General features: G+C 39.8%; 3 protein-coding genes across 7 annotated transcripts; 2 read left to right on the forward strand and 1 right to left on the reverse strand.

The window, feature by feature from the left end:
• Nucleotides 1-30651: 30651 nt before the first annotated feature.
• GIMD1 (GIMAP family P-loop NTPase domain containing 1) lies at nucleotides 30652-49162 on the forward strand. 3 transcript variants are annotated; one of them, XM_084756865.1, is made up of 4 exons: nucleotides 30659-30740; nucleotides 35242-35335; nucleotides 38060-38454; nucleotides 47247-49162. In XM_084756865.1, exons 3-4 carry the CDS (start codon nucleotides 38062-38064, stop codon nucleotides 47505-47507), a joined length of 654 nt encoding a protein of 217 aa, XP_084612991.1. In that variant the 5' UTR covers nucleotides 30659-30740; nucleotides 35242-35335; nucleotides 38060-38061; the 3' UTR covers nucleotides 47508-49162. The 3 variants fall into 3 exon arrangements, with proteins under 3 accessions (XP_084612990.1, XP_084612991.1, XP_084612992.1); XM_084756864.1 differs by lacking the exon at nucleotides 35242-35335 and having other exon boundaries at nucleotides 30652-30740; XM_084756866.1 differs by lacking the exons at nucleotides 30659-30740; nucleotides 35242-35335 and adding an exon at nucleotides 30780-30942.
• A 12500-nt stretch (nucleotides 49163-61662) lies between these two features.
• AIMP1 (aminoacyl tRNA synthetase complex interacting multifunctional protein 1) lies at nucleotides 61663-83083 on the reverse strand. Its single transcript, XM_084756863.1, has 7 exons — nucleotides 82932-83083; nucleotides 76864-76997; nucleotides 73799-73912; nucleotides 71654-71824; nucleotides 69735-69946; nucleotides 66828-66996; nucleotides 61663-61905 (listed from the first exon to the last, which is right to left on the reverse strand). Coding segments are annotated over exons 1-7 (969 nt in total). The 5' UTR covers nucleotides 82934-83083; the 3' UTR covers nucleotides 61663-61738.
• Nucleotides 83084-83290: 207 nt separating this feature from the next.
• Nucleotides 83291-228575, forward strand: TBCK (TBC1 domain containing kinase). Of its 3 annotated transcripts, none has more exons than XM_084756861.1 (26): nucleotides 83291-83522; nucleotides 87882-88103; nucleotides 94584-94656; nucleotides 104474-104588; nucleotides 106948-107021; nucleotides 111990-112131; nucleotides 115781-115841; nucleotides 117012-117073; nucleotides 120643-120704; nucleotides 121495-121643; nucleotides 123055-123193; nucleotides 125529-125628; nucleotides 128640-128689; nucleotides 128829-128958; nucleotides 133309-133407; nucleotides 135080-135142; nucleotides 135420-135546; nucleotides 136590-136640; nucleotides 137943-138026; nucleotides 144959-145044; nucleotides 154491-154527; nucleotides 156082-156243; nucleotides 172028-172203; nucleotides 198463-198638; nucleotides 211114-211273; nucleotides 225766-228575. In XM_084756861.1, the coding sequence occupies exons 2-26, from the start codon at nucleotides 87911-87913 to the stop codon at nucleotides 225874-225876; spliced, it is 2682 nt and encodes an 893-aa protein (XP_084612987.1). In that variant the 5' UTR covers nucleotides 83291-83522; nucleotides 87882-87910; the 3' UTR covers nucleotides 225877-228575. The 3 variants fall into 3 exon arrangements, with proteins under 3 accessions (XP_084612987.1, XP_084612986.1, XP_084612988.1); XM_084756860.1 differs by having other exon boundaries at nucleotides 83291-83518; XM_084756862.1 differs by lacking the exon at nucleotides 83291-83522 and adding an exon at nucleotides 85101-85197.
• The last annotated feature ends 15218 nt before the right edge of the window (nucleotides 228576-243793 follow it).

Raw genomic sequence — 243793 nt, forward strand, 5'->3', positions numbered from 1 at the left:
AGTCACTAAGGAGCCGACTTTGAAGACTATACCTGCCCTGACTCCAACCTGCCTTCTCTGCTTCTCTGTCCACCAAGAAGACAGACGTCTGTCTCCTGAGGCCATTGCTCCACAGAAGAAAAACATGCTCACCACCATGGCTTCCTTGCTGTGGTGGACTGAAATCCCTCAGACGGCATAAAACCAGATAAGCCTTCCTTCCCTTACGGTGACTATGGCAGCTGTTTTGGTAGCAACAACATCAAAATAACTAACATGCGATAGTTTTCTGAAATGGCTCAGAGCAATAGGTTGATCACTCCCTCTATCAAATGAGATCTCATCAGTTCAATGCAGTTTGGCTACATAATGTATCACAATGTTGCCTGATGTTAACACAGACTCTTGAGTATGCTTGGCAAGTGCTATGCCACTGAGTCACGTGCCCCACCCTCTTGTTACTTTACTTTGAGTTGGATCTCCTTCTTTTTCCAGGCAGCCTGTGAACTTGCAACACCCCTGCCTCATCTTCCTGAGCAGCTGAGATTACAAACTTGTGCCACCAGGCTAGACACGTTTTTTTCTTTTGTTTTAGAGATATCCAAGCAGCTGGATTCAGAATCCAGAGGGAAAGATGCTGATCTAACTGTGATTAGCGAATGAGTGTTCAAAAAAGTACCCATGCAGAGTATGAGACTATTGTCTCAGTTTGGGGGTTCAGTAATAATACCCAAAGAATTTTATATAAACACATCATATCACAGGTTCCTGCCCAAACAACAGGAAATATCAATTTGACTATATTTATGGGTTCAATCCAAAGGGCCAGTCTCATTAGAATTTCATGAATTCTTTTAAATAAATACAACCTTGGATCCAAACATTAATTAAAAGTTCTTCCAGACACATTGTCTTGCTTCATTTTCTATCCATTAAAGTTTACAGGTTGAAGTTTTATAAAATAAAATTATTAATGGATATCACATTTTTAATCATGTACTTAGCTCCTTGATTCAATTATTATCATAAAGAACAGAAAGATACCTTTTTGCATAATTAATCAACAAATATTCCACTACAATCAGAAATCCAAAACAATATAAACACCATTGCTCTAATGTAGCAGTTACTGTTGAAATGGAATATTTATTTCAAAGCATGTGATCAAGTATTTGTAGTAGTTCATATTCTTTATATAAAATTAATTATATTTTATTTACTTATTTTATGTAAGTGGGTGGGTGTATGCTGCAGGCGTATAACAACTTTAAAGAATCAGTTTCCCCTTTTTCACCATGTGGGTCCCAAGGATCGAACTCAGGCTTGGCAGCAAGCTCCTTACCAGCTGAGCCATCTCACCAGCCTATAGTTTATATTATCTCAGTAAACCATGCCTAAAACCAGTTACTCATTACTGCATTAAGGCAAAAATTTTATAAAATACTTTATAATCACTTGAATACTTTTGTTCTGATGTAAACAAAAAAAGAAAGAAAAGTCTTCTTTGTAAAATAACTTCCAATTTTTTTAAACAAATTTAGAGTACATATATAAAATATGTTTATAAATATTGACTCTTTTTTTTTTGCTTTTGGGGGGCATTTTGGTTGTTTTTGTTTGTTTGTTTGTTTGTTTTGGAGGATTTGGTTTGGTTTGGTTTGGTTTTTCAAGGCAGGGTTTCTCTGTGTAGTCTTGGCTGTCCTGGACTCATTTTGTAGACCAGCCTGGCCTCAAACACACAATGATCCACCTGCCTCTGCCTCCCTGGGTGCTCGGATTAAGGGTGTATACCACTAAGCCCATCTAGGCTATGTCCAGTTTCTAGGTATTATGAATAGAGCATCCGTAAGCATAGATGAGCAAGTTTCTCTGTAGTAGGATGTGGAATCCTTTGGGTATATACATAAGAGTTGTATAGCTGGATCTTGAGGCAGACTGACTCCTAGCTTCCTAAGGAGCCACCACAGTGATTAAATCATGGCTGTACCAGCTTGACTCCCACCAGCAATGAATAAGCGTCTCCCATTCCCCACATCTCTGCCAGGATGTATTGTCAACATATATATTGATCTTGGCCATTCTACCTGGCATAAGATGAAACGCCAAAGTAATTTTAATGTGTATTTTCCTGGGGGGCTTAGGGTGCTGACTATTCTTAAGTGTTTCTAAGCGTTTTTGTGTTTAAGCTTTGGAGAACTCTGCTTAGTTCTACACTCCAGTTTAATTGGATTATTTTTTTCTTGATGTTCAGTTCTTAGTTCATTGTATATTACAGATAATAACCCTGTATCAGATGAATAATAGCTAAAGATTGTTTTCTGTTGGTTCCCACTCTTCCCAAATGATGGTATCCTTTTCTATAGAGATGGTTTTCCATTTCATGGTTGATCTTGGCGCCTGTGTTGTTGCTGTCCTGTTCACTCAGTCCTTTCCTGTGCCAGTGAGCTCACACCTATTCCCTGATTTCTTTCCTATCAAATTGACAGAGTGTTTTAATCTAAATAACCACAGAAGTTAAGTATCTAGTGAGGGACCAGTATGGGATGAAGGAATTTTCCAAGGAAGATTAAATAGAATATTATGTTACAGAGAGATGAAGGGAAAGCAAGAATGGAAGAGTTAAATAGGGAAGAGACTGGAAAGAAGGGTAAGGAAGGGAATATGAGGAGGGTCAAGTGTCACTAAAAAGGCCATTTTAAAAAAGAAAAAAGGGGAACAGCCTTGAATTCATTGGCACAGGAGACAACTTCCTGAACGCAACACCAATAGCTTAGGCTCTAAGATCAACAATTAATAAATGGGACCTTATGAAACTGAAAAGCTTCTGTAAGGCAAAGGACACTGTCAATGGAACAAAATGACAGCCTACCTACAGACTGGGAAAAGATCTTCACCAATCCTATATCCAACAAATGGCTAATATCCAAAATATATAAGAACTCAAGAAGTTAACACCAGCAAACCAAATAACCCAATTTAAAAATGGGGTACAGAGCTAAACAGAGAATTCTCAAAAGAGGAATATTGAATGTCTGAGAAACACTTAACATCCTTTGTCATTAGGGAACTGCAAATCAAAAGAACTCTGAGATTCTATCTTACACCCATCAGAATGGCTAAGATCAAAAACTCAAGTGACAGCACATGCTGATGAGGATGTGAAGAAAGGGGAACATTCCTTCATTGTTGGTGGGAGTACAAACTTGTACAACCACTTTGGAAATCAATCTGGCACTTTCTCAGAAAATTGGGAATTGCTCTACCTCAAGACCCAGCTATACCACTCCTGGGCATATAACCAAAAGAAGCTCCACCATACAACAAGGACATTTGCTCAACTATGTTCGTAGCAGTCTGAACGGATAAGGAAACTGTAGTACATTTACACAATGGAATACTACTCAGCTATTAAAAGCAAGGAAATCTTGAAATTTGCAGGCAAGTTGATTGAACTCGAAAAGATCATCCTGAGTGAGGTATCCCAGATCCAGAAAGATATACATGGTGTATACTCACTTATAAGTGGATATTAGCCCAACATAGATGTCCTGTGAGAGACTCCACCCTGCGGGCAGGATCGGGGCAGATGCTGGGACTAGCTGCTAGACTCTGGGTGGAGCGGAGAGAGTGATAGAGAAGAATAGGGGGGTAGAAGGATCCAGTGGGTTCAGGAGCCCCACAAGGAGACCATCAAGGCTGGCAGATATGGACCCAAGGAGGCTTTCACAAACTGTTGCACCAACCATGGACAGTGCATGCACAGAACCTAGACCCCCTGCTCAGATATAGCCAATAGACAGCTTGTTCTCCATGGTTGTGGGGATTAGGGACTGCCTCTGACATGATCTCTAGTGGCCCTGATTTGATCACTTCTCCTTGGTGGGGAGGTCCTGGGGGCATACAGAGGAAGGGGAAGCAGGCTATCCAGATGAGACATGATAGGCTGTGGTCATATGGTCGGGGAGGAGGTCTCCTTCTGTCAGAGGTCTAGGGGAGGGGAATAGGGCAGAAGAGGGAGTGAAGGTGGGAACAGGAAGATATACATGAGGGGATAATATTTGGGATGTAATCTGAATAAATTATAATAAATTGAAAGACCTAATTATTGTAAAAACTTCCCAAAATATATACATATATGAAAGAAATTTAAATGGAGCCACTGTATAATGGGGAGACAATGCCACAAACACACATCTTGTGCTACCAAGTAAAATTCTAGTACCAGGAATAGGATACATCTTACTGAGTCACTGGCCAAAAGGGGCCTCATAGACACCCTCAAACACCACAAACTATTTCCAAGGATTTTGATTATTATCTATAACCTGATAGCAAGGCCCCATAGCTGAGGACAAAATCTATTCATGTTACAGATCATGGGGAAATTGTGTTGCTGGATGGTCCTTTGCATGCTAACAGAGTAAAAAAAAGTAATTATCAATACCACCCAGCTACAAAACTTGTGACCAACAACAGCAACCTTCCTGCAAGATATACTGATATAATCATAGCACAGATGTTATGGGGGTAATCACAGCCACTCTTTAAATTAGATTTAAGCCCACTAAAGCAGCCAAGAAAGAGAGACTAAATGGGCCTTGGGCCTGTGGGAAAACCTACTGCAATTATTCTGCTGAAATGACTCCTAATGTAATGACACATTGCAATACCCAGAGACCAAATCACTGCTCAACACCATCAGAGATGCTTCTTCTAGCAATGGATGGTAGTCAAAACAGATGCCCATGAGTGAACAATGCTCAGAGAGTGAGAGACTTAGGAACACTTAGCCCTAAATGGGATGTTTGTATTAAATATCTCCCCTCAAAGGCATAAAAAGGTATTTTTAAAAAGTGAGGTAGAAGGACTGTAAGAGCCAGAGATAGATGATGCCTAGGAAAGAGCACCTGGAGACAAAGCTGGAATGACACCCAAACTAACTCACAGATACTGTGACAGCACACACCAGACCTGCACACGTCCAAAACCAGACAAAATCCCACCACTGAGGAGGGAAAGTGGATATGGGGGTTTTATTCCTACCCTACAAGTTACTTAAAATTGATACGTGCTTGGAAAAATAATCATCCTGTCCAATATAATGTCAGCGGGTATACCTACCACACTTTAAGACAGGCCCCAAGCCCAGGAGTAGCATAAAACAGACTCCACAGGTTTGTGTGTTCTTGTTGTATTGTTTTGTTTTTATCTTATTGGGCCCTCTGTTCTGTCTTTCTTTTGATTTTCATTTTTGGCTTTTTAAAAATAGACACAGAGAGGAAAAGAAAGAACATGAAGTTGGGTAGATAGGGAAATGAGGAGGATCTGTGAGGTAAGAGAAAAGATTATTATAAAATATTATTGTGTGAAATTTTTAAATTAAAAAATTAGTTAAAATACAAGAAAAGATTGTATTTTAGGGATGGAGAGATGGCTCAGTGGTTAATAGGACTTTCTCTAGAGGAGAACCTGGGTTCTGTTCTCAGTACCACTGCCAGCTGTCAACCATCTGTAACTCCAATTCCTGGGGATATGGTGCCCTCTAGTGGTCTCCACAAGCACAGTCCACGTGTGGTGCACAGACATACATGCAAGCAAAACACTCATACATATACAATAAAAATACATAAATAATCTCTCTTCAAAATATTCCTTTTAATTAAAAAGAATATTCCAAATCAATCAGTCTATGCTGGCCTAAGTGAATGCTGCATATGGTTTCATATGATTTGTGCCTAAGCCAAGCTATTTACTTTTATGTCAAACCTCAGTTCCACTTCTTGCACATAACATTGTAATTTGTGTGGAATATGATATTGATGGCAAATGTTGAAAATGTTCTCTACATTGGAGTATGCTTAAACACACCCAGTTATCTGCTTTTCCCAAGGCTTCTCTCCTGAAGAAGAGATACTACACAAGTATATGAGAAAGCTGCAATGCAGCCAGAAATGCCATCTGCACGTTTGGATTTATGTCTTCAAAGGCACTTGTGATCAAATCCGGCACTAAATATTTCAATCATCTGATCTTTGAGTTTGTTCTTACTACTCTTCCAAGGCAAAAAGATCCAAGATCTGCTCCTGGGCAGTTTCTAGTTCTCACGACAAAGTCAAACTCCTTAGGCTGGTCTGCGGGACACATCCTATGCCAGGTGCCACAGCATCTCAGGCATTTTTTTTTCTGTGCCTCTTCCTTACCAAAGCAGCCTGCTTCCCCAATGCTGCTGCTCTCCTTGTGCCCTGTGTCCCCAACCCCACTGTGTGTCAACCAAGCCAGTCCTGTTATGCCCTGCTCTGACCAAAGGCCCGCTCTGCCCTAGAAGGAGCTTCCTCCCACACCAGCCATCTTATCTTTGTTTACATTGTGTTTGTTTGAAGACGTATTCTAACTATGTAGTTTCAGCTAGTCTGAAACTCACGATGTGACCCAATGTACCCCGAGACTTGTGGCAATCCTTCTGCCTCAGCCTCCTAGGTGCTTGGATTATAGGTGTACGCAACCACATCGCTCCAGCTATCTTCGTCATATGCAGAGCTGCAGAGATGCATTCTCCTTTCTCTCTGATTCCCAAAGCCCTTTGCTAATATTGCTAGTGTGTGTGTGTGTGTGTGTGTGTGTGTGTAGCAAGACAAAAGGAGATACTGGAAAGGAAGATAATCTAATACCCAGAGATAAAACCCAGATTCAAATGTCCAGGTTTTAACAAGACATCACAGTGCTTACAATGAAACAAGAACGTGAGACCCATTTAAGGTGGGCAAGATTAATAGCCGATCTCTTAGGGAAAAAAAAACCTACATGGCTGACCTGACAGTCTTTAGGCAACTCTTTTAAGATTTCTATAGTTTTAAAAGTCCTAAGGTTTCAGACAACTCTTTTAAAGCTTCAGTGAACTAAAGGAAGCCGTAAGATGAAGAAAATTATTGCGTACAGGCAAAGTGAAAGTATCTATAAGGAGCTAGGAGTTCCAAGACAAACAAAGGCAATTAATGTGGCATGGTAATGCTGAAGACTCAGGCAAGAAGCTTGTTACAGATTCAAGGGGAGCTCTCTACTATATAGTAAGATCCTGCCTCAAACAAAACAGAACATTTCTGAACTGAAAACACAATAATTAAATTTGTTGCTAGAGTTTTAGAGGAGGAGCAAGGACATCAGGGGTCGCAGGGGATTAGACTCGGGCACCTGTCCCACATCCATTAATCTAAGAAAGCAACAGTAATAAAGAATGAATAGGAGAGCTTTAATCAGTGTGGCCACATGGAAAGAACAGATGAAGAGGTTTAATGATCCCACATCTATCTCAGAGAATGTATCTTAGTTAGGGTTACTATTGCTGTGATGAAATACAATGACCAAAGCAACTTGGAGAGGAAAGGAGTTATTTGACTTACACTTCCATATGGCTATTCATCACTGAGGGAAATCAGGACAGGAACTCAAACAGGGCTGGAACCTGGAAGCAGGAACCGATAATGCAGAGGTCATGAAGGGGTGCTGCTTACTGGCTAGTCCCTCCTGGCTTGCTTAGCCTTGTTTCTTTAGAACCCATGAACACCAGCCCAGGGATATGATCGCCCACAATGGCCTAGGCACTCCCCTATCAATCACAAAATTTTTAAGTGTATTGCAGGTTTGACTACAACACAATTTTATGGAAGCATTTTCTCAACTGAGGCTCTGTCATTTCAAATAACTCTACCTTGTATCAAGTTGACATAAAACTCACCAAATCTCGGGGTGGGGGGGGAAACCCTAGATGTCCCTCAACCGAAGAATGCATAAAGAAGCTGTGGTACATTTACACAATGGAAAACTACTACTCAGCGATTAAAAATAAGGAAATCTTGAAATTTGCAGGCAAATGGATGGAACTAGAAAGGATCATCCTGAGTGAGGTAACCCAGACCCAGAAAGACATGCTTGGTATATACTCACTTATAAGTGGATATTAGCCACATAATACAGAGTAACCACACTACAATACAGAGAGCCTGATGCACCAACCAAAAAACATTTATGATGTGGGCTTAGACCCTCTGCTCAGATGTAGTAGATAAGCAGCACAGTCTCTCCTTGTGGGTCCCACAATATGAGGAGTAGGGACTACTTCTGACATGGACTCTGGCTCCTCCATATTGATCACTTCCTCGTGACAAGTGCGGCCTTGCCAGGCCACAGAGGAAGAGGATACAGGTAGTACAGATGAGACTTGATAGGCTGAGGTCAGATGTTAGAGGAGGAGGGATCCCCTTTCTGAGGACTAGGGGAGGGAGGGAGAAAATAAAGGAGGGAGGGTGGGACCGACAAGCAATGAGGGAGGGGCCTACAATCAGGATGTAAAGTGAACAAATTTAAAATTAAATTTTTTAAAATAATTAACCTCTTGTCAACTTGACACACAAACACATCAATGTTAAGTCATAATCACTTCCTTCTTGTTCTTAAATAATATTAAACATTAATATCTACATTATGATGTAACCATTCCAAATTTTTAAAGCCCCACAGTCTTTAAAAATTCAAACACTTAAAAATTCAGTCCACTTAAAATAGCCAGTCTCTTTTGAAATCCAAAGTCTCTCAACTGAGGGTTCCTGTTAAATCAAAAGTAAATTAAACACTTCCTCATCTCAAGAGGAAAAAAACAAAGGCACAGTCACAATCTGAACAAAGCAAAACCAAACTCTAAGAGTATAAATAACTCAATATCCAATGCCTAGGGCTCACTCACCATTTTTGGGCTATTCCTAGGGCTTGGGTCTCTTTTTCAGCTCTTCCCTTTGCAGCCCACACATCTGTCTTCTAGGCTCCCGTTGCCTACACTCCACCACTGGAGCTCTTCTTGGTGGTCATCCCATGGTCCTGGCATCTTCAAAAATTCGGGAGTCCCTTGCTGCAACTGGGCTGCACTTTCACCAATAGCCTCTCCTGGGCTGTATTCAAGAGTGCCGAGCCTTGCCTGCTCTCCATAACCCCTTCAAGCCTTCAAAACCAGTAGCACCTGGGTGACTCTTACACTATAAGTTTGGCTGCCAGTATGCGGCAAAACCTTGGTCACTTCTGAAATAGAGTTTCTGTGTACTGACCCCGGATGAAATACTTCCACAAAGACTTCACCTCAATGATGCTGGTCTCTTTCTAATCACAGTTGATTCTTCAGCCCCAGCTGACCAGCATCTATTGTCTCAGTTAAGCAAAGGGTTTACTCAGTAGTTCTCTGGTGTCTTGTTAATCACAGCTGATTCTTCGTGCCAAGCTGATGAGCATCCATTGTCCTGGGAAAGCAAAGGTTTTACTTTAGTGCTTCTGGTCTCTTGTTAGTCACAGAAATTCTTTAGCTCCAGCTGACCAGACACCATAGACTCTTCACACAAATGTTCCAGTAGAGTCTTGGCTTCTCTCTGAATCTTATAATCCAGGCCTCCATTGTCTGCACTGCTTGCAACATGCTCATGTTCCAAGCTCCCGCAGAGTAGCCCACTGAGCTCCCAACACTCAATAGCTTTTCCAGCCCCAGGTCCCCAAGTCCTTCCACAATCCTCTCAAAGCCAACATGATCAGGTCTGTCACAGCAATAACCCACTAACCTGGCACCTAGTTATAGTTATTTCCATGATGAAACACCATAACCAAAGCAACTGGGGTCACAGGGGTATATTTGGCTTGCACTTTCATGTCACTGTTCATCACTGAAAGAAGTCAGGACAGGAACTCAAACAGGACAGGAACCTGGAGGCAGGACCTGATACAGAGGCCATGAGAAATGCTGTACTTCATGGCTTACTTGCCTGCTCTTTTATAGAAGCCATGAGCACAAGCCAATGGATGGCACCACTTACAATGGTCTAGGCCTTCCTCCACCAATCACTAATTTTAAAAGTGCCCCACAGGTGGATCTTATGAAGCTATTTTCTCAATTAAGGTTTCCCCCTTTTAGGTAGCTCTAACTTGTGTCAAATTGACATAAAACTAACACAAAATTATTTTTATTAATTTTTTACATATACATTTTTACAAATACATTTACATTATTATACAGACACACAATGAACTACCTACAACAAGAAAAAACATGAAACAATCAGGAATTATATGAATGTTACATTCATAGTGTTTTGACTATTTGTATTTGGAAGCCTTGAAGAAAACATCTTTCCTATCTTGGTGATTCTAAAATTCTTAATGTAAATAAATATCTATCATATCTTATCATTATCAACTTAACACAAAATGATTTTGTAGAAAAGAGGAAGACGGTAAAGGATTGGGTTTTACACGGTGATCTATCAAGTTATCTTGATCAGGCCAATGGCCTGACTGATTATTATCGCACTCTGTTTCTGTAAGGGGTTCTGGAGAAGTCTCTGTGGCTACTTAAGCGAACATTTCCATGGGATAATGGCACCTGTTCTGGGGAGTGGCCTCCATTCCCATCTTAAGTAATGGACCTTGGTAGAATAGTGATCTGTCGTTGGAGTTTCACCTTGCTTGGAGGAAGTTTTGACCTCTTCCCATTGTTGTGTGTTACTATTCCTGGGAAGAAGTGAGCAAACGTCTGCTCACCTCAGCTAGGGAGCCAATAACAGAACTAGTAGGAATATCACTAAAATCCAACTTGGTGAACCAATTAGTTTTATTGGTATTACTTAAAAGAATATGGATGAGGGTATATATATGAACAGAAAAGACTCAAAGACAGACGCATTACAAAAAGCCCACTCCAACATGAGTGACAACCTGGGGGACACTGCACAACTTACAGCTTCTTCAAAATGTTAGAAACTGTCTCCTCTGCTAGCTCATTGGTTCTCTTCTTTTATGTGGCTCATTTGGTCTCTGCTTCTTACAAGCAACTTTATTGATCTGCGCCTCTTCTATATAGTTGGGTGGTCTGAGAGTATATCTCAGCTCTCTTTACAGTTTATATATGCTTGGGGAGGGAGGAGCCTAGTGAATCTGTTCAGTTTCAAGGACTTCCTAAAACCTTTAAGTTGATTACTTCCTAAAAGTAAGGTACTTCCCTATATGGAAGGAATGTTCCTCTTCTTAGAACATCTTGTTGTTTCATCTCCTTTCTAGCATCCTGTGTTTTAATGAGCTTCCTTCCAAGATAGTAGGCTTAATATTGGAGGGAACTGCTCTGTAACAACCATCAAGATACTTACGGCTAGGTACTGTCATAAAATCTAAAGTAGCTCCAGAAAAATGTGACTCGGAAGAGGTGCTGAGCTGAGCAGTGGTGGTGCATACCTTTAAACCAAAATTTGGGCGGCAGAGGTAGGTGGATCTCTGAATTCGAGACTAGCCTGGTCTACCAGGCTAGGTAGTTCTAGGGCAACCAATACTACACAGGACATTATCTCAAAAACCCCCAAAAAGGGGAGGGGGGATTTGAGTGGAAAAAAAAGGCAAAACAGCTATAGAATAACAAGTCAGAGTGCTCTGGCTTGTGATCAGGCATCTCTTCTCAGGAAATGCTGCTCAAGTATTTAAGGGCAGAACGGAGTAGACAGAAGGGAAAACAACAAAATTATCATCTGGGAAACTGAAAGGGTTCAGTAGCATATGGGACATCATGAAGTGGGAGTTGTGGAAGACAAGAACAAAGATGCAGAGAGAATGCTTGAAAGGAAAAAAAAGTCCAAACTTCAAAGTCTGATGGTTTTAAGTGGGGCTCATGTTTCCCAGAAAGAAGTCCTCAGCAGTCGTAGATAAAGGAGAAGCTCTCTAGTTGGCACACAACCGTATCTCACTGTGACCTAAAGAGGCCCCGGCCATTAGAGACTTCTGTATAACAGTATTTCATTCAGAGAAAATGAGCAAAGCAACAGCACCAACAACAAAAACCTATCTAAGTAGAAAAAAATAACAAGGATCTGAGACGATGTTTGTGTATCTTGTGGTAATTGTAGCATTATCACAATAGATAAAACACAGATGCAACCTAATTATATGTCAGCAGATGAACAAATAAGCAAAAAATAAATAAATAAAGTAGGTGCATATGCAATGAGATATTACTCAGCCTTGAAATTGGAAAAGAGTGACACATACTTAGTGATATCACACTAAGTGAAATAAGCCAGTCAGAGAAAGATAAACGCTGTATTAACTTATACAGCAACTTAAAATAGTCAAAACGAAAAAGATGACAAAACAGAATGGGGAGTCCAGATAATGGAGTAGTTTTTCTTAATTGGTATAGGGATGAACAGATGCTGAAAATGTTTACATGACAATGTGAATGTGCACAACACTCACTGTACACATAAAAATGAGTAAGATTGTTAAGTTGTATTGTGTATTAACAGAATTCAAAGATTTTAACAGCAAAGATTCTTCTATGAAGCATCTGACTAAGTAGCCTCTGAAGTTAAAAAAATAAAACTCAAGCCTCAATAAAGCCTTCACTGTGCTAGTTTTCATTTGAGAGTATAGCGAAGTGGACTCTGAAAGCTGCTTTAAAATAACTCATCATTTCAGGTTAAAAGCCACACTTATAGTATACAAGATGTAAATTCGCAACATTATTATTTTTGTTTCCTTTAGATAAACATAGAGGGGGACAAAAGAAAAGGCAAGAATGTCTAAATTACCTCTCTCTCTCTCTCTCTCTCTCTCGTATTTGTGTGTATGTGTGTATCTTCATGTGCCTGCAAAACTATTGTTGTTTGTGAAAAGCTCAGTTTGTTTTAAATCTGAGCCTAATTAAGGAGAAAAAAGAAAACATGAGAGTCCCCTATGAACCACACAGCACAGACGCAAACTTTGTGTCTTTTTTCCTCTCCATTTTCCCAAATGGTTTCATATGCTCACTTCACAATAAAGAAAACCAAGAAGTGAGAACACAAACAGAAAATTGTTTTCTGTTTTTGTAGCATATGTTTTGTCTTTAAATGCAATATTGAGAAACTAACTCCCAGAATAAAGTCAAAATAACATAAAATCATGTGGAAACGAAGCTTTTGTGAGGACTAATTAAAAGCGAGAAAGCAAGGGTGTTTCTAGGGTCTCTCTTTTTCCTGCTTTCCTTACATTGTTTTCTCCTCTATTTCTACCTGACTGACTTTATCGAAAGTGATTGTCACTCAGAGTAGCGGAGTGGGAATGGGAAATTAGCAAGGTTCTGTAATCCAGCATGTTCATTTTATCTCTGGAATTTTAAAATTCTCATCTTTGGCCTTCAACTTCTAGACAATTTTTTTTCTATCAGCTGTGAGCTTGTGAGAACAGCATGAAGCTGCTCGGCACAGGCTCTGTGACCTTTGCCCACAAAGACAAGAGCAACAATGAGGCTCAGACATGAAGCAATCAAACCCCGTATGCCTTCAGAAACATTTTCTTTGGTTGAAAACATTGTCTAATGAACTGTCAAGACCAGACATTCTTCTAGCATATAACAAAATTTAGTCTTGGATGTACTTTGAGAAATAAAGAACTGGATTTGGCACCTCCTTACAGATATAATAGTATTATTTACTCGTCCAAAATTCATTCGTTGTCTACTATATTGCCAAGTACTATACGTCTGCCTTCGAGGTGCTTGTGACTGAGAGAAAGCTGGACATGAAAACCAAAAACAATGGAGTAAAAAGTTAAATACTTCGTGAGGTCTATGGCCTGGCTTTAGTTGGAAGCACTTGGCAGAGCCATTTAATCTGGTTTGGAGTAAGTTGAAAAGTTCAACAAAACTATTTCAGCAGAAGTTACCTGTAGGATAAGTTTTACCATAGCAGACAGGAGAGGGCAAGGAAGATGTCCAGGCTTGGGACGATGTAAGCTCCTTTAGAAAATAAAACTGCACTTTCAGGTCTGATACCAGGGATGAGGGAGAGACACTAGATGTCAGACATAGTCAGGGTTTTAAAAACTTTAAGTCCCATGGTAGTGGAGCTCAAAGGATGGGTATAAGCCCTGTAGGCAGGCTTTATAAAAACACAGACAGGAAAAGTGGACCAGCAGGATTCAAACAGACTCAAACAGGGACCGCAGAGGAGAGAGGATCTCTGCTGGTTAAAATTGCTGATCCCAGACACCTTCTCTTCTACTGTCTAATTTAGAGTCCAGAATTCTCCTTGTTAAGCACTGATGCACTTCTCACGTTGCTACACGGGGAGCAGATGAGGGCCAGTGTATAACTGTGTGCGCCTCTTTCTTGAAGAGCTCCATTTTAAAGCTAGAGGAGAGAGCATGGTGGAGAATTAAATGTCAGTAAATAAACGGAGAACTCAAGATTAGCCAAAACTAAGCATTTCACTCTCCTCACTAAAGAAAGGAGCAGAGCAGCCAGGAGGCAAGAAGGATGTCAGGATGGGAGAGTTGATGGCCTTGGCCCGTGGAAGCACTAGACAACTGGTGAGCTATCCACAGTCCCCATCTTTACCCCTACAGGAAAGAACGAGAGAGAGAGAGAGAGAGAGAGAGAGAGAGAGAGAGAGAGAGAGAGAGAGAGAGAGAGATGCAATAGAAACAGCCCACAAGAAAAGCTCCTATAGGGATAAAGGAGAAAGTAAATTACAGCACTGCTGTTATGAATGGCAGCGGGGACCATTGGGACCTTTTTGGGGAAGGAAGCCAGCCATCCTTGTTCCTCAATACAAAACAATCTCCATATTGAACTGGAAAGAGAATGGAATGCTCATCAATTATATTAAAAGTGGATTGACTTATTAAAAATGCAGCAATTTTTGCCAAAAGCAGATGGAAAACAGAAATTCAAAACAAGGTGAGGTCATCTGCAGAACCCCAGCCTTGCCACTAACTCCCAGCAGCTGACAGTTCTCCTACTACGTCAGTGTGATGCTGATCGGCTGTGGGCAGGAAATAGGAGGCTGAAAGGATGAGGAAGAGAGGGAGAAAAACCCAAGAAATGGTTAGAGGCTCTTTCCCCCTCCATAAATTCTAAACATAGAGACAAGTGGCTTCCTTTCCTTGTCAAATTCTTAGATCCTGGTATCAGCTCAGACACAGGATCACACATCCTGGTCGAGTTTTCCCTCGTGTAGCTATCCTCTGCGCATGCTCAGTAAACACTGCAATTTTTTTTTAACAGCGAACACCTGCCAAACTCTGGTAATGTGTGAGCATTTTCTATAATATTGCATCTTAAATTCTGAACTTGAAATAACCTTAGAAATATCTAGTCTTTGGCTCTTAAGCTCTCTAGTGGGGAAAGCCAAAACCCAGAAATGGCAGGTGATTTGCTTCAGCTTACACAGCCCGTGAACAACAACTCCAAGGCTAGAATCTAAGACGTCTGGCATGTGTTACAGGATGGAATTGAGGAAAATGAACTAACTGATTCAAGACTTAAAATCCAAGCAAGGTGATGAATGACATAACAGCACTTCCTTATTGTACTGTCTTCCTGGGCATGGTGGCACTTCTATGTCATCCCACCACTTGAGGGGCTGAGACAGAAGGATCACAAGTCCAAGATTGGCAGCATGTGCCACATAAAGAAACCCCATCTTAAAGACAGCAACAAACCTACTAAGCGAAGATATCATCAAAATGTCAAGAATGATAAGCGTGTCAGAACGTCAATCATGACACACTTTATAAAGTCTTTTTTTAATCTTCTCCAAACTATTGCCACAACAAAAATTTTCTTTACTTACCAAACAATGGAAGGAGTTTGACAAAAGCATTCCCACCTATTTTTGAGGAAATCAAAAGAAGATGCTGTGATTGACAAAGCATATAAAGGAGAGATTAAATTAAAAGAAAATCAACTCTCACTGCTTTAATCATCGATCCGATGGAAATTTTTCCGACAACCACTGTCAATTTGCACATAAGTCACTATTCAATTATCCAAATTTGAAACAGAGAGTCCTGTTTTCTTCTACAGTGGGATTAAAAAACTAAGACCTTACAAATTATGAGAAGGCTGACTATAATCAGTTCTTAGCATTTCTTTTCTTCTTAATGAGTTCTTCAAATCAGGGCGTACAGAACACAGTTTTCCAGAAAGACGTGTGGGTGTGTCCTGGAATAGAGAAAATGACTCTGTTTGTCAGGAGCAAGAAGCATGGTGCATCTGAAAGGGGATGGAAGCCACTGGAAGATGGAGGAGTCCTCATGATCTGAAGAGAAAAGAGTCATGAAAGGATGTGAGGTTGAGACTCTGGCTTTTGACTACTCTTTGTGGAACTCTGGGTAACTTGCTACATTTCAGAGCTTTGGTTTATGTGTGAATCTCGGGTCACAGAATGATGATTTTTTTTCTATTATCATTGAATTGCTGAGGACCAAGGATCACAATAAAAGACAGTGCTGGCCCACTTTCAATGAGTACCAATATGCCACTAAATGTTGGTGGCCTAACCCAGCTGCTTCATATGAAAGGCCAAACAACCTGAACTCACTGCCTACCCAACCTCCTCATCAGAAAGACATGGGATCTGTTCATCCAGTGTTAGTGACAATAGTGGGTGAAAACAGGAGGGTCCATGGAACTCTGTGGACATCAGCTTTAGAGGTCTAACATCCCTACCTAACACAACCCTCATATGCAACTGTCATATGTCTTGTACTCTTGATTAAAACCCAAAGTTGGGCTGAAAATCTAAATCCAACTTCTTTGTTCACCCAATAGTATGAACACTGTCTACGATTCCGTCCTCATCGTTACAAATTCCATGTATTTTCCATGAGAAAAAAAACATAGAGAATTACTTTTTATGGCTCCTTCAAATTCAACCGCTTGCCTCTCTCTCCTGGAACCTTTGTATGGGGTTATATCTCTACTGTAAGATGACTTGCTTTTTACTCGTGTTTCTTATTTTAAAAGGCTTTCTCTGACCACCAAATCCAGAATATACACACATCATCCATTGACTCTATGACACTGCCATTTTTTTTTCATTTTTTCTGTGCCACCAATTACAATTTGTAGTTCTTCATTTTTGTTTTGTAGCAGTATTTTGTAGATCTTGCATGAGGAGAAAGATCATGTCTGTGTTGTTTACCCTTCTATTCCAACTTTCCATATTGTGCCAGACATGAAATATGTACTCAATAAATGTTGTTATAATTAGTTTTTGGCTTTGCTGTCATGAAGACAGCTTCTAAATCTTATCTCTAAACCTCCTTTTCCCTAGAGTACACTGCAGTTCCACATCTAAAGCCTTTTGCTGAATATTCATATATAGAAATTTGATGCACAGTTAAAACTATGACACAAAACTCTACTGATGTCCAATTTAAGAAAATAGCTTATCCCATAGATTTTCTGTTTTAATAAGGAGTTATAACTTTTTGATGTGTCAGGTGGATCTTTGGGAAGAAAAGAGGTATATTAATTATCTATTGCTGTAATAATGCCGTGTAACAAAACCCACAGATCCTTGGGGCCATCACTTGCAGCTGAGGTGGTGAACTAAAAAGGCCTGCAGCTCTTGACTAGGGTTGTTCATGCAGCTTGAGATCGTCTGGCTGCTGTCTCCTCTAGGCTCTCCTGGTTTCTAAATGACGGATGAGGCTTTTGAGTTAGAATTATTTTCGCCCTTCTGCTGAAAACCACTGTCAGTTGTAGTGACCACTCCTGAGGCAAATGACTTCCTCCTTTACTAACCCCTCCAGTGAATTGGCCTCCTGATCTGGCTAACTCCATGACAGCATAGCATTTTGTGCAGGTTCCTCTGGTCTCTGCCTACACTTGAGTTAACTCTTCTCATTCACTTCATGGATGTGTGGCATCCACTGCTGTTCCAACATAACCGAGCAGAAAAAAGTAAGGTTAAGGTAGAGTGGGAGTTCATATACAAAATTACTAGCTAAGTAAACTGGAACATGGGAGACTGCTATAATTTTATACATGGGATAATAATATCTACTGCAACAGGTTACTGTGAAGATTAAATATGAAGTAGCTTAGTGCATGATATGTAATAGATACTTAATAAACACACCAGCCTCGTTCCTAGCATCTCCACTCTAGCTTTTACCCCACAAGTTCTGAATTAGAATCAGCTGGTTCTAGGGGCACTGATTTTCCACAGGTCTAAGAGCTACTTTCAAGGTTGAAAATGTAGAGCTTGCTCAGGTAGCTCTGCTATCTCTTCACTCATCGCTTTGTCCTTTGTCTTACACAGGTGATGGAATTATAGTGCCTGAGTCTTCAGTTTTTCCAAGTAACTCCAAAACAAAAAGAAAATAATATTGTTAATAATATTGATAACACAACTTATAAGAAAAGATATCAAAACATTGTATACCACATAAAATTACAATGATATATTTCATAGCTTATAAATGAACTATAAAATGATCAGTATGATTAATGTGTGTGTATCTTGTATCTATGCTCATATATTTTCATAAAATATTATTAAACAGTGATGTGTAGCTCTATAATATATACAATAGAATGTTGTATAGCAATTTTGAAATATAAAAAGCCATTGTGTCAAACTAAACAAATTCAACTGCTGTATTGTAATTGTAAGTGGTATATTCTAAATTTCCATTTTATAGATTAAATAATTAAGGCTCAATGATGTGTAAGTTGTCCAAGCCCCCAGAGATTGAATGGGGCCAAATATCTCTCAGACATACGTTTCCCTTCAGTAGTTAATGCTCCTTTAAAATTATTACCCTTTCTCATATGCACACTATGTCTTATCATATTCCTGAAAGCCATATCAATAAATGTTCATTATACATAGTGAGAGGAGCATTAAAACTTATTAAATGTAGAATGCAAATGGAAAAGTATGAGCTAATAGTTTGATGAAGAGGAAAAGGAATAATAGGAAATAATTATAATATTTTTATTGATGTAGAAGGCATTTATCAGAGTACTTCAAGGTGTCATGAACTCAACCCAATGCTATATGCATGAATTGGGATAGTATGTTTAACTCCCTTGACATGTACAGAACACAGTTACCAAAAATAAAATGGTTGTGCAGTTAAAGCAGTTAAAAGAACTACATCACATTAACCCTGGATTTGTTTTGTATGTTTTGTTAAATTTTTTTTCACACAACATTTTCTGGTCACAGTTTCTTCTCCCACAGTTCCTCCCAGACCTTCCCCACCCCCAATCACTTAACTTCATGTCTTTTTGTTCTCTCTCTTTCTTTGGAAAACCATCAAGCAGACAAAGAGAAAAAAGCAAACAAGCCAGAATTTAAATAAAAAAAAAAATAACAAAAGAGAAAGCACAAGAAACATAAATACACACAGGCACATAGATATACAAACACACAAAACAGAACCCATGAAAACACACAATCGAAAGCCATAATATAAGCAAAAGACTAGAAAGATTTAAACAGAAAATGCCAAGAAAACACACTATAAGATGAGAAGTCTACAAAAATACCATCAAGTTAATTTGTGTTGGTCATCTACTGCTGGGCATGGGGCCTTCCCTTAAGTGTGGCTAATAGTCCCACTGAGACTGCATTGGAGAAAACTAATTTTTCCTATGCAAGCAGACATCAACTGGAGATAGCCTTGGTTGGGGATGAGGGCTCATGGCCATATCCCCGTCTCAGGGCTGGGGCTCTGTCTGACTTGCACCTGTGCGGACCCTGTGCATGCTACCGCAGTGCCATGAGTTCATATGTGTGTCAGGGCTGTTGTGTCTGGAAGACAGTTTCCTTGGTGTCATCCATCCCCCCTGGCTCCCAACCCTGCTTTTGAATATGTTAAAGCCAGACAGAAAACGCTAATGTGTAAATAACTGCCATATGTTATTGCCAAAAGAAATTATAAGAATCTTACCAAGCGTAGTGGCTGCACATACAAATTATCATTAAAATATTGACAACAAGCTGGGAGACAGATGAGAAAGTCTGATTGAGGATATGACTACAGTCGAGCATTGAAGTAAATGGAAAACAATGATTTCCTTAAAGCTTATCCCTTTATTAATAACAGATTTATTGATATATGAGCTCATCCACAATTTAAAACTCACACATTTTAAGTGTATATTGCCATGGACTTTAGTATACTCATACTGTCATGCAAACACCACCACTAACTGACTTGATATTTTCATGATTCTCAAACAAATCTTGTACTCATTGACCCTTGTCACCCCCAACTCTAGGAAATTTCTAACCTCTCTCTTTGTGGATTACCTTTTCTGCATATTTCATATAAAAAGAAGTAGTCAAATATGTGACGTTTCCTGGCTGCCTCAGGATGGTGTTTCCAAGAGTCATTTGTGTTGGTAGTTCTATTTTTTGGCCTTTGACAATTATCCCATATCCCAAATCCCAAAGTGCATCTCACTTTATCAGTTAATTAATTGGCCTAATTGATGGACACTTATGTTGTTTCCACTTTAGGGCTACAGTACGTAATGTTGCTATAAATATTCATGTGCAATGGTTTTCATGGGCATGGGTTTTCAACTCACTGCATGTCTAGAGTAGATTCCTGGGTTATATTGTCACCCCAGAGTCAGCAGTTTGTGAAAGCATAAAATTACTCACTGAACTGGCTTCAGTACTATGAGCAATCTGTGAGGGTTTTAATCTCTCTGCATCACTAATAGTAATTGCCATTACCTGTTTGTTTTAATTGCCATCTTAGAGAGATTGGGATGTTTTGGATTTGATTTGCAGTAGTAATGATGTTGGGCATCTCTTCATGTCTTCATCAGTCATGTACTTCTCATCCCTGTCAAGTATCTATTCATGTCCTTTGCTCTAATAAAGTTTTTGTCAGTGACTTAAAATAATTCTTCCCACCTTCTACATTTAATTATTTTATTAGGTACAAGCTTACAAAGTTTTTCACATTCAAAGTTCATTCACATCTATGTGTACATGAATATCTAGTCAATTTTCTGGTACAGGTACAACCTGTTTGTGTTGTTTTGTTTTTTTGAGATAGGGTCTCACTATGTATTCCTACCTTGCCTGGAACTCACTATGTAGACTGGCCAGGAATTCACCCAGGTCTGCCATCTGACTCCCTAGCATTAGGACTAAAGGTTTATGCCAAGATGCCCCAAGATTTACTTATTTTGTTGTTTGTTGTTGTTGTTGTTGTTATAGTCTTTCTTCCATTGTATTATCTGGGAACCCCAGAACAAAATTATAATTTTTTCTTGTACTTTCAATTTTAATCACATATTTATATGTCTTTTTATTCCATTAAATATTTTTAAGTCTTTACAGCCAATGGGCAAGTAAAGGAAGTTGGCTTTGGTCAGTTCACTGAGGCTTGGGAAACACAGGAATTGACAGAGAGCGATGAGATTTAGAACTAAGGAGTCAGTCTATGCCCTACAGGAACCCAAAGCCTGTGACAATTTCTGCACCTGCCCAGGTTTCATTGTAAGTATAGCGGTCACCAAGTAGCAAATGAGGGTGGGGTGATGGGGACAAAATACCATTATCTCAAGTGAATTCACACATACGCTTTTTTAAGGCAAAATGCCATTGGTTTGACACTCAGTAGTTGAGTTTTTGTTTATGTGTTATTCTATTGCTGCAATGAAAGTTTACTGAATCCATTTTACAGAAAGAAAATAAAGCTTATCCATTCTATATAGGCAGTTAGTACTGCAGGTAAAATTTAAGGCAATGTCTGTAAATTTTAAATAAATTTAGATAACCTTTACAACTATATTTACTTCAAGGAAATTATTGTAGAAGATTTAAGCTTAAACTCAATATATGAAATCTAGCCAGTTTCTTTTCTCTCTCTATTCCTCTCCACTACTGTTTATATGATGGTCTTGTCTGTAAAGACACATGAGTAAATATGTTGGAATGGACTTTGGACTGGAAAAATTAGCTTTAAAAGTGTCATAAAGATTAATTTAACAGCTGTGTGTTAAACAGGCACCGTTTTTCTTCTTCCTCCTTCTCCTCCTCCTCCTCCTCTCCCTCCTCCTCTTCTCCTATAACAGAATAGCTGGGTCTGGCCAATGTAAGATGAAAGCTCTGTTTTAGGTAATGACTTTTTTGGTCCACAATCAGGACAATGACACAGCTTTAGCTTCCTTCTTTTGAGTAGGAAAAAGGTGGGGCACAGCCTGGCACCTGCAGAAGAGAAGCAGGAGGGCCAACCTGGCTTTCCTATTTCACCACAACCAACCGTATTGCCACAAGCATGAGATCTCGCACAAGAACAGCCTTACTTCTCCACGGATGTCTCTCTCCAACCTGTGACCAGAATTCCTCATGCTTCTACGAAGTTGGGACCAGACTACACCATGAGCCTTGGTTGAAGCAAAGCCAAATCCAACCTTCACTTCTTTGAGAGAGACTTTATAGGACACATTTGTAGGTCACTACCGTGACCTACAGCAGTCATTTGGCATGAGTCGTTTCTTGTTATCTATAGAAAGAAGGCAGGCTTGGAAGTGCTCTTGATTTCTTTAACCAATTTCCTACTTAATGTTCCAATTATGCCTCCTCATAGAAGTGTCCACTTAATTATTTATTTGAATGACTGAGTCTGCTTCTAGATAGCAAGAAAGGAAAGAAACAAGGCAATGGGGCCCTTTTTTATTTCTACTTTTTTAAAATTTTTATTGAAGGTAGGAGACCTATGTGGAGGTCAAAGAAGTCAGTTCTCAACTTTCACAATGTTAAGTCGCAGGGATTAAACTGAAGTCATTATTCCTGCCAGCAGATAGCTTTATCCACTGAGTGATAGAAATGATCTTGAAGCCGACTATGTTTCATTTTCGTTTTGATAAGACTTTTTGCCTTATGAAACACATACAAGACTGGATATAAACATTTACAAATAAACCCTGTTTAATTTAAGTTTCCTCGCATTTTGATTTCCAGAAAGTAAATGGCACAACTGAAACACAGCAGCCACTCAATATTATGCTTGATATTTATTCATTAATTGTGCATCTATATGCTGGGAGCAAAGAAACTTCAGATCTTGTTTGGTATCCCCTGTTCTTACATAAGCTATAGCGAACACTTGTATCTTGTTTTACTTTTCAAATAAAATTTTTTTTCAAGAATTATATTCCCTTTGAAATAGCAGTGAGATTTATTTCATTGTTCTTGAGGCATATAAACAAAAGAAAAAGATGTATTCTTTCACACTGTGTGCTGTGAATACTGGTCATGATATCTGATTATGGTGCCAGAATGTAAGGCCATTAGGTATTTATTTAACATAACAACTCTAAACGTCATCCTTTATTTTGCGATTGTAATGTACAGTTATGTACACCATGGAATTTAGAGGTGGCTCCAGAGAATATCTTACTTAGCCCCTAGGAAGAAGTAGCATAACCGAGAACTAAAGATAAAATTAGCATCATACAGAGGACCACCGTGGGCCATGAAGCTGTTTCACCCTGACGTGTGTAATCTGTTCCTCACCATTCTTTTGGCCAACTTAAGCCTCCTATCAAGCTATATGAACACGATCTTTATTCCATTTTCTAATATCCTGATTACCTTCCCCGGTTGGCTAGAAGGTGAAATTCAACTCTTCCACTGCATCTGAAACAACAATGTGTTTCAGATGAGTTTCCCCAAATACGATGGGCCCATGGTTTGTTTTTTAGCCCAGCAATTTTATAGTATTATTGTAAAGCAATGACTTCAATTTCATATAATCACCCTTGGCACAGATAGTGGCTCTTATCCAGACCTATTTCGTTTCACCTTTTAGGAATTATGTAAATATCATATGTCTCTTTTCAAAATTTACCACTTCGTTGTTGCATACTGACCTCATCTCTCACAGACCACACAATGCATCAACTTTAGCATTTGTCTCTGTGCTTAGCTCATGCAGCAAGCACCTGAAAACCATTCTTAAAACTTACCACCCACTCTCTGGCCTGCTCTGCCTCTTAGTTGTAAATCACACTCACAAATTTCTGTGGAGTCTTGGCTGACAAGCAGGATGTGATGAGCTGTGTAGGCCATGATTACAGAGGTACAGTATCAAATCCAGAGGAGGGGGGAGATCTTAACAATTGTCATTTCTAACAGTTTTGTGGTATGACCCGAGTCCCTCTCTACTGCTAAGCTGTGACTTGGGAAGGAGATTTTTCCTAACTCAGATTCTTCATGCAGAATGACAATTGTGCCAACAACTCATTCAAAATTCACACACACACAAAATGCTTATCAAGCACTTAGCACATGTCTGCCTCATGGTAATTTACCCATAATTGTTGTTGTTGTTACTATTGTTTCTATGATTGTTTTTGTGTTGGGGCCTATATGATTAAAAAAACTGATATAAATAAGATGGGTACCAAACATAAACCAAGCACATTATTGTCAAACTTATAATATCTTTGGACAACTTCTAACTCTTTACAAAACTCTATACTTCCTTAAATTTTACAACACACACATTCACACACACACACACACACACACACACACACACACACACAAGAAAAGTTATAAATTTAATTTCTGATTTTTCCTTAAGATCCATTTCAAACTTCAAAGGTACAAAAGTTAATTGTGTTTACACAAAATGAATTTCTTGTTAAGTAAATATAATCTCAGCACATTAACATAATTCCAATACATTAGTCACTTCTGAACAAAAATTGAGAACTATTTCTAGAATTGAATGTAACTAGACATTAAAATATTAAAATGGGGGTAAAATAAGTGTATACCACATTTCACCAAAATGTACACAAGAAGGGTCAAATTCTATAGTAGAATTTAAAAATCACTCTAGAACATTGTTCAGTTTTTCTTGGTAGTTTTACAAGTCTCTTGAGGATACATGATATAAATTATTGAAAGCTCCACACAGGAGAAATTTTTTCCTAATTTGTTTTAAGAGGGTAGTGTTGTTTGTAATAAAATCTCAAACACTCAATTTTACCAATAGAGACTCGGGAGCTAGATCCTAGAGTGAAAGCCTGCTAACTCAGAAAGGCAGAGAAAGAACCCAGCTGAAGTTCCTCCTCTGCCAATGTCCCAAAGGAAAAGGGAAAGGAAGCCTTCTCCCCGACACCATCTCAAAAACACCTCAAAGTAAATGTCCCTCCCTTCTACTTTCTGTGTGTCTCTCTAGCTGTCATCCTGACTTCCTCTTACTTTCTATGTTTTTTTCTATTTTCACTCCCTGTCAACTGGTCGCTTGCTCTGTCTCTTGACCTAATGTTGATTTTATTTAATCCTGCTTATAAGCAGAAAGCTCTTGGATTAACAGAGTGTGCTAGGTCTGAGCCACACTACAACTAGAAACAGGTTTTTCCAGCTAACAACACAATCTAGGGGTTCACAGTGTGATCAAATATCCTGCAATGGGGTAGCCTATTTCTGAGCAGAAAACTATAAGATAAATAGAATGTTGCAGGGACTGGGTAGATGGTTTAGTGGGAACAGTGTTTGCTGTGTGAGCATGAGGACCTCATGAGGTTCCCAACACACACATAAAAGCAAGGTGTGTTGTTTTGAGCCTGCAAACCCAGTTTTAGGGGCACAGAGATAGTGGAGATCTCCAGTCGTTGCTAGGCAGCCATTCTAGCTGAAATGGTGAGCCCCAGGGTCCATAACAGAGATTTTGTTTCAAAGAAAAGGTGGAGAGCAATATCACCCTTTGGCCTTCTTATAGATATGTGCACATGCATGCACACAAACACATATACACCACAAACATAAATAATAAACATTTAAAAACAGAATGCTATAAGTAAATCTCATTGTTAATAAAGTTCTAAAGTTGTGAATATTATAAATTTGAATGCAGTAGTATATTAAGGGCAACATAAGTGATGGCTAATAAATAACTGAATTTGCTTCCACACAGTTCATATACCAAGGATGCTTCCTTCACTGATGCTTTGTGCTGCAAACGTGATTCTTAAAGAAGAAGAATAAAAAGAGGGCACAGGTAGAAACTAGCCAGGTTTGGACTGAAGGCTTTGTTACCACAGTCCTGTTCAAATCTGAACTTTCTTCATTGCTCCAACAACATTCACATTAAGGTAATTTGTCTAGTATATTTGAACTTCTGGCCACTATCTCAGTCAAAGTGAGATATGATCCCTTACTCCGAAAGCAACTTGGACCAAGTCAATGAAGACACCATCAGCCTCAAGCCTCTTGTCAGCTGACAGTTTAAGTTTGTGTGGTAGCAGCCAGGTTAAAGCTATAGGCCATCATAGAAAACCTGGCCTGTATTCTATTGGCCTTCTTTATTATAAAATAATTTGTAATCAGAGCAGAGAATTCAAAGTTTGAACCAATGAAAATGAAGATTCATTAAAACATAAGCATACTCATTAATCAAACTGCTGCCTGGCAGGAACTACTTAACACAAAACAAATTTTAATGAAGATGTGGGATTTTGCTGAATAGATAGACAACTTATAAGCTTTGTTCATAAGTGCATATACACATGAATACACAGTGATTATATGTATATGTGCATGTGTTTGAATATGACTATATGCCAGTGGTTCTCAACATTTATTTCCTTTTTTTTTTTTTGAGACAGGGTTTCTCTTGTAGTCCTGACTGTCCTGGACTAGCTTTGTAGACCAGGCTGGCCTTGAACTCACAGAGATCCACCTGCCTCTGACTCCCGAATGCTAGGATTAAAGGCATATGTCACCATGCCTGGTCAGTTCTCAACATTTCTAATGATTCAACTCTTGAATACAATTTCTCATGTTGTGGTAACCCTCAACCATAAATTAATTTTGTTGCTCCTTTACAACTATACTTTTGCTACTGTTATGAGCTGTATGTAAATATTGTGTTTTCTGATGGTCTTAGGTGACTCCTGTGAAAGGGAGTTCTACCCACAAAAGGGTCGCAACCCACAGGCTGAGAACTGCTGCTATATACAATTTCTGTGTGTATATAATTTTGAAATATAATACTCAGCATCTAGAGTATCTTGATCCCAAAGTATCTAATTTCATGGATTGTGGAAAGTCTAATATCTTTCAAGGACTCCTATAAGCTGGGAGCTAGCGTTTTCCTTCAAGCAGAGACCTGCCATTTCTGACTTACTTCTACTCAGATGTCCTACTGCCATCTCCAACATGTGCAGTCCTTATCCTGAGCTAAGATGCAGACAGATCGAAAACCTTTCTTTAATTCCTACTTTAAAATGAAATAAAAAGTCCCTGCCTTTTGTATGGAGGGTTGACCCCTGCGTGCTGGCTGTTTCTGCACAATAAGTGTTTTTTGTTTTTACATTTTAAAAAATGTAATAAAAGCCAAAACTAAAGTAAAAATAAAAGTCCACCCACATAAAGAAACTATGAAAATGGGTAGCTTTGCATCCCACAAATGCAAAGGACTGAAAATTGCATACTAGCTATTCCGCTCTGAAACAGTCCCTGAGCCCTTTCCATCTAATGTTGAAATTCCTATCCCTGGCCCAAACGCACTTTTTCTCCTGGTTTTATGTTGTGTTTTCTTGCCATTTCCCATTTAACCACCAGCAGGCTAGCTTGCTTGCTTGCTTTTTTTTTTTTTTTTTTTTTTTTGTCTCATCTTATGCAGTAAAAGATCCTCCAGATGAATCATTACACCTGATCTCAAGCTGTACTATAGAGCAACAGTAGTTAAAACAGCATGGTACTGGCATGGAAACAGTATGGTTGATCAATAGAATTTAATAGAAGACCCAGAAATAAACCCACATACCTATAGACATTTGATTTTTGACCAAAAAAAGCCCAACCTACACAATGGAAAAAAGTGCATCTTCAACAATGATGCTGGTCTAACTGGATGGCTACATGTAGAAAAATGCAAATAGATCCATATTTACTACTCTGCACAAAACTAAAGACCAAGTGGATTAAAGACCTCAACATAAAACCAGACATACTAAATCTGCTAGAAGAAAAAGTGGAGGAGAGCCTTGAACTTATTGGCACAGGAAACAACTTCCTAAACAGAACACCATCAGCTCAGGCTTTAAGGTCAGCAATTAATAAATGGGACCTCATGAAACTGAAAAGCTTCTCTAAGGCAAAGGACACTGTCAACAGAATCAAATGACAGCCTACAGACTGGTAGAAGATCTTCACCAGCCCTACATCCAACAAAGGGCTAATATCCAAAATATATAAAGAACCGAAAAAATTAAATTCCACCAAACCCAATAAACAAATTAAAAAGTAGGGTTCAGAGAATTCTCAACAGGAATATCAAATGATTGAGAAACACTTAAAGAAATGCTTGATGCCCTTAGTAATCAGGGAAATGCAAATCAAAATGACTCTGAGATTCCATCTTACACCCACCAGAATGGCTAAGATCAAACCCTCAAGTGACCGCACATGCTGGCGAGGATGTGGAGAAAGGGAAACACTATTCCATTGCTGGTGGGAGTACAAACTTGTACAACCACTTTGGAAATCAATTTGGCACTACTCAGAAAATTGGGAATAATGCTACCTCAAGACACAGCTATACCACTTCTGGGCATATACCCGAAAAATGCTCTATCACACAACAAGGACATTTGCTCAACTATGTTCATATAGCCTTATTCACAATAGCCATAATCTGGAAACAACCTAGATGTCCCTCAGTCAAATAATGGGTAGAGAAACTGTGGTACATTCACACTATGGAATACTACACAGCTATTTAAAAAAAAAAAAAAGGAAATCTTGAAATTTGCAGGCAAATGGATGGAACTAGAAATGATCATCCTGAGAGAGATAACCCAGACACAGAAAGACATGCATGGTATATACTCACTTATAAGTGGATATTAGCCCGAAATAGAAGTCCTCAGAGTGTTTCCACTCAGAGGGGTTTGGGACAGATGCTGGAAATTGCTTCTGGACTCCAGGTGACTGGTATGGAAGAACGAAGAACGGGGGGCATAGAAGGACCCAGAGGGTCCAGGAGCCCCACAAGGAGACCATCAAGGTTGGTGGATCTGGACCCAGGGGGCCCTGCAGAAACTGATGTGCCAACCAAGGACAGTGCATGCAGTAAACCTAGGTTAGATCTAGCGAATAGTCAGCTCACTCTCTATGGTTGTGGGGAGAGCAGGGACTGCCTCTGACATGAACTCTGGTGCCCCGAATTTGATCACTTCCCCTTGGTGGGGAGGCCTGGGAAGCACAGAGAGGAAGGGGAAGCAGGCTATCAGGGTAAGACCTGATAGGCTGTGGTCATATGGTGGGGGAGGAGGTCATCCTCTGTCAGATGTCTAGGGGAGGGGAATAGGGTGAAAGAGAGAGGGAGGGAGAGGGAAAAAGGAAGATACAAGTGAGATGACACAAATGGGGTCTGTTCTGAATAAACTATAATTAAAAATTATACTTAAAAGTATTTTTAACCTGAAATAGCTGATTTTTGGTCTAACATACATGCTGGAACCATTACGGATAATGCAGTTTTAGTCCTATTACAACATATTTCGCAAAATCAGTGAAAAGGTAATTTTCAAATTGCTCTTCTATCCTGACTTAAAGCAAAGAGCAAGAAAGACAATTAGATTGTTAGATAATTTGTTTAATATTCGTAATTTTTCCTTCTATAAATCCATGAAGTTGGCTCAAATCTAATACAGCATTAAGCAATGTGCCTAAAAATCTGCAGACTCAGTGACATTTATAACTATGCTTGTGAACCATCCACTTCCTTTCATAAGCAGCAAATTTTCTTTTATATTCATTCTTTTTATATTCAATAAACGACCTAAACTGTGACCACAAAGGTGAAAGGTTGAAAAATTAGAATCTGTGTGTGCTTGCTACAGTCTATACAGTAGCACAGCAACGAAGGCCTGCTAGCTCCTATTCCTTTAAAAAAAATCCAGCCTATGGTGAGTACATGTTACTCTAGATTGTTGAATGTCAGTTTATACTTTGAGGAAGCAAACTAAATTCTGATTGAAAATTCCTTCTGAGGAAACATGCTGCTACTGCCACCTGGGGGAGGCTCTTTTCTGCTTCATTCAAGTGAAGGCAGGAAGGGTAGCTCCCATTCTCATCTTCCTGGTCAGATCCACACCAGAAGTGGAAGTTCCAACTGTCTCCAGATTCCCTTTGCAGAAGAACTACTCCAGAAACTTCTAGAGAGTCACAAGAGGGATCTGGACTTCAACCAGAACAAGGCTCCTGTAGTCTACACGTGATGTGAACGAGTTTGGGGAAGTGTGGCCGATACACTACGAAGTGGAGAAAGTCAAATCTGAGCTCTTAATATCAAAACAAAACTAATTTTAAAGAAAAGTTCTTTAATGGAAATATGCAGTTCATTGTGCACCTTAAATATGTCATCATTAGCTGATTATGGAAATTGCATGTCCTCAAACAGGAGATGTTAACAGGTTACGAGGATACACTTCATACACACAAAAATAACCGAGAGAATTTTTCTAAGAAAAATTTGAATTTGTGAATTAAATACTCTTACATAGCCTGTAATTATTATACACACATAGGTTTAGTGGCATTTTTCATGAATTACTGACGCAACATTTATCAATTAAAATGGAAAACTTTTAACTGTCACTGAGAATGTTTCACACTTTTGCTCTAGGTAGCTTGCTATTTATGAGAAACACACCCAGTCAAAGGATCTAATTCTGGCAGTGGAGATTTCAGGAAAATACATATTAAAGTTCTCATTCTATTGGGCCACATACGTAGGATCTGATTAGAAGACAGCTAATCACTTATAAAGAGGATGTCTGGTAACAGATTAACTAAGCAAAATAGTGCAGTATCAGTCCCCTGCTAGTACCACTCAGTCAGGAGACCAAAGTTCATTTCAAAGAATACGCTGTGCTGGTTGCAAGGAAGTCAGCGAAGAAAACATTTCCAAGATTGAAAAAGGCAAGTGGCACAGAGCTGGTTTTAAAATATATTATATGTGTGATTGGGACTAAACAGAAATGAGTGGCAACACAGCGCAGGTGACAGGACCAAACGAGCTACGTGGGTTGGTGTCTACTTGAGAGGCTGCTGGAACCAGGGGCATTGTGTTCAACTGTGTGGCTCCTTGAAGACATTTGTGATAAGGCCTGGATATACTGAGGTGAGGGACCTTGGAGAACAAGTGAAGCCTGGGTTACTCAGCACTATATAATAGAATTAGAAATCACAAGCAAAATGATATATATTACCTATTAAGGTGTCACTGAGGTCAGCTTGACTGTTTGCCAGTAGCTTTGCTTACCAATCAATGAAAATGGCTACTGAGTATGGAGGGTCTTTCTGTCTTCTGATATTTCCTTCAGTTTCCTTCCTCAAAGACTTGAAGTTTTTATTGTGCAGGTTTTTCACTTGCTTGGTTAGAGTTACCCTCAAGATATTTTGTATTATTTGTGGCTGTTGTGAAGGGTGTTGTTTCCCTTTCTTTCTCAGCACATTCATCATCTGTATATAAGAGGGCTACTGGTTTTTGTGAGTTAATCTCGGGTCCAATCACTTCACTTAAGGTGTTTATAGGTTGTGAAAGTCTCCTGGTAGAATGTTTGGGGTCACTTATGTATACTACGATATCATCTTCAAATAGTGATATTTTTACTTCTTTTCTAGTTTGTATCCCCTTGATCTCCTTTAGTTGTCACATTGCTCTAGCTAGGATTTCAACTACTATATTGGGTAGCTACAGAGAGTAGATAGCCTGGCTGCTTTGATTTTCTTTCCATTTAATTTGATGTTAGGACAGGCTTGCTGTAAATTGCCTTTATTATATTTAGGTATGGGCCCTGTATCCCTGATTTCTCCAAGACTTTCATCTTAAAGGGGTATTGGGTTTTGTCAAAGGCATTTTTAGCATCTAATGAAATGATTATGTGTTTTTTCTATCAGTTTGTTTATATGGTGGATTACACTGACAGATTTCTGTATATTAAACTATCCCTGCACCCCAGGGATGAAGCCTACTTGATCATGGTGGATGGTCTTTTTGATATGTTCTTGGATTCAGTTTGTATTTTATTGAGTATTTTTGCATCAATGTTTGTGATGGAAATTAGTCTTTAATTCTTTTCCTTTGTTGAATCATTGTGTGTGGTTTGGGTATCAGGGTGACTGTGGCCTTATAAAATGAATTTGGCAATGTTCCTTCTGCTTCTATTTTGTGGAATAGTTAGAGCAGTATTGATATTAGCTCTTCTTTGAAGGTCTGTTAGAATTCTGCCCTGAAAACTCCTGGCCCTGAGTTTGTTTGTTTGTTTGTTTGTTTGTTTGTTTGTTTTGGCTTGGCTTTTGATAACTGCTTCTATTTCCTTAGGGGTTGTTGTTCTATTTACGTTGCTTATCTGATCTTGATTTACCTTTGGTATCAAAGTTGATAGGAAGTTGATAGAAATTTGTCTGTTTATTTTAGATTTCCCCATTTTGTCGAGTACAGGTTTTGAAGTAAGACCTAACAATTCTTTGAATTTTCTCAGTGTCTGTTGTTGCATCCCCATTTTCATTTTTTATTTTGTCAATTTGGATAATCTCTCTGTCTTTTGGTTAGTTTGGCTAAGTGTTTCTCCATGTTGTTGATTTTCTGAGGGAAAAAAACCAACTCTGTTTCATTGATTCTTTGTATTGTTCTCCTTATGTCTATTTTATTGACTTCAGCCCCAAGTTTAATTATTTCCTGCCATTTACTCCTCTTGGGTATGTTTGCTTCTTTTTGTTCTAGAGCTTTCAAGTGTGCTGTTAAGTCACAAGTATGACATCTCTCCAGTTTCTTTATGAAGGTAATTAGTGGTATGAATTTGCCATTTAGCAGCACTTTCATTGTATCCCATAAGTTTGGGTATGTTGTACATTTGTTTTCACTGAATTCTAGGAAGTCTTTAATTTATTTCTTATTTTTGCCTTGACTCTGCAGTCGTTCAGTAGGAAGTTGTCCAATTTGTATGAATTTTTAGGCTTTCTGTTGTTTCTGTTATTGTTGATATTCAGTTGATAGGATACAAGGTGTTACTTCAATTTTATTGTATCTGCTGAGACTTGCTTTGTGAACTGAGTATGTGGTTAAATTTTGAGAATGTTCTGTCAGTTACTGAGAATCATGTGTATTCTTTTGTGTTTGGGTAAAATGTTCTGCAGGTATCTGTTAGGGTCTGTTTGATTCGTGATGTATATTAGCTCCATTATTTCTATTTAGTTTCTGTCTGGATAACCTATCCATTGGTGCAAGATGACATATTAAAATCTGTCACTATTAATGTATGAAGGTCAATGTCTGATTTAAGCTTTAGCACTGTTTCTTTTACAAATGTGGGTACCCTTGCTTGAGTAATAGATGTTAAGAATTAAATTACCAACTTGGTGGATTGTTCATTTGATGAGTATGAAATGTCCTTCCCCATATCTTTTGATTAATTTTGGTTTGAAATATATTAGAATAGCTACACCAACTTGAGTCTTGGATATATGCTCATAGATCAATCAGATTAACACAGTAAAAACTGTCATCCTACCAAAAAGCAATCAGCATATTCAACACAATTTGCATCAAAATTTCAACATAATTCTTTATAGACCTTGAACGAACAATACACAACTTCACATGGAAAAACAAAAGACCCAGGATATCTAAAAATGACCCTATACAATAAAATAACTTCCAGAGGTATCACCATCCCTGACCTCAAGCTGTACTACAGAGCGGTGGTAATTAATCAAAAAACCACATGATGTCAGCATAAAAACATACACATTGATACATGAAATTCAATCAAAAACCTAGACATAAATCCACACACCTATAGACATCTGATTTTTGATAAATAAGGGAGAAATATACAATGGGGAGATAAGCATTTCCAACAAATGGTGCTGGTCTAACTGGATGTTGGTATGTAGAAAAATGCAGACCACCAGTAGTGCAGGCACTAATATCAACAATTAATACATGGAAACCCATGAAACTAAAAAGCTTCTGTAAAGCAAAGGACACCATCAGTAGGACAATATGGAACACCACAGAATAGAAAATGATATTCACCAACTCCACATCTGACAGAAGGCTAGTATCCAAAATATATGAAGAACTCAAGAAACTGGTTATTAACAAAGTAAAAAATTCCCTTTTAAAAAAATGGGGAACAGATCTAAGAAGAGAATTCTCAACAGAGGACTCTCAAATGGCAAAGAAGCACTTAAAGAAATGTCCAACATGCTTAGCCATCAGGGAAATTAAAATGAATTTGAGATTCCATCTTACAACTGTTAGAATGCCTAAGATCAAAACCACAAATGACAACTCATGTTGTAGAAGAATTTTAATCCAGCAACATGACTGCTCTGGCAAGGGATCACATCTAATGACCTTCTAGGTCTATGTGATGCAGCAGGAATGACACACCTTTAACCCCTCTTTTGGGAATACAGACAAACCCTTAGTATACACCTTTAATCCCAAACAATGAAGGTCAAGTCAGTTTGTAGGGAAGCTCCCATGTTTAAAAGTGATATCTAATTGAGGGACAGACAAAGTGATGAATCAGAGAAAGATTTGACAGAATGAGTCCAAGATAGGATATGCCGACTTTCAAGAGAGCAGACACGAAAGAGAAGTTACTTAAGAGTAGTACAGTAGAGACAGAGAAGACAATACAGTAGAGAGCAGTACAGTAGAGAGCTCGTAAGGAAGGCAGTACAGTAGAGTTGAGTTCAGTCATTGGGAGTGAGTGCAGCGGAATTCGACCCAATGCAGTTGAGTTTATGGAGTTCAGGGGCTGTTTTCTAAGCAGAGTACTCAAACTCCAGTAAGAAGCAGAGAGAAGCCAGGTTGAATCAGTCAGCTTGGAGAAGAGTTTGGGCCAAAACAACCAAGTTAAACCAACCAGCAGAAGTTCAGAAAGAGGTGAGCTTATTCCACAGTAAGCCTCTGAGACCACAATTACATTAGGCAAATGAAAGATACTTTTATAATGCTGGCAAAGATGTGGAACAAGGGAAACACTCCTCCACTGCTGGTGGGAGTGCAAACTTGTACAGCCACTTTGGAAGTCAATCTGCAGGTTTCTCAGAAAACCCAAATAGACCATTCCTGGGCATAAACCCAAAAGATGCTATATCCTATCACAAAAACACTTGTCAGTTATGCTCATAGCAGCTTTACTCATAACAGCCAGAGGCTGGAAACAACCTAGATGTTCCTCAACCAAAGAATGGATTTTAAAAATACGGCACATTTAAATAATGGAGTATTGTTCAGCTGCTTAAAAAGACAATAACATTATGAAATTTGCAGGCAAATGGAGGGGACTAGAAAAAATCATCCTGAATGAGGTAATCCAGACCCAGAAATAAAAACATGGCATATACTCACTTATAGAGATGTTAGCTGTAAAGTAAAAGATAATCATACTATAATCCACAGACCCAAAGAGGCTAAGCATCGTGAGGGCTTAATGGCGCACAACAGGATCTTCCTAGAAAGGGGGAATAGAATACATGTTGAGGATGGCCTGGAGGTGAGTAGGGATGAGAACAAGAGGGATCAGGTAGGAGGGGCGACAGAAAATACTGGGAGAGACAATTGGAATTGGGGTGGGCATGTGGGGATGTGGGGGTTGAAGTAGAAACCTAGTGCAATAGAAACTCCATTGAATCCATGCAAGTAACTCTAGGAAAGTCTCCTATTAATAAGGGGTACAGAGCCTGAACCGGCCATCTTCTGTAGCAAGGCAAGGCTGCAAGTGGAGGAATTGAGACACCAACCCAGCCACAACGTACAACCTTCAACCTACAGTTTGTCCTGCCCATAGAGTGTTCCAGGACGAGAGCCTAGCAGAATCATTATCAGAGAGACCAGAGAGACGTCACCCAACAACTGATGGGAGCGGATGTAGAGTACCACAGCCATAGATTAGGCAGGGTCTGGGGAGTCCAGTGGAGAAGGGAGAGGAAGAATCTGAGAAAACAGAATGGTCAGAGACGCACCAGGAGAGCACAGCCCACAGAATCAACTGACTGGAACTCATGGGGCCTTGAAGAAATCAGCGAGCCCATAGGGGTCCAACTCAGGGTTCTTATGGAAAGTGGGAGCAGGGGCTGTCCCTGACTATTTTGCCTACTTGTGGGACCCTTTTCCTCCTAGTGGGTTGCCTCTTCCAGTCTTGATGTGAGGGTATGTGCCTGGTCTTATTCTTGCTTGTTATGCCGTATTTGTTTGATGCCTCTGGGAGGCTTGCTCTTTTCTGAAGGGGGTGTGGGCATGGATCTGTGGGGACAAGAAAGAGCAGAAGCTGTGGTCAGGATGTAATATATGAAAAGATAGTAAAATAAAATAAAATAAAATAAAATAATAGAAAAGAAAAAAATTGCCAACAACCTTAAGACATTCTAAGGCTTATGTACTGCATGAAAACTGACTATATATACCGTACAGGTTCTTTATTCTTCTGCTTCCTAAATGAACTACAGAGTTTTGACAAGGAGTCCAGACTTGGCAATGATCAACCATGAGATGACTTGTTATTTTCTAACAGAAATTACAAGTAGCTCTCATTTTCACTGCAATGTTTCCTGATTGTAAGTGATAGCTCATAAGAAAAAGCAGGAGCCATCTTTTGCAGTATCCATGTTTTCTGGAAGGAAAGCATTCAGGAAGTAGGGAGGAGGAATTTTTGCAGTTGACACTTGTATATTCAAGAAGCGGGGAGACATCATTAAAATGCGGAATGGGCAATTCTCTTTTGAGTAACCCACAGCGTGCTCTTAGATTGGCCTTACATTGTTAATAAGTATCTCTTTCTCATAACCTTGTGCTTTAAAAGTATGTTAAAAATCTCATTTAATTCTAAGTCTGATTTTTAAAATAAAATAAAATAAAATAACACAATGCTTAATGGAGCTGGACATGGTGGTTCATACCTGTAGTCCGTGAACTCAAGGCAGGTGAATTCTGGTGGACTGTTTGAGATCAGTCCAAGCTACATAGTGAGTTCCAGGATAGCCCCTCTAAAGGGTAGAGTGTGCTAGAGAGATAGTTCATGGCTAAGAGAACTGGCTGTTCTTCCAGAGGACCAAGGTTTGTTTCCTAGCACCCATATTAGGTAGCTCACAACCATCTTTAATTCAAGTTACAAAGGATTCAACATCCATCATCTGGCCTCTGTAAGGACCAGGCAGGCGTGTGGTACACATACATGCATGTGGGCAAAACACCCATACGTATAAAATTAAATACATTGAAAAGAAAATGTAAGAAGAGAAAACAGCTTAACTGGCTCTTTCTTCTTCTGTGTTCTTTCTACTTCTTTAACAATGAGTGAATTTAAATCCTCCCCATGGCTTCCTAACCTCAGCGATCTCAGGCCTGAATTCTCTCCTCCATCATACCAAGGCATCAACATTCTACCTAAATGAGCTCATCTTCATGAGATTTGGCCCCTCCCTCCTTTCCCTGGAGTTTTTCCTTCCTCAGACCTTACTCACTTCTATCTGGTTTCTCTCTACTTCTCCACTATCGATTACTGAGATTCCAAACCCCACCCTATCTTCATGGCATCTGTAGTGGAGCACCCAACCCTACTTAGGTCAGGACAAGGGAGGAGACAGCCCATCATAGACAGCACAGAAAGCTCTTTCCATCCATAGATGCTGAATCCACAGACTTGCTCAATCAGAGGCTGAAAATATTCAGAAAAATATGATGTCTGTATTGATCATGTACAGAGCCCTTTTGTTCACCATTGTTACTTAAACAATAAGGTGTGACCGTACTTACATTTCTGTTAGACTTATACTAAATATAATCTAGATAGCATTTAGAGCAGCAGTTCTCAACCTGTGGGTTATAATCCCTCTGAGAGTCAAAGACCCTTTCACAGGGGTCATATATCAGATAACCTGCACATCAGATATTTATATTAAAATTCATAACAGTAGCAAAATTAGAGTTATGATGTAACAACAAAATAATTTTATGGTTGAGTCAGCCCAATGGGTTGCAGCATTAGGAAGGCTGAGAACCACTGGTTTAGATGATAAAGGGTGCTATGCATAGGTTACATGCATACTATACCATTTTATATAAGTAACTTGAGTATGAACAGGTTTCCTGGAGCAGTAAGTCATCCCCCCAATAGACCCTGAGGGAGAATTGTACAGAGTATCCATGCCAATGTCAGAGGCTTTATGCTCAGTGAGTATAGATACCTAATTCTTTCTGTGGTGCCTCCATTTACCCACAGCTATGACAGATCCCAACAAGATGATCATCAATTTGGCTGTCTTTGGCAGGACTCAGAGTGGGAAAAGTTCTGCTGGGAATGTTCTTTTGGGAAGCGTTGATTTCTACAGCACCTTTGCTCCAGGTTCTGTAACCAAAGATTGCAGCTTGGGCCGAAGCTGTCAGCTCCACGGCTTCATGCGTCGAGGGGGAAAAGAGATAAGCCTGCAGATACAGGTACTGGACACTCCAGGATATCCACACAGCAAGCTGAGCACAAGACATGTAAAGCAGGAAGTGAAGAAGGCCCTGGCACATCACTTTGGGCAAGAGGGTCTCCATCTTGCTTTGTTGGTCCAGAGAGCCGATGTGCCTTTCTTCGGACAGGAAGCATCTAACTCAGTCCAGTTGATCCAGGTAACACCAAGATAAATTATACTGGCACCATTATCCCTACCTGGGGGCATTATCTTCATAGACAAGGCTCAAAAAGAAACTGGCTTGACAGACACTTGAGCTACAGAGTGTTTCCCATATAGCAATAGTCAGTAAAAGTGACTTGATTTTCTTCCAGGAGTTCTATTTTATAATCTGTCTTAGTGCAATGGTTCTCAACCTTCCTAATGCTGCGGCTCTTTAATATAGTTTTTCATGTTGTGGTGACCCCAAATGATAAAATTATTTCATTGCTACTTCCCAAATGTGATTGGGTTACCAGTATGAAGGTTGATGTCATTCTGCTATTCTAGATAGCTGACACATAACTCCAAGGGTTGAGAGCCATTGTTTTAGAATAATTCAGTCAGTTATTCTATAAATAGTTCATAGACAGAAATTTCCAGACACTAATTTGCAGAAGTGAAGCCTTAAATCCTTAAGAACCTTGAACTTGAGAATGTAACTCGTAGACTAGCTGCACCAGAATCAGCTGGGCAACTTGCTGAAAATGCAGACTCACCCATGACTATTGGAATAGAATATCAAGCATGAGACCTGTATATCTACATTTCCATGTTTTTATATAGGTTTATCAAAACAAGGGAAGGTTCAAAACTACCAACTGAAATACCACACACTATGGGCCACAACAAGAGGACAAGTTGTGATAATTCATCAACAAATGCATATTTATTCACTGGTAACATTGAGAACTTTCAAAGACACAAAGCCTGACTGCAAAAGTCTCATAACCTAGAAGAGGGAAATAAATGTCAGAAACGAAAACCTGTTAACTGCCCAAGTAATGTAGTGTGTAATAGGAGCAAGGCAAGACTTAACATCACAGCAACTGTTGCAGGAAAGCTGTGCAGGATTCACAGGAAAGAAATGGGCTATTTCTCATGTTTACCTGCCACAGCACACAGTTAAAGTTCTCCATTCCAACAACGAACTACAAGGACTTTAGGCAGAATGTAGATAACATATGTTGTATCTGATCGTACTGATTTATTTGTTCATTTATAACCAGTCCATGAGTTGGGGGTTTCACTCCTTAGACAGTCCAGCAAATGATCCAGGTGAGAGGAGCAGTCTTGCTATGGCCACATCTTGGAGGAATAAAGAGTGTATATATTTATACCCCGCAGAAATAATGTAGGTAAGGTGACCAGGTAGACTATTACTTACAACTCCTAGAAATTAACCATTGACCTCCTCCATTCTAGCCAAGAACTTGATTCTGTAGACAAGGTTCAGCTCAGTTTAACTGCTGGGCCTTACGAGTAGAAGCTGCCCTTCTGTGTTCAGATAAGGGACTTTCTCCCTTTAACTAATAAAGACTTGACTAATAAAGATTGAGCCAAATGGCAGACACACGTTTTGTTTCTCAGTGGTTATGTGTGTTTGTAAAAGATTAGGAAAAAGCCATGTGTGTAATTACAAGAAAGTAGTGGAAGTGGGAGGGAGGGAGGAATGGGAGGAAACAGGGGAAGGGCTAACAATCAAGATGTAATATGAATAAATTAATTAAAAAAAAAAAAGAAAAACCCTGTATTGAAAAAAAAAATTAAAAAAAATCACTGACACTAAAAAAAAAAAAAAAAAAAAAAAAAAAAAAAAAAAAAGAAAGTAGTGGAAAAATTAGGGTGACAAGAGTGAAGACTTCATCTTCCAGCTCTTAAGATCCAAGTCATGCTGTCAACAGTAAACAAGATGGTTGTAATTAAGATACAATATGAAATCTAAGGCAACCACTCAGCTCCCAAAACTATTAGCCCTATATCTCAAAGCATTTCTGGTGGAAATTGGATGCCGGGAAACCTGTACCCAAATATCAGGATAATTTTAATATTCACTAAGGCTGCTTTACATAAATAAAGTAAATTCACAAACAACTACTTCTCAAAAGCCATCTTGACTCTCCCCATAGGGTTGTCATTCTTCCCTGTGGAACACTATGCTGGGCCCAAAAGGATTCTAATACATATATTTTGAGAATAGATCCTTCCAGTGTCGGTATACAGAACATTATAATCCACTGTTTTCCTACAAAGCAATTTAATTCATACTTGTCTTTTGAAGCGCCATCTGCAGAGCTTTCTCCAACAGCTGCCTTCCTTAAGCCATTGTCTATCTCAGGAGTTGAAGACCAATATGAGATGGGTGTGAGAAAAGTTCAGATCTTGTTTGTTTGTTTTATAGTATAAACGATTTCTCTTTTTTATGAATAGCAGCAGACAAGGCTTATTAATGCCTAGAAAAGCCCCATGGGTGCTGGAAGTCATTGCAAATCTGTGTGGGGGCACCTCTTTGTTTTCCAATAATGGTCTCCGAGGCACAGACTTGATGCTCTTGACTTTCTTCTTCAGGTGACTCAGATACTCGTGGCAGCCAGATGTATGCACTCTCACATCAGGAGCAGCTGCCAGATGTCTTGGTATTTGACAGGACCAAGAGCAGATAGCTAAGCAGCTGTTCAGGCCCATGGGTTCCAGGCATATCCTGAATTTCTTTTCCTTCTAGGCTGATAAACAAGGAGAATAGGGTAACTGTCTTTTCCCTTTCCGGGTAAGGGAAGGGTCCTGGCACGGAAGGACTGGCCTAGTCTTTCCTGCGACTTTCTGTTATCTCCTGGTTATGATTTAATATTCTGCAGAGGGGTCATAGGCTGCCATTGTGATGATTAAAGCTGTCTTCCAAATGACATTTCTCATTATTTATATTAGGTCCTTTAGGTCAATGGGTTGTACTCTCTAAAATGGGGAAGGAAAGATGTGCCTCCTGTGAATGTTAGTGGGAATATTATTTGAATGTTAAAAAGAAAGTCCACAAGTGTGGCAGAGAAGACATAATACAGTTCACTCCAATAAAGAGCATCATGAGGTCGCTCCAGGAACTGAACCTATGAGCAGAGTAGAGTCTACATTCTTTTGTACAGTCATAGGCTGTACAATGGCTGTGAACAAGCAGGCTTGAGAACGCATTTTCATCTTAGAATCAGCAATTCAGCTTTGGATGCTGCAGATGGATGCTCATAACACAACAGGCTCACAAAGGCCAGTGATGGGCCTGCGAGCACTAGACAGACCTCACAGGCCTAGTTAGCAGGTGGGACTTATCAAAAGCAAAGCTTAATATTACTAGCCTTTCTCACTTTTAGATTCCCAGTCACAAAGGGTGCTGGTTTTATTGATATTGAAGACCTCTACCCACTAGTGTTAGTAACTATGACTGCTTAGCACTGAGCTCCTTACAGGAGAGCCAGGAACAAAGGCAAAGTGGCCCTGTTATGACTGCTGCTCTTCTGCACTGAGATGAGCACTCATTCGAATGGACCAGTGAAAGGTCGCTTGTCTCAGAGGTGAAGAACATGTTTTCTGGGTATGTTATACACACTTGTGCTCAGCCTCCTTCTTAGCTACTTGTTTGCAGCATGACCTTGGACAAGGAAGCAGTAAGTGATGACAGGATCGACTTAACTGGCTCCTTTTTGGATTGCACATGAGCCTGGCAGTAGAAAATCCTTTAACTGAGACACTGGTATGTGATAAGTGCACCGTAAGAGTTTATCTGTGGGGACTACCATTTTATATTACCATTAGTCTAATCAGCTACGTGACTTCCATTGAGCCACACAACACCACAAGGCCTTAATATGCTCCTCTTTAAAATGGGGCAACTTGGATGGATGCTTTCTAACACTGGATATGAGAGCTGAGGCTAATGTAGAATTGGAGCTGAGATGCCATCATTCATTTTTGACTCTCTGCATACAAGCACACACACATACACATGCACACACACAACACACTCACACACTTACGTAGGATCCTTATTATCCTCCTGTTCCATGATAACTTTTTTCTCAGCTGATGTAATTGTTGGCTTTTTTTCTAAAGTTTCCCCTTAAAAGGTCCAGATGCTATGATTTCATCAACCACAAACAAATGGGGCAGGGCTGGTGAGGTCCTGAGAAAATGAACAATTCCTGGAAAATAAGGTTTATATCCTAACTCACTGTCCCAAATGGACAAGAAGGCCTCATACCCGTTAGCACTGTGAAACCAAACAATCTGTGGCTGTGGCATTCCCACTTGGGCTTTGTACTATATTTAAATTACTAGCAGCAGATAAATTACTTTGACTTATTTTGCTCTTGAATTTCTTTTGAGACATCGATCAACTGTGATTGTTCGGTCTCTGGTTCCCCAGTGAACATGTCTAGCCACTAATGTGATGACTATCACCAAGTGACACTATTTTCAAACACTGAACTATTATCTGGCCAAAGACCAATCTAAGGATTATAGATTAAATAAGCCATTCTTCTCTGGTTTGGGCAGTAATTCAAAAGTGCAATTTCTCTCACAGTTTAAGAGATATGTATGCTTTTGCAAAAAAAAAAAAGTTATCAATCTGTAAAGCCTGCCCAGGGTCTGAACACACGAGCTTGTGAGTGGCATGGCGCTTAGTGCTTCCACTTACTTATCCTGAATGAGATAACTCTGAAGTATAAAAACCACCCAAAGGGGTGGGGGAGGGAGAGAAGGAAACAGGCCGTTACAGTAACTAAGAGCATTACGCTATTTACAGTTTAAAGTATGGACTTAGTAAGAAAAGAATTCTGGTAAGGGATATTTTACAGAACAGTATCAGTATGTTCTTTCATTGTGATGATTACTCAGAAATATTTATTGACAAGTATGGTCTAGATACCAACCAAAGCTATCTGGGCAGTGGGTTTGGTGGAGCTCAGGGGCTGAAAGCACCAGCTATCCACTAACTCATAAGTTAACATTTTAGCATGACATTCATGACATTCAGTGCAGCACGGGAGTGGTACACTGAGGCTCAAAATGTGGGAAACTTGCAGATATGAGTGTGGTCAAAGATCAATAGCTAGACCTGAGTGGACATAAAAGCCCACTATCACACAACCCCTACTATTGCATTATGTTAATTCTTTTTAAATTTTTATTATTATCTATCATCATTGTGTGTGCATGCATGTGTGTATATGCATTTATGTGTGCGTTTGTGTGTGTGTGTGTGTGTCCGTCCATGTGTATGTGCACATGCATGCATGTACATGCATGCGTGTGTGTGTGTCTGTGTGTGTCTGTGTGTGCATTTGTGTGTGCAGCATGAGTGTGGAGGCCAGAGGACAACTGGGATTGGCTTTCATGTGAGTGCTAAGGATCTGGTTCAGGTCACCGTGTTCCTGGGATTTGGGGAACCTCGTCATGGTTGCTCGATGTTTTAGGGGAAATCCAGGTCCCTTCTTGAGGTTCTTCATCTCGAAAAAAATTTAAGAATAGATTCAAATAAAGTCTCAAAGACAATTTTTATTAGAGTTTTAAAACCCATCAGAGCAGGTCAGCTGCGAATCTCAGTTGCTGCTTGCAAGAGCACAGTGGAGGATGGAAGGGAAGGTCACGCCCTTCAGCAGTGTGGAATTCAGAGGCAAGGTGGAAAAGCAGCCTCTTGGTGGGAGGGATGCTGTAAAGACAAAGTAAGAAAGGCCAAAGTGCTACAGAAGCTGAAAGTGTTAGGATGTGCATACTTTCAAATGAGACAGAAAGATTCTGGGGGACTCCAGGAAGGAAAGGCACAGTATCTCATTAAAGGGAAAATCATTCCATCTATTTCTTTAGCATAGCTTAGGTGAGCCCACCTTCCTAGGGGTGGTCCCTTGGCCTGGCCTACCTGGGACAATAGGTCCAAACCCAGGCCAGAGAGCCTGCTCCTGATGAGAGCAAGCTTTCTCCTAAGGAGCCTTTACTGTTATTCAGACATACAGGCTGGGGCTGTAAGCATTTTTATCCCCTGGGCCATCTTGCAGGCCCCTGTTAATCCTTTGTAGCAAATAGTAGATATTTATTGTCTCTTGGTTCTTGAGGTCAGAAGTCTGGAAATCACAGAATTGGCAAGGCTGGTTTCTTCTGAGAGCTGTGAGCAAATGATGTGTCCCAGGTCTTTTCCTGGATGCACATGACTCTTCTCAGGGTGCATGACCGGCTCCTTATATTTGTCTCCGTTGAAATTTTTCTGTTTTATATGGACATTAGTAATTTTGGATCAGGGGCTCATCTAATGACTTTAAGTTAATCACATCTTTATGACACTCTTTCCAAATAAGGTCACATTCTGAGGAACTAGGGGTGAGGACTTGGCATATGAGTTAGGGGAAGGACACAGTTCAACCATAACTTCTCTGTTTATTCATATCGCCGCCTGTGTCTTCTCTACCAGAGGCATGTACAATACACTGCGAGCATAGCAGAGTCCTCCAAATGCCCTTTATTTTGTCACGCCACCGTCACCTCCAGTGAGTTGTTGGAGTCATATGAATACTTAAGTTTTTTAGAGTTGTGGTGTTTAACTGTCGAGGGCACGCAAGTTTTCAGATGAATTTGGATTTAAAAGCACATGAGAATGTGACAAATGAAGCACCTTTTTGAATAATTCCCACGCATTTACAATTAAGATAATGGCTGATATTCTGATCTTGAAAAGGTGGCTCATGTGTTCTTGAAATAGGACGTTTTAGGGGATCCTGTAATTCTGTGGCGTCGGTAGACAAATTCTGGTTAGTTAGGAGCAGGCAAGTGGAGTCACCCCTAGAGAGATTTGTTCTGCATGCGGAGCTGAAAGCACAGTGAGCTATGGAACTGAAAAGTACAAGATCACGTCCAGAGAATACAGTTCAGAACTGAACCCTAAAAAACAAACTAAGCCTGTTGTTCGACTCAGTCAAGAGGATCCATGTTCCAAAATAGTCGGCAGCTTTTTACAGAGATTGATTTCAGCTGTAAATAGAGCCATACATAACACATCCTGATGTCACACAGGAGTTGATACAAATGTTGGTGTTTGAAAGTGTAAATAGTGGGAGACCTGGTGACACTCAGAGGAAGGATAGCAGGCTACCAAGAAGAGACTTGATACCCTATAAAGGGGGAAGAGGTACCCCTCAGTCACAGTCATAGGGAAGGGGAGTAAGGGGAAAATGGGAGGGAGGGAGGAATGGGAGGATACAAGGGATGGGATAACCATTGAGATGTAATATGAATAAGTTAATTTAAAAAAAAAAACAAAATAGTCAGCAGATATTGTTGAGAGTTTTCAGTGTCCTAGGACCTTTGCATGATAATGCAGACACAGAGAACGGACCTTTGAAGAAGTTACTGCTAAGTGTCAGTGACATATGTGTAAATAGATGGCTGTGGTGAGAGCCCGACTGCTCTTAGCAGTTGTAACTAGTATTCACAGCCACTGACTCAGAGCTTTCATTAGTATTTTAATAGTAGACATACTTGTTCTGATTCCTTTCTTTCTCCCCTCCGGCCCCTTCCTTCTCTTTACACCATAAGCACTAGCCACATATCTGTTATATACATTGAGAAATAGCTAAGATATAGGTCAAGCTCTCCATGTGTCACTTTTTGATGCCGCAATGGGAATAATAATAGTATTATGGCAAAGGTTCATGTTGAGCATCAAGAAGTTACGCATGGCCAAGCACGGTGGTGCCTTCCTCTAACCCAGCACTGGGATGGCAAAAGCAGGGTTGATATGTTTGGGGTGGAGCAGAGTAAGACTCTGCCTCAAAGAATTCAAGCCAAACCAAACCAAACAAAAATGAAAGAGAAAGGGAGGAGAGGGAGAAAGGAGACAAGAGACAAAAAAACAAAACAAAACAAAGCAAAATAAATGCCCATTTAAAAAGCTTAGCATACTATCTGGTACCAAATCTTCATTTTTTATTTGTTTGTTTGCTTTCTTCTGATTACTAGAAGTCCTTGATATCTCTTGTTATATTCATTCATAGATATTTTGCATTTATACAAAGTATTATAAATTGGTAACATCTTTATAAATATTTCAGCTATAGGAGCATACAGAATGGAGAAAATATTACTTTATTGTTACTTGATGAGGATTCCATATAAGTTTGGGGGACAAGCAAGAGTTAAGTGGTTACTGCTAGATGCCTTTTGCACTGCATGAGTAATACGCCACATGTCGTGGCTTCTGCTTTGTATCAGCTAATTTGCACTAATCAAACAAGAATTTATTGCACAACCAACTTGCACATTATCACTAAACAAAGGGACAACTGTCTTCAGTGCTTTTCAAGCACATTAGAAGAAGCCATTTGATAAATTGCCTTTGATTCCAGTCATGTGGCAAGAGGACCATGAGAATCATAGCAATCTTGTGTAGCCATTCCAACTCTACCAAATGGGCTTTGATCTTAGCGTTTCCCTTACTTGTCATCTGGTTAATCAATAGAGCATAACCAGATTATGTCATTTTAATCCCTTAGTAGATATTTTAGTGGTGATAACATAACACTCAAAAACAATGATACTATAACTATTGCCTTGCTCAAGGTACCACAAATTAGAGGAATTGAATGGTTCTAAAAGGGTCTGGTTGTGGAGAAAGGTATAACTGGTCACTGAGTGCTGGCCATACAACCCTCAATGTAGCCAGATGCTCCGAAGCATTAAGTTTTTGTGTATCAATTATAACAACAAAGTAAAACAGAGATTAAAGCCCTTTTTTGTTCGGAAACCCCATCCATCTTCCTCAATGTGGTAACAACACTTGAGCTCATAGCCACTTCCCATTACACATATCAGCTTTCAGAAATATCATGACACATGAGTCTGTTGGCCGATGACACTGGACTTTAATAATGGCTTTGCTCATTTTTGAGGACTGGAGTCCAAGGCAAATAGTCATTTAACTTCCTTCTCTTTCAGGAACTTCTGGGAGATTCTTGGCAGAATCACACTGCTATTCTTTTTACCCACGCAGAAGAAGTAGAAGAGGCTGGACTCAGTGAAGAGGAATATTTGCATGAGGCCTGTGATACGCTGTTAACCCTGCTGAATTCTGTTCAGCGGAGATGTGTTTTTTTGTATGGAAAAGGAAACTTGTATAATGAACAAAGAATTAAAATCTTAGAAAGAATCATGGAATTCATAAAAGAAAATCATTACCAAGTTCTTACTTTTACATAAAATGTAAGTGAAAAGCAAAGAGCAGTGGGTATTAATCAGGGTTGGAAATCTGATTTTAAAATCTGTCTTTGTCCTCAAAAATACGAGGGAATTCCCTGTACTGCCATATAGCCATTTTGGAAAATTATAAATAAAAACTAATATCAAAGAGTCAAGATTTCATTATATCAGAATTATACTCATAAGTATTTATCCAACAGAAAAGTGTACATTTGTACATTAAGAAACATGCATATTCAAGAATGTTCATGGTAGTATGATTCATAATGGTTAAAACCTGAAAACTATCCAAACCTACATTAACAGACTGATATGCAAATTGTGGCATATTAGCACATTGAGATACATGATAATGAGAATGAACAAACTCAACCACGTGGAACAGTAGCAATCAACTGTTTAACTACAATGCTAAGGGAAAGAAGATAGACATCAAGTGTGCTTTATGCCTCCATCTGTATAAAGGTCAGAAACAGTCAAAACTAATGCAGCCCAGCTGCTCTGATGGCAGAAGTGCTGGGGATCTGGACAGCAAAAGGATGTTGTTGGGTAACTTCAGAGATTTTAATAATGCTCTTTCTAGACTTGGAAGGGGGCTTCATAGTGTGTGTACCTTGTGAAAATGGAACAAAATCCCTTGTAATTTGTGAGCCTCTAACACTATTTGAAAACAATTTTAAGTAAATAAACTTTCTTCACTCTTAAGAAAGTTACCTCCCTGCTCACCCGATGCAAGAGATGGAAGACTGTGTGACCTTGCCAGAGCATGTTTCCTCACCAGAAATATGTCTTCCATCGTTACTGCAATGATTAAATGAACTGGCACCTCACAGGCTCAATGTTAGCTGTCCTTTCTGCTATAGGAAGACTTGCTGGCCACATTCGGGTTTAGAAATAGTAAGGAAAACCCAGACCATGTCCTTTAGCAAATCCCTGTAACAGTTTTCAGAGCTGACTATGACTGTAGTCCTGACTACAGAGGTGGTGCCTCTTGAGTCATTTGTTTGCATTGCTCTAGGCACCAGAATGGTTTGCCCACTTGAGAGTTCTTCAGGCTGGTTTTAATGGAACAGTGATAATGAAAAGAAAGCAAGTCAGAGCCACATCTGTCACCAAGACAGAATCATATCCCCTACACATATGACCATGTATGAATCGTCCCATACGTTCACTAATTCATAGACTGTTTTTATAAAGGTAATTTTTTTTTAAATTTTCTTACTATGATAACCTGTAGTAATTTCCATCTGAAACAGGATTGAAACTGATGGATTTTCTCCAAAAGCAGTTCTCAAAAGGCAACTTTCATGCTCAGTGTTTTCCAAACTCACATGCTATTTATTAAATAGGTCATCAGCTTCCTACTTGTCAGGTAGACAGCTAAAGACAGACAGTGACAGACACTCAGCCTTAAATCTCTCCCATCATTTTATTGTATTGCTGTCAACACCGGAGTGACTTGATTATAATGGATGCTTAATTGATACATAACATATGTACATCTTTATACATGGTAATTTGATGCATGTTATAGAATGTGTAATGATCAAATCAGGACAGTAAGCATTTCACTTCTGAAACTATTAGTCATTTTTAAATGCTGGTAATTTTGTACTTCTCTGGTCAATTTTAAATACATGATAGACAAGCTGTGACGTAGTAGTGGAGTGTTTGCCTAGCTTGCACAAGACTCTAGGTCCAATCCTATCAAGGCCATTTTATACCACTTAAGCTGAGCACCCCTCACAGTTTATCAACTATATTTTTAGCAATATACACAACATTGAATTTCATTATGCATGTTCAAATAAAACATTTTTTTCGTTGATTTGATGCTTCCCTTCCCCCCTCCACTCTTCACTTCATCCTCTTCAATACCTCTAGTGAGTGTTTTCCCTAATATACTCTATGTTCTTGCGTACTCAATATTAAATTCCAAGCATGCCCTTGCATGCACTGTGTAACAGCAGCCCTGGGTCTTCATAATAAGCAGCATAATGAATTGATAAAAATATGTCCACTGGGAATGGTATGGTGGACTCCTATGAGCCAGGGACATGAAATCTTGCTGCTATGCTCTCCGAGGCTGAGGCTGAGTGGTGCAATTCTTTCTGGGTAAATATTAATGCACAAACTTAACCATTTCTGAAGATAACCACAGCTCCCAAGAGACTCGCATGAGCAGGATTAACTCTAGGCAAAATAAATGGCATCCTGATGGCTTTTAGCATCCTGCTGCCTTTTCTACTAAGGTCTGTTATTCACAGTTTTTCTCACATTCTTCAGATGTCTAATTTAGATGGATGATAACAGATTTCTGCTGAATTTAGACTGGAAAGTTATCTGAACATTTTGAGCCCATAGAATAGTAAACTTGATGCTACCAAGCTCATAGGACAGTGTGCCCTTGGTGTCACTGAGCTCCTAGGACAGTGCTCTTGGTGCTACTGAGAAGCTGCAGTCAGAGGCTGATTAGCGTGTACCTGTTGGGGGACCTTAGTGATCCTCACCTAAAACCTACCAGCTCTAAAGCTTACTGGATGAATTTTGCTAGATACACAACCTCAGCCAACAATTTCTGACTTGTTTCCTGCTTTTACCTTTTTTCCTTTTTAAGCTATTGTGGATGCAAAAACCCTACAACACCCACCTCAAAGAGTACCCCTGAGAGACAGTCTACTGTGGCCCCTAATATGAGCAGCCATGGCTCAGGAACAGATTTGAAACTCAAATGCCATGTTCCAAGGTGGTAGCAGTTTGGTAAAGTGTTTATGGTAACAGAAGAAGGAACATCATAAATCAAGGCCTTTCAAATAAAGTCATGGAGGCATTAGTAGGTTGGTTACAGCAAAGCAGGGGAAACTGTTCCCTGGGCCTCAGATGCTACTGACATCAATCTTAGCCCGTCGGTTGCTTGGAAACTAGGGCTGGTCCATTCCGAGCTCTTCACATCATTCAAGTTCTAACTAATTAAGCAGCCATGCAGAAGGTTCAGTGGGAGGTGAGGTCCTTCTCAGAAACTTTCCTTCACGCTGTTTGTTTTAAATTTTTTGTTTTGATATTTTATGTTTGTTTTATGTGTATGGATAATTTGCCTCTATGTATGTTTGTGCACAATGTGCATGTAGTGCCCTCAGAGGCTAGAAGAGGTTCATCTGGGACTGGAGTTGCAGACTTTATGTTAGCAGCCATATGGTGCTGGATATTGAATACAGGTCCCCTGGAAGAGCAGCCTGTGCTCCTTACCACTGGACCATCTTTCCAGGTCCCCAGTACGTTTCTGGATACTCTGCCTCTTATCTTAAAGAACTGCTTCCTTTTATCAATCTACTAGCTTTTATTTTCACACACACATACACACAAAAAAACCTAAGTTTTCCCAGCATTACTGTAAGAGAACAGACTAAAAATTACAGAAAAAAAATGAAAATAAATGTATAAAAGAACGGGACCATATTAGGAAATAATAGTTTCCCTTAGCTGAGATAGAACCAGAAAGTAACCAAAGCCCTAGAAGACTCACCCTGGTCATCATTCACTTACAAGTTAACCCTTTATGTTGGTGCTCTCGCTGGATGGGACAGCCTTCCTTTACCTTTCAGTGTATTAGCACAGATGCAGAATGGGCAGGGCCTGGGAACCTTCTCTGCTCTTCAAGGAACCTCCACTGGAGAACAAAGACCATTAAGCCGGTCTCTCTCATCTATTGCAACATAAAGGCTTCTTGAACTACCTCCCCCTTTGAAATTGGTGATTCCTTTTCTATGAGGTATATGGTCTCTATTGCATTTTCTCAAGTTAGGACTGGAATAAAAGTATGTCCTTTAGCAATCATTGTCTCCTCCCTGGCTTGTTTCGGTAGAGGACAGCCAGGCACTGATAACAGGATTGCTACTTCTAATTCTATTTTAAAAGCAAGCTTCCTTTCACAAGCTTCAAATGTTCTTTGGTTTTAATATATATGCGTTTTAAGGAGAGAATGTTATCTTTTCACATGAAAAATGAAGGTTATAGGAAGAAGTTATTTCAAACACAATTATTCTTTTGTTAACTTATTGAAAGTGGCTTTTAGTTTGCATTTTTCATCAGTCTTTTACAAGAGATATTCAGTTATGGTGTTGATTTTGGATGACTCTTCTTTGCTCTTTCCAAATTTCCCAGGTGTGAAAATCTGAGAGGGTTTTAATGAACCAGTATCCGCCAAATATGTAATCTTAGGGCTAAAGTCATAAGGGGATGTATATATCAAAAGCATTTCTCTATGGGGATGTATAATATTCTAATGAGGCAATTTACAAAAACAAATGTAACACTTCATCCAGAGTGGCTTTGCCAGAAAGGCCCAAGAGGCAGATGAGTAAACATTAACTGATATTTTTACAAATTCTGTGGTGGGCATCGTATAGCAAGAGAGAGCAAAAGGCCTGGTCACCCCTCATCAAAGAGGATTATTCATTTTCTTTGTGATTACTGAGCCCTAGGCTTGTTTTGCTCTTGTTGCTAAGGACAATAGCTCACTAGATAGTAAATGATGATGATGAAGGCAAAGAAATAACACTTCATGTAAGATCTAGAGAACTGGGAATAGAGTATGTCAGGGGGAGGGAGGGGGAGAAGCCAGAGATGAAAGAAGAAAATACAAACAAAGGGATACATTAGGGTGAAAAACACAATATTCCTAATTAACTTACACCCTGAAAAAATCCAGATGGCTTGCTTTCCAATCAATAATTATTTCATTGTTCTGGATTCTCCTCCCAAATACTTTTGGAGTTAACTCCTACAAGTCATCACTGCCAAGACGTATTCCGAAGAAAACCTACAACTCTAAAGTACAACAAACAGATGACAGCACACTGTTCCATCCTGTCCCAAAGAGCTGCTGCCTGAACATGCAGCTCTACAGAGTCTTTTTCCATTCAAATGTTAAAGTATTTAGGGTTATCAACTAGGTGTCATCTGAGATTGGGCGTACCTCAAAGGAGTTGCTCCTGCTATGAGTCATCTAGCCATCTTATCCGTCTATGTATCTTGAATCCCAGACACTTAGGTTCATAACCCATTGCCTTACTTTCCTCACATTCCAAAGGAAATTGGAAAACAGAAATTATTAAGTTTGGCCAAATTAGGGTGAGAAAACTTCATGTTTTCTCTATCATGCTTGTGGCAGTCATCAAACAACTGATAGAAAACTATGAGAAAAGGGCATACATTATGTAGGTTTAGAAAAGAGATAGTAAAACCTTTCTGGGAAATGAAGCAGAGACCAATAAAATGCTATCTGCTGGCTTCCTCGTGGCTGAAATTTCCCACATCAATAATTAATAGAGAAATGCCCTATAGATTTGCCTACAGGCAATCAGATAGAGCTGTTGTCTCACTTGAGGTTCCTCTTGCCAGATAACTATAGCTTTCGATAAAGTGACATAAAACCAAACAGAGCAATTGACTATTAGTCAACTTGACACACTAGTAAATTATTATTAAACCATAAAACTTTGTCCTGGTTACAGTTCTATTGCTGTGAAAAGCAACTTATAAAGGAAGGCACTTCCTTACAGTTTCAGAGACTCAGTTTAGGGCCATCATGGCAAAAAGTGGACAGGCATGGTGCTGGAGCTTTATATCCTGATCAGCAGGCATCAGGTAGACAGTGAGAGACACTGGGCCTGGCATGAGCTTTTGAAACCTTAAAGCCCACCCCTTCCAACAAAGCCACACCTCCTAACCCTTCCCAAAGAGTTCCACTGAGTACCAATGGGGTCATATTCATTCAAGCCACCACATTCCATTCCTGGTCCCCCATAGACTTGCAGCCGTATGATATGCAAAATGCGTCCAATTCAATTTCAAAACTCCCCAGTCTTTTACAGTCTTAAGACAGTTTGAAAGTCCAGAATAAACTCTGAGACTCAAGGCAATCTTTCTCTGTCTCTCTCTCTGTGTCTCTGCTCTGTCTCTGTCTCTGTCTCTGTCTCTGTCTCTCTCTCTCTCTCTCTCTCTCTCTCTCTCTCTCTCTCTCTCTCTCTCTCTCTCTCTCTCTCTCTGTCTCTCTCTGTCTCTCTCTCTCTGTCTCTCTGTCTCTCTCTCTCTCTCTCTCTCTCTCTCTCTCTCTCACTTTTTATTATGTTTCTTTTTTAACATATACATTTGTATTATTAACACATGAATAAAATAAACTACATGCAGCAGGAAGAACCACAAGACAACCAGGGATAATATAAATGTTACATTCATAGTGATTTGTATATACAAGCTTGAAGTGAACATCTTTCCTATCTTGTTGAGTCTACATTTCTGAGTGAAAGTCAGTATCTATAATATCTCATCTCTATTAACTTAAAACATCTATCTTAACCCCTAACCAATTAATTAAGCTTAATTGTAAGACTAAACAATCTGGTCTTCAACCCCATCAGAGACATGATAAGGAATAAAACTTAAATACCTGAGTGAACCAGAAGTGCAGGTTAGCAGCCTCCAAAATGAAAAAAACAATAAGACAGTTTACTGCCTGAACAGTCACCCAACACTCTATGATAATTTCTAGTTCAATCCATTTGTCCACAAATTTCAGGAATTCCTTGTTTTTAATAGCTGAGTAGTATTCCATAGTGTAAATGTACCACAGTTTCTTATAATAAGTGAGTTCACCCAGAAGCAAAAAGAGTCAAATGGTATATACTCACTTATATTGAGACACTAGTCCAAGGGGCATGTTCCATGAAAGTTTTCACTTACCAGGAAAGTGGGGCAGAGGGGAGGACATCCTGTTTGGACTTTAGGTGAGAGAAGCATGGGAGAATGGGGAAATAGAAGGATTCAGAGGGTCCTAGAAACCTACAAGAAGAACATTATGACACATAGATCTGGGTCCAGGGATCCTGCTCAATCTATGGCACCAGCCAAGGAAAATATAGGCAGTAAACTTTGAACCCCTACCCAGATCTAGCCAATGGACAGGACATTCTTCACAGTTGAGTGGAGAGGGGGGTCTGACTTTCATGCAAACTCTGGTGCCCCATATTTGACCACGTCCCCTGGATGGGGAGACCTGGTGGCACTCAGAGGAAGGATAGCAGGATACCATGAAGAGAATTAATACCCTATGAGCATATACAGGGGGAGGAGATCCCCATCAGTCACAGACATAGGGGAGGGGAGTAGGGGAAAAGCGAGAGGGAGGGAGGAATGGGAGGATACAAGGGATGGGCTAACAATTGAGATGTAATATGAATAAATTAATAAAATATTTTTAAAAAGAAGGTGCCTCACAGCCCTAACATTTCCAATACACTGGAATCACCACTGCACCTGAAGCTGCACCCTTACCCATGGCCTCCCTTGGCTGTTTCTCAGGTGATGACACAGCGCCAAGCCTCGGCTGTTCTTCATCATTCTTTCATGCCTTCAAAGCCAGTACCATCTGGGTGACTCTTACACGTTACCAAATCCAGCTACAAGCTGGAAGCCATAAGCCCTTGTGGACCACATCTTCGGTGTGTTGACCTCAAGGAAATAGTCCCAGAAAATTTTGCTTCAATGACGTTGGTCTTGTTTTAATCACCAATTTCTTAGCCCCAGGTGACCAGCATTGATCATCCCACTAAAGCAAAGTTTTCACTTCGGTAGCTCTGGTGTCTTGTTAATCACAGCTGATTCTTCAACTCCAACCATCCAAAGCCACTGATTCACAATACAAAACAATGTATGAATTACCTCAAGACTCTTTACTTCTCTTTGAAACGTCACAAGCTAGGCCGCCATCTACAGCGCTTTCAGCATTCTTGTCATCCAAGCTCCCACAAGAGGACTCAATTGTCTTGCCACGCCCAAATCCCCAAATCCTTCACAATCTTCCCACAACATGGTCAGCTGTCACAGTAACAGCTCTCTGTGCTGGCATCAGTTTTCACTGTTTGCTTCTTAATGATTACTGTGACAAAACATACCCAAAGCAATTTGACTTAAAGATTAGAGGAGGAGGGAGTAGGGCAGGGCAAGGAACTCAAGGGAGAAACTGAAGGCAGACCACAAGAAACACTGCTGCCTTCTTTTGTTGTTGTTGGTAGTGGTGGTGGTTTTTGGAGGCAGGGTCTCTCTGTGTAGCCCTGGCTGTCCTGGTACTTACTCTGTAGACCAGGCTGGCCACGAATTCACAGAAACCCTCCTGCCTCTGCCTCCCTGGGGTGCTGGGATTATACACCACAATGCCTGGTGCTGTCTTGCTTCCTAGGGCTCACTCAGCTCACTTCCTGTACAACCCGGAATGCCTGCTGTGATGACTAGTCTCGTTGTCCCCTTGACTGCCTGCTGTGATGACTAGTCTAGTTGTCACCTTGACTGCATGCTGTGATGGCTAGTCTTGTTGTCACCTTGACTGCCTGCTGTGATGGCTAGTCTTGTTGTCACCTTGACTGCCTGCTGTGATGGCTAGTCTCGTTGTCACCTTGACTGCCTGCTGTGATGGCTAGTCTTGTTGTCACCTTGACTGCCTGCTGTGATGGCTAGTCTCGTTGTCACCTTGACTGTCTGCTGTGATGGCTAGTCTAGTTGTCACCTTGACTGCATCTAGAACAAACTAAAACCCAGGCATCTGTGCACACCTCTGGGATCTCTTGATTGGATCATTTGCGGTGGGAAGACTCATCCTTCACATGGGCCACACCTTATGGTGGCCGACCACAGAGAAGGTGAACGAAGGAAACGTCTGCGTTTTGCTGCTCACCCTCACTGGCAAGTTCATCTATCCTGAGCAGAGCCATTACTTGGCTTATATAGAATCATCTAAATCTTCAGAATTCCAACACCGGCTGAAGAGGTGATGAGAAATCTAGCTTTGTGGACTCAACAACTCACAGATTCCTGGACCTTCCATTGCTGGGCTAGCCAGATCACAGCCTGTAATACACTCTACTAAGTCCCCTTTAAATAAGCTCAGATCAGTTCTATCAGTTCTGTTCCTCTAGGGAACTCTAACTGGTACAAATACCCAGGGAGGTAACTATCTACAGCAGACTGATCCTCCCCTACCAGTCACTAACTGGGTTGCCTACAGGTTATATAGAGCCACTTTGTCAGTTGAGGTTCCTCATTCCAGATAACTCCAACTTATGTCAAGTTGACAAAAACCAACCAACCAAAAAGCCCAACCAGGAAAATCCCACAGCAAAAAGAAAAAAATGCTGGCTGAAAAATTCCTAATAATTAGTCCCAAGGAGTGTGAAATGTTAAAATTCTCTTTAGAATATATTAAATATTACATTAAAGGAGTTTCACTGAGAGAAGAAAGCGCAGAGCTGGGGAAGTGAGAAGCGAAGAGTCTGGAAGTGCAGAGAGCACAGAGAGCTGGGGAAAGCCAGAAGCCCTGAGCCTGGGAAAGCCTAATTAACATCCAAAAGAAGTCATATAAGAAAGCACAGAGCCTTTTGAGCTAACACCGGACAAATGGCTTATCTGAAGTCTACAAAACTCTTTGAAATGGACTTAAAAGAGATTCAAGCTCACAACTATAACCAGAGATAGCATGATCTGATGGCAAGTGACCCGCCCCCTGGAGATGGGATTATACACTACCCTGAGCAAATGGCAAAGAAAGTTAAACTGTGAGCGGTCTTGGCGCCTTTCCTCTCTGGACTTTAGACGGCCTCCCTTCTTATGCCAACTATAAAAAAACCTCCTCACATTGGTGCCCCAGGGTCGCTCCTGAGACCTTTGATTTGGGGGATTGGGTGCGACCCAGCCCAGAGCTGAATTAAAGATTCCTCTTGCGTTTACAGCGGTTTCGTGTGTTTTTCTGGTTCTTTTGGGAATCCAGTCTGGGTGTAGCATCACGTGTCTTTAGATGAACCAAATTTTAAGAATATTGTTTTTCCACTATACTTCATTACAGTGTAACCAAAGAAATTTATTTTTATTAAATTTATTTATTCAGTTTACATCCTGATCACTGTCCCCTTCTCCTATCCTCCTAGTTCCACCCTCCCACTCACTTTCTTTCCCCTTTCCCTCCTCCTCTTCTTCTCAAAAAAGGGGAGTCCCCCACCCCAACCCCCTCCACCCATCCCCACACACCAAGTCGCATCATGACTAAGTGCATCCTCTTCCATTGAGGTCAGACAAGGCAGCCCAGCTGGGGGAAAGTGATCCAAAAGCAGGCAACAGAGCCCATGTCAGAGACAGCCCTGGCTCTACTTGAAAGGAGACTCACATGAAGACCAAGCTGCCCATTAATATGTGTAGGGGGCTTAGGTGCAGTCCATGCGTGTTCTTTGGTTGGTGCTTCAGTCTCTGTGAGACCTCATGGGTCTAGGTTAGTTGACTGTTGGTTTTCTTGGGGAGTTTTTATCCCCTCTGAGTCCTTCTATCCCTCCCCTCACTCTTCCACAAGACTCCTTGAGCTCTGCCTAATGTTTGAATGTGAGTCTCTGCACCTGTTTCAACCCACTGCTGGGTTAGAGACTCTCAGAGGACAGTTGTGTTAGGCTCCTGTCTGCAAGGATAGCAGAGTATCAATAGTGTCAGGGGTTGGCTCTCTCCTATCAAGTTGGTCTTAGGTTGGGCCAGGCATTGGTTGGCCATTCCCTCAATCTCTGCTCCATCTTTATCCCTGCACATCTTATAGGCAGGGTAAATTTGGGGCCAAAGGTTTTATGGGTAGTTGGTGTCCCCCTCCCTCCACTGGAAGTCCTGCCTAGCTAGGAGGTTGACACTTCAGTCTCCATGTGCCCCACTGCTAGGAGTCTCAGTAGAGTCACCTCCATATCTTTCAAGGAGCCTACCCTATAGCAGACCTCCAGCTTGTACCAGAAATGGCCCCCCTAGGTCTCCCTTCTCTCCCTGCCCTCTCACTTCCTACTCATGCTCTTACCATACCTGATCCCCACCTGCATTCTCTCCCTTCACCCTCTCCCACCCAGTTCCCTCACTTTATCCACTTCCAGTGGCTCTTCTATGTCCTCTTCTAAGTGGGATTTAAGCATCCTCCCCTGCAACCTCCTTGGTACTTAGGTTCTTTGGGTTTGTGGATTGTAGTATGGTTATCATGTAATATATGGCTACTATCCACTTCAAAGTGGATACTATGTGTGTCTTTCTGGGAAAGTTTTTTTTTTTTTAATATTCAGGACTGGAGAGATGTTTAAGAGCCTTATGGACTCTTAAACATCTCTCTAGTCCTGAATATTAAAAAAAAAAAAAAAAAAAGAGTCCATAAGGCTCTTGCAAAGGGCAGTTCCCAACACTTGTCAACCAGCTCACAACTTCCTCTAACTCCAGCTCCGGGGGATCCTGCATACTCTCTGGACTACATGGTTACCTGAAGCTGAGTACACATACTCAGACTCAGACACACAAAATTTAAAAAGTGATAAATCTTTTTAAATGCATGAAAATAAAAGAAATCATATGCATGAGCCAATTTTTTACTACTATGACAAAATATCCGAGAAAATCAATTTAAGGGAAGAGTTATTTTGGCTTAGTTTCAGGGGTTTCAATTCATGTCCAAATGGTTCTAGTGTTTCTGTGATGAGGTGTAACATCTGGGCAGATAGGCATGACGGAGCAAACTGAACACCTCTTGAGGGTCACAAAGGATACACGTACATGTGTGTGCATGTGTTTGCACATGTGGGGAGGCGGGGCGGCTGTCAAGGTGCCAGGAACAAGATATACTCTTCAAAGGCATGGCCCTTGTGCAAACCTTTCAACTAGACCCCTCAGTTTCCACCATGTCTAAGATTCATTTAATATAACTTCATCAATAGGTTAGTGGAAGCTCTCAGGATAACCACGCCCTCTAAGCCTTAAGCCTGAGCATCACTGCACTGGGGACCAAGCCTTTAACAGCTGAATGTTTAAGGGATATTTTAGACTCAAACCGTAACATTCCACACTTAGCTCTCATAGGGTTATGCTCATTCTCATAACAACACATTTAGTTCATCTCCAAGACCGTAAATATCTTCACATTTCCATCATGACTAAAGATACAAAGTTTCTTCTGAGGGTCAAGACAACTCTTAGCTGTGAGCCTTTGTAAAACTTAAGAAGCTGTGTATTTTCCATGGTGGGAAAGGCAAAGGTAAGCATACCAATTCCACAAGGGAAGAATGGCCAAGAAAGAATCTGACCAAAACAAGAGTAAAACCCAACAGGATAAACACTGAATCTTGTGGCTCCAAGTCCAGCATATGTTAGGTACATAAGTGAAACCACTTGGTGTGACTTGAAATAATGCAATACTTGCAAGATGCTAACAAAGCAACCTTAAGGCATGCGCGCTGGTATCACAAAGCTAAGGGCCACCAGAATCCAAAAACTGGAACATAAGAGGTGAACCCAGGGTTGCACTGTGTTGCTCCTGAGACATGGCCTCTCAAGCCTGTCTGCACTGACACCATTGGCAAAGAGACTAGCCTCTGTGTGACTCTTTGACTCCTGTGACCTTACAGCAGCCTGGCTTACACATGCCTGCCTGCCTGTCAGTGCCAGCCCTTAGCTGATGCTCTTCAAGGACCTTCTGAAATTCCTGTGGTGCCTGCCACAGCAGACATGGCTCACTGGAGGATTCCCAGTGGAAGCCTACAGCATTTCCTACGCATCCCGTTGGTGAGATGTCTGCTTACATGAGACTACCCAAGACTACTGTAATCTCTACAATAGAACGATAGTGTAAGGAATGTTTGGGAATAAACAGAGGGGTAAATCTCATGTGGACATGCTAATTCCTGAAGGGCTCACAGCCCACAAGTTCTACTCATCAAAGGTATGATGCAGTGCTCTGTGTGTAAGCAGCTTCTGCTCTGTGGCCTCTCAGCTGCAGCCCACATGCTTGCTCTTTTGGGCCACCTCAATGCTTCCTCAGTGGGCAACCCACAGTTCTAACATCCTAGGGTCTCCATCCCATCTTTCACTTCACTTACTTCTTAGGGGATACGTACTTTGAGATCTTGGCCTTGCTACACAGTACCTCTTCTTTTAGAATCATTGCAGAAGCCTCCGTGATCCTACAGCCCGTATATTCTGTTTGCACAGTCAGCATCAAGGGGACATGCAAAGATCTGCTTGTAGCAGACTCAGTTTATCTGGGACCCCTTGCATGGCTGCAATGGCCTCAAAGTACCTTGATAACTCAAAAGGGTAAAAGAAATTATAGAGAAACAACTGCCTATGCCATTGGTTCTCAACCTAGTGTTGTGATCCTTAAATACATAGTTTCTCATGTGGTGACACCCTGATCACATTTTTGTTGTTACTTCATAACTGTAATTTTGCTATTGTTATGAATCTTGATGTAAATACCCGAGTTGCAGAGTATTTGATATGTGACCCTGTGAAAGGGTCATTTGACCCCCAAAAGGGATCATGAGCCACAGATTGAGAACCACTGGCTTAGGCGGGTCTGAGCAGCAAGCTCTATTCTCAAAGCACCTTCAAGAGTGTAATGCTTTGCATCTTCCAGCCTGCAATCAGGTCTAAGCAGCTCCAGAGATGCCCTCATAGCACCTTTCCAATTTTTTCTTTCCTGGTATAAAGTTTTTTTAATGGCCTGGATCTATTCATGACACCCTCCTTGGCCTCAAATGTCTTTTCTGGTCAACCTGAAAATTATTCAAATCCTCCTACTTTTAGCAGTTGAACTTTTACGATTTTTGCTGTAAATGTAGCCAAATGCAGCCAGCTATACCCAGGCCACAGCCATGCTATGCTAACCTGAACATTTCTCTACTATATTAGTCTGTCACCTTTAAAGTAAATTTTACACGAACTCTCAGGGCCTGAATATATCCTTTGTCTAATATAACAGGAATGATCTTTGGTCCAACTACTGTCTGCACCCTAGCTAACAGTGCTTACTGCCTCAACTCTGGTCAGCATTTAATGCTCTTCTCAGGTCCCATCATTTCCCCCTTTCCTTTTAAACTTTTTCTAACTGGCATAAATCGCATGTTTTAAACTCCTGAACAAACCAGTTCCAAGGGCTTCTAAGTTGTATGGTCAGAAATAATCATAGCCATGACCACAGTTCGGGTACCAAGTTTCTGCTAACCAGCTTTCTGTTGCTGTGATAACATTTTGTCACATATTTGTGAGAAAACAGACCTACAACAAGATTTTTTTAAAGCTCACAAAAAAAAAAAGGCAAGAGATATTTCATGTGTGACAAATATATTCCTCTTTATTGTTATTAAGGTTTCTTCAGTGTCTTCCGTTACAGAGCACTTCACTTATTTGATTCCACTGTTGGCCATGGTTTGGGCCCTGCAAACTCCCTTCCCCTTCACCTCAAAGGGAGCCCCTTTGTATGTGGCCACACATTCATCATTGGTGCGCAGGTCAGGCTGGATCTGCTCCCAGATCTTCTTCTTAGGGTTCAGCTCCTTGTCAGGCTCTCCTGTTGAGAAAACCAGAAAGTCGTAACTAAGCCCCAGACTCACTCGGATGCTCTGGGAATGCAGCTTCTGTGCGTTCTGGCAGCACTTGATCCTTAGCTTGTTTTCACATCAGCAGTATATACTCTTGATTGGTAAAATAAAATGGTTATTATCATTTCCTTAGGAAGAGTAAACATGTATTTGAAAGATTTTTGCAGGTAATATGCTTTACTAATTTGTTTTCCAAATTATCATCATTCTTGTTATTACTGCAGCACTGGGGACTGAACCCAAGGCGTCATAAATGGCAGGCAAACATGCTATATCATTTAAGTTATATCCCCAGCTCCAAATTATTCAAGAAAGTTGTAAGATATTCATTTCTTTGTGGCAAGGAAGTCTGGGAAGATGGGAGCCCATTCTGATGAGATGGACTTTCCTCCCTTGGCGGGGGCAGTTTATGTTTTCCTACACGACAGAAAGAAACAAGAGCAGCATTTTCAAAACACTAGGAATGCATGTTGTTGCCTGAAATATATCCAACAATCTTGATGCTAACACTTCCCATGGAGAAACTGAAGTAGAGACTCGATTGCTCAGTCACACAGCAGGATATGACATCAGATCCCATCTCTCCTGGGATAGCACCTGGTCTCCTGACATGCCGTGCTATGGCTTACAAAGAAAAGAAATGGCCCTCAAGTAAGTGACTATCACCCCTAACCCCTTTGTTTGCAGTAACTGACAACGTGTACTTTAGAGTCAACACAAGACAAAGAAGGAGTAAACTATCTCTGGTATAAGTTTAAAGATAAGTAACAGACCAAATAACTCTTCTATTTACTGATAAGGAAACAGATGATCTTATTACTGGAAACAGTTTATTCTCTGTACACACACACACACACACACACATACACATACACACACGCACACAATTTATGCACACACATTGCATATGCAAATAGAAAAATGGAGGAAATTTTTGGCTCTGGTGTTTGTTTTTTACTAGTTCTTCAGTGACTAAAAAACTAAGAAGATAAAGCAAAACTATGCCTGCAAACACTATATTATTCTGAATACCAGGATGGTTCAATGAATCATATACTGCTTAGTAGCACACGCAATGGAAGAATAACTGAGAAACTGACTAGAGTCAGGGAAACAGGCCTTTCTCGTTTCCGATCATTTGATAGCAAAGAAACGAGTAGCAGGAGAGGGAGCTAACGCCAAGCGCAACCATGGTTCTCTTTCCATCTACAAGACAATATATAAGTCCTCATCATGCAGGTGAGTCACTTCTCATTTTTGTTATGTCCTTCTCCTAACAGCATTTTCCTAACCTTCTTTTCCTTTTCTGTCATAGCTACCCAAAACAAAAACAACACAAAAAAGAAGACAAGAAAAAGAAAAAGGTTGATGTTGACAATACAAGCAAATTCTTTGAGCTTGCTAAACATATGCCAAAGATCAGCACCTGGAAATGGTTACACCCACTGTAGGAGACTAATTCTGGCATCATGCTTAGCCTCTGAGCCATCTCTCCAGCCCTTCTGGCATCATTCTAAGCTACATTATAAGAGAAAGGGGCTAGATTAGGATACGGAGGGCTAGAGATGGCACGGCATTTAAGAGCACTTGCTGCTCTTGCAGAGGATCCAGGATCAGTTCCCAGTACTCACATCTGGTGGCTTACAACTGCCTGAAACTCCAGTCCCAGGGGACCCAATGTCCTCTTCTGGCCTTCATGGCCACTGTCATCATAGTGTACACACATATGTACAGATACACACATGTAAAACAAATAAATATTTTTTTAAAAGATAGAGACATATTTTCTTCCTTAGGACATGTAAATAAAGAAGTCCATTAGACAGCTAAGCACATAGCTAGATGATATTGTCAAAGAAAGAGTCTATGAAGAAAAAGAAAAAGGTCCGAAGAGCAAGGCCTGAGGTACTCAGTGAGAGCGCACAGTAGGGCAATCCGCAGAAAGGATGGAAGGACCTCCAGAGAGAATCTGATGTTGGGAGCCAAGTGAGTTAAGAAAGAGCCTGAAACCAGCCATGGCGCTCATTCCACTGAGCAACGGGGGATCTCCTTAACCACAGCAGAGAATCCGAGAGGGAAACCTGAGCAAATGGATGCTAGTGAAGAGAAATTGAGCACAGGTAAGTTCTGATTTTTAAAAACAAATGAATTCAGAAGCTGAATCTACACTTTGTGATTATTAACTCTTATTACTGCTAAAGCTCATAATGAATGGATATAAGCATGACCTTGGGGTTTCAAAGTCTAAATATATATTTCCATTTATTATTAGACCATGAGTAGTACAGTCTCAGGAAAAAAACAAAACAAAACAAACAAAAAATCATTCTAAAACAAAACCTATCATGATCCCTGTCTCCTGGCTACAAATTTGACTTAATATTATTTCTACTTGGAGCTTCAGGGACCAGTTGGTATATTTAAACACTAAAAATGTATAGCTGTCCTTAGCTGGATTTTAAAGTGTTGGGTGCATGGGAAGTGTTTTAGTTGTTGCTATACACATATTATTTGGAATACTCTAAACTCTATGAGAGTTTCTGGCTTTGTAATAGGAAAAAATAGGAAGTGGGAAATATTTTTAAAGGCCATATAGCAATTCAAAGATTTGAGTCCCCAGAGTGATTTCTATGGCATATCTTTAATAAATGAGCCAATCTGTAGACAATGAACATGTCAAGTGCATGGTCAGTTCCAAGGGGATACCTTAGGCTTTACATTATCAAAAAAATAAATAAATCACGGGTAGCCGTGGCTTCTTAAGGAAAAACACAAACAGGACCAGCTGACTGTGTGTGGCACTGACCTGCTGAGACCGTCGGATGTGCTGCTGCAGAAGCAGAAGCCAGTGTGGAAGTGCACATGAGATGAGCACTCGGACAAAACGTGAACAGCTATTTAACAGTGCTCACTGTGCTTAGGCATAGTCTAAGTGATCAAACTATTATTTAGGTAAACGCATGTATTTAAGTTTTGTTTTCTCTTTATAAGTATTAACTTTTCCAGGTCAATTATGTTCTTCATGAAGGAGACACCAGACTGAGAAACATGAAGCACGCACCCAAAGCCTAACCAGCCTAGTCAGTGAGATTCAAGAGCAAGGTGAAAGCAAGAAAGAACAAGTGCTGAAGCCGGGCTGTTAGCACTTTAGTGCTAGGTCACTGGAGACTCAGGGAACATTGCCTTCCCACCCAGCAACAGGCAGATGGTAACAACGGACACAACCTGTTAATGCTGAGATAAGGAAATGGAAACATTATCAAGGTAATAAAAGAGTTGTAAGCCTTCCTAAGCTAGCCACTACATTTTACTGGGCTCAGTTTTCAAATGTGTAAAAAGGGCGGGTAAAGTAGATTTCTTCTGCTTTTAAATTTGACTCTACAATACCAAGAAGTAAATAAATGAACAGAAATAAATATTTAAAAAAGCACTGAAGCCGGGCAGTGGTGCCACATGCCTTAAATCCCAGTACTCAGGAGGCAGAGGCAGAAAGAAGCAGGTGGATCTTCGTGAGTACGAGGCCAGCCTAGTCTACAAAGTGAGTCCAGGACAGTCAAGTCAAGGCTACACAGAGAAACCCTGCTCAACACCCCCCCAAAAATGTACCACACATTTTCTCTCCTTTTCCTCCTGTTTACCCTAGGCTAGCCTCAAACTCATGCTCTGCTCTCTAAGCCCTGGGATTACATGGCACACCATGAGGCTAATGCTAATATGGAAAGGTCAGTCAGGGCTTCTCTTTTTCTCAATAAACGAAAATTACTTTGTTGTTTTATTCAAATTCATTGTTAGATTAATACATCATGTGACAGTTTACTCCATCATGAGAGGAGTTTAGGAAACACTCCTAGCACTATGGGACAGAAGGGGTGACAATTATGCTCTCAGAATTTAAACCAATGAAGTTTCCTCAATCACTCAGAATGTGATTTTCTCAAAAAAAAAAAAAAAAAAAAAATATATATATATATCATAAAACATAGGTCATAATGGTTTCTCATCTACTGAGTTTGAGACATACCCATGTGTGGGAGTAGAGGGTGGAAGCTGAGGAAAAGAGGTCCCGGGTGAGTGTGTGCTGCGGACACGGGCTCAGCACGTCAAGGATCCGATGCCTCAGCTCCATGGAGCACCAAAGCCTTCCCCACGAGAGGCTCAGAGGGCCTGCTAAACTTGCTGGGCTGTTTCCCAAGTGTGGATACTGGCAGTGCGCACACATGTCCACTGTAGCTTTCTCCTTCAGGATGTCGACAGCTAAAGATGGCTCCCTACAGCCGTCTCCTACAGAGAAGAGATTAGCTAACCTGCCTCTTGTTTTCGTAAGCGGTTTCTCCATCTGGCAGGCATTTTTAATTCTGTGTCAAAGATGGATTTCTTAAGCAAGGCATGGTGGCTCATGTCTGCAATTCCAACAGTTGGGAAGAGAGAGTAGGAGGCTGACTTGGCTTACAGATGAGATATTATCTCCAAACATGATAAACAAGATGAGAACCCCTCCCTGTTTCTCCTGTATTACAATACTTCAGCTGTCTCAGGATTTCTACTCAAAAAAGCAAACTGTATAAATGGAATTTGACTTTCCATCTCTAGCCTTTGTGTCATCATCTACACATTAAGTGACTTTACAGCACACTAATTTGATCCACATCCATGTCATATTGCTCTGCAGGTGTGAGCATAAGCATTTCATGTGAGACAGACAAAAACCTCTGTACTACTTCACGTAATGTGGGACTTTATAGAGATGGTTATGCTAAGCTCTCTGTGCTATTTTAAGCCAATTCCAAGGAAGGCCTTCAGATAAACATACAGGACTGACTTTAATCTGTAAGCATTGTAAACATCACTTTAAAACTGATTTCCAACCCATTTAATAATTATTACTACTTACCAGGGAAACCATCAAAAGTAATTCTGTCTCCAGGAACAGAGCCATCAGGAGGGGCCAGAATTTCCACCTTCTCTGGTGAACTAGCACACATCACCATTGCTTGAGACAGCACTCCCCGCATCTTTGCAGGCTTCAGATTACAAAGTAAAATCACCATGCGATTTTGCATCTGTGGAGAACAAAAGTGATGACTAAGGATGTGTAGAGGTTTAGCACAATCAACTCTAGAACATTCCAGGCATACCTACTTATCAAATGTGCTACCTTGTGGATTAACTGTGTATCTAAAATATTTTTGTTATGAAATCTTGTATAAAAATACTGATACCTTGCATAAACATAAAAAGAAAGTCCTTCAGATTGGCAAGGCATGAACACAACAGTACAAATCTTGTTCTCAAATGTATATGGGTATTTGGGGTTTTTTTTTCAAACGTATACAAGTGTTTGTCTACAAGCACATCTGTTAGCACCTGTGTGCCTGCTGTCTGGGGAGGCCAGAAGAGGGTGTCAAATCCCTTATAACTGGAGTTATAGATGGGCGCCTTGAGGGTGCTGGGAACTGGACCAGGGACTTGTGCAAGAGCAGCCAGTGTTCCTAACCACTGCACCATTGCTCCAGCCCAGCAGAAAGTTTTCAATTAAATGTTTATTGAAAGAATAAAGGCCAGTATGGTTTACAAAGTGAGTTCCAATACAGCCATGACTACACTGAGACATCATGGCTTGACAATAAACAAACAAACAAACAAAAAGACTAACTTCATAAAGACTTGTAAAGGAAAGCTGGGTGTGGTGGTACACACTTTCACTGCCAGTGTCAGAAGGCAGATGCAGGAAGATCTTTCTGAGTGCAAAGTCAGCCAAAATTACATGAAAAACAAAAAACAAAAAAACCTATGTTATCTGATGTCCTCTTCTGGCCTGAAGGTGTATATGTAGTCAGAGCACTGTACAAATAATAAATAAACAAATAAATCTTTTTAAAAAAAAGGTAAATGCAGTGGGGTGCACATACATGTGTCAAATTCATCAATTTTTTAAAATAGAGAATTATCTTAGTTGATCTATCATGCACCTATCCCCCAACAAACTGGCAGGAACAATTCTCTCAAAGTGTCTTTCCTGATTTCTTCATGGTGTTTACCTCTACTGCTATAGATTTACTTCTGTGTTGATATTTTTCATAGCTTCATGTAAAATTTCACTTTAAAAAGCAGACCCACCTTATGGGTGGGTATTTTTTTGTTTTTGTTTTGTTTTTTCCCCTTTCAAAGTAACTTATCTTTTTCTCTAACCTATTTTAATTTGCTCTCCAGTCTTTTGCATGGACCAGTGCTTGGTACACACAGTTGGTGTCCAATACATACTTGTATCTAGAAATGCGAATGGGTAAACCAGGGCGAAACAGGCCAGCAGCAGAAGGGTGCACTTAAAGAGAGAGGCAGCGCTGCCTCACGCTGAGCCCATGGCCTCTGCGCTGGATCTGAAGCAGCAGGAGCCAAGGCGAGGGGCAGACATTCCAATCACTACAGACGCCATCCACAAAGAGCAAACGGAACCCTGCCCTCGTTTTTTCCGCTGCTATTACACAGATTTAGAACATTTCATTTTTCAAGATGTAGTATTCAAAAGTGAAGGAAGAGAATAAAGGAAACAAACTGTTGGGAAGAGGGCTTTAAAACTGCAGGGCATTGGGGCAGAGAACCCCACAGTTAGGAACACCACCCTGGGGGCAGCATCGCAGAGTGTGTGTTCATAGAATAGACTGTAATTCCTGTTACACATTCTAATGCCCAGCTCTGGTCTTACTGGAGTATAATTCATTAACATGTAAACACTGAATAATGGAAATAGTAGCTATGCTTTGTCAAATCCACATACTGAGTGCCAAAATTACAAGAGCAGAGGACAAGCTGTAATGTCAAAATATAACTTCCTCCTCACAATTAAATTTCTTTCATGGAATAAGCAAAACGCAGTCGTTACTGGCTTAGCTAATTAGGCACTAAAGTTTTAAAGGACCGGGTGTATCAAAGTGGAAGTGAGGATGCTGTGCTTGTATTCTTGATGACAGGTTACTGCATCATGTTCAGGTAGGGCTCAAGTTCATACTACACCAAGAGCTAAAACCTCATCTTACCAGCAGCATGAGAGAAAGAATACAGTGTGGTTCCTGTTGTACTGGGCACAGTACAAGAAACTACCCACAGCCATCTCAGCCATCCAGCACTACGAGCACTGACCAATCCCAGTGCCAGCTGCCCTCCCGCTGACCGCTGACCCTCAAGTACACCATGGCTGAAGCTGTCCACTGAGTACCTGCTAGGGAGAATAGACACTGACCAAGAACTGCTGTCAGTCCTGCTCTGAGAAAGCAGTGAGGGGTGGAAAACTCAACTCCACTTTCTAAATAATTAAAGTATCCTCATCTTCATGAGAAATTCCACATGATTATTTTAAACACTATGAGAGATAACTGAAACATTCTGGTGTCACCTTTCCATGTATATACAGTAGCGAACAAGGCCTCACACCCCAGATTGCCTTCTGACCACCACACTCATTCTAAGGAACACATAAGATGACACTTACATATGTTAACACATGAATACACACAGATAAAAATTAGGGGGAAATGATGCTCTCTTCTTTCTGTCCTACTTGATCTATTTTATATTACAGGACTCTACATCTGTTGAGTGTTTCGTTGCACGCATGTATGTGTACAATGAGCATATCTGGTGCACGGGAAGGTCAGAAGAGGCTGTTGGTAGCTGTCATGTGGGTGCTGGGAACCCAGCACAGGCCCTCTCCAAGAGCAGGAAGTGCTCCTGAGCCATCATCACTCTTCCTTCCAACCAATCATTCTGAAATTCACATCATAATCATTTAGAGCCAGATCACCTGTTCTAGAGGAACATGGTTCACCAGTCCACTGACAACTGTTCTTGGGGCTGCTTCTCCCACATCTACTTCCTCTACATACAACGAATCTGCGTCAGGGTGTTTTTTGGCAGTAACAATACAACCAATTCGAAGATCCAGGCGTGATACATCTACTGGCTTAGTGTCAGCACTTGCTGCTGCCGCCTGCTGCTTCTTCTCCTTCTTCTCCCCTAAGGATTAAGAAGATGTAAGTATTAGAAATTAAGCAAACAGAAAACACCAGGAGAAGGCTCCGGTATCGGTGCTGGTGAGTGTGGAGAAAGAGCAAGAAAAGAATACCTACTTCTGTCACAAAGTAAAAACATTACTCAAGTCAGAACCTTTACATACATTTACCTATTTCTCTATCTAAAAAACAGATTAGCATATTATTTTGATCATTCTACTTTACTTTTATCATCACTGTTAATTTCTTGTGGTGTCAAATTTCTAAGCTAACCTGCGGGCAAAGAGGCACTACTGGAGAACAAATATGTGTCAGCATTAGATACACAGGACATACAGGGACACTAAAAACAGTCCTGCATGGTGCAGGAAAGGAGGCCCTGGTCATTTATACAGGTTGTTTACAAAGAGATAGAGCTAGCTTAATATGAATAGTTTTTAACCTCTCCTTTTCCACTATAGATTAGCAAAAATTTTTATAATAAAATGAACAGACATATATTTTAAAAAATCAAAATCATGTTGTCTTTGTGTGATAAGTTATACACAGTTCACTATACTGTATTATAAACTATAACAATATACTTATAGGAATTTTTAAAATCTAAATCCGTATTTATTTTAACACTTATAGCCACATTTGGATTTTGGCCACCCTGATAAAAAAATGTTTACGTAGCACTTAAGCATCATCACAGAAAGTTTCACTGGACAGTGTCCTCCACACAGGCCAACTGAGTTCCGTGCTCTTGTCTTCTAAGACTGCTGCCTGAAGCTCACTAGGTTGATAGTCACAGCATCAGATTAACACTTAGAGAACAGAACACAGGCTACACAACATTTATAAAGTGAAACCACAGCATTACTTTGTGTCTTGATGCTGACTGGCCTTCATTGGTCCTATGTACTTAAAGTCTAATGATATTTACAAAAGTAAGCAACAAGTACTAGATGCTAAAATGGCTTATAACAGTTCATAAAGCCCTCAGACGTTTTATATTTTCTAAAATACAAGCCTCACTATAAATGAGTGTAGGTTAGTGGGAGGCATATTTAAGAATGAATTAAAATAGATTTAAGTTGAAATCTAATGAATGAAGTCAGATATTTACTAGAAGAGCTACTTCAGTACAGGTAAGAGTCAAAGAAAGAACCTTAAGCACTTGAGCACTGGTGGCGCCTCACAAAGCAAGAGCAGAGTGGAAGCCTCGACACACTTGGTGACAGAATGACAGACTTCATTGCTTGGCTATGAAGACGAAGCCAAGGGCCAGGTAGAACAGCCGCAGTACTTCAGTGTGGCTGCCTGAGCAGACCATGAGACTTTCTGGCATTACGGCTGTAGCAGTTCCTCAGCACTCCCAGCCTCAGCTCAGATGTTCTGCTGACTGGAGGTCACCGTCCTATTGTCCTAAGTGACTATAAACCAACCTTAACCTGTGTCTCCCTTGGAGCACAGCTCCAGATGTCCATCCAAGTGAAGCCACACATCTCTTCTTCTCGTGTTTTTATTACGCTGACCCCTCTGCATAACATACTCACCGTTTCCCTGTCAATATCACCAGCACTCACATACTCTTCAGGATTCAATCTCAAGGGCAGACTGTTCTGAATTTTATCTCAGCTCCGAAATGTTTTGATTATTATCATCATAAAAACATTAATATTATCAGATAAGACAGCCAAACATCAAGATTAATAATGAAAAGTACCTTTCTTTTCAGCCTTCTCTTTTACCTTCTTTTCCTCTCCTCCCTCTCCTTTGATGTGCTCTTTTGTCCCAGAAGAGGAGGTTGTTGTTACTGATATAGACTGTGTCACACTTGCAGAGACAGCAGAATCAGCTTGCAGCAGAGCACTTGATGGGACTGGTATTTGCTTCACTGGCAAACAGAAAATAAAGAGTGTCACTCATGTTAAACTCACAAACCAGGTGGAGCAATAGGTTTGTAAATTACAAATGTGAACCCCTTTTAAAAGAAAAATGCAATGTATATGACTATCATGTGCCCATTATCTGAGACTATAAAAAAAAATCTATCAATAATTAACAACATTTTAACAATTGCTAAGGTCAAAAATTTTTTATTTCAATTTATTTATTAGCTTTTCAAAACTCCTGCAAGTCTCCTAAATTTCCTAAATAGATTCTACTTTATTCCATGTCATTATTTTATAGACAATAAATCTGAGCCACTGGAAAGTTAACAAACTGGCCGATTATGCAGGCAGTAGGGAGAGATACAGCACTCTTTGTCTATGTATTCCGTACATTGTTCACAGATGTGGCTGGAGAGCTGGCTCAGCATTTATGAGCACGAGCTGCTCTTGCAGAGGACTGGAGCTCCGTCCCTAGCACCCACGCAGACAGCTCACTACTACCCATAACTCTACATCTGCAAGCTTCTTCAGGCCTCTGCAATCCCAGTCTGTCTGTCTCTTTCGCCCTCTCACTTCCCTGGCTTCCCTGCTGGCTGTCTCCCCAAGGAGCAGCCCTTTCCCCTTTTTATGTCATGAGGGTCTGTAAAGTAGATTAGACTTTTTAGCACTGTCAGAAATGAAAAAGTTTTAGGCTATTAAAACCTCATCTGTTTAATTACAAATCTACTAGTCTTAGAAACACTCAGTCTCAAATTGTCCACTGACAAATAATACATAGCTGACAGCTGTCAGTATGCATCACTATTTTCCCCTTATTTGAGCTAATGGAAAAATTCAAGCAACATTCAAAATACTGTGCTGACAGAATGTCAGAAGCAGCTTCAGTGGGCTGGTGACATGGCTTAACTGTACAAGTGTTTGCCATGCAAGTATGAGGGCCACAGGTAAAATTCCTAAAACACCCGTAAATGCCAAGTGCTAGGTGTGGCTGCTTTAATTCCAGACTACGAGGCAGACTCAGGAGATCACCAGGACAAGCTGCCTAGTGACACTAGCCACATCAGGAAGCTTAGTTTGATGAGAGATCCTGCCTCAAAGAATAAAGTGGAAAAGCAATCAAAGGTAATTCTCAACATCAACCCCAGGCCTTCATGGGCACATGAAAACATGGTGCCCCATACATGTAAATAAGCGTACACACAGCCTTCACGGGCATATGAAAACATGGTGCCCCATACATGCAAATAAGCGTACATATAGGCCTCTCAACTCCGAAAAACACACACAAGAAAATGGAGAGGAAGTTTTTAGACAGGTCAGTAAAATTTTAACTTTATTTACTATGTGTAGCCCAAATGATAATTATTTGATGCCTTGAGTAACAAAAGCTCTTTGATTTTTCATTTTTAAAACAAGTAGCTTTGTATCGCTAAGTTTCATTGTCTTGGTATTTGAGGACAATTTTTTCTTTTACGTTCTGAGACAGTTTATCTGAAGCCCGCACTGGGCTGGAAATCATCATGTAGTTCAGGGTGGCCTCAAGTTTCTAGCCATCACCACGCCTTAGCCTCCGGACCCTAGGGTCACAGGTGTGAGCACACCTGGAGAGGAAAGTCTCCAGAGCATAAAAAGACACATAACTCAACACACGTGCTCCTGAAAATGTTTAATAACTGCAATCCAACTACTATGCTGTTCTTTCACTAAATATCCAATAGCAATGGCAGTGCTGGTCAAGTTCAAGCACACATAGCGCAAAAATGAAAAGCGTAGGTTTTGAACACCAGCTTTATTACTTCCCAAGCTCTCAAGTGAGATCAACCGCCTGGTGTAAGTCTCCATTTTTTTTCCTGGAGAGGACGGGGAATGCACAGTGGGAGTGAGAGTGACATGGGGATAACGAGATAAACAGAAAAACGTAAATAATAAATAACCTAATCATCCTAAGTCAAGCACCCCGGCATTTCGATCCTCACCTCCATTTTGAATTTCTGCCTGAATTAGCTCCTGCTTTAGTTCTTCTATTTCTTTTTTCAGTTTCGCATTTTCAACTCGGAGCTTCTTTTCTTCTCTCAAAGTTGCCTGCAAAACTAGGATTAAGAAAATTCAGTTAAAATGTGCTTTTCAAACATCTTGTTTGACTATCATATGAAAAGGACATATATATAATTACAGCTGTGATAACAGAAACCAACATTTGGCCAGTTGCTTTATGACAATTTACTATTTAGAATGTTGTTAACATTCTCTTGGTAGTTATTGAGAGATTAGGCACAGGACTCCCATAGAACCTAATCTGAAGATGTAAATAATGTAAAGAGTGATTTAGATTAAAACAAGGAAATCCATCCATGTGTTTAGTACACACATCTCCCACATTCTTGCCCCCATGCGTGTATCTGATCCAGCTAGTTAATTTGAGAGAAAATAGATCTATAAAGAGTGGACAGAAAGTTGTGTGTGTGTGTGTGTGTGTGTGTGTGTGTGTGTGTGTGTGTACCATGAATATGCATTATGTATGTATAGTCCAGAGGTCCAACTGGGTATCTTCCTCAGTCATCCCCTTATTTTCTCATTTCACTGTATCTGGATCATGTGGACGTGTGGCTTCAGCTAGACTGGCCAGCAGGCCCCAGGGAGCCTCCTGTTTCTCCAGCAGTAGAGCGACAGGCAATGGCTCCTGCACCTAGCTGTGATGTGGATGCTAGGGGCAGAACTTAAATCTTAAACAAACTTAAATTGTTTGAGTGGCAAACCATCTACCAACTGTGCCATCTCCCCAATCTCAGAAAAATAATTTCCTTATATTCTATAAGGACCTAGTATACAATATGACACAGAGTAATGATTCTTAGCAGACGAGGAACTATCTCTTAGGTGGGAGTATTTTGGGTAGTCACTATAAAGTTATTTCTGGAATTTATTAGGCATGAGCCAAGGATTCCAGATGTTCAGCAAGACATTCTAGTATGCAATTGTCTATTTATGAATGTAAACCGTGTAAACAGTTATTTTCACCTGGACCCTAGCTATACATATAGAAATGCAAGGCATTTTAAAGCATTTTTTGTTACATCCAAAAATTTTAAAACTCAAGTATCACAAAATGTCTATTGTGCTCTTTCATTCACGGTTCGCTCATTCATCGTTTTCTTCCTCAGTGCCAGGATCAAACCCAAGGCCCCAAACACATTAAATGAGGCCAGCACCAGCTCACACTGTAGCCCACATGCAATGAGGCCAGCACCAGCTCACACCGGAGCCCACATGCAATGAGGCCAGCACCAGCTCACACCGGAGCCCACATTAAATGAGGCCAGCACCAGCTCACACCGGAGCCCACATTAAATGAGGCCAGAACCAGCTCACACCGGAGCCCACCTTTCTTATTCTTAGAGTAAACCAAATACAAAAGCCAAACCTACCTCTGGCATGAGATTCTCAATCAAAGGCAGACTGCATGCCTGGCATTAGTTTATGCTGCACCTACTGCACTTCTGGTAACTCTGAGCATGTTCACTGTGCGGCACATGGTTTGTTATATCTGCTAGTACTTGATGTAATGTCATGATTTTTTTTCACTGAGATATACATTATTGTTAGAATTTTTTTTCTCTCATGTATGGCTGTTACGTCTTAATTTTTTAAGTTAAAGATGGTATTTCTTTTAAAATTTAAGAAATTTAAAAAGAGATCTTTACAAAATATTTTTATAATGTGAAGCATAAGCTAGGAATGACAGAATAGGCTACCAAGAATAAAAACAAAACTAAAGTTATAATGGTTTATTCTTCTTAATTAGCAAGTGTGAACTGTTAGTTGACTCTAGGAAATGGCGCGCGCGCGCGCGCGCGCGCGTGTGTGTGTGAGAGAGAGAGAGAGAGAGACAAGTTTTTACTGTGTAGCCCTGGTGCCCTACAACTCACTTTGTAGACCAGATGGGCCTGGAATTAAGAGATCCACCTACCTCTGCCTCCCAAGTGTTAGTACTAAAGACATGCACCACCACTGCCTGGCTGGAAACGGTCATGTTAATGAAGATGATGATTCTTACAATATTTACTATTTCACAGAGGGCATCTTCAATCTCTACCTTATTAATGGAAAGAATATTAAGGATCATAAGGAAAATACTAGGGAACATCATAAAAACGAAGGAATTAAAACACAGGCTTCTATAAGTTATTGTTAGCTTCTCATTGGAGAAAAAGCATTTATTTCAATTAATGATAGCACAACATTTTCGAATTTAAATTACAGCACCAGTAATGGCTACTGAAAAATAAATAAATGAAATCAAATCCTTAAGAAATTAAAATTTTTTTTACACACTGCAGTAGTTTCTCAAAAACCTCAAAGAACAAAGAATATGAAAATATGTCTTGATCTTTAAAACATCAGAGTAACTATCATCATATGACCTCATTAGATTTCCCCAATTTAACTCACTAACCTCTAATAATAAAAGAACTAATTTTAAACAAGACTCTTTTATCAGCCCTAAACATTACCATTATTTTCTCTAATTATATATTCACTGCCCTGGCTAGTATTTTGTCAACTTGACAAAAGAGTCATTTAAGAAGAACGAACTTCATTTGAGAAAAGCCTTATCAGACTGGTCTGTAGGGCATTTTTTTTTTTTTTTGATTACTGATTAATATGGGCGAGCCTGACCCACTGTGGGTGGTGCCTCCCCTAAGCAGGTGGTCCTAGTTGTATAAGAAAGCAATTGAACAAGCAGCAGTCCTCCATGGCCTCTTCTTCAGTTCCTGCCTCCAGGCTCCTGGTTTGATTTCTCATCATGATAAGATGTATGCTGAAATAAACCATTTCCTATTCAAGTTGCTTTTGGTGTTTTATAATAACAGAAAGCAAAGTTGGACATTTACTATACCAATTCCAAATTATCATACTCCTAGAATATTTCTATACTCGAAGTTAAGGGACTCTAAAAGCCATAATTAAAATGATCAAGTTGTAACTTATACAGTAAACATTTTCCTGTAACTGTTTCCTTAGCGCATTCACATGTGCTCACTTGCTTTCTCCTTGAGAAGAGCGACCTGCTGCTTGAGGTAGTCAATGATCTGATCGGCCTCTGCGCCCTTCTGCTCTAGCCTCTTCAGAACAGCATCATTCGTTGCCATCTTTGCCCAGAATCGGCAGAAAATCCTAAATAAAAAAGCAAAGTAATAAGCATACTATGGAAGTGGAAAGAATACATTTATTTTATAGGATGCAATCCGAGGAAAAAACATTTTCCTTAAGCATTTTTTCAGAAGTAAACAGAGCCTGGGGAGATGGCTCAGTGGTTAAAGTGCTTGTCACGTAACCTATGTATATGTGTGGTAGGCATGGCAGCCATCTGTAATTCCAGCCTTGGAAGAGGCAGGAGATACCCTAAGAAAACTAGCCAGCACCAGCCTTACCTGATAGCATCCACATGCATGTGTACATGCACACACATGCACACGCACACGCGCACACACACACTTTTAAAAAAGCAAATAGGGTAGATATGTTAAGTAAATTAATGTCTGTATCTGTTTGGAAGAGAAAATCTACTTTGTTCTTAGGTGTAGAAAATAAATGCTGTTTAACTAGATTTACAGCTGTTAACTTTAAAGCCTAAAATGCTGTAGAGTGTCATAAAATGAGTTTGGCAGCCTACACTATTGGAAGAAGACAACAATACTGTTTGCTGAGCTGGTGCACATCACACCTGCGCTCCACAGAGAGCATAACTGCTGAGTCCCTCCCGTCTCTGAGCCACACTTTCCTATACTGGACATCTCCACTGTTTGTTGGGTCAGGTGCACTGAAAATTTTCAGGAAGAGTATGAAGAAGAAAAGCTAACTATTGAAAGGCAAAATTCAGGAGGTAGAAAAAAATCAACATTTATCATGTGTCCACTCAGAAATAATGCTAGTGTATATACCATGAGTGTATTTGAAGGGGCGCAGTACAGAAACTGCTGACATAACCACTCCATTATGGGGAGGGGAGAAGGGGGTAGGGGACTATTTACCGCGGATAAGAGAGAAAAGATATCTGGAAGCATCTAGAACAGTCCAGAGCAGAGAGGAAGTATGGGCATGGCCGGGGCTAGGGAAGAGGCAGAGCAGGAGAGACTAGGGGAGACTATCAGGCAGCAAGAGATGACAGAGAGGGCGAGTGCGGTGGCCAAATCATATGGCTATAAGGAGGAGGCAGAGGGGGAGATGTTAGTAGACTCTGAAATGTGTAAGCGTCCGTGTGAAACTGAGGCAGCCGGAGGCCAGCGTGCACTTTGCTATACCGATAAACTCCACAGGATATGTCCCTTCTGCTAGGGTTGTAAAAATGACTCTTTTTGGCAGACAGGAACCCTTTCACAAGTTTCCAAGGAATGCTAGCTTTATCTAGCTGCCAGAAAGCCTTCTACAGTCCAGCTTGAGTTCATTTCCAGATACACAGACTACCTGAGACCTAACAATGGCCTTACAAATTTGAGAACTTTTATAATAAATCCAAAGAAAAAGTATTCTGTTAAAATTCAACAAAATGCATAAAATGCCTGAGATTAACTCACTGTGCTAAACTGGCTGCTACAAAGATAAACACACTCAAAACTGAGATTGAGCAGTATTAACAACATAAATTATTCTAATTTACTTGATTTACTACTAATTTATAATCAAAATAGAACAATGACAAAAACATTGCAGAATTTACAATGAATAAAGCCATTCACTGATTTCATAAGAAAACTGTTTAACAAATAATACATGTGCTTTAACATTTTTAATGACCTTTTAATACCAATTTTACACTACAAATTTTCAAAAATATTTAGATTTTTCATTAAGGAAAGTCAACCTTCAAAATATCTTACAGTTTACAATATATGACGGGATAATGCAAAACCCAAAACAAAACACTATAAAACAAGTTGATAATAACATGGAATACATAAGTAGGAATTTAATCTGGAAAAACACAGTAAACTGCATGCTCGCTATAAGCTCTTATTTTAGCCATTAAATGTATAGACAAAAACTATATACATTTAAAATAAAAATAGCCTTTTAAAGTTTATGAAATGGGGACTTTCCCCCCTCATCAGACTGATGAAGGGCAAATGGCATAGCTTAAATAATACTAATCAAGATTTTTGACACATAGCAGAAAAATGGTGGCTAAACTACCATAAGTAGGGCACTGAGCAAAATCTCAGAGCACATCAAAAGGGGTATCCATACACTCTTTATCTTCAAGAAACAGAACGCAGTGGGCTGCTTAGTATTGTGATTTTTTTTTTTTTAGTTCTCTAGTTACCATTTTAATGTAGTTCTGAAGGTTTAAGGACATAAATAACAAAACTGTAACCTACTGACTGATATAATATGGCTATGCCTGTGCCAATCTGTCATTGGCATACAGAGCATTAAGCGTCACTTAATGGTACATTAGTGCAGAACTTTGTATTAACAGGGAGCTTACTTTATCTGAGTTGTCCTGGCTTTAGGAGTACCTCGAAGCCACCTGAAAGCCTTTGCACACTTTACCTACAAACAGGAACTGCCACTGAGGAAACTAAAAGGACTTGAACGCATCAGCGAACTACTGGACGAAGTATAGCTGACAGAATCCAACAGTGTAGAGGACAGTGTCAAGCCCTTCCTTGTGAAGGAGCAAGGGATGCTATGCCTGGCCAGGTGGTCCTGAGCTGTAAAAGCAAGCTGGCTCAATGAAGAGGAGGAGAGCTGGCCTGTAAGCACCATCCCTCCTGCCCTGACTCCAGCGCTACCTGAAAGGTTAACAGGAAACAAAACTTCCTCACCCAAGTTGCTTTGGTCAGTGTTTTCATCTCAAAAACAGAAAGGAAGCTAACAGATAAATTAAGCTTTTGTGTTTCTTGGCAATATGCAGCTGAGGATAAAAGAATACAATTCTTTAGAAAAGGTGGGTACAGTCGACAAACCTTAAGCGAAAAACACGGTTAAGAGGCTATGACCAACTTCTCCTTATTTCACTTTATTTATTTATTTTTATTTGTAATTTATATATTCACTTTACATCCCTCTCTTAATTTATGTTAGGATATTTTACCTGCTTTCCTGCCCCTCCACGGGGCCTTTTCTTCACCTGTTGCCTGAGCACTGTTGCTCAGGGCTTGGGATAGATGTCTTCTTAGGATCGCAAATCATCACCATATAGCTTACAGTCCCCCTTGCCGCCCAAGGTTAATAATAAAGTGACGAAGGTCAAGGTCTTTAAGCAAAGCATATGCAAACTTTGACCCTTTTGTTGACCTCGAAGTCCCTAAGAGTAATTTATGTCCATGACCTCATCTTACTTACAGTCCCCCATTCTGTCTCATGCTGGGTTACAGTAGAGAGGAAATAAGCAGTCACTAAGCTTTCAAACAAAAGAGGCAGACACAAGACTGGAGGAGGGAAATTAACGCAGTTGTGTTTAGGGAGACTGTGCTACTTTAACAACACTGAAAGCGTAAACCTCTGACTGTTGATCCAGTGCTCATTTTCTATCTTATGTTAATCATTCCAAAATGATTTTACTCTAGTACAAAGTACAGGTTACATTTTAAAATATTAAGTCCCCTGGGGGCCGGAGAGTTGGTGCAGTGTGCAAGACTAATCTGTTTTTTTTTTTCCAAAGGGGGAGGGTGAGGTGTGTGTGTGTGTGTGTGTGTGTGTGTGTGTGTGTTGGTTGGTTTTGTATTGCTTGCAGAAAACCCAGGTTTAATTTGCAGCATCCACATGGATACTCATAGCCACCTGCTAACGCCAGTTCCAGGGCATCTGAAGCCCTCTTCTGGCCTCTGCGGGCTCCAGGCATGCACATAATGCTGCACATACAAATATGCAGGCAAACACATGCACATTTGTGTGTACATACACACATACATTAAAATAAAAACATCTTCTTAAAGTCTCCTTAGTGTGTTTAGAACTTTTATTATGCTAATATGCACACTTCGCACAGAGGATAACAGGAAAACATGTAACATGTTAACACCTGTAGAACACTTATTTTTGCTGCCTAAGTGCATGCCATGAATCATTTATGAATACTGCATCTCTATTATAACAGAAGACAACTGGAATTAAAATTAATTTGCCCAAGTAGTAAAGTTAGTTAGTAAATGGGAAATGAGATTCAAGTTTGTTTGATGCTCAAACTAGCTCCTTTAATGAGTATGCTGTAATTTCTCCAAGCATAATTATCAAGCGTTTTCTGATCTAATTAGTGATGGAGGCTGAAGAGAGCAGCATCCATTAGCATTTACAGGAAGTTGTATTGTCCGGATATTTTGAGAGATCCTTACTTAGTCTCTATGGTAACTTGTTAAAAATAGAAAAATAGATTGAACACTTCATTACATGCACAGTGCCTGCATACATAAGTACTTTATGTAGAGAGAGGGAAAGGGGCAGAAAAGGCAACACATCAAACATACTGGATTTTACTGATGAAAATAGAGATCTCTTTTCTTTACTGAGTACTAATAAAAAAAATAGTATAAAAACATTGGAAAGGCATTATCAAGATTGTTTCATGACATTACTTTTGTCTTCATTTGTGATCACATTTCATGAGACATAGAGAGCAATTAATTATGATGGTCTTTATACACAGTACTGAATGCACGAGTTTAGAGTACACATGAAAGAGCAAGCACAACCTAAGATATGTCTTATGTGGGTTTACTCAAGTATCAAATGGCAAAACCATTATTTTAACTTATGTTTGTCATACTGAAATTCACACAATTCATTTAAAAGTTTTTCCCAAAGCCTGATTAATGAAAATAAAACTCATCATCCATAGTTCCCTTGTGTGTGTGTGTGTGTGTGTGTGTGCGCGCGCGCGTATTTACCCAAGAACATGACAGGATACTTCTCAGCACTGTATTGAAGCTACTATTATGTTGTTTCCTTCCTGGTAAAGCGAAAGCCTCCTAGTTAATCTCCTTTCTCACTCCTGTTCCTAGTCTGAGTAACATTCTTACAAAGGTTGGATACTATTACTTGGCTATTGAAAACCTTCTAATGACTTTCACCCTCACTCCCATCTCATCAGCCTGCTCTCTCTGATACTGTCTCCACCGTTAGTTACTTCTCTCAACCCTGAGCCCCCAGGTACTGGTAAGCCCCCCGGGATATTTGGCCAGTTTCTGGTGCATGCCCTTTACAGTGGCTTGGCCTTCTTCCTGGAGGTTTTCTGTATAGTTAAATTTCATTTGTGTTACCTCCTTCTTTAGAAAGCCAACTTTTTTTTTGTTGAGAACCATGTCTGGGCCACATTACAATGTCAATTAATATACCTTTCTTCACTGCTCAATATTTCTAATCTAAAACATGGTGTGAGGTCTGGAGAGATAGCCCAGCAGTTATTTTTTTAAAAAGCGCTAATTGCTGTTGCCAGGAATCCAAGTTTGATTCCCAGCTCTCACAGAGGGGCTCATAGTCCCCAGTAACTACAGTTCAAGGGGGATCTGATGCTTTTTTTAGCCTCTGCTGCCACCTCCTCACAAATTTTGCACAGAACTCAGTCAGGCATACATGCATACCCGTAAATAAGTCAGTATTAAAGGATAGAATGCTCAACTTTTAGTGCTGTACTTGAACAATAAAATCTAGCTGAGAGGCAGTGACTGGAATTTTTGTCCATTTTGTAAACTGTTCTTTCTTTTCTTTTTTGTTTATGGATCTTTACCTAATAATTAACATGTTGCCTGGCGTATAGTGGTAACTGGCGTTTCTAATATCTGCTGAATCAATGAATTTCTCTCTCCATCCCCTCCCCAGGTACAAACACTGGAAATCCCCTTGCGGAGTACTTAAAAGTAAACAAGCTTATGAATTCATCCCCTGTCTCCGTCTCCAGTAGCATGTTTCCCCTAGGCCATGCACTCATTTCCAAAACTTAGTCGAATCCAAAGGGGCCAAGCTTTTTCAGTTCTCTCGCGGCACGTGGCTAGAGGTATGACCACGCTTCCTACTAGCACCGGAAGGTCAGGTTCTCTTTCCCGGGTGAGCAAGAGGCACAGGGATTCTGGATCGTTACCAATCTATCCCAGACCCTCTCGTGACACTCACATGAAGCGGTGAACCGCAGCTCTCGAGCAGCTTCAGTCTAGTGTAAGGACTGCCTCCCGCAGTCCGTGGGAGGGAGCAAGGACCCGGGAGGTTGTCCCTGGTAAATGCCTGAGCGTTTCACCAATTCGCCCCACATCAGCCGTCCGCTTCCTGCCAGCGTCCTCTTCCTGCGCCACCCGAGGCTCTCGTTTTCTATGTCCTCCCTCTAATCTTCCCTTTCCTCTTTCTCCCTCGCTACATTTTGCGGTCTGTTTGGGCAAGGGACGGGCCGCCGGAAATTGAGGTCTTTCCTCGGGGTTGCGTCTCGCGGCCGTGACGTCATGAGTAGTGGCCGACCCGAGGAGGCGGATGGGGAGGGAATGCTGGGAACTGTCAGCGAAGCCGGACGCGCCCTCCCAGTCAGGTTCTGAGCTGTGAACCTGAGCAGCCCGCGCGGGCGACCGCTTGTCGCTCCGGGTGTCACCTCCCATAGGCGGCTTCTTGTAGACGCACCTGAATTGCAGAGCATGGCCCACTAAGTAGCACCGCCAGGCACAGCCACAGCGCTTAGAAGCTCATCCCCCTAATCTCTGCGCCCCCATTTTCAGGCAGGTATACTGATGTCCTAGGGTTCTGTGTGGTAGTGGGCGGGGCTTGTGGAACTTCGAGGTTTATTAGGTGCAGCTAATAACCAGGACAGTCTGCAGCAGCCAGTGGAACCGACCTGTGGACCTGCTTGCTGCTGCGTTTGTCTCCAAGCTTACTTCCCCCTGAAGCACAAGCTCACAGAGTCTTAGAAATGCAAAAAATGATTTTACTTAGGATAAAACCAACGTCTTCTCCCCCCCCCCTTTTTTTTTTTGGTTGATATTTCCCACTCAGTTGGGTCATTCTCCAAGCTCTTTCAGAGTTTATATTGTGTCTTGTTCATTGAAAGAGTGTGTCTTATTTGTGGTCCTTAGTAGTTTAGCAGCTGTAAAACCATCAGACGCAACGTAGACATTTCAAAGCATTCCCCGAGTAAACTTTCCAAGCCAACTGCCTGCTTACATGGCTTTCATCTTGTGTTTTTCCCCCCACTTTCTTTTAGTCACCAAGTATGAGCGTGTGTGTGTCTGTGTATCTGTCTGTCTCTATTTTTGTAAGGTTTATGAAAAGTATAGCAATAATGAAATGTATGCTTGCCCGTGGTTTATCTTTTTGAATCATAAAAAAACTCTCACTTGTTTGATTTTTCAGTTGTATGTGATTAAAATTTATAACTGAAAATCCAGTAATTTGTTGTAAATTTGGATATTAAAATGCCACGGTTACCTTCCTACAACTTCAAGCCTGGTATTAAGATATAACTTTTGTATATTGGGATCTATTTATTCAATAATTCAGATCCAAGTCCTTTTACTACTGAGTTCTTAAACTACCCCACAGTTTCCACAAGATTCGGAATAATGATCATAACTGTTTTCACATCCACTTTTAAGAATATGTTTTGACTCTTTAAGATGACAATGGTAATGACTCTTTCCTTTTATTGCCACAGAAATCAAATTCACCTGTGTTACCAATTTGCAGGCCTATTCGTTGTGCAAGATTTTATTTAGCTCTCAGTGCACAGAGGTGGATCTAATGGTGTTCTAATGGATCTTACGGAGCTAGTCTTGTTACGGTTCAGGAATAGCTTCATTCTGACCACTCAAACACCAGATTCAGATTGATGCAAGTTTATTTGAACACTGAACAAGAACTGACCAGTCAGGACCACGGTTCGAATTCAGATAGTAGACTGTGACATTGGTCTACTTGTAAGGCGGGCTATATATATATATGAAAAACCATAATCAGGAAACAACCAGGTAACCAGGTGGGAAGCAAGGGGGAGGGCAGCATTACACCATTTTGATTAGCTAAACACAAGAATGAATTTTGTTCTGAGCACAATGTAACTGGGTGGCTAGACAAAGTGTTTTAAGCTGATTGGCTGGAATTTAGGATAGGGGCGCTCTTAGGGGCTTTCCAGATCTCTGGGAGTAAGAAACAGAGGGTTTTTTTTCAACATTAACTCTAAGAGAACATCATTTATCTTTATTCCAAATAGAACATGCATTTACCTTCTATTGTTTTATTCTAAGCAGCAAGCATTGAACCCTCCTGTTTTCAGGCACATAGTGCCTAAGAACTTGAACTTAATTTCACCTTATAATCAAAATGGAGCCTTGGAGTCAAAATGGTTTCTGATATGCTAAGAGCTGGTGTTAACAGAGGAGCTACAATCATGCTAGGAACTAAAGTAGGTCTCAGGGGAGGGCTGTAGAGTTTAAGCAGGTTATAAGAGTGTAAGTTCTGGATTTTGAATGGGATATAAAGCAGTGTGCATGCATGCTGTCATCAAAACTTTTCAATAAAAAAGGGGGGAGAGATTTCTGGAAACTAAGTCTCTACCTTCATTCCCCCCTAATTTGGACATAATTGTTTCTGGTGGCACCAATGGAGGTGTTCTTTTTATTATAAGGAGCACAAATGTGTTTGAATTCTCAATATGGTGCCCAAACCAGATAGAGGCAGTGTGGAGTTTTTCTCCTGGTTGGCTATGGAATTCATGTGGCTATGAGTACCTGGCTTTTAAGTTGTGAAAACAAGGGGCATGTGTAAACAAACAGCTATTACTAATTAGCTGATGTAGTGTAGCAAATAGTGCTATCAATAGTGCCTGGTGTAGTCTAGGGACACCTGGCATTTTCCCTTAGCAGGTCCTTTACTTATACATTGTTAAGGGTGATCAGAGCTTCCAAGTGTATTGCTTGATTTGTGTGTCAAAAACAAATGTTCACAGTAATAGAAATTTGTAATTATTTCTCAGCACAGACCCATTCAGTATGCTAGGTCACGTTCTCTTCTTGTTTTAATGTCATGACCCCATGAGCATTTTTGTAATATCAAAACTAATCCAGTTCTTTCTTTCCCTCCAATAGTATGTGTGCTTGATTTTGTAGACTGTATGTTTAGACATATTTTTAGCCTTTTTTCCATCTTAAATCCCCTTGTTTTGTTGCTTGCCTTTTATATTCTCTTTGGAGAAAATAGACATGCCCTTCAACAAGTCTTCACAACTTTTCTTAGACATATAAAAGCCCATCCCTCTCCTTGAAGATGTACGTACCTTAGAATTCAATAGCTTTTTGTTTAGTTGAAGCAGACTGTGCTTTAGTTCTTCTGGATAGCTTCTATATTGGATTTATTCGTACTGAAGTCTTGTGTGAAGTATTCCCTCTGTTTTACTAAGTACATCCTATAGAAATGTGTGGGTACTTCATGTATGCCAACTTGAACTGTTTGGGGCCACTGTGGATAATTTTTTAATTGTACATGATGATAAGTTATATTAATTTTTCTACATTGTAGCTATAAATTCTAATGTAACTTTCATGTGTGATTCCTTTATTACCAAGGAATCTGTTTATTTTCTCATGAATCTATTGGTCTCTATTCTTATGAAGTGCTATTTTCTATTCTCTTGATTTATATAATAAGTACAATATTTTCTCAAATCTCTCTAGATATAGTTTAATTTTGTTCATTTCTCACAAATTATTTCAGCTGTCAACCAAAGCTGTGCTCCCTCCCTACCCCCCTTTGTGTGTGTGTGTGTGTGTGTGTGTGTGTGTGTGTGTGTTAATATCATTTTTGCTTTTTATTCTGTAGTCTTTTCTAAACCACCTGATGGTTCTCATTAGTTCAGTGCTTAGGAGTTAAGGACAGCTGTATGGTCTTTCATGTTTATAGAGAAGCTTGTTGACTGCACATTTTAGGATGGCTAAAACTTACCTGGCATATTAAAAATTCCTGAATTGAAGACTTCCACCTTTCCCTTTTTTTCTTTCATTACCTTCCCATCTTCTCCCTTTCTCGCTGTTTATTGTACTTATAATTGTTTCATTTTACTCACTTGATTTTCTTCCACTTCCCTTTTCCCTTTTCATTTCCCTGTTCCCTTTTTTCCTTTTTCCTTCTTTTCTTATCTGTTTTTCTTTTGTACTTAGAATATAAATCACTGTCCATGTATATTGGGGAGCTGGTGACAAAATGACTCATGTAATATTTTAGAATTTCACATCACCCTTCTAACTCCAACCTTTCTTCTGACTTTGGATTAGCGCTGTTCAGCTTCTCAAAGGTGAAGCCCCAAATTTAGCTGTTACACACTGTATTCTTGCTTCTGTTTTCCTTTAAAATTTTTTTAAGTTTTTTTTTTTTTTTTGGTTTTTTGAGACAGGGTTTCTCTGTATAGCCTTGCCTGTCCTAGACTCACTTTGTAGGCCTGGCTTGCCTCAAACTCACTGTGATCTGCCTGCCTCTGCCTCACTGAGTGTTGGATGACAGGTGTGCACCACTGAGCCCAGCTTTGCTTCTATTTTCCTAATGGTGCTCTTTTATACAGACTTTCTAGTCATATCCTTAAGTCATTCAACTAGACTTAGTAGGTTAGTCAGGCTTTAGGTAAGAGAGGATGCAGATTTCCTCTACACTTAAAATTCACAGATGTGGCCATGCATGATGGCACATAACTGTATGCAAGTACTTGGAAGGTAAAGCCTGGAGGATTAGGGATTCATGGGCAGTGATGGAGGCCAGCCTGGGATAGATGAGAAGCCTGTATCAAAACAAAGCAACAACAGCAGAGCAACAACACACCCCTCCCCAGCTGCAGGTGTAATGAAATTTAACAATAAAATCTTCTAACTTTTCCCTTTTTATGTTATTGAAAATATTTGAATTTGATTTTCAGCTGCAATATAAACTTATGCTTGAGTGCATTTCTTATATTGTCTTGAAATTTTTAAACTTTGATTTTTTTTTATAGTTGAGTTTAGAATGGCATTTTCTTTTCTTCCTGAGCTGTATATCAGTTTTAAAGTGAGGAAAGTACTGGATTAATGTTGGCTTAGGCTTTCATTAAATTCTCTTGTTTTCTAGATCACCTTAGAGGACTCAGGACTCCAAAAATGTTTCCTTTGAAGGATGCTGAAATGGGTGCCTTTACATTCTTTGCCTCAGCTCTTCCACATGATGTTTGTGGAAGCAATGGACTTCCTCTCACACCAAATTCCATCAAAATTTTAGGTCGCTTTCAAATCCTTAAGACCATCACCCATCCCAGACTGTGCCAATATGTGGATATTTCTAGGGGAAAGCATGGTAAGTTTTAATTTTTCTTTTGTATTTTATGTTCGCTGCCTCAATTATAGACACAATTTAAAATACAGAGTCAATATTTATTGACATGCAGTTATGAACTTGCTTTTTATGCTTCAGGGTAAATTTGACTGACTTTTAAAATGAAAGAAAGTCATTACTCTCTTATTGTTGCAGTTGCTTTTTAAAAAAAAAAAATAGAACTAAAGTAGATAGTTGAACAGCCAACATTTGTCACAGTGTATTGTCACAATGTCTGTGACAATAGTGTTCATTGCCATTGTTATAGTGTAATTAGGTTCCTCTGTTCTGAAGATGCTGATGATGACAATGCTTATCATACTAAAATTGTTTAGGAATCTTACTGGTAGCCTGGGGTTCTGTGCCTTCAGATTATCTTAAAAGTACTTGATTTTCTGACATAAAATAATTTGGAGATACAAAAATACATGAAAGTCAAGCCTTTATACTTTGTGACAATCAACCATTTTTTTTCTATAAAATATCTGTTTCATGTGTTTGTGCCTAATGGTGAAGACCTTTATAAATCCTTTTCCGTTCTTTTTCTGAAAAGCATGCTAAACTATTCTTGAAATTGGCTAGTTCATTCTTTTAAAAGTATTTGCTCTGAGAATATTTGTGTTTTGTTGGCTATAAGCAGAATATTCTTTTCTGTAATGATAGCTTTCGTAGGAGTTCTTATTAAGGATCAGGCAATATTCTATTTGCTATAGCAGTAGCTCTCAACCTTAATGCTGCCACCCTTTAATACTGTTCCTCATGTTGTGCTGACACCCAACTATAAAATTATTTTGCTGCTATTTTGTAACTATAAGTTTGCTATTGCTATGAATCATAATGGAAGGATTTTAGGAGATAAAGGTTTGGCAAAAGAGTTACAACCCACAGGTTGAGAACCACTGACTTAGAGCAATTAAAAATCTTTACCATATTACTATATGCTGGGAACAGTTACAGTGTTGTTTTGCAGATAAGGAAAATGAGACAGAGAACATGATCACATAGAGGAAAATAAGAAAAGATAGAATACTAAGACATACAATAATAAATTTTGTTAGTTGATGACCACTTTTAGAAGTCACTGTAAGTCTATAATAATGCCATAGCAACATCATTCAGGCTGCTTGGTCCCTTAGTACTGTAAAGCTGTACTGTATACCTGGAAAACTTAGGGAGAGACATGGGAGAAAGAGTGATAAGAATAGAAGTTATGTAGTGAATGATTGTATTTTTCATACTCACATGTGTGTGTGTATATATATATGTATATATACATATATATGTATGTACACATGAATGTAGACATATATGTAATATAAATATACCTACAGATATTGAAATGCTTTTTTTTTCTTTTTTTCTTTTTTTTTTTTTTTTTTGGTTTTTCGAGACAGGGTTTCTTTGTGTAGCCTTGGCCATCCTGGACTCCCTTTGTAGACCAGGCTGGCCTCGAACTCACAGCGATCCACCTGCCTCTGCCTCCCAAGTGCTGGGATTAAAGGCGTGCGCCACCACACCCGGCCTTAAAATGCTGTTTTATTGGAGCTTTTTTATGGTATAAAGTTGCCTTTCATTGATTGATTCAGAAAACATTATTTTCTGGCTGTGACAAACCGACTCCTTTGTAAGGATCACACTAACTAGCTTCTCACCTGTGAACCTCATTTGGTTATCAGTGTCAGAAACCCTTATATACCACCCTGGCCTTTCACCCCGACCAGCAATCTGGTTAGTCTCCTGTCCTGACCATCATATCAGTGGTCACTCTGTTTTTCCTGAATTCCCAGCTCCAAGAGCTCAGCAGTTCTCTCTCCAAGGATCACAGAGATGTACATGCTAAAGATTCCTGTATCATAAGCCCATCTGCTTAGACTGATAATATCAACAACTGTCCAAATGACTTATTTGAAACAAGTATGAAATAAACAACACTATTAAAGACATAGTATAATTTACTCACACTTATGGCCTATAAATTTCAGCCTAAGTGTATGTAATGGTCAGAATTATATCACAGGAAAGAACTTGTAGGGTTTGTGTGTATGAAGAGATTATGTAGCTGGCAGCAGTAGCACATGCCTCTAATCCCAGCACCCAGGAGACAGAGGCAGGCAGAGCTCTTGAGTTCGAGGCCAGCCTGTTCTACAAAGTGAATTCCGGGACAGCCAAGGCTACACAGAGAAACCTGGTCTCAAACACACACACACACACACACACACACACACACACACACACACACACACGTGTGAGGAGATTGACTGATTATGAGCTAAGAGCTCAGGTGCATGACTCTTGCTAGTCCAGCCCAAACCACAGAGCATGCTATAAAGCAACACTGAATTCTTGGCCAGGAGCTGTGGCTGCTGCTTTTTTCAGGGAATCCTCAGTTCTTTCTTAAGGTCATTCAACTTGTCAGTCAGGAACACCTAGATTATTTAGCGTAAGGTTTCTTAGAGTGCCATGGTTAGAAACCCGAATCATTCATACAATTTCATAATTTATCTGTTTTTTGAATACTTAAGGACTATAGTTAACTTTTAAAGCCTACCATTGCAGAATCCTGGTACCAGCAGTTTTTGCAAATCAGTTTTTCTTTGTGGGCATAAGGTTTAAACATTGACTTAAGTATTCCATTTTGAAGGTGATGTGCTAGTCTCTGAGGGACTGAGTTTTGCTGTGAAGAACAGGAATGATGCAGGAATTAAATGTTGATAACACACCATATTACAAGACATTCATGATCCATCTTTTTATATTAAAAAGTAAAACTTTCTGTTTTGAACGTTTACATTTTGTTAGTGTGCATGTGTGTGCACGATATGCTTGTATTAATAGGGATACACATACTATGACACATGTGCTGTGGCATGCATTTGGAAGGTCAGAGGACAATGTTATGGAATTGGTTATCTCTTTCCACAGTTATGTGAGTTCCAGAGATCAAACTCAATTCGTCAGGCTTGCCTGGCAAGCGGCTCTATCCGCAGAGCTGTCCCTCTGGACCCCAGGTCTCTCTTTTATTGCTTTTTCCTTATTCAACTTCTCTGTTATCTTTCCTGATTAGTCTTCAGTTATTTTTGCATTGACTGAAAACACACAGCTCTAAATAGATGTACCATGTGTGCTTCACATCCAGTGCATTTTGATAGAAAAGAAGATTATTTCATGCTTTTCAGAATCCTTTAATGTCACATTTGTTTTTAATTTTTAATGTTTTTCTTAACTTTAGTTACATGTATGTTTGTGTGTCTGTGTGGGGGTATGTACACATTAGTCAGGTGCCTTCAGACCCCCTGGAGCTGGAGTGATAGGCAGCTGTGAAATGCTGGACGTGGGCGACTGGCACCCAATGGGTCCTCTAGAAGAGTAGTATGCACTCTTAACCACTGAGCGATTTCTCCAGCCTTGCGTATTTCTTGTTTATAAATAATGCCACTATATTGATGATTTTTATTTGGCACATTATGATTCCCAAAAATTTTATTCTGTGCAGCCAGATTGTTTTTATAATAAACAGAAACTAGTTTCAGGCAGATCCAGAATTTTGGAATGAGTGTTTCTAATGAGTTCTTGGGGGAAAAGGTTCGTAATGGAAACATTGCTGCAGTATATACTCCTCAGCTCTGGAAGAAATGCTGGTGTTCTGCCAATGGCTACCACTCTACATTGCTAAAACAGTGCTTCAAGGGCTATAGAATCTTGAAGCCTTTACAGACATTGAAGGTGTTCATGGAGGAGGACTGAAATTTTTTAGCCTGATGCCACATGGTATACAGGTCTCTAACAGATACTTATGCATATCACATTGTAAATGATTGATTAATGAAATAAATACACTTTAATAAGTTCTAGCATTTTGCTGTGTATTAACTTCAGTACTACTAAGGCATTGTATCTAGTTAGAACATAACCATGAACTTTTCAACACAGAACAGACCTGTTTAGATGACTGTTTTCAGTCTAATGAACCCATTTTGCCTCTGCTCTAATTAAAAATTTTTGTTAAGGGGAGCCCCCCAGAAATGGTCACTCAGACACAATTTATACCCAGTCTGTATTCCAGCCGTCTGAGACTATACCCAGGTATTCAGGGACCTAGATGTATCCCTGAGAAAACCATGTCCATCCTGGCATTCAATTCAGCAGATTCAGGGTGGGAGAGGAGGTGAGGGGACCGGGAAGGGGTGTGGAGCGAGAGGGGGCTTCAAATAAGCAAGCAGTGTGACAGAAGCTAAGATAAGCAGCTAACTAGAGGGGAAGTTTGTACAAGCAAGGCAGTTTAGCAGAAGCTGAAATAAGTTAGTTTGATCTGACCTTGGGTTCCTAGAATAGAGTTGGGTAATTTTTATGGTATTCTTCATCAAGGAGATCAGATTCTAAACTTGAAATATTAAATCTAAAGTGGCCTCAGCAAGAATACAGGCTGGAGGAAGCACTGCATTGTTTTGCCCTGTCATAGTTTAGCATATATAATGTTAGTACATGCCTATATGTTTTAGGTGAAATGTAGACACTACTATTGCAGTTCCAAACAAGACCAATGTGGTTCCTGCTATCACAAAATGTATTATCTAAGTAGAGAAGAATGGCGTTAAGTTAAAATGTATGCAAATTTTTAGAGTTACATAAGTGATACAAATGAAAAGTACCTGTACATGTGTGAGAGCAGTGAGTCAATTCTGGGAAAGCAGGAAACCCTTGAAGAAGTCATGTTTACTGAAGCCTGAGTCTTGAACAACAGTAAAAGCTAACAATGCTGGCTCTGTGCCAGAAACTATTCTCAGTCCTATTTATATATGAGTTCATTTCATCATCACAGTGCTGTGGTAAAGGCATTATTGTTTTCATCTGCAGTCCTAAATATATGTGAATTCATTTCACCCTCATCACAATGCTGTGATGTGGGCATTATTTTCTTTCTCTGTGGAAGAAACTGGAACAACAAGATTAGTAAATTTCATTTTCCAGTTCATTTGCTAATGAATAGTAAAGTAAGTGTTTGAGTCTCAGACAAATAGTCTGCTTTTAAGCACTATATTATATAACAAGAGATAAAAGGCTGAAATTAAGAGGGTTGGGAAAATGGCTAAGTGGGAAAGGTGATAACTTCAGTTTGATCCCTGGAACCCTGGAAGGAGAGTACTGACTTCCACAAGTTGTCCTCTGACCTCCGAATGCACATCTGGCATGCGCAGACTGACACACATGTTACATGAACTGCTTACACACAGAACCTAAAATGTATCCTTTCTGAAAAATGGCTATCAAGATGGCTCAACAGGTAAAGTGTTTGCCACCAAGCCTGACAACCTGAATTTGATGCCTAGGACCCACAGGATGTTAGGGAAGAAGTGATTCCTGCAAGTTGTTCTCACCTCTGTGTGTACACAGTTAAATGAGCATGCGTGCGTGCGTGCGCGCGCGCGCGCGCGCACACACACACACACACACACACACACCACTAAATAAATGTAATGCAGAAGTTCTTTAAAAGGTTAAGATAAAGATTATTTCAGACATGAGAACCCAAGTGTAATTACCCAAAGGATGAGAGTGCTCAAAAGCTGATCAAATAAATATATAGTAGAAACCAGAGGAGTTTCTTACTGAGATGTATTTATCACTTGGGCGTCAGTGTGAAATATGTGGGAGGAGGATCCTAATTTAGGTGAAAAGAACAGTTCAGAGATTGTTGTGGAATCCTAATGAGATAATGTGGCTTAGAGCCAGATTGCAGTTGACAGAATAAACTGTGCAGCTCTGGAAGCAATTGGAGATAGAAATAGCAGGATTCAGTGTGTGAGTTGAGAAGGAGAAAATGCATATTCTCTTTTCTCTTGTGTTGCAAGTGACAGTTTTTGTTTGTTTTGTTTGTTTGGACAAGGGTCTGGTATATCCCAGGCTGACCTCTAACTTGCTATATCCTGAAGGGTGGCCTTGAAAGTCTTTGTCTGCCCTGCAACCTTTCAGTGCTGGAATTCCAGACATGTGCCACTACCCTGGTTTATGAAGTGCTGGGGATTCAGTGCAGGGCTCTGTGCGTCTTGGGAAGCGCTCTACCAACTGAGCTCTGAATCTAGCTGGACAGGGGCTTTTATGCTGAAGCCAAAGATGGTCTCTAAATGCCTGCAGTTCCAGAGAGTTCCAGGGTTTAGATAAAATGTAGTTATTTTTCATCATTAGTACTGAGTAGTAGGTGAGGAGAAGACACAGTAAGAACACTAATGAATTATGGGTAGAGGATGGGACCATTTCAGCTTTGGTAGGTGGGGTGCTAAAATATAGAGGAGACAGAGGGAGGGGCCAGATAGAATTAAGGAAGACTAGTTATACATATGTACGGAGAAAATAAATAGTACTTTAAAATATTATTCTTGTGTTATATGTTCGTAACTTTAGAGAGAGATGTTCTTGCTGTTAAAGTATATTAAATATACAGTGCATTTGCTTTGTTCTTCTCAGAAAGGCTGGTAGTGGTGGCTGAACACTGTGAGCGGAGCTTGGAAGACCTGCTTCGGGAAAGAAAGCCTGTGAGGTACTGTGAATACGTGACAGAGACATGAAAAGTGGAAATTAACAAACAAAGAAGCATTTTACTAGAAGCTGAAGGCCTTTGGTTTCTTTTTAAATTGTATAACGATAGCATCCAGTGTAGGTTTTTACCTGGGAACTTTAATTCACAGGCTTCACAGAACTTCAGTGTTAACATTCTACAAATTACTTTAAAAAATTCCTCAATGGACTGTACATATATGAAACCTTGACATCTTAGTTCTGTGAATTTATTCCACTAGCCAAGATTATTTTCCTGAAGTGGGGCAATGGTAGCTTCTCAGTCTACAATGATAGTCCCATGTGAACAGTGAATTTTGTTAAGTAAAGACCATGTTGAGAAAGAGGCAGAGGTAGTAATCCTGGCTTAGCTGAACTTAATGTTAACATTTAATGCAGTTATTACAGCTACTCAGTAAATTTATGTTTTCTTAGCCAGAAGCAGTGTGCTATCTAATTTTTATTACATGTACACTATGAATTTTTCATGGATTTGCTCAAATTTATTTTTTAAAATCATAAAAATTTAATGTTAACAAACTAACAACTATTACTTACCATGCATTAAACTAACAAAAATTATTTACCATGCATATTTATGACATTATGATCTTTGGCTTCATCCCTCTGAACCTGGGGAGTTCTCAAACAGGGTGGCAAGGGACAGAGATATACAAGGAAAAGCTACAAACTATCCTGAGGTCAGGGCCACCAGGCAAGCTGGTCCCCTCTGGACTAGGTAAAGATAACTGTAGGGCATGTAAGCTCCCTGAAGCTTGTCTTCTCTAGACTTCCACTTTCCCAGGCTCGTGGCTGTCTGGAAAGGTCCTGTCTGAAACTTGAATTCAGCCATGCTTGTACCCGCTGGGGTGTCCTCAGAGAAACTGTAGAGCATTCAAAATAACAGGTTGCCATGAGAGTTGTCCAGTGTTTCCACGCATATGAGCTGCTGGACTGACGTTAACCATTCAAGGCTGCCACCATTACACAAGACTGTCACATGGGCCTGGGCCTTTCTTGGCTGGTTCAAACATTTGCAGACAGCAATAGCACACCTGTTGTTAAATTCAGGCCTGGAAATCTTGCTTGATAGTGACTGTGTATGAAATTGTTTTTTATTTTCCATTGTTTTGTTGGTCATCAATAACAGTTTTGTTAATAATGGTTTTCTTTCCTATGGCCTCACTAAGCTAAATTCATTGTTAGTGCAAATAGTTCTTTTACAGATTCCTTAAGATTTTCTATGTAAACAACCATATTATCCTTAACTAAAATATCTTTATACTTCTTTCCAAAAAAATTATATGATTGGTTCTTTTTTCCTCTTGATCTAGTTCACAAAATTGGACTTTTGCTGGATAATCAAATGCAAATATTGATGGTCATGTTTCGTTGGTTTCTAATATTAGGGAAGATGTTCAACATCTTGCTGTTATGTGTGGTATTTACAATAATGCTTTCATAGATACTTTCTGTAAGATTAAAATTTTATGCCAGAATGAAAGATTTTGGTATGTCTGTGTCATAGTAATAAAAATCGTTTTTAGAAATCATTTTAAAAACGAGAACACTGATAACAAAAGTGCCCATCCTTATTGAATGGTGGCTTTATTCTCACAGATATATTAGAACACTGTTTTGTTGATTATTTTACGTCAAGTAAATTGGGGAGTTCAGACAAAGTTGTTAATTTATTAAATGCTCACATCTACTATAACAAAACAGTATCATGTGTTCTTCAAAGGCCTTGAAATCTTTAAAGGAGAAATGTGTGTCTGGGTCTTGCTTTCACCGCCCAGTAGGTCCCTGGCTGTTAGCTGCTGCTTACTGCATATTCATCACCTTGTAAATTTACAGACTGAAGCGAGATAAGTTTGGAACATTCTTCAAGCATAGTATATAAATTCTAGAGTCTCCTCTTATCACACCAGACTATGTTTTCCATGTGTATTTTGATCTTAACAAATTAATTATTTGCTGAGAAGTAAAACTGCCTAGTGTTCAAGTTGGAAAGTTGATTTCCCATTGTTGTATATCATCATCAGTTAGTAACATTCCAGACTTACAGCTTGTAACTTCAGTCATTTTAAAGTAATGTGATTCTGAGTTGTAAAATATGTCCAACCTAACATCTTTGACACACAGGAAGTATTTTTATGCTTTCTACAAATATTCTTTGGTAGTTAATTTGTGAAAGTTCATTTCAAAACATGTAAAACTGAGGAAAAATGAGTAGCTCAAATTAGCATAGATACATGAATTTGGTAGTCAAAGACATTCTTCTCTTTCAGTTTTAGAAACTATTTCTTCTTGGGCTGGAGAGGTGGCTCAGTGGTTAAAAACAGGCACTGCTCTTGTGGAGGAGGCAAGATTGGTTTCCAGTACCCATTCTGGGTGGCTCCCCGCTACCTATAACTCCAGCTCCAGGCCCGCCCTTCTCTGGACACCATGGGCGCCTGTGTTCACGTGTACATACCCACAGAAAGGTACACACGTGATACATAACTTTTAAAAATAAATCTTAAAATGATTTCTTCCTATAAAATTTCTGTTAAATAAGTGATGTGTTCCAATAAAGACTTCCAAATATATGAGCATATGTAAGAGCATTAAAAAACACTCTGTCCTGTGATTCTGAATTTGTAAACTAATAAATATTGAAAAGTTATTTATTAAAGGACCTTTTTTATCTTGAGAGGATAGATTCTTTTAGGACAGCAGATTATATATTTGCAATATTATTTGAGAATTAATCAGTAGTTTTTTTTCCTCTCTCTTTTTTATATCATACAGTAGCTAACTGTACTTCATCTGTTTCCTCTCCTTTAGCTTTTTACCTCAGGCTGAAAACAAAATTTAACCAAAGGAAAATATATATGGAAATAATTAAGATTTTGTAAGGTGAAAAAAAAACATACCGAACTTACGCAGTCTAGAATTGTTTCCCCCTTGGTTTGTTGACAGTCCGTGTGTTTTGGCTTATGCAGTGGCCTTTCAAAATATCACGGATCATTGACCTGAGGAAATAGCACGTGTGGTATTAGTTAACACTTCTACATGAATGATTTCCCAATCTATCTCAGCAGCCCTGACCTCTGGCTCTCTTGCCTGACCTCTATTTCTTACAATCTGATCGATTGCAGATACCTGAGGGAATTTGGTGCTTTATTTGTCAAGTTAAAAGAATCTAAAATCACATGGGACAAGGGCTTCTGAGAGTGTCTGTGTAGGATTATCTTAGTTATAATAGTTGGTGTAAGAGTCCACACTCACTGTGAGTGCCACCATTCCCTGGGCTTGGAGTCCTAGACTCTATAAGACTGGCAAAAGCAAGCCAAGTTTTAGCATGTATGCATCCTCTTTTGATTGTGGATGTAACATGGCCAGTTCTCTCAGGCTCTGTGACTTTTCTGCCACAATGGACTAAAATCTGGAACCGGGAGTCAGAAAAACTCTTTCTCTTTGTAGTTGCTTTTGTCAGAGTATGTTATCACAGCATCAGGAAATGAAACTAAGAATCTCATCAGAAACTTATTTTAGTTTACACCTTTAGCTAAGTATTGCAGGGTTATATATTAGTCATTATGTCACTGGTTATTCCTATAGACTCCAAAAAACAGTTATACCAGCTAGGAACCAGGTATTTAAACTAATGACTATCTCCTAATGCAAAACGCATTTATTCCAACTTCAAAAATACCCAAGTTATACTGCTTAAACAAAGTCTTTTGAGATTCCAGATTGTGAGCTCCATCCAAAAAGTATTTTAAAGTTACTTCCACAGTTTGGCACAGAGTAAGCAAACCATTCCAAAGAGAAAGGATGAGAAAATAACAAAAAAAGCATAGACTGAAGCACCCCAGGACAAACATTACACCTTGTACCTCCATCCGCACTGAGGCCTTCTCATGACATTAATCAGAGGCCAATAGACTTGCTTGCTGCGCCCCTGGCCTTTCCCCCAGCAGCATGCATGCACTCTCTCTCTTGCATTGGCTTTACTTGATACCTAGAAGTTTCCTTTGAAGATGTACCACATTACTGGCAAGTTTAGCATCTGCTGAGGCCTACATAGCACCACAAGCTTGACTGTCCTCTTCACATAACCTCTCAAGGCCTCACTGCAAGGATTACAACCCTGCCACCCAACACCTCGGTCCACCTAAGGTTCTTCTAGGACAAACCTCAGTGGCTATCTCACTCTTGCATTCTGTATGCCTGCGCAAGTTCCGCCATAGGATGACGGCAAATGCTGCTGCTGCTGCTGCTGCTGCTAAAATACAGCCTGGCCCCTTTAGACCATTTTTGTTGTGCCACCTTGGTGCATCTCAGAAAATGCATTGCTAGGCAATTGTTTCTCATAGTTCATCATGGAAGGTCCATGTTTTAGACACTGTCCTTTCACGTGGATGGATTATAAGTGGGTGTTCTGTTTCATACCCCAAATCTGTACATGAATGAGATCTTATTCTTAAGGACTCTTTCCAGTTTTCTCCGTGAAAAGTGTAAAGAAAGTGCAGGAGTTCTCATTAATGGGACTTTAACAGTTACAGCTGTGTTGTCTGTGCCCACCTTGTCTGTGGCTGTAACTTGGTTCATGTTTCTTTCTTCATTAAACCACACTTTTTTGCATCATCTTTAGGCTCCTCTTTCAGCTCTGCCTTCTAAACTTGCTGCAACTGTAAATCTGGCTAAATGCAGGGAGTATAGCCACACCATAGCCCAGATGCTATCTAGTCTCCAAACAAGTGGTCCATTAGTTGTTAATCCAGCCTCACTCAAGTCCTCAGCACACAAGAACGCATGCAGATGATTTGCCAGAGGGTAGCATCAGTGGCCTCTAGGTAGTAGCTCTCAGTCGTCCTAATGCTGTGGCCCTTTAATGCAGTTCCTCATGTTGTGGTGACCTGAACCATAAAATTATGCTTGTTGCTACTTCATAACTGTACTTTTGCTGCTATTTTGAGTTATAATGTAAATATCTGTGTTTTCCGATTGTTTTAGGCAACCCCTGTGAAAGGGTCAATGGACCCCCAAAGGGATTGTGACCCACAGGTTGAGAAGCACTGTTCTAGACTAATTCCTTTACTAAAATGCTTGTTCCCTTTGAAACTTGATGAGTAGAACCTTTATGGTCATATTCCTATCAGTATTCTGCTCTTTAATACGCCCATCAGAATCATGTTAAGCTTTTCATATAGCATTCTCAGGCTTCTCTAGCCTGTAACTCTAAACTTACAAATTACAGAGACCCAGAAACGCATGGTCAGGCTCATCAGAGGGATTCCACTTAGCGGTACTGGCAGTCCATATTAGTTATTGTCTTGTTGCTTTAACAGAACATCTGACAGAAGTGACTTAGGGGAGGGAGGATTTGTTCTGGCTGATGGATCAGGACACATAATTCTTCATTATGGGGAAGACTTATTATGGGGAGTTTGAGGGTGCTTGCCTGCCTCTTGGCAAACTGGAAGTAAAGGAGTCAACTTATAACTCCCAGTCCCTGCTCCAGTGGCCTTGTGTATCCCAACTAGACACAATATGCAAAATGTCCTTGTACCTCCCACAACAGTGTTACCAGGGATTCAAATGCATGAGGCTATGTGGGGCATATCACTCCAAGCCATAGCATGGAAACCTAAATGTACTGACTTACACTGTGATACTGAATCTTATTGATAAGATTCTGACTTGGGATTAAACTGTGTGTGGAGAAAAGGGGGTTCATGTTCCACAGTACACAAGTAGAGGTCAGCCAACAGCTTGTTGGAGTTGGTTTGCTTCTTCAACCATTTGGACTCTAGAGATCAAACTGAGGATGCCAAGCCTGGCAACCAGTGCTATTACTTGCTGAGTCATCTCTCCTGCCTTGTACTGTACATGGTCAAGTAAACTGTAATATGTTACCTATTAGATATTTTATCTTACTGTTACATTACAATTATATTACATAAAAAAGATTTCATCAAACTTATTGAGTATAGTAAGAAAAACAGCTTTAAAACAAGTAGTGCAGCCTTTAATCCTAGTACTCAGGATGCAAACGCAGGTAGATCTCTGAGTACAGTGCCAGCCTGGGCTACATGGTGAGTTCACACCAGCAGAGCCTTGTAGTGAGACCCTGCCTCAAAACAAACACTTCCCCTCCCCCCAAAATACTACAAACCAAAATAAGTGTACAAATTTCCCGAATTACCATTCAACATTGTATTAAGTATTTTAAACAATAATATTTTTTCTTCTATTTGTTTCAAAATAAATTTTAAAAATTAAACAAACAGTAACTGTATAAAACAGTAGAAAAGCAAGTCTGATTTACTGTTTGATTTAAATTGAAGATACTGAGCCCATTAACTTATAATTCTTCTATAGTCTCAAGCAGTAGCCAAGAACTTCATAAATTTTAGCTTTTAAAAATTTATGAATAAAATTTATCTTGATGTACACTCCCACTCATTTTTAACATGAATGTATTTTTGACATACAAATCTAATGTCACCTCAATTCATAAAAAGACACTACAGGAAGTAGAACAAGTCTTCTGTATTCAGCTATTTCAAAACTGGTTTAATGAAAAACAATCATGGTAAAGATTTGATTCCAAAAGAAATCTGTATTGAAATACTGTGCAGCTGAGGACCCCTAGTGTCACTGATGAATATAGCACTAATTTTTATATATACATTTTACTATAATTTATTGACATTACATCCTAATTGTTATCCCCTTGGTTTCATCTTACTATTCCTACCCTCCCTCCTTCTTCTGCCCCATTCTCCACCCCTAGACCTCTGATAGTGGGGCCCTCCTACCCCACTGTCTGGCCACAGCTTATCAGGTCTCATCAGGATAGCCTGCATCCCCTTCCTCTGTGTGCCTGCAAGGCTGCCCTGCCAAGGGGCAGAGACCAAATCTTGGGCTCCAGAGTGCATGTCAGGTTCAGCAGCAATCCCTCCCCGTGCCTCCCATGTGGAGAATCAGCTGTGTAATGTGAAGGTGTGTGTGTGTGTGTGTGTGTGTGTGTGTGTGTGTGTGTGTGTGTGTGTGTGTGTGCACGCGCGCACGCGTGCTGTGAAAGAAGGAAGTGAAGGCATTGGAGGGGAGACACCAAGAATAAAAAGAGAAGCCAAAGTTAAGTTACAGAACCAAATAGATGCCTAAACTAAGTTTTTTTCACTTAAAAATATTTTTGAACATTTTAATTAAAATATATTTACATCACTTTCTCCCTTTCCTTTTCTCCTTCCAGCCCCTCCTATAACTCACTTTAAAACTGATAGCCTCTATTTGTAATTATTACTGCTATATATAAATATATGCACAGAAATGCTGAGGGCATTTTTGTTATTTGTGTGTATATAATTTCAGAGCTGACTAAATTATATTAGATAATTAATAAGGGCACTCATCTCTGTGAGAGGCTAACTCTCCCTCTCTCACTCAGCCTGTAATTCTTTGTCTTGGGGTGGGACCCTGTGAGACTTTCCTCCCTCCTCATTAGTGTGTCTACTGATACTGTCATTGTTCAAGTCTTGCTTATGAAGCCCTTTCTAAGTTAGTCTCACAGCAGCCTTCCTGGGATTGTGACTCAACTCTTCATCCTCCTCCTTAGAAGTCTTCTTTGAGCCATAGGTGCAGAGGCTATGCTGTGTATGTATCCATTGGGGCCAAGTCTCCAATCGCTGTGTTGTATCTAGTTTCTATAATGGTCTCTATTTGCTGTAGAGAGGTTTTTTGAGAGAGCCACACTTATCTCGTGGCATAAGGATATCTTTTAGAATGTAGTTAAAGAATTATGCTGGTCTAACAAGGGGGTGGTGGTAGTCTCTTCTAAGATCCGTGGCCTCACCAGTCCTGGGACATTGGCTAAGTTTTTAGCACTAGACATGGTTCTCCTCCCATTGAGTGGTCCTTAATGTCCACTTAGACAGATCATTGCTACGCTGGCCATTGTGGTTCATGGGAGTGTCACAGCTAGGTAGGACTATAAATGTGCCCCTCCTTTGGCAGCTGACACAGGACCTTCATGTTAGCTCCAGCCCTAATGATCCAAGTCCTGGGTTCCAAGTACACTATTTCTTCAGCAATAGGAGCTTACCTTCGACTGCGGAGTGGCATTCAAGGGAAACAGCTGAGCCCATATTGTTTAGGGAGTCACTTGGACTACCCTCACCAACAGCATACAAGGTTTCTCATGCCTGGTACAAGGGCTTTGTTAATCTATGGTCCTTGTGGGGAGCAACATCAATACAAGTGACATAAGAGAAGAGAACTGTAAAGTCTTTTAATCTCTTGCTCTTTCTTGTACTTGTAATTTAGGAAAGAGGGTCAAGTTTTAATAATAACTTTTAAAGAAAAGTTATTGAGCTTACTATTTTTAAGTAAGTTTAATTGAGGTCTAATCCTCATAGCTTATAATTCACCCTGTAAATGTATAGGTAAACTAGTGTGATAAACAATGCCTCATCAGAACTAAAAAGTAGAACAATTCCAGTACTCTCAAGCTTTCCAGTATAATCCTTTGTAGTCTATGGTAACCACTGATTTGTTATTCGATCTTCTTCTTATCAGATGTGACAAGTCTTATCTTTTAGTTGTTAAGTAGCACCATTAATATTTAACATAATAGTTGGTGTGTGTAAATCATCATCAGTTACCTGCTGTTTCCCCTTTTTAAAATGTTTTTATTCCCACTTAAAAATTCTTAATGATTTAGCAGGCCTTTAATCTCAGCACTGAGAAGACAGAGGCAAGCAAATCTCAAGGCCAGCCTGGTCTACAAAGCGACTTCTAGGACAACCAAGGCTGTTGTTATACAGAGAAACCCTGTCTCAAAACAAACAAACAAAACAAAACAAAAACAATGATTTCATCTAACCTCCAATATTGCCTCAGAGTTTATAGCTCTTTTAAAATTTACTTTTTATGGTTGTTTTCAGATACTAAAATTTAAAAATAAAACATGGTTATAAAAAACCTCCTATTAAAATATTAATATTGGTAGTTGGAATGTTGAATTGAATGATTTCTTTGTACTTTTCAATATAAAAGAAACTCACTCATGGGGTAGAGGCAGGTGGATCTCCGTGAGTTTAAGGCCAGCCTGATCTACAAAATGAGTCTAGGACAGCCAGGGCTGTTACACAGAGAAACTCTATCTGGAAAAAACAAAAGGGGGGGGGGAAAGAAAGAAGAAGAAGAAGAAACTAAGGGACAAAGAGTGGAAGAAAGAGAGACGGGGTAAAAAGGCATCTCTGTGAGATTGGCTTCCATAGGATAGGTGAAGAATTAAAGTGAGTGTTTAATAAATTATGAATTACTGGAAATGTTTTATGAGTTGATATGGAAATATGTAATGTCTATATTATAAAATGTATTTTATTTTCATGGACTTAGTTGTTTTGTTTTTGTTTGTACATGATACATGGGTTTTATTGATTTGTTCCAGATATTTTGAAAATACAACTGATAAATACTAAACCTGTCAGTGGCAAATGCATCTCATTCTGCTATAAATAGTGTATACTACTCAAATTAAAATCTTTCCTGGGAAAACAAAGATGATTTTTATTGTAGTCCAAACTGTAGGATTCTATATCACATCAGTTTTGTTATAATAAAAAATATGAAATAAGTAGAAGTAGATATTTTTAAAGAAGTACCTGTTAATACTTTCTCTGAATGGAAGAGGTACAGTAAAGCATTACTATCTGAATGCATTTATTATGTTTAATTTTACTCCTTAAAACAGACTCTGTATTTACTTTGTAATTGATCTTTGACTTTTTGTTTTCTTTCAGTTATTCAAAAGTTTTGTGCATAGCGTTTGAGGTTCTTGAGGGCTTGCAATACTTGAACAAGCATGGCATAGTCCACCGGGCACTGTCTCCTCACAATATCCTGTTGGATCGAAAGGTAATTTTCAGCCAGTAATAGATATTTTTATGTTGCTTGAGAATGAAAACTCCTGAAATCCTCCATTATTCAGAGGAACATAGACTAACAACATGTTTTCAGAATATTTTAATGACCATATGCAAATGATAGATTTGTAGCAGATGAAAAGGACAGTTTTTGACATAACCATGGATTATTCTTTACTATGCTACAGCTTAGTTTCTAGCTTTGTACTTTATTTTCTCCACTCCCTCACTTTTCTATTAAAGGGCTGTGCCCTATGTGAATTGAGCTTGATAGCTCTTAGATCAAAGAAACCACTAAGCATATATCCAATGAGTTCCCAGCTTGTTCCTCCTCTTGAGTTACTTACATCTTTTTTATTATTATTATTATTATTATTATTATTATTATTATTATTATTATTATTATTACTGCTACTACTACTACTGTACATTGTACCCTCATCCCTCCTTTCCTTCAAGTCCCACTTTCCCTCTCTCTTCTTGCTACCCCCTCCCCTCCTCCTCAGATGGGCCTCCCCACCCGCCATGCCAATCCTCACCAGAACATCAAGTTGCATCAGGACTGAGCACACCTTCTTCCCTGTGGCTTGGCAAGGCAGCCCCGCCTGTCAGGGGACTGATGGAAAGACAACAGTGTCAGCCGTTCCTATGGAATGCTGTTATCATAAGCACAGCCATGTTATTTTACATCTTTATTCCTCCTTCTTTCTTGCTGCATAGATCTTATTTGCCATCTGTTCATATCTAGCCCCCTTTGCTGTGGGATTACTTCTTTTCTATTTAGAAATCTCACAGGGCATTAATAATGTAGTAAAACCCCTCCTACACTAATGGGTAGCAAAGTGGCATATTTTATGAATAATCATAATTTAATTTTCCCATAGCTGTAGAAACTGCTTCTGGGTAACTTAGGAGACACTAATTTCTATATAATTATTCTCTGAGCCTCAAAGTTTAATGTGGCTATTCTATGGGATTAAAAATCACGGAGCAAGCAACACTCATTAATTTCAGGCTCACAGCAGTCTGACTGATAGCCAAACCAGGGTGTTCTCAAGTACAACGTGTCATGCTGACTAGACAAACCTTGTCTAAGGTCAACTTTACAAAAAGAAAACCCAAGCCTTAAAAAAAAAAGGAACTTTTTAAGAGATATAAAACTTATGTTTAACTTTTTATTGAGCTCACATTAGTAGCTATTATTGTTAGTCTTTAACAGTAAAAAGATACCTAGAGCCAGGTAAGGTGGCACATATTTTAATCTCAGCACGCAGGGAGGCAGAGGCACGCACATCACTGTGAATTTGAGGCCATCCTGGGCGCTATAAAGTGAGTCCAGGATAGCCAAGGCTACACAGAAAAACTGTGTTTTGAAAAACCAAAAGCCAAAATAAAACAAAAACAAAAACCAAACAAAACTAGATATCAAACAAGTTAATGAAAATCTTGATTTTTATAACTATGAATTTTTCACACTAAGAATTACTATTTCACAACTAATGTCTTTGCATGTCTCTGGAAAATTCCATTGCAAAATTTCTATTCAACATAATAGTCAAGGATTAAAAAAAAAAAGACAACCTTTGCCTTTTTTCTTTAAGAGAAAGTCTTGGTGCCTTAATAGTGTGAGCGACATGATTTTACCTTTTAAAAAAGACATTTAATTTTACTTTATATACTACTTTTTGGGTGTTTTTGCTGCATGTTTATCTGTGCACCATGCACAAACCTGATGCCCACAGAGACCAAATGAGGGGATGGGTCCTGTGGATCTGGAACTACAGGTAGTAGTTTGCAGCTATAAGAATGTTAGCAACTGGCCTGCGTCCTCCGCAAGAGCAGCAGGTGCTCTATAACCCTGAGTCATCGCCAGCCCCTGACCAGACATTTTGATAGTATTAGTATACACTATAGTACACATGCATTTACAAGCATTTATGCATATGTAATGCGTGTAAAGCATACTATGTATGCCAGATGACTCTGTGTATAATCATGGTATTTTACAAGTTCTTAAATAGTAGTCTTTTTGTAAAATATTATGTATGTTACTGGAGCGATGGCTTGGTAGTTAAAAACAGTTGCTACCTGTCTGTCCACAGGACCTGAGTCCAGTTTCCTACCATCACAGCAGGCAGTTTTCATGACTGCCTCTAACTGTAGTTCCAAGGAATCTGATGACATCTCCTGGTATATCCGGGCACCTGGTAGCATACAGTAAGACATGCATATATGCACATATAAGGAAATCTTTAAAAATATTATATATATTGTTTATAAAACATATAGTGATGACTTTCTTTGGTGATTGTATTAAAATATTTCATAGTGATTTTCTCTTTTCATTGTAGGGTCATATTAAACTGGCTAAATTTGGGCTTTATCACATGACAGCTCATGGTGATGATGTCGATTTCCCAATAGGGTAAGGGTTGTCTATCTCTATTTTAAATTCTATCTTAACATTGATGAACTTTGATAATATATATCTAGTTAGTGAGTTTTGACATGAAAACAGCTTTTCTTACTACATCTTAGGTTTTTTTTTATACTTTGTTGACAAGTAAACAATGTTTTCCCAGTATCGCAAAGATTGCTGAATTGTTCTTTAATATAATAAGCACAAAGAGTCACAAGTCATTGCCTTGTTTACCTTATGATATTCTTAATTATTGCATTTCATTTAGAATTAAGTTGTTTATGGTAAGAAAGCTGACCAGATTCTTTTTAAAAATTAATTAATTTATTTATTCACTTTGCATCCTGACCATAACCCCCTCTCTCCTCCTCCCAGTCTCACCCTCTTTTCCTCTTTCCCCATCCCTTCTCCCTTATTTCTCAGAAAGGGGAAATCCCACTCACCCACCCCAGCTCCACCCACCGCAGCTCATCAGATCACATCAGGACTGAGTGCATCCTCCTCCCTTGTGGCCTGGCCAGGGGGTGCTCAAAAAACTGGCAATAGAGTGCACGCTGACCAGATTCCTAACTGTAGCATTTGTTCATTTATGGACAGAAAAAACATCACTTGTTGCGCTTTTAATTTTATGTTTTATGTTTGTTTAATTCCTTGTTCTCTAAGATAAAATTGTATTTTTAAATTCAAGTTAATTCATTATAGATATTGGAGGTAATGGGATACATTCCATAAAGAGTATGTTTGAAGAGGTCTGTTTATTTCATTGCTTCCAGTGTGAAATTCCAGCTCTACATTGCCCTCCAAAAAAATGAATGGACTGTATTTCCTGCCACATCTGGATACATGTTTCTGATAGAGACTTGTATTATTGAAGGTTCCTTGGAAACATTTTCATAATGTAACTCTTTAGGTTTACAGTATTTTCAACAAAAATAAAAGTAATTCCTGAACATCCTTCCGCTTCTCCATGTTAACATTTCACTGTATTTAAATGTCTCTTGTTTTCTGTGATTGAATCTGTGTATGTCTGATATTTCTGTTGACGGTCTAACAGTAGACATATTCGGCCTGGATTTCTAAAACTTAAGCTTATAGTACACAATAATGACTTTTCTTGCATACCTTCAGAACAATGATGAAAATGAGCAAGCCAGCATTGACACATTGTTATCTAACCTAGAAACCTTACTCACATTGTTGCACCTGTAGTTTGGCTGTTTTCAATTGCATTCACTTGTGCTTTCTCCTTGGGCTCCAAAACATCAGCTCTACCTGCTAGTACTAGTACTGGGGTTGTGATAGGCAATAGTATACCTATGAGTACAATACTGCTTAAAATTTCAGATTTTGAAAAAATTTCCTCCTTTATTCTAAAACTTTAGATTGCAGATTCCTTTTTCCCCCCGCCCCATTTTGGTTTTTTGGGATAGGGTCTATTTAAATCACCCTGGCTATCGTGTAGCGTGGAACTCATTGTGTAGAGCAGGCTGGCTGCTTCTGCTTCCGGAGTGCTGTGATTACAAGTGTACTTCTCCATGGCCAGCCTGTAGATGTCTTCTTTATTTTTGTTTTCTTTGTCTGTTTCTACCTTTGTCTCAAGCTGGCCTTGAACTCACTGTGTAGTCTAGGCTATCGAGACTTTAGTCAGTAAGGGAACATCTATTGAGTACTCTCTGCTCTGCCTATTTTATGCACAAAGCTAATATTAGTTCTTGTCCTCAAGTAACTCATTTGTAAACGAGTGACTAATTTATTTTTCATATCTTTATTAAGATATGAAAATTCATGATCTTAACATTTCATATAAGTTTAATGGTAGAATATAATTTCATTTATAAACATAAATATGTTACAATAATAGTTAAGTCCTAATGGAACAAACATCCTTTTTATTACAAGTTCTTAGTTAAGCTTACGCTTCTTCCTTGTGTGATCATTACCATTTTCCATAAAGAGCTGTGGGAGACGTGACTATTACTTCTGCACTTTGTCTAAATCAATTTCTATGAAAGAAAACTAAAAGCATAACATAGAAGTTACTTTAAGTTTCTGACTTAACATTTAAGACTACATTAGTTTCTGGTGATAAATAGAAGTGAGTTTTCTTAAACATATCAATCATTTTGAATTCAAAATACTTTGGTACACATGATCTTGTGTTAACATTCAGCGCAGTTGGCTTTGAAGTCTAAGTTTCAAAGGATCTTACTTAGAAGGCATAAAGAGCAAAGTGTGAAACATTAGCCAGGAAAAATAAAATAAGTGATCAAACAGCAAGGCCAGAAAGAGCCTTTACATCAGAGGAGGCTCACAGTTGATTCCAGTGACAGATATTAAGGAATGTAAGTGTTACCATCTGTTTCAAAATATTGGAAAGAATTAGAAATTGGCCATTCATTATGATTGGCCAGTAGCTTAGTGCCTGGTTAAAACTGCAGATGATGAAAGCCACTTGCATTTACCTTACTAGCCATGTTCAAAGTAAAGTTCCGGTAATTGTCATTGAGTGTAAAAATGACACACTTAGGAGAAAGTTGCTGAAAGATGATGCCCTCCATTAAAAAGCTGTTTTAAGGTTCTTTATAAATTTCTGTCTGGTTAAAGGGGACCCAGAATATTTTGAGTAAGGGTTATTTCTGTGTTTCTGTCCAAAGATTTTTGGCATACCAATTTAATTATAGCTTCGCTTGGCTTTTCATTAACTGTACTATGACTTTGATTTAAAATATTGGAAGTCAAGAATAAAAATAAATATTTTACCTTTTGGATATAGCATTGTAATGACAATGATAAAAGTATGGGCTTATGTCACATATTCCATGTTTATAGAGCATCTTTATGTATTAATATTACAACAACTTTGTGTGGTGGGCATCCTTATTCCTTCCTACAGAAGAAGAAAGCCATCAGATTTACTGAAATTAAAGCACAGGTTTTGTTGTGGAGGATATTTAGGGCAGATCAGTTACATAACATGTACAAGCCATCAGTGGTGCCTCAAAACAAAGACACACAGTTCAAAATGGAACACAAAGGCTAGACCATTACATCTGATGCTTTTTTCATTAAACTTAGCTATTTCCACACATTCACTTAGAAAAGCAGTATTTTCACTGGAGGGTAGATGTTATCTACAAATTTATATATAATAAGAATATATGAGTAAATTAAAAGAATATTTACGTCATCATGGTGAATAATGGTTTAACAATTTAATAAACTAGCTTTATTTGAGCTGTATATCCAGACTTAAATGAGTTATATTTTACATATAAATAAAAAGTCTGGCAATGATAGTATGAGGAGGGGATGACACATATATTTGCATGTATTTTGCCTAAAGTTAATGTTCTAAAATAATGCAAATGAAGGGAAAATTTCAGATTATGGTGATCATGAGTAAATTTGAGAAACACACACACATATGCATATGACACTAAAATCGAAAGTGCCTATCTGCTGTGCCCAGTAATTCAACTGGGTTCACAGGATTCTTGGATAATGATATTTATAGTGTTGGATTTTGGTTTTTGCATGATCTGATTATGACTGTGCCTTGATTCTTCCCTCTTGGAATAAGAAAACCATTAACTTAATTATTATTTTATAGAAATCCACAGTTGAGAGACTTTGAACTCTTAAAATTATATCAAATTTAAAATGTTTGAATTTTTAAAAATTTTTGAAAATATGATTACTTCATTTTCCCCTTTCCTTTCATCCCTCCAAACCCTCGCATGTACCCCAACCCCATTCTTTCAAAACCGTGGCCTCTTTTTCTTTAATTTTTGCTACATATGTATGTGTGCAATGTCTGTGTTCCTAAATACATAACTATAATCTGTTCAGACCATATACTACACCCATGAAGTCTCTCAACAGGCTGTCCACACATGGCTTGAGCAAGGACACAGAGATATGTTGACATGCAAGGAGGGCAGCGCAACCCTAGACACAGAGCTACAACAACTAAGAACTGCTGAGAGGCGAGGAGATAATCTGCCCCAGCCAAGAGCACACCAGTTCCTTATCCACTACTAGTTGCCGAGGCCTGACAATATGTACATATGAGTGTTTGGATCCTTAAAGACTGGCACTTTTAAAGTTATGCTGTTCTATATTGCATTATTAACATGAGCTCTTGGGATAAACATGAACGGAAGGGTTATAGTTTAATAATGATGTATTTGTGTGTCAAGTTGAAAAGGGGTCATTTGCGCTGGTTAGATTTTTATCAACTCGACAGAAGCTATAGTCATCCAAGAAGAGAGAACTGTGATTGAAGATGGCATCCATGGGATTGCTGTAGGCAAATCTCTGGGCCACTGTCTTGACCAACAACTGATGTGCGAAGGCCCAGCTCACTGTGGGTGGCGCCACCCCTGAGCTACAGCTAAGTCATCTGAGCAAGCCAGTGGCAGCGTTACTCTATGAACTCTGCTTCAGGTCACGCTTGAGCGTCTTCTCTCACTCTTCTCAGTGATGGAGGATAGTCATAAAGTGGCGTAAACGTTCCCTGCCCTAGTTGCTTCTGGCTACTGCTTTATCACAGCAACTCCAAAGTAAAATATGACACTGTTGAAAATAACCAATATCTGTTTAAAAGGTCAAATGATAAAAATAATTCACTATTAACAGAAGAGTGACTAAAAGGAGGAAGGGAAAGCACTTGGAAACCTAGAGTCTTGCTGTAATAGCAATATAATATAATCACAGACAAAAGCAAGAAGCCAAATTGATGCTACAGAGAGACAGGATGTCTTTAGAATGATGTAAGCCTCGTGTGTGTTCTCTTTCATTTCCTAGACTTTATAAAGGCCTGCGTTTCAATGATTAGTTCAAGATCCTCTCTAGTAATCACTGAGTACTTAATCATGTGGGATTTTTACATCTCATGCATTAATTATAAGAAGGTGCTCTTTAATCTCTATTGTATCTCATTGTAATTATTTGTCATTTTCACTTGTGTTACAGATATCCCTCATATCTGGCACCTGAAGTGATTGCACAAGGAATTTTCAAAACTACTGATCATGTGCCAAATGAAAAACCACTGCCTTCTGGCCCCAAATCAGATGTATGGTCTCTTGGGATAATTTTATTTGAGCTTTGTGTGGTATGTATAAAGAAATATTAAACTAATAAAAGAAATTGTGTGTTTATTAGAATTTAAATTTTAGAGAGGAAGCTTACATACTAATGAAATACTTTGCAGTGCAAATTGGCTAGATATACATAGAAAAGACTTCTTTCTCAATTTGACTTAAATTTCCATTTGATCAGATAGACAGACAGACAGAAAGTCAGAGTGACTAAGTATACATATGTGCTGTACTATGTTTGACCGGTGCCTAAAGAGGCCAGAAGGGGACATTGAGTCCTCTGGAACTGGAGTTAAAGATGGTTGTAAACTTCCGTGTGGGTGCTACAGACCCAAGCTGGGTCCTCGGCAAGAGCATCAGTCCTCTTCACTGTTGAGCCATCTCTCCAGTTCCCCTCCCTATCTCCTGTCGTAGTTTTTATTTTGGTATTTCTTAAAATGTTCAGGCTTTTAGTAAGTGTATAAATTAAGTTACTGGTTGCAGGCCTTTAAAGGGAAATCTTGTCCCTGGTGCCCATCCCCCAACTTTGTTGCTTCCTGCCTGCCAAGAGGGGAGCAGCTTTCTTGACTGCATGTCTCTGCGGCCATGACATTCTATCTTACCTCAGACCCAAAGCCTTGAGACAGGCCAAGCATGAACTGAAATTACTGAAACTATGAGCAAAACTAAATCTTTTCTCCTTCTGTGCTGATGTCACATATATTTTGTCATAGTACTAAGAAACTCACAAGACACCCATCTGTTGTTTCGTTATCTAAGGGATTTTCCCAATATTTTGAAAACAGTAGCTAATTCATTTATCCTTATTGCTAAGAATTAGTTTGACTTTTTTTCTATTTTGTATAGTTGAGAAATAATTAAACAACAAGTAAATCTGGGTTAAGTCTGGTGTTACAAGATATAGCTGTGTGATGTTATATTACTGAACATAGCTTGTCATTCTTGTTTGTTTTGGACAGGATTTCATTGTAGCCCAGTGTGGCCTCATGACTGAGATGACCTTGAACTCTAGATCCTCGTCCTCTCCCAGGTGCTAGGATTACAGTCACATGACACTATTCACATTAAAACCCAAGGTTCTATTCATGCTAGGCCTTAATCAACCTGAGCTACATTCCCAGCCCTATAGTTAGCTTTTTGTTACTATAAAGAAATGAATTTAAAAGATTTTATTTGGGATCATAGTTACGGGTGTTTGAGTCCATAATTATTTGCTGGTTGCCAGTCCTGAGTTGAGACAGCATCTGACTATAGAAATATATGACAGTAAAGCTACTCTCCTCATGCCTGAAAGGGAAAAAGGAGAAAGAGGGGGCTACAAAGATGGCTTAGCAGTTAAGCTCTTGTAGAAGAGATTTTGGGTTCCTAGCATCCATATTCAATAGCTCACAACCATCTGTAGCTACAGCTCTATGGGATCCAACACCTCTGACCTCCATGGGTACCAGGACTCACATGCTCATATCCACACATACCTTCCCCATAAACTCAATTAAATGCAGATGAGACAGAGACAGAGTGTGTGCGTGTTTGTGTGTTCACAAACAAGCATGCAAGGATGCAAGGCCCTGGGTCCCAGTGTCCCATTTTAGGACATGCCCCCAGATGGGATGATCTCCCAGTAAGCCCCACCTCTTAACTTTCCATCACATCCCAATAGCAGCAGACTGGGACAAAGTCTTCAATATATAGGTTTTTAAGATATATTCACATTCAAAGTATAGTATATACTTAAGCTAGATATCCAAATTCAGAGACCGCTGCCAAAGACATAAAACTCTTATTGGAGAATTAAATCTCAAGGCATCATTTTCATTTCTATAAATAATATTACTGTCTATTTTATAAAGCTACTGGAAAACATATGAAATTATATATATTATACTGTAGGGTATTGTATTACAAACTACAAATATTAGATTTTGCTGTTAATAATATTAAAATATAATATGATACTATATATTGCTAGTTCATTTTCTAAAGAAAATCCTTTATATTCTGATTCTCTATTATGATTTGTCTAAACATTCTAACTTTTTATTGTTAAGAAAATGACAATATAATTCCAAATCATAACTGAAACAAACATTTTATTGGAGTATGACGTATGCAATGTTTGTCTCTTGCTACTGACATAGTCAGCAAACGTCTTACGATGTAGGTATTTCTTATCCAACTCCACAAACATTGCTGAGTGTTTACTGTTTGCAATGACGTTGTAGGAAGGGAAGTGAGATGCATTGTCTCAGAACTTTAATTATACTACAATCTACAGATTTTCCAGGATACAGAGTTGTGCAAAGTCAGTGAAAGAAAAATTTGCTATAGGAGTTTTATGTCACTTTCAGTGGTCCTTGAGTTTGGGCATCCAGCTTAAGTATGCTTGGCTACATATCAGTTTAAATCTTTTATGTCATTCAGTACCTAGATTTTTATGGAAAATAATAAGATGTAAAAGGATAGCATACCAACAACTATCAACTATCAAATGGAACTTTTTGTACTGTAGAATTTTTTTTACAAGCTGAGCATAGTAGTGCACGCCTTTAATCCTAGCACTTTATGAGGCAGAGGCAGGCGGATTGCTGTGAGTTCGAGGCTACCCTGGTCTACAAAGTGAGTCCAGAACAGCCAAGGCTATACAGAGAAACCATGTCTTAGAATAAAAATTTAAAAATATCTGTAAAACTGCAAGACTAGATGAGAGATGGGAGGTACAAAATAATTATGTAATTTATCAATGTTATTTAGTTATTAGGTTATAGAGGAATCCAACTTGGTCACATACAATTGTTCAATACATAATTTTTGGAGATGAAAATGTTTGACTCCCAAATTCATGTCAAGGGGTTCCAGAGGCAACTGATAAGAAAACAATTAAAATGCAATGTGTATCTTAAAACAGCCTGTAATACCATCTGCTCTGTGGTAGGAGAACCAAGTTTGAGGCCAGCCTGGAAAGACTGTCTTAAAATAAGAGTATAGGAAGGTCTGGGGCAGAACAAGGGGACACCATGCTATGCTGGCAACTCTACTGATTGAGCTGCTGGAATTCTGGCTCAGTCCCCAGTTCCAAGAGCATCAAAGACAACATAAAAGCTCAGGTACTATTGAGACACAGCTAATGCCAATCTGAAGTTGCTTGAGAGGCGGAAGAACCGCTGAGGGTGGGTATCAGTGCAGAGAAGACACTTAAGCAAGATGCATAAAGAAGGATTACAAGGATGGACTGCCAGGGCCTTCTCTGTCTTACTAAACAATACTCTCGGTGATGTGGAAAAACTAACAGTCAAGAATATGTTGTTCTCCATAGGGGAGGGGAATAAGGGGAAAATGGGAGGGAGGGAAGAATGGGAGGATACAAGGGATGGGATAACCATTGAGATGTAACAAGAATAAATTAATAAAGGAGAAAAAAAGAATATGTTGTTCTCAAAAGTGATAAATGCTTGCAATCACATTTGGATCTAATGATCATAAGATATTGATGCCTTAAATAATAGATATTATACAACTCCTTTTAAAATTTCATTTTAGCAATAGCTCTTCTTAGTCAAGCTGATTTTTAAAAAATAAAAACAATAAAACTCCAGAGATAAATGAAAATGCCTGTTGGGGGAAGCCTGAATGTTAATAATATTTTATTTTCTCATTTTATTTTAGGGGAGAAAATTGTTTCAGAGCTTAGATATTTCTGAAAGACTAAAATTTTTGCTTACTTTGGGTAAGTTTCATGAATTTGGTCATCTTTCCACTATAAGTACAATGTATAGAAACTTCTGTCATCTGCATTGAAATATTGTCCTAAAACAGTGAATGCCTGTCTTCAGGTTGCTGCTGAGGAGGTAAGCCTCAGAAAGTATCGTGCAAAGTGTCTTTTAAAACATGTAGCAGTTTTCTTTATTCTTGAAGGAACTTGAACCTGCATGGAAAGAATTTTAGTTTCCTGATTTAGCCAAGTAAACTACTTTGTATAATCAAAGTAATAGAATGTAAAACTATACTTCTGATACCATATCTAAACCTTGAGCTACCTTTACAATGAGACTAGTTGTATATGAAAAACAATCTAAGAAGAATTTTTACCAAGAAGAGACTTGATACCGTATGAGCATATACAGGGGCAGGAGGTCCCCCTCAGGAAAGTCATAGGGGAAGATAGTAAGGGGAAAATGGGAGGGAGGGAAGAATGGGAGGATACAAGGGATGGGATAACCATTGAGATGTAACAAGAATAAATTAATAAAAAAAAATTTTAGTAACAAACGTGTAATCTAACTTAGAGTGAAATAAATTAAGTATATGGTAATAAAGGAGAGAAAACTGATAGGACTATTTCATATAAAGCAATAACATATCAGCATTCCAGTAATAGAGTTTAAAAATAATAAAGCCTGTGGAAAGGAGTTAAGTACTCAAAAGAAATTAATTTTAACAAAAGTGGCATAAAATTTTATCTGAATTACTATTTCTTTATAAAGACTAGATACTACAGTTCTCAAGGAATTTGGAGCACTGCTAAGTGTGGTCTATAGACTGAATTTATACTTTATATCCCCAGAGATATGTGAGTTCATTCTCCAAATCACATGTAATGAAGATAAATTATTCTTGTCATCATAAAAAAACACAAAACCTTAAAAAAATCCCTTGAATTTTTTCTATATCTCTGTTTAACTTACTATACTTTTAGTACCTGTGCTTAACTGAATTGAGTGGGAAGGTTCTGTGTTGTTATCAAAACATGTAAGGAAAGTTAATTTCAAAAAGTTTTAGTAGCTTAAGTGCCAAAACTACATTATGCTATTTAGAATTTATAATCATTGGATTTTTTCCCAAATATTGTGACAGATTAAAAAACAGTGCTACCTCATTTGCTTCTCTCCCTTCGCAGGCTGTGTGGATGATGCTCTAACAGTCCTGGCTGAGGAGCATGGCTGTCTGGACACTATGAAGGTTTGTAGTGCATCTGTGCGGTCCTATCAGACAATCTGAGACTAGGTCGTTTCTAAAGAACAAAATTAATCATCTCATTTTTAGAGGCTAGAAATGTCGTGGTGAAAGTGCCCAGAGGCTGTTTTCTAATGAGGGAGGACACCATCCTCACAGAGGATGAGGTGGATGCGTGAAGTGTATTGATAAGATTCCATTCCCAAGATGAAGGCCTATGGGACCCAATCACCTCTGACAAGTCACCACTTTCTGTTTGTCTGTTTTTTTATTTTGTTTTATTATTTCTTAAATCACTTTTTACACCTCTGTCAGTTACTGTTACACATCTTACAACAAAATTTTAGACCCCATATCTGTCCTCAAATCTTAACAAGTCATATTTAGACATTTTAAGCTATTTTGAGACCCTCAAATCTTTAAATTTTTTTATATTTTATATGTACATTTATATTAATACACATATATAAAATAAACTACCTAAAACAAGAAGAACCATGATTATATTAATGTTACATTCATAATATTTTGGCTATTTGTATTTGGCAAACTTGAAGAAAATGTATTTCCTATTTTGATGAGTCTAAAATTCTGAATGTAAAATCAATCTCCATTACATCTTGTCATAACTAACTTAAAACATCTATCTAGACCTAAAAACATCTTAACCCCTAAACAACTAAGCTTATTGGTACAACTAAACTATCTGGTCTTCAACCCCATCAAGACTTGAGAAGGTATAAAATGAATTACCTGAGTAAACAGGAAGTGCAGATTAGGAGCTTCCAAAGTGAAAAAAATAAATTACAGAGACAGTTTACTGCCTGAGCAGTCACCCTAAACAATATAATATTGTCAGCCTTCTGACCTAGTATATCTGACAGACATATTTGTGAGGCAGGAACTATTGAAGACTTGCTTACCCTGTCTTGGCAGGGTTTGGCTGTCAATTCTGCCTGCATCCAAGCTTGCCCAGTTTTATGCAAAATTCTGTCTGTGACCAAAACAAGGACATTTTGCCCAGTGGCTATTTGCCACATTTGAAGCAATCTCCATAAGGAGGTTCTTTGATGCTCATCATCCTTTTTGAGGTAGACTGAGTGTTACCAGGAATTAGCCTAACTTCTTGTCAACAAATCTTTAAAGTAATAAAAAAAAAATCTTTAAATGGCATATTCTGTAGTTCTCAGGTTTTTAAAGACCTTATTTAACTATTTTACCTTATCTATCTATATAATTATATCTATGTGTTAAACCTAGGATATATATTCTTGTGATATAAATAGACTAGTAATTGACATGACCATGATTTGATGAACTAAACAATTAACTCGTATAACTCACTTACCCTTAACAGCCTGGAATTGTCCATAGCAGCCTGTTTTTTACCAGGAGCCAACCCCTTACAAATAAAAGACTGTCCTTTCCTAGATGCCATTAGCTGTCAATAGTCCACAACCCTGACTCTGTGACTCTTTCCACCCACTCTTCCACAATGCTCTTTGAGCCTTGCAGAGGGCTGTGACATAGGTATGGACAAGCACTCCATACTCACATCCTCTCTGTACTTTAACCAGCTTTTATTTTCTGCCTAAACTACCATTCACTGTACAAGGAGACTTCTCTAATGATGTCTGAGAACTGGATACTCTGAGCAGAGAGAGATGAATTTAGAAGGCAGTACAATGTTGTGGAAAATATAAATAGTTACTGATGGTTACTACTATAAGCCTATAATTATTGAGGCAATGTTATTTAACATGCTATCAAACAATAAAAGACACAGATACCTGATAGATTTTAGATAAGCCTTATGTTACCTGGGCCTGGGCAGACATAAACCCCTTAAGCTACCTTGTTACCTCCCAGCCTTACATCCTATGCCATTACTCTAAGCATTCCTATCTGGGCTAATGCTCATCCAAAATCCCTATAAACCCTTGCCCATCTGGGCAGCTTCTCTCCTTGTTAATCGAGAGTAAATTCCTCCTGGCCACATCGTTCTCTCCATGCTAACTCATGGTGGTCCTGCTTCCTTCTCCTCTCTTACCTGTCTCTTTCCTTCCCATAATCCTTCTGTCCCCCAAATCGAAGAACCTTAGCTCCACCTCTCACCTTTGTCCTGCCTTGGTATATAGGCCTTTTATTTAGCCAATCGGGGATAATTTTGGAGGCAAGGCTGCACAGCATTGCTTGGGGTGTGATTGCTCCTAAAAGACAGCAAGCAGACGACCGACCGACCGACCGACCGACCGCAGGGAGCAAAATAACTAACAATCAAATACAAAGCACCAGACCATGCTGTTACAGTCCAGTATTATGTCCATTTACTAGAATAATGGAAGCTGGCTCACCCCTGCAGCCTGACCTGAATTTAGGAAGGGGCACAATCAAACCAGAGCAATTTGTTTAGGAAAATCTATCTTCATATCAGGATAAAATAACAAGCTACTAAAGCTGTATTATTTTCAGCAGAAGCTGGCTTTTTTCCAGAGAGTGACTGTTAAAGTAACTTTTATTCACCTGATGTAATTGTTGTCTCAGAGGCTTACTGCCTCCCTCTGCTATCCTAGGCCTAGTCCTGGAAGCTTCACCTCCTCTGTAAAATCTAACCTAGGCCTATAATATTTTCAGCCTCTGAGACTTGCTGCTGCATAAGCTCACCATTTCTAGCTTTTTCTGAACTATGGCTGGATGGTTCAACTCAGTTGGCTGGCTCAAACTCTTCTCCAAGCTAATTGATTCAAACTGCCTCAGCCGGGTGGTCGTGGTGCACACCTTTAATCCCAGCACTTGGGAGGCAGAAGCAGGTGGATCCCTGTGAGTTCGAGGCCAGCCTGGTCTACAATGCGAGTCCAGGACACCTAAGGCTACATAGAGAAACCCTGCCTTGAAAAAACAAAAATAAAAAACAAAAAGGAAAAAAACAAACTGGCTTCTCTTAGCTTCTGACTGAATTGCTCTGTTGGCCTTATACTATTGTGGCAATCTGTTCTAATCAGGCTTCTCCTGCTTCTCTGGCTGGCTCTGTCTCCAACTGTGTCTAGTCCAGCTTGTTCTTTCTACGACCTGTCTCTGTAAAACTCTCCCAGTGAAACTGCCCCTTCCCTTCCTCCCTCTGAACTGCTGTCCCTTTTAAAACTCCTCTCTTTCCATTCTGTTCTCATGAGAGTTGGGCATATCCTATTCTGTCAAATCTTTTGTCACTTAGCCTCTCAATTAGACATTATTTTCAAACATGGCTGCTTCCTCCTACCAACTAACTTTACCTTCATTGCTTGGGATTAAAGATGTGTCCCAAGGGTGTATCTGTATTCCAGTCTGAGGGACTAAAGGTGTGTGGTATGTCTGTACTCCAGCTAGATCACGTAGACCTAGATCTTCAGATGGGATCCTTTGCCACAGTGGCCATGTTTCTGGATTAAAAATCTTCTACATGTGACAAGTTAATATAAATTTAAATGATTGCCAAATAAAGGTGTTTTAAAATCAAAGTTTATGATATATAAGTGTTTCGGTAAAATACATTTGTAGAACTGATCATCATCTGTATGTTTTTTATCTTTATTTACCAGGAGCTTCCTGAAAATGTGATAAATATTTTGAAGAAGTGCCTCACCTTCTATCCTTCCAAGAGGTGATTCCTTAAGAGTTTAAGCTGATCCCAAGATTCTTTCCATATAGAGTTGATTTAGTATTTGGTGTGATACTGGTGGACTAAGGGGTGATACCTCCCTAATAGCAGTACATAATTGATACCAGGATTATAAACCTGATTGAAAGTTAACTTTTTGTTAATACAAGAGGTCAAATAATGTTCAGAAAATTGGCATGTACCAAAGACATTTCTAATTTATATTATTACCTCAAGAAAAAAATCAACTAAATAAGAATGCCAGTGCTCTTAGCTCTGATGATATTTGAGAAAAAAAAGAAGTTTGTTTTCATTATGTTTTATATACCAAGCTTGGCAGAATCTTAAGTTTGCAGTTGCTGATAAAAATTGAGGATTTTTTTTTTGACATTTGGCTTCATTTCATGGTGTCACTTTTTAATTACCCAGCTATTCCTAAGCGTCTTAAGTATAATGCTAGAAAATAACATATTTTAATTTGTCATTAGAAAGTACACTTTATCGTGCCATAGTAGGGGCAAAGAAATAGTATTGCAGGCAGAATTTGGGGTGTTTATGAAATGATTTTTGTTAGAGCATAAGGTGCAGACAGTATAACACAACCATATAATTCAGCATTGAGTCATTGAGTTGCAGCACCTAGACTCTGCCGGAGGGAGCTAGCTCCCTTGGTGTTTTTTGTGCTAAGGAAATATCTAAGACTTTTAATTCCCACCTTTAATTTGTATTGTATTTTGTCTGAAAATTTTTATGGCTTTTATCCATGCTTAATATTTTGAATTGTCTTCTCCAGGCCAACTCCAGATGAGTTAATGAAGGACCAGGTGTTCAGTGAAGTGTCACCATTGTACACCCCCTTTATCAAGCCTGCCAGTCTCTTCTCGTCTTCTCTGAGATGTGCTGATTTAACTCTGCCTGAGGACATCAGTGACTTGTGTAAAGGTAAAGATGAGCAAAACTTAAGTGATGACAGGAGCCCTGTTTCCAACAGAAGTCCCCTAACTTGTTTACTTTTGAATTAATCGGTAAGAGACAGTACACTAATGGAGGGTTGTGGGCAATACCAAGCAATTAGGAGGTGATTCTATAATATTTCAAATATATGACAGTTTTTAGACTCTAAATTACTAAAATTTTATATAATTTGTGTTAAGTGCTCACTAAGTTATATTATCAGGAAGTCTACATCATCGTATTCTGCCTTGAAGCATGAAGAAGGGAACGTGGAATGAGGGAAGGAACGTGGGGTTTCCCGCCCATATTCCTTTCTTTCTGTACAGTATAAAAATTCCTGCTCTGTTCTTCTACCATGGGGAGTAAATTTTCAAACTTTACCTTGTCTAGCTCCTCGTGATGTAGGAAGCAGGCCTGTGGTTAACGTTGACTAACAGGATCACCATAAACATGTGCCTGGCATGTGTGTTTCTCCTGGGAGCAAGCAAAGTCCATTCTGAGTGTCGGAAGTATGTCTAGAATTTTGACGAGCTCAGGCCCCTTGACTGTGATTATGCACAAGCCACTTTTAGGAGAAATTCAGCCTGTTACAAAGATGAATCAGAATCTGCTAGTCATGACACACCTGCACGCAGACACCCAACTCCACTGCATCCTAGCCTTCCAGTTTCACTGTGGGCAGGAAGGTTGTGTGACCTTCGCAGTCCAGAGCTGTAAGCTTCCTTGTGACAAGTCCCCTAACCTGTTATGTGACCTGCTTGTAGGACCACAGCATGCTTCCCTTCCTCCTTTTACACCATGTCATACAAGATATTCCTTTCTCTCAGGTCAGTTACGTGTCGACTGACTTCTGCTGAGGACAAGTCATCTAAGGAAAAGAGCAGTCATCCAGCCATATTCCAAACTCATTCTGTTTTCCCCTCCCATTGCCAGAAGCGCAGGCCAGTTTCTCCAGTACTTACTGTGAAGAACTGGCCAGGCTCCTAGTCATAAAATTCACAGACATTCCAGAGTCCCTATATAACTGCACCTCTTGGGTCTTCAAACTTGTCCACTTTGAGCCTGCAGCAACTCAGCAATCGCAGCTCTGCTTTTACTGTTAGAGTTCTGGTTCCTGGGATGACTTTCTGCCCTGTGACCCCCTGCACATCCTCCTGTCTGCTTCTCCAGTCTCGTGGGTAGAAGTTTGTCTCCCCACCATTACCTTTCTCATGGTTCTTACATAAGATTTCAGTCTCCTCTGTTACATTGTTAGGCAGAGTAGCAACTTGCAGCATCCTTACCACAGAACTGATAACCTGTTCCTCAGCTACCTGTATTAGAACATCAGCTATCACCACTATCGGCTATTAATACATACAAAAATGCAATGGTAATGTGAAAATTTTACTATTAATAGACGTGGACAATGATTATCTGGCAGAGAGATCTATTGAGGAAGTTTACTACCTTTGGTGTTTGGCTGGAGGGGACCTGGAGAAGGAGCTTATAAACAAGGAGATTATTCGATCCAAACCACCTGTCTGCACTCTCCCGAAGTGAGTAACTCTCCACTAGTAACAGCCTAAGTCCTTGCTTGATTTTTAGTTTCATTTCTTTTGGTATATGTTCTAGTTCAGAGAACTTGGAAGCACTTAGAACTCTACACCTCATTGGATGGGCTAGAATTTGTAATTGCAGAGTTCTCATCAATATTTTTATTTCTTATAAATATTGTCTTATGAAAAATCATTGGATTTATTATTTATTTGAAAAGTATGTGATATTAATAAAAGGTATATATATTAGAGCAGTTATATAAATAAGATTGTTGTTCATAGAGAAACATGAATGTGTGTTTCCTGAGCTTTCATAATCTAGGAAAAATTCGATTAGAAATATATTAGTTACTTTTTTACTGCAGTGATAAAATACCATGACCAAAAGCCAGTCAATAGAAGAATGGGTTTATTTTAGCTTACAATTCAGAGGGAGAGTGCCTAATGGCTGAAGGAAAAAGAGGAGCAGGAAACACATCACATTGTCTGTTTTATACAGGAACACTGGATGGGGAGAGAGAGAGAGAGAGAGAGAGAGAGAGAGAGAGAGAGAGAGAGAGAGAGAGAGAGAGAGAACAAATGAACAAATGAAGTGACGAAATAAAACCCCAGAGCCCCCAGGGATGCACTTCCTCCTCCAAAGCTGCAGCTGTGAACAGTGCCCTAAGTTTCCCACACGGCTTCATAACTGAGCACATGAGCCTGTGGGGAGCGCTCCTCACTCAAACCACCATAGTAAATAACTGTGGAAGTTATCTGACAATAATTCATTTTTGTTAAATTTTTAGATAGACTATTAGTCTTAAGTGTTCCCATTCTTTTTAAAATTATCTTTTATTTTTGAACTGGTTTTCAAGCCTAGGACCTTATATGTGGGGCGAGGCAAGTATTCTATTACTAAGCTGCATTAGCTCTTTCTATCATTTTAAAGCAGTTTTGGATGTTAATTTCTATTATGCCTCTTGCCCATTGAGTTAAATATGAAAGCAGAAAAAAATTATAGAAAATTTAAAATTATTTGAATGATAGATCGTAAAAATGGGCTTCTGAAATTCTAAACCAAGTTTTAAGCATTTACTGTTCTTGTTCTGAGAACCTACCCACCAGTGTGCTTGTTTTGCTCCTCTTTTAGCTTTCATTTAGAAAACTGTTCTCAGAAGTCATTTGAATAGTGTTAGACACTCACTGACAGCTGCCTGTGCATGAAGACATTGCAAACACACTTCTGCATCCTGCGTGCTTTGTGTGTCTTCTAATCTCATTTCTGCTCCTGTGGCAAAGACCCAGGCCGAGATCAGCCTAGGGGAGGGTATGCTTGTTCTAGCTTAGTCACAGTCCACCGTTGAGGGAAACCAAGGCAGGAGCGCAAAGCAGAGCTGGATGGCACAGTATTGCCTGTGCCCAGGAAACTCACTCACAGACAAGAAGCACAGAAGGAAGCATGTGAGATGCTGCCTGCTCGCTGGCTCGAAGCCTAGCTTATATCCACCTAGCTTCTCACACAGTTCAAGGCTGTCTCCTGAGGGATGATTCCTTCTACACCGTGCTGGGCACTCCTGCATCAATTAACAGTCTAGAAAGTCCAGACTGTTGTTGGCAATTCTTCAGCTGGGGCTTAGATGACTTTAGACTAGAGATTCTCAGTTTTCCTAATGCTGTGACCCTTTAATAAAGTTCCTTATGTTATGGTGACCCCCGACCATGAAATTATTTTGTTGCTACTTCATAACTGTAATTTTGCTACATGGGGGAACATCAGTAGTATGTGCCTAGAGTAGAACAGCCAGAAAAATAACTGTATTAACTGTGTAACTACAGCCTCCACATACTGTAGCAAAATATAAATGCTTGTGTTTTCCAATGATCTTAGGGGACCCTGTGAAAGGGTTGTTCGAGTCCCCAAGAGGTCATGACCCACAGGTTGAAAACCACTACTCTAGTCCTGTCAGTGACAGCTAAAGCTAGCCAGTGCAGCTATGCCAGCTTTATAACTAATCTTTATAACTAATCAAGAGATACATAAAAGTCAGCCTTGTTTGGGGAAACTTCAGCTAGCAGTTACATTTTCTGAAGCTTTGATTTTTAAGACAAGGTCTCATGCAGCCCATGCTGCACTTGAACTGACTGTGTAATTGACTGATATCCTGCCTCCACCTCCCAGCACTGCCAGCCAGGCTTGTGTATGGTACTGGCCTTGTTTCTCAAAATTAACTGTCTTGTCTGATGAGATTGTAACAGGAAATTTTATTTTTAGAAGAAATAAAATTAGATGTTTTATGATAATTGTAACAACTGTTTATTTTGCTTTCTGGTTTTTTTTTTCTTTAAATTTTAGTTTTCTCTTTGAAGATGGTGAAAGTTTTGGTCAAGGCCGGGATAGAAGCTCACTCTTAGATGATACCACTGTGACACTGTCCTTGTGCCAGCTAAGAAACGTAAGAATGGAAGTTTACCAACTATGCTTTATATTTTTTAAAACATAAAACCTTAAAGATAACTCATAGCACTTTGCATCCAGGCCTGATTTCCTGATATACGAGAGAGTGTCTCTAGGGTGTGCCTGGAGTAGAAGTGCCAGGAGCTAGCTGTGTAGATGGTAACCTCAGCCTCCACACACTGACTGTGCCTGGCAGGGCTGTCTTTTCGTTACCATTAAGTCTTCCTATTTCTCCACTTGGTAAAACATGATACTGTACTTTAAACAATTCTTGTTGATCGGCTTCTGATGCTTTAAAATGCATGCTAATCAGAGTTGCCTGATTGGAGTGCAGTTACAAATTTCAGCTATTATTTTACTGTTCTGTACATTACAAGGTCAGGTACTTCATCAGTATTTCTAAGTGAGTTCTCATTTAAAAACTTTAAAAAATATATCCAAGAAATTGAGACTTCACTGGCTATATTTCATGCAAATGCTTTTAAAGACTATATGGGAAAGCACCTCTTTTTTAGTAATCTTTAATGAATGAATATATTTAAAAGTACCTCTTTAATCATCATTCTTAATATAATTTTATTAAATTATTTTACATATACATTTATATTATTACACATACATACAATAAACTATCTATAGCAAGAAGGACCATGACACAATCAGGAATTATATAAATGTTACATTCTTAGTGTTTTGGCTATTTGTATTTGACAGCCTTGAAGAAATCATCTTTCCTATCTTGGTGCATTTAAATTCTAAATGTAAATCAATCTCCATCCCATCTTGTCATTATCAATTTAAAACCTCTATCTACACCTAAAAGCATGTTAATCCCTAAACAACCAAGCCTAATTATAAAACTAAACTACCTGGTCTTCAACCCCATCAGAGACTTGAGAAGGAATAAGCTTGATAACCTTGAGTAGACAGGTTAGCAGCTTTCCAAATGAGAAGATGAGAGACAGTTTGCTACCTGAATAGTCACCCAAAACTCTCTATAACATTGGAGCATCATCTTCAGCCTTCTGGACCAAAATATCTGACAGACATATTTGTGAGGCAGGAACTATTAAGGATTTGCTTACTCTGTCTAGGGAGAGTTTGGCCGTCATCTCTGCCTGCATCCAAGCTTGCCCTTTTTTAGGCAGTATTCTGTCTGTGGCAAAAACGAGGACATTTTGCCCAGTGGCTTGTTTGCTACATTTGAAGCCATTTCCATAAGGAGATTCTTTGATACTTATCATCCTCTTTGAAGTAGGCTGGGTGTTGCCAGGAGTTAACCTGTCTCATTGTCAATGAATCTTTAAAATAATAAAAACAGTTTTAAATGTCATATTCTGTAGGTCTCTGAGGTTTTTAAAGACCTTGTCCAACTATTTTATGCTATCTTTCTATAAAATCATGTCTATCTTTACACCTAACATGTATATTCTTGTGATTAAAAATAGACTAATAATTGATATGAACCTGATTTGATCAACTAGCAATTAACTCGTATAACATATTTATCCTAAACAGCCTGCAATAGCACTTTCAAAGTATTGAAAATAAACCTTGTACTATAATTGAGTTATATTGGTACAAAACTTCATGTTAGAGTAGAAATGTATATAATGTGTTTGAAGAATAATCTTACATTTGAATTTTATACCACTTATGTAAAATTAAACTTATTTTGCATCTATGCAAAATTCTATACCAGTGAATTAAAAATAACCTTGTGAGTGACAATTGGGGCATCAAGTTGAGGAGTACTAATATGCTTTTTGTTCTGTCTTTCCTATATATTTCTATATTCCCCCTTCTTCCTTTTCAACCCCTATTGCCAAACCTAAGAATGGAAGATAAAGGAAAAGAGAGACATCTCTGAGTCTAACCAGGTTTTCTCTCTAAATAAGACCAATAATAACTTGTAACCAACTCCCATTGATAGTAACCCTCTATAGCCCATGAAAGCAACCAAAAACCTACCTGACCCTCCTTAAAGGAAATGGGGCATCATTCTCTTAGGGTTTCTTCTGGCTGATTTGAAACAAATAATGCCTTTGTAGGGGCCCAAAGAAAATTGGAGAAATATTTAAACAAGCTAGGAATAGCATTTGTGGTCCAGTTTCTAAATATTGAGAAATTCCATACTTAATTAGAGTCCTGTGTGAGACATTCTGAAATGCTGGATGAATTGGGATTAGAAGCTTTCTTTAAAAGTGCCCTGGGCGCTTCCTTGTTCTGATGAGGAACAGCAATTGAAGCGCTTGGTGCTAGAACATGAAGGATGCAGGATGTCAGTGTCTAGCATGCTGAGAGGAATGAATCCTGTCAGGTCTGATCCAATGTCAGTGTCCAGTTCTTTTGATCTGAAAGCATATAATTTCTCACACGCATTATACAATCCTAAAATTATAAGTGTAAAAGGTGTCTGTGATGCACAGAACAATTCAGGCTGGTTTTCGGCCCTTTGTATGAGCAGAAAAAAGACATCTGTAAATCTCCATTCATTCCATATGAAGAATGGCATCTAATAATAATTCATAGGGGTTCTGTAGCCAACAAGATGCATTGTCTATGCCTAGACAGTCGTGTCTCAGCCAGTCTCAGAGCTTTTCCCATATAGTGGGATTAGAAATATAAATTACCTGCTTGTTGTGCAGTTTAAATTCTTCACATCCCAATTGTATCCCTCTCAACCCCCTCCCTCTCTTATTAATATAATTTTAAATACCTCATATGTTTATATTTTCTATTACTGTTTGTAATTTGGTGTTCTATGTGATGAAATGTTAGGAACACCCCCTTAGAGAGGAACAGGGAAGTCCTTGCTGTGTATAATCCTTGTCAGAATGCAGTATGTGTGCATGTTCATGAAACTAACCCTTAGACGCTTAGACTCAATCGTTTACTTCTTTGTGCTGTTGTAAATTTCTAATTTTTACATTACTATTCTTTCTAAGTAGGTGTTACTCTCCCTACCCAATATAATGATGTATAAATATTTTGTTTTTACATTCACAGAGGTTAAAAGATGTTGGAGGAGAAGCATTTTACCCATTACTTGAAGATGAGTGAGTATATGTTTCCTCAGTTGACATTTTTCCCATTTCTGTTAGATTAATAAGAAATTATAGATTTTAAATAAAACAGTTATAAAATAATACTTTAATATTGTTTGTCAGTGTTTTTACTTTCATTGTTCCTTTACAGCCAGTCAAATTTACCTCACTCAAACAGCAATAATGAGCTATCCGCAGCTGCCACCCTGCCCTTAATCATCAGAGAGAGGGATACGGAATACCAGCTCAACAGAATCGTCCTCTTTGACAGGCTGTTGAAGGTAGGAATGCTAACATGTCAGGCAGTAATGATGGTCTATACGAGCCTTCCTTTAATGCTGTTAATTCCTCTCTGCTTGAAATTATGAGTAAAGAAATTCGTACGGTCTCTTTTCTGTTCCCTTCTCTAGCTTATAGAATTGATAGAATTCCAAAGATGATAATATGCCAAAGAATTAATCTAAGGCATAAAATCAATAGGAAAGGTACCAGTGTTGATACAAGGAGAGTATAAAACATAAATACAATTAGTCAACAGCTATACTACACTCGCCTCGACCAGGAACGATACTGAGCAGTTTAAGTGAGATAGTCCTTCCACATCGTTAATGAGACCAGCATGGGCTTATGAGGGCTGGGCTGCTCTATTTAAAACAGACTGGCAACATTTTGCAAAGCAATTTTAAGGTGTATTTCAAGTAGCTAAGACATAAATATCCTGTGCACTAATAATTATCTTCAAGAAATGCCTTCGACTTACAGGTTTATAGAGGACAAATGTGCTAGTCTTACAAGAAGCACGGTAGTGTATGCTCAGCACAGGCCGTCTGTGCCACTAGTTTCTAAGGCTCTTGTATCCCTTGATCATATATAACACTAGGGCCCTGGTTTCCAGTCACTGCCAATCCTCCCAGAGCACAAAACAAATAAGGATGACTAAGAACAGGTAGAAAGAACTCCTGTTTTTAATTTTATTACTCAGCTTTTGGAGATGGCTGGTGGTAGAGTCATCTCTTCATTTATAAATATAAAACCAGACCCAGTGATTATTAGTCTTAGAAGTGTATTGAAGTACACGTCAACTGTATCACTAATTATATAGTACAAAGTGTACAGACTAAAATATGACACCGGTTAATGCGAGACATTCTTATTTCTTGCTTTGATACTATTTTTTAATTTAGAAAATTTTTATGATGATGATGATGATAGTGTGTGTCTGTGTGTATGCGTGTGTGTGTGTGTGTGTGTGTGTGTGTGTGTGTGTGTGTGTGTGTGATGTATATGTGGCCACCTATGCCAGAGTATGCATGTAGAAACCAGTAGGCAAGTTTGTGGAGTCCGTTCTCAGCCCTGATTCTAGCTCCCAACTCTTTGCTTCCTTATTCCACATTAGCAAGTAGCTGCTGTCTACTCAGACACCAACCAGCCTTTCCCACTGTGATGGATGGTATTGCCCCAACCCTGGAGTCAAGCAGATTCCCTTAGTTGTTTCTGTTAGGCATTGTCAGGGTGAGGAAAGTAATACAATCAGACAGGTCTATAAGACATTGAGGAAATTCTATGCTGTTGCCCATAATGGCTGTGCACTTGAGTTTGGCACCCTCCGTGTGCCTCAGTAGAGTGCGCATAGTAACCGGGAGGTACGGTGCTTCTTTGTGCTTTCTGCATTTCCCCAGGGGCTGGTGATGCTGAATGGTTTGCAGTGTCCAGTGCCTATGTGCAGAGCTTCATTTGCTAACTGTCTGCTTAGATCTACTGATATTTGGGGGTTTGTTTGTTTGTTTGTCTGTTGACTACTGAGGCTTTGTTTTCCTTACTATATTCTGGGTAGCAACTCCTCGTCAGTGGTAATGCTTGCCAACATTTTCTACAATTCTGTAGACCATTTCTTACTCAATTACTTAATTTGATGTACAATAGCTTTTGTCTTGATTTTTCCATTTTTCCTTCTGTTTTATGTACTTTTAAGATAATTTAATAAAAAAACTTTTTCGTTAAGTCCAATATCCCTACATGTTTTCTCTGGTATTTTCTTCTAGCTATTTTACATTTCCTGACCTTACATTTAGGTGTGGGCTCTAATTTGAGTTGGTTTTTGTAATCAGTGAGAGAAGAGTCTGGTTAGTCTGGTTTCGGGTTGTTTTTTGGTTTGGTTTGGTTTGTTTCACTTTGCTTTGTTTTTTGTTTTGTTTGTTTGTTTTTCTTGTGGATATCTAATTTTCCTAACCTGTCTAGTGAACGCTGTTCTGTGGATGTCTAAGTCTGTGTCCTACCTGCTGTTCTGCTCTATTGCTCCATGTCAGTTTTCATATTCGATACCGTGATTTCATTACTGTTGTAGTAATTTCGAAGCAAAGAATGTAATGTATTGTGCTCAAAATCGGTCTGCTTTTATTTTTACTCACTTTTTAGCATTGTCTGTTCTCATTCTGTAAAGAATATCATGAGTGTTTTGACAGAGATTACTTTAGCCTGCAGATTACGTAGAGAGTTTGTATGTACATTCTAGCGATATTTAATGATCAGTCCATGAATCTGAGACCTTTTTTCACTTTCATGTGTCTTCTTCACTATCTTTCCTGGGTTTTAGATTTTCTGATTGGTTTATTTGTTTGTGAGAGGCTTATATTATGTAGCCTAGGCTGGCTTCAGGCTCATCCTCCTCCTGCCTTATCGTTCTGAGGGCTGGGATGACAGGCATATGACACCATTCTCAGCCATTGGGTTTGCTTAATCAGTTTTATAGAATCCGTATAGAACTATTTCATAAATTAGTTTATAAAATAAAATATATAAAGTATAGTATGTGGTTCCTTTCTTTTTCAGATACTTCATTATTAATATGATGAAACTGGTTTTTGTCTTGATTTCATATACTGCAACTTCACTAAGTTTATCCATTAGTTGTAGTGCAGCTTTGGAGGAATCTTTTGGTTTTGTAAATATAGATCATGTTTCTGTAAGCAGTTTGTATGGCCTTTGTTTCTTTGTCTCGCCTGATTGCAGACTGGGAATTCTGTAAGATTCTGGAAAGAAAGAGTGAGAGTGAACATCTCTGTCTTTTTCCACATCTTAGAAAGAATGTGCTCAGCTTTTCTTGGCATGGAATGATGTTAGATGTGCACTCGCTTGTTCATGTGGTCTTTATTATACTGTGGTACATTCTTTTCCTTCTAATTTATAAAGACTCTTTTCAGGGAAGTGGTGGTGGATCTTGTTAAATTGTTTCTATTGATAACATGATACTGTTCTTCATTGTGTTAATATTGTGTATCCCATTGTTGCTTTGTGTGTGGGGAGCCATCCCTCTGGTGAATCCCGCTGGACTATGGTGAGTGTATGGGGTCCCAGCTTGGAGTTTTGTGTTGAAAATGTGTGCTTTGTATTCACTAGGGATTCTTGCCCATGGTTTTCTTGTCTAGTTTTGGTGTGGGGTGATGCTGTGCTCTAGAATTATTCATGAGTGAGAATTAGCTTTATCTAGGCATTTGCTAGTATTCAAGCTTCTAGTCCTAGACTTTACACTGAGATAGGATATTTTAACTATGGATTCAGTCCTGTAACCTATTTTTGGTCTGTTCAGATTTCAAATTTGTTCATCATCCAGTCTTTAAAGGGTGTGGGCCCACTGTGGACTTTGTCCATTTCTTCTAATTTATCAAAGTTATTAATTATAGTTGTTCCTGTTCTCTTACAGTCACTTGTATTTCTGTGGTGTCTGTCATACATCTTTTTTTTTTACTCTGCTTTTATTTTAATCTTTTCTCTATTTTAATGAATTGGTTTTTTATTTGTGCGTCTGTGCGAGAGAGTCTAGTGTATGTTATATATGTGCACGATGTATGTGCAATGTCTCCAGAGGCTAGAAAAGAGTATTGGAGCCCCTGGGACTGGAGCTATTGGGAGTTGTGAGTCATCGTGTGAGTGTTAGGAACCAAACTTGGTCCTCAGAAAAAGTAGAAAGTGATCTTTACCACTGAACCATCTCCATTCCCCTCTTTGCTCTCTCTTCTTCTAAAATATAGCTAAGACTTTGTTAATTTTGTTTATTTTTTAAGATATCTTATTTATCTTTTCACTGTTTTGTGGACTCTATCTCATTTATTCTTGTTCTAATGTTTTTCATTTAATTTCTTCTTCTAATTTTTAGTTTGGCATTTCTCTTTTTCTAGGTTCTTTATATAGATTGTCAATGTGAAATGTTTCTGCTTGTTTAATGTAATTACTGATTTCTGTGAATTTCCTTTATAGAGATAATTTTTACTGTATCCTATAGGTTTTTGGTGTTGGTTTCATTGTTTTTTGTTTCAGAAAGTTTTAATTTCTTTTTTTTCTTTCTTTTTTAATATATATATTATTAATTTATTCGTATTTCATCTCAATTGTTACCCCATCCCTTGTATCCTCCCATTCCTCCCTCCCTTCTGCTTTCCCCCTACTCCCCTCCCCTATGACTGTGACTGAGGGGGTAATTGGATCCATTGATAGTTTAGAAGTATACTATTGAATTCCCATGTATTTGTGTTAATTTCAAACTTTTTTGGTGATTGCTTTGTAGTTTTACTATAATGTTGTTGGTAAATATTCATGAAATTGTTTTAATTTTGACTACTTTTATCTTATTATAGGCTTATCCATATAAGAAAAATCAAATCTGGAAAGAAGCAAGAGTTGACATCCCCCCACTTATGAGGGGTTTAACCTGGGCTGCTCTTCTGGGAGTTGAGGTAAGAGAACTAACAGGCGGGAAATTGATGGGGTGTGTCTGGAAGGACCGTAGAATGTGTCGCGCCGCCTGCTGCAGGGACTCATAGTGATCTTCCGAATGCCTGGGAGAATGTGGTAGTGGGTTATGAGTTCGAGGTCAGCCTTGAATACACGAGGGAATTCTATCTCAGAGAAAACTATAATGATTTACATCTTGCTTCACTATTTTTCTATTAATAGAAAATTATATATTGAAATATTAACATCAAAATATTTGACAATTTTAAATTTAAAAAAATACTTGAAAAGAAGAGAATAGAAACTACAATTCTATTAATGTACCCAAAAAAAAAAATATGGAGTCTGTTTTGTGTTGGCTAACTGTTCCTTGGTATGGGCCCTGCCCTGTGTGTGGCCTCAATTATTTTTAATCTTTTTGCTTTGTTTTGTTTTTTGAGACAGAGTTTTTCTGTGTCGCCTTGGTTGTCCTGGACTTGCTTTGTAGACCAGTCTGGCCTCAAACTCACAGAGATCTGCCTGCCTCTGCCTCCCCAAGTGCTGGGATTACAGGTGTGCGACACTGTACCTGGCTATTTTTAATTTTCACATGCCTCTGTTGGCAGGATTTTTTCTTTATTCTTGATTCTTTTAATGAGAGTCTATAAATTTCTTTGAATTTGTTTGGTTGCTTTACAAGACTACCTCTTGTTCCTTACCACGAGCACTGTAGAAGTACATTGTACTTCAGTCCAGAGAGACTTCCACTGTCAGATTTTCCAAGCCTGTTATTAGTAGATTTCCCAAAGAAATTGATCTTGGCTTTCCCTACCACTATAGAAGTCATAAAAATAAGAATTTTTTCCTGTGTGATCCTATAGCACATGGTCTGAATTAAAATAGTGTGCTCACAGGTTGTTGTTAATGAGCCGAATGTTTCTGTAATTACAGCATATCCACCCTAGCCCACGTGTTCCTGGTACTATCATTCTGCTGAACAGACCATTTTATTTGTTTTACCAACTTTAACAGAAATATTTCTGATAAGATAACCTTCTAAAATAAGATTTTCTTCATGAAATTTTTGATTTATGAGTTAGTAATGCAAAGAAAACAACATTTTGTTATACTTTCTAGCTAAGTGTCCTATAAGATCATCCATCTCCTTTGGGTATATATCATTCAAAGAGGTTTTTTTCTTAGTTGTTTTTGTTTCTTTTTGAGGCAACATCTTACTGTGTTGCCATGGTGTTACCTGCTTCTTCTTCTTGGGTGTTGAGACTAAAGGTTTGCATCAACACACTAGGTAAAGGTCTACCTCACCCAGATGGCAAATGTCACCTACCATAGACCTTTATCATACATGGCCAATGATGCAGGAAATTTGTAAGCTGTGGTCTAACTTCACATTTAGGTAACTAAATGTACCTATCCATATTTAAGTAGGTCTTCAGGCTTTTCCTTTTAAGTATCAGTAATCCAAAAATTTGAAACCTAAAAGCTCTGAGTATTGACATCTTGCTGAAAAACAAATGGGATTTGCATTTTTAGATTAGAGATACTGTACGAGTAAATTTTATGCAAGTATTTTATATTTAGAAAAACTAAAATTAAAATGCTTAATATCCCAATATATTATTGTGTACTACCACTTTTATGAAGGATATAATAAATGTATTCTTTTGTTCTTTGCAGGGAGCTATTCATGCCAAGTATGATGCAATTGATAAAGACACTCCAATCCCCACAGATAGACAAGTAAGGTGTTCCTAAGGCGGTTCTGCCAATTCTTTAAATATTAAAAGGGTGTAAGAAAACACACTTCCTTCATTGTGAATATTCTGCCACTGCCCGATGTGTGTTAATAAAGAGTTTCTCTTACACTCAGAAACTAATGTGTGATGTTTCCAAAGGTGAAATTTAAAACTCAAGAACTTTTATCAATGATTATAAAGGTGAAATGTACTGAAGCAGTCTCTTCTCATGTGTCTGTGGGATCATCGGTTACAGTTGTACCCTCCTTTGCTGCTCACAGATTGAAGTGGACATTCCTCGCTGTCACCAGTATGATGAGCTGTTATCATCACCAGAAGGCCATGCAAAGTTCCGGCGTGTGCTGAAAGCGTGGGTGGTTTCGCATCCTGATCTTGTGTACTGGCAAGGTAACTTCAGTTACTAGGAGTTTTCTTCACATCTTTCTCTTTCATTTTGAGGCAAAGAAAACCACTAAAATTCTGGTGCATTTTGAAGATGTTAACTTTAAATCAATTATCGAACTTGGTCTAAATACTTTGAAGATATTATTTTACATGTTATTTAAAAGTAAACAAATTGTTGTGGCATTGATAGGAAAGCATAATCTAATCCTGTGGAAACAATTTTAATCGTATCAAAGCAGGGAAACAACTTACGGCATGAAAGATGTTAGGCTATTTGAGAGCGTTCCTACTCAAGTATTCCTAATATGTGATTGTCGTAGTGCTTACCTTAAATTATTCACCTTATTTGTTTCCTTTTTCTCCCATGTATCTTTAACATCTCTAGTTTTCCATTATTATGTGCATGATCATTAATTCATAAATTAGAAACTTAGTCAATCCAACCCTATTTTTGTGTGTTTTGTTGTGAGCAGTGGTTTTAGGTTTTGTTTTTGAGTTTTGTGTTGTTTGCTAGCCACCCTTGAAGGTATGATTATTTTTTACCCAGCACACCTTTCATAGTGCATTTCCTCCTAACCCGTTATATGTACATTTTGTGTGTTATTTCAGCATGAAAGCAGATGAATAGCACTACTGTCAATAAAATAAATGAGTTTGTATATTTCTGTCAGTTTTAAAGTTTTTTTCCCATAAGCCTGGAAAAAAAAAAGCTTATATGGCAAAGATCCATCTCTTAAGGGAGTGGACATACCTGAAGAGGGCAAATAACCACAAATTCACATATTTTTGGGTCAGAATTGTGACTATATCCAAAGCCCTCTCACATATTTGCGTGTCACTATTGCTGTGCTGCTCTTTGCCTGGCAATCATACTGATGGTAGTAATAACCGATTTGTTTTGGACACTGGTGCTATGTCAGGCCCTATTGCTTATTCTAAATAATAACCTGTGGCAGAACACACATGTGTGTAGATGTGCTACAGTGCTGTCTAAGGTTCTGCTGCAGTGCTTCAGTTTACTCTTTTGCTTACCTTGTCGCCATCAGGTCTGGACTCACTCTGCGCTCCATTCTTATATCTAAATTTCAACAATGAAGGTAAGCTTTTCTTTTTAATTGTTGAGTGATCAGTATGCATATTATTCTTAAATATCAGGCTCAAAATTAAAAGTTTTGTCTTAAAATTCTTAAATTTTACCTTGCATACATCATAAAATATTATGAAATTGTGTTAATTTCCATTAATGGGTAAAAATAATTAATTTAGTATTGAAGGGTATTCCTTGTCACCAGGCCACATTTAACAGTTTGGTGGGAATTGGGCTGATTCTGCTAAATTTATTTATGCACTTTAATGACCATTTTATGGATCTTCAGGAGAAGATTTTGACTTTTCTAGAAATTACTGTTGAAACTTATTTTCTAAATAATTTATAAACCAGTTAGTATTGGCTAGGTTTCTCCCTTATTCTGTATCCTACACAGATTATTCCAAATGTACTTGTTTAATGATGTCGTCCTAGCTCTTTCTGAACTTAGGCAACATGCTGTTCACTAGGAAACTGAACCAATGTGTGTTTTGTTCTCCTAGACTAGTACCCATGTGCTAGTGCTGCCAACCTGTGTTTGACAGTCTTTTTTTAATGGCAGGTATTTTGTTTTCTGTCTTGTTTTAGGATCTTTTCTGGTAGATTTTTTAAGGTACTTTGTTAGATTTGATGGAATAAAGTGTAGAGTTCTAAATTAAATCAGTTGTCGGGTATGATATCCTATATTATATAGATATCTTACCCCAGGATCTCCATTTTTCATATGCTATCATATCATAAGCAACAGAAAAGTCTAGAACTGAGTAGAGATGGCATAGTCTCCAAAAACCTAGACTTCTCTCTTTGAATAGGCTTGTGGTACTCTGCTATGACAAGGTCACTGGCTACTTTGCACTTGGCTCTTTCTGGGATTGCTTAGGTATATGTAATTATCTGTCACGGTCTAAGAGCAACAAGAGTGAAGAGTAGAACATACACTAGAAGGCTCAGCCTATACCTAGGGTTCCTGCATCCAGGAGCGCTGTTGTATCAACCTCAGGACGGTGAGGCTCCTGTACCTCATGAGTAATCAGTGCTTAGAAATGTCAAAAAACAAAGGTGCGGCAATTAAGATTTTATTATTGTAAAATAATGATTGCCACAGCAATTTTAAATTGAAGTTAATGGGATGTTTATCTTTTAGTGTCTCATTTTTTTAAATAGCAGAGGCTTTTTCTCTCAGTAATTTTGTGTTTCCAGCACTTATTACCATAACTGTTGTTTAATAGGAGACTCAGAGAATGCATGCTGAGTGAGCACCAGCCTGCCATCACTCCTCATCTGACTGTGTGTCTGCTTTCTTCTTCCTTAGCCTTGGCTTATGCGTGCATGTCTGCTTTTATTCCAAAGTACCTGTATAACTTCTTCTTGAAAGACAACTCCCATGTAATACAAGGTAAGAATATGTTTTGCCTGTTTTCTATCAAAAGTAACCAGTCTAAAGGATAATAGTTTTAACCCAGTAGCATATATTGAGGGTTCATGACCAAAACACAGGAAGAAAGGTCAGGAAATTTTTTTCCTACAAATTCACAAGGAATTATAGTCCTTTTCTAATGACTTTAATATCTGCTCTGAATTCAGTTGAGATGTAGACAAGTTATTTTAAGAATTGGAGTTTGATTCTACCAATTAAAATGAAATAAGCCATTTTGGAGGATTGTAATTAGAGTTTCGGTGATATTGAAAAATAGTTTTTATAGCTTACAGTATAGGAATATGTTGGCCAATGAAATCTGGCACATCATTAAACAGTTTTGAATTGTTTTTTTTTAAAGATCAAGGTATATTCACAGAGAAAGGTAAAGTTGCCAAATATCACAGTGGAAAAGATACACAACATGTAAACCTAGAGTATTAAAATCTCCCGAGTTTTCTATTTATGCGTATATTTTTCTAAGTCCTTTGAGGGTAAGGACACTGTAGTTTTCACAGTGATGTTACTGTCATTTACAGCAGTAACTTGTAGCTCTAGGCTGACCATATAACTAAATCTGGCTATTTTTGAAAGCTAAACATGGCAGTAACTACACCAGATGCTGTGTGCCAAACCAGTGCAACCTAGGATATAGCATCCTACCACATACAGACATTCATCAAGTCCTTGGCATAAGAGAGGGAGGAAAAAATACAGCTGTCAACTGTGATATATACAACTAAGTATCCTTTCTGGCCATAAGCTAGATGTGTATGCCAGGGCCGGGGTCAAAATCACTTTCACCATAGTGATTCAGAAAAGCCAGTTTATAAACATTGATGATGTTTTACTTTAATGGTAGGATATATGGGGAAAGCAAACAATATATGAAGTAGTGAGTCTGGTAAGAATGTCTTCTATCACATAACTAAGTTTTTTTTCCCATATAGAAAATATTCTATCTTAACTAGAAAGACTTAACTAGATGAGTTTGCTTGCTTACTTAAAAAAAAAAAAAAAAAAAAAAAAAAGGTTAGCATATGTAACCCTAAATCAAGATCACTTCTCTTGAGCCCAGGCTATAACTCAGTGGTATAGTACTTGCTTAGCACGTATGGGGCACTGCTTTGAGCTCCAACACCACCACATGTTTAAAAATCATTTTTCTTTCTCTTCTCTTGAGCCCACTTTTCCCTTTTAGTTATAACGACTCGTGCTTGTTCTTTGGGTTTTAGTAAGTAGATCAAGCTTCATTGCCACTTTGTTAGTGGCAAATAACTTCATGGGCTGGCTTCTGTGGAGTGCCTGGAGGCAGCACACTGTGTACCTGTTTCATTTGATTGGCTTGGGGTTTGGCTCTGTAGGCCAGCTGGTTGGAAACTTGGTGTGTGTCTCAAGCAGGCTTTGTTCCTCCTGCCTCTGGCATGCTGGAGTTGGAAGCATACATGACCCCTGACAGCATCTCTCTGCCTGTTGCTGCAACCATTATCTTTAGCACAAACTAGAAATATTTCTTCTTTCTTTTAGCTTTAAAAATGTATTTTTTGTTATAAATTCATAGACAGTTTGCATATCCTGATCCATGGACTCAAAGTATTATTGAACTAAGTGTTCAGTACCCTGAAGCAGTTTCGGTGTGCTGTCTGTTTACGTCATATAGATTCCCCTTAGGGAAGGAGCTGCAGGGGGCTAGCACTGCTCCTTTTAATTAGTCAGCCAGATGGCTTTCTAGTCAGATCTGACCATTTGTTAACTTGCATCCCACCTGTTCTTTTACGCCCTATTATTAATTTTATGAGTATTGGTTCCCCCCTTTTTATTATACTTTATTCATATTACATCCAGATTGTTATTCCCTCCCTCCCTCCCTCTTCTGCCCTATTGCCCTCCCCTAGACCTCTGACAGAAGGGGACCTCCTCCCCCACCCTATGACCACAGCCTTTCAGGTCTCATCCCTATAGCCTGCTTTACCTTCCTTTGGGTTCCTGCCTGGCCTCCCCACCAAGGGGAAGTGATCAAGTCAGGTACACCAGAGTTCATGTCAGAGGCATGCTGTGGTCCTCCAACGACCGTGGAGAATGAGCTGTCCATTGCCTACATCTGTACAAGGGGTCTAGGTTTACTGCATGCACTGTCCTTGGTTCATGCAACAGTTTATGCAGGGCCCCCTGGGTCCAGATGTGCAGGCCTTGATGGTCTCTTTGTGGGGCTCCTGAACCCTCTGGGTCCTTCCATCCCACCACTCTTTAATACCACTCTCATCACTCCACCTGGAGCTGGTACATTTTTTTTTTTTTTTTGGTTTTTCGAGACAGGGTTTCTCTGTGTAGCCTTGACTGTCCTGGACTCACTTTGTAGTCCAGGCTGGCCTCGAACTCACAGCGATCCACCTGCCTCTGCCTCTCGAGTGCTGGGATTAAAGGCGTGCACCATCACGCCCGGCTGGAGCTGGTACATTTACACAATAGAATACTACTCAGCTATTAAAAAACAAGGAAATCTTGAAAATTTCAGGCAAATGGATGGAACTAGAAATGATCATCCTAAGTGAGTTAATCCAGACCCAGAAAGATACACGTGGTGTATACTCACTTATTAGTGGTACTAACCCAACATCGATGTCCTGTGAGAGACTCCACCCAGCAGGGCATCAGGACAGATGCTTGAACTTAGGGCTAAACTAGAAATCTTATGGGAGATAGTAGCAAATTAAGAGTGTCATTTCTGAACAGTAAGCAGACACGGTTATTTGTTTTGTATCTGTCATCCTTCATCTCTGCTTCCCCTGCTAAGAGAGTCAATGCTAAAAAGCTGGTCGGAGAGGAAACTAGCTCAGAATCTTATGTGGAGATTTTGAAAGTTCTTCTTGCATGTACTTCATGTAAGATAGCTTATATATAAACATCCATAAAATTATGATATTATCAGGTGAAAGTCTTAAATCAGTTTTACTGGGGATTGTAATTGCTGTGTATGTAATAAATAAAAGAAGACAATAAACTTTAATGCACAAATTAGAAAGCACATTATCACTGTGTACATCATTTCAAAACAAAAATACAAGGCTTCTTATTATGGAATTGTATTGAAACTAAACTTGAGGTTTAAGGGTGATTTTATAAATAACTTCATTTTTTTTTAATGGAGTACTGTTCACATTTAGAAAATACTATCTTTGAGACTATTTAAAGAACTTTGATTCATATTTTCATGATTTTATGATTCATAATTATAGTGCTTTAGCATTTTGATGTCCCTTTAAAATGGGTTAGCCTGGAAAGATGGCTCAGCAGTTAAGAGCACTGTTGTTCTGAAAGACCTGGGTTTAATTCCCAGCACCTACATGGCAGTTCACAACTGTTTAGCTCCAGAGGAACCAATGCTCTCTTTTCACCTCCTTGGACACCTGTTTGCGTGGTATACAGACATTCATGCAGATAAACACCAATACATATTAAAAATATATATATATAGCCAGCCATGGTGCACACCTGTAATCCCAGCACTCAGGGAGGTAGAGGCAGGTGGTTCTCTATGCGTTCAAGGGCAGCCTGGTCTACAAAGCAAGTCCAGGACAGCCAAGGCTACACAGAGAAACCCTGTCAAAACAAAACAAAACAAAGCATCATATATAATGAATAGTGTTAAATGTGTGGAATATTTTGTTTTAATCTAGCCACTGTTCTATTTCTTAGTAACTCCAATTCATTTCCTTCAGTTTTATCTCAAAGGATATGTACAATTAGATACTTTGTTACTTTGGGGAATTTTTAATTCATTAGGAGAGACTGTGTAATATGATACAGTTTTCACATATATTCTCTCGTGTTCCCCGTGAAATAAAGAACTAACACTGAGCCTCATTTGGAAGCTTGTTCTCCATAGCCCAAACTTTGCCAACTTTATAAATTATATTTACATATATGAACTTACATTCAATACCGTAATACATAAATGGTGTATTAGTATAACTCTGTGTGTGTGAGTATGTGCATGCTGGTATATATCCAGCCATTGCTGTTTGGCAGAACACAAGGAAAATATGGGTGAGGTTTCCTCAGTAAATCCTTAATTAGCTGTATAAATCCACATGGTAATTAAGTTTATCAGGCTTAAGTAGGAATGGTGTTTAATAAACCCAAGCATAGCTGTGGAGAATTGCCTGAAGCATGAATTTCTGCTCTGAATGGAAACATGCTTTTTAGAAGTTGAAAGTTAATAACTATAGCTTATCAATATACAATTGAGTACTTGTGCTGGCCGATGATACATGCTGCTGGATTTTGGATATATTAAAATTAGCGATGGTGGGAAAGCAGTTAAAGTTAAACCCTGGGCCTTCAAATATATCTCAGTTCTTCAATTTGATTTGTAACTCTTGAAACTCATTGAAAATTATACCATTTTGTTCTAAATTGGGATTATGGGTGAATTGAAATCTGTTGTATTAGAATGAAGAGTAAATCAAGAAATGTGTTAATTGGGCTTCCCGTTCTTTAGAATGAGTAAACACTGCTTCCGTTAGGTCGGTGGTATGATTTGTTCTATCACTGAGTTGAGGAAGGCACTGACATTTACTTTGCTTGACTTGATTTCTTTTTAAAAATTCACACAGTACTTATGAACAAGTAACTATCAAATCAAGAAATAATTAGGAACAGTTTTAGTTAAAAAAAAATAGGTTACTTTTACTTATTACTATTTCTTGAAATAACACAAGTACTTATATAAACTGATGATGCAATGAAACATTATTTTTAAAGATATTTCACCAAATAACTCATTTAAAAATAGTTATTTTTGGAGAAAATTTAGATTATCAAAGGAAAGCTTTTTGGAGGGGGTTGTTATTGTGATTTCAATTTTTAAAAAATTGAGCTCATTAGTCTTGCTGTATTTTGTATTGTTTTCCCTGCAGCTTAGGCTATCTTAGACTTCACAGTCTTCTCTCTGCTCCCAAAGTGTTGAGATTATAGACTTTAATTTTTTTTAATTTTTAACAATCAAAAAAAAGTTACTGATTTGTAACACATGCTACTATCATTTTATTTAGGTTTGTTAATATGTAATGAGTAAATTGGTGAAAACTTATTGAAACGAGGGTAAAGGTTCTTCATATTGAACCTTGTAACTTGTAATAGGATTATAATAAAAGGCGTGTGTATGTATGTGTACATGCATGTGCATATATATACATGCATGTCTGTGTGTGTGTGTGAGAGTGTCTGTGTGTGTGTGTTGTGGGGGAATCCCTGCCTGCTCTATGTCTGGCAGTGAAATAATCCCCAGAGACAAGAATGAATTCAGTTCAGTTCAACTTAGATAGCCATCACTGGTTCCATCTTCAGAAGTCTGACAGTACAATTTTGGAAAAAAGTTTTGTGATGACAATTTTGTTGTCCCATGTGTACAACAAAGCTTAAAACATGTTTACATTGAAATTCTTTTACAAGATACATGTGTCTTTTTCCATAAAGATGTGTTCTATTGACTCAGAAACGATGTTCAACATAGGCTCCAGGGAGAATGGACTGAGGTAAATGTCATGTTTGTGGGAGTCATGACTGACTTGGCCTAAGATAACAAAGAAGTTACTCTGTTGTAAAGTACAAGTGACACCTCTCATAAGGATAGCTTTATGGACAAAGAAGCGCACTCTAGCTGTAGGGGGCAAGTCTTGAATAAACACACATAATATTCTGGGGCATTCAAGCGAAGCCTGGCCCTACAGATAGCAAAGGATCACCAGGTTGTAAACTACTTCTCCAGTAGTCAGGGAAGATGGATAAACATGTCCTTTGAAGAGATAAGCCTGAGTGTTTAACTTAACTGGCTTCTCTAATACTTATCTGCATATACAAGGACTTTTACCCTCGTGTGTGTGTGTGTGTGTGTGTGTGTGTGTGTGTGTGTGTGTGTGTGTTTTAGTTACAGCTCTGTGTGCAGCCACTCTAGGTGCATATATGTGGATACTGGAAAATGAAGTTAGGTGTCTTCCAAATTGCCTCCACTTTATCTTTTGAGCCAGTCTTTCACTGAACCAGCTCACTAGCAACCCCTGGATCTGCCTGGCTCCTTATCCTCCAGTGCTAGCTTGTAAATGCCCAGCTTTTATGTGGGTGCTGGGGGTCTGAACTCAGGTCCTCTTGATTGCACAGTAGGCTTTTTACACACTAAGTTTTCTCTCTGGTTCAATAAAAGATATTTTCAATTGCCTACCATTTACCTGCTTTCTTTCTTTTTTCTTTTTTGGTTTATTTGAGGCAGGGTTTCTCTGTGTAGCCTTGGCTGTCCTAGACTCACTTTGTAGACCAGGCTGGCCTGGAACTCACAGAGATCCACTTGCCTCTGCCTCCCGAGTGCTGGGATTACAGATGTGCGCCACTGCACTTGGCCCATTTACCTGCTGCTATTAATTTTATTTAATTAATTAAATTATTTTCTACATATGCCAAATATAGAATTCTAGGTAGAATAAAAATTACAGCTAGAAAAGATGCTGAAATGTGTTTATAGAAACCAGTTTTAGGTGCTGTCACTCTCCTGTGACTGCTTGTCTTTCACTGTTCCTGCCTTCTAACTATTTGATAAATGAGAAAGATATATACTGTTACCAGAGCGAGTGTATTTGTACTCTTTTGTTGGAAAACATCAGCCAGCCTGTGACTAATTTCTTATTTAAGAAAAAACAAATAGCTCTAAAAGTAAAGTGTGATATAGTTTATTGGTGTATTTGTTTAATACTCAGTATTATGATTCAAATAGTAACAGAATGGAAAAATGCTTGTTAAAGTACCTTGCTGTTTCGAACAGCTATATTCTCACTCAGTGTGAGATGTGGTTCACTTTTTTTTTAAGGCTTCGAGGTAGTTGAAGACAGTGACCATCCTCAGCACTATTTTCCTTTCAGAGTACCTGACTGTGTTCTCCCAGATGATCGCATTCCACGATCCTGAGCTGAGCAACCATCTCAATGAGATCGGCTTCATTCCTGACGTAAGTGTACCTACTGCATCAACAGAACATGAGCTGACAGCAACAAAGTCAAGCAGAAATGACAGAGTAAAAGATGGTAATTTTAAATTATTGGTCATCAGAAGGTGTCTGCACAAGTGCAGTTACATTCCATGTCCTTACCTAAAAGAAGAAAGGGTTGCATCTTCCCTTGCATGTTTACTATTAACAATCATTGAAGAGTGGGTTTAAAGGTAATCTCTTTATTAATTCTTCACAAATTTCATGCAGTGCATTTTGCTCATATTTACTCCATCTCCTACCAGATTCAAGTCTCTCTTCCAGCCTATCCAACTTCATGTGTGCGCTCTTGCTCATTTCCTCTTCCGCTCTCTTCTCTCACTTCATCGAGTCTGCTTTGTGCTGCCCCAATCTGGCTTTCACCTTGATTTTTTTTTTTTTAATAGAATGGTGCCCTGCGAAGTATTATGTACACAGTTCAGGGCAAACTCTAGACATCCTAACACCCACAACTGGTGCTGATAGTAACCCCCTGACCATGCTTCTGCACATATTTCTGGAAATGGATTTCCAGATGCCCTTTAGGTAATGGTTTCTCACTATTGAGAATATGGCAGCAACAAGAAAACTGAGGGTGAAAGTGACAATATCTTAACCCATTAAAAAAGTCCCAGCTACAACTGTTCCTTCCCACAGAAAGTAAGCAAGTGAAAAAGTAAATAAAGAGGGAATATTAGCTGGGTAATTTTAAAAACAACAGCTTGGGGCCTGGAGAGATGGCTCAGTGCTTAAGAGCATTCTCGGCTCTTCCAAAGACCTGGGTTTGAGTCCCAGCACCCACATGGTATCTCACAACTCTGTGTCACTCCAGCTCCAAGGGATCTGATCCCTCACACCAACCAGTGCACATAAAGTTAAATTAAATAATGTTTTTAAAACTAACAGTTTGAAGAGTAAATTAATCTGAAGACCTACAGGCCAATTACTGACTGCAGAGAGAAGATGAATGGGTCTTCCTCATGGGTGAGCCCCCGGTTGGTTACCCGGTGGCTGTTCGTCAGCCCTGAAAGTGGAGCAAACGTGAATGAATGGAATCAGCAGGCAGTGTCTATGTATTAACTCATATGTTTATATGTAACAATAGCAATTGAAAAATGAGACCGAGTGACAAGTAGGAGACGTTGGAGGGAAGGGAAAAACAATATAAGCACAGATCTGAAATTTAATTTTTTAAAATAAATAAATTGGCTTTTTTAAAGAACAAGTGTAACCTTGTAACCCTTGAGAGACCTTTGGCATTGAGTAGTTGTGGGTGGTGGGGGTTTTTCTGACATTCCTAATCACAGTTTGGTAACCCTTCATCAGCACGTGTATACAGCATTCTTTAATTGTTCCCTTCAATCGTTATCTTCAGGAGTCTTCCTTTAAAATTACTTTTGAGAACATTGTGGCTGTGCCTCTAGCAATCCTGTGAGCTAGGATTCGTTCAGATGAAGAGTGGCTTCAGTGATGTGTTCCAACTCCAGAACTAATCCTGTCAAAGCAAGCCTTCCTCAGTCCTCCAGAGCTGAAAGGCAGCTCCTATGCAGGAGAGGTTGTGACTCTGGCTCCCTTCCATTTGCTGTGGGTCACAGAACTCTGAGCACCGAGCAGTGCTGAAGCGTAAGAGGCTTGGGATATTGTGCACTGATGTGATGCCTAGATTACCTAAGTCATGGAGTTATGTGATTTACATATAAATAGGCAAGTAATGCATATTTGGAAAAGTTGGGGCCAGAGCAGATTTTAATCATTCTTTCCTGATGCATTTCTGCTTCTGGAAATATACTAAGAAAGTGTGCTTCCTCATTCTTAAGAGAGCAGGCTTTTTAAATAAAATGTTCAGTTGTTGTCAGGTGTCCCATTAAGAGAGATAATATTTCCATTATAGAATATTGTCAGTCCTAAGGGTGTGTTTTTGTCAAAATGCTCTGATGAGCCAACTTTAACTCTATGACCTTTGAATGCAAACAACTTACTAGCATTATTTCATAGGAAAGCTTGGGTTACTATCTTGGAGAAAGTGTTCAAGTCTTACAAACTAAAGGCTTATTATTCTTACCAGGAAAGACAAAATAATAGTTGTGTAACTTTTTGTTTAAGAGAACCACTTGTAGATTCAATAATTAACAACTGTGCTGTGCAGTAAATCCTCATTTGAATCCCCAGATCTGCAATGTTTCTAGTCTAATGTATCTTCATGCTGCTCATGGGCAAGTAAAAGGAAACAAAATCCAGTGTCCATCGCTATCCATGCCCCGTGATCACTGCATGGTCTGAACATTGATGAGAAGCCCAGGAGATGTCTGTACGTCTCCCACTGATCAGAAGCTTTTGAGCCATGTACAGACTGGTAACAACTAGCTAGGCATGGCAGCCCGAGTTCTCGGGGGTTCCCGGAAGGGTGACCTAGAGTTCAAGGCCAGCCTGCGCTCTGTAGTGAGACGGTGTCTCACACACTCACACACACACACACTCTCACACACACACACACACACACAGTTAATAATAACATGTTAGCTAATATTGTGTATTTCAAAATATAACTGTTTCCCTCAAAGCAGAAGAGAGCTATTGGTTTTTTTTAAGTCTCTAAATTAAAACAGCAGGATCCTCATATCTACTTCTATGTTCTTTTTTTTGCCATTCATTGTTTTATATCAAGGCATGTCTTAAGCCTGTTTGAAATGTACAATCTAAAACTGTATCGGTGAATTTTTCATCCTGTGTTCCATTACAGTCCATTAGTCTGCCTTGCATTTTTAATGTCTTTTTCACCCATGCATGGTGTTCTCATGTTATGTTTCAGTAATCTGGAAAATACTGATTTATATGAAGCATTTCATTATACAAAATCAAAAAAATCAAATTTGTCATCACCGTTCATATAAAATGTCACTAAATGGTTAGGGAGGTTGCTCTGTGGGTACAGTTTTTATAGTGTAGCCAGAGCTAGATGTCACCCACTCACTTAACTGCCAGCTGGGCATGGTGACCCATCTGGGATTTCAGTGTGTTCGAGGCAAAGACAGGGCATCCTACAGTAATCAAGCCATCAAGCTCTAGCTTGAAGTGGGAAAGCCTGCATCAACATGGGAGGAGGAGATCAACTGAGGAAAACACCAGAGTCAACTGCTAGCCTTCACGGACATGTATATCACAAACTTGCACCCCACACAGTCACATAGGTACTGGACAGCAGTCTTGTAATACTCTTTTAAATTTATTTTATTTTTAAACTATGTTTCTCTGTAGAGGGGTATGGGCCAGTTCTTATGGGAGCTGAACTGTTGGATCCCCTGGGACTGAGTTATAGGTGGCTGTGAGCTGCCTAACATGATGCTGGAAATCAAATTCAGGCCCCTTGGAAGGTCAACATACTCTTAACTGTTAACCTATCTTTCCAGCCCCTTTTGTTATATTATGTTCCTCGTCTCAATGCAAGATGATTCCAGAAGTAATGGTCTTATTTTACTTATTTTTTGAGATTTTAAATGTTGGCCAAACATTTAAAGTATTACCTATGTATCATCACTTCAAGTAAAAACAGTATTTCTTGAACAAAGCACCTTGTGGCCCCATAGTTGAAGTGATTGTCTAGCCCCTCTGCCTTCTAAGCCTTCTCACAAAGTGTTAGTGAAGACTTAAAAATGGTCATCATTTTACCCCTTTACAAACAACTGTTACACTTTGAGACCGTGGTCTTGATTCCTGCAGTTTTATCCACTCATGCCTTTGCCACAACATTAATGTCAACCCAGGAAAACACAGCAGTTAGAACACAAGGAGGCCACACGCAGTCAGAACACAAGGAGGCCACGTGCAGTCAGAACACAAGGAGGCCACGCGCAGTCAGGACACAAGGCGGCCACGCGCAGTCAGGACACAAGGAGGCCACGCGCAGTCAGAACACAAGGAGGCCACGCGCGGTCAGAACACAAGGAGGCCACGCGCGGTCAGAACACAAGGAGGCCACGCGCAGTCAGGACACAAGGAGGCCACGCGCGGTCAGAACACAAGGAGGCCACACGCGGTCCGAACACAAGGAGGCCACGCGCAGTCCGAACACAAGGAGGCCACGCGCAGTTCGAACACAAGGAGGCCACGCGCAGCCCGAACACAAGGCGGCCACGCGCAGTCCGAACACAAGGCGGCCACGCGCAGTCAGAACACAAGGAGGCCACTGGCAGTTTTTGTGAGAATTTTTATCTCTTACACAGGAGTCGGGCCATACAGGCTGTATTGCTTGTTATAAGTTAACCTGGCATTCTCTTGTCCTTCTCTTCCACACTTACTGCTTGCCACTCTCGCCAGTGTTCCTACCATGTCAGGGCACAAGGAAGGTTCCTAGCCAGGGTCACCTGATTCTCAACTTTGTTGTTCCCAAGCTTGTGAGTTAGAACTCTTTTATCACTTACCTACTCTGTGGGACTATGTCATACAAACACAAAATGGACTGAGACAATTTTACGATAACAAAAAAATTTCATTGCTCCTCTGTTTCCTTGTTGCTTTTGTGTTTTTAAACACAATTATAAATAACTTCTTGGTAATGATAAAAATAATTCCTATGTGACTAAAATGAAATATTTTATAACATAGTTTTAATGATATCATGAATATTTTAAGAAAATAGTATAGATTTATAAAAAGTGTCATATCTTTAGTTCAAGGAAGAAGGAACTATATTCTGTTTTTCATATAATTGACCACGTGGGAAAGTATTTATGAGTCAACTTGCATCTGTTTTTGCCAGCATTATACAGGGCAGAAAACACTGGCTAAATGCTGCCAGGTTTTGCTTGCTGTTGCTAGGGGGCAGCATTTACTTAGCTGACAAGAGAAAATACATAGTCAAGTTGGGCTGACATTTGCAATTGGGAGATTACTCAGAAAATGCCAGCCATGGTGGCACACTCGGGAGGCAGAGGCAGGTGGATCACTGTAAGTTCGAGTCTAGCCTGGTCTACAGAGTTAGTCCAGGACAGCCAAGGCTATACAGAGAAACCTTGTCTCGAAAAGCCAAAAAAACAAAACAGAAAATGCACAACTTTTTATTGGTTTTCAGCTTCTAACTTGAAACTGTGAAACAGGTGGGACTAAATATATATTTATATTTATAATCAAATATTTAAGCACTTAGAACCATTAAAAATAAGACCTATTATTCATACTGTCTTATTCCTATATCCTTATGTATATCAGATTGTATTTTAAAAACTGTACTAATAGCCTGAGAAATTATTTAAGGCAAAAGATAGGAATTAAGCTGGGTCTCATTGAACAAGTCTATTATCGCAGCTACTTGGGTGGTTGAGGAAAAAGATTCAAAAGTTCAAGACTGTCCTTGGTTACAGAGGGCTTTGGGGTCGGGGCAGCCTAGACAACTTAGTAAGACTCTGTCTAAAACTAAATGATTAAAAGAAGGCTCAGGATATCCTTGATGACACAGTGCTTTCCCGGCCTTGCATTCAGCCCCTAAGTCCACGCTTCCCCCTCTCTCAAAAAGAAAAGAAAAGAAAGAAAGAAGGAAGGAAGGAACAAGAATTTTCAAATGGAAAATGTAGAAAGAATAGAGCAACTATGTGTCACATGTTATTAGTGCATCTCCCTGGTCTTAGTTTTAATGGTAAGAAGTATCTGGTGCTAGTAACAGTGCCGCTGAGTCTGTAAGATGTTCATTGAATCTGAATCATCACTTTGCTAATATCACTAGACAAGCTTCCTTCACTAATTTAAACCCTTTAAAAGTAACTTATCAGTGTGTGTGTGTGTGTGTGTGTGTGTGTGTGTGTGTGTGTGTAGAACTAGATTTTAAGATGTTTCCAGTACTTCCTGCCACTTAATATGAAATATTCTTCCCGACAATGTACTCAGGGTTAAGTCCTTCCTCATTCTTCATTCTTGTTTGAAGACTTCTTTCTCAGGACAGCATAATCGCTGCAGCATTTGGTTCTATACTCTGGATATCTCCATTGTGTGTTTCCTTCATTGTTTAAGCAAATATTTGGATGCCTATTATATAGTATGAATTATTCTATCTCCTGAATACATTAAAGGGGGTAAATACAAGAAAAATTCCTCATGTTTGTGTGGAAATATATAATAAAAACGTAAGTAATGAGACTGCAGAGGCAGCTCAGCAGTTAAGAGCTTTTGCAGAGGACCCAGGTTCTCCTCCCAACACCCACATGGTGGCTCACAATCCTGTGTGACTCCAGTTGCAGGGGAGCTTACACCCTCTGGCCTCTAGGCACTCATATTATTCATCCTGGCAATAAAACATAAAATTTTTAATAAAAACATTAAAATATAAAAGGTAAATAAATAAAAGATCTTTTATAATGTATGCCTCCTAATAAAAGCCATAATAAATAAGTAAATAATAAAACAAATGTCATGAAAAAAGATGTGTAAATAGACAATGTGATATATTCAGTATATATTGGTAAATTCTAAAGAAATAAAAACACAGGGAGTTTGGACATACTTATTAAGTGTTTGAATGAAGGAAGAGATGAATTTTTAAATGAGGTTCCCAAGAAAAGCTACAGGAAAGGTGACTTTTGAATCCGTTCCTTTAGAAAATGAGATAAAGAACAAGCAATAGCTAGCTCTAGCCTGGGTGGGAAGCACATAGCAGAGATGTTGAAGGAATGGAGCACAGTTAGCAAACGTGAGGTCCCATGGCAGGACAAGGGAGGGGGAGCAGTTTGAGTGTTAGAGATACATCATCACCACTGCCTTCCTTTTAGCACCACAGAAATAAGACGCTTTTGAGCAGAATAGCAGCCCCTGATGTAACATAAGTAGATCATTCTGATACCTTGCTGGCTGAAATCCAAGAACAGACCAGGACAGAAGTTAGTAGATTATTCATAGCTTTAGAAGAAGTGGTACATGAGATGGTGGTGGCTTCAATCTAGATATTAGCAGTAGAGGTAGTGAGAAGTTTTCACTTTTCACAGGCATGTTTGAAGGGAGAATAGCAAGACTGCTGGTGACAGTTACATGGTATTTAAGAAAAGAGGAATCAGGAACAACTGCAAAAATGCTTTTTAGCAAGTGGATGGATAAGATACTTTTGACTTAATGTAGAAATGTAGTTTGGAGGTACAGAGTTAGGGGGATGTCTCAAGAGCTCAAGAGAAGGTAGATGATTGAAAGGCTGATAGATAGATAGATAGATAGATAGATAGATAGATAGATAGATAGATAGACAGACAGACAGACGATAAATATAAATAGACATTTTGAAATGTAAGTTTGGAATTTATGGAGAGACCTTGGAGTAGAGTTGAAATATGCCAGTCTTCATACTGCAATTCATATTTGAAGAAAAATAAAGAAAAAAAATAGTTTCTGGGAACTGAACTGTAACAGCCATGTTTTTAAAAGCTAGAAGGATGAAAAGAAACACAGAAGAAATAAAAGAAAACGAAAAAAAAAAAAAAACATGGGTAAGCCTCAGTAAGAACAGTAAGAAGAAAACTAGATGAGTATATTGTCTTGAAGCCAAGTTAAAAAAAAAAACAATCAGTTCTCATAAAGTGGGAGTGGTGAACAATGCCTAACCTTACTGAGTGGTGTAAAAGACTAGCAAAGAGATTTGGCAACATGGAAGCCTCCGATGACCACTGGAACTATGACGTACTTGGTCACTGCCTTGGACTATATGTCTGTTAACAGTCTTAAATGTATTAAGTGTTCAGCGTTTGTTGAATGAGTGAAGACTGAGGTAACCTTTACCCACAAGAGTGCTACCACTGTGGTAAAGGAGGCCATCAGCTTCTGCATTTTTGCTATTAATGTCCTAACCAGTACGTCTGTGGTTGTACCTCATAGACACAAAGCATGTAAATCTCTTGTAACACAACTGGTTCATCTGTAGTCAATACAAAACATTTTACATTGGGTAAATTAATGAAAATGCTCAGAATGAATTATTGTAGCTCTAATACAATTTGGCCAAAGGTTGTTTGTTTGTTTGTTTGTTTGTTTGTTTTTTGTTTGTTTTGGTTTTTTGTTGTTTTTTTGTTTTTGGCCAAAGATTCTTTTTTTTTTTAATTTTTTATTAATTTATTCTTGTTACATCTCAATGGTTATCCCATCCCTTGTATCCTCCCATTCTTCCCTCCCTCCCATCTTCCCCTTACTCCCCTCCCCTATGACTGTGACTGAGGGGGATTACCTCCCCCTGTATATGCTCATAGGGTATCAAGTCTCTTCTTGGTAACCTGCTATCCTTCCTCTGAGTGCCACCAGATTTCCCCCTCCAGGGGACATGGTCAAATATGAGGCACCAGAGTTCGTGTGAAAGTCAACAGTTGAGTGGCCAAAGATTCTTAATGACAAACAATTGACCCTCATCAAAATGGTAGCAAGTAATGTAATTGATTTTATGTCTTTAAAATAAAGGTCAAAAGCTGTGATGAAGTTGGCCTCGTCTTTTTAAATTTAAATTAAGGTATATAGCTTATACTTTGATAGATTTTCTTTCTTTGTATAATGAGTACTTGTTACTATGACGCCAAATATCCTCTGGGCTTCCTTTGTACATTTGCAACATCGCTAGAAAGGATTATCTGTTTGTCTGCTTAGGCAAGTGATGATATGGAAATCAGTGTTCATAGTTTTACTTTATATGTTAATGAGCTGTACATTTTTACTTTTAGTTCTTGACTGGCCTTTGGACAGAATACATACTCTCTTGTATACAATGCCAAGACAGTATGCTGCTCATCTCATAAATTTATAATTGATAGGTGTTGAAAGAATGTTTATCTAAGTGGGTAGTATATGTCTTTAACTGTAGCCTGTTTTCACTTCCAAATTATTTTAATTTTGAGGCTTGTTACTAAGAGTCCCAGTCTAAGAACAGGATCGAATGAACTGAAGTGTTTCAGCACAGCAAATAGGCAAAAAAGAGGGGGCGCTCTTCTTCCTCCACTTTCCCTCCCTCTCTGCGGGCTCCAGTGAGCTGGATGATGCCTGCACATGCTAGGAAGACAGTCCACTCCACTGAGCACTTTTCAAAAGTTAGTTCCACCTGGAAGAGTATCCTTATAGTCTGCCAACTTAACACAAAAGACAAACTGTCACAAGGACCTTTAATATCTATAAACTATGCACTTAAAATGTATGTTGTCTTACTGCACTTGATTTGGCCATGATCTTGAGCATACTCATTAATAAAGTTAAGATACACTCTGAGTAATTCCTGGCAAAAAGCTCACCCACATTTGTAAGCTAGATATCTTTGTATAATCATGTATTGTAATAATAACTGTAGTTACCCGCATTCTTCCACATTTTAGTCAGTGGAATAGAACAAAATAATGAACTTTTAAGCCATTCCGTTTTGGGGATTACTCTAACTGTGCCTTGTGCTCTCTCCACACCTGTGTCCTGTGCTGCTGTGCTCACAGCTCTATGCCATCCCTTGGTTTCTCACCATGTTTACTCGTAAGTATCATTCTTTTTTTTAATTTCATTTGAATCATTTATTCAGATTACATTCCAGTTGTTATCCCCTCACTTGTCTCTTCCCGTTCCCCACTCCCTCCCTCTTTCGCCCTATTCCCCTCCCCTAGGCCTGTGACAGAAGGGGACTCCTCCCCCACCGCATGATCACAGCCTATCATGCCTCATTCTGGTAGTCTGCTTCCCCTTCCTCTGAGTGCCACCAGGCCCCCCCCCCCACCAAGGGGAAGTGGTCAAATAGGGGGAACCGGAGTTCATGTCAGAGTCATTCTCTGCTCTCCACACAACTGTGGAGAATGCGCTGTCCATTGGCTGGATCTGAATAGGGGGTCTAGGTTTACTGCATGCATTGTCCTTAGTTGGTGCAGTAGTTTGAGCAGACCCCCCTTCCCTTAGTGTCAGCAAAAGCACAGCTTCATTCTTCCTCAGAATTTTAAGTTTACAAGAATCTTAAGCAAGTGTAATATGCATCTTTATTAAATTCTAATATGATATAGTTTATAGACAGGAAATTCAAGTGTTCTGGCCTTAAATACTGGAAAGAATGTTACCTAGTTTGTCATACACAGCTTAACTTCTTTCTAAGAAGAGAATTTAACATCAACTCTCTGAGGATGGTTTTCAACTAAATTGGCTTGCATTCTAGCTGATGTTCTCTAATAACTCAGGGTTTTATTTCCTAAACTGGAATCCTCTAGAAATTAATCATATTTTATGAGTATGTAACCATTTAATCAGTTACTGTGTGAATATAATGGAAATGGACAGCCGTGCTTGAATACAGTATACACAATGAGTAGAATAACATTTGAAATAGTCTATGTGCTTTTGCCTAGAAAGATATTCACAGTACTATTTAATGAAATTGTTATATTTTTTAATTAATAGATTTTTGGTGGGAATTTAATAAAACAATTGTTTATGATACACAATGGAAATGTTATCTTAATGTACATAAAGCAATTCTAAAGTATATCTGTAAATATAAACATGTAGATAATATTCCTAAAATTCTGGAGAAAATTCTGTATAAAATATACCAATTGTAAATGGAAATCAGAAAATATTCTATCTGACCAATATGATAGCAGGGTATTAAGTACCTTAGGTGGCTGTAAATTAATAGAGTCAGGGCTAGAGAGTTGGTTGAGCAGTTAAGATAACTTGCTGCTCTTGTAGAGAATGAACCAGAGTTTGGTTCCCAACACCCATATTGGATGACTCACAGCCACTTGTAACTCAAGTCCTGGAGGCCTGATGTTATCCATAGACGTGCGCGCACGCGTGCACACACACACACACACACACACACACACACACACACACACACACCACGCACGCACGCACTCACACACACACATACATACGCACAATCTTTTTTAAAAAAATACAGGCAAGCATTTTATCAGCAGTTTAACACATTAGCTCTTAAATAACAACCTTGACCTTGAAGTAATAACAATTGTATGTCCAGTAATGTCAGCTGTTAGCTTGGGTTTTGTTTAAGAGCACTTTTTAAAAAAATTCTTCCTATAGATGTATTTCCACTGCACAAAATTTTCCACCTGTGGGATACACTACTACTTGGAAATTCCTCTTTCCCATTCTGTATTGGAGTAGCCATCCTCCAGCAGCTGAGGGACCGGCTTTTGGCTAATGGCTTCAATGAATGCATCCTTCTGTTCTCTGACTTACCAGGTATGTGTCTAAATGAAGGAATCACTGAATGCAATTTTGACTGTAAAATAATGTGTTGTCTTATGTGAGAAAAATCATTCCATCTTCTGCTTGAATCCTATTTTCACTGTCAGGATAACCAGTGCTTTTTGCTAGCCCAGGAATGCAGAAACTACTGTGGGTCACACAAGCCACTGTACATCATTTCCACCACAGTATTGCCACCAGAAGGGTGAAAGGTCATGGCTGTGGAGTAACATATTTACCCTTTGCTTAGGACTCAGCCATTTATCTTCAGCTGATGGAGAGTAAATAAAGGCCACTCAGGAAGGTGTTTGAGAATGCGTTTATACAAGGATGGTAATTCACATGGGACTTTGCTCCCTCCTAGCCACAGCTGCTTGGGTAACAACTTGATAGTTTAAGAGAGGTAAACACTGTCCTTATAGGACTCCAAGTCAAACTCTATAGGAATATACTATGTGATATAAGATAGTGACCGAGCTGGGTAAGGTATTTACAAGGAGAAGTGTGAAACCCTTGGGGAGAATATTTCAATGCAGAAATACAGAAAACAAGTATGGTTTGATTGTAGATGCTGAAAAGATAAACTTTATGCGGTTACCTAAGATATAATGTATCTAAAAAGTGTGGAAAGTTACTCTGTGAAGAAAATAAATGTTTTTAAGATATAAATTTTGGGATGAAAAGAAGATTCAGCCATTAAGATCACTGCTGCTCTTGCAGAGGACCCAGGTTTGGTTTCCAGCATTCACATGGAGTCTCACAATCAAATGTAATTGAGTTCTAAAGAATCCACTGCCCTCCCCCTGTCTCTGTGGGCTCCGACCACGCATGGGGTACACATATATACATGCAGGCAAAAACTAATAAACATAAAATAAAAATAATTATTTTTTAACCTTCTCTCACAATTTTCTGGGTTTTTGTCTTTTCCTGCTTCCACTACTGCCTTCTGTGTTTTCAGGGAGGCATGAGTGTGTAATAATAGTAAACACATATATAACATTCCAAGATAAAGTCGCTGAACACCAAAAAAAAGGCACATATACTTTGATATTATATTTTATTAAGCATTTTCAAGAGAAATAAGAAGTCTGCCACCTACCTTTGCTTATATTTGGCGAATATTTTCTATTCTACCATCTTTCTGTTAAAGGTCTTCATCCTTTGAGGAAAAATAATAACAAAAATGCCTTGGAATAATTTAAAACGTTTCCTTCTCACTTTTTCACAAGTTAAAATGTCATCCAACTTACCAAATTTATTTAAAATAAGTTCTTTATTATATTAACAAATAATAGTTCTGGGTTTTATTTTCAGTTTTTTATAGATGGTGAAAAATCAATGTTTTTGTGGGGGGGTGAAGTCTGAATAGGAACAAAGAAGCAAATTTCACAAACTCAGAAGCTGTCTGTGCCCCACGGATGCTTTCTTGTCATTCCCCAGCTTGCCAAAGTAAACAGTGCATGATTGATTAGGATTAAAAGAATTTTTTGGTCAGTTATAAACATAAGTATGTTGAAAATGCTGATTGTGCCTTTTCAGATCAAGTAAACTTAGTTGTTTTTCTTCCAAGCTTAAGTGTTCCCATGAATACTAGTGAAAAAAAAAACTGATAGTGGCTTGTAGGCAGCTTAGTGACCAATGCGCAGACCATTCTTCCAGACCTCTGAAGTCAGAAGGGTGGCACTTAGATCTATTAGGACTAAGCAGCTGAAAAGGTAACCCTCTCTTCACCCTGAAAACAGATGCTTCTACTGATGCAAAGTGCCCTGACCCACTCTGCTGTTACTCTGGCTCCTCCGTATTTAGTGATTGTGTGTAATTCCTGTTAGAGAGAAGAGCTAATAAGGAGCACATAACCTTTCTAAAGAAGCATAAAAGATTCTGGTACAAACTGTCCCTTAAGTAGACCATGTTTGGGTTTTAGGCATATTGTACGTGGGTGGAATATTTTTCTCAAGTTGATTTAAAAGATTTCATTTTTTGAGCATACTGAGTTCCCCAACTGTGCTTGAAGAACTTTGGAAGTAGCCATGGACAGACCTAAAATGTGAGTGCAGACCAAGACAAACTAACACACTCAAGAGTATTAGACAATACAAGTGTAGAACACTGTGGAAACAAACTGTATCCTACCTGCAAAAGAGAGATAGTCCAGCTATATTGTGCTTAGAATCTATTTTGTTTTGAGACAGAATTTCTCTGTGTAGCCTTGGCTGTCCTGGACTTTCTTTGTAGACCAGGCTAGCCTCAAACTCACAGTGATCTGCCTGCCTCTGCCTCCCAAGTGCTGGGATTAAAGGTGCATGCCACCAACGCCCAGATTGTGCTTCTGATTTTAAGGCCATAATCAACATTGACTTCAAGTTACTAAATATGTTGTGTTACAGTGAAATCCAACTAAATTTAAATAAGTAAGAAAATTAAATTAACTACAGACTTTGGTGAGGTCAATTTACTATTCCAGATCTTATCCATAATAGTAGAGGACTTATTCTGTGGTAAGTTGTGAACAGGAAAGTCAACAGTTTTAGCTGCTTCTACAAAGAGTGTTTCGTAGCCAAGTGGTTAAAACTGGAATGTGCAGCCAGATCACCTGGTTTGTATCTGGTGTTTACCATTGCCAGCTGGGTATGTAACCTTAGAGAAGCAGTTTAAAATCTCTGAACCTGTTTCCTCATATTTAACTCTGAGAATGACAATATTCCTGCCAATAGACCATTGTGTTAAATCAGCACAGATGAAGAACTGAAAGCAGCAGAGAACAAATGCAATATAAGTTAATTATTATAAACAATATTACTTATAATTATATACTTATAATAATTATAAATATACAACAATTATAAATAATAATAAAATGTTAATACTGTTATATGCTTTTCACTTTTTAATTCAATTATAATATGCCTTAATAAAATAAATGCAACAATCTCCCCTCTTAGCTTTTTCTAAAAATTCAATGGAGGTGACTACCATAAGAATTCATTAATAAGTTACCTTTAAGATTATATTATTTTAGTGGCATTGTGTTTTATGACTAAGAAGAGCATTTTTTCTTGCCTCCAGATAGCTTTTATAGCACCCACCGGCTTAGAAGTCAAGGCATACATAGTTTGACTCTATCATCTTCAACCTGTGAATTGGGAAACTTGTAGTGTGATGCTGATGCTAATGAAAAAGCATGATCTGAGAGTGAGATGCAGCTGTGTTCACATCACAGCATATTAGCGCATGTGCTGCCTAGTGTTATAGCAACCTGACTCAAGCTGGAATTGTCAGAGAAGTGGGAGTCTCAGTGGGGGAAATACCTGTTGGGCATTTTCTAACTTAGTGACTGAGGTGGGAGGGCCCATCTTGTGTGTTTCAAATAAATTCTTAAAGTATGTATTACAACATACCTGAATGTCTGCAAAGACTGGAATCATTAGAGGCACGAAAGAAGTTCTTCCTAGAGACCCTATAGGAAGAAACTGGGAAGTCTGCAGAGAGGACTCAGCTTACTCTCAGATCCAGCTAGTTTCTTAGACAATAAGAGAAATAAATGCATACAAGAAATAGTGGCTATACTAAAGGAGACTGCTGTTTAAAGGGGGTTATTAATCCTGCTTGAATAAAGAAATTAGCATTTGACTTTAAAATTTATTAGTTGCAATGTTTGTCTTGTTGCAAAAAATTTAAAGCTTTCCTTTAGGAAAAGTTTTAATGGATATTTTAAGTGAATTGTGTTTTTTAGTATATTGCATATTAGAGTATTATCAGCATAAGTCTGCAGAAAACGCTAGTACCTGCTATTTTCACTAGTTTCCAAAGTATCTTGTGTGTTTTGGTACAGAGGTGGCTAGAGGTCTTTGTCTATGTTGAGTTGTAGATTGCGAGTGCTTTCCTTTTCATTATTGAATGTAGTATGGCATACTCAGGAAAGCAACTCTTTATTTACCTTCTTAGCATACGTGCACACATACACACATGTCAGAGTACATCATTTGTGCGGAGATCAGGGGACAACTCTTTGGACTCAGTGCTTTCAGCTACTGTGTGCGATGCATGTGCGTGCATGAATGTGTGTGTGTGCATGCATGCGTGCGTGCGTGCGTGTATGTGTGTGTGTGAACACATGGATGCAGGAGTTAAGGTTTGATCTATTTTCTTACATGCCTTGACATCAGAAAATATTAACCTGCTCCCTAATTTCTAATACTTTACATTGATATGATCCAAGTTTTCCTTTATATGGCATGTTGTTACAGTGTAAATTGCAGTAAAGGCTGTCATTAATCCTTGTTAAGCTTGAATTTCAAATAACAAATAAAGTAAATATTTTAGTATAAGTATTACCCAAATAGTCATTGGCTGAAACTGGATACCTTGCTTTATATTTGCTATGACTGGAAATTTTAAATATAAATACTTTAAAAATATCTTTAAGGAGGCCAGAAGATAACTCAGCACCTAAAAGTGTCTGCTGCCAAGCCTGATGGACTAAGCTCTGTCTCTAGGACCCATGTGGTGCTAGAGCGAGGGCACAAGTTGTGTTTACACAAGTGCACTGTGGATTCACATCTGTGTACACATGTCCATGCACACAAGTATGCATACATTCATAAAAATTTTAAACAATAAAATGATTTTTAAGAATGAAATGAAGATACAGAAAAATATAAGAAATGCAAGCACTATATGTGTGTTTTATTTGCTAGTTTATCTTTTTCAGATTATAGCATTTTTTACATATATATCATTTTTTTATTGTAGAAGGTAGAACTTGGACACCCAAAAGCAAATAATGCTTAGATGGAAGGAGAAGGCATTTTAACTCTGTATTGATGTAAAAAGCTGGTGGTGTTTTTTTTATCCATATGAGTTTAATGAAATTCTAACGCTTTATTTAGTCTCCCCACTTAGAAAATTCCAAACCTTTGGCTTTTGTCTGTTTCTGTGAGATAGATGTTGAGTGTATGCATACAGTTGCTGGCATGCCTGTCAGGGCAGGGGAGCATGATTGGCAGCAGCCAGGAAATGGGTCAGACTCGTATAGACACATACTGGATTTTTCTTAAGCTCATGTTCTAGCATAAAGACTGGTGGATGCTAGTAATCAAAACATGCAGGCTATATTTAGATACTAGTAGTGATGCTTAATTCAGATATGAAGTGTCATTATAAAGACAGAAGAAAAGAACACAGATAAGCGAAATAATGACTTCCTTATTAATTACTCCTCAATATTCATTAATTGCTATCCTCCCAACGTCATTGCCTAATAGAAATAAATTTCAGTTATAACTATCAATAGAATAAGTATTAAGTTCGTCATGATAACAAGTTGATTTTTTAGTTTTATAGTCAAATGGCATATTTTTATCTTGCTACATACCATACAGGAAAAATGACAGCTTTATGTAGTGTAGTGTTAAAAAGGCTACTTTGGATTTACTTTACACATGGTGAAAGGTTAGTTTCTCACTTTGAAACCATGAAAGTGTAAGATTATGACTAGCAAACATTCAGTAGATGTTACCTGCTCATTTTAAGCCTCAGAAAAAGAAATCTTAGACATTTTATCATTTTTTTAAATATTTTATTAATTTATTCATATTACATCTCAATTGTTATCCTCTCCCTTGTATCCTCCCATTCCTCCCTCCCTCCCACTTTCCTCCTATTCCCCTTCCCTATGACTGTGACTGAGGGGGACCTCTTCCCCCTGTATATGCTCATAGGGTATCAAGTCTCTTTTTGGTAGCCTGCTGTCCTTCCTCTGAGTGCTATCGTATTTTATCATTTCTTTCCCTATTGGTCAGCTTAACTGGATTGCTTTTCTGTTGCTGTGAGAAAACACCGTGAACAAGGTCACTTAAGGAAGAGTTTATTTGTGCTTAGGATTCCAAAGCATTAAAGTCCCTGATAGCAGAGAGGAGGCAGCGTATTTAGAGGTGAAGGATAAGATATCTGAATTCTCAGTTTTACTCTTCTCACCCTATGTGATGCAGAGTTTGAGGGAGTCTAGTCTCTGAGAACAGAAGGCTTCCTATTAATAGACAAAAATAAATTTGGTCAAAAGCATAAACCTATTTTCACATTTTAGCTAAAACATATTTTCATTTATGAAAAAGAAGTATCAGAAACAAAATATTTAGCCAATGAAAAGGTGACGTGGTATCAGTGCTGTGACTTAGGACAGCCATTGATGGGATAGCCAGTCCCCCAAATATTACTTTTCCATTGTTTAGTATATAATATATGAACAGTGCTATCAAATAATTATAGGCACCCTAAAGCCATTGTGAAGTTAATATAGACTTGCTGCAGTTATATGCCAAGATTCAAAAGATTTTTAGGGATTTGCAACTACACAAACAAAAAGCTTTTAGTTTTCAATTAACAGATTATTTCATTTAGGAATAAATATAAATGAAATGAGGTTACAATGATATATTTTTTATAAGACAAGGTCTCACTTTTTCCTACTGGCCAGGAACTAGAAATGTAGCCAAAGATGACACTGAGTTCCTGATCATCTTCCTGCCTCTTCCTCCCTAGTGCTGGTAAAAGAGGTCTGGGCCTCCAATGACTACTCTATATGATGCTGTGGATGGCGCTCAGTGTTCCCTACAAGGTAGGCAGGCACTCTAGTGAGTGAGCACAGCTCAGGTTCTAATAATACTCGTAGACTCCAGGAAGTAAACAATACCATAAATGTTTAAGCCCTGTAAGATCTGAGCCAAACATTAATGGTTATAGATAATAGACTGCTAATGTGTGGCCTCTTTGGACTTTATGTGACTTAGAGGTACAAAATAAAAAGAGGAAAATGTAAGAAGAAAGTACTAAACAGGACAACGACTTGAGAATGTTTTTCACAGGTGTAACCAAGGGGATGCTGACTAGAAAAGAAAATAGAAAGTACAGACAGAAAAGCACCTTTGTGGGCCAGGTGGGGATATTTTAAAAATATTTGTAGTGGTATCTTCTTTTCTATGTCTTTGAAACAAATAAAAATAATTAGTACCTAAAGTAATATTGGGTACAAAAATGTGAATACTATGTTGATTCTGTGGAGCATTCTTGCTCTTCTACCTTCTCCTGCGAGAGCTTGAGCTGGAGGGGAGCCGAGCATCCTCAGCAGAAGTGCTCTCATGGTTCTCCACGACCTAGGGAGGGCACCTTGTCCTCGTGACTGCTCAGTGAGAGTTCTGAACGTCGTGCTTCGAATCTGTCAGTTAACATTTCCCTCTTGTAACTCCATGGTATTTGTGCATGTCTCTGTCTATCGCTGTGAATGTCTTAGAGTTAACAAGAGATGGGCAGAAAAGAGGCTAACTATGGAGTCTTACCAGTGTCCCTTCTCTTTTACTCCTAAAAATTACATGTTAACTTAAGGATTCATTTACATAGCATATTATATTAATTTGAGCAAAAAATTGTTAGGCATAAATGTGAAAGTAGCTAATTTGAGAAGTTTTTTCATGACATGGGGCATGATCATGTGGCCACTGAAGTAAAATGTCTTTTTTTTTTTTTTCAAAATTTCAGTTTATATTCAGCCTTGTTAAGGGGGCAAGAGGGTACAACTACCTCATTATTTATGAAAAATTGGAAAATGTAAAAATCTTAATAGTATATCATTTCTAAGATAACATAAATAATTTGGGGAAATACAAAGCTGATAACAGGGCTGTGACATGACTCCAAGAAGCCAGAGACTTTTTCATAACACTGACCTAAGCAGTGCTCTTGAAACATAAACCTGGGAGCTGGGGAGATATTTCAGTGGGTAAAGTACTTGCTCTACAAGGATGAGGACCAGAGTTCAGATCCCCAGAGCCCATGTAAAAGCTGTGCCCACATACTAACCACTTGAGATTCCAGCACTCAGGAGGCGGGGACAGTGGAACCCTGAGCAGGCTGGCTAGTCAGACCAGCGGCAGTTGATGAGCTCTGGGCTCTGCCTGGCACCTGGCCTCACTCAGGAGCAGGAAGCACAGTAGAGGACGACACCCACCATCAACTTCAAGTCTCCTCAGGTGGGCTGGTACAGGGACACATAATGTGAATAAAAGAAACACTTCTTAATGTTAGAATGAAAATTAAATTGCTCTGTGTTTTGGAAACTAAAGTAATGCCCCAGTTTACATCAAGTCCCAAGTTGTCCAAAGCCCTATAGGAAGGCCATTCACCATGGTAGAAATACTTATGTATAACTCCTTGTGAGATTCTATGAGCAGTCCAAAAATTATCTGATAATTTATCTCAGTGTTCTTATATTTTTTCATCATAATACTAATAAAATTGGTTTTTATTGGTTTTGCTATTGACTTTTTATATGTGTTTTGGCTTTCAAATTACTCAAAATGTATATGTTATGTATTATAACTAATTAACCATAAAAATACTTTAAAAATGAGAAACTAGGGCTGGGGAAATGGCTTAGCTGTTAAGAGCACTTGTTGCTCTTATAGAAAACAGGGTTGGTTCTTAGCTCATAACCACCTTTAACTCCAGTCCCAAAGGGCCCAGCACCCACTTCTGACTCCCGCCGGCACCAAGCATGCAGATGGTGTACAGACATACACACACAAAAAAACTTCATATATATAACATAAAATGAATCTTTTTTAAAAAATCAGAAACTGAAATTTCTCACACTTGCTGACAATACCACAAGGAAGAATTTAAAGGCCAAACTTTTATATTTTAAAGTGATGTGTATTATTTATTTTCTGAATAAGATTGGTATTTTAGAAAAACGGCAGCATTCATGGGTTTGTTTCATAACTCCTTTCCGCCTAGCCCCTGCACCTCTTTATACTGGGCACAAAAAAATTGAAAGTGCGCGGATGTGCTGCCTGTTTAAACTGTGGTCTTCAACAGAATGGAAAATAACTCCTCAACCACGTGGCCCTCAGAGTGCAGTGATCTGCTGAATCAGAGCTAAGCAAATGCAGTTTGTAAAGCAAGCTGGGTGAAGAAGGCTGTCCGGCCAGGGTCCCTAGAAGCTTGCTCCTCAAATCGGAAGCCAGCAGGGAGTAACTAGAGTGTTCTTATTTTCATATAAGGGACTATACTGAATTGTGTTGAGGAATTAAAACCATCTCACTCCTTACCAATTGCCTGCAAAGTGCTGAGCAAATATGAACACAAAAATAAAAAGCTCTTGGTTTGTTTCTGATTCACCATGAAGTGTTAAGGAGAGAAACCAGCTGCAGCTGCCCTGGTGCTGTCTTCCCGGCTGGGCTGCCTCTTTGTTCTTTCTGAGGTGTGATGCTTGCCATTTAGCAGCACCTGTGGGGTTTCCTCCATGGAAACTAAGACAGATTGGGAGTAGAAGCACAGTCTAAGTGCCCATGTATCAGTACTGTATATTGCATTTTTTAATTATATAGCTCTTCGTTGCAGGCATTAGGCAGCAGGAACAATAGGTGAATTGGAAACTGTGCCGGTAATTACCCATGCACAGACTATTTGAAAAGGGGGTAAATTAGAGCCAAAATCATGAGAATATTCTACCTTCTTTCATCTTAGACATTGCCAAGGTTGCATTTATGTATATATCCATCCGTTCCACACTACTGCAGACTTCCTGCAAAGAGTGTGCACATACCTGATGACATATGTGTTTATGTGTATAACTAGTCTTGTTGCTGGTTCCTGTTCTTTGCTATTTGTCACATAGCACTCATGGGTAATTACTGAAAGGTGACTGACACCTTTGAGTTATCTTAATTGTATGTATTCTAATCACCTTACTTGAGCAGGTCACTTAACTGGCTCCTGCATTGGTTCTCTGATCTTTTCAGCTAGGGTTCAACTTCCCTCAAGGAATTGAAAATCTGGCAGAATGTTAAATGCTTGGGTGGATTGGTACACGTTAGCCCAAGCAGAAGTGGAAAACAAGTTAGGGGTAGCCATGCTTGTGGTGTAGGAGAGGTAGCGAGGCAAGCTTTAGGTGTGAAGAGCAGCTATGGGGAGGATCCGAGTACTATTAAAGATTCTTTTTTTAAAATTAATTTATTCATATTACATCTCAGTTGTTAGCCCATCCCATGTATCCTCCCATTCCTTCCTTCCTCCCACTTCCCTACTCCCCTCCCCTCCCCTATGTCTGTGTCTGAGGGGGACCTCCTCCCCCTGTATATGCTCATAGGGTATCAGGTCTCTCCTTGGTGACCTATTATCTTTCCTCTGAGTGCCACCAGGCATCTCCATCCAAGGGACATGTTCAAATATGGGGCACCAGAGTTTGTGTGAAAGTTAGATCTCCTTCTCCACTCACCAGTAGAGAATGTCCTGTCCATCGGCTAGTCTGGGTAGGGGTTCGAGGTTTACTGCCTATTTTTTCCTTGGCTGTTGCCATAGTTTGCGGAGGACCCCAGGGCCCAGACTCGCCTGTAGTTTTCCAGGACCCACTGGATCCTTCTATTTCCTCATTCTCCCAGGCTTCTCACACCTAAAGTCTCAATAGGATGTCCTCCCCTCTTACCCACTATCCTGGTAGGTACAGTTTTTCATGGGGATGTACACCTTGGGCTAGTGTCTCGATATAAGTGAGTATATACCATTTAGCTCTTTTTGCTTCTGTGTGAACTCACTCATGATGACAATTTCTAGTTCAATCCATTTGTCCACAAATTTTGGAAATTCCTTGTTTTTAATAGCTGAGTAGTATTCCATAGTGTAAATGTACCACAGTTTCTTTATCCATTCTTCTATTGAGGGACACGTAGGTTGTTTCCAAGTTCTGGCTATTATGAATAAGGCAGCTATGAACATGGTTGAGCATATGTCCCTGTTGTGTGGTAGTGCATCTTCTGGGTATATTCCAAGGAGTGGAATAGCTGGGTCTTGAGGAAGCCCTATTCCCATTTTTCTGAGAAAGCACCAGATAGCTTTCCAAAGTGGTTGTACTAGTTTGCATTCCCACCAGCAATGCAGGAGTGTTCCTCTTTCTCTACACCCTCGCCAGCATGAGGTGTCAGTTGAGTTATTGATCTTAGCCATTCTGATGGGTGTAAGATGGAATCTCAGTGTCGTTTTGATTTGCATTTCTCTGATGACTAAGGAGGTTGAGCATTTCTTTAAGTGTTTCTCAGCCATTTGATATTCCTCTGTTGAGAATTCTCTGTTTAGTTCTGCGCCCCATTTCTCTATTGGGTTATTTGGTTTGGTGGTGTTTAATTTAGTAATAACATGACCAGCATAATTGGAAACTTGGAGTGCAAGTGGCCAGTAGTTGGTTAGGCCCAGTAAACAGCTGCCACTGACAGCAGCCTAACGAGTTAAAGAGAATATAGTGGCCTGAATATTAAGCCGTTCTGCCTCCTCCTAGATGCTCAGAACCTGAAAGGGTGTTGTTTTCTTCAAGTTGTTGACCATAGACATGATCCACTTATGCAAGGAAGAGTGTATAAAAGGGACAAATAGTGCAAGGACTCTGTTTGTGTCAGCACCAACAGACAGGGAGTATAAAAAATGCTGCATGTAGGCAGGAGTTGAACTGTGTCTGGAAAACATGCAGTAATGCTTAGCACTGAGACAACTCAACAGCTTTGCTTCGGTGTTTTCAAGAGGAAAGCTTCCAAAGCGTGTGAACTGGCTGTGAGAAAACCTTGCTCTCTGACTGTGACCCCTTACCTTATTAACACATGCTTAGCAACCTTTATGCTCTGGTGGACACTGCACTATGCATTGGCACTTGGGACATAGAAATAAACAAGACACCTTACAGCTGTGTGCAGGATAGTGAAAAACACTGGAACTTAGAAAATAGCACAAGGACAACACAGAGGTGAAGCTGCATGCTCCCCTAATGCAGGTAAGAGGCAAATAAAGTGACTAGCGGAGATAGTTGAGCTGGGTGTGCTGCAGTGGTGGTGGTGACAAACATTGGTGACACTGACAGAGTACTGGTTAGGGGGCATTGTTTGGTGTGCTGAGGAATTTAGGTACTATAAGAGTTCACTAAATGAGCAGTTGGGTGACCCTGTCCTATTTGCATGGAGAAATTGTGTTTAGGCTGAGACCCAAACTTACGCAACATCCATGTTCCTTTTCAAAACCTGTGGTGGGTTTAAAAAACCTTGGCAAACATAGGGGTTCTCTTCCCTAACAACTGTAAATCATTTTTAAAGTTTATATACTTTTGAAATTTTTCTAACATAAGACCCTCTACTCTGTGAAGTAGATATTTTATTATATCTTTAGGAAATGTGAGATATTTTGAAAGCACATAAAGGTAACTCACACACAAATTTTCTCACATTCAAATCTCACCTGACTTCTTAAAGAAGACAGGGGAGCCATTTAACTCAGAAGGAAGACAGTCCAACCCTGCAGTGCTGTGTTTAGTGAAGCCATCCTCAGGTGGAATCAAGATAAATAAGTAAAGGAGTGGTGCCTTCTGTGCACTCTCTCTATGGAGGCTCCTGCAAAGGAAGGTAGGTCCAGCAACAGGTAGTGGAAAATTAAGAAAATATGAGGTCTAGCAACCTGTAGTGGAAAATCAAGAAATGAATGTCTTATCTTGTTTATAAAAAAAGAAAAAAGAAAAGAAAAGAATTAAATATAGCAAAGAGGGAAAAAAAAGTCTTCATAATAGCAAAAAAAAAAAAAAAAAAAAAAGTGTCCAGGAAGCAGGGATTCAAGAGATCTAAAAAGCAATTCATTTCCATTGAAACAAAAGAAGCAAGGGTTTCGAGGGAGATAGCTTTGCTTCAAGAGACACTGCTCTTTCAACCTGACTTTGCTCTCATAGAAAAATGGAATGGGCTTTTATCATATTAAAATATTTTAGTTTTCTGAGAGATATGATACTGATGTGTGAGGATGAAGAAACCAGAGAGAAAAAATTAAAAACAACCCTTCTCAGTCTTGATTTAAACCTGAGAGACCTTAACATGGGATTCATGTTTTATTTACAAATGTAAGATTTAAAAAAAAAAAAAATACCAGTGCTGTGGGTAAAAGAATGCTCTACAGAAATAATTGCACATCTTAGAGTTTATAAAATTTGTTTGTGTTGTTTTTTAATTATGAGAAGATTTGGAGATGGATAAGTTAGGTGAGTGGAGAATGGGACATCTGCCACCCCAGCAAGCAGGCGGGCCCTCTGCCGACTTTCAGGTTCACTGTTCACCTTAGGCAGAGCTGGAGCAGTGTTCAGAATCCGATGGAGACTGGCATTTTCCTTTGCCGCTGACGGGTGGAACTGTGCCACTGATATGGATCACTGACTTGATTTGAGGCTTTTGCTGGATGACAGATGTGTCAAATTGATTTGAAGTCTGGAGCTACAAAATCTGTGGACTGAAATTCTTCAGTGGGGACTACATAGTATTAAATACACACAATTTATATAACTGACCACTTCTTCTCTTTAGCTAATTAGTATTTAATCTCAACTATTTTCATTGAAAATTTTCTAAAATAAATTGTTCACATTTTTTTTGTAAATTTATTTTTCTTCTAGTTGGTATTTGTTTTCTGGTCACTAATGGTGGAAATTTTTTAAAACACATTTCATCATATTGGCATTATATTCCAACAAATTCACTTACGTCTCAAATGCTTAACTCTTTATTGAATTATATGTCAGGAATAACATGTGGAGTGACGACATCTAAAATCTGACCTCTTTGCGTGGCCGTGGAAGTGACCAGCTGTGAAACTGGCAGAAAATTGCTAAGAGTGAATAAAGTAATGCCTAATTGAGTGTCTGATCTTTCCAGAACTGCCGTTTATATTCCAAACCTAAGTGAATCAGGGCACCTATAATGCTTTGGTAGCTCAGGCATCCTATCTGAGTGACACACTTAACAGTTGCTTTGCTTCCTAGTGTCTTAGCTCATTCTTCCAACACAAATGGCTGGAGTAGGTATGACCTGACTTTGAAATCACTATGAAAAGTAAATAGACCAAGAATGTACAATAGAAAGCCATGTCAGGTAGCAGGGACCCAGTAAATGCTGTTTCCCTTCTCAGAGAGTCTCTACATGATGAGAAATGATGCCAAATCTGTGAGGCATGCACTGTTAGCAGTCTTTCTCTACAACAAGACACTTGAGGCAAACAGCTTCGAAAGAGGCCAGCTGTGTGTCGGCTCACAGACTCGGGGCTTTGCGTCTGTGGTTCCGGGACTCTGCTGCCTTTGCGCTTGTTGTTCACCATCACTGACAGGAACACTTAGCAAAGGAAAGAGCAAAAGAGAACGAGGGAGGGGGCAGGGATTAACTGCCCTTCCAGCCCTGCCAGCCCTGCCAGCCACCTTCCACCAGCTCCAGCCGGAAGTGAGCTTTTTCACTTTAGGGGTGTCTCCATCCAGTCAGGTCAGTAACCCACACACCATCCACCAAATCTATTTCATGCCTGCCCCCCCCCTTCTCAAAGAATAGAAAACTTAGCCAGTTGGATTTTAAACACATGTGCTTAATCTATTGCTTATCTGAGCCAACATGATGGAACTGCGGATAAAGTGAGAATAGTTCCATATTCTGGTATTAGGAATGAAGAAAGGGCTAGCCAGTGCTAGACTCCATCTCAGGCATCTGAAATTTCTACTACTTTGTTCCACCTTCCATAGATAGAAATGATTAATTCTTCATGTGAATCGTTGGCCTCCTGGCGACAGTCCAACCAAAGACAGTAGTTTGCAGTAGTAATGGCCACATATATGCATTGCCTCTGCATCAAAGCTGAGAAAGAGAAGGAAATCTGTGAAAACTTTTCTTTCTAAAAATCATTGAGTGCATTTGATCTCTATATGAAACTTCAATACCTCAAGAAATTATAAATGATGGGAATGCCTATGTTGAGTTTTGATCATTTTTCTCTAAATATGTTTTATTTACTAAACAGCAGGGGAACCTTTAGTATATTTCACTAGAAGCTGTGGTGGGTCAGCGTCTGAGTCTTGTCTACCTGTTGCTACAGCCAATACTCTTTCATTTTGCAAAGGGGAAACATTGATCACATTTTAAAAATATATTTTATTAATTTATTCATATTACATCTCAATTATTATCCCATCCCTTGTATTCTCCCATTCCTCCCTCCCTTCCATTTCTCCCTACTCCCTTCCCCTACCACTGTGACTAAGGGGGACTTCCTCCCCCTGTATATGCTCATAGGGTATCAAGTCTCTTCTTGGTAGCCTGCTATCCTTCCTCTGAGTGCTACCAGGCCTCCCCATCCAGGGGACGTGGTCAAATATGGGGCACCAGAGTTTGTGTGAAAGTCAGACCCTACTCTCCACTCAACTGTGAAGAATGTCCTGCCCATTGGGTAGATCTGGGTAGGGGTTCGAAGTTTACTGCATGTATTGTCCTTGGCTGGTGCCATAGTTTGAGCAGGACCCCTGGGCCCAGATCCACCCATCATAATGTTCTTCTTGTAAGTTTCTAGGACCCTCTGGATCCTTCTATTTCCCCATTCTCCCATGCTTCTCTCACCTTGAGTCCCAATAGGATGTAGAGACACATTTTATGGTATCTAGATGATATACTGAAATGCACAAAAATGTTAATGCATACATAAATAATGTCAAATAAAACCCACACATAATGATATGTACAGATTTAAATACAGATATGCATGTAACAAAACCAAATATCCCCTACCTTTCAATCACTAATATGCTCATTAATATCTACATTGTTTTTGTTTGATTCTTTTCTGTTTAGTTCTCATCTTATTCATATAAATATACAAATGTAGGAAAAATTTTATATTAACAATGCAATCTAAATTCTACAGATTTTCCATTTCCTTATTTTCTACCTAGAAATTGACATTGAACGCTGTGTACGAGAGTCAGTTAATCTGTTTTGTTGGACTCCTAAAAGTGCTACATACAGACAGTATGCTCAGCCTCCAAAGCCGACTTCTGAGAGCAGCGGAGTCCGAAGCTCAGCACCATACTTCTCTGTTGAGTGTACAGATCCTCCAAAGACAGACCTGGTACGTATGTATTAACAGACAACAGTCCTAAATCCGAAGAGACAGACTGTTGGCACGTCCTCGTATTGTTATTGTTCATAATGCTGTCACGTCCTTTTAATGTGACTATTTCCTAGTATATGACTGTGTTCACATGGCTAATTCAGGAGGTCTCTGTCTCCTTTGATGTTAGAGTGTGGTAGGCTGTTTGGACATATTACCCCGGTGACATTTTGTTTTATTTTCTACATAAGAATACTAGCTAGGAGTACGACAACTTCTTATATGGGATTACAGAAGCAAAGGAAGATTGTTTTTAAATAAACTACGTTGAGTTGTTGATATAATAGTAACTTATTTGTTCATAACCAAGGAAATAATGTTGAGAAAACTATGTTTTTCTTTTTTAAGAATATATATATATATCCTTATATATATGATGTATAAGTATATATAATATATATATATATAATGTATAAGTATATACATGTTCTCCTATAGGCCAAGAGTGTCAGATCCCCTTGGAGCTGAGGTACAAGCAGTTGCAAACTGTCTGATGTGGGTGCTGGGAACTGAACTCAGGGCCTCTGGAAGAGCAGTACATGCTTTTAATCACTGAGCCATCTCTCCAGCTTCCCCCGCCACTATGCTTTTCAATAGAAAATTTACAAATATGTTCAACCTAACTTTTACTTATAACTTCAGTGTTCCAAAGATCCCAATTTTCTATTACCCTAATTATTTTCATAAAATTGATTTTCAGTTAATATGCATGCATTGCTTTAGTGATAACAAGGTAAATTAATAAGGTATACTTTAAGGTGTACAAAGAAATACTCTAATGGAAAGACATTTCAACCTTTGACATGTTAAACAATAGTTTTCATAACTAGATTGTTTGTAGCTGTATATTTTTGCACAAGTACACATTTTTATTACTTGACATTTTCTGGTTTGGTTTTTTTAATGTTCCAATTAGTTGTATGTGTCAATGTTTTCCCATTTCCCAGCCAATGTGTATTTATTAACAACAGACAGAAATCTGAGAGAGAAAGAAGCAACAGCTCCATGGGTTTATACAAAGAAGGTTATGAAAAGTTACTAAAGGTTCTCAAGAGATAAGAATAAGAACCTACACTAGAAAATAAACACTTTCTTTAGTCTTCCAAAGTTTGAATAGGCCTCCCAAGGGGAAAATTGCCATTTGTTGGGATAAAAGGTGAATATTTAGTGTGTTATTTTAAATTTATTTTATGTATGAATGTTTTACCTGCTTGTATGTATAGTCACCACATATGTGCCTCATGCCCCCAGAGGCCAGACAATTGTATCTGACCCTCTGGAACACGAATTATGAATGGCTGTGAGCCACCATGTGGATGCTGGGAACTGAGATCCAGTCAACTGGGAAAGCAACAGGTGCTCCACACCACTGAGCCAGCTCCACAGCCCCTATATGAAATATTTTTAATATGAAATGTGGTCCTTTTTCCTGTTGTTTAAAGTTCATCTTTAAATGTTAATGTAAAGGAAAGTAGATAGAAAAATATCTATGCTGCATATTCATTAAAATTAGAGTAATCACAATTCAGTTAGTTCATAACTGTTGTGCAGTCTTTTTTTGTTTTTGTTGTTGTTGAGATCTCACTAAGTTTCCCTGGCTGGCCTAGAACTGATATACAGACTAGGCTGACTTTAAACTCACAGGGATCCTCCTGCCTCTACCTCCCAGGTGCTGAGATAAAAATCCTATACTACCATGCACGGCTTGTGTCAGATTCTTAAAAATTCTTTTATGGTAGAAAAAAAATTACTTTGCTATTTTAGAGAGTTGGCTTTAGATTTTGACCCTGCTTGGTTTTTGTCATATAACATTGAATATTTCATAGTCTCTCTGCTTACCTATTGTTATGGTTATTTTAAGTAACTGTTTGTTTCCCAGTTCCTGTTCCCTCTCTCCCTCTCTCCCTCCCCCCCCCCCTCTCTTTCTTTTTTTGGTTTTTCGAGACAGGGTTTCTCTGTGTACTGTTGACTGTCCTATACTCACTTTGTAGACCAGGCTGGCCTCGAACTCACGTCAATCCACCTGCCTCTGCTTCCCCAGTGCTGGGATTAAGCCCAGCTCCCAGCTTCTTTCTTAACCTGCTTATCACACAAATAATTGCTTATATTATTTAAGCAAGCTTCACAGAACAAGAACTGAGCAGTTATTAATTTATTCTTAACTCTCTACACTAATTTGGTTTCCTCTCAGCTTACATCCCAGAGATACTTGCACTTTGTAGCTTTCCCTGTTCCTGTGCTCGCTTGCTCTCCTGATATCTCCTGAATATCTGCCCCTGGCTGACTCCCCTGACTTCCTTCTCTTGACTCCTCCTCCCCTGGCTGGCAGGAAGTCCAGTCCTATTCTTTCCCCTGCTCAGAGATTGACATTAAGCTGTTTTATGTGCATATCAGGGGACATTTGAGAAGCAGTATTCACACAACATTGAGACAGAAGATTCTCAGAACAAGGATTTCAACCAGATTATGGGGGGGCACAGAAATTAGAATTTTAATTACACAATAATCTTATGTCTACAACCTATATATAAGTGTAAACACATGTGTTACTTAACATTGAATAATCAATCTAGTCTCTCCATGTACCTGTTTATAAGTGCAAGCACATGTATTACTTACCTTATTTTTGTGACAAAATACAGAGACACTCAAAGAATGAAGATTTATTTTGGCATGCAGTTTCAGAGGTGACATCTGTTATCTCGGGGTGTGTGGTTCATATGTTGGAACACAAAGCAGGAAAAGAGGGTACAGAAAGACGTCAGGCAAGACACAGCTCCAGGGACACAGCCCTAGAGACTTACTTCCTCTAACTTGACCCTGATGCTACTCTTACCACCTCTCAGTAATACCAGCATGTTAACCCACCAGTGGGGCAATGTATTCATTAAGTCGGGAAGCTCTTCATCTACTCATCTCTGGAAGTGTCATAAGCACACAGCAATGACTTCACTGCTCTTCACATTGCTCTTTTCTTAAAGATTTATTTATTTATACAGTACTCTGCCTGCATGTATGCCTGCACACTGGAAGAGAGCACCAGATCTCAGATGGCTGTGAGCCACCATGTGGTTGCTGGGAGTTGAACTCAGGACCTTTGGAAGAACAGACAGTGCTCTTAACCTCTGAGCCATCTCTCCAGCCCCTTCTATATATTCCTTAGTCCAGTCAAATTAGCAAACTTATCACATTATAATACTTATGCTTAGCAAAGTCATTTTAGAAATAATATACAACGTATCCAACTTAGCATCTGATATATACCAAGAATTTAAACTAGTAACAATCATTTTTACATGCTTGTAATTAAGAGCTAAAATCTCCAACATGTAAGCTGTACAGAACTTTGTGACAATAATCTTCTGAATCTCCATGGTTTGCATGACAGAGGCCATGCCCTGGTGTCCCATTGTCTTCACCATATCAGCTTCAGTACTCTGACGACTTACAAACAGTACGGCAGGGGAGAGACTTGTAGGCTGCTTTTCTAAAGAAGGAATCTTCCTGGCAGTTTTACCCTAGTAATTTTAGTTTAAAATTTCACTTTGACCTTTACTTCTTAGTTTTAATACCATTCTGATTTTCAAGCCACTAAAGAATTGCCAAAAGAATTATTTCATCTCCTGCCAAGATCTCTCCCATCCAGTTTTTCCTTAAATAGCAAAAAAAGTTTGCTTGAGAATTTAGGTCATAGTTTACTAACTGAAGAAAACAGTAAGTAGGGGTATGAAATTTTGATGAATAGGATGAAATGAATTTTCTTTTTATTTTGGGTTGTGAATTGAAGATATCGGAGGTCAACCCTGGGTTCTTCTATCCTGTTTTTAAGACAAGATTTTTGGTAGGGCTGTAGCTTGCCAGTTAGAGCCCAAGCTAGCTGCCCTCCTGCATCCACGCCTCCAGTGCTGGGGTTCAGGTGCACAGCACAGAGCTGAGCTCCAGATGCTTCTGATGGGACTCGGCCCTTCAGCTTGTACAGTGAGCATTAGCCAAAGGTGCTCTCCTAGCCATTAGGTTGAAGTGGATTTTTTTAAACTGAATATACTTTGTAGGAAAATATGGTGATTAGCTTTAGAATTCTTTAAATTTCTTTGACATATTTGATCAGCAGATTCATTTATTTATAAGTACTAAAACTTAGTTAAATTCAGTCTGTAAATAAACAAGAATTATTGTTGTTTCACAATAGCTTGATTAGGAACCCACGTAGTAGCCCAAATTTATAATAATAATAATAATAATAAGGTTTATTACATAATGGTAACCACTGGCACATATTATTGTTGTGGGTAAAATAGAACATTCCGTGAATGGCCTTCAACCAGTAAGCAGTGCTTTAGGTGTCGGTTAAATGAGTTTAGAGCTGTCTGAACATTTTCATACTTTATGGCGGAATATCTTCTAAAAGTTAAATATGAACACTATGTACAATATTTAATCTCAATAATAAACTTTCTATAATCAAAACAATGAAAAAATATAGTCTCACAAGGCTTTATAGTTTGCAGGTATTCAGGGACATTTTCTTCCCTAAAGTGTTTTAATCCCCACTTGAGAGTTGAAACAAGCCAATTAACACAGTGTATTTTACAAGCTCCTATTATAGAAGTAGTGAAAAAAGTTTTGTGCCCTTAATAATTCAAGTGTATATATTAATCTATCTCACATAGTAGTCCAAGTCATAGTTTCTCACAATTTCACTTTTTTCAGTTTCCCTAGGTGTTCATCAACATGTACATTCACTTGTGTACATTTAAACATGATGGATGGCTTCAGTGTAAAATGCAAGGAAAAACACAAATATATGATTTCTTTTGGCTAGCATAGTATCAAGAGTAAAATATGGCAGCCTGGTGGCTCACGCCTTTAATCCCAGCACTCAGGAGGCAGAGGCAGGCAGATTGCTGTGAGTTCAAGGCCAACCTGGTCTACAAAGCGAGTCCAGGACAGCCAAGTTTACACAGAGAAACCCTGTTTCGGAAAAAAAAAAAAAAAAGAGTAAAATATTGACCTAAACATTATTTGATTAGACTGTCCACATCAGTAGGTGGACAGAACATTTAGCTTTGCACCTGTTCTCTTTGCTGTGTGTGTTCTCTGCATGGCCTAGCTGTCAGCCCTTTGTCAGGTGAACGGTGGGAAATGTTTCCTTACGTCCTGAAAGCTCTCTTTACTCTGCTGTTCAGGTTAGGGGTGTCCATCACCAGCTTGATCTTTTGGTCACTGGACAAGGCCATTTTTGTCTCATCTTAAACGTTTTATCCTAAAGTCTGTTTTGCCTGGTGTGAAGCTTGCTTCAGGCTTCAGTTTGCTTGGAATATCATTTCTCCTTCCTTCCCGTCAAGGTGTCTACAGAGGTGATGTAAATTTCTTGACTATGTGTTGTTGGGCTTATGTTATTTTTTTTTAATCTATTCAACTAGTCCATGTCCTTTAACCAAAGAATTCAGCTCACTTTTATTTATTATTATTGATAATAATATCAATATTTACTTTTTTTCCTTCTTTTATCTTCCCTGTTCATCCTTGTGGTCTGATAGTGCTTGAATCTTTTAATTCTCTCTTGTGTATCTTTTCTTCTCATGGTTCTATATCCTTTCATGGTGGTACCTGTTTTACACTGATCTTAGCCAAAATGCCAAGAAGCAATGGTAGCCATCTTTCATTTGTAGGCTTAAGTATCTTTTGTAAGACTGATCAGGAAGTCATCAATTTTCTCAGTTTCATTTTTCTTAGAAAGACTCTATTTCTCCTTCAGTTCTTAAAGATATCCCTTCTGGGTGTGGTATTCTTGATGACTATGTTTCTGTTTTAGAACTAGAATATGCCTTTCTATTCCCTCCTGGCGTACAATTTGGGGATGGGACTTTGAAACCAACCCATGTAATAGAGAGACTTTTGAATAAGAGTTGGTGCCTTTCTTTTACAATTTTTAGAGGTTTTTTTCTTTTAAATTCTGAACTTTTAACAGTTTGAAAATAACATGCCATATGGAGATCTTTTCTGTTTGGTGTTCTATTATACATGGTTACCACTATTTCCCAAAGGTAGGAGAATATTCTACTCTAATTTAATTAGCTAATTGTCCCTTGCTATGAACTTCCTTCTCTTTGCGTTTCTGTGTTCTAAAAATGTGTTTTGGTTTGTTTAATGGTATCATAAAAGTCATAAATACATGTTTCATTCTTTGTATGGGGTGAGAGGTGTCTTGAATATTTCTCAGATATAAAACCTGGACTCAGCACAAATATTCTTTTTTTTTCTACATAATCTAGTGTACTACTGGGATTTTAACAATAGTGGCTTATTTAGCTCCTCATTTCCAAGAATTTCAAAATCTCCCTTTGCTGAATTTCTCATTGATAGTCCAATTATTTTTCTAATTTCATTTAGTAGTTTATTTATTTTCATATTATTTCATTGAGCTTTTAAACGACCATTTAAAATATTCTTTATGGTGTATTTCATTTGTACAGGTGTGAAATCTGTAATTGAAGAGTTCTTGCTGCATGCCTGTAGTGGCGTGTTGCCTTGAGTTTCCACATTTCTTGTGCTCCTGCTCTGGGATTTCATTTTGTTAGATGGATCAGCTTGAATATGGGTCTGGCTACATTTCCAAGTTGGCATCATAGAATAGTTTCCCTGTAGCTTCTTTGTCTATGATCAGCGACTCTGGGTGCAGTGCAGGTCATGATGGACTCAGAAACCCACTATTTATGAGCCACACAAAAGCAGGGACAGAGCTCCAGCAGGTCCATGCTGATAGTCATAGGTGTGGAGTACGCATAGAGTGGGAAGAGTGGGCCCTATCTGCTCACCAGAATCTCCTCAAGACCTGCTGCTCTAGCTGTGCTTCTAGCAAGGCCCTCTGACACTGGCAGCCCAAGCAGCAGTGAGAGTCCTAAAGTACTTGGCCTTCAGTCAGGCAGTGGTTTAGGTCCAGATATCATTGGTAGAACCCATAGCACTACCCCTGTGATGCCCATAGCAACTCCTAACTTTTGTGGCTTGTTAGACAAAGTGTAGGGATGGGAGTTGTATAGAAGAGGTGGCAAATGGAAACCATTGTGTCACTCTTTGCTGGCAGCAGCACTTGTCAAGGGTCTTGTCTTGAGTGGTGACGAACAAAGTTCCATGTGTACTCAGGGTTAGAGAGACAACTGGATCTAGGGTTCTCTCTCCTTTAGCAGTAGTGCTTGCTGCTGTAGGGTTATGGTTGGGTCTATAGCTGGCTGAGGCCCTGTAAACTAGGTAACAGTAGAAACTACAGGATCACCTCTCCTCTGTATCTGTAACAGCCACTGTAGCATAGTGCAGTGAGATTGGGACAACAGGGAACAACTGAGTGCTTGGCTTGGTCCTGCCAGTGGCCTGAGCTCACAGGGAGCTATCCAGAACTTGGGCTTGGAAGCAGAGTACTTTAATCTAGTGTTTCTTGACGGTAACACCGTCCGTCCCCTCTATATCACAGGCATGTTCTCCTGTGGTGCAGCTCACCCATTGGCTTGGATCAAACTCTCCCATCTGGGCCAGGTGGGGTTCAGAAGGTGTCTGTACATTTCCTCTAAGTCAGAGCAGAATAATGTCTCTGTGGTCACAAAGATGGGAATATTTACGGGGTTATAACACCCTAAATCAAAATTCCAGCCCTACCTGAATTCAAAATCAGGCATTAGCTTACATCTCAAGATGGCTCCTGACTGTAGCATCGTATGTATCCTATGTATGATATCAGAGATCCTTTTCCAAATCCAGGATACTACACAGATTTTATGTGTTTATGTTTATGGAATGCAAGTCTTTGAAGATGGTAAAAGTGTCTAGCAGCTAGGACTGCTGCATCTTCCCTGATAAAATATGATGGAATTCTTTTACATTCTCCTGCAAAAGAGACTGCCTCTCCCAGCTATGGGAGACATCGGGGTACTTTGTTTCTGTGTCTTTGATGCTGTCTTAAGGTTTGAATCTTATGACTATCCATTCTCTCTCTACTTTTCAGTGTTGAAAGTCACTTACCTCAAATACATCTACACACTAAATGAGTGCAAGCACCACTGATCCACAATATAGGATTCTCCTTCAAAAAGAATCCATTTTAGGCCATATGTAAATTTCAGTGTATAAGACATAGTGTGACTACTGATAATGTTTTCATATGAAGATTTATTTAGAAACAGATTGCTATTTTCACTATAGAATGTAATATTTACTTTAGTGTAAGAAGGGCAATATGCAAATTTCAGAAAGTTAATAGTGTTAGAACATATATAATGGATACGTAGCTATTGCTTAGAAGTTCCAAGCTTCATTTTTTTTATGTAACAATATTTATTTATTTATTTTTAAATATATTTTATTAACTTATTCATATTACATCTAAATTGTTATCCCATCCCTTGTATCCTCCCATTCCTCCCTCCCTCCCATTTTCCCCTTACTCCCCTCCCCTAAGACTGTGACTGAGCGGAACCTCCTCCCCCTGTATATGCTCATAGGTTATCAAGTCTCTTCTTGGTAGCCTGCTATCCTTCCTCTGACTGCCACCAGGCCTCTCCATCCAGGGGATGTGGTCAAATATGGGGCACCAAAGTTTGTGTGCAAGTCAGACCCCACTCTCCACTCAGTTGTGGAGAATGTCCTGTCCATTGGGTAGATCTGGGTAGGGGTTTGAAGTTTACTGCATGTATTGTCCTTGGCTGGTGCCATAGTTTGAGCAGGACCCCGGGGCCCAGATCTGCCCATCATAATGTTCTACTTGTAGGTTTCTAGGACCCTCTGGATCCTTCTATTTCCCCATTCTCCTATGCTTCTCTCACCTAGAGTCCCAATAGGATGTCCTCCCTCTGTCCCACTTTCCTGGTAAGTGAAGACTTTCATGTAATGTATGCCTTGGGCCAGTGTCCAGATATAAGTGAGTAGATACCATTTGAGTCTTTCTGCTTTTGGCTTAACTCACTCATTATGATCATTTCTAGTTCAATCCATTTGTCCACAAATTTCGGGAATTCCTTGTTTTTAGTAGCTGAGTAGTATTCCATAGTGTAAATGTACCACAGTTTCTTTATCCATTCTTCTACTGAGAGACACTTAGGCTGTTTCCAGGCTCTGGCTGTTATGAATAAGGCTGCCAAGCTTCATTTAAACCAAAACATAACCCAATGGTAGTATTGGAGATTCAAGTACAGGGTTTGCTACCAAGTCTAACATAAAAAGCTGCCATTTTAATATAAAAATGTTTAGATTCTAACTGTGTGGTTTTATAAGTGTCATAGCATCATTTATTTTTTTCCTCTTGTATTCTGTAGTCTCCTGAGTGTGTTTATCTTTTTCTCTACTGTAGTACTAACCCTACAGCCCTCTACAGGACTAGCTTGATGGTCATGAATTCCTATACTCTGCTCTTACAGTTGAAAAAAAAGTGGTTTTTTCCACCATCCATTACGACAGTTTTGCTGGGTATATTAGAGGGAGATGGCAATTGTGATCATTCAATGTTTGAAATACATCAGTCATGGTTTAGATTGAAGCATCTGTTGTTTTTCAGATGGGCTTGTCTTTGTCTGTGGCTTGACCTTTTTTTTCTACAAGGTATTCTTTTGTGTTCATTTAGTGCTTTAACTGTAATATAATGCCAGGAGTTTCTTTTCTGGTTCTGTTTGGTGTCCTGTGTGCTTCTTTTATCTAGAAGGGCTCTGTCCCCTTAGATTTAGGGAATTTTCTTCTATGGTTTTATTAAAACTTATTTCTATGACTTTTTGCATGAAATTCTTCTTGTACACCTGTAACTGATGGAGTTTCAGGGTTCTTCCATGTTATATTCATACATTTGTAAAGTTTTTGATTGGCCTTTATTAATGATCCGTTTCCTTTATTTTGTCCTCATAGCCTTATGTTCTATTGTCCACATGACCCATTGTATCAGGGACAGTTTCCACTGATCATTTTATTTGCCTCATTGTGTTTTTTAATTTCAATCATTATTTTAGTTTGGGCTTTCTTCAATATTTCTATCTCTTTATTAAATTACATGTTCATTTTATAGATTGACTTCATTGCTTCATTCAGCTGTTTATATTTGCTTGGAAAATATTTGAGTTCTCAGAACTATCTTATCATAATTATAATCATTCTTTAGAATACATATGGAGTTTTGTGTAAGTCATTTTTTCATTTATTTATTTAATCACTTTTCAGCCTGGCCTAGCCCCCTCCCTCTCCTCCCCTCCCCCACCCTTTCTCTCTCCTCCTCAGAGAAGGAGAGGCCCCCAAGGGGCACCAACTCACCCTGGCACCTCAAGTTGCATCAGGTCTAAGTTCATCCTCTCCTGCAGAGGCCAGACAAGGCAGCCCAGCTGGGGAAAGTGATCTAAAGGCAGGCAATAGAGTCAGATCGTCTGAGTCATTTTGATCAATGGTCATGAGTGTATAGTTGACAGCTTTTAGAAGAGACAAGTTTTCTTGGTTTTTCATGTTGTGTTTTGTTCTTTTGCTCTGGGATCTACTTAGATTATTGTTTAAGATTTGTTGCTGCTGTTCTTTTAATTCTGGTTTCCTGTCTTCTTTCAGTGGATGCATTTACAGGTTCAGAAGAGATTGCATTGTAGTACAGTTGTGATGACATTTCTGTCTAGGTAGACTAGGTGGTCCACAGGCTGCCCCTATGGGGTGACTACCCATAGTTAGCCCACTCTGACTAAACAGAGTAGCAGGTCACTGGAACACAGACACTTGTTTGGACCCCAGTGATACTGTCTGTGCTGCTACATTAGTATGAGGGAAATGGAAGAAAAGGGTGAGCAACCATGGCAAGCCTAGCGATAAATGTTGGGTTGTTAGGTGAAAAGTAAAGGAGTGAGAATAATTGAGGCAGGAGAAAAAATAGGGTAGATGTGTGGAAGCTTTGGTTAGCATTAGCTTTGTAAAGAGAAGTCAGGATTGTGCCCAGATATTATAAACCACGTCAGTCTCTGGACTTCAGGAGCTGCAACAATAAGAGGAATGGATATGAGAGAGAGAAAGAGACACACAGAGAATCGTTTAAAAAGAAACTAACAGTGGGGGATAGTGTTGGCCTCCTTTTGTGCCCTGCTGTACTGTATAGATAAGACTTAGCTGTGGAGAAGAGGCCGCTGGGTGGAGGTAGAAGATAGTGGACTCTTCGGCAGAAGACAATGGCTGCAGTGGGGAAGGAGGGCGGGACAGAGAAGGTAGAAAATAAGATGGCTGGTCTGCATGCCAGTGTTGTTTTTTCATGGATCCCCTGCCTTTTCCTCTGGCCCTGGTTGAAGATGTGCTCCATATGTTTAGAGGGGCTCTTCCTCCCCTGTGGGTTTTCAGCTCCCTTTGCATGTCGGGTTTCCTTGATCTTGTTCTTGGGCTGTGGATAACCACGGCAAAACTCTGCCACACTGTTCCTGAGGCCCCACTGGGTCAGGAATGGATGGCTGTGTGGTGCCCAAAGCACACTGATTGATTAGTGTCTGCATTCAGTTCCCACTTTTCCCTGTTGGGGCACTGATGGAGGCCCTGACTGTAGTTGCTAGGAACCCCTTCTTTGAAATCCCCATTGGCACCACTTTTTACATTGTTTCAGGTTGGAGTCCTTTAGTCTAGTTTGCCTAGAGTGAAATGCAGAAAGCAAGGCCAGTGTGGTCGTGGAGAAAGTACGTGCCCAGTTGTAGAAGAGGTTTGTTGATCAGTCCAGCCTGAGCCTGGAGAAGCAGCTGGTTGCCTGGCAAAATATTCTTGTTCTTTTTATTTTCTGGTACCCACTGCTCCTTCCAACCTGGCTCCTAGTCCACCTTACGTTTTGTCTAACAGGGGACTATTCTCTTCCTTTTCTCCCTCTCATCATTAAGGTGAATTTTGGATAATTTTTATTAACTTAGTAAATATTTATTGAGCATATGCTAGGTACCTGATTCATTTCACATTAATGTGGACTGTATCTGTTCCCAGTACCTTGGTAAACACATGGATGTGTCAGTGCAGACAAGGGCAAAGAAAACCTGCAGTGCCTGTTGCGCCTCATTTGCAACTGTGTTGTTCATTTTCTGAAGCTAGTTGTTATTTAAAACAGAGCTCCTCAAGCCTAGAGTTAGCAAGATGTTTATCATTTTATATAAACTTCCTTTCTCCCAGTATCAATTCCAGACTTGGGATATCACTTCATTCAGTACACCAGAAACTATTTTGGCCGATGGAAATAATGTATTAGGAAGGGCTGAAAAATAAAAACATGTATTAGATTATAAGTTGAACTAAAAGTTATCTCAAATCCTTTGTGAAATGAGATGTTTAAGTAAATATTATAGCCAGAGAACTTAAGAATAAGCCTTGCTGTCCAGGTCAAGGAACTGTAAGTTAATGGTGTGTGTTCATCAGTGCTTTTCCCAGTGAGCCTTCATGTATTTCTCATTAAAAAAAAAAATCTAGTTGTTCCCTTGTAGCCATCTGAAACCTAGAAATTAATAGTTGGTATTTTTCACTGTCTTTTAAAACATACACTTTATTGTTTTGTGAAATAATCTTAGAGAAATCAGAATTTGTAATGGCATATCAAACGGTTCTTCTCTAGGCCTTAGAAACCCTTCAATCTTGTCATCCTAACTCATCTTTTGTCAGCACCACTCTCCTGATCTCACTTTATGGAAGGATTGTCTGAGAGAGAGCTGCGTCCTGTAAAAGCAACAGCAAAATGAGCATAGAAAATATGCCCATGGTCAGACACAAACCATGCCGGGAGGATTACAGAATGCATTATGTTGATGAAGATTAGGGCGAGGGGTGATAGAAAAGGAATTACAATAGAGTTATTAATGGAAAACAAAACATGAGGGTTTTTTTTTTTTTTGGTGGTGGTGACCATAACAATTGACATAATATCGGGTAGAATATCGGAAGAGGTTGGTCCAGAGTGGCAGCTGAGCTGCTGTGAGCCAGGGGCACATCTCTCCATGGGCAACAGGGCTGTTCCCACAGAGCATAATTAGCATATCCACAGGAAGTTGCTGGCAAGGCTGCAGTGGTGACAGTGTGCCTGTGCAGCCTGATTTAATTCAGTATTGATTTGACACAGATCCTCTAGCAGTGTTTTCCACCAGCGGCTCTACAGAATACATTTTCTTCATGGAGAGTGATGGGCACAGTAGCCTGACTGCAGCTCGCTAATGAATATCTGGGGTCTTACACAGAGATGTTCCTTTCACAACCTCAAAGTTCAGGGATGTCATTTCATGAATCACTGGCATTCTGTGACATTTAAAAAGAAATGGATTGTGGCACACGTCTACAGACAGGGTAGCAACAAACACAGTTACACACAGGATGCAGGAATTCTAATGATTTTCAGATTTCAGGCCATAAGTGTCCCATTTATTCGGGCCCCCTCAGCACTTTCTATAAGATATGCAAAGTAAACAAACAATTTTGGTGACATGAGGTCAAAAATCACATTTAAAGCTATGTATAAAATTTTTATTTTGCTATTTTTTAGCCTGTTTTGTATACATACTAACACAGACTGAGGCCATAATAAGAAGTGAAACTGGAGCTTCACCTGCAGTTCACACCTGTGCAAGAAGTCCTGCTAGGAGAGCGTTCTCTGTCTTTCAAGCCCAAATAAATAAAGTTTACCTAAAATAAGTTTACATACATTGTTATGTGTGTGGGTGTGTGGGGGGTGTGAGAGAGACAGAGGGGAGACTTAGGAGTTAGGGTTCAGAAGTCCTACAGGAATGAAACAAAATGAGCACTTAGCAAGGGACAAGCAAGCAGAACTAACAGTCTAAACTATTAAATTATCATTTAGTATCAAGATGTTTATTTTCTTGAGCAACCTACATTACTCTTTTTGACTTAAATATCCCTTTATGGCAAACTAGATTCATACACATGTTTGTGTTATTTTTCAAGTACATTATCTTTTATAGTTTTTTTCCATACCAAGAAGTAATTAAAATCATTATTATGTTACATATATGATGCCTCAACTGATAGGCAATTTTTGATATGCAATTTTTAAAAAATAAAATAGAACTTTTTGTTTCTTAGAGTTCCTTGTAAGTCAGATGTAGTGTTTTAAAGCTTTATAACTTTTTCACTGCATGTATTTGTTTTGTGCCTTGTGAGACATGCTGAGATTAGAGGACAACTTGCAAGAGTTGATACCTTCCACCATATCAGTCCCAGGTATCGTCAGGAGTTAGGCTTGGCAGCAGCCACCCGTCTCCACGAATCATCTCTGCAGCTTGCCTGTGCCTGTATCTTGAGATGCGTATGGCCGTTTCAGTGTTTCAGGCTGTAACTTTGCATCTATGTGTACATGTTCAGTTTTCCCGGCACAATTTGTTGAAGAAGCTTCCTTTTCTCCAATGTATGTTTTTTACTTTTGGTCAAAAACTAGGTGGCAATAGATACATGGATTTAAATCTTGGTTCTTTATTCTATTCCACCGGTGTATGATTCTGGTTTTGTGCCAGTACTGTGCAGGTTGTTTTGGTTTGTGTGGGGTGCTGGAGGAAGGGGCTTATTTCTCTTACAGTTCCGTATCACAATCCATCAAAAGAACTCGGAGGCAAGAGCTGAAAGAGAAGTCATGAAGGTATGCTGCTTACTGGATTGCTCCCGTTGGCTTGCTCTTAGGAACTCAGCTTTGCAATAGATGGACTTTATTGTGTTGAATGTATTCGTTTACTCCCTAGTTTTTGATGAAGGTCTTCATCATAAAGGGAGGTTAGATTTTGTCAAACATCTTTTCTGCATCTGCTGATGAAGGTTATCATGTGATTTCTGTCCTGCCTTGTACATTTTAACCAATTACTGTCTGCTTTTAAAATAGAGTAGCTATTTTAAATATAACTAAAATATGAGCACACTTACACATAATTTGGCAAAAAATAATTTTTCAAAATTAATGGGATATATTTATCTAAATGCATGTTTACATTTTATAGATAATACAATGTCTTAAAGATTTCATCACAAAAAAAGATTGCCTGCAATTTTTAGCAAAGATTTCTTTGTCTTAGATTATTATTACATTTTAAGCTATATTATACCAAATGGGAGAGATGAATATCTTTAAAGTTAAACTGTATCTAAACTAAGTACTGTAGAAATTTACCCATTATATTATAGCTGATCATTTTAATTAGTTAGAATTTCTGTTCTGTTTGGTAGACTTGTGCATATGAAATAGCTTATTGAGTTTTTTCTTTATTGGGACAGTGTATATAGTATGTTATGCAGTATACTTTAATATATATATTATATATATAACATAAATAATATATATACTACAATCAGGGTAATAAGAATTTCTATCCCTTCAAGCACTAATCGTCTCCATATGCTGGAATTTCATACTTCTCTGGTCACTTTGAAATATGCCATCATTTGAACCTATACTTACCCTTCTGTGTAATAGAGAACCCAGAACTAATTCTTCCTCCACAGCTGTGGTTTAGTATCACTTTACAGAACTTTTGATTCACTTACTCTAATGCCCTTGCAAGTCTCCAGTGACCACAGCCCCATTCCATTTCTCGTGACAGACTTAGCAGTTTACAGCAGTGACAACATGTGGGATCTGATTCTCCGTGGCTGACTTCATTCTTGTTGCCTGAGTCATGGTTTGTTGTGTTTATATACACTCTTTCTTTACTGACTCATCTACTCAGAACATTAGCTAGAGTCCATAGCTTAGCTACTGTGAACAGCACTACAGTGAACATAGGGGTGCATGCATCTTCTTAGGACAAAGATTGTTTTTCCTTTGTATGAATTTCCAGTGATAAAATCAATGTATCATTATAGTATAATTATCTTCAGTTTCCTAGGGAATACTATATGGTATTCCATAATGTCTAAACTAATTTACATTCCCACCACCCTTTCTCCACATTTGTATTATCATTTGCTATTTTTGGTTTTTCGAGGCATGTGTGTGTGTGTGTGTGTTGATAACAGCCTTTCTAATCGAGATTGGTGGTTTGTTTTTTGTTTTTTTAATGAGTATATAGACTTTCACTATGTACTCTTATACACACTAGGTACTCTTGAACTCATACCCTACCTGCCTACCTCACCAGTGCTGAGGATACAGACATGTGCCACCACTTTCTCATGCTTTTGATTTGCTTTCCCTAATCATTGTGAGACTGAGCATTTACTGAATAGACCATCTTCAGTCTACTGGATATTCTTGGTGCCTTTGTTAAAAATTATTTAGCGAAATGATTGTAAGTTAACTTTAACTTATACACATTTATGTGTGTATATAGCATAACAATATCATATTGTTTGGTTACAATAACTTTGTAATATGTTTTGATGTCAAACATTGTATTGTGATGCCTCTTTCTCCTACCTCCTAGATTTTTATAGCGTATCTTGATCTTTACTGCTTCCATGTAAATATTAGGGCTATTTTCTATTTCTGGGGGAAGTCAGTATTTTGATGAGAATAGCACTTAGTAATGAAGTAGCAGAGTCATCTGAGCAATAATAAGCCTTAAGATCCATAAACATGGGATGTCATGAGCATTCAGTGTCTTCTCTTTTTAGCCTTTTCAATTCCTTTATGATTTATATTTCTTTTTTTTTTCCTTTTTTTATTAATTTATTCTTGTTATATCTCAATGGTTATCCCATCCCTTGTATCCTCCCATTCTTCCCTCCCTCCCATTTTCCCCTTATTTCCCTCCCCTATGACTGTTCCTGAGGGGGATTACCCTCCCCTTATATATGCTCATAGGGTATCAAGTCTCTTCTTGGTAACCTGCTGTCCTTCCTCTGAGTGCCACCAGGTCTCCCCCTCCAGGGGTCATGGTCAAAGGTGAGGCACCAGAGTATGTGAGAAAATCATATCCCCCTCTCCACTCTACTGTGGAGAATGTTCTGACCATTGGCTAGATCTGGGTAGGGGTTTAAAGTTTTACGGCCTGTATTGTCCTTGGCTGGTGCCTTAGTTTGAGCGGGACCCCTGGGCCCAAATCTGCCTATCATAATTTTCTACTTGTAGGTTTCTAGGACCCTCTGGATCCTTCTACTTTGCCTTTCTCCCATGCTTCTCTTATCTAGAGTCCCAATAGAATGTCCTCCCCTCTGTCTCAGTTTCCTGGTAAGTGAAGGCTTTCGTGGGACATGCCCCTTGGGCTAATGATTTATATTTCTTTCTTTTGATAAGTGATCTTTTAAAGACAGTTCTAGCTTGAGAAAAATTCAATGAATATTTTTGTATTTTGGGATCTTATAGGAAAAGCTGTCTGTTTTTTCATCTGTAACCTTTACTATTCTGAGACACATTCTTTTCCATCCTAATATCTTGACAGTCTTATGCTTTTTTGTTGTTTGATTTTGTTTATGGGACAAGGTCTCAATATGTACCTCTGGTTGGCCTGAAACTCACTTTGTAGATCATGCTGTCTCAAACTTGGAGACCTGCCTACTTCTGCCTCCTGAGTACTGGTGTTCAAGATGTGCACCACCAAGCCAGACTGACAATTTTAAAGGATACTGAATCTTACTGAGGACCTCTTCTATATCTATTGAGTTGGTCCCTGTTCTGGGAGGCACTGTGTCACAGTGGTCGATCTGTGCATTTCAGACCATTACCCCATCCCTGTGATGAGTCTCACTTGGTCCTGGTGTTTGGTCTTTAAATGGGATGCTGATTTTCTTTGCTACTATTTTGTGGAGACCATTTGTATTTATAGTCATCAGGGGTATATGTACGTAGTTCTTTGTGTGGGATCTTTGTGTGGTTCTGACGCTAAGGTAATGCTGGCTCAAAAAAAAAAAGTTCGGCAGAGTTCTTCCCATTTCTATTAGAGGAGAAGTTTAAGAGGAATTTAAATAAGTCATTTAAATATTTTGTGTATTTTGTGTAATTAGCAACAAAGCTATCGTTTTCTTGAGGTTTTTTTCAGATGGGATATTTTGTTTCAGTGTTGTTGCTCATTATTTAGATTTCCACTTACTTTCAATTCACATTTAGTAGTATGTATTGAGAAATTTATCCATTTCTTCTAGGCTTCCACATTTTTAGAAATAATTTCTAATAGGGGCATCTCATAGTTCTTTGCATTTCTGTGGTGTGAAGCCCTTGTTTTCACCTCTGATTTTGAGTCTTCTCACTTTTTGTCAATCTAGCCAAATGTTTAGTCTGTCTCATTTACCTCTTCAAAAACCACAGCTCTTTCACTGGGCATGGTGGTCATCACTCAGCATGGTGGCCATCACTCAGCATGGTGGCAGATGGAGATCGAGGTCACCTGGCCTGTCTTACAAACAGCAACAAACTGCTTTGACTGATTTCACTTTTAAATATTCTGTTCTGGTTCTCAGTCCTTTCTCTACTTGTGGGTTTTTTTTTTTTTCCTTTGGTTGGTTGGTTTCCTTTGGTTTTTTTTTTTTTTTTTTTTTTTTTTTTCCTCTCACCTCTTCCGATTCTTAAGTATGCTGCTGAGTAGTGTGAACCACCTCTGTTTTGATTTGCCTGTGCATTACTATATAGTTCTCTGTAAGTGCCACATTGGCCAGACTTCATAGATGCTGGTATATTGGAATCATTTTCATTGGCTTATAGCCTTTTATATTTCCTTTTTCATTTCTTCTGTTAGCCATTGCCCTTTTAGGAGCATGTTACTGAATTCCATCCACATGTATACTTTCTACTATGGCCAATTTTTATTTCTCTTCCATTGTTATCTGATAAGAACATGACATAATTTCAATTTTTAAATTTTTTGGACTTAGCTAGCACACATCTTTTTTTTTTTAATTGAAAATTAAAAATAATTCCTATTACATCTCATTTTCTATCCCATCCCATGCATCCTCCCATTCCTCCCTCCCTCCCACTTTCACCCCAATCCCCCTTCCCTATGACTGTGGCTGTGGGGGACCTCCTCCCCCTGAATATGGGCTAGCACACATCTTTAATCCAAGCACTTGGGAGGCAGAGGCAGGTTGTTCCCTATGAGTTGGAGGCCAGCCTGGTCTACAGAGCAAGTTCCAGGACAGCCTGGACTGAAAAAAGAAACCCTGTTTTTTAAAAAAAAAAAAAGCCTGTGTTTCAAAAAAAATTACTGAGACTTGATGTATTAGAATTTTTTTTTACATTACTGTGAAAAAAAAATGCCTGACAGGACATCTTAACAGTAGATTTATTTGGGTCATGGCTTTAGAGGATTCAATCTTTGGTTTATTTACCTATATGCTTAGGCTCATGACAGTGGAAGTATATACCAGGGAGCTGTTTACAAGGTATAGAGGGGTGTAGAAAAGAGCCAGGGCAATATATTGTCCTCAATGACCAGTAGTACACTGTGACCCACGTCCTCTAAATGGCCCCAACCTCCTGACCTCATCACATCCCAATACTATGAATCCATCAACCAATCTCTTAGGTTAGTGGTAGGTCCCCACCTACTTCCCCTCTCCCAGAGACCCTTCACTATATAATCCAGACATTTGAGTTCCTGAAGCACCCTTTTCCCCTTCCTGCGCTCTCCTTCCCTTCCCCCCTTCCCTCCCCTCCCCTCCTCTCCCTCTCCTCTGTTCCTGCCCTCTCCCTCTCTCTCCACACTCACCTCTCTCTTTCCTTCCATCCCCCCACTGCTCCCAATAAATCTGCATTTATATAATATAGCCTCGCCTTGCTATTAGCTCAGTTAGTACCCTCATAAGCAAATTTTCAATGGAAATTCTTTACAAACACACCCAGAGATGTGTTCTACTAATCCCCTAGATGTTTCTTAATCCGGTCAAGTTGACAATTAAAACTGACTATCACACTTGATTTGTAGACTAACATATGACCTACCCTAAAGATTGTTCCATGTGTTGATAAGAGGGGGAAAGTGTGTGTCCTCTTGCTGTTGGGTGGTGGGGAAAGCGTATGTCCTACTGCTGTTGGGCGAAAGATTTAAACACGAGGAAGCAGACAGGGGAGCCCAAGAGACTCCCTAGCCAGCTAGCCTGGTACACTTGGTGAAAAACAACAGAGACTCTGTCTGAAACAAGGTGGGTCCACATCCACACATACTGAAAATAAAAGGAAAGGGGACAGAGGGAGCGAGGGAGCAAGGAAAGAAGGAAAGGTTTATGTTGGTTGATTCCAGCTGATCTTTTGAACTTTTTTACGCATAGTTATCCATATAACTTTGGATATGTAGGAATCACTGGGTATTGTTATCAGTGCGTCTCCTTCCTTTTCTTACCTGAGTTAACTCTAGTCTTTCATGGAAGCTTTTATAGTTTTACTTTATTCAGGGTTTTTAGTTCCAGGATTGGTCCATGCTTTTTGTTTGTTTGTTGTACGAGTTCTATCTCTTTGGTGAATTTCTTATTTGTAACTTCAATTGTTTTTCTCATTTCTTTGTATTATTTATGTGTTTTGTCTTGTGTGTTACTGAGTTAAAAATCATTAAATTTTTTCAAGTATCTCTTACCTTTTCCTCTGAGATCTTTTTCTGAAGGAATTTTTTTCTTTATGGGCATTATATTTCCTTTGATGCCTGTTTCCCTACATTGATGTCTACACTTTGGTATAATGCTTGCTTTATTTTATGAAGTAGCTTTGTAGGGGCAGTTTTGTTTATATGTGATCTAGATCAGCTTTGTTTTAGGCAGCTCTGCAGCACATCTCTCAATTTCTTCAGCTTTGGTGTCTACAGCATCTAAAAATGCAGTAAGTCACAACCGTTATCATGAGTTTTCAGTGGACATAGCAAAGCAGCCTGGCCATTGCCTGCACATGTTTGACCTGGTGGCACCAGGGCTTGTGGTTGTTTCCACACAGTGTTGGTGATTGAGAATATGAAGAGAACTGTCCCTAGGTCCTTCAATGCAAGCAAAGGCAATGCCGAGGTTTCTAGCAACAGCTACCATAGTTCCTAATCTAGAGTGTGAAGGTATTCTCCAGGAACTTGAGGATAAGTGTATGACGTACCTGGGCCTCTGACACCAGCAGCCACTCCTTAGGACACAGCATAGAGCGGAACTTTGTCTGTTCTCTGGGTCATCCCAGAGCACAGGTCATGCTGAGTTCTGGGGTAATACTAACCTTGGACTCTGCATTGAATAACCCAAAGGATATGTTCCTGAGGTTCCATGGGGCAATCCCCATTGGTGCTGGGTTAAATTGCACTGCTAACTGCTTTTAGAGTCATAGCTGATGCTTCCACCAGACTCTAAGGTCCCTAGAGCACACACAGGTGACATATGAGTTTGTGGCACAGGTCTCCATGCTCATTGAGTTATAGGATGCTGAGGAGACTTTTTCTATTTTGTGTGGGTTAGAATAGGCAGTTATGCGGCTTGTGGCTGTGGTATCTTCCATCTATGAATGGAAATATCCTGAGTTCACACAGGGAGAACTTTGTTCAGAATGAAGCTTGTGGCACTTGTTGATGCAGTCTTGGAACTGCTGGACATACATGGACCTTTCTCTTATTCTAATGGACGATCTTGAATCAAGCCTTCCTACACTGACTTTAGTCTTCAAGCTGTAGACTAGGACAGAAAACTTTCCTCTAGGTAGCACCCTCTAGAAAGTCAGAAGCTCCGCCTTCTCATTTCAGTAAGAAATGTATCAGGTTCTGGTTTTATTTGAAAATGATTCCAAAAAGTTCTACACAAGCAAGTAGAAGTAGCACCCACCCCACCCACACTGTCAGCTGCCCCTGTCTCAGCACCCACCCCACCCACACTGTCACCTGCCCCTGTCTCAGCACCCACCCCACCCACACTGTCAGCTACCCCTGTCTCGGCTGCAGAAATCACTAACACTAAAGTTCTTCACTTACTGTCATCTCCATCTCGTCCATCCTCACAGAAAACAGCTTGAACTGGGGGGAGTACGACTGATGATTGGTTTCGGATACTACGTTCTCACTGGTCTGTTTGTCTGTGTGTGTCCTGCTATGAGTAGAGCTGCAGTGATCACCACTGAATCTCTGTAAGCACAACGTCAAATATCAGAGCCCTAGACCAGTTTCTTACTTTTGTCCAAGGAAAGAAGCAGGAGTTGGGAGTGCATGGCTGCTTATCAGCAATGAAGTCACAGAATACTAGAGTTAAAATAAATAATAATCCCGTTTAGTCTTGTTTCTTCAAGTATTCATGATAAAATTGAGGCCCAAAGGATGAAATATCCCCAAGATGACACTGTAAATCAAAGGGAAAATTACTGTCTTTGAAAAAAAATTTAGCCCACACTCAGTTTTTATAGAGCACATCTGTGAAATTTTTAGCATAAAATCCTCAATCACTGAAAAAAAAATCTGTCTCTCCTCTCTGTATTTCATACTCAGGTGCATTCTCTCTCCTCTATTCAGGGGAACAAAACCTCTCCAGGGTGAAAAATGCGTTATGCAGCCGCCAGAGCATAACAGCTATTTCAAACTCAGTTCAGATGCTGCTTAGTAACCTCTATTCCTCTAAAAATAAGAAAGATAAAGTGTACTGCTGGAGCAATATATTGTTCTAAATGTAAGGAAAAGTGTCTTTGTAGATTGTAGGACTGTTTAGAGCAATGTTTTTAAAGTGGTTTTCTTTTACAGTCTGAACAGGACAGTTGATGTGTGAACCTTTTACAAGAGGCTGTCCTTCATAAATACACTTCTAAGTCAACTTAGTAATGTAGTGATATGGAAAAAATCAAGAACTGATTGAAATTTTTCTAAGGACATTTGAACTCTATTTCTAAATTTTTAAAAATGTGTTAACTCAGAATGTGTGTCTCAGAAGTATAAAATTATGCCTTTCAAAATCAAGTTTTGCCAATTTTTCTTTGTTTTTAATTAGTTTATTTTCTTTATTAATTTAACTACAGTTCTATGCTGATACCTAATATGATCCTCCAGCTGTGACTTCTCACAAATCTCTATTTCTATCTCTTGCTATGTTCTTAATATTTTCAGTGTGGTGTGCTCTGTATAGCTCAGGGTCATGTGTCTAAATCAGAATTCACCTTCTCCTTACCTGCTGTCTTTTCCCCAGTCTCAGGCTTATAACCTTAAAGCCAAAATGTGTTCATCATATTTTCCCCTGACTATTACGTTTTTTCATATGTCTTCCCGTCTTCCTTCTCATTCACTTTTTTATTAACTCACTCACTTTTCCTTAGTAGCTACTACATCTCAACTTTGTAGTAGTTTACAAAATACAAAAACCAGTGTACAGACTCATTTGAGAGAGTCCGACTGCAGTATGAGCGTCACAGAGCAGGAACTAGGAGCCCAAGACACTTATTAGATACTTGTGACTGGAACTAGGTGGGGCAAGTATATTTCAAAAAAGATCCTTACCAAAGTTCTGCTTTATTCAGGTTAGCTTGAAATGGGGCAGGGGTAGAAAGCTTTTTTAACATGTTTTGTTATTTGTATTAACTAATTTTTACTTTTAAGCTATAATATAGTTTTACATAATTTCTCCCTTTCCTCTCTCCAGCTCCTACCACGAATCCACCTTGCTCTCTCAAATCCATGTGCTCTTTTTCTTTAATTGTTCTTGTTACACACACACACACACACACACACACACACACACACACACACACACACACACACACACACCTCATGCCTTAGAAGTAGCAGCCCAGGCCTTCCCCATGGTGTCAAAGTGCTGTGCTTACAAACAGCAAAATGTTTCTAGTGGCATCATTTAGATGTTTGGTGCTTGGCGGGAATGACTGTAAATCCATGCAGGCATCCCTTTCAAAGGTTCGGACTACTATAGGATTTTCATCAGTAATCTGCCAAAGAAATGCTGACTCTAGGTAAACAAAAAATATGATTTAAAATTTTTCTCAGATAGATTTACATGTTGAATTGTTACTATCTCTTGCTATCTCCTGGAAATGGTGATAAACACCCCTAATCTCAGCCTGTGGAGGCAAGGGGATCAAAAGTTCAAGGTCAATCTGAGAAACATAGCAGTAGCATATTACAGGAGGGAGGAAAGGGCTGTGAAAATGCCCCAGTTCATACAGTAGCTGCTGTACAAGCATGAGGACCTAAACTCAGTCCCCAGGATGAAGTTCCAAAGCCAGGCATGGGAGTGTGCCCTGCAGGCCCAGCTCTGAGGGAAGTTCCAAAGCCAGGCATGGGAGTGTGCCCTGCTGGCCCAGCTCTGAGGGAAGTTCCAAAGCCAGGCATGGGAGTGTGCCCTGCTGGCCCAGCTCTGAGGTGGCAGAATCACGAGTAGCCAGCCCGCATACTCAGCTCTCTCCAACCCAGTGAGAGAAACTGAATGGCCCTGAGGAGTGACACCTAAGGTTGACCTCTAAACACACATAAGCAGACACACCTGCAAGCAAACAAGAGCCCATGTACACCCACACATGAATGTACCCAAAAGCACATACACGGAGACTAAGCAAAGAGAAAAAATTTTAATTGTTGAGAATTCAAATCTAAAATTAGCAAATAACAAATTACTCTGTGTTCTTAAGCTCATATACTGTTAAAGAAACGGACAGAACTTTCTTGGGATAAAACCTGAGCTTGACATGAGTTTTATATTTAGGTTCTTGAGCTGAAATGATACGTTAGTCAACATGTAGGCCTGTTCTGTACTTACCGTAAAGGCCCAGGAACAAGAAACTCCAGTCCCAGAGGAAAAGTACTAACTAATAGACAGGGTGCTGGTGCAGCAAGACAGAGGCTGTGCAGAGCAAGCTTTGGTTTGCCTCCTCAGATAAAGTTTATAATAAATAGTAAAATTGCTTAGGAAACTAAAAACGTATGTATTTTATAGTAATAACGTTATTATTTTCTTCTTAAAATAATGTAATTTGCCCTAATAGCTTAATTTATTTTAACTTCTAAAATTAATCTGTAGAGGGCACTTGTGTGTATCATATTAAAATCTTTTTTTTTTTTTTTTTACATACATCCTGAGAAGGCTAGAAAGTTAGCTTTGCCATGTTTTGTTTTGGGGGAGGTTGCAAGGAGGGAAGGCTGATATGGAGGGCCAGGGAGACGAGTGGGATTGCAGTGCATGATGTGAAGTCAACAAAAAGTTTAAAAAAAACAATACGTAGCAGTGTTCTTTCCTAAAAACCTGTCATGTGCACAGGACATTCTTTCTTCAGAGAGAACACTCCAATAAAATAAAATACTCTTCCTCATCAGCCAGGGAACCTCCTGCACTGCAACTGAACTTCCGTTCTAAATGCCACATTCGTCACTAAGTGACTGCTGGCGGAACTAGGCCAATCAAAAGCTCTTTATTTCATCTCCAAAAATGTGCATAGCTGCAAATGAGGCCTGCAAGAAACACCTGCAAAGATTGCAGTCTAACAAAAAAGAATAGGAAGGCTCTGATGTGTGACTGGTGATTTTAAAGCTATTTAATCTTTTAATTTCAAAATGCTTAAGTAGTTTAATTCTCAATATTAAAAAATTAAACCCCTAAAGCTTAGCCATTTCCACTTCTTTTCAAAAGCTCAATGAGGTAAGTGAACACGTGTTTACTAGTAAAGAATTTAGAACATGCTCAGAGAAGGCCCAGACATGAAAGCTGATATCAAATGCCAATTGAACAGTTTTTTCAAAACAAATTTTTCTGGTGAATGACTGGTATGGTTTATTTCTTTTCCTAGAAATACTAAATTGCAGGTCTCAAGTAGAATTACGGAATAAAATTGAGAAAATGAGATAATAATTAGGCTCATTTTTGATAACAATTAAGCATATAAATAATTCTTCAATCTCTAAACTGTTGGTCAAGTAAGTTTTGAAAGCTCTTCTGGTTTTGTTGTTGTTGTTTGTTGTTTTACTGATAGTAGAGCCTTGTGCATGCAGGGCAAAGGCTTTTCCATTGAGATACACTCTTAGCTCTTGGAAGATCTTAAATTCTTGTTATATGAATTTTTAAAACCAATAGTGATACTCAATTAATTTTTGTTGGGCTGAATTCATCGTATTGTTTATTGTGGGATTGTGATACTTCTCTCTACTAATACTAAATGACTGCTAATATCACTGGTCTCAGCTAGCCACATACCATATAGCAGGAGCAAAGATGAGACCAGTGCCCTAGTTTGCTAGTCTGATGTCTGCTTAGTTAGGAGCACAGTTACACTACAGAGTGCCAAAATGAGTTGGTCCTCTTCTCTCTTGAGCTATATTGAAAGTATTAACTGCCTATAGTTTGTCTCCAAAAAATTATCAATATTTTTGTTCCTTTTCCCTTTTTTTTTTTCAGTCAAGAGAATCCATCCCTTTAAATGACCTAAAATCAGAAGTGTCACCTCGGATTTCAGCAGAGGACCTGATCGATTTGTGTGAGCTCACAGTGACAGGCCACTTCAAAACCCCCACCAAGAAAGCCAAGTCCAGTAAACCAAAGCTCCTGGTGGTCGACATCCGGAACAGTGAGGAGTATCCTTGCCTTGTGGTTTGAAAGGGTGGCACTGCCCTACTGCTGTGTCTTCCTTCCTGTATACGGGGTGTGTGATGAGAGCAGTGGGCATTCCTAGGATGCCTCCGACCTTGAATAGCTAAGTAACTCTGAAACTGCATGCAAACATGGCCTTGCACACTGAGAACCAAAGGTATCAAAATGTTTTCCAAACACTGCTCAAAGATTCTCTCTGTGTGTGTAGTGTTTCTCTGACGTGTATTGTGGCTCTAGAGGTCATCGGAATCCTTCTTTATAAAAGCAATGCTGGGGACCAAAGCCAGGGTGCTGACTGTACTAAGAAGTTCTCTACTACTGATCTGTCTCTGTAACCCTCATACGCTTTGTAGTATTTATTTCATTTTGTGTGTGAGCATTTTACCCCAATGTAAGTGGAACAGGAGTTATGGGCACTGGTGAGCTGTCATAGGTACAGAGAGCTGAGCCTAGGCCTAGAAGGGTGCCCTCTGCTGGAAGGAAGGGTGCCCTCTGCTGGAAGGAAGGGTGCCAGTGCTCTTAACTTTTGAGCCATCTCTCCAGCCACAGACTTTTTCTTAACAGAACGTTCTTTCTTAAACAGAATTTTTATTTAAAAAAGAAAAAGAGAAGGGGAGTATGAAATATAAATGAAGACTTTTATAACTTAAATTTTCACATTTATAGCATACACTAAGTATAAAAGCAATAAATTAGGGCTCACTGACTGATGGAGTCATACATGCCAAAATCTGAGTATTTTCATGTGCATAGTTTAGTCTCAGTTTTTAAAAAATTTATTTATTGTATTAATTATTTACTTTACACCCCAGTCATAGCCCCCTCCCTCCTCTCCTCCCAGTCCGACCCTCCCCCCACCCCACCCATTTCCATTCCCCAACCCCCCCTCCTCAGAGAAGGGGAGCCCCACCCACCCACCCCAGCTTATCAAGTTGCATCAGGACTGAGTTCATCCTCTTCCCCTGTGGCCTGGTGAGTATGCCCACCAGGGGGAAGTGACAGAAAAGCAGGCAACAGAGTCCATGTCAGCCCCCACTCCCCTTGCTATGGGACCCATATAAGGACCGAACTGCCCATTGGTTATATCTGTGTAGGGGCGCTAGGTCCACTCCATGCATGGTCCTTTGTTGGAGCTTCAGTCTCCACCCCATCCCCACCTCCAGCCCTGGACACTTGGCTCTGTTGTTCTTATGGAGCTCCTGTCCCCTCTGAGTCTGTTCTTCCCCCTCCTCTTCTACAAGACTCCCTGCACTCCACCCAGTGTTTCAGTGTGAACTTATGCATCTGTTTCCATCTGCTGTTGGGTGGAGCCTCTCAGAGGATATCTATGCTAGACTCCCTTCTTCAAGCATAGCAGAGGATCGTTAATAGTGTCCTGGTTGGTGCTCTCCCAGGGCGGGTCTCAGGTTGAGCCAGGCATTGGTTGGACATTTACTCAATCTCTTCTTTATTTTTCTCCCTTCACATCTTGTAGGCAGGGTAAGTTTTGGGTTGAAGTTTTTGTGGGTGGGTTGGAGTCATGTCTAGTTAGAGGGTGGCCTCTTCAGTCTCTAGGAGTCTCAGCTAGTGTCCCCCTCATATCCTCCCAGGAGCCTACCCTGTCCTATGTCTCCAGGTTGTCACAAAGAAGCCCCCGCCCAATCATCTCTCTGCAAGCCCTCTGTCCTCCTACCCCTACTCTCCCTAGGTCTGATATTGACCCTCACAGTCTCAGATTTTTAAGTGAAATTCAAGCCATGCTTTCCCAGAATTGGAAAAGCAATCCAGAATAATTCAGGTTACTTACAGTAGAATTTGAAAGCCGACAATTTCAACCATAACTCAATTTTTTATTTGTTTTGTTTTGTTTTGTTTTGTTCTTTGAAACCGACTCTTACCTTATAGACCTGCAGGTAGACCAGGCTGGCCTTGAGTCACAGAGCTCTGATTTCTTCCTCCTCCTCACACATTTCTATGTCCTTTCTGTGGCCTCTTACTTTTTCACATATTTTTCTGCCTTCAAATATGAATTGTTGACGCCTTCAGTTCATAGTTCTTTGAAAGAAAATATAAGCTAAAGTCTGTTCTCAGGCCCACTGGGTATTAGCAAGTATCATGAATACCATGAAGATGAAGTGATGTCTTAGGCAGCCTTTGGTTGACATGTCTGAACTACCTACTGTTTATCAAACTAGAAAGCAGGTTCTTTGTTGTGGTCTGTTTCCTCACACTACAAAACAACTAATATAGAACTCCTAATCTTCATATTGAATCCTATTTGCAAGTAATTAAAGGCCAGGGCGAGTCTTCACAGTGAGGAAGAGATTCACAAATTTAGTCCTTTGATCTCATCACCATTAATAGAGCTAGTAAAATATAGTTTTCTGTAGTGTTGTACAGGATTTTTAAAAGAAAATGTAACATTTGCTTGGAATATAAAGCATTAAAACACCTTATACTGAAAACAAATGAATAGGAAAGACAATAAGAGCAAATGAGAAAAACAAGCAAAAAACATTATCAACAAGAACAGAATCTGCGTAAGGCAAGATGGTTATACGTTTTATAGCCCAGCCCCAGGCTTAGCATTTAGAAAGTGGTCACAATAGAAGGAGAAGAGAGCAGGGTGGCAGGGTCCATAGCCCACTGGTTCCTCACTTGCCCTTCAAAGTTAAAACATTAGAGACAGTTGGCAGCCATGTGTGAGCCCCTTCACATTCTAAAGTCAATCTCACTGGGCTGCCCATGAAGCCAGCAAGCAATTGGTACTCAGAAGAATGCAGGGCATGAGAATCTCAAACTAAACACAGTTCCTCATGTAACAGTTCTTCAGCAATTATTGTACTGTCTTTGTGTGCCAATCAGTATAAGAGACATGAGAGGGCTATTTTTAAACAAAATGACAAATTCCTTTCACTTTGCAGTTTAATTAAAAAGATAGAAAGTGTTTTAACATAGCAATTAGTGCCATAGCAAATAGGGCCTATTAGAGTACTTGGATGTGAAAAGGCAAGAACTTTGCAGGGAAGGACATACGGTCTCACTATGTAACCCTGACTGTCCTGAATTCGCTCTGTAGTCCAAGCTGGCCTCCCCCTTAGAGAGCCGTCTGCCCCTTCCTACCAATTGCTGAAAATAAAGGTGTGCACCATCAGACCCAGCCTAGTGGGGAACAGTCTAAGCAGAAGAAAGAGCAAAGACAAAGACCTGAGTGTATCAACATCCTTGGCATTTTGAACCCACCAAGGAGACCAGCAAAATAAAAGATAGAGTCAGGAAATAAAAAATTACTGGTGCTACCAAAAATAATGTGATAGAAATCTACAATATGGTTTAGGATCTATTAACATGCCCTCACTCCCCCCCCACAACAAATACCAATTTCTGAATCCATGATTGCAGATTACCCTGTTGGCTTGATACGTTGCGTATCTGCAGATCTTACAGTATACATGTTGGTCCTGGCAGTAGCCTCTAGGATTTGAAGGAATGTGGATGACTTCTGAATGGATACATAACTTGAGAATCAATACATATCACATTTGGGCATTAATTTGTAATAACTGACTCATCTCACTTTTGCGTATGCTTAATAGCCCATGCAAAGACTATAGGGACCTGGCAAATAGCATAAGGTTTATTAGCTTGAGGTGGACTCTACCAGCTGCCAATTATATGGTTGTTTAGCCTGTTACTTACTGTATAGCACCAGACTGGCCCAGAACTAAAATGGCCTCTAGCTTCCCCAGTGCTGGGACCCATCATGTCTACTCTGTGCTTTGTTTACAAAGCCAATTAAATGAGGGACTGTGTAAAATAAGTCTTATATCTCCATATGGGTGAAATTTTTCCTCATTTGTGTTTCAGGGACAATAAATTTCTTTTTTTTTTTTCCATTTTTTTTATTATTAATTTATTCTTGTTACATCTCAATGGTTATCCTGTCCCTTGTATCCTCCCATTCTTCCCTCCCTCCCATTTTCCCCTTATTCCCCTCCCCTATGACAGTTCCTGAGGGGGATTACCTCCCCCTCTATATGATCATAGGGTATCAAGTCTCTTCTTGGTAACCTGCTGTCCTTCCTCTGAGTGCCATCAGGTCTCCCCATCCAGGGGACATGGTCAGAGGTGTGGCACCAGAGTGTGTGAGAACGTAATATCCCACTCTCCACTTTACTGTGGAGAGTGTTCTGTCCATTGTCTAGATCTGGGTAGGGGTTTAAGGTTTACCGCCTGTATTGTCCTTGTCTGGTGCCTAGTTTGAGTGGGACCCCTGTGCCCAAATCTGCCTATCATAATGTTCTACTTGTAGGCTCCTAGGACCCTCTGGGTCCTTCTACTTTGCCTTTCTCTCATGAATCTCACATCTAGAGTCCCACTAGAATGTCCTCTCCTCTGTCTCTGTTTCCTGGTAAGTGAAGGCTTTCGTGGGACATGCCCGTTGGGCTAATATGCAGATATAAGTGAATATATACCATTTGAGTCTTTCTGCTTCTGAGTTAACTCACTCATTATGATCATTTCTAGCTCAATCCATTTATCCACAAATTTTGGGAATTCCTTGTTTTTAATAGCTGAATAGTATTCCATAGTGTATATGTACCACAGTTTCTTTATCCATTCTTCTACTGAGGGACACTTAGGCTGTTTCCATGTTCTGGCTATTATGAATAGGGCTGCTATGAACATGGTTGAGCAAATTTTCTTGCTGTGTGCTGGAGCATCTTCTGGGTATATTCCAAGGAGTGGAATAGCTGGGTCCTGAGGAAGCCCTATTCCCATTTTTCTGAGATAGCACCAGATAGATTTCCAAAGTGGTTGTACTAGTTTGCATTCCCACCAGCAATGAAGGAGTGTTCCTCTCTCCCCACATCCTCGCCAGCATGTGGTGTCGCTTGAATTTTTGATCTTAGCCATTCTGATGGGTGTAAGATGGAATCTCAGCGTTGTTTTGATTTGCATTTCCCATCTTTTTAACCTATGTAAAATATTGAGACACTTGTTTGAGAAGGGAGGGAGGAACTCTCAATCTTAAGCAAATGAACTTTGTGCCAGTACACTTAAGGAGCTGCCTTCCCAGACAGTTCGCTGCTGCCTGGGATTCTGTAGATGCTGCAGTCTGTTGTAACCTGTTTTGGTTACAGGTAAAGAGAAGTGGGTTAACAAGCCATCAGCTGCCTCCTTCCTGTGCCTGGGCATAGCGAAGTGAAGCAGTAGGGAGTGCAGACAAAGAAGCTGACAGTCAGCCTGCACACACCTGCCACTAAAACACAGTCCAAGACCTAGAAATACCTCCTAAAGCCCCAACATCAGTGCCAGGATCAATAGGCAGGGAAACGGCAACGTTTTTGCTGAAATCATAGTTTACTTCTGTCTGTTTCTATAAGAAACATGAAATGTTACTAGGTAAAGCTTTTTCAGTATATCATGGGAAATTTGGAGTAAGGCAATAGAGACATTTCTTGTATGGTACTCATAAACTTTATGAGTAATGTTAATGGTTTCAAAGGTAATACCTAGCCCACTTGTTTTGCTAGCTATAAATATTTAGAGTTTCAGATTTCCTGGAGTTTGTATTAAAGGTGGTCTTAGTCATGCAAATGTGGGTCCAACTGATGTTATCTATAAACAGAAATACTTTGAAGGATGTTAATCTCATTTGCTTCAAGTAAGGCTGAGTTCTACAGCTTTTTCTAAAGCTCTTAGGGGAGAAATGGGGAGAAAGGAGGAAGGGAAAGATGGACAGAAAGGAGGAGGAAAGGAAAAGTAGGAAATACAGCTGCAGGCTCACACTTATTTTAAGACCAACGCCACCTATTTCCATTATTACACCATCCTCATGCTTAGTAAAGAGTACTTTTTTTATTTCTGGAACTATCTTCAAAGTACTATAGAGATACCTGTGATCAGAGGAAGTCATAAAGAGGTTCTGCAGGATTTTGTTCATCCGATGTAAGTTTGTATTTGACCTATCTAAGTTAAAATTCCCACCATTTGGAGTCTCATGTCTGAATGGATCTTCCTTAATGTGTGTACGGTAGCTACTGCTGAGGAATATCTCCACTTCTTAGATTAATAGTGGTTAGAGTTACACCAGAGTTGACGCCATTTTCTGTTTTAGTCCTAGATCCAAACCAGTTGTCCTGTTAAAAGCATTCACTAGGCAACAGGGATAAGGTCAAACCAGAGCCCTGTTCTCCAGTCATATAGTTAGAACAAAAGTTTTAAATAGATAATTTCATCACACTGTGATGAGTCATACCCACACATCATAGAAATACAAGAAGGGGTACCTGAGCCAGAAGGTGGTTACTTACAGTACAAGTAGATGTGGTGGGCAAAGATATAGAAAGCATTGAGAGTGAGAGTACAATCCATAGAGAAAAAGGTCAAGAGAGGTTAAGGACACATTTGAGAGATTACAACAAAATGAGTGACCATTGTTGAAATAGATGAAGGTTAGAAATGAGATAAGAGTAGACTTCCTGGGAGAAGTTCAATTAGAGGAATAGAGCATTCAGCTTTGTATTTCAGGGAAGCTACTAGAGAGCTGTACAGAAAGGCCTAGCGATCTGACCCCAGTACTGCAAAACAAAGATGATGATGCTGGTGGTGCTGCTGATGCTGAGGACGCGTGGAGGTTGTGTGGGGCATGGTTAATGGTGCAGGTGAAGCTAGAAAGATGGGATTCCTCAGATTCAGTTTGTATTTGCTGTCATACAGAGTGAGGTCGTGAACTTTTTCTTAATAAAACAGTTTTACTGGCACCCTAGGTAAGTACCCACGCTGGAGACTATTTGGAGAAATAAGCTTTGCTCTCACACTTTTCAACCAAGTGTGCCCTGAGGAAAGAGCTCTGTGCAGTGTTGGCCCTGGCTGCAGCAGAGGCACTTATATATTTGCTGCTGACACTGGCTATTCTAGGCTTGGCACAGTTCAGAACCTAACTACTTAGTAAATAGACTTCATTGTGTGTGCATGCTGTATTAAGCATTGTAGGAGATTCAAGGCAGAAATACGTGCCCTTCTTATAAGCTGTCTAGAATTTTAATTCAAGTCATACTCAGTCTGTTTAGTTCAAGATCAAATTGCTGTCATGAGCAATATACAGATGCTTATTGTGGGCAACAAACTTCCCAGGAGAACTGTACAAGCACAGACAAACAAAGGAACCAGCAGTGCGTACCTGTAGCCTCAGCACTCGGGAAGCTGGCCCAAGGAGGACACAGGCGTAGAGGCCCTGTCTAAATAAATAGTTTTGGCAGAGAAAAATTACATGAACCAGGCAGAAAGGCAGCCAAATGGTATCATTTAGAATAGGAGCTACTAGGTCATGGTTCATGAGGGCCAAACTGAGAGAGGTCTGGGCATGGAAGATTTTTCAGCAGGAATGTTTGTTTATAAAATTTTAGCTTGAAAAGATTGTAAATAAAATGGGTTTCTCAGGGGTGGGGAGAAGGCAAAAGTTTTAGAAAGCTGCTGCTGTAGTACTCTGAGCTCAGTGTGACTGGTGTCCTGGCAGACTGTTGCAGGCATAAAGATGGGAGGATGAGCTGCACTGGAGTGGAAGATGTTAGTGGCAGCCACCACGGAGGTGGACAACAGCTACCGCTGATACCAACTCAAATAACAGAGTTGTAAGGAAAATGTTACCTGAACATTTTTAATTTTACTAATGCTACTCGATACTTGGAGAAACCGTGGGCTTAGTACTACTTCCTCTCTTGGCTATTAGCATAAGTACAGCCTTCAAATGGGTTTAAGGTGCTGTTGTTACATTATGTACACTAGTTAGCACAAAGAGACGTAGATCTCATAGCTGCTGAGGTTGCTGTGGGCTGGTAAAGAGGCTGACTGTTCCTGCGTATAGTGATCAGCAAAGTGCTATCTTCTACCAGGACTCAGAAAACTAGGAGATGGCTTCTGAGTTGAACTTTGACCATGCATGTTAAAGGAGTTAATATTTCAGAAATAAACACATGGGATACGTGCACTCACGTAGCTTACCTATATGATCTAACTGCGTTGTGCTCAGGACGCCCTTTTTCTATACTCGTCAACTGCTTTCCTATATTGGTGCATAGACTGTTATATCTACACTCCTCCTTGCTGTGACCCAGTACCTGACAAGAAGCAACTTAACAGAATAATACCAGGCTGCAGGGTGACATGCTCACTGTTGCCTGGCTGTCGGGTAACACACTAACTGTAGCCTGGCTGGCTGTGAGTGACACACTCACTGTAGCCTGGCTGGCTGTGGGTGACATGCTCACTGTAGCCTGGCTGGCTGTGGGTGACACATTCACTGTAGCCTGGCTGGCTTTGGGTGACACACTGTAGCCTGGCTGGCTGTGGGGTAACACACTCACTGTAGCCTGGCTGGCTGTGGGTGACACATTCACTGTAACCTGGCTGTGGGTGACACACTCACTATAACCTGGCTGTGGGTGACACACTCACTGTAGCCTAGCTGGCTGTGGGTGACAACACACTTACTGTAGCCTGGCTGGCTGTGGGTGACACATTCACTGTAGCCTGGCTGGCTGTGGGTGACACATTCACTGTAGCCTGGCTGGCTGTGGGTGACATAGTCACTGTAACCTGGCTGTGGGTGACATAGTCACTGTAACCTGACTATGGGTGACACACTCATTATAGCTTGGCTATGGGTCACACATTCACTGTAACCTGGCTGTGGGTGACACACTCATTATAGCTTGGCTGTGGGTGACACACTCACTATAGCCTGGCTGTAGGTGACACACTCACTGTAACCTGAATGTGGCAATCATGTACTCTACATCTGTGAGTTTGCTGACCTGTAATGTTAAGTTAAATGCTTTCTTAGGAAAACAATACCTGTCATTTATTTCCTAAGTACATCCAGAAATGTGTATGCTGTATGTTCATCTCCAAAACCAGGAAGCATAAAGAGTTCATCTCACCACACTCGCCATACGTTTTCTTCTCCTTGCCAGATTTGGCAGAGAATAATCTCAGTTAACTTTGGTAACCTAAAGTCCTCAAATATCAGATACTGCCTTCTCCTTACTCTACTTAAAAATACATATTTAAGTATATTTTTGTATTTTTGTCTTCACAAATACAAAATATGTTCAGTGTAATGGTGTTCATTGTCAGCTCATCCAGAATCACCTAGGAAACAAAGCTCCAGGCTCACCTAGGAGATGGGTCCCTGGGCATGCCTGTGTGGGATTACCTTGAGGAGGCTAATTGAGGGGAAAGCAGCACACTAAGGACACTAAAAGTGGGCGGTACCATTCCGTGGGCATGGGTCCATCAGCCGAGCAGGAATGTTCATCCCATGTTCATCCCAACCTGTTTCCTGATCCTCTTTTGCCTTGACTTTATATCATGGTAGACTGAACTGTAAGCTGAGTAAGCCCTTCCTCCAGAAACAGCAGCAGCAGCAGCAGCAGCAACAGCAGCAAGCTAAGATGCTCAGGTTTTAAGTGACTCAACAGGTTTTACCTTTATGGTATGATGTGATCACACCGCTATGGTGTCCAGAAGCTCTGCTTCATCTCACCGCCAGCCATATAAGGATTTGTGTTGTGAGCAATGAAACATAATTACCAAGGACAAAAAGGTCCTTAAGTAACCAAAATTGTTTTCATCATTGTCAAACATACTGAAACAAAAGAGACTGCCTGTTGAAAATGCACTGACCTATAACTCAGCCCGGCTGCCAGTAATGCAGCTATGGGTGGAAGATGAAGAGGCTTGACAGCTGTGTGTCCAGACATCTGTGCTTACTCAGGCTCTGCCTCTTGACAGACTTCTGGGAAGAGTGTTCTAGATGGTTTCCAGGGCCGCACTACATGAGGGAGCTGTGCTCTGAGACCCTGCTGATTGTGTTTTGTCTCCCAGAGTACAATGAGAAGAAAGATGTGAAGTATTTGGGGGTTTGGACAGAACTTTCCTCCTCTCTAAAACCTTTTCATCATATTTGGCAAAACATTTTGACACCTAATCTCCATTTTAAAAAATCAAACCATAAAGCATAACTAACAAAAAATTCTGGAAAAATAACAAGTTTATAACATACTTTTAGTGACTAAAAAGCAATATAGACAAATCTTCTTTAAACGTACATAGTAATAGCATGTAAAAGTCATTCACATCTATCTTTGATTTTAGATAATTATATTGAATATATGCAAACCACTTTTAAAACCAAATATTTACATAATTTAACTTTGAGTAGTTCTGATTTTCTGTTATGTGGTTACCATTCAATATAGAGGTATTCAAATGCGATTTTATATTAAAAAACTCAACACATCTAAGCATTACTTTTTTTCATTTTTGAGAGAGAAAACACTATTGGCCTGGTTTGCATCAGGCACCTAGCACTACCCTCCATACCCTCTTCTCTGCCAGCCATAGCATGGTGAGGGAGGGTTGTCTCATAGGAGCACCATGGCCAAGGCCCACGCTTTCTCCAAGGGTTTGAGGATGTTCCAGCAGGAAAAAAGGAACAGGTGGGCTGTAAGGACACGCCCATCCCAGGCCCTGGCTAAGATAGATTTGCATTGCCTTTGCTGCTCTGAACCTGCTAACAGTAAAGGTGTTCACAGACCAGAAGTACTCGCTGAGGAACCGAACTTCCCTGGCAGCTTGCTGAGAAGAAATGAGCAGCTGGACTCCTAGTTCGTATGATAAGTGTCACTTTCTTTACTCAAAACAAAATTGCTTAAATATTTTCAAGTATTTCCATGGTTCTTATACTTAAATCCTCATTGTTCGTGAAGATTACCATTAAAACTATTGAGTAATTATGTTTGAGAAATTAATGCTAGCCAGGTGTAGTGGTGCACCCCTAAACACTAATCTATAAATATACAACCTGTGTTTATAAAGTTTCCCTACTCTAGAATTCTCTAAACAATCCCACTGCAATTGCAGTGTGCATTTGATCTCATCATTTTTTCAGAATGTATTTGATTATTTCTTTTATTATTAATGTTAACTGTTATCTTCCTCCTGCTACCCATCTGTTCTAGAAAGTGGGAGCCTGATGAGGAGCAGGGGAGAGGAAACAGCAGAAGAGCTGGTGAGCCCGCACACTAAGTCCATGGACAACTATTGTTTTAACATGCAATTAGGACGTTTTCCCTCTGTGGTGAGAAGTTTTGAATGCAAACATAACTTTTCTATCTCACACTTAAACTCTGCTGCATGTAGGGCATATGTTGTCCCGCTGTAACTGCAGAAGCCCCCCTAAGCTTTCTGCCCCCTCCACCCAGTCACACCTCCATCCTGTTCCTTTGTCTGAGACTTCTTTATTCTTCGGAATTTAACCTTGCCATCACTTTGCCAGTATAAACCCTCCCTGGCCTCCCAAGCAGGTGCAATCTATTACAGTGTCTCACACATCTCTTTTACAGTTTTCTATGTGTAACTATATCTTTTTTAATTGCCAGAGTTCTATTTTTATTCATCCAATTATACGTTAATTACTTCATAAAGCATATATATTTAAGATCTTATGTCATTCCTAAATATAGTATGTTAATGGATGTCTATTTCCTAAACTAACAGTAACAGTCAATTAAACCATCAGAATTCTTCTAAAGTATAAGAAACATAAGACATGGCCCCTTCTGGGGGGATATAAAATCAGAATAATGGACATGTCAGCTGAGCTTGCTGAACACAGTAACCTGCAGCAGAACAGATTCCAGCTGCTGATGACCTCTAACCATTCTAAGTGGAGTTTGACTTAGCATCTGCTTTGACAGTATTTTTCAGCATCAAGTTTGCCCTGAGACAGTGGACTTTAAACTACCCCTGGCTGTGCTGGTGAACCTGGCAGCACACAGGCCCATGGCTTCACTGGTCACTCTCACAGTTTCCACTGATAATTACATCTCAAGCTATTATTCCTTTCTCTTTTCTGCTTCATTTTCAAATTTAATTTTCTTCCTCCTTAGAGGGTCTTACTTTGTTTAGATAAAATACTTGGGTGAACATGGAAATATTTAGTACTGTCATCTAGAAACGAGGTTTCTTAAACAGTCAAGATGATTTTAAACAAAGAAAAGAACGAGGGACCAGGGAGGTGAGAGGCACCCCCGTGACACGGGCTTAGAAGGCTTGACACTTTGGCTTGCAAGAAGAAACAGCTGCCCTCTGTGCTATCTGGTGAGCTTACTACATTCAATGGGAAAGACAAACAACATTCTGAGGACTGGTAAATGAATACAGCCAAGATTAATGTCAGCACTAAGGATGTCAACTCTGCCCCCGTTTGGTCTATTAGTTGTTCGCGTTTGGAAGCATGACTATCTTTAGGACTGAGAATTGATTTTTGAAGAAGTACTTAGAAACCATTCTAATCTAAATGTATAGCTCACCTATATTAACCCATTAAAATTATGGGGGTTTTGTTGTTGTTGTTGTTGTTGTTGTTGAAAAGAAAAAAGAATAATACGTTTTCCTTAAACTGCCTGTCAGCTTTCTTCGAGGTCACATTGCAGGCAGCATCAACATCCCCTTCAGCGCAGCCTTCACAGCAGAGGGAGACCTCAGCCAGGGCCCTTACACCACCATGCTCCAGAGCTTCAAGGGGAAGGTCATTGTGGTCGTGGGGCACGTGGCAAAGCACACAGCAGAGGTAAGTGTACTCAGAGATTGTCCTGCACGTGTGCTGAACTTTCTCTGCCTACTGTCCAGGTTGTCAAAAATGTGTTTCTTCAGAGTCAGTCACAGAGAAACCCAGCTGTATGGATCTGTCTGTATTCTTACCTAGCAGGTCTTGCCTCTTATGGAAGCCTTCTTCCATAAAACATACTCACCCACCTCCAGTTTTCAGCATCAAGATGAATAGTAGGAGGCTTAGGAAAACCCAAACGGCAGCTGCTGCTGCTGTTGTTTATCAAAAGTCTGTGTGTTAGGAGCGTAGTCATAAGGTGGATGATTCAGAAAGGTGGGAACTGTACGAGGTGGGTCCTAGCGGAAGCCCTGTGGTCAGTGGAGGTTTTCCTCTGTAAGGGAATGGGGGAACTAGTCACTGTGTTCTGAAAGCAAGATATGCTCTCTTCCTCTACATACAGTGCTGCCATCCACAGTGGGAACTGACTGTAAGCAATTATAAGCTAATTAAGCCTCCTTTCTTAAGTTAGCCATCTGTTATTTTACTATAATGAAAGATAAATAGAGCAGCATAGGTTTTTAGGAGATTTCTTTTCTAGGTGCCTTTTGAAATTTCAAATACACAGGCTGGAATTCTCCTGGCAGACCATCAGGGTTGGAGTACAGGCTCTGAAGCCACCTGGTGGCACCTGCTGGACTTGGGAGATCTCTTTACCTAGAAACTCAAGGGTCAGATGTCAGTGTCACATTATGAAACAAGAAGTTGGAGTCCCTCTCCAAATTGAGAGAGGAACTCTCTAAGCAAATTGAAAATTCTAAGCAAATTGAAAAATAAAAAGTAGATGTGATGGCCAAAATGGCCACCAAGAAAGAAAGAAAGAATATGAGAAGAAAAGAAAGAGAAAAGAAGAGGGGGGTGAGATATGAGACTCACATGTGAGAGCCAGCAGGGTTACAAACGAAGCACAGAACATATCTGTTGAGCTGATACAGAACCCATCCCGTGCAAGCCCTTTCCCTCCAGTGAGAAAGTATCAGTTACTAGCTCCTTGGGGGAAGACATGGACTTTCCCAGATTTACCAAGCAAATGAATCCCATGGTGCTGGGGCAGAATGAATAAAGAGACCAATGAAGAGTGAACAATGTGTAGGGACATTTTCCTCACTCAGAAAATTAGGAATGGAGGTTAAAGTATTTCCCACCCAATTTCCTTAACATCTCTATAACAGGGATAACTATAAATATGGTTATTAAAAATGTAGTGACACGGACTGTCCTAGGCCCCCTGCACATATGTAACAGATGTGTAGCTTGGTCTTCATGTGGGTCCCCCAGCAACTGGAGTGGGGATGGGGGCCTCTCTGACTCTGATGCCTGCCATTAGGTCCCATTTTCCCAACTGGACTGCCTTGTCTGGCCTTAGTAGGAGAGGATGCACCTAGCCCTGCGGCCACCTAATGTGCCACAGTGGGCTGGTACCCATGGGGGACTGCTCCCCTCTCTGAGATGGAGACGGGAGAATCAGGGAAGGGGTGTATGGGTTAGGGGAACTGAGGGGAGAGGACGGGAGGGGCTGTGATCAGCATGTAAAGTGAATAAATTTTAAAAATTTTAATAGCTAGTATTATATAAAGATTGAGTTAAAAATTTTATAACAATTCACCTATTAAAAAATGTAGCCACATGAAAACATGAAGAAGCTTGTTACTAAGCTATTTTAAGTATCCAAAACTTGGTGGGCCAGATGGCTCAGTAGGTTAGGACACTTTCTCCAAGTCTGTCAAGCTGAGTCCAATCTCGGGCCCACATTGTGGGCAGAGGAAAACAACTTCCACAGTTGTTCTCTGACTTCCACGTGCATTTTTATGCTACACACACACACACACACACACACACACACACACACACACAATAAGTGAATGAACACACAAAAATACTTAAAATATCTAAAAATTGTTTTAGAAGTACAAGGCTAAGAACTGTACTTACTTTTTAACTAAATGAAGGCTAGCCTTGACTTTGAATCCTCACTAATTATGCTGAAGAGTATGCCATAAATCACACCTTTTCATATAAATTGTGGAAATATATAATGTATAACAGAATATCTAAATGCACCCTTTTCAAGAAAGTAAATATAGTAAGTAGGTAGTCACTTAAATCCACAATCCCAAGTCAGTGACAACATAAGATTACAGCCATGTAGTGGTAGTGTCTTGGTATAAGATGCCGTTTTATGATGCTGCTACATAAGTCTGTAGTGCCCTACCATTCCTTACATCCACACCACTGCTGAGAGTCCAGGAGCACACAGTAACATTCCTTAGAAAAGGAATCCCAGTAGTGACAACAGTGCAAATTCTGGACTAGTCCTCGTGTGAGAGCTGCTGTGTGCTCAGGGCATGTCCATCTCATTTTGTTCCTAGTGGCTGCTCTGGAAGGCAGTGTGATAGCTAGAGTTCATCTAGATTGGCCTCTAGACATGACTGGGGGGTTGTATTGTCTGCATTGACGTGGTAATGCCTACCCACCCCTGGGTGGTGCCATTCCTGGATTGTGTAAGTGGACAAAGGAACCTGAGCATCCTGCATTCACTGCTGTGTCCTGACTGCAGACAAAATATGGCCAGCTCCGGCCACCGTGATGTGACAGACTATGTCATGTCTGACACTGTGAGCCAAAATAAAAACCATTCATTCTTCATTGCTTTTTGGCAAGGTTTTTGGTTTTGTTTTGGGTTTGTTTGTTTACTTGGTTTTTTGGTTTTGGTTTTTTAACCTCAGCAACAGGAAAAGTAGCTAAGACAAGGGATAGATTCAGTCTACTCATTTCAAACATGAGAAAAACTTGGATTCAGTTTACCTAATGTGCCTGTCCAGAGCCAGTCAGAACGTCAATCTGCATCAGTCTGTAAGTGCTGCCTTCCCCTCAGCTCATGAAGCTTGTGAGTCTGAATGCTACCATGTGTCCAGGCTTTTAAAACAAGCTTAATCTGACTATCCACACAGCACAGTAGTTCATCCCAGTGCAGGAAACCAAAACCTGAAATAAACTGTACCAGATTGTGGCTTTATTGTCATAAAACTTTCACCACTTGAAAGAAAGTGTCTAAGAAGAGGACCCTCTAGGTTGAAAACTCTTTAAATTGTCAAATGCTTCCAAACATTATAATTATATTAATCTATGTAATTTATCTAACTTTGCCATACAGGTAAGACAGATCTGTCAATACAGAGGTTATTTTATTGATCAAGCCATCAGTTTAAAAATCTGTTATGCACAAGCCAATAAATGTAAGTACAAAATATGAAGGAACTATAGAAGATTGAATTCTCACATGCTGTCTAGGATATATAGCAGTAACGAACCATCCAGGTACTATAGATTTCTATTTACACCCTTCCTGCTGCCTCACTTACACTCAATAATGAGTAAACAAATTATATGCGCAGCAACGAATGCTTCAGTCCAGTACAGTAGCTCCTTTGTGGTAGTTTTAAATTGAGATAAAGATCTATCTTTAATAATGCTTCTCATCAAAAGTCAAAGACAACTTCAGACACCTATCTGTTTCTTATTTTCCTCTTCTGCGCAGATCGGTGCAGCAGTAGAGATGCCTCCCCCTTGCCCACTGAATCAAATGTGTGTCAGTTTGTGGCATTGCAACTCCACTGCGTGCCTGCCTTGTGCTAACTATTTTCTCCTCACCCCACTGCCCACTGCAGATCAATTCTCCACCCTTCTTCACAGTCCACAAAGGAAAATGCCTGTGAATTCTAAGCCCTCATGGTTCACCCAGTGAGAAACTCTGATAAGTTATGGGTTGGAAAGGAAGTAGGATATTTGTTTTCCTAGTTCTTTTTCGAAAATGATCTCAGGTTAGCTGTGTCACTCTACTGAAAATAGTAATTCTCTCTTGGAAGGTTTCTCACCACAGTTGTCGCATGACCCCTGCCTCCTTTGTCTCCAGGAGTGGTAACAAATCTGCTCCTGCTAGCCTTGGTTAGCCTTGCTCAGCACAGTGTTCCTCCACCCCTACTCCTCTGTAATGATAAGCACCTCAGTTCATGCTAAGGTCATGGTAGGACCCCAGCTGTCATAGGATATGCGTTAAAGTATGTGTCAAGTGTAAGCCTAGCTTTGATGCCAGGTTGAGTTTCTTACTAGCTGTGTTAATTTGGGCAAGTATTTGTCCTCGTCAAGTCACCGTTTGCTTAATTACAAAGTGAAAATAGCATTTTTACCCTGATTTAAATGTTTTAAAAAGATATGTAAAGTTTTTTGAGTAACCCAATAATAGTGCTCTCTACATCTGTATGTGGGTACCATAAATGTTCTGCAGTTTAGCATCACAACAAAGCAGGTGCTGACAAACCCAGGCATGGTGGTGCATGCCTTTAATCCCAGCACCCAGGAGGCAGAGGCAGGCAGATCATTGTGAGTTCGACGTCAGCCTGGTGTGCAAAGTGAGTCCAGAACAGCCAGGGCTACACAGAGAAACCCTGTCTCAAAAAAAAAAAAAATCAAAAGAAGGAAAGAAACAGGTACTGACTAGCCCAGCCTTCCCAGCTTCAGAGCTCAGACAAGATCCACTGTGCTCAGCTGGTGTGGCCATAGACTGATGAGGTGATCCTAGCCCATTCCTCTACAGATCATTCTGAAGAAACAGGCACCGTCATTGGGTGATAAAGGAGCCAACTCTAGAACTCTTATGTATGTATGTAAGTATGGTCCCCAGTATCATAGCACAAAATAAAGAAATGATCAACTGAATTAAGTTGTACCCTAGACCAAATGGGCTTAAGAGTTCTGCAGAACAGTCCATCAAACAGCTGCCCAGTATACATTCCTCTTACTCCAACATGGAACAGTCTCCAACAGAGTATGTAATAAGCAACAGATGGTTTTCAACAAAATTTTAAAAAGTGAAATATCACATATATTTTCTGTTCACAATTCAAAACATTAAAAATAATAGAAAAAACTTTATGAACTACAAATGCATGTGAGCTAACTTGTTTTTGAATAACTAATGGGTTAATGAAATTAAGAAATAATTTTTTGGTAGCCTGCTCTCCTTCCTCAGGGGAGGAGGTCCCCCTCAGTTACAGTCATAGGGAAGGAGAGTAAGGGGAAAATCAGGAGGGAGGGAGGGATGGGAGGATACAAGGGATGGGATAACAATTGAGATCTAATATGAATAAATTAATAAAATATTTTTTGAAAAAAAAGAATGTTTTAAATTCCTGAAGTAAGGAAGTAGAAACACAGTATCCTAAAGAGCATAGGCTGTGTGGAACTCATCCAGTGGTGCAAGGATGATTGTGTGCAAATCATATTTAAAATGAAAATCACAGCCAAGTCTCACTTTTGTGCATTGAAATGATAATTATATTTTGTAAAACTCTATCTTCAGTTGCTAAAATGCAGCCCCAAATCCCTGGACATAAAGAGAACCTGATGCATACACACACACACAGCACATACACAATAAAAGATGAAATAATTTTTTTTAAAGCATAAAGATATCTCCTGTGAAACTGAATTCACCCCAGACTAATGTACATCTGATATAGCAATAGTTAATATAGTCTACTGTTTGTATGGTGCTAAAATTACCAAATGTTTTAAATAGGTCTTGTGTCCTTAACAAAATTGCTCAGAGGAATTTTTTCATTTGGACATGATCAGACAGTTGTCAAAGGAAATTTCTTCTTCAGTACCCATAACAACCATTTACTCGCACACCCTCCTCTCTCCCTGAGTCTCACAAGTCTCCTGACAAGCATCATAGTGCACCCATCTTTCCCGGAGGACAACCTGACAACCTAGTAAAGTACTGTCGAGTTGTGGTGCTAATGCCGTGGGGTTGTAACTCTAGAGACAGTAATGGGTGTCAGACCAGAAAACTGACCAGAAGCAAATGAAAACTCCAACATGGATTCTACTCAACTTAAATGTCCTTAAGAAAACATGGAAACGTAGACAAAATAACAACACTTGCTGTTTAGCTATGAGGAAAATTATTCTATGTTATGGAAATGTTGGAACACAATCAAAGAATGTGAGAATCCTGAGTGCTTGTGAGAAAACAAGACCAGGATATTGTGACCTCAGTTTCTTCAAAATGCAGGACTGTTCTTGGAGTGTGTTTTTGTGCTCCTCCAGCTCCTCCAGCTTGCTTTAGCTATTGCTATTTATATGCTTCTATGGAAAGCATGCTTTGCCATGTGTGGCTTGTGTTTGTGATTGTATATTTTATGCAGTTGACTCAACCTTCAGAGTATAAACTGCTTGATGCTCTGAGTAACATTGGCTATTGCATGAGACTTTAGTCTGCCTCATTTTTAGGCCCCTACTCTCCCAGGTTCACACCACCAACTGCTAATCAGTAAACAGGGAAAGTCCAATAATTGTACACAGTCTGTTATTACAGAATATTGAGGAGGAGGACATAGAAATAGAGATTTACACTGGTCAGTGACTAGTATGCACCTTTAATCACAGCACTTGGGAGGGAGAAGCAGCCACATGTCTGAGCTTGGGTCTACAGAGACAGCCAGGGCTACACAGAGAAACTTTGTCTAAAAAAAAATAGATAGATAGATAGATAGATACATACATACATACATACATACATAATACCATCCTAGACCGTTGCACTGTTCCCTTATTAGTACACTCTCTCTTCTTTGCCCAAGCTCTTCCTACCTGTCTTTAGATTATACTACTACACCTGTGTGTTCAAAAGAATAAATCATTCTAAATCACTTAAAGTCAACCGAGCATACAGAAACCTCTGTGATCCAAAATAATTGCTACTTAGTTCTTCAAATTCATATATTTTAACATAATTTCTAAGGATCTTATATTTTTAGAAAATGTAATACATCTTTATAGTTATTTTCAAACCTTTAGATAAAGAACGGGAAGTAAATCTCCTTTGTCAGTTCCAGGTAATCCCTTCCTACTTTCTTAACCTATTTGCCTTACGTGGTTAGCCCTGGACTTCTGACTTTTCCATGCCATGCTTATCATTGAATATTTTAGTCTGTGGATTTATATCAGATGAGAAGGAAAGTTATAAATATTAGTGCAGCTTGAACATGTTGAACACTGTATAAAAGTTAGGATAACAGTGAAAACTCCCCTACATAATTCTGGTTTGCGGAATGCTGGCCAGTGACTTACTCCATTAGACCTGGGAACTGAAAACTGCCTTCTGCTATTAAGAAGCTACCTCTCCTCAGAGCCTTTCATCTATAACCCGTAGTCCAGACTTTGACCGTTTTGCTTACCATGTTTACTAGAAGTACTCTGTTTAAGGTGTGGTCAGCTCCTAACTCTACCCACCCCCTCCCCTCCCACCACTTCATCACTCCTTGCCACAGGAATGTGCGTGGCTGCACAAGCGCTAAGCACAGGAGCCCTCTTGCCTGACCCGCAGAGGTTGGAACTTGGCTGAGAGCCATCACAGCCCTAAATGTTTTGAATTTTGAGTTTTTATCATATACATTCTTTTCAGAGCATAGCCAACACCCATGTAATATGACCAGGGCTGGCACACATGTGAGCTTACCATTGTCAGTTATCTAGTGTATACAAAAGATGATAAATGATTATTACTGAAATTTGCTTCCCAAATACACAGATCAAAGGGAAATATGCCAGAAGACTCCTTGGGCCTGCTGACAGTGTTATTAGATGGTGGAATGTTATCAAAAATGCTATTCTCTAACATGAGCCAGTATACGTTTTCTTAGGAATAAGAACTATTTCAAATAACTTCACTATCATATTTACTTTTTAGATTTTTGTCCTCTTCAGACAAGACTAGTGGGACTTCTTTGATGGTATAATACTATTGTTGAGCAATAACTTAGGGCTCTATAGAGTACTATCATAAAAAAAACCTGTTAGTATCGTAAACTTTTAAGTAAAATTAATTCATAAAAGAAACATTTTTTATCTAGAATGCACTGTGAGGTCTTTGAACCTGTTGAAAAAATATGTAAATTTATACATGTATGTTATTTTTTATATTTATATATATGTATTTATACTCTGATTGACAAAAGGATACATGATCTAGTGACTAATAAGATTCACCGGGTGTGGGCCTAGGTTATAGGTGCATCTAGGCTTTCACTAAGCACTACCTTATATCTCATTTGTCTGCTTTTTTAATATGAACTATATAATTGTTGAATGTTGTAAATATAAATTCTTCTATTTAGAAAAGTAATTAGGGAAAGAAAGAGGAGGGAAACTATTTGGTTCTGGAATTGGTGTAGAACAGTGCAATGAAAACAATCTTGGGGGAAAAAGGACTCACTCACATTGTATGGGAATTAGACCATGGGAGGCAGGGATAGAAGCAGGAAAGACCTGTTAAGAGTTGAATGGCTGTGCCTAGGGGTCAAATAAGAGGTCACTTGGCTACTTCAGTGTAGACTATAGTAAGGGATAAGGAAGGATCACATTCTGGATATGTTTTAAGAGTTAAAACCTGTGTGTGTGTGTGTGTGTATGTGTGTGTGTGTGTGTGTGTGTGTGTGTGTGTGTGTGTGTGTGTGTAAGGGGTGGGGGGTAGAGAGAGGGAGAATAGGAATGGATCAGCTTTATTGCCTAACTACATGGAGGAGTGAGTTGCCATTCCCTGAGATGAAGAAGGCTTCAGGAAGGAAGATGAGGTAGGAGTATCTAGAAACCAGTGTTCTCACTTGAAACCATTAAGTGTGAGTAGACAGTAAGTCTAGGACCGACAGACAGACAAATGAGCTTATAGCTTAGGAAAGAGACAGTATGGTCACCAGTGGATAGATGAGCGTTAATCTATGAAACTAAATGAAATCACTTAGCTGATGAATACATATCAGAAAGAAAGCCACGTGGCAGAGAAAATGTACAGCAAGACCACCAAAGGGGACAAAGGGGACAGCTGGAATCAGACAAGAACGGACGAGAAAGATTAATGAAGGAAAGTTTTGTGAAAGGGAAAGGCATAGTCGGTGTGCGATGGCACTGATGAGGAGACAAGTGGGATTCCAAATGAGGTAGTTCTAATGATTGGGCTTGACAATGTATAACTTATTACTAGCCTTGTAAGAGTATTTGGGAGGAGTAACAGAAAAAAACTTATTTGAGAGACTAGGCCTCATAAATAAAAATGGAAAGGCAGAAGAAACCTAGAAGTAACGGATATTGAAAGGGCAGCTTTCACATTGTGTGGGCCTTGTTTGGATCCCAATTCAAATGATTCATGTCAACAAGTATTGAGGAATATATGGATGTGTGGTTAGAGGCAGACTAGGGAGGAGGCCGTTTTCTTCTTTTTTAAAGATAACCCGTCTGAAGCCCAAGCTGGCCTCTCACAGAGGGAACCTCCAAGCCCAGACATTGTTATTTTGTAAGTGTGATGCCACTGGTATTATATATAAGCCTAACACTAAATAATTTAAGTTATTATGTCACTATTAAATGTCATAGTGTCCAGAATTTGTATCAAAGAAATAAAAGGATGAAAGATTATATGGGAGTAACCCTGTATCAAAAAAACCAAAATTATACGGGAGTAATAAATAAATTCCCTGCAAGTTGATCATTAAGCTGAGCTGTGGGCTCATGTTACCATTCAGGTCTGTTCTTATAAGTTTTAACATGTTTCTTATTGAAAAGGAAAAGAGAAATAATGGGAAGAAATGAAGATAGCAACTACAGACAACAGGAAGTTAAAGCACAGAATACATAGATTTAATTCATTATAGTTAGTCCTGTGACTATGTAACACAAACCACTTAAAAACTATTTAATACATACTCTTATGCTATGAAATTCCTGATCCCAAAAATAGGTTGTTCAAAACCAGAAACAACACTTAAAAGTTTGTTGTAACCCTAATGTATACCATATTAAGGATTTCAAAGTTCACAGACACCATTAGAATAGTTTTCTATGAAATAGATGGGGCTAGATTATTGTAGTGACTTTTCTTATAAACTTTCTCACCTTTTTTATTGAAGAATTAGCATCTTTTATTAGCTATGGTTTCAACATCCTTGCCAAATTTGTGTTGAAATTCACTTGCTACTTTAAAATTAGATCCAGCATACTACTCTCATGAGAGAGTGGGCCAAATTTGGGTTGGTTATCATGCTTGAATGGAAGTCTTGTGTGCTCACTTGACCTTCTGCCATGTTAAGATGCATGAGGGGCCTTCACCTGCTGTGGCTACTCAGTATTGAACTTACCCTGTTCCAGAACTGTTTAAAATAAGCTTTCATCATAAATTACGTCATCTGTGATATTCTGTCACAGCAGCAGAAAACATGTGAAGATGCTGATTTATAGCACTCCTGGGAATTCCTGGGATGTCCTGTACTTTTCTCAGCTGCCTGTGCAGAGTATAAAGGGATTGTGGACCATGGCCTCCCTTTGCTGGCTTTGCAGTGTTGCTGTTTTCATCTCTGAGTGAAATTACAGTCTCTGGACCTTTCCCCAATGCCCAATCCCTCCAACATTTGTTGAGACTGCTGAAAGTCTGCCCATGACGAGGGGGAGATAGAGCCAGTGTATGCCTATGTGTGTGTGGTACTCCCTGTCCCGCTATAGATCTCCATGTGTGATTTGACTTTTTGTCTCACTGAAAGCCACATCCCTCATATTCAAAGCCATTTCTTTCCTCTCTAACCTATCAAGCTATCACCAAAATATTGCCTGGTCAGTGTACCAACTTAAACCATCAAATTTGAATTCATACTCACTTTAGGAGTCAGTAACGGAAAAGTAATGGAGTGGGAGGGGAGTAAAACGGCTCCCCAACACCTGCTAAATTCAGAAACTTTTAAGTGCCCTGAACAACTGCTTTTGTAATCGCATACTGCTTTGAGTTAATTGTCTGATTACCATTTCATCTACACATAAACACCTCAAGCCTGGAACAGTGTCTAATCCTGACTAGATGCTCAGGGTTGATATGTATGATTGATAAACAAACAAATTAAATGAGCAGCTGGAAAAGAGGAGGCTGGAGCGGGAAAGATGTAGCCATGGTTCTGCTGCAGGACCAGCATCAAACACAGATAATTGGTACCACAAAGAATCAGAGCACAACTCCCAATCTTACAGCTGCTTACTTGCTTTTTCTCTTTTCCCCTCTCCCTCTCTCCCTCCCCCTCGAAATGTAGCTTGCATCCTGTCAAGGCAATCTGAACATTTCTATCTCCTGGTGCCCCATTCTGCCTCCCTCTTCAGACCACCCGCTTAGCAGACAGCTGGTTGTTTCAGATTGCCCCTTTGCCCATTTTCATTCCAGTTTCCCAGCTTTACAGCAACCTAGTTGTTATGTCCATGTACAATAGGAACTTTACCCAGCTTTACCATATCAGTTAAGAGATTAGTTAAATGTGCAATAGTCCCTCTCTACTCATGTTCTTATTTCCAAGGTGTTTTTTTAAAGTGCTGAGAGCTGTGTGCTTACCCACAAGGCCCATTTGGTAATGCTGTGTTTATCTAGGATTTCCAGCCTCTGTGGTAATTGTATTCCTGCATGTGGGAAAATGCAGCTGTGTCAGTAATCATACGGTATGGGACAGTGCTGCCTGTACATCCAGGTAGATGAATCTGGCGCCACTGTTCCTGAAGACTAGGCTTTAAAGACCAGTGAGCAAGAAGGGCTGGGGGAAGACGAGCTCCCTGCGGCCTCCTGACACCTTTCAGCACGCAGTAGCCCAGTTTCCCCAACACCTATGACTCAAGATTCCCATCTGGATTTGAACCATAAGTGGCCACAATGACTCTTGGGGGACTGCAGAGGCTAGTGGAGAAAGAGGCGTGGTCAGCAATAGTGACATCCATTTATCTGCATTGCTGTGAGCATGCTGTGATCACAGGCCAGTAACATATGCTCTGCCTGCACACTGACACCTTCATCCTTCTGCAAGACAGTATTTTGTACAATTATCCCTGGACCACCTGCCTTACACTTAGAGAGGTTTGCTTTTTTAAAATATCTTTTATATCTATCTGTTTATTTTGTGTGTCTTTGTGGGCTCATGTACCATAGGGGAGGTGTCTTCTAAAGTGTCCATCTTTGAGCCCCAGGTCAGCAAAACACAGTCCCTGGGACTGAGGCCATGAGCTTACCCTGGCCGGACTACCCGCTGGCAGTTTACTTCCTATCTTTAGACCACGGTGCCCAGACCTAACTGCTAAACTTCAAATACTCACAAGAATAGCCCTGTAAACAGACACTAACCATCTTGGCTAAAGTTCTTAAGGTTGAGGTGTCATGGAGTAATGAGAAAGGGGTGTAGGCTACAGCTGCCAAGGAGAAAAAAGGGGACCCTACCAGGAGGAAGAAATAAAGGCAGAATTCTAGTTGTGGAGCCAAAGGAAAGCCACTTAGCAAATATATGTGACTCCTGGTCATGTATTAGATACTAGAGATTTTTTAAAAAATTAGAACTAAGTTAGTTCTCAGTTGTTCAGAAGGTTATAGCTTGGTAAAGGAAGCTCTTAAAATGAGTAATTTAGATCAACGTGATAAGACCAAAGACGGGGCTCATGTAGGAATCTTTTTTAGACTTTTATTTTATTACACATGTATAAAACAAACTACAGCAGGGAGAACCATGTGACAATCATGAGAATAATGAGTTCTATACATGTTACATTCATAGGGACTTGGCCATCTGCATTCGTCTCATTTGAAGTGTCTTTCCTGTCTTGTTGGGTCTAAATTTCAGAATGAGATTCAATATTTATCGTATCTCAACTCTAATAGCTTAGCCTCTTTATCTTGATCTAAAACGATCTTGTCCCCTAACCAAGCTTGGTTATAAAACTATACTATCTTGTCTTCAATGCCCATCAGAGACTTGAGAAGGAATAAAACTTAAATTCCTGAGTGAACCAGCAGAGTGGGTTAGCAGCTTCCAAAATGTACAAATTGACTTAAGGGCAGAGAAAGAAATTAGGGAAACCACTTCCTTCACAATAGCCTCAAACAACATAAAATATCTGGGTATAAATCTAACCAAGCAAGTGAAAGTCCTTTATGAAAACAACTTCAAGTCTCTACCGAAAGAAATTGAAGAGGATATAAGAAAATGGAAAGATCTCCCATGCTCATGGATTGGGAGAATCAACATAGTAAAAATTGCCATCCTACCAAAAGCAATCTACAGATTTAATGCAATCCTTATCAAAATACCCATACAATATTTTACAGAATTGGAAAGATCAATCCTAAACTTCATATGGAAAAACAAAACACCCAGGATAGCTAAATCAATCCTATACAATAAAAGATCTACCGGAAGACTCTCCATCCCATATCTTAAGCTGTACTATAGAACAACAGTAATAAAAACAGCATGGTACTGGTATAGAAATAGGCCAGTTGACCAATGGAATCACCTGAGGACCCAGATATACACCCACACACATATGGCCATTTGATTTTTGACAAAGAAGCCAAAATGATACAATGGAAAAAAGAAAGCATCTTCAACAAATGATGCTGGTCCAACTGGATGTTTACATGTAAAAAAATGCAAACAGATCCATATTTATCACCCTGCACAAAACTAAAGTCCAAGTGGATTAAAGACCTCAACATAAAACTAGACACACTAAATCTGTTAGAAGAAGAAGTGGGTAAGACCCTAGAACTCATTGGCACAGGAGACAAATTCCTGAACAGAACACCAACAGCTCAGGCTCTAAGATCATGTAGGAGTCTTAGAATGATAAAAGCAACCCTAACAGAGAGAATAGTACACAGGAAAAGCAGCTTAAGTCCGTGACAGGAAAAGAGGCCAGCGTCTCCTTGCTCAGGAAAGGCAGTGCGGACCCTGGAGAGGCTATTTCTGGCGTAAGTCTGTGTCTGCATAGCTTTTACAGAGCCCTGTATGCCAGGCATCTCAAAGGTCTCCTGGATGAGACCTTATGTATTTCAAGTTGATGATCTCAATGTGTTAATTTGGCTGCTTCAGAAACATGCTATAACTAGAGTGTGGCATTCCATGAGACATACTACACAGGGTTGTTGTGATAATTTTACCATAATATCAAAACGTGTTCAGAATAGATTTGGGGACTGCTTTAACTGCCATGGAACATGACACAGTAACAACAGAGAAGGAATAGCGCTAAGTCCCTGGGACAGAGGCTAACCAACTAGGAAGAGCTTATTCTGTCTCCAACCTTTACACTGCATTAAAATCACTTACAGTGGATTCCTGCTAAAGCACACAAGAGAATAAAGAGACATGTTTATCCCATAACAAAGGTTTTTAGTTTGTTTTTATTGTTGTTGTTGTGTTGTTTTTGTTTTTGCAACAAATAGGTGATTTAGTTTATATTAAGAGATGGATAAATTATATTTTTTAAAAGTGACAATAGAAACTATTGCTATAAAAATTCCTTTGTCTCTCCCCCCCTAATTTTAAAAAATAAAGGATGTTGAAGAAATTTGGGATGATTTCTGTAACACTGACCTCTCTTTCCAGTTTGCAGCTCACCTTGTGAAGATGAAATATCCAAGAGTCTGCATTCTGGATGGTGGCATTAATAAGATCAAGCCAACAGGACTCCTTACTGTCCCATCTCCCCAGATATAAAGGACAAAGTGCATGGCTGACAAGCCAGAGTGGCATCGCCCTCTGAGGCATTGAGACACAAATGGACATCCAGACTACAGGATTGCAAAGTTTTGTCATGAGATACTTTGTAAATCTTGTTACTCAAATGTTCACCTATCTAGGCAAGAAACTTAACTATTCATGTATTGCTAAAATAATTGTCTTAATAGTGAAATCTTACGTAATTTTTTCTACACTGCCATATAGGCCAGAGGAATTCAGCTGACAGGGCATATTTATGGCTTAGTGGTTAAGAGCACTGCCTGCTCTTCCAAAGGTCCTAAGTTCAATTCCCAGCAACCACATGGTGGCTCACAACCATCTATAATGTGATCTGATGCCCTCTTCTGGCCTGCAGGTGTACATGGAGGCAGAACAGTGTATGCATAATAATAAATAAATAAATCTTAAAAAAAAAAAAAGAATTCAAGGTGCTCTGAGAAAGCTGCTGTCTCTTGCACTGAGCAGACTGTCCTACCAAAGGTGTTTAGAAAATATGATATATTTCACTGCCTCTTCATGACAGCAGAAATTAGAAAGCTATTCCCAGTGAATGTGGCCTTTGATAACTCACAAACAAGGGGTGTGTGTCCATTGTGAAAAGTGGTAGCAGCACTCTCAAAGAAGGGGATTTCAGAAGCCAGCCATATTTGGTAGCATATCTGTCCACTTCCTGTAGCAGGAAACTCAAAAGAATGACTCCAACAGCTTTTCTGGTCTAATACATTCAAGCCTACACAGGCAGAGACCACTGTCTTACCTTTACAATGATACCAAGTCGGCATCTTCTATTGCTTTACCATACAAGTTTTCTTCTTGTGGAAAAAAAAAAACCCTCCCTAGACTGTGGCAGCACACCCAGTCCCAGCCAGGTGATACCCCAGCGCTGAGATGGGAAATGGACACAGCCCCTTCCCTAACCAGAAGCTCGCTGCATTCACAAAGGAAATCAGTTTCCTTAAAGGAGTCTCACTGGGGATGTATGCACCCTAAAGGTCCAGCCCGTGGCCAGCAGTTGATGGCCAACACCACACGAATGCAAGTGTGGTTTTGTCTGATATTGCTTTGCTTGTGTAATTTCTTAACCTTCTCTTTTCTTTTTTGTTATTGTTTCTGATTTTGTGTTTTTATTGGTTTCATTTCTGTGTGTGTGTATTTGTGTATTTCTTTGTGCTATTTTTGCTTGATTTGTTTTCTAGTTTTTTATTCTAAATAAAGAAAAAAGAAGGCATGGAGTTGGAAGGGTGGGGAAGATCTTGGAAAGAATAAGGTAAGGGAAACTGGTCAGAATATGTTGAATGAAAAAAATATTTTCAGTGTAAAAAAAAAAGTTCTTCAGTCGCCATCATTCTGTCTTAAATCTGGGAGGAAAGAAATGAAAGAGGGAAGGCAAGATGGAAGGCAGAAAAAGAGGGAACTAAGGAAGAAACATGAATGGGGAAAGGGAAGACAAGGTGTTTCTTTCCCTTCAGAGACGCAGACGGGACGCTGGCACGTTCCTTCTGCTGCTGTCACCGCTGCAGTGGCCAGCCTGTGTGCATGTCGGCACCCAGGGAATGACAAGGAAAGTGAGATTACAGCCTCTGGCTAGGAGCCACTGCCCCAGCTCAGAACCCCTGACTAGGGTGTGGGAGGAAGAAAGTATGTACTGAGAGCCAGCCAGCAGCCTCTGTCCCTGCCACATTATTTGAACAATTAAGTCCTGAGCTTTACCGAATCTGAGAGAGCAGAACTGCATATACCACAAATATAGAATCAGAAAAACTAAGACATTTCATCATTTGTAAGGACATTTTTTTTCAGAGTCTTGAAATGGGAATGTGTCATGTAATTAGTGAAATATGCCCTTTGACTAGTTTCAATTTTGTTTAAAAATGTTCCATAACTTCTATTCTTAGGTGTGAAAACTTTTTGCTCTGAACATTTGCACAAGAACCTCAAGTTCCTGGGCTGTGAGTTCATTCTGTCACTGTTGCAGTTTTTATTTACGTCTGTTTTTAATTTTGTGAGTGTGTGAGGGCAGGTACCTGTACATGTGGCGTTATCTACTTATTCCCTACATTTGTTGCTACTTTTGTTTGTGGCTGTGACTCGATTCACTCCCCAGTCAGCCAGCGAGCTCTGGGGTCCTCCTGTACCCAACCCCAGCACTAGGATCACAGACACACCACCATCATGCCCAGCTAGTTAGTTGGATTCTGGGGATCTGAACTCAGATCCTCATACTTGAAAGGCGGTACACTGTACACACTGAGCCACATCCACATCCTCAGCTTCCGTCTACCTTTAATCAAAATATACTTTGAAAACCATAAAAATTACCTTTTTATTGTATGCGATTCAGTGGTTTTTCATTATATTTGTAAAGTTGTACGGTAGTTACTAGTAAGTGTCTAATACCAGAAAACTTTCATCAACCAAAACCAGAATCTTGTATTTATTTAAAGCCATTTTTCTATTAACCTCTACCTGATCTTTGATTTAATGTTTGCCTGAGGGAAGAAAGGGACCTAATGTAAATTTTGCATGAAGATATCCAGGTCAATTAAATTATACTTGGTCATTCACCAAGTATCTTTAGAATATCTACCATGTAAAATACCAATGTGACCAATAACTATCATTTTGTGATCCTTACATAGTTCATAAAGACAAATAAACAAGATTAGAAAAAGTGATCAAGATTCTCTAACACCAGTTTGTGACCCATGTGTACCTTGTTGATGGTTTTCTCCAGGTGTGGGTGGTTTAACTGTCTCCATAGTAACACTGCAACCCAGACAGTTGACTTGGTAGAGTTGTTCCGGGCCTAGCCTTTGTCTTCCTGATGAGGTCAAGGAAAGGGGAATGGAGTGGTCTAGGTTTGACTTGGGAGCGGATGAAGACGTGAGTGTTGACAAGAGAACTGTAAGAAGAAAGCAGTAGCCCACCTCTATCAGGATCTTTTGTGTAATTTTTCCTAAAACATGACGTATTTAGGCTTGTTCTGGGAGATGGGGAAATGTTTTAACATAATTTTGAGTAATATTTACTATTCTCAATTATAACACTCAGGGCATGTGATGGCTACTACTGTAAACTTGCCAGGATCCACACTCATCTGGGAGACATACCTCTAGGCACATCCATGGGGGAGTTTCCCTAAGTAAAGCTATGAGGTTCTACTCAGCTCTAAAATTTAATAATTTGATAAGTTATAACCAATAACCTCCAACATGGTGAGCTAAATGAGTTCCATCCATTTTCCAAAACACAGATATGACATCATATTTTTAATATATAAATATCTAATCTTTAAGGTTGACAAAAGAAATGCCTTGGTCAGAAATGAAAACAAGCTCTTGAGTCACCCAGGTGCAGCCTAGGCTTGGCATGCAAGTCAGATGCGGTCTGGTCCCACCCTTCTCTGTACTACTACTTGTCTTTCCTGTCAAGATGCCTGACGAACAGGCCAAGACCTTTGCCTTTCAGGCAGAAATTTCTCGTCTCTTATCCCTCATCATCAATACTTTCTATGCAAACAAGGAAATTTTCTTACAAGAATTGCTCTATAATGCTTCTTATGCATTGGACAAGATTCACTATGAAAACCTCACAGACCCAAGTAAGACAGTGTTAAAGCTGGAAATTGACATCATCCCCAACCCTCAGGAGCGCATGCTGACTTTGGAGGACCCATACATTGGCACATACCAGGCTGACCTCATAAATAATTTAGGAACCACTGCTAAGTCTGGCACAGAAGCATTCCTGGCAGCTCTCTAGGCTGATGTGACATCTCCATGGTTGGGCAGTTTGATGTTGGATTCTATTTGGCCTATCTAGTTGTGATCACAAGCACAAGGATGATGAGCAGTATCTCTGGGTGTCCTCTGCTGGCGGCTCCTTCAGAGTTCATTCACACCATGGTGAGCCTATTGGCCAGGATACCAAGGTGATCCTTCACCTCAAAAAAAGAGCAGTGGAGTAGATCGTAAAGACACTGGAACTTTAAGACAGCTCTATAATGGGGTAATCCATGGTGGAGACCCTGTAGCAGAGGCTGAGGCAAACAAAAATGACAAAAATATCAAGGACCTGGTGGTGCTGCTGTTTGAAACTGCTGTGTTCTCTTCTTGGTTTTTACTTAAAGATCCCCAAGCCCACTCCAATTGCATCTACTACATGATCAAACTAGGCCTGGGCATTGCTGAAGATGCAATGACAGCAAAGGAGCCCAGTGCTCCTGTTCCTCCTCCTCCTACTTGAGGGTGATGAGGATGCCTCTTGCATGGAAAAAGTGGATTAGAGACTCCCTGGGAAGCCTATGTCCTCTGCATAGTTCTCCTGTGGTCCCCCACATCCTTGCCTGGCCCTGACCCACCTGTCTCTGCTCCTGTCTAGAGTATCTCATCTAGCTTGCCATTGTGCCTCCCTCCCAAAGAATAGCAAGGTTGGGAGCTTGCTATTTTGTTTTATTTTATACTGAAATCAAAAGTATGCAAAATAAAGAAGATGCATTTTTATACAGAAAAAAAAAATCAATACAAAAGAACCAGAGGGAGCACTAAGAGGTCCGTGGCATAGCAGGTACCAATGGAGAAGACAGTAATGGAGGTGTGGCCCTCACACAAGGACACAAAGCATAACCTGGAAGGAAGTTCATGTTAAGATGTTATAAAGTGACAACCTCATAGAATTTTTCTCCATGCACTGATTAGAAAGAACTGTCCGCCAAAGAGAGAAGCTAGAAAAGGAGTTGACATTGAGATTCTCCGAGTGGGGAGATGAGCCAGGGTATACAGATGGCTTTAGAACAGGGATGACAGTTCCCAACCTCTCTATGACCTATCTCTTTTCTTCTCCCAAATAATGATAAAATGACACCTCTTTGGACATTTGTACTGGGTGTTCTCCAACATCTGCAGAGGAGCTTCTACAGTTGTCTCGTGCACTGGAACTCACTAAGCCTAGGAGACTACTGCATTGCTACCACAGGGGTGTCTGTGTGCTTCTGTCTGTCGCGAGCAGCAATCCCACAGCTATGTATGCTGCCTCTGAAGTCACCTATCAGTACTCAAACTTGTCACTTTTCTTGATAAATCTGAGTGTAGAGGAGAAACAAGAGGATACTTACATATTTCTGTTTGGGTATTCAATCTGAAGACCAAGTGTCCTTTACGAGCACTTGGGATTTGTGGGGGAAAGTCGTAACCTTTGCCTGTCTCCTGCTTGACATTGCAAAGCATATGCAGTTGGTCATCCACCACCTTCAGATTGTGTATAATGCAGGTTTGTTACATATTTTCGAAATAGCGCATGTGGTGAACTGTGTAAAGTTAAATTTTTTTATGTTCCTAAGTATCTTCCTTGCTAAAGCCTTATGATATTGGACCTTATCAAATGTTGGGTTCTGTTAGTAGACCACAGTAGCTCCTACTGTGACAGTCAGGCCTAACGTCTCCTCCTGGATTAACTGCTTAATTTCTCATCCCTTTCAGACAGCATTTTTTTTTAGCTGACACTATCTATAGCATTTTAATAATCCTGTTCTGTTCTAATATGCACCTTTTCAACAAACAGCATGGCTGAGTGCCAGGCACTGTGCTGCCAGATTTCTAGAACGTGCACATTAATCTTCTGGGTGGTGGAATTAAGACATTGCCCTATCTTGGCTTAAAACTGGTGTTGGAACTACAACAAATGCATTTAAAGCATTAGGTCAGGTTCTAAATATTGCTTCTGACACATAAAGGAGTCAGCATTTGAAAATATTACTATATGGATATAGCTTTCTTTAAAAAGACAGAGTATAGACTACTAGCCTTTTAAGAATCAAATTAGAGTGACCACCATATAAAATCCAAAACTAATGATGCAAAAGTGACAATGTTCTTGTTAAATCTGAATATCCTTTTGCCTGTTTTTCTCCATTATATCAACATACATCTCAGTCCCTTGGGGAAGAATAACAGTAACTTAAGTTCTCCATTGTCCTGGCACTGGGTACTGGTAGCTGAAGATACCTGTGCCAGTCTCTCCCAGCTCCCTTGCTAGGGAATCTCACACTGGAGCCCATAATCAGCCACGTCATGTGGATTCATCTCACACTGGAGCCCATAATCAGCCACGTCATGTGGATTCATACCATGGAGATGGACATCTGTCACAACCTGGGGCTTTCTTGTTTTTCGAGAACTACTCAGTAACAGTTACCAGCACACCATTGATCTCAACCATATCATCTATAAATTCTAAATCATGAAGTAAAAACAGAAGGGAATTTAAAAGATTATGTGAGCCCAAACGTCACTGTTGAAAGCAATGAAAGGATCATGATGGAGCTCATAAGAGTGTATCAAAAGTTGTTCTGCCTCCCTAGATCCTAGCCTAGCTTGTGTTCACCATATACTTGCAGAAAAAGGAAATGACACCATTTCAATCCACTATATATTTCTTTCAGATCAACTTAGGCCCAGTATCAATGTTATATATTGTGTTGGGTACAAATTGAAGCACTGAAACTTGATCTGACTCCTCACTCTGACATGGAAATGTCACTCATCACCGGAGAGAAGGGTACCCATGTCGCTCCCTGTGTACATAATTAAAGTAGAAATGTGTAAAACAAAACACATGTGTGGAATGTAACTGATATGCCAGTCTAAGAGGAGATTTGCTGTTCCCAGGGCCTCTGGCTTCAACCTTAAGACAGCATTGCCCAGAGAACTGTCAACGGAAGAAGCAGTCGGTCCAGAACCAAAGTTGGCCCTTAATCATTCTTTCTGTCCTGCCCATGATCCAGTCTCAGGATTTATGTCATTCAGGCAGACACAAATCAGTGGCACAACTTTGATCACTTTCCCCCTGGCAGACTGCCTTGCCAGGCCACAGAGGAAAAGTATGCAGGCAGGCCTGATGAGACTTGATAGGCTGGGGTCAGTCGGTAGGGGAGAAGGGCTCCCCCTCTCTGAGGACTAAGGGAAGGGGATGGGGGGCCAGGAGGGAAGGGGGGAGGCGCCCAAGGAGAGGGACTACAATTAGCATGTAATGTGAGTAAATTTTAAAAAAAAAAGTGGCACAAGAGGAGTTCTTTCAGAGTAGTCAGGAAAATATCAAATGTCCCTCCCTCTTTTCCTTTAAATTCATTAATAAGAATTCCAAGCAGATGTGGCCGCACAGCATCCCAGGTGACAGAGGGACAGAACTAGTTCAGACTGAAATTTATATGCAAGTATTTGTCATGACCTTCCAAAGACAAAAAATTTGGAAGCTCCTATTTGGTAGTTAACACTTTACAAAACCAATGGACATTTCCAAATGTATTTACTTGTAAAACTCAAGTGTATGTAAATGATCTATAAAGAAGGTGGTTTGGGTAAGCCCATTTATCTCATGACAAATCTGGACCTGTTGTCTTATCTGAGTAGCCACTCTGACGGTTCCATCTGACTTAGTAAGCAACTGAAGCCATCCCATCAGACAGCGCCAGCTTCACGCAGAAGCTGCTTTCTATAAATAATCATGCACATGACCTTCTGAAATGGATTTAAATTTGTTCCTCTTGATTAAGTGAAACAATATCAAAATGCACATTAAAGTTAATTGCCAGCCAAATTCTGTACAATCAAAAAGGAATGAATTAATGAGGGTATTAATTGATGTAATAATTTAGCCCCTTTTTAAATTACATTAATTTATTGTATGGGGGTTGGCAGCAAATGTGTCACCGTGGGCATGTGGATGTCAGAGGGCACCTTAGGTCCCAGGGATCCAACTCAAGTTGTCAGGCTTGGCAGCGAGGAGTATCTTTGTCCACTGAGACATCTATTTAGTGCTCTTATTAGCTGAACTTTTCTTTACAAAAATGAAAAGGGAGGCCACTAGGCATTTATTATAAACCTGGTTGAATTTTTATAACCATGTAATTAACACTGGAGGTATACTTTATTGCCACCTAAAACAAAAAAGAATTTTAAAGATCTGAACAAAAGGCTAAATTAAACATATCTCATACATATTATTTGAGGGGTGTGAAAATAGAAAAATGTAAAAGGGACCCTCCTCCTGACCCATCTTGGCTCCAAGTCTTGACACCTGTATTACTCTCTGGGATCATCTGCAAATTCAGGTTCACTCCTGAGGCCACAGCCCCTAGATTGCATGTGTGGCTTCTGTTCACCCAGATCTAGGGAGGCTGAAATGAGGATGGACCCTGATCTGGGATTTCTGTTGGCTGGCATTTGCTTAGCCCTCATACCTGAGAGAAGGGCTGAGCTTCCTCAAGGATCTTTCATTTCAGGGCACTAGGTACCCAAAAGCCCTCTGGAATGGTGGAACGCTGTTACAGCCCTCGATGCAGGACGAGGGCTCCAGGCTTCCCGTTAGAACTGATCCTTCCAACACCTTGCCATAAGGAATGCGCTTCAGGGTCCCAATGAGATTAGACTAAGGTGAAAACTGTCACCCTTGGAAAGACAGACAGTGCATGCTTCAAAGAGAGATGCCTGCAGGGAGAGGAAGACACCCACGGAGTCTGGATTCATCTATTGACCACTGAGGTGCTCGGCTCTCCTCAGTGTCCCCAGGCAGTCTGCAGGGGTCCTCATAGCCCAGAAGTGATTGATGGTGTTTATCCAGCCCATTTCCTGGTACATGTGAAAACTCATCGAAAGCATTTTGTAAATGGAAAAATAGCATTCACATATGCTTACAATTTATGACAAACTGTAAAGCATCAAACTGTCTGACCACGTTCTAAACAAGAAATGCAGACACCCCAGATAATCACTCTTACAATGCATGTGCTTGGCCATACCCTGCAGCAAAAATCCAAGGGAAGGCTTCCTGCGTGCAGCTGTGGTTCTGCAGCACATGCTTGCTGCCGGCGTGCATGCTAAACTGATGGTTAACCAAAGTTCCTCTCAAACTACCACCAACCAGCCCGAGCCCAAGATTCCGAACTTAAAACATGCTCTTCTTACAAGGCCTGATAAAAATCTGGCCGCCTTAGGTTTTCCAATAAACATCTACGTCTTGATGACAGAGATTAACTGTTTCAAATCCACTCTATCCTCCCGTTTTATCCCCCCCCCCACCCCGACTCAAGCTCCCCCGTGCACTTCAAAGCAGCTTTGTGGTTCCCCTTGAAGAAATCAATGGGGAGCGATGAAAAGCGGCTCCCTTTATCTCCACCTGCTGAAGGTCACAGAGCACAGAGCAGGTGGGGGGAGGGGTGTGAGAATGGGACAGGGTGGCTTAGAACAGAGGCAAGGGTGAATTACACCTGAGGGGGGGGGAAGGGGGGAAGCGGGGGGGGGGGCAGAGTAGAGCATCAGCTCTGCACAAAGAGCTCCTAATCCAGAAACACTGGTGTCTATTTTAAAGGGGTAAAACACACAAGGATACAAATATATTATTAACCAGTACTTTTACCAAAGGTCTAACGTGTGATGGATGAAGTTAAAAGGCTAGTGAATGTAATCGTGTTCAAAACAACAAAACCTACCTCTGCCCTTGTCATAAGGGACAGAACTGCGTGTTGACACCACTGTCTAGCAGGCCCCTTGGGAAGTTCTTGGAATTTAGGCTGGACCCCTGATCAGAGTGGTGACGAGTGTGGATGGTGTTGACATACACGCAGATGAAGAGCGTCTGTGCCCCGAGGCTGTTCCTAATGGGACCACTTCTCCAGGGGACAGTCAAGTTACTCAATCTTCTTCAGTCTCAGTTTTCTTACCTACTGAATGGGTTATTAGTGCCTGTTTTGCAGAGTTGGTATGAGGTCTAAGGGAGAAATTGGTTGGGAGAGAAACTGTGGAAGAGTGACAAAAAAAGAAAGCTATTTTCACGCTGCAGATTAACTAGCTTCCCAGAGGAGAGCTTTTCACCTAATTATTGCCTCACCCTTAAAAGCCCTGTAAATCTCCTAACTTCTCCACGCTTTGGGTCTTTTTCCACCCATTAAGTAGGAGTGGACCGACCCAAGCAGAAACGCACAAGCTTGAAGCAGCAGGCTTGTGATGAGCCAAAAAGAAGGAAACTGGGTTCTTCCTTTCCAAAACTGGCCCCAAATCCAGGCTGCCAAGCACGGAAACACTAGCGTGGTGGGCACTGTGCAATCCTGTCTTATTCTTGCTGAACAGTTAGGAAATGGCACCTCATTGCTGAGGTTATTTACCAGATATCCTGACGACAGCTGCTGGGCTCCGGACAGCTGCGTCAGCCCGTGTGCTCTCTGTATGAAACACCCTACAGACTATTACAAAGAGCCATGCGATTCTGCCTGGGATGAGTGAGTGCTGCTGGTTCTCGCCACCTTCCTTTTGGAGATCCTGTTTTGAATCCACTTTATGGAGACGCCAGCTGAAATCTCTTTCAGTGTCTGCCTGTTGTCAGCACTTTCTCCTGCCCTGTCTCAAAGGGCTTTCTGTCCTTTACCTGCATCTGTTTCCTATGCCACAGTCAACCTTGCAACAGGCAGTAGCGATGGCAAGCCTTCCAGGACCCTCAGCCTCAGCAAAAGTCCCATCTTAATGCAAACATTAGAAAATGATTTTAGGAAAAGAACATGATTTTAGTATCACTGAGCGTAAATAAGCCTTGTACTTGCTACTTAGGCATTGCTACTAGGCATGAGTTTGTTATTTTAACTACCTAAGAATCTGTGACCTTAACCTTCTACATCACAATGGTAAAGATCCTTCCTTCCCTGGAAGGAACTGTAACAAAGAACCTAAACCAGACCAAGCCAAACAAAACAAAACAAACAAAAACCCACCAATTCCTTAAAAGAAGTTTTGTACTTGAGCTTTCAATTTTAAAACTACTATAAACACATATTATCACAAATGCTTATACTAAAAAAAAATGAGAGTTTAAATCTAGTAGGATCATTGTTTACCTATAATGCTGCTTCAGACATTTTCTTTAAAGTTTAGTACTAACGGCATCTTGCTTTCCCAATTAATAAATGATTACCTAAGAAATAGATTTCTGGATTTATTTCCTTCCTTTTCTTCTTCTTTTTTTTTTTTTTTTTTTTTTTCCTTTCAGCCCTAGCTGGCCTGGAACTTGCTATGTAAACCAGGTTGGCCTGAAACTCCCAAAGATCTGCCTGCCTCTGCTTTCCAGTCGAGGACTAAAGATGTACACCACCATGCCTGGCTTTCTAGCGTTTTGTTTATGTATTGCAATAGTCAAAAAGAGAAGCAAGCATACATTTTACATGGATAGGTGACTCTAACGCAGCAAGCAGTTGAAAAGACTATGTCCCAGCCATTAGATGGCCTGCCCTTCCTGCTGTTGTGACCCAAGACATGCAATGTAACCTGGCTAAGCCTCAGTGTCCACTTCAGTGATACTGGTTTAATGATTTAACTTCACACATTATAGTGGAGATCAGAGCAGTGGTCACTGAGAGAAGAATTAGTACACAACTCTGGTTAATACTATGACCGAGCTGCTTCTGGAGTCTCCTGCCATGGAAGTACAAAGCATGTTGAAAGTGGCAAGCAAGATGCATGTCTTGGTGTGTAGAGATGACTTCCTTTACTTGGTGTCAAAATGGGAGGATGGCTAGGAAATGCAAGGGAAGAGGAGAGGATGCCAGCGATGGCCCTGAGTGGTTAGGGAACTGATGCTGGGCAAGTCAGAGCAGCCGGAGAAGAAAGCAAGTCGGAGCACTGCAGCCGGTGGGGGAATTTCACTGAGATCTAACTAGCATTTGGAGTACAGACAGAAGCAAGAACCCCAGCCCTGAGGATGAGAGACATGAAGAGATGCCCTCAAGAGCTGCCCTGGCTGTGCAAGGGCACAGTAGCCCTCCTGCCCCATGAGCAAAGGAACCTGAGCTTACAGATGCCTGGGTGGGGGTGGGTGGGGGTGGGTGGGGGTGTAAAAGGCTCAGATTAGGCATATCTTCATGCCTCAAGGCGCAGGCCAAGGGAAGACTGGGTAAGCGGCTCACTTGGCCAGACCTGAGCAAGATCTAAACTGAAGGCACTGGAGGATTCTAAGCACAGCACGTGTAAATGTTAACTCCTTAACTCCGTCATCGTGACAGTGGACTAGAGAGCTGGCAGAAGAGGGAGGAGTGCGACTAAGAGGACAGCAAGTGGAAGCCTTGGGCTACCAGTCCTGGGTCGGGCTGTCCAGATGAGCAGTGGATCTAGAGGTCTAAGTAGAGGGGCCAAGATCTTCAGAACACGGCACCCACCACACTCAGCAGTCTCCTTAAAATGCCATGTACATGAGTGGGGACGCAGAGTGGGAAAGAGTGGAATCTGGTTGGTCCCTTGTTCTAAGCTAAGACAGGAAGCTTCAGTCACTGTGCTGTGGAGTAGGAAGAGGCAGATAGAGTCTGGTACACTCTGGACTTCAGCTGATTGGTGGAAACCCACGTGGAACTGCCAGAAGGGCCGCTGGATAAAGGCCAAAGGCTTAGAGGAGTCACCTGGGAAAGGACAAGCGCTGGGAAGGAGGGCTCGGCACCTGGGGGAAGCCGAAGCTATGGGTGGTTTGAGACTGCCTGGAGAGGACATGAGTGAAACAAGAAGCTAATGGCAAAGCCACAAGCAGCACCAATGAAGAGGCCAGGAACGAGGCCAGCGAGCTGAAGACGATAAACCAAGAAATGAGTTGCAAGAGCCTAGAGTTTAGAGCAAGGGGCTTGGAAGCAGCACACGGCAGAAACTCCAAGCCATATAAGGGATTAAGAAGAGGTTATTTTATCAACTTGAACGTCTGTCTCCTCCTCTTAGAAACTTCTTGTCTGTGGCCAGTTAGAGTCAACATCCCCCTTTTCCCTTCTCCTTCAAAAGCAGCTTCATTCCTAACTGTGCGTCTGTCTCCAACTTAATTTGTTTGAAAACCACCTCTCCAAGTAGACTGTAAGCTACAAGGATGCTGGGACTGCCTTGGTCCCTCTGCACCTTAGGTGGTACTGGCACAACAGTAGGTGCCCAGGGGTTTGGTTTTTTGTTTTGTTTTTTGTTTTGTTTTTCTGGTGGGTTTTTTGTTTGTTTGTTTGTTTGTTTGCCTTGCATCTAAAAAGCTTTTATTTCGCATTTTAAAACAATCCCTATTATGTTTATATTCATGCAAGTAATAAAACCCTATATGTTTTATTCATCTTACATCCCAATTGCAGCCCCCTCCCTGGTCTCCTTCCAATCCCGCCCTCCCTCCCTCCCTCAACAATAGAACTAGAAGCCACAGAGAAATTTAGCTTGCAGAAAGGAAGAGATTTGCACGTTTGTAGTGGGGGGGGAGGGGAAGGTGGGGGGGGAGGCGGGGAGCAAAGCTTCTGGAGCAGGATGGGAGAAAGGGCAGGAATAAGGACAAGCCAATGGGAGGAAGAAGAGGGCGGGTTCTGTGGGAGGTGACATGGGCATGGCATACACTTGGCAACTATTGTAAGGAATAAATACTAGGCTCCCACTTCTCTGTAACTTGAGGAAAGGGCGGGGGGGGGGGGGGGGGAGGTTGAAGGAAACAATGAAGTTTTGGGTTTCCTAGTTAGGAATGGGAAGAAGACTGACTAGAAAACAGGCTGTGGAGCAGGGGGAAGGGGGACTTTTGCTCTCTGGGATCCTGAGCCCCAGCTTAGCACCTGACCTGGAGTGAATGTGGAATGGAATGGAATGTTCTGCACTTGCACAATGGCAAAGCCCAGAGCAAAATTGGTAGTGGACAAAGATTAGGAGATTCAACAGTAGTCAGTAGTTTAAACAAAACTAACAGTAATGATCACATTTCTGAGTGCCCAGATAGTTCTTTGACTCTTCATAGTAGACGCTGGAAGGCTGGAAGACTCTGGAAGGTGGCGTTTAAACAACTTCAACTGTACTTGAGAAGTGCTCTGAGGCTGTTGCCTGGGACGCTGAGTTCTCCCAACAAGGCTCTTCATGAAGCCAGCTGGCTTCTCAAGGATGGAAGGTGACTTGTGGAAAGGATTCTTGTGTTGTTGACGCCATAGTTGTGTCTCCCTTTGCTTTCCATCCTATGCAGACCTAAGCCTGTCTAGCATGACCAATGAAGAAAAGGCGAGCAGAACTCATGGCTTTTAGAACGGCCAAGAAAAACGGTACCTGAGTCAGTGTTTCTATTCCTACCACACAAATCTTCTGCTCTTATTATAAGAGCTTTGTAACATGTATTTGATTCTCCTAGAATGAAATTCCAGACATTTCTTATCAACACTGATAATTAAACACACATATTGTCTTAGCAATAGTGACAGTTTATTAAAAGAAAGCAAATCATAATTAAACCATGTTTTGTGCAAACTTGTGGGACCAGTAGGTGTTGTTACATGACTGCTTCAAGCTGTTCCCATGTAGAAAGAACATGCTTGCATAGGGTGAGGGTACTCTGGAGATAATATATGAACAGTATATATATATATATATATATATATATATATATATATATATTATATTATATTATATTATATTATATTATGGGGGGATGAAAAACCCAAAAATAGAAGGTGGGGTGACCTTTGAACTGGGCCACACCTAACAGATTATCTGACATTTCTATTCACTAACGGAACAACAAAACTGCTGTTAGAGCTATGATTAGCCTGTGGTTTTCCAAAGTGAAAGAAATAGTTTCTTCCATCTGAGCCCCTCACCCCATGCAGTAGGAACCCCGAACCCTCGGCTTGCTCAGTGGCTGCTGGAAGCACCACCAGCCCTTGTTCGCCCGGAGGCCAAGCCACCTGGCATCAAAGACGCTTAGTGTCATTTCCTGCTCAGATTTCCAGGTCAGCAGAACTGAAGCCTCTGCCAGCTAGCAATATCAGATTTAAATTTTTTTTAAAAAAAATGCACTCTCCCTAGTTAAACTCAGATTTCAGATGAACAACAAATTATGAGCCTTATCATAAAAAAATAACTTGCAAATAAAAAACATCACACACTGCAATTAACCAGACCCAAAGTCGGCACACCTCAGTGAGCTTCTATACCGATAGCCGTTCTGAAGCTGTGGGCTTCACACTGAATTTTACATTTTTTGTTAAATTGGACATCGAATCTACATTCACACACACACACACACACACACACACACACACACACACACAAACACACACACAGAGTCTCCTTGGCGCACTGTTGTAGTGGGCCATGCTAAAGGCTTCCTGGCTGACAGTGAAAGCCTGCTGTCCAAGCATCAATCAAACCCATGGCTTCCACACACAATTATCCCATCAGCTTCAGCCCCAGGAAAATAAAGGAGCCACTCAAAGGCTTCTTTTCTAGATGTGGAAGTCCTGGCCAGACCCACCTCATATACAGTCTGGGCATTCTCTGGGCTTTTACCAGAGGAGATGACATTTCTGACCACCCCTTCCTGTGGTTGGCCTAGCCCCGCTCTCTGAACATGGTAATTTCTGAATGCTGGCATCTCCATTTTCTTTCCTCCGTGTTTAACCCCTGGAAACTTAAAGGCTCTTAAGTCCAAGTCATAGATATGAATTGCTTTCTTCAGCTTCTGAAGAAAGAGTTGGGGCTGGCTCTTGCAAGGGCTTCTGGGAAGCTGGCTCTGCTGCGTGTGGCTGGTGCACACACTAAACATTTTCCTCCTCTGTGGAGCTGTCTCCTCAGGGTGACAGGTCAGCCCACATGTGACTATTCTAGCTGCTGGGTATCTGGGCATTTGCTAAAACATTTTTCTAAAAATAGCTTTGATCAGTTATATTAAAATTAACATTAATATTAATATCCAAATTTACTTTGGATGGTCCTGCATTCGTTCACAGCTGGCACTATTGGTATGAAAGCCACTCAGTGGCACAGGTTCACGCCCCAGGGTATCAAGAGATCGGCCCTTATGAGACAGAGATGCCACCATTTTTGTCAATGGCTCTGTGCCTACTCCTCTGTGTCCACTGTGGCTTTGTGCCATGGCATCCTGTAAGACAAACCTTGTCTCGCTTGCTATCTTTTGTAGCTGAGTTTCCTGTGTCACTGAAGAGGAAAGTCAAGGGACAAAAAAAAAATATTTTCCAGTGCCAGCTGGTTATCATTCCCGGCAACCCTTTCACAGGAAGGAGCCTTCTGGTGTCTGTCTCTCTCAGCCGCTGGTGAGGGGTGCTGGAAAGAGGGCTCAAGGCTGCAGAGCCAAAAGGAGCCTGGTCAAATGCAAAGAACTCAGACTGCAGTGTGCAGAGAAGGCCCCCCACAGAGCCAGTCTGCTCCCCCTTGGGCTGGCAAAATGTGTGTGCCAGCCAGGTCTTCTCACAGACTGCTTTAGTTCTCCGGCCTTTAAACTAGGATCAAATGTTTCCTGTTTAGGCCAAAATACAGGGAAGGTAACAAAGGCTTCTTTGGTGTTCTGGGAGGGGAAAGCTGTTGGCATGGCTTGCCCATCTCTCTGCCGAGGGACACTGCTCCATCTTACTTGTATCTCCCCGTCCCTTCCTTCCCTTCTACAGTGTGATAGATAAACAGACCAAGCAGTATTTTCCATTTCCCCTTGAATGAGCTCTCTTATCGCCCATATCCATGTCACTGACATTTGATTCTGAACTAGTCCAACAGTGATTTTATTTAAAGACTCAGGGGGAGAGTGAGAGAGAGAGAGAGTGAGAGAGAGAGAGAGAGAGAGAGAGAGAGAGAGAGAGAGAGAGAGAGAGAGAGAGAGAGAGAATGAGAGCCAAAGAGAAACAGAGAGAGAAACAAACACAGGGACAGAGACACAGAGACAGAAAGGGGGAGGGCAGGAAGGAGGGAAACAGCGGGGAGAGAACTTTCCTTAGGAGGAAAGATAATGGAAATAAACAGACTCATGGTTGACCGTGTCCATAGGTGCCTCTCAGGAAGATGACCCAACATCATGGTCTTTTTCATTACGTGCAGGAAAATAGCGCAGGGTAGAGGTGGGGGTAACCTGAGCCCTTCACTTTGGGACACTCTGTGTGTTGGCTACTATGGTGCCCTTAACTGAAAAGATTTCTGGCCTAACACCAGTGTGGTGATGAGCTGGGTTCCCTGTCCATGCTCTCCTCATTAATTGGAACTAGTGTTTTGTTCATTTGTGATCTCGGGTAACCTGGTGCTGAGATTTACAGCATCCTCTCTTTGGGACTAATGGAATTGGCCTCAACTGATGGGCATTTCTGGTTACAGTACCCAGGCCGCACTTTACAGAAACTACTTTGGACTAGATCTTGCACTGGGAAGCTTGACTTTGTAAAGAAAGGAGTGAACTCCTATTCTAGGAGTTTCTGTGATTGCTGTCCCTTAGCCTGCTGTTTGGTAGAGGGCAGCTGGGCTCTGGAGTTACTAAGGCCTGGCTTCTGCGCCCAGCACCTCAGTTCACTGACTGGATTTGGAAAGTCATTGGTCTCTTTGGAAGTCACTTTTGGGTCTCTAAACTGGAGGCAATAATTGTTACCTTGTGAGGATTTCATCCCTTAGTTTGTACTAATTCTGGACATTTGCCAACCCTTGCCTTTCTTCAGCTTTAATCTAGTCCACCCTATATATATCTACTCTATACTCTTTGATTCTTTGCTCTATGATTTCAACTTCAACTTTGCCAATGGACAATGAACAGGCAGGATGCTTAGTGATTAGAAATAGTTTCCATATAACCCCTTAGGTTAAGAGAGAATTGGAATCCTTCCTGAATTTGTAGTAATTACGTTTCTCCAACTGTGGCAGCCAGCTCCTGACTGTATTTCCAATCCAGACCTCTCCCAATGCGCTTCCCACCTAGAGGTCCAGTTGGCATCCCAGGATACAGTAGCCAAGAAGATGCTGTCCCTCCCATAGCCTTTCCATCTAATCATCAGCAAATTGTCTGTCCAGTACACAGGCCGAAACTTAGACCTGTTCCGGGTGCATCTTCTGTACATGCACAACCAGCCAGACGATCCAGGTGGCTCAACCCTCATCAGCATCCA

Source organism: Acomys minous (assembly GCF_964271855.1).
Source record: "Acomys minous genome assembly, chromosome: 14".
NCBI lineage: Eukaryota > Metazoa > Chordata > Mammalia > Rodentia > Muridae > Acomys > Acomys minous.

Coding starts and splice junctions, on each gene's coding strand:
- GIMD1 (XM_084756864.1), top strand. CDS start 38,062: ATGACAGATCCCAACAAGATGATCATCAATTTGGCTGTCTTTGGCAGG. Junction 38,455..47,246: donor ACTCAGTCCAGTTGATCCAG/GTAACACCAAGA, acceptor CTTCTCTTTCAG/GAACTTCTGGGAGATTCTTG.
- AIMP1 (XM_084756863.1), bottom strand. Junction 69,947..71,653: donor AGAGAAGGCTGAAAAGAAAG/GTACTTTTCATT, acceptor CTTAATCCTTAG/GGGAGAAGAAGGAGAAGAAG. Junction 61,906..66,827: donor TACTTTTGATGGTTTCCCTG/GTAAGTAGTAAT, acceptor TTTTCTCAACAG/GAGAGCCTGACAAGGAGCTG.
- TBCK (XM_084756861.1), top strand. CDS start 87,911: ATGTTTCCTTTGAAGGATGCTGAAATGGGTGCCTTTACATTCTTTGCC. Junction 112,132..115,780: donor TTTTATTTGAGCTTTGTGTG/GTATGTATAAAG, acceptor ATTTTATTTTAG/GGGAGAAAATTGTTTCAGAG. Junction 136,641..137,942: donor TCTAAATTTCAACAATGAAG/GTAAGCTTTTCT, acceptor CTTCTTCCTTAG/CCTTGGCTTATGCGTGCATG.